This window comes from Triturus cristatus, chromosome 11 (assembly GCF_964204655.1).
Source record: "Triturus cristatus chromosome 11, aTriCri1.1, whole genome shotgun sequence".
Lineage (NCBI taxonomy): Eukaryota > Metazoa > Chordata > Amphibia > Caudata > Salamandridae > Triturus > Triturus cristatus.
Genome location: NC_140594.1, coordinates 783610575 through 783875764, shown reverse-complemented (window position 1 = coordinate 783875764; position 265190 = coordinate 783610575). Strand labels below are relative to the sequence as shown.

General features: G+C 45.7%; 1 protein-coding gene across 1 annotated transcript; it reads left to right on the top strand.

Annotated features, from left to right (window-relative positions):
• Nucleotides 1-92654: 92654 nt before the first annotated feature.
• On the top strand, nucleotides 92655-246215 carry LOC146785436 (uncharacterized). The gene is made up of 2 exons (XM_085634490.1): nucleotides 92655-92912; nucleotides 245022-246215. Exons 1-2 carry the CDS (start codon nucleotides 92723-92725, stop codon nucleotides 245147-245149), a joined length of 318 nt encoding a protein of 105 aa, XP_085490616.1. The 5' UTR covers nucleotides 92655-92722; the 3' UTR covers nucleotides 245150-246215.
• Nucleotides 246216-265190: the final 18975 nt, after the last annotated feature.

Sequence of the window (265190 nt, the reverse complement as noted above, 5' to 3'; positions counted from 1 at the left end):
ATTAGGATAAGAGGCAAAGTTTGCAATTTGACGAGATAATTTATCAGAATGATTTTGTTATCTTTGAAAATGTTGACAAATAATTAATCAGTATCCTGGTTCTTTAGTAAATGAAATAGAAACCTTAGTGGATGAAAATAAGGCCCAGATCTAACCTTAGTGCTTGTAACATTGAGTTTGTTGAACATCAAAAACTTTCTTAAAACACATAGGGACTTATTTATGAGGCCATTTTTTATGCTCTTGCACCACGCAATGTGGTGCAAGAGCAATGCAAACCTTAAGACAGATTTTTGAAGGCATGCAAGAGCACTTTTTGCCTGGCTCTGAGTGGCTCAAAGCAGTGCAAATCGTGTTATTCTGCACAGAAAGGCGTTACATGGGTATGCCTCCCAGGATTGTTTTTGTGGAGGAAGGTGTCTCTTCCTGCACAAAAATAACCCTCCATGCAACATAGGCACCCTTGTAACCTTGTGCAAGGGTGCCTGTGTTGGTTCTAGGTTGCCAAAAGGGCAACAGTACAAGGGAAAGGACAGGATTGCACCATATTTCCTTAAATATGGGGCATGTCTGCAATTTCCTTGTCATGCTGTGCAGCACATGGAGGAAACTGACCCTTTTTTAAATGGTCACCCCCCCCCACACACTTTTCTCCCACTGGTACTGATGTTCTTGACTGGATGTACACTGGGTCCACTATATAGGCCCCAGTTACCGTGCTCTTTCTCTAAAACCTACAGCATTCTGAATTGGACTCCAATTGGCAAGGACAGTAGCACCTTTGTAAGTCCCTGGTAAAAGGTACCTATGACACTCTGGGCATGGGTACTAAAGTGGGTCCCTGTGGGCTGCAGCAAGTATTTTGCCACCCAAAGGGACCCACACAAAAACTACATGCAAACTGCTATAGCAGACTGCCTGAAACGGTGTAGGCCCTTCTGAAGACACGACATTGCACCCTGTCTGCATGCAATGCCCAAGTGCACTGCATGTCTTATATGTAAGTAACCCCTACAGCAGGCCTTGGAGCCCTAAGGCATGGTACATTATTTTACATGTGAGGGCACTTCTGCATGAGCAGATATGCCCCTGTGATGTCTAGTCTCAATACTAAGACACCGCAAGTGACCAGGAAGCCATTTTAAAGGTATGTACTGGAAACTGGTCATTACGAGTTACCCAGCTACATAATGGCTTCACTGAAAATAATGGTATTGGTATCAAACACCTTGTCTCAATAAATCTATACTGATGCCCATATCAGATGTATTGTGGCATTCACCCAGAGGGAAACTTAAAGGTGTCTCCCCAAAACCTACTAGCTCTCTATTGTGTTGGCCGACTGGTATCATCCAGCCTGCCACCACAGACATGTTTCTGATGACTGTAGGTGAGAGCCCACGCTCTCAGAGGCCAGAAACAATACCTGATCCGAAGGAAGGTGTCCACACCTCTTCCAGGAGGATGGCAAGTGATTTAGCATATAAAGGCCAGAGGCTTCAAAGCCTCTTTTACCTTTGATATGTGACCCTGGCTTCCCTCGGACCTGGTGAATCCTGCCCTGGGTCCCATTTGGCACCAGAGCAGGTGAGAAATTAGCTAGTCAGAAGGCGTGTCACACTTACAGGCTAGGCACATACCTAAGGCGGGCCACCTGAAGTGGACAGTTGAAGAAGGGTTTCACCATATTGATTTATTGAAACTAGGAACTCTGGGTAAGGATTACGTCCACTACTTGCAGGAAGTGGTCATATAGGGGGTGTAGTCATCCCAGGGGTAAGTAGCATAATTTAAAAAAATACTTTCCTTCAGGCCAGCCCCCACCTCTCAGTCCCCTCGCCACCGCCTCAGGAACCAGGAAGCACCAGGGCTCCTGACTGCCCTAGTCAATCACAAAGCTGCAAAGCAGTGTCGTGATTGGTCTGAGAACCGCGGTTTAGCACTCAGATGGGGAATAGGGGCCTGGGCATGATCTGCACCCAGGCTGTAATGCAGCCTGTGTGTAGAACATGCAAAGTGAGTATGACTGTTATGGTCAGCCCGAGAGGCCCGGCCAAACAGCTAGGCGCACTTTAGAGGGGAGCAAACACTCCTCCTCCTGGCCCCTGCCCTGGCAGTCCGGCCCCGCCCCCCACCAGGAAATGGAAAACTAAAATGATAATAACACTGGTTATTATCATTTTAGTTTTCCAGTGGGATGACGCCTTAGCGGAGGAGTCACCACTATTTCACAGGCGTTTGAGAGCAATGAAGACCATGGGTTCATATCAAATCTGCCTCAAAGTTGCCAAGCTCATGCCTCTAAAATTTCAGCACGTAAAAGTGTTGAACAAACTATCTGCCCCAAGATCCTAATGAAGAGTACAGACATGTAAAACAGCATTAAAATCCCCACATAACATTGTATTTACACATTGCAGCAATTCCCCTGTGTATCTTGATAATTAAATCTATACAATTGCTTATGGTTTGCAGTGTTAGAATAAGAAAACTCATCATTATAAAAGTTAAATAAGCCTAATGTAAAATTGTTACTACGCTTGACCACTAAGGTGTGTATCACATGGCTATGTACAGGGACGAGGTTCTCCTCACAGTTCAGTAATAGATTCAGCCAGCTTCATAAACCCCCTTTTTCTCTCCCAGATCTGGAAGGTTGAGCGGCGATGGACTAACAACTGTAGCGGATGTGCTATATATCAGTCACTTCCCAATTCTCCTGTACCAGCACCGTATCAAAGCTCAGTAGAGGAAGACCAGGCTCTACACTCATCTCTGGCTGCACAGCCTGCAGTGTTCCAGCTTACCACCCTAATAAGACCAGAGCTGTGATTAAAAGACAACAATGCAGCTCCACAGAGAGCCTGTGGGATATGTTTAGCCAGGATTGCCTTCTTTAAAGGGGCAGCTGATAAGGCACCATAGTGAGCATCAAGCCTTTTAAGAGCATTGACCAGGACCATTATGGAGGTTTTTAAAACACCCACCTGTTTATTCATTTTCAGATCATTTGCAAAGCTGAGACTTAAGTACCCATAAACATCAACCAGTTCAAATGAAACATTAGTAAGAAACCAAATCTACCTGAACCCAATTTCTCGAGTGAAACTGGTGGGTCATGTATAATTAATAGGTCTTGTGGGATGTTAAAGCTCTTCATTTTTTTTGTACAGTCAACCAAATCAGAAGCAGCACAGAAGTCCCCAAAGCAGCAGCATAATGCGCCAGTTGATAAAATGGATTTCCTTGCTGCAGTCCAACAAGCCACATACTGAAGTCACTCTGTTCTCTTGGAATAATACATGATGTAAATTACCAGTTCTCACAGTGAATTAAGATAATTTCCCCATAATTCTTTTAAATAATGTGAAGTAAATAAATTAGCCTGTAATTTGAAAGTTCCAATCAACTTCCTTTCTTATGGATAGACTTTATGATAGCTCCTTTTCATGAGTCTGGAATGATACCAGTAGATGAGATCCACTCAAAGAATAGACTAAGTAAGCTCCTGAACAAAAGGGGGTCCTCCTTGAGTATGATAACTGGAAGGCAATCTGTACCTCCTGCACATGAATATTTCATGTTGTTGATTCCATTTGAAGTCACTCCTGCTTCTTGAGGTTTAATTATCAGTGCAGGCGAAAACTCCCCTGCATTAGAGAAAGGTATCACTTGCTGAGAGCAACTTCTATATAATGTAGTGACATAACTTACTCTTTGAGCTTCACTGACTTGTGCTTTCAGGTTGCTCTGGGATACAATTAACTCAGGGCCCGATTCACAAAAGGCCTCCCCATTAGTGGCAGAGGCCGACAGTCGTGGGTGAGGACCCGCACTTGTGGCGAGACCTTGGCAATGAGCAACTGCAATGTGGAGGTCCTGCCACAAGTACGGGACCCCCAATTATTGCATGGCCTCCGCCATGAGTATGGAGACCCTTTGTGAATTGGGCCCTCAGTGTTTATCAACCGCCTCAATTGTATTCAGTTGCCCAGAAATATGGTTTCTTGCACTTGATCCCAAAGCAATAAAAACAACTCTTGTTTTTTTCCCATCACTAGAGAATGGTGTTTCCGTTTCAGGCTATTAAACTCTTGTCTTGCTGATTTGCTCCCATTATTAAATAAACTGCAATGCATCACTTGGAGACTTTCCTTTGCAAGAAGAATTCTGAATCAAACCTACCCAAGGAAAATCTTTATCTATTAGTGCTTTCCAAAGGACGAGGGCTATGTTGTGCTTGCAAATGAGATACATTTTTCAAGAGCTTATTTAACCACTCTATATTGCAAATATTATCAGAAGATTATAAATTCTCATGGTGAATAGATGTTGTACCCCTTATTCTGTGACTGTAAACCATATTTAATTCAACTGTTGGGTTCCAATTTTGTTGTATCCCCTAAGTGTTATCTCCAAGGCAAGATGGTTAATGGTACCCAGAAGGACTACCCCAAAATCATCAATTTGTTTAAGCTGCTCTAGAGGTACAAGAGTTGATCCGGACAAAACGCTTGCCATGCGTAATTGTGGCAAAGCAAGCCTATCAGTCAGAAAGCAATTGTGTTGCAGTGTTAAGGTAAACTGTTTTGCACTAGTAAGCAATTCACATATCATGATCTACATGTTATATTTCCCTCTGCTACAACCTTGAAAGGTATCAATAAGTAGGTCTGAAAATCATCAAAATTACATAGTGGCATGTTCAGGTGAAACTCTACTGCCAGAATGAAACAGGTTGGAAAATGAGAGCTACGGTTAGTCAAATCATTAGCAAATTTCTTCAAATTGTACTAAAATCCTAGAAGGGATTTATATCTTAATACAGACTAAATAAAAGGCACTGGAGGAGATTTAACGTTCTACACAACAAGCCAATAACCAGTTACAGGTAGTTTCTATTGGTAGAAACTTCTTCACATAGAGAACAGATGCCAAGAACAGCTGGTCAAAATGCCAAGATCAACTGGTCACCTGAGAGGCGACCTTTGGAATAACTATTTTTTGCACAGATTACATAACTTGTAACCCACAACCACGTTTCCGTCTCGTAACCAGGTTTCCCTCCCATAACCAGGTTTCCTGAAGAATAAATATGGAGCATTTCTTTTCTTTTTTTTTTTTTTTAGTCCTCACTTTGCCAACTCTCATGTTGAGTCTCTTTTTATCTCTCTACACTGAGTGTGATGGCAGTCAGAGAGAGGAAGGAGTAGTGACGTTTCTGAACCCGTCCCCATTTCTCTATGCCGCCCTTGGAAGGAATTTCTGGAGACATCAGAGCCGCCAGCACATTTGGCTTAATCATTGGACCCGCTTGTTTTTTCTCTCCATTCCAACAGTAGAGTCCAGATCTTATCCCTACTTGCTGGGTCACAAGCCACATCAGATTCACTTGTTAGTATAACACTTTTTAGGCACTCAGCAAAAGATGGGGGGTCCTCTGATTTACACTTCTTACAAATGTCACGCCTTGAAAGTAAAACCACATAAAAATGAGCTTGGAACAAACCTCCTTCCCCAGCTCTTCATTTTGCGGAAGCCCACAGAATACCAAATGCGGGCTTACCTTAATTTGTTCACCTCAGATCTCTCCCAGGAAATTACAAACCTCCAACCAGTATTTCGTAATTTTTAAGCATTCCAAAAACATGTGCATATCGTCCGCTCCGTCATGCTTACATCTTGGGCAGCAGCACTTATTGCCTGTAGCCTTTGACAACTTCATCGGAGACCAATGAACTCTGTGAACAGTGAATAGATGGTTACGCTTAAGTCAAGCTGGTTTCACAACCACTTGTAACAAATCGAAGGAATTCACCCATGTGGTACCTGCTTCCTCATCTTTAAGCTCTTCACTCCATAGTTTTCTGATATCGGTCTCCAACGTATCTTCTGCATCTACAAAGGCCCAATACCAATAAGAAATTTCCTTCCCCCAGTGATCTGTTCTTGCTAGCTGACATAGCTTCTAGAAAATTGTAGAAAATACCCCCATCTTTTAGTGGTTGACTCAGTTGATCTTTCAAACAGACGGGGGTACCCGGGGATTCCCAGATTGGTGCCCGCATAGAATAATATGGAATATGGAATTCGTAGTTGTTTCCGAACATATGTCCATGTTCTTAATGCCGTACTTAAGATCTTCAATCTGACCTTTTAAAAAAACTTTGGGTCTCCATATTTAAACAAAAAGTGATGCTGGCCTTGACTCACCTCTCCAAGCATTGCTGTAAACAGTAAGTCTAATGATGACCTATCTGGCTTATTTGCTAGCATACGGAAACTTTTGAAATGGATAGCGTAGCAGTAAACAAGCAGGTCTGGTAATGCCAATCCCCCCGCCCCCAGTTTCCTCCTCAGCTTCCTCCAAGCTATCCTTGGCCCTTTAGACGCCCACATGAAACTACTAATTATCCCCTGTAGCTTAGCTATATCCTCCTTTTTAAAAGTTAAGGGAATAGAATTAAAAAGGAAAGTAACTTTTGGGAATATACCCATCTTTATGAGGTTTACCCTACCATAGATATTTAATGGTAAGATCACCCATTTCAACAATGTAGAGGAAATGTCCCGACTTACTTTCTTCCAATTTTCTCTTGGGAAATCTTCCAACGTCTGCGTAATGATCACCCCCAAATAACGCATTTGAGTTTTGGCTCCCTGTATGCTTATTTCCTGGTTCCATTGCATAATCTCTGTTTTATCTATATTAACCTTATAGCCAGAGATTAAACCAAAACCCTCCGCTTTTCTCATCAAACTAGGTGTTGCCTTTTGGGGATTAGTTGTATATAGAATCAGATCATCTGTGTAGAGTCCCAGTTTCACTTTAAACTCATTAAAAGTAAAGGAGAGAATCATAGTATCCGCCCTAATCGGCACCCCAGACGTTGATTCTCGGTCATTCAGGCCCTATTTTGGCCTCGGGTCAATTCCCTCTTTACTCCAGAGTTACTACCTAGAGCCTCTGCCACAGTGTGTGTCTGTGTGATTACCACACAGAGTCACGACACGTCTACATCTCTGAAGAGCCTTCTTACTCTTTTACTGAGAGTGGGAATTGAATTGAATTCAATTCAATTTTGCCGCAAAGAGAATACTAAGCAGTCACCTGGTTCCCACTCAGTTCAGGTTTTATGCGATTTTTTACAACGCTTGCAGATTAACTCTATTTCTCCTTCAGAAGGGTTATTACCCTGAGAAGCCCTGACAAAGTTCTCTTCGAGAACGAAACGCATTGGCTGACCTTTTTGCTTTTGAATCAACTTACAAATTTGATTAATAAAGAACTTTGAAAATTCTACGGTCAATTCCTGGACTTTTTTTCATCCTACGCACACCATTCAATTATCTGTTAAGGATCTTGTGCACAGTGGCATCATAGGATGGTTGGTGTCTGGGATTGTTGCGTGGGATCAATACAGACGATGAAACTAGTATAGAGGTGCAGGAACGGTAGTCCACCATCTTCTCTGTCTTGTTGCTCGAATTAGCCAAGGGCTCTATATATAAGCCAAGGGCTCTATATATAGATTAAATAGAAGTGGAGACAGGGGGCATCCCTGTCTTGTGCCTCTTGTTATGCTGAACCAATTTGATAACTCTCCATTGGCCAAAACCTTGGCTCTAGGACTCTGGTACAGGTATTTCACCGCCTTCACCACTTTTTTGGGAAAATTAAAACCAGTTAGGACCTCCCACAGATATTTCCAGTTAACTTGATCAAATGCTTTAGGACAGTGTTTCCCAAACTGGGGTCCGAGGACCCCCAGGGGTCCGTGGCACATTCCCAGGGGGTCCTCAGCCAGCAATTTTAAAAGCACGTCAAAGTTCTTTGTGAAATTAGCAGTTTTCGAGCAACTAAAAAAGTGTCAAGAAAATGCCAGTGATTAATGTACCTGCTGGAGAGAGATCAGAGTTTTGTCCAGTGGCAACTTTGACTTCTCTAATGTGACACGGAGGGTTAATATGCCTACTGCAAAGAACGCGTACCATGCATTTTAAAAAACAGTATTTTATGTGCATAGGTCAATGGGTTACTGATTTTGTCACAGAGATTCTTTCGTCACTGTGCAATTCATAAGGGACAATCGTAATCTAGCAGTGTCCTATAAGCTGTCATCAAAGAGATGCTTGCAAACTGCATGGTAAAAGTTAGCAACATATGTTTATTCCCAGTCTATCATTATCCTGATGCTGCTATGTTCCCACTTCCTGTACATGAACAATTTTGTAATGCTGTTTTGTCACTTCTATGTGTGCTGCCTAATGCAGCACACATGGAAGTTACAAAACTTCATTTTTAGTAAAGATTGTTTATGTGCAGGAAGGGTCACCTTCCTGAACATAAACAATCAAAGGTGGTTTGCTTTTTCCGTCAGAAAAAGCAAAAACGAGGAGAAATAAGGCATTTCTCCTCATTTCGCAAAGTTAAGACCAGGTTTTTCATGGTCTTAATTCTGGTGCTGTCTCCTATTTAAGCTGACCTTTTAAATAAAGGGCAGCGTCAAAATCAATGGGTGTCGGAGTGAAACGCCCACTGCAACTCCCACTGCCCACCTTTTTCACGCTAAGCATTGCGTGAAAGGGGGCCTTATTTACAAGGCAGCGTTAAGCCACAATAAGTGGCTTAACGCTGCCTTGTAAATAAGGCAAAGCCCCTATTGCCACAGGAACATCGCAAAAAGTGACGTTCTCATGGCGATAGGGACTTGTAAATATGCCCCTGAAATCCTTAGTAATTAGAGTATTTGTTTTGTGTGCACACGTGTTTTTATTTTTTTTTAATTACTGTTTTAATGCTTGAAATTTAAATCCTCCAAATTGCTTGGGGGTCCCCGGCTTTCAGTGGTGACTCAATGGGGGTCCTCAGGAGTCAAAAGTTTGGGAACCACTGCTTTAGGAGCATCTACTGCCACTACAGTCAAAGGGATCTTTTGTGCATCCGCAATATCCACAACTCCTATCATCTGAAACGTTAACTCGTTTAATTGCCTCCCGGGGATAAAGCCTCTTTGATCAGAGTGCACAACCTCTTTCATCACCTTTGCCACTCGTGATGCCACAATACCCGAATAGATCTTATAATCTCCGTTTAAAAGGGATATAGGTCTATAGGAGTCTACTTTCTGTGGATCTTTATTGGGTTTCAATATTAACGTAATTGTGGCTTCTGACCATGAGCTGGGAATGTTTTCTCCCAGACTATATAATCTGTTACACAATGACGTGAAAACGGACACCACAATATCTAACAAGCATGATTTTCCCCTGGCCATTTTTCTGCACTGGATCCTAACCTCCTCTTCTGTTATCTCCCTTTCTAAAACTCTCTTCTGTTCTTCAGCCAACTGTGGAAGGTTTTCCTGTCTTAACCACTTATTAATGCTTTCTTGGTCTGGAAATACAGTCTCTTTATAAAGCCCACTCATAAACCCTCTGGCTTTCTGACATATGTCTGCATTCACACAGAGCACCTCCCCTGACTCTCTACTTTTTAAACTTTTCATTGTGTTTCTGGCTCTATCTGCTTTCACTTTCCAGGCCAACAGAGAGCAACATTTTTCACCATAGGTAAAATGTTGAAGCTTACTTGCCTTCCCTTTCTCAAGTAATTTTTCATCCAATTGGGCCTGAAATTTGGCCTGAAAATCCTCTAAGTGTTTTTTACCAAAGTGGACAAGTTGCTTGTACCTTCTAAGGATGCTTTCTGTAAATCCCTCTCTTTCATCTTGATCTCTCTTATTCTACTCTCCTCGCCCTGTTTTGCTATATTTCTTCCCCCCGTTATAGACATCAAAATTCCCCTTAAATATGACTTGAAGGCGTCCCAGACCAATTGCTCATTTGCAGAGCCAATATTTACCTGAAAATATTCCTCAGTATTCTCCGCCAAATCTCTTATCACTTCCTCGTCCAGTAATATAGTCCTGTCTAGTGTCCATCTCCTTTGCCCCTCCCTTTGGTGGAGGTTCACAAACATTACTACTGCAGAGTGATCGGATAAAATTTCTGGAATATGCGATACTACTTCTATGTCCGCATATAGTGCCTGGTCTACGAGAAAGTAATCTATGCGGGAATGATGTCTAAACTTTTTGCTATAATACGTGAAATCTCTTATCTCTCCATTCTTACTACCCCAAATGTCCACCAAATTAAATTCTTTTATCATGTTCTTAAGTCTAGCAAAAGCTTTTGGGGGGTAACATATTTCACACGTGATGTTGTTGAAAAGTAAACTTCTTTGGAGAAGAAAGATGCTGAGGCTTGAGGTAGGGTGTCTCAGGTTTATTTTCAGTAGTAGGTATAAACAACTCATCCACCCAACTGTCAGTAAGATAATGATCTCACTGCTCACACACATTCCACAGCTGGCTTAGTCCTGACATTCCAGAACACTAAGCATCATCAGAGTGAAGAACATAGACAAGATGTAATTACAGGAAAAGAAAGCCATTACAACATATCTCCCTCCTTTACCCCTAAACAAAACACAAACAAAACACATTAACATCATGTGACATTAATTACATGACATAGTCCTTTAAATGTGAGGGAAAACAAGTATTCCTCCTTGGCCTTATATTAACCTCCGGAGCACCTTCCCCTTCCATGGCAGAGTGAGGAAAGCTTGATGACACATCAGTATTGCATAGAGCAACACGACCTAGATTCCTAACCCTGTGATCACTAGTTCTAACAGCATTCTTAAACACTTTGACAACTTTTACCGGTTTGGTGAACTTAGATCCAGACACAGCAAAACCAGGTCTCTTGATCCGAACCCAATCACCCACCTTAACCTTCGTTGACTTAACAGCATGACGAACATCATAGTTTTTTTTACTCTTAGAACATTTCAAATCTTCCTGTTCTTGCCATGATGTAGAATCCACCTCACGAGATCTGCTAGTCAGAAATTTATTTACCCATGGTGGATCTAAAAAAGTAACAGGGTCCCTTCCACGAAATAAAAGAAAAGGAGACTTCCCTGTAGTGGTATGTGGGGTAAACCGATACACAGACACTCTTTTCAAAACCTCCTCCTGCCAATTAAGACCATTGGACTTTGCTAAAGACACCGTTTCCTTCAAAACCCTGTTGAACCTTTCTACTGTTCCATTGGATTCTGGGTGATACAAAGAACATTTCTTGTGAACAATGCCACAATCACCAAGAAAACTCTCCATCTCACTCGAAACAAGTTGTACCCCATTGTCTGTAAGCAAAGTCTCAGGAATCCCTTCCTTGGCAATAATATCTTTTAGACATCGAATAACCGTAGCAGAATTAATATTCTTCACAAAAATCACTTCTGGCCACCTTGAAAACAAATCCATGACCACTATAACAAACGTGTCAGAACCATCCCCATGAATAGGCCCTAAAATATCAAGAGCAATATCCTTCCAGGGGCCACACGGACGAACTCTTTTTTCCATGGGCTGTGTCCTAGTTTTCAAAACCTTTTCACTAAGAGCACATTGAACACATTCCCTGACTAAATGTTCAATCTGTGTGTCTAAACCCGGCCACCAATAGCTAGAACGCACCCTCTCCTTAGTTTTAGAAATTCCTAAGTGTGCCTCATGTGCCAAATCCAAAACCTCTTTCCTTAAAGACACAGGGGGTACTAATTTGTGACCTCTCAACAACAAACCCTCACAACTTGAAAGTTGGTCTTTTACCAACCAAAAATCTCTCACGGAGTCACTGCCTTGATCTTTATGGTTCCAACCCTCACAGATTAATTTGCAGACTTCTTGAATAGTGTTGTCACACTTACAAGCATCCAACCACCTCTCACGAGAAATAACCTTATAATCTACTCCACAGACAAAGTCCTGTGGAAGACTAAAAGATGGATCTGAATCTTGATCCAGTTTGTCTTGTTGTTCGTCAGGAACTAACCTAGAAAGAGTATCCGCAACAACATTTTCTGACCCCGGAACATGTTTAACAATGAAGTTAAACCCCTGTAATCCAACCACCCATTTTGAAATTCTGGGAGATATCGAGTCAATCCCTTTTTTAGTTAGTACTTCACAAAGGGGCTTGTGATCAGTTCTTACAACAAATGAGGTCCCCCACAAAAACTTTTTTAATTTCTTAATGGCCCAGTGTACCGCAAGGGCTTCACGTTCAATTACAGAATAGCGACATTCAGCTCCTTTCAAACACCTAGATATAAACATGATGGTATTTTCTGGCAGAACACCCCCTTGATACAGGACTGCACCAATACCTTTCAGACTTGCATCAGTAGATATAATAGAGCTCTTACTGGGGTCAAAATTCCTTAAATTTGGAGCATTCTGTAATTTCATTTTTATGTCATTAAATTCCTTGTCACACAAACTATTCCAACTAAACTTCTCTCCTTTCTTTAACAAATTTCTCAAATTGAACGTGACCTCAGCAAAATTCTTTATGAATTTATTATAGTATTCAGCCATACCTAAAAATCTCATGAGTTCCTCCTTGGAAGAAGGAACCACAAGATTTCTAATGGTATTCACAAGGTCAGCTTTTGGAACTACACCTTCCGCACTAATAGTGTGTCCCAAATAGTCAATTTTGTCGAGACCAAACTTACACTTTTCCTTCTTTACAGTCAAATTGTGAGAGGTAAGCCTGTCCAGCACTTGCCTAACCCTTCTTTCATGTTCAGCAACCGTAGATCCATATACCAAAATGTCATCTTGGTACACACAAATTCCAGGGATGTTAATTAAGACCTTCTCCATGACCCGTTGAAAAACTGAGGCAGCAGAAACCAGGCCAAATGGAAGTCTAATAAACCTAAATGTCCCAAACGGAGTAATAAAGGCAGTAAGATCTCTGGAGGACTCATCAAGTAAGATTTGATGGTACGCCGATGTTAGGTCAATTGTACTAAATACCTTTGCCCCACCTACCATGCTCAACAGCTCAGAAATGTTAGGTAAGGGATATTTATCTACCTGAACGCATTTATTGAGTTGTCTGAGGTCCACACAGAGCCTCAAAGAGTTGTCAGGTTTCCTTGCGGCCACCACCGGAGCAAGCCAAGATGTACCCTCCACCTCCTCAATTATGCCCTGGGACTTCAGTTTATTTAACTCCTTAAGCATGTCTTCCTTGACAGTGAACGGAACATTTCTGACTTTACAGGAAACAGGAGCTGAGCCAGGAAAAAGTTTAATCTTATGACAGTAACCCTTAAGGCAACCTAGCTTGTCACCAAAAACCAGTGGATATTGGCTTATCAAAAGAGCCTGTAGTGAAGAACCATCCACCACCGACTCAACACTTTTTTTTCTCTCAAAATGATAGGAGGATTGCTGTTCGGGTCTAACATGACACCAAGATCTTTTTGGTGCCACCAGCTAATAATGCTATCACCTTTCTTTGAAACATAAACCTTCCCACTAGCAAAACGTTCCCCGTATTCAATTAGACCATTAAAGTAACCCCTTAACTCAATGGGATCACCTCCATATGCAGTTGGACGAATGTCTGGCTTCAATAGTTTAACTTTCTTGCACAAATTATCTTCAAAGAATCTGCTAGAAATGATAGTAATTTTGGCTCCTGAATCAAACAAAACCTTGGTTCTGTGACCCTCCACCAAGATGAAATCAAGAGGCCCCTCAGCCCCAACCTGGACCACAATTTGTCCACACTCAAAATCATGTTGATCTGATGTGCTGCCATCAGAGACTTCACTAATTTTTTTCTTTAAATTTTTAAACCTGCAGGCACTTACAAAGTGACCCTTCTTCTTACAATGAGAACATGTAACATTTAGTGCAGGACATGACTTATCATTTGCCCAATGTAAAGTGCTATTGCATCTGTAACACTTCCCACCTCTGTTAGAATTCTCATTAGATTTATTTGCACTCATATCTTTAACACGGGTCTTTACGTGAGAGTCACCCTTGTCCGCTTCTTTCCTAGACGCCGAATTTGTATTAATCAGCGACACATCTTTATTAAGATCCTTTTTTATCACCTTTACACATTGTAAAGAGTGTTCTATTCTCTTAGCGACTACTAGAACTTCATCCAAAGAAGGTTCATCTTTCATCCAGAGTTCGTCACGTACTTTCTCAGATACACAACCAAGCATAAACTGGTCACGTATTCTTTCATCCATTAGTGCGTCAAACTTACAACTAGAAGCTAAGCGTCTAAGTTCCGTTATATAATTCTCTATATTTTCCTCATCCTTTTGCATACGTTTGCCAAAATGGTATCTTTCCAAGATGGTGCTAACTTTTGGCAAGTAGTGAGCATCAAGTTTATAAATACACTGCTCATACTCATTGAGACCCGAACTGGAACTGCTAGGGACATCCGGTAAATGGTCAAAGACATCCTGTCCCTCAGACCCCAGACAATGCATCAATAAAGCTGTCTTCCTCTCCACACTTAAAGAAGTACCACAGACTCGAGCGTAGCGCTCGAAAACCTTCTTCCACTTGGACCATTTAATGGGAGGGTCACCTGGGGATTGTAGAAAAAATGGGGCTGCAGTGACGTTTTGCATGTTAAGAGGAGATAAAGATGTGCAAAAAAAAAACTGATCCAATAACCAAGTGTCTGGTAGCAAAGAGCTGTGCGTGTCAGCGCTGTTGAGTTGAGGATGATTGGCACACTAAATGTTAAGAAGAAGGCTGAGAGCAATTCCGTTGAGCTGAGCGTGCCAGCACTGTTAACAATAAAGATGACTGACACGCCAAAAGGCAAGAAGATTAGCTGTGCGTGTCAGCGCTGTTCGGCGTTAAGCTGTGCGTGTCAGCGCTGTTAGGATCAAGACGATTGACACACTAGAGTAACACCGTTAGGCTGTGCGTGTCAGCGCTGTAAAAATAAAGATGATTGACACGCTAAAAGACAAACAAATTAGCTGTGCGTGTCAGCGCTGTTCGGTATTAAGCTGTGCGTGTCAGCGCTTTTAGGATCAGAACCATTGACACTGTGGAAATGTGGATTTTCCTAATCAGTTATGTCCCCTATCTTGGACCCCAACGGTTCTATATGCATGTTACAAGTACATGTATGTTCCCTCCAGTTCCAGTTTCTAAGACGCAAACATATGTGTGTCTACCGTCGACATGTTCTCTGTCAGATTCGCCATCGATGGGCTGGATATTCGATTCCTAAGTATGAAAGGCCACCGACTTTATATGGCTAAATTACTACATTTTTACAGTTCAGGCAAGTAGGCCCGATTCTGTCCTCAAAGCCTTTCCCTGCTCTCTGTCTCTGACAGCTTCAGCTTGAGCTCGCATCTGTATCCATGAACTTTGTCCTACTCCCTGTGCAGCTAACGGTGCCTGCCTCGGCCAGTCTTCGCCTGCCTGCCAAGAAGCTGTATTTCACCTTCGAATTATCTATTTTGCTCTTCAGCCGATGCATTCCTGTCTAGTGATTTAGGTAAACATTTCCTCTAGCTCACAAGCAAGGGACTCAGCCTTTCCGTCCTCCTGCAAGTGATTCATAGCCCTGCTGCTATGGAAAGTTTTCTGCCCCTCGCATCTCATATAGACACTTAGACGCTTGTACACGCGCACACAGTTAGTATAGAATAGTTTCTGTCCGAGAGTCCTTCCTTGTGGATAACATAGTTCTCTAAACATAGGATGTTAGATATGATTTGGGATTAGGTTGACTTGACCCCCCAGACTTCTCGTCTCCACATGTAGAGCTAAATGTCAAGTCCCCTTCACCCCCTAGTTGCACGTCAATCATACGTCATACTGCTGCGCACGCATCTATGTTAAGTATTATCGTATAGATCCACCTATGTAAGATAACCAGAGCCAATCATGTTTCTTTTTGCTCCTTATTACGCCTAGTTTCGATTACGTACCTGTCATGTCACTTTTCTTATCAAATGTTACGCCTTCTACATTCGTTTCATTGTAATGTACTTATTATAAAAATGCATGTCTGTCAATAAAGTATTGTACTTCACTTCCTGAACCCTCGTGGTGACGGAACCTGAAGGCCGCGACTCGAGTCGGCCATTTTTGATGGAATAAAGCCCATTTAGAAAACCTCTTATACCACGGATTCTGCCTCTTGTTATTCTGAGCTATTTTTACTTTATTTTAAAGATTCCGTATGAAATTCAGTATTAGGTAAAAAAGAATATTTACCACATAAATGGCGCCCGAACAGGGACACTTTCTCATCTCACGCGCCGGCGGTGCGTTGCAGGCCCGGTCTCCTGCCACAACTGGACGGACCATAAACGCGTACCAGCAGGATTTCCTGTAAGCTCCCTCCGGTCAAGCGGGGGCGACTGAGGCTGCGATCAACCCAGACGAGGCGGTGAGAAGTGCGAAGTATCCCGACCAGAGCCTAGCTGAGAGAGCAAGATCCGAGGTATACAGAGGCCCACCAGGTTTCTCGAAATCCCGATGTCCAGAGGGTCCGCTGTCCGCAGTCATCGAGTCCTGTCCTTTCTCTGAGGCCTTCCGTTTCAAGGAGCTACTCGGTGAGTACCATCGCCGAGGAGGCGTATTGACGCGCACATAGGTTGTGCCGGTCAAGACGGATTTGGGTACACAAATCCGGTCTGCACTGTTTAGCAGTGTATATGTACTGTTTAGCAGTATATCAAGTATTCCGAAGTATTCAGTTATTGTCAAGAATTCAGCGTGGTGATTAGTTAGGCAGACTGTCATCATTGTCGGTCGTTGTTAAAATGTTTAATGTTTAATGTTTAAAGTGTTCAAATATTGTGGTATGAATGATTGTTCATTGTTCACTGTTCATTATTGTGTTTTTTTCGTATTAAGTGAATTCAAGAGTAAGTATCAGATCAGTTGTCAATATGCCGCTTTTCTCGAAGTTAAGACAGATTACCACCAGAAAAGGGGTGCTTGAAGAAGCAGTTCCTATTCCTCCTAGGGACACTCCAGGGCATTTTATGTACCATAAGCATGGCTTAGATGCCATATTGTTTCTTGATCTATGGGTAGATTATACCAAGGGATTGCCGGAAAGTCAAAGGTGGCCCGCAGCGGGAACCTGGGATGCAGAGTGCATCATGAAAGTGGAGGAAGAGTTATGGAAAAGAAAGGTCAGACAGTCACAGATAGACGCTGTTGAGTTATGGCGTAAAGAATCCCATAGACGTACAGAAAAAGCACGTAGACAAGAAGAGAGGAGTAAAGAAAGTTCAAATAAAGTTCAAGAAAATCTATTAATTGAGGAAGGTATCCGAGTGAAATCAGAACAAGTAAATAGACAAAGGAATGCTCTTATGAATGGTATGTATCCCCTTCTAGCCGAAGGACTACCTAAGGCTGTTACAGAGATGCCAAAAGACTTGCCACCCCCATTATTTCCAATTAAGGTACATCAAAAAGGGCATCCCAGAACCGCAGAAGATGTTTTTCTTTCCTCATATCTAGACGATGCAGCTCCCGAGTATGCTAGCGCCACACCACATAGACCGTCTGGCGGAGGGGTTCAACGTCAGGATCAGGTATCTGTTCCCGTGCAACAGCAAGTCCCGACACAAGCTTCGGCAAGCACATCTGTTTCCGCATCTGTCTCCGCAGTCGACTCTACAGAGGTATCGACACCCATAGTTGCTGTGTCACGTTCAACGAACCCATTCACACCCGACGCCCCAGATGGGGCCACGGGAGGTGCTAGCAGTACCTTTACACCACCTAGAATAAATAAACTTGTCTTTCAAGAGTCAGCACATTCACGTACACCAAAATTCGTAAGTGAACGTACGCTTAAGGAACTCCTTGTTAATTGTAGATATGACCCGGTGGTTGGTAAAGAGGACGAAATGGTCCTGGCATCATTACGTATCAGGCGAGCCGCAGAGTATTTAGCGAGGTTACCAGGGATGATTACGCATCTGGATAACATATATCATTTTGTTCAAACAGGACGAGATCCAGGATGTATTAACAGAGCTATGGAATTCCAGAAAGTAGAGATACAGGGGGAACTGTTACGTTTCCTCATAAACTGTGTGATCAGAAATCAAGACCGTCCGGGGGTAGACCCGAATGCAATGCTTATTCTTACAAGATGGAGTCAGAATATATCAGAAGGGAGACACGATAAGCAAAATTGTATAATAGCCATGTGCCGAAAAATCCGTAAAGAAATAGAGCGTATTCATGAAGAGAGATTGGGAACAGACGAGTTCGAGCAAGATGAAGTGTCCGAATCAGGGAATTCCGCAAGACAGTCAGAGACCATAGCCTATGTAGGCAGAGGAAGACCCTGTGAAAATACTAGATGTTTTTCTGATCCCATACACTCTGTATGTCCAAATAATAGCAGAACGTATCCGACGCCTGTAATAAATCTGAAGTCTCCTGAACATTCGTTTCAAGCCGCAGATAAAATACTACGAGAACGAAGGGGTTACCACCTCCTCGATTCCATGGATGAGCAAGAATTAGCCAGATCAGCTGTTCACTGGATTGACAGTCCTGAAAAATACGGTGATGAGACCGTAGCACACACGTTTTTTAATCTCAGTACAGATGAACAACGTTTAGCTGGAATCTATATGATTCAGCAACTCCTCATATTATATAAGAGCCAACATGCTGACCCTGGTCCTTTACCTGATATATTAACGGAACTACTCACAAACAGATGGAAAGGTTCTAGTAACAAGCTAATTAAAGAGATATTAGTGTCACGTAAGCAGTATGTCCTTTTTGTAAGTCCGGATTCTCTCTCGCTGCCCCGCAGAGAAAGAGCGCCGTACTATATGGATAGACAAAATCCCTTACGAGAAGTGCACCCAATAAAAGGCGATGACAATGAGTTTCACCGTGTATTTGTTTACACACCCATATCAAAAATGGAATTATTAGAAATGAAGAAAGTAGTACCTAGTCATGATAAAGACCCAGCGGGTTTCCACCGAGAAATTAAAGACATGTTACTAATGGGAGAGTACACCTTTCCTGATATTATGACGATATTAAAGGTGCTTTTGCCTGCTGGCATTTATGAAAAACTGAAAGAAAAAGAGTGGGAAGTGGGAGACCAAAAGATAGACTGGACAGCATTAGCAGAGGAAGAAAGGGGCCGAACTGCAGGTTCAGGGCTCGGGGATAAAGTTAAACTGTTACCAGGTTTACTAGTACAGGTACTGCCACGTTTATTAACTACAAAAAAGGAAGATTGGGGTGCAATCACAGCCTGCAAACAAAAGCAAGATGAAGACACAAGCGATTATTATGCTCGATTTGAAAAATGTTTTGGTATAAATAGTGGTATAAAAGCAAGTAGTGACTCATATCCACATCTATTTGTGACAAAATTAGTGGAAAATGCATTGCCCCCAGTGAAGAATAGAATATTGAAATTCGAGAGTACCTGGCAAAGTAACACTCCGTCGCAAATGCTACAAATGTTACAGTATCATCACAATAGAATTAGGGATGAACAAGAACACGAGCATAGACGCATGAAGGATACAAAATGAAAATGCTAGTTTCTCAGACAGTACCAGCAGATGGTCACAAAAAGGGTGTGACACATTCTGGTGATTCTGCAGTTCCTGTAAAAGGAACCTGCAATTACTGTAAACAACTAGGCCATTATGTACACGATTGTCCAGTCCTGAAACGTAATATAGCTACAGGCATTGCAAAGGAGAGACCACGATTAGTTAGACAAGATCAGAATGAACAAGGAGCTATGCAGCATGGACAGTCCATGCCAGTTCAGCAACAGTCCATGCCAGCCTCACAGCAACCCATACAGTTTGTGCCAGCTGCACCACCGTTGCCTGCTACTGCCACACAAACCACAACACGACAAATGTATCAGACTGCACAGTATGAATATCCTGAGTATCAACGTTACGCATGAACAAGCCTAGAGAGGGAAGTTGACTTACCGCTTATCGAGATTCCTGTGGATCAAGAAGGACCTTATGTACATAGTGAATTATTAGGTCAAGATAGAAAATTCTTACTCGATACAGGGGCAAGTCGAACAACTATAAAACGTAGTGAAGTTCCAGGGGCACCCCTCTCAGGCTCTCAAAATGTTTCCCTTGGTTTTTCAGGAAAACCTATTGTTAATGAAGTATCACAGCCTCTACCACTTACGATAGGACCTTTGACACGAACTACAGATTTACTGCTTACTAAATCATGCCCAGAAAATCTGTTAGGAATTAAAACTCTGAAAGCACTAGGAGCCATAATATGTTGTTCTCCGGAAGGAGTAAGGTTGTTTTTACGTGATTTTAAAGGTCACTATGTGTCTAGGGACATGGATCCCCGACTACAGACTTTACCAGTACATCTATGGGCACAAGGCCCTACGGATGTTGGCTGCATGAACATTACACCCTATCGAGTCACACTGAAAGCAGGAGTGGTACTACCACGAATGCGACAATACAAGTTACCGCATGATGCTGTAGTGGCTTTGCTGAAAATCATTGATGAGCTGATTGCCCAGGGAGTAGTTGTAGAAACAGACTCCAATGTATGTAATTCACCGATAATTCCGATTCTTAAACGAACTGATCCTACTGCCCCACCAGTATACCGATTGGTTATTGATTTGCGTGAACTAAACAAGTGTATTGTACCACAATTCCCTGTGGTCCCTGATATATCATCATTGTTGACAGCAATTGATTCCGAAGCAACATTCTTTACTGTAATTGATCTCAAGAATGCCTTTTTCAGCGTCCCAATAGATCCGGAAAGCCAATATTTGTTCGGATTCAGTTTAAATGGGCGCAGTTTTAAATTCTCACGCGCTCCCCAAGGATTCACAGAAAGCCCCAGCATTTACAGCCAAGCACTGAAACGAGAACTTGACAGTATCCACATGCCAGTCAATACTGCACTGCTTCAATATGTCGATGATCTGCTGATCACCGCGAGAAGCGGACCTGAATGTGAAAAGGCTTCTCTGACAGTTTTACATTTTCTAGCCGACAAGGGGCACAAGGTGTCTCCTTCTAAGCTGCAATTCTGTGTCCAGCGAGTTATTTATCTTGGTCACTCGCTGTCCAAGGAGGGAAGGCAGCTTACACCAGATCGCATCCAGTTAATTGCTAACATGTCAATACCCCAGACACAAAAGGAGGTGCGGGCTTTCATAGGCCTCACTTCATATTGTAGGCAGTGGATCCCTCAGTACGCATTTCTAGCAAAACCACTCATTCAGTTAACCACACAGGAGGCAGCCACATCGACTGTTCTCCCTTGGACTCAGGAACATACACAAGCTTTTGAAAGCCTAAAGGAAGCTTTATGTCAAGCACCTGTTTTAGCAACACCATGTTATAGCAAACATTTTACACTCTTTGTCACAGAACGCGAAGGTACTGCCTTGTCAGTACTCACTCAGGATCAAGCAGGATCACGCAAGCCATGTGCTTATTTTTCCAGTACATTAGATCCCGTAGCTCAGGCTTTGCCTGCATGCCTGAAATCAGTGGCAGCGACAGCTTTAGCAATCAGACAAAGCGATGCCATAGTGTTAGGACATCCATTGACAGTACAAGTACCACATGCAGTAGAGGTTCTTGTGAACCGAACACAAACACAACACTTGACCATAGCAAGACTTACCGGTTATGAACTGACATTGTTTCAACCACACATAGAGATCCGACGGTGTAATACATTGAATCCTGCTACACTATTACCTGTAATTGGAACAGACCCACTAGCTCATGATTGTGTTGAAATCATTGAAATAAAGACGAAACCTAGACAAGACTTGACAGACGTTCCATTGTTAGATCCAGACCTGACGTTGTATGTAGACGGATCGTGCATGAGAACAAGTACAGGAGATTTAGTGGCCGCGTATGCAGTCACAACAGACACTGAAGTTATTGAGACAAATTGTATAGATACTTTGTCAGCCCAAGCAGCAGAACTTATTGCTCTAACGCAAGCCTGTATTCAAGCCACAAATAAGAAAGTTAATATATACACTGACTCACGTTATGCATTCGGAGTTGTACACGACTTCGGCGTGCTGTGGCGAGAGAGAGGTTATTTAACCTCCCATGGTGCCCACATTCAGCACGGACCCCTCATTCATGCCTTGTTAGACGCAATACATCTACCCACTGCTATATCGATTATGAAATGTAAAGCACACACGAAGGTTACTGATATCATTTCTCAAGGCAATGATTTAGCTGACAGAACAGCTAAACAGACTGCTCAGAATCGCACATTAGACATGACAAAGCCAATAGTTCAGGCACCAACACAATGTATGACAATTAAGGATCCCGCACTTGACGTAATTGACATACAGACACATGCCACAGCAGAAGAAATAAAGAAGTGGACTGAACTAGGAGGGATCCAGACAGATCAAGGATGGATGACGAAGGAGAAATCTGTGTGGTTTCTCCCTGATTCCATGGTTCAAGCCATTATAGCTACAGTTCACAGTCCAGCACATTTAGGAGAGAAGGCTATGCTAGACAGCATTCAGCACATTTGGTTCAACAAACATTTACGAGCAGCAGCTAAACAAAAAGTTCGTACCTGTATGATATGTTGTCAGTTCAATCCAGGAAAGGGTGTTCCCGTAGAGCAGGGTGGATTTCAGCCTCCTGACCATCCTTTTGAAGTCCTCCAGATGGATTATATTCAGATGGAACGTTGTCGAGGATTCAAATATGTTCTCGTAGTTGTCTGCGCTCTCTCCCGTTGGACAGAGGCGTACCCCGTATCAGATTACACGGCCCCGACTACTGCCAAACAGTTAGTTCGAGAATTCTTCCCACGGTACGGGCTACCACGTGTTGTATATTCAGATAACGGCCAGCCTTTCTCATCCGAATTAATGAAACATGTCTCACTTTTGTTGGGATATCAGTGGAAATTCCACTGTGTCCGACACCCCGAGGCAGCAGGTCTCGTGGAACGACATAATCAAACTTTGAAAATCAGATTGTCTAAAATATGTAAGGAGAAAGGTGTTGACTGGATAGTAGCCTTACCAGTTGCACTATTTTACATAAGAATGGTAGCACACTCTCGAACAGGGCTATCCCCTTATGAAGTGATCTTTGGTAGACCACCGAATATGTGGGGGACGCCTATACCCCGTAAAATAACTGATGTTGACTGTAATATGCTGACAGATTACCTGGCTTCCTTGATGTCTGCACTACAATCTTGTCGTTCACAGGTAGTCGCAGCTTTTCCCGACAACACCGAGGTGAAACCTCATGATGTAATTCCCGGCGATTATGTTCTCGTCAGGAATTTCGATCGGAAAACCCAACTGGAGCCAAGGTGGAGGCTTCCTAAGTTGGTCCTGCTGACGACCAGAACAGCTGTGAAGATCGAAGGAAGAAAAGGCTGGGTGCATTCCAGCCATATCAAGAAATTTCATGGACTTCCTCCTGACACAAACAGTACTCCCCGTGTGTCTTCCCCCATTGACTCAAAGCTACCCTTGGCTGAGGCCAGTAGCACCGAAATCTATAAGCAGAAACTCAGGTCCAGATCCAAACTGTCGGACGATTTGATTGTTTAAGTCCTCTCCAAGGTGAAGCGGTTGAATCTGTCCCGACATGTATCCCTTAGGTCTGAATGATGTAGAGTCCAGAATCATAATGAAACGACATGCTTATTGTAAATTACTGCGTAGCCACTGTATTGTGACTTTATTAATTTTGTTTTCCTTGAGTTTTTTAATAGTTACTGCAAGCATATTGTTGCATATGTATTATCCTGTTTCTAAACGTGCTTTCAATATAACTGATGAACATTCTTTTAGTGACCTACCCCCACATGAGTTGTCCTATAGACTTGCGCTGCGCAATAACACATTCATTAGTATGTTACATCATTCCCATCAGACTAGTAATGCCACCAATTGTTGGGTGTGTGGCCGACTCCCTCCCTATCAGAATAACAAAGGAGTTCTGCCTTTCTTTCCACATCCGTTCACACACAATGGCTCCTGTGGAGCATGGTTTAGTTTACTAAATTCCATAGACCCAGACACAGCAGTTTATCAACAACATTGGATATGGGGAAATCTGAATCTAGTTTTATTCAAAGTCTGTCACCCCAATAAGGAGGGACACCCCAGTAGAACAGGAACTGATTTAGAAAATGAAGTGTATAAATTAGGTAATTCTACGCCTAATCTTATGATTTTGAATGTCAAATCCGAAGTTGAACTAATTCTGCCCACTATGTCTGTATTTCCAGTTAAGGGTGAATTATGTGTGAGAAAAGTTGGTTCCATACATATGGGCCATAGCCAATGCGTTACTACAGTAGAATATAGTGATCAAGGTAAATCTTCATTTAGAGCTTCTCGCCATTCTTACTTTATATGTGGTCAGACAGCATATATGCGTCTGCCTCTAGATTGGGATGGTACCTGTTACATAGCATTCCTTCTGCCACCTGTTTTCCTAGCTCCCCCTGATTATTATCGAAATGTTCATTTAGTACCCAAAAGAGAGCGTAGAGATCTCCCAGTTGTCGATTATACTGAGACGGCATGGGACAAGTATGTAGATTTCAATAAAGGTATCTTTCCCTATATAGGTACCGTATCAAATAGTAAGCTGATACGCAGACTCACCAAGACTCTTGAAGCTGTAGTAAACGAGACTATAGCCGCCCTAGGCAATCTGACAGAGGAACAATCAGTGATGAGAATTGTTGTTCTCCAGAATCGTCTTGTCCTTGACGTCATCCTGGCCGATAGGGGCGGAGCTTGCAGGATCATCGGATCCAGCTGCTGCATATTCATACCAGAAAATTCGCCATCTGTATATAAAGCTATAACACGCCTTCATAAGATTGTAAGCCAGATACACGAGAATCCAGGCACTTGGACGTGGTCCGGGTGGTTTTGGAGTGTGATATCAGCCTGGGGATGGAGAGTTCTATCCTTCCTAGGTATTGGCCTTCTTATGCTCTTCAGTTGTTGTTTATGCCTGCAATGTGGACCAGCGATTTGTGGTCTGTGTGCCACATCATGCATTCCATATCACAGTTCTCGTTCAAAATGCCGGAAGAAGAAGGAAGAAGAAATGATGCTCCATGAGCAAATCGATGGAATGATGAAGATTGATATCTCTTGAAGGGCAAGTAGGGGACAAGGAGGGAATGTGGAAATGTGGATTTTCCTAATCAGTTATGTCCCCTATCTTGGACCCCAACGGTTCTATATGCATGTTACAAGTACATGTATGTTCCCTCCAGTTCCAGTTTCTAAGACGCAAACATATGTGTGTCTACCGTCGACATGTTCTCTGTCAGATTCGCCATCGATGGGCTGGATATTCGATTCCTAAGTATGAAAGGCCACCGACTTTATATGGCTAAATTACTACATTTTTACAGTTCAGGCAAGTAGGCCCGATTCTGTCCTCAAAGCCTTTCCCTGCTCTCTGTCTCTGACAGCTTCAGCTTGAGCTCGCATCTGTATCCATGAACTTTGTCCTACTCCCTGTGCAGCTAACGGTGCCTGCCTCGGCCAGTCTTCGCCTGCCTGCCAAGAAGCTGTATTTCACCTTCGAATTATCTATTTTGCTCTTCAGCCGATGCATTCCTGTCTAGTGATTTAGGTAAACATTTCCTCTAGCTCACAAGCAAGGGACTCAGCCTTTCCGTCCTCCTGCAAGTGATTCATAGCCCTGCTGCCATGGAAAGTTTTCTGCCCCTCGCATCTCATATAGACACTTAGACGCTTGTACACGCGCACACAGTTAGTATAGAATAGTTTCTGTCCGAGAGTCCTTCCTTGTGGATAACATAGTTCTCTAAACATAGGATGTTAGATATGATTTGGGATTAGGTTGACTTGACCCCCCAGACTTCTCGTCTCCACATGTAGAGCTAAATGTCAAGTCCCCTTCACCCCCTAGTTGCACGTCAATCATACGTCATACTGCTGCGCACGCATCTATGTTAAGTATTATCGTATAGATCCACCTATGTAAGATAACCAGAGCCAATCATGTTTCTTTTTGCTCCTTATTACGCCTAGTTTCGATTACGTACCTGTCATGTCACTTTTCTTATCAAATGTTACGCCTTCTACATTCGTTTCATTGTAATGTACTTATTATAAAAATGCATGTCTGTCAATAAAGTATTGTACTTCACTTCCTGAACCCTCGTGGTGACGGAACCTGAAGGCCGCGACTCGAGTCGGCCATTTTTGATGGAATAAAGCCCATTTAGAAAACCTCTTATACCACGGATTCTGCCTCTTGTTATTCTGAGCTATTTTTACTTTATTTTAAAGATTCCGTATGAAATTCAGTATTAGGTAAAAAAGAATATTTACCACAACACACCAGCTATTGAAAAGGAAGACTTTAAATCAGGGCGTTAAGCTGTGCGTGTCAGCGCTATTAGATAAAGGCAATTGACACACTGGAGGTTGCAAAGAAAGTGCTGTGCGTGTCAGCGCAAAAATGAATATAAACACAGAAAGGAGCTTCCACGTTTGTTCACATAACATGTGTTCAGTAGTAAAGATATCAAAGACGGCGAAGACGCTCTCTTAAAAAAAACTCCTCAACTGTTTATGACGATGTTTGCTTAGCAACCCATTGTTGTAGCATCCAGCAAGCTTTCGAGCGAATCAGATTACGTTAAAATACACAGCAGCCAATCAGGATACTGCTTCTTATCCACCAATCCAGGAGAAGTTCAGAAATTAGTGTACGCCCTTCATGCGTTTCAGCCCCCATGCATTCCAACCTGTGACGAGGGATATCCAGAACTTCAAGGCGTCATGGCTTCTGCAGGCAGGAGAACGCGCAGTTGATAACGACCAGAGCGCGTGAAGAAGCGCGAGGGCTAGCGTGAGTAATTTGATTATTTCCCAAATTACCGTTAATGAGAAAAGTGCGTGATTAGTGCACTCTTAGTACAAACTATCACAGCTACCTCGTTATCTCAGGGAAGTAAGGTCACAGAATGTTAGTAGAGATATTAGGAAGAGTTTTAGAGATTGCGCAAATGCCGAGCAGAGCGTTCTAAGCAGTAGTTGACAGGAATAATTAAAAAAAATGTCTCTAAGCGAAATTTATTAAGTAAGGAACGTTCTTACTTGATGTAAAAGGTCTTCTTTGAAGAGAAGAGATGAAATATTGTAGTTCGCCAGAAATGAGATGAAAGTTGGAGTTGAGTTGAGATCCCAGTCGTCGCCAGTGTTGAAAAGTAAACTTCTTTGGAGAAGAAAGATGCTGAGGCTTGAGGTAGGGTGTCTCAGGTTTATTTTCAGTAGTAGGTATAAACAACTCATCCACCCAACTGTCAGTAAGATAATGATCTCACTGCTCACACACATTCCACAGCTGGCTTAGTCCTGACATTCCAGAACACTAAGCATCATCAGAGTGAAGAACATAGACAAGATGTAATTACAGGAAAAGAAAGCCATTACAACAGATGTTCTATTTAATTCTTTATTTAAGACCAAGTTGAAATCTCCTCCTAAAATTATGGGAGCTTCTGTTTCCAATAGGCAGGTTTCAAGTTTTGCTAAATGTCCCTGGTTATCCTCGTTAGGCCCATGATAAACTGCACAGATCAAAGGCTTATCCTGTATCAAAATAGTGGCCACTAGCCATCTCCCTGTATCATCCGTCTCATATTTCACCACCCTGATTCCTAAATTATTCCTAATGATAATGGCCACTCCTCTAGTGCTCCCCCTTCGGTCTGAACACAGCACTTCTTGAACCCAAACTAGCTTATAAAAACACTTTCTACATTCCTGTCTCTCTAGATGCGTCTCTTGTAGGAAGATGAGTTGTACAACACTTTCCTTTAAGAATTCTAACACCCTATGTGTCTTTTTTCCCCCCCTTAACCCATTAACATTCCATGTTATGAAACTTATTTTCTTAGAGTTTTCCATACTCTTCTCTACTTTCCCCGCAGCCTTCCACCCCCTTTAATCTGCAGCCACGGTCATATTTAATCACCTTTGCCTTCTCCTTCCTCTTCAAATTTAGCATCCTGAGGACAATGTTTTTTTCTTTTATCCCTATGCTCCCCACACCCTGTGCCCCCCACCCCCATGGGAAACCCCCATTTTACTGGCGCTGCAACCGCCCTTCGTGACACCCCCATTCCCGAAGAGAAAGAATACTAATGTTCACAGATGGAAAATGATAAATTAGGAACCAGCGCAGATATATATATTTAACATCCTGTCTCTGCACTACCTACGCAATAATCCTAGATGCTTATTACTCCATTTGCACCAGAAAGGTGTCTACTTCTTCCGGATTGTGGAAATTATACATCTTATTACGCCACATTATTTTTAACAATGCTGGGAATTTCATCTGCACCTGGGCTCCCTTGCTCCTAAGCTCACTCATTCGAGATCCTAACTCCCACTGCCTCTGCGCTGTTCTTTTACCCAGGTCAGACCTTATTTGATAACTGAAATCTTCATATTTTAGTATTCCCTCCTTCAATGTTCTTCCTAGCACCAATTCCTTTACTGCGTAAGTTTGAAAATGTATCAAAATGTTCCTCGGCACCTTCCTAGCTGGATTCAATTTAAAGGGATCCCTGTGAACTCTCTGAATTTCCTTTTCCAACTCAATTTCTGGCCTATCTTTCAAGATACCTTCCCTTAATAGCTTGCATATGAAGGCTTTAATATCTTCCTTCTCAGATCCCTCCGGTACTCTCAAATTATTGCGTCTAGCTTGCATCTCCAGCCTCTCAATGTCTTCCTCTAGTTTTCTGTTCCGCCTTTTTAATTTCTCTAATTCCTTTGAGTACTCAGTCACTGCTTCCGACAGGACCTTCACTTCCTCTTGCAAGATTCCAGTTTTCTGTGCTATTTTGTCGAGTGTTTCTTCCAAAGTCTCGCATTTGTTGTGAATCCCTCTCTGGTTATTCTCCGATATCTCAAACTTTGTCAGAATGTCTTGCCTCAAGCTCAAGAACATCTTTGTTATCTGACTCTCCATTCCTCCTGTGGCTTCTTCTACCGGCCCTTCTACACTCATACTCGACCATGTATCTATGCCTGTACCTGGCTGACTCTCTGGATTCTCTGGGTTCTCTTTGCTTGGAGTACCCCCTTGGGAAAGAGGAGGAGAGACCCGATGGGAGGGAGATGAAATGATACTAAGACAGCCATCCGCCTCCTCATCTCCCACCCCACTCATGCTTCCCTCCAAGGCATCCTGAACGTGTCTCTCAGATAGCAAGGAAAACCTATTCTCCAGCTGTATTGTCGCTGCGGGTATAGTGCTCTTGTTTCTCCCCCCATGTGGTGTCGTGATCTGTTCCATAATCTTGAAGTAGGAACTGAGAAACGGAAGGGGTTTTGTAGAAGTACGTGACACCTTAGGGCCACACTGCTTTAATTTCCCTCCCTTCTCTCCACCTACCCCCCGCCCTTTAATATTTCCTCCTCGCCCACCTCCTTTAGGTTCAGGGACCGAGCGTAGAAGGTATCTGTTTTTACCTTGTGTGCCTTGCGCTCATTGCGCTCCATGCGTACCTTGCAGCCTTAGTCCCCCCTTACTTGGGAGTTTTTTCTGCCTCAGCCACCCTTCTAAGAGGATCACACTCTTTGCCTGAACCGTCAGCCTCCCTTTGCGAATCATCCACCTCCCTGAGTGAAGAGTTACTTACTGGCATATCAATAGTACTGATAGTAGTGATTCCCTCACCACCATCCACCGAAATTAGTACCTCTGAAGGGAGGCCCTCTTCCATCTGCCTCCTCACACTCCCAGACGACGCCTTCACTGGGCACCCCCTCGACTCCTCACTCAAGCTCCTCTCCTTGCTCCTTCGGCAACTTGGCCGGCTCTTCTCCGACTTCCCCCAACCGAAGGGCAACTCTTCCAGCACGCCGCCGCGTTCCACACGCCTGTCCCCCGCGGGTTACCGACGTCTAGTGCTGACACTGCCTCTGCCTCCACCGACTCGGAACCCAACTAGCAGGGAAGCAGCCCATGTGCTCCTCCAGCGCACCGCTGCTCTACGCCAGGTTCCTTCAAAGAGCTCGGCGTCAGCTCCCATGAGGGGGTGAGTATCTCATTATATTTTCAAAATAACTCAATCACAAGCTTATAATTACATATATTGCGTATATTTGCGTTATTTCTACAGTTTTCTGCCGATTTTAGCTGATTTGCTCCATGTCCTCTACTATATTACGAAAAAGACGATCCTTCACCACTGGAAGGTATATTCCATTCAGCACTCCACTCCACCTTCGTATTATTCAATGAAGCGTAATCAAGTATAATTGTTCAATCATAGCTGTTTAATCTCACAGTATGTAAATTTGTGGATAATTTCAACAAAGCGAAATCTTCAATGTACACAATTTGTAATTTTAACTGTTGATAACATCGTACTCGGGTCACAGGGTTAGTTCCCAATGCATTTCGGGGCGTACCCTTCTTTAGGGGGAACCAAACTTAAAGTAACATAAAGTAAGTAAACGTCGATCGTCACCGTGATAGAATTATGACAGTGCATCTGAACCAAACTGTAACTTGAAATAACTTGGAGTGATCATACCTGATTCAACCCGACTAACAGCCATCTCTTATCTCGCGTACCATGTTCAGATAATCGGAAGTGATAGCGAGTTGCCCCGGAAGTGAATAAAATAGCGTGCGTGAGCCCAACTAATAAGCATGGAAAAAAGACTCTGAAAATGAATGCTTGGTTACTGATTGTCGTGCTTCGAAGTCTACGTGAGACTATCATAAAAGGATGGCATTCTATATTACTGTATATCACTAATGTACGTTAAGGCTGTAAATAAGGCCCATTAGTTACGTAAATTCCATGACTTTGTTATGAGCAAAAATAGTGGAAAATATAATAAACAAAGTCAACATGTAAATATATCTTGGTATACATATCATGAAAGGATAGCATTCTGTATTACTGCATACCACTAATATGCGTTAAGGCTGTAAATAAAACCCATTGGTTACGTGAATTCCATGACTTGGTTGTGAGCAGAAATAGTGAAAAATATAATAAACAAAACCAACATTTAAATATATCTTGGTATACATAATAGCACAGAGATACGAGATAATATGACTTCAAATGACACTATTACAGGTAACAATTATATTCCACACGATCATTCAGACCTTTTGGATGTAGCGAATCCAATTTGTAAATCCAAAATAGTTCTCTTTGTAGAAGAAATTTCTTGTTGTCTCGTCCATCTTGAAAGTGCACTTGTTCCAAAATTAAAAATCGAAGTTGACTGATGTTGTGTTTAAGTTTGTTGAATCCAAAATTACAAGTTGAAACGGAAAAAGTCAGCTTTGAAAGATACATATAAGGGTACCATCCCATGTTTGAACTGTGGAAGTTGTAACAATATCATAAAAGGCAACACATTGACACATCCGACACAGGGTATTCCTATTAAGTTACGTGTTACGTGTTACGTGTTCAACGCACGACAATCAGTAACCAAGCATTCATTTTCAGAGTCTTTTTTCCGTGCTTATTAGTTGGGCTCACGCACGCTATTTTATTCACTTCCGGGGCAACTCGCTATCACTTCCGATTATCTGAACATGGTACGCGGGATAAGAGATGGCTGTTAGTCGGGTTGAATCAGGTATGATCACTCCAAGTTATTTCAAGGTACAGTTTGGTTCAGATGCACTGGCATAATTCGATCACGGTGACGATCGACGTTTACTTACTTTATGTTACTTTAAGTTTGGTTCAGACGCACTGGTATAATTTGATCACGATGACGATTAACGCTTACTACGCTCTGGCTCACTCTCCAAACCAATTTTTTTTTGCATTTTTGTCACACTGACGAAAGTCGAGTCGAATTGCACTTGAGACATGCACGGTGTTTGAATTATTTGGTAGCACATTTTTAAGTTTGGTATCCACGCGTTCTTATTTGAACATTAGAACTGGTTGGCACAAATCACTATTTCACCAGATTTTAGCGTAAATAACCATGTGAGACTACAGCCGCTCATTCAGTTATTTATGAATTGTATATAGCAAACAAATCAGATGCGATAGCAACACGCATATAACATGGACTAATTTATTTACTGCATGACTTATACACCACAGATTTTTTCATTTTCAATCCCCCGCACTCTGGCTCTGATATTATTAAGAGGCCGCATTTCTGCTTACAGGGAGAATCCCCTGAAGAAGGGTACGCCCCGAAATGCATTGGGAACTACCCCTGTGACCCGAGTACGGTGTTATCAACAGTTAAAATTACAAATTGTGTACATTGAAGATTTCGCTTTGTTGAAATTATCCACGAATTTACATACTGTGAGATTAAACAGCTATGATTGAACAATTATACTTGATTACGCTTCATTGAAAAATACGAAGGTGGAGTGGAGTGCTGAATGGGATATACCTTCCAGTGGTGAAGGATCGTCTTTTTCATTGTTACGTCACATCCCTTTGATCAGGGGATAGGATCCCATAGCACCCGAAGAATTTCAAAAGATTTAATCTGACTACCAAGATTATTAAGGAGTGCGACCGACATTAAAAATTATACATTTTCTCTACTATATTACGCCAGTCTTTCCCCTCATTCTCGGGAGCTCCCGCGACGGGCGTCAGCCTGCCGCCATGTTTCCCCTGGGCTGTAATGGTGTCTAAAATATGGAGCATTTACGTATTGTCAATTTGGATCAAACATTTAAGAGGTTCTTGTAAACGTAATTATTCCATAGAACAAACTTTACCGGTATGGGATGCCCGTTAATTTACGAGCAATCACTCACACATCCTTAACCCTTAGACTATATATGTCTGTCGAGGGCAAAAGAATACACTGACAAAAGTTATAGACGAAGAAGTCATTGTTAACTTAGATTGTTATAATTCTGCCCTTATGACCAGAAGCTCCAAATTGATTTCTAATTTTCCTAGTAACTGGGGGATTAAGATGGAAAAGTTCGACTTGATTGGAAGACAACACTGTTTTTTTTAAATAAATTGAGCTTGAAAATTGCCAACTGCCCTCGGAGGAGTTGATTTACAAAGCCCATCACAAATGTCTATACTATATGAGTGTAGCTCAGTTACCACTTCTTCAATAATACCTGACACTCATTTTGATTAAAATTTAACTTGAGTCACTTCACACCCATTCAGATCATTAAACCATATCAAAATAAATCAACAGAAGGAATGTTTTTCACATGAGAGGTTCAAAATAGAAATGATTGGTGGTTTTCATGCAATACCCAGAGAGCCTGGATTTAATGCTGGAGCTTTCCATGTTGACTATTTCCTTATTAATGTCTGCTATACACACACACACAAATACATCTTTGCACTGAGTTAAATGATTAAGATGCAGCGGGGAAAAAAGAAAAGGGACCCATCTTCAAGCAAGGTTGATCTAAAGTTACATTTTTACATTTCCTACCAAGTAGGGCTAATTTAAAACTAGCAACACTATGCGGGCTGACCGACACAGTCCCCGCAGGGGACCCTCATAAGAGGGCGGCCCCTTTAGTGCCACAAGATGGCACACTGGGCAGCCTAGTCTTTTGGCTAGAGACCCCTGCCGGGGCCCCTCTCGTCACTTCCGGCCGTGGGGGGGGGGGGGTTCAGGGAGAGGTATATAATCCTCCCCTGCCCCCCTGGCGGCCTCTTTGTCCCCTCGCCCTGATTTAGTTTGGATGATAATTTAGAGAACATTTTCAACGATCTTAACAATAGGTGACCCTCCACAGGACCTTTAACAGGCTTTTCACAAGGCCACGCTTTCAAAACACACCTTGACCTTATCTTGTGCCTTCCTCCAAAAAGGTTTTTAGGGATGGGGTTGCTTTTAGGGCTCAGAATTGGAGTGGTCGAGGTATTATTGGGAAGGGGAGCAGGGTTTTAGGGCTGGGGATGGGGGAGGGGTCAGGGTTGGGGTAGTTTTAAGGGCTGTGTTGGGGGGAGTGTTTAGTAGTAGGGCGGTTTTAAGACTGAGGGCGGGGAGTGGGGTATTTGTTTTAATTGGGGCAAGGTTTTAGGCCTCAGGGCAGTGAAAGAGGGACAGCGGGGGGATGTTTTAGGGCTTAGGGCGGGTGGAATGGGGGTCGGGATAGTTTATGGTAGGGGGCAGGGTTTTAGGCCTCAGGGCAGGGGGAGGGGAAGGGGTCGTTTTAAGGACAGAGCAGGTTTTAGGCCTTACGGCCGGGGCAAGGTAGGGAGATAGAATTTTAGGGCTTGGGATGGGGGTCAGGGTAGTGGTAATCTTAACCACACATACTCCCTTACCAATCATGCCTTTACAACGAAATTGCATGGGAAAGACATGCGTGGTAAAGGAATGCGTGGTTCAGGTTCGTTTGTGGTTTTGGGCTGCGTGGTAGAGGCACATGTGGTTTAGACGTGTGTGCCTCTGTCATACAACCCTGAGAGTGGGATTCTTGTTTCCCTCTTTGAACCCATGACCCTCCATTGAACTAAATCTGGGAGAGGAGGATAACTGAGGTCCCCTCTTAGCCATATACTTAATATAGTTCTCCAGTGAAGAAATCAGATTATTGGATGTAATATCTTTGGCAAATATAGTTGTTTGAATTTGCTATTTGGCCAACGACTGACTAGGAGCAAAATTGGGAGCATCTGGATTCATCATACCACTTGGAAAGTCCAAGGACAACAAGATTGGATCAATTAGACCTCTGTAGCCACCAGAAAATCCAGATCCTATCTCCGGAGAGATCTTGACCTTGGCATTTTTCAGGAACGCGAGCTGTCTTCATAGTATATGAAAGTTTAAAAATGCTTGATAACAAAGTGTTGTAGAGTTGTTGATAATGGCGAAGAAATGGGATTTGGTGTCTCATACTTCATTCTAACGTACTCCTATGATGCGGACTCTACTCTAAGTGTACCTAGAGTGTGTGTGTAGGTGTAGAGACAAGAATCCCCCTAGGGATGATCCAACCCCATTACCTGATGGGAGAGTGTGAAAGACCTCGTCTTGGTCTCGAGTCGGACACCCCTCACCGAATGTCAGACCGGTGCGTGGTGATTTCTCAGCATGCAGGGACCTTCGGTGTCAGCAGAAGTGCCTCCTCTACCAATCTATTGGGATGCCTATTATTTATAATAAAAAGCAGCCGTCACGATGTGCGCGCTAGATTAGTGATGTTATGGATATGTAGATAGCGCTGTCGCCCCGTGGATTAAGGTAGGATGACTTTTGTAGCTAGTGCATAGAGAGGCCTAGTACATGATGTTCAAGGCATCGTGATAATGTTGTGCGAAACTGGATGTGTAGATAAAGTAGTTTCAGAGAAACTAATCCAACATTGTCATGCATGCAAATGTTTGCAAATGTTCACCGCTGAAATGTTATTTTCTAGAACAATGTAAGGAATAAGTTGCCTCGCTACAAGGGCCTAACTCGGGAATATAACAGTCTGACTGCTTGCAGCCAGTTGCCAAGGGTTGCACAAGGGAACAATTTATTGAGACCTTGACTGAACCTTTTATTGTGTTTGTGGCCTTATTACTAGTGGTAAGTCCCTACTTATCACTACTAATAAACCACCTTTCATCAATGTTCTACTGTTTATAAGTGGAATTTTAGTTTGCTTTGTTTTTTCACATCTACTGCCTACACTCCTGTCAGTGGGTCTCCCTATCAGATAAATGCAGGGCCCTCTCCTATTTTACCTCTACTCCACCTTCTTTAGAGACGAGCTCCCCACTCATATTATCTTTACATTCTGTGTAAACAGCACAGGTATCTTTTCCTATCCTTCATCTTCCTCCTCCAGTCCAATACCTCAGAATGTCACACATACAGCCAACTTTGGGAAGCCCTCAAATCCCTCATACTTAATTGTTCTAATACCATATTGATTTACTGTCCAGTCCCCTTCACTATAACTACTCCAGTTTCTCTTACTCTGGACACACTTACACCCTCACTCTCTACCACAACTTTGATTGAAATTTGACTTAGGCATAATATTGCATATTTCCTCACCACTTCTGCTACAACATTCCAGCTACTGAGCATAAAAAAGCTTAAAAAAAACCCTCTGCTTCCTCACTGCTAAATTCCCTATCAATATCATGGTCTTGCTATTCAGAACCTGAGCATGCAACATAGCCAATCTCAAGGCGACTACTACCTCATGGCGAGCAGTTGTTTTGCAGGCACCTTGCAGTCACACTGTTAGTGTGAACCTGGACTTTTCCTATGAATTATGCGAGAACCCAAGTGAGGTTGTGCGGGGTGAGAGAAGTGCTGAAGCAGAGCAGAATCAGTCCATTTTTTGAGATAGCACATGGAAGTAGTTGTTGAAACGTACCTGCTAATTTAATAAAAATGAAGTTTTCAATGGAGGAGATGAGTGTATTTATCCAAGAAAGAAAAGCTTGCATTTGGTACCAATATGCATCACAAATACGTTAGCTCGTGTTTGTACACTCAGTAATTGGAATTCAAAACAAATGGAGGGCTAACGTTTTTATTATAATTCATGTTGAGGTCGTGAGAGTTATTATTGTTGTTTGTTTGGTGCAAAATGGCTCTTGGTGCTATAAGAGCATGTCACCATTTATAATGATAACACTTTTCATGACATTGCTGTTACTGATTTCTGAAGTCTGACCCCATGTTGTATACATCTAGCTAGATCTGCTTTCTAAGGCCAAAGGTTGTGAGATATACGTTATTTTTAATGTTTCTACTGTGCCCCTCCCAAGTATATTCCTACTCATAATGAAGCTGGTATTGAATGATTCATCACTTTCAAAGATCACCATCTGCCACATATACATTATATTACGGGTTTTGGGCTTTGTGTATTATGTCAATAAGAAAGTATTACACACATATCGACTGTATACAGATGGGGCAATACAAGTTGATTTAACAAGTAGGGTGAAGCCTGTAGATAAATTCATACATGTGTGTATGTTGTTTGTCGAAACAATAAACACATATCCTAATAAAAGTGGGGAGAACGATTCGCATTTCGCTGAAATCATAGTTTTTATGGGTTCCATATTTATAGGAAGATGTGTTTTTGTAGATGGGCGATAGCGCTTTATGTTAAAATACAAGTAGAACTCAATTGCACATGTTAAAGCATTTTTGTTTTCAAGTGGATCTAAATACATTGCTAAAATCATCCTATGTGATGCTATTGAAATTAGCCAGTACATTTAGAGGTGCCCATGGATGTTGGTTTATGAAAATGCAAGGGGTAGCTGAAGTGACATCATATGCCATGTGACCCCCGCCTGATGTCACAGGTAGTGACATTACACAAACATTGACCCGGTGACTTCACAGTAAGTGATATCACATGCCCTTTGACCCACCCTGATGTCACAGTAAGTGACATCAGAAGGGATTTGACTTGATGTCATAACTTGACCCTTGGACCCCAGGAAATCAAAGGAAGTGATATTGCATGACCTTTAGTGCTATCATAGGAAGTGATGCTTCTAACCTTTGGTTACTTAGATTACACACAGAGGCTGGAAAATATCTACAGATACAAAAGAAGTACCCTATAAACAGACATACTTCAAATCCTATTGAAAATGCAGCTACATGCATTGTTTCAGGTAGTAACTTCAGAAATACAATTAAGATAATGTAGCATTGATTAGGAACCTATCAAATAGTGTACAACAATGGAAAATACGCTAATCAAGTAGGAATCAGCGATTATCAACATCAAATAACTTACAAAATGGGAAGGTTCATCGGCCTATAATGTCATAACAAGTTCACTTTATCATTTGTTTTAGAAACTAAGAGAACTATGTGATTAAATTCTTGGAACCTAGATAACAGTGCTATTTTATGCAGGTCAAGTTCTCCCAGCCACCTTCCTTTCCATTACATGGTATACTTACTTTTAAACCTGTGGAGCCATTAAATCTTTCCAAGTTTACTATCATTAATTTCTTCTACAGAAAACATGCACAGCACTGGTACAGTACATGTATTGATCAATAATACGCCTGCTCTGCTTTAGCATGCCTTACCAGAGACAAACATCTTATCTAACAGCCAGAATGCCCAAATGGCATGAATGCTTGCTTTAGAAATGCAAATGTTACAATCCCCATTTACAAATGACTCCATTAATCACGGCACCTAATGCAAAACCTTCCACACTCTCAAAATCCATCACACTCACATAATGAAAGAATGAATAGCACATGTGTAAATCATTGTATACAAATGTTGCATAAGGCAAAGGAGGCTACAAGGTGTAAGATTCACTTGTCATCGATAGAGGTAGGCACTTTTTAAAAGTGCTTGGTGTGGAGAAGCACAAACCCAGGATTCAGAACATAACACAGTGGTTAATATTGACTTTAATAATAAGAATTTATTTCTACCCAAACAAACCTTTCCTAGCAGGATAGAAAGACTGGGAAAACACATAACTTTCTAACCTGTACCATACAACTTGCATGCATCTCTTAGAAGGCAGTTCATAGCTCACTGTGCTAGAAAACTAATGATACGTATGAACTGCACGGCAACAACAGAATCTCTGAGATAACCAGTAGCAGTAACCCACTGAGCTATCCACATAAAATATTGTTCTTTGTATGCATGGTATACATTCTTTGCAGCAGGCATATTAACCACCTCCGCTACCTTAGATAAGTGAAAACTGCTGCTATACAAAACTCCCATCTCTTTCCAGCAGGTACATTAATAAATCACTAGAGATAACTTGACACTTTTATTGTTTCCCGAAAACTGCTGAATATACAAGGAACTTTGCAGTGCTTTTAAAACTGCCGCACTGCTACAAAACTGGCCCCCACTAACCAAACATGCCCCTCACCCTTCCAGCCTCTTGGGGAAACGCCCACCCATCACCAAATGCCTGGTACTGCCCTTCTCGCCTCAGTGGTGTTCAAAACAGACAATGGGCCTCATTTATAACTCAGTGGACGGGGTACTCCATCATAACAGTGATGGATATCCAGTAAGCCGAAATATAAATCCCATTATAGATGGGATATGCATCTCCGTTGTGACGGACTGACCCGTTTGCTGAGATGTAAATCAGGCTTAATTTGTTGGCCAGACCACCAGCACTGACCGTATGGTGCATGCTGTGGCTACACGAATGCAGTGTTCGACACAAAACAGTGGCAATTCATTTGTTAACCACATTACCTAAACCTTGACTAGACCGCTAGAAGTGTTGAACCTGAAATGTTTACTCTTGAATAATCATTCCCGAAGTTTTGCAGCAGGGCATATGAAAATCTTGTGTCACCACCAAACACATTTCATCTTACCTCACTTTGCTTGTTGCTTATGTTACAGGTTTGCCGAGGGCCTGTAGCCCATAGGAGTCACAACGACCAGGACCCCCACAAGGTGAGTTTGAGAGTTCAAGACTATAGTTGAGTCGATGTGATAACTCAGTCAGTCTCAATCGCACATGACCTCACCTGCCCCACGGCGCACCTAAGGTCTGACCTTCTGATTCAGTCAGAGACTGACAATTAAGTGAAGCAAGTCACTCATGTCTCGGTCCGGAACTTGCATTGATTCTACTCAGCCTTGACACTCATGCAGCAGGCACGAGTCAGACACTACTCCGAGGCTACGCCGCGTCAGAGTGGCCTTTACTGCCGCACTGGGGCTGGCCAATCATTTTTGCCAAGGCCATCATTAGTAGTAGCGCTTTTACGGGGCGTGGCTACGGAGCCGATGAGGACGGTCGCATGAGCTGAGAGCTCCGCGCCGACCCCACCATTTATTCTGGACGGAGAGCCGGCTTAGCGCCCTGGTGAGCCAGGGAAGGTGACCACAGGTGTTGAGGCTCGCAGAGAACCAGCTCGGGTGCGCTCTGGCCCTCCGGCGCTCTCCTGCGGCCTCAAAAAGAGAAGGGCCCGACCTCTGCACATATAAAATGGCGGCTGTGACGGCCGCTCGATCCTCTGGCTGAGCATGAGGTGCGGCATAGGACTGCACCCCGGATGAGCAGGAGATCCCCCTTGGTGAGAGGCAGACGCCGCACGCCCGCTGCACAGACCGGATCTCTTATCTAGATCAGAGAAGGTGATGGAGGTATCGCTGGTGCTGCAGACCCTGCGTGATCCCGGGGGCGCCCGGCTGCAGGGACACGGGAGGCTGACGGCAGAGGAAGCCGGTGATACCCACAGATTTGGCCGGCAGATTAGCGAGGAGGACTGGCGAGCGCTCCTGCCGCTGTGGCCCCTGCATACGTGGACTTGTTTTGTGGTGCCGGCTTTGGACCTGGAATTGGCCCCCTGGCCCGGCAGTGGGAGCCTGGTGCGACATCACCGCCCGGTGGGCGGAGCGGGGACAGGCTGCGGCGGTGGAACAGCACTCGGCCCTGTGGGCGGATCGGGGGCCGGGAGTGCTGCTGCGGCCCTTGACAAGTGCAGGAAGCCAGAGGAGATCAGGCAAAAGCGGTGAAGATGGCCTGGTGATTTGTGGTGGGCTGATAGGTGGTGGCCTCAGTGGATTAGAGTGCAACCGACTGCTGTTTGGGATGGGCGGCACGCCCAATCTGGGAGTCTCCGATCGTCGACTGTTTCGTGGGCCCATCTCATTGTAGGCGATGGCCATTGGTGGAATTGTGCTGGAGGAACCTGCTGGGCCGCATCGGGTGCGAGGGGCGACTGAGGAGGCACCTGTGGAGGATCTCGACTTGGGCTGCTGGGGTCACACCCAATTGGCCGATGGACGACTTGCCCGGTAGTGGACTGGGCCATTAAGCAACCAAAGGGTGCAGTTAAGAGACAAGTAGCCCCCTGGTGCACAGTGTATAGCGTGGCTGGTAGCCCGCTGGGTCCCCCCAGCCACTAGAAGGAGGTGACCTCGCCCGCCGAGGTGAAGGAGGTCTGAGGGATCGGACTGCAGCTGGGACCCTGGAAGACTGCAACTCATGGGGAAACCACAAGGCCGGCAAGGGGGGGTTCACCCGGAGCCGGAGGACGAGACTGCGGAGCAGTGGAAGCAGGACGCGGCTGAATCACACCCGGAGGGGCTGATGCAACACCAGGTGGAACAAATACTCAAAGCTATCACAGACACAAAGGACGCACTCCAGCAGGACATTGCCCAGGTGTCACTGGGGCTGGGCCTCGTACGGGCGGATCATGCGAAGTTGGTCGACCGGGTGAAGCAGACTGAGACCATGTTGGAGGCCCTGGAACCCTCCCAGAAAGCACTGGACTCTCAGATGGGAGACGTCACTCGCAGGTTGCAGGTACTGGAGTGGAGGGCCGAAGATGCTGAAGGGCGTAACAGGCGGAACAACAAACGGGTGGTGGGCCTTCCAGAAGGAGTGGAAGGGGGCAATATGGTAGACTATCTGGAACAGTGGCTGCGGACCGAGTGTGCTCCGGAAGGCCTGACACCTTTCTACACCTTGGAAAGAGCACACAGGGTGCCGGCCAGACCGCTGGCACCTGGAAGACCGCCCAGGTTGGTGGTGGCCCCTCTGCTCCACTATAAGGACAGGGACCTGCTTCTGAATAAGGTACGTACATCCAGCCCGTACAGAGTGGACAATAATATCGTGTCACTGTTTCAGGATTACACCTTTGACGTGCAGCGCCATCGAGCCTCGTTTCTGGCGGTTAAGAAGGCCCTCCGAGACGAAGGCATCCAATACTCACTGATGTTCCCGGCATGCTTGAGAGTGACAATGGACGGCAAGACGTTTTTTCATAATGACCCTGAGGAGGCATGGAGTTGGTTGGAATCCTAACGGGCAGGGTTGGGTGAGGCAAGAGGTGGCATGGGACGGCGGATGGAGGCGCCGCAGCCGCGCCGCACGAGACGCACCAGAGCGCAGAAACCCACTACGACTCAGACGGAGACGGAGAGATCGGCAGAGCTGCAGGCTGTGACGGAGATATCCCAAGCGAAAGGAGCGGGGTCGGTGGGGGCGACGGACACAGAAAAAGGGTCGGCTGGAACGGATTCTGAAGGGACTGCCACGGGGAGTGTTCCTCTGCCGCATTTCACGCCGAGGAAGGCAGACGAGCTCGTTGATGCCTGATCTTGTACAGTTAATTTCTGAGACCAGTAAGAGGGGTTGAATGGTGCTGGCCTCTTTTCTCCTGGGAGGTAATCAGGGGGGGACATAGTCGAGATGGCTGGGACAATGGGGGGTGTTAGTATTGTGCAGTTGCCTCCGCATGTGGCGCTTCCGGGGGTACTGAAGATTTTTTCATAGTGGGGTACGGTGTTAGGACTCACAGGGTTTGAGGACCAGATCTTCTCTGCACTAGGGCTCCCCCCTTAGTTTCGCTCTCTGAGTGGATCTCTTGTTGCTGCCAGAGCGACTGTTAGTGGATAGTTTGGATGGATACTAGCTGTTTAGAGCATGTTCTGGGGAGGGGTTGTTGGGAGAGTTTGATGGTTGTTTTTGGGGTAGCTAGAACCACCGGTGTGCCACTGGAGGGAGTGCAGATGTGGATTAAGAGTAGTTAACACAATGGGAGCATCACCTGAGTTAAAATGCATTACGTGGAATGTGTGGGGGATGCATACGATGTTGAGACGCCACAGGGTTCATGCTTATTTGGTGCGTAGGGGAGTGCAGATTGCTTTCCTCCAAGAAACCCATGTTGACCGAGGTGAAGGCCAGGCATTGAGAGGGCAGCTTTTTTTATACAACGTACTCTGCTTTTGCTAGGGGTACAATGATATGGGTTAGGGCGGGGGTTCCCTTCTAACCGACCCAGCGGTTAGTGGACCCAGAGGGGAGGTTTGTGGCTGTCATGGGGCGTTTGGACGGGAAAGATGTGACATTATGCAGTGTGTTTGCCCCTAATGTGGACCAGGCGACCTATTTTGCTCGACTATCGGCAAAGTTGGCGCCCTACTTGACCGGCTCGGTGATACTGGGAGGTGACTTCAACTCTATCACCAATACAGTGATGGATAGGTCTCACCCTCCATTGCCTGAGGCGCCTATACATAGGCTCTCAAAACTTTGACAGGACTGGCAAGATAAGTGAGTGTTGATAGACACATGGCGAGCGCGACAGTTAGGGGAGCGAGACTACTCTTATTTTTCTGCACTGCATGACTTGCGTGTGCAGTTGGATGCCATACTATGCACCCCGGACATTTATGCGATGGTAAGACACAGCGAATATTTAGCGAGGACGATCTCGGATCATAATCCATTGTTGCTGGTGTTATGCTGGACTCGGGAGAGGCCTGCAATTCCTACCTGGCGATTGCCCCCGGAGGCCTTGGAAGACCCGGTATTCCGTGCGGAGGTGCAGAGGGGTATAGAGCACTATTTCCTTGAGAATGAGGGTACGGCATCGACCTTGGCACTGGAGTGGGATGCTTTTAAAGTGGTGGTGCGGGGATTATGCATAAGTAAAATGGTAGGTGTGCGGAAGACACTCTTGCAGGATATAGAAAAAGAGGAGCTACGGCTGCGTCAGGCGGAGAAAATCCGCCCTGAGAACCCGGGGTTTCAGGCTGAGGTCTTGGCTGCGAGGGAGGGAGTAGCGATACAAGTGGAAAGGTTGCGCTGCTTCGATCATAAAGCATACTTGGTGCGGGCACATGCGGAAAGGTATAAGGCGAGCACACTGCAGGCCTGGTTGGCCAACCCGGCCCGAGTGGTACGCCTGTACTGGCCTTAACCTCATCTACGGGAGCACCGGAGTATACCCAGCAGGGGATTAACGGGTTGTTCTTGGATTACTATGCGGATCTATATGGGAGCAAGCTACAGGACATGGGCTGGAGGAATTCCTAGCTGAGATAAGACTGCCGTGCCTCGAGGAGGACCAGGCGGACTCACTAGGACGGGAGATCTCAATGGGGGAAATATGTAGTGCGAATAAACATATGGCGCGCAAGAAAACGCCAGGTACTGATGGGCTGCCGATAGAATTTTATTCGACGTATGTTGATATCTTGGCCCCTAAACTGCTGGCGGTTTACCGGGAGTACCGGGACCTGGGGAGGCTGTCTGCCTCCACTCGAGAGGCTACAATTATCCGGCTGTTGAAGCCGGGGAAAGACCCCCTGAATAAGTCGGCCTATCGCCCGTTATCAATGTTAGCATCTGATTATAAGATAGTAAGTAGGATCCTTCCCTATATGGTGCTGTTGGTCCATAGTGACCAGGCGGGCTTTATCCCGAAACGCACTACGGCAACTAATGTGAGATGCCTCCTCCGCATCCTGGGAGAAGATCATAGTGCAGACCCCACTGCGGCAGTTCTCTTTGTAGGTATTGAGAAGGCATTCAACAGCCTCGAGTGGCCTTCCTTGTTCCGAGTCCTTCGCGCGCTCAGTCTTGGTGATTCCTTGGTGGGGTGGATGGAGATTCTTTATAGATCGGCAACGGCTCGAGTACGGACAGGAGGGACGATCTCCCTATCTTGTTTGATAGGGCGGGGAACACGACAGGGATGCCCGCTCTCTCCGTTGTTGTTTGCCTTAGCCATTGAGCCTTTGGCTGCTCATGCTAGACTGGGGAGGCATTACCTCGGGTTAGATCTCCATGGGGATACGCAGTTTATCTCCCTATATGCTGATGACTTGTTAATCTTTCTGGCAAATATGGAAGCGGGCCTGGAGGGTGCGAAGCGGTTACTCCATGCATTTGGCAGGCTCTCGGGGCTGGGTGTGAACTGGGTGAAGACTTGCTTGTTTCCGGTGGTCCCGTCAGAGGTGGGCCCATCCCAGGTGGCGGACATTCGCTGGGAGCCCCACTGTTTACCTTACCATGGCACTAACATTTATCATAACCCTGAGGACTTGCTGGAAGATAATGTGGGTAGGGACATACGAGGACTTAGGAGCAGCTTTGCGTTTTGGAGTACATTGCCGCTCTCGGTGGCGGGCCGAGTGGCGCTCCTGAAGATGGTGGCACTCCCTCGATTAGTGTATTATTTTCAGACACTGCCAATCTGGGTGCCGGGTTCCATATTCAAGCAGCTCCGCTCCATGGCTGGGGGATTTATATGGGGGTCTAGCAGACGGCGGGTCGCACTGACTACAATGATGCGCCCGGGAGCCGACGGAGGTATGGCAGTGCCGGACTTTGAGTGGTACTATTTAGCAGCTCAGCTGTAGTGGCTCATTCAAGTGGTGAGTCGGAAGTTCCGGGGCCCGGACGGACCTGAGGGATGGTGGGTTCCACGCCATATCTTGTCCTTTATAGTACTAAAGCAGCGGCTGCACCTTGAGCCGCTTACTAGTGAAGAGCGGACATTGAGACTGTGCTGGAACCAGAGGCAGCTCAGAGCTGGGATCGCTCGACCGTATGCCCCGGAGATTCCACTGGGTATGTGCACCGCCCTCCCACATGGCGGGGACTGGACGGCATTGGCTGCATGGGAAGTACTGGGAGTCCATGTGCTGGGAGATCTCTATGAAGATGGAGTCTTATTGCCATTTCAGGCTCTGTGGGAAAGATATGGCCTCCCACGGGGGGATTACTTGCTACACTCAGCACTAGTCTCGGCTATGCAACGTTACTGGAAGGTGGGATTGTCAGAACCTCAGACATCGATGGCATGCCAGTATGTGTTGATGGCCGCGGGAACCTTCAAGGCCATCACCTGCCTTTATAGGTTCATGCTGACTGAGGGGCTGAAACGGTTGAGCGAGCTGCGGGGGAAATGGGAGGCAGACCTAGGCAAGGAGATCCCCGAGAAGACATGGGCCCAGCTGGTTAGGAGGGCTTGGAAAAGCACGAGGAACGCCAGATTTCATTTAGTACACTTTTATATCCTGCATAGAGCGTACTTAACACCTGCTAAGATTAATCAATATTTTGGAACTGACTCTGCCCAGTGCCCGAGATGTAGTTTAGAGGGGGACAGCTCTCAGCATATGATTTGGGGGTGTCCACGATTGGGAACGTATTGGGAGGAAGCCACTGATTTGCTTTGTGAGATCACAGATCGTCACGTGGAACCTGGTCAGGACACTTGTTTACTGCACTGGTTCCCGCATACTTCTAAAACGAAGGTGACGAGCAAGTTTATAGATTTGGGCCTATTATTAGCTAAGAGAGAGATCACTGTGCACTGGAAATCAGCTAGGGGACTCAGCTTTGGGAAGTGGAGGGCGGAATTACTCAGAGGGCATTGAGTGAAGTCACACTCAGGCTGCAACAGGTCCTGCGAACTAATAACGAAAAGGCGCTGGAGGCAGCGAGGGAGTGGGAGGCCTTAGTAACTGCACAGCAGGCGCCTGAGATGGACTCGGAGGAGGGCTCCGCCCAGGGAGGTCCAGCGGGCTCACCAGACTCCACAGGACTGGTAGAGTAACAATGGGTATGCTCTGTGGAACGATTATTGGGCACCAATAATAGTATGTTAGCCTGTACTGCATTACTGCTATGGATTTACCTGTACCAGGAGAATTGGATGCTCCTACCTATCTGTGCTGCAAGTAGTTAAGGCCCACTTGTGGTAGGGGAAGGGTGGGGGAGGGTGTACGGGGACGAATGGTTTGAGATGGTATACATTATCCTGCAATTGCTATATCTATGTTGGGGCATGACTGCTCACTAAAAAGGAATCTCTAGCTAGATCTGAAATCACTGCATTACTGAGTTAGGGACAGCGGTAACTATGTGATAGACATTTATGTAATTATTGACTTACTGTGAAGCCGGAGCTGGGAGAAGGGGCGGGAGAGATGGCAGGAGCAAACACTGGGGAATCGCATTACTGTCATGTTTGCCTACTGTTATTTAATAACCAATAAAAATATATTTTTAAAAAAAATCAGTGGTAGTGCTTTTACGTGCTTCCAGATTGTGGGCCCAGTGACCCGGTCTGCAATCCCCAACACGGTAGTACACATAACGCACAAGGTACCACGTTGTCATCTAGGCTAGGATGCAGCATGTGTAGTTAGTCACTGTCTAATCATGCCCAGCCATGCTGCACACGCTCTTGCTCATTTACTCTGCTTCCTGACCCAGACTTGCAGCAGATACGGATAATGTATTGTTAGAATCCGGGGTCTCTGGTTGGCGCAGGCATGCACTTGCGATCGCAGGGACCCTTTCCTCTAAGTCAGGGCAAAGGATTACTCGTGAAAGATAACCCCTGCTCACCCTCTAGGTAACGTGGCGCGAGCAGTCAGGCTAAATCCCAGAGTACATAAGGTTAAGCATTTAGGATGTCCCACAACAATCATCAACCCACCACACAGAGATACAAGACTTGTATTTTGTAAAAATAAAGCTCTTTATATAAAAGACTCTTCAAGCAGGCTTCAAAAATACAGTTCCAGTTACTTATCTCAATGTTCTATGAGGCCACAGTTCTTAAAAGGCAATTTTAGCAGTATTGCTCACTTCTTGGGGTCTGTGCGCACCGTAGCGCTGAAGATACGCTTCGTACCGGCGTTAGTACGCGTCGTACCTGCTTCGGTATGCCTCGTACACCACCAGTACGGCTCTTCTCGTCGGCGTACGCTTCGTACACCAACAGTACGGGTCTCTGTTCACCTCACGCTTCCCGCGTGAGCAAACGGCTATATCTTCACCCTGTACGGACCGTACAGGTGCAGGGACGCGCCGTACGAGCTTGGTACGAACCGCGCAAAGCCTCACGCTTCCCGCGTGAGTAGCGTAGCGGTACGACAGCGCAGTATGGACCGTACAAAGGAAAGTACGCGTCGTACAGGGGCGCTTGGGCTCACAGTACCTTATTCTTGGGGGGCAAAGTTCGTGGCGGCCTCAGCAGTCTTGAGAAGGGGGTCCCGCGTCGTGTTGCAGTCCCGCTTGGTCAGTGGATGGCGATGCTTCGTGGGGCGCTTTCAGACGTCATGGCACACCTCGAGGTGGGAAGCAGGAGGGGCGGCTCGGGGGTGATTTTCAGCGCGCAGCGCTGTCGGCATCGGCCAGGATTTGCGAACCAGGGCGCTGTCGGTCCTCACAGTGGTCTCTACGGCCTGGGGTCGCAGAGGCTCGGCATTTGGACGCAGGCAGTCTCTCTTTACGTTGCGAGCTCTGGCTCGAGGGGGCAGTTGTTCACTTTGATCAGGCCAGGCAGGGCAGGGCAGGCCGTCACGGTGCTCACAGCAGCACAGGCAGGCAGTAGTCGCGTTGCTCAGCGAGATGGGGGCACACAGGTTCTCTGGGGTCAGCGTTAGCAATCCACCCACAGCAGCTTCCTTTCTTCCAGGGAAGGGTAGCGCCCACTGTTCCTGGGGCGCAGTTCAGGGGGCAAGTTCACAAGCAAGCCCTTGGAGATTGTTTTTAAAGCACAAGTTGAATTCAAAGTCTTTCTCAGTCTTTTCTTCCTCTCCTTCCAGCAGCAAGGCACCCACCACAGGCCAGTCTCTCAGGCTTAGAGACAGTACTCCTCCATGCAGCTTTCCCAGGTCCTTCTCTTCGGGCAGAGGTTCTTCTTGGCATAAACAGGATCTGCTTTCTTAGGAGCAGGGCTCCTTCTTTTATACACAGTTTCTTTTGTTCTTTGTCGCCAGGGGGCCTGTGCCTGGCTCAGTCCGGTTTTGGAGCACTGGTGACTCTGCTCTTTCCTTTCATGTGCTGAGGGCAGAGACATCAGCCGCTCCACAGGGGGCGGAGCCAGCATTGTGGTGGCAGAGCACAGGTCTATTCAGAGTCAAGGTGTACTCCTCCCACCCATCCTGGTGTAATCTCTCTACCCACCACCTGGCAGCCAGCCTGTCTCCTGGAATTCCCCAGCCCTGCCCCTCATTGAAGCTAGGCAGCACACACACAGCAGAGGCGGACTGAAATGGCTAAGCAAGTAAATACTAACTTTCTAAAAGTGGTATTTACAAACACAGGATATTAAAATAAACTTTACTAAAAGAAGTATTTTATTATTCTGAGTTCAGGCATACTAAACTTGACTTTCTACCATGCTCTCTGAGTCCGCTAGGATTACAGGGTGTAGTAATTCCAGCAGCCCATTCTGGTCTACGGAGAGCAGGTAGCCTTTAATAGTGAAAAACGAAAATGGCTGTAATACACTATTAGGACATGCCACACACATCAGGGCATGTCCTACCTTATGCCTACAATGCACCCTGCCCTTGGGCCTACCACAGGGGTGACTAATATGTAGTTAAGGGAAGGTTTGGGGACTGGCACGTAGGTGCACTTGCGCAATCAGCGTGACAGTCCCAGTCTGCACGCAGGTTCTGCAATGGCAGCCCTTAGACACATCTTGCTAGGCCGCTTCTGCGGGTGGCACAACCAGTGCTGCAAGCCCACTAGCAGCATTTGTATTTACAAGCCCTGGCACTCCTGGTGCACTTTACTAGGGCATGATAGTAAACCAAATAAGCCAAACATGGACACCAATCAATGTATACACTTTTCATAGGGAGCCCTTGCACTGTGGCACTGATTAGCAGTGGCACAGTGCCCTGAGCAGCTAACACCAACAAAACACATGAGGCACATCAGCAAAAAGTGGAAGGGAAACTCAAGCCAAGGTGCCAGGTCTAACATGTGTCCCCTTCAGCTGAAATGTGGGGGGAACTACCCTACCCCAGGGAGTTCCTCTTCACTAAGGCGGAAAAACCTGGACAGACCGTCAGCATTGGCGTGATCTGTGCCAGGGCGGTGTTCCACCGTAAAGTCCATACCCTGTAGGGAGATGGACCACCTCAACAGTTTTGGGTTCTCACCCCTCATTTGCATCAACCATCTGAGGGGCCTGTGGTCGGTCTGAACCCGTAAGTGAGACCCAAACAAGTAGGGTCTTAGCTTCTTCAGCGCCCAGACCACAGCAAAGGCTTCTCGCTCGATTGCACTCCACCTTTGTTCCCGTGGAAGTAACCTCCTACTAATGAAGGCTACAGGTTGGTCCCAGCCCTCCTCAGTCATCTGTGAGAGAACAGCCCCTACACCATGCTCTGATGCGTCTGTCTGCACTAGGAATTCTTTGGAGAAGTCAGGTCGCCGTGCACATGGCAGTCTTCAGGGTGTCAAAAGCCTTCTGACAGGTGTCAGTCCAGATCACTTTCCTGGGCTGCTTCTTCGAAGTCAGCTCTGTCAAGGGGGCAACAATGCTGCCATACCCCTTGACAAACCTCCTGTAGTACCCTGTGAGTCCTAAAAAGGCCCTCACCTCTGTCTGGGTCTTTGGGGGCTCCCAAGCCAGGATGGTTTCAATCTTGGGTTGTAGGGGCGCCCCCTGGCCGCTCCCCACTTGGTGTCCCAAGTACACCACGGAACCCTGCTCGATCTGACACTTGCTTGCCTTGATCGTGAGGCCTGCCTTGCACAGTGCCATCAACACTTCCCAGAGATGTTGCAGGTGTTCTTTCCATGTGCCACTGAACACTGCAATGTCATCCAGGTATGCGGCGCTGAACTCGGTCAGCCCAGCCAACACCTGGTTGACCAACCTCTGGAAGGTGGCAGGGGCATTCTTCATCCCAAATGGCATAACCCGGAACTGGAAATGCCCATCTGGTGTGGAAAATGCGGACCTCTCTTTGGCCCCATCAGTTAAGGCGATCTGCCAGTACCCAGACGTCAAATCAAACATGCTGAGGTACCGGGCAGCCCCTAACCGATCGATGAGCTCATCAGCTCTGGGGATGGGGTGCGCGTCAGTCTTCGTGACTGAATTGAGTCCTCTGTAGTCCACACAGAACCGGAGTTCGGGTGTGGCACCCGGCGCTGCAGCCTTTGGGACCAAGACCACTGGACTGGCCCAAGGACTGCTGGAGGACTCAACCACCCCTAGAGCAAGCATCTTGGAGACCTCCTCTTTGATGCAGGCTCTGACCCTGTCAGTTACTCTGTAAGCTTTATGCTTCACAGGCAAGCTGTCTCCTGTGTCCACATCATGGACGCATCAATCTGTGACACCAGGAACCAGGGAGAACAGGTCAGGAAACTGCCCCAGCAGCTGGCGGCAGTCATCCTGTTGCTCAGGGGTCAGGGTGGGTGAGAGGTTAACTCCATCCACTGACCCGTCTCGCTCTGAGGCTACCAGGAGGTCAGGAAGAGGCTCAGACTCCTCCTCCGTCCCATCATCTGTGGCCAAGAGCATGCCCACTTCGGACCTCTCCAAGTGGGGCTTTAGTTGATTGACATGTAGGACCCTCAAGGGGTTCCTGGGAGACTGCAAGTTCACCAAATAGGTGACAGAACTCTTCAGCTCCACAATCTCAAAGGGTCCGGTCCACTTGTCTTGGAGTGCACAAGGCTCCACAGGGGCCAGGACCCATACCTTTTGGCATTCTGGTCGTACCACCGCTTCATTTCCTCCTGGCTGGCTTCCAGATTTGCCTCAGCAAGTTGCCTGAAACGCCTAGTCTAGTTCCAGAAGGCCAGCATGTAACTGTATACATTCTGGGGAGGTTTCCTGGGAGATTGCTCCCAGCCTTCCTTGACCAGACTAGGCGGTCCTCGTACTGGGTGGCCATACAGAAGCTCAAACGGACTGAACCCTAGAGACTTCTGTGGCACCTCACGGTACACAAAGAGAAGGCATGGTAAGAGGACGTCTCACTTACGCCTCATGGGCTCCTCAAGACCCATAATCATGCCCTTTAGGGTTCGGTTGAATCTCTCAACCAACCCATTTCCTTGGGGATGGTAAGGGGTGGTGAACTTGTATGTTACACCACACTCTTGCCAAAGGGATTTCATATATTTTGATATGAAATTGGTGCCCCTGTCAGACACCACCTCTAGAGGGAATCCTACTCATGAGAAAATTCCCATCAGTGCCCGTCGCACCACGGGGGCCGTCACTGTCCTCAGAGGGATGGCTTCAGGGTACCGGGTGGCATGGTCCACCAAGACTAGGATGAACCTGTTGCCCATGGCTGTCTTGGGGTCCAGTGGCCCCACAATGTCAATCCCCACTCGCTGGAATGGGGTACTGACCACAGGGAAAGGTTGGAGTGGAGCCTTTTGCTTCCTTCCACTCTTACCACTTGCCTGGCAAGTCTGGCAGGTCCTACAATGAGCATCTGAGCTCTTGTGCATTTGAGGCCAATAAAGGTGGGTGACAAGCCTCTCATAAGTCTTGTCCTGCCCCAAATGCCATGCTAATGGCACATCGTGAGCCAGCCCCAGTAGGAAGGCTCTGAACTTCTGGGGTACCACCAGCGCACGGGCTGGCCCAGGTTCAGCAACCTTAGGCTCTGAGTATAGGAGGTCATTCTCCCAGTAGATTAAGTGTGTACCGGACTGATCACCATTGGCCTGGGCTGCAGACTGATGCCGCATACCCACGAGAGAGGGGCACTCTTTCTGCTCCCTGCAGAATTCCTCCCTGGAGGGGCCTCCTTCTTGCTGCCAATAGGTCAGCTCAGGCAGGTCCCCCAGTTCGGCTATCTGTTCCCCGGTAGGCTCCAGGGCATCCCCCTCAAGGTCTGCTTCCTCCTGGGCCGTGGGAACTTTAGGGGCCGGTTTCCCGCGCCTCCTGCGCCCTCTCCCTAAGGCCGGTTCCTGGGCCTCTCCCTCAGGCTCCAGGTTCTCTTGATCACCCCTACTGGCTGCCATTGACCGGGTGGTCACGCACGCCCAGTCAGGTAAACCCACCATCCGCAGGTGAGCTGTCTTCTCCACCTTTTCCCAAGGGGAGCTCTCCAAATCATTCCCTAGGAGACAGTCTACAGGCATGGCATTTCTCACAGCAACTTGCAGAGTACCAGAGACCCCCCCCCCCCCACTCAAAGGGAACTTGAGCCATTGGACAATGGCTCTCTGTGTTGTCAGCATTACCAACCCAACAATAGGCATGGGGTACAACCTGCTCTTGAGATACCAGGTGCGAGGGGCGACTGAGGAGGCACCTGTGGAGGATCTCGACTTGGGCTGCTGGGGTCACACCCAATTGGCCGATGGACGACTTGCCCGGTAGTGGACTGGGCCATTAAGCAACCAAAGGGTGCAGTTAAGAGACAAGTAGCCCCCGGGTGCACAGTGTATAGCGTGGCTGGTAGCCCGCTGGGTCCCCCCAGCCACTAGAAGGAGGTGACCTCGCCCGCCGAGGTGAAGGAGGTCTGAGGGATCGGACTGCAGCTGGGACCCTGGAAGACTGCAACTCATGGGGAAACCACAAGGCCGGCAAGGGGGGGGCTCACCCGGAGCCGGAGGACGAGACTGCGGAGCAGTGGAAGCAGGACGCGGCTGAATCACACCCGGAGGGGCTGATGCAACACCAGGTGGAACAAATACTCAAAGCTATCACAGACACAAAGGACGTACTCCAGCAGGACATTGCCCAGGTGTCACTGGGGCTGGGCCTCGTACGGGCGGATCATGCGAAGTTGGTCGACCGGGTGAAGCAGACTGAGACCATGTTGGAGGCCCTGGAACCCTCCCAGAAAGCACTGGACTCTCAGATGGGGGACGTCACTCGCAGGTTGCAGGTACTGGAGTGGAGGGCCGAAGATGCTGAAGGGCGTAACAGGCGGAACAACATACGGGTGGTGGGCCTTACAGAAGGAGTGGAAGGGGGAAATATGGTAGACTATCTGGAACACTGGCTGCGGACCGAGTTTGCTCCGGAAGGCCTGACACCTTTCTACACCTTGGAAAGAGCACACAGGGTGCCGGCCAGACCGCTGGCACCTGGAAGACCGCCCAGGCCGGTGGTGGCCTGTCTGCTCCACTATAAGGACAGGGACCTGCTTCTGAATAAGGTACGTACAGCCAGCCCGTACAGAGTGGACAATAATATCGTGTCGCTGTTTCCGGATTACACCTTTGACGTGCAGCGCCATCGAGCCTCGTTTCTGGCGGTTAAGAAGGCCCTCTGAGACGAAGGCATCCAATACTCACTGATGTTCCCGGCATGCTTGAGAGTGACAATGGATGGCAAGACGTTTTTTCATAATGACCCTGAGGAGGCATGGAGTTGGTTGGAATCCTAACGGGCAGGGTTGGGTGAGGCAAGAGGTGGCATGGACGGCGGATGGAGGCGCCGCAGCCGCGCCGCACGAGACGCACCAGAGCGCAGAAACCCACTACGACTCAGACGGAGACGGAGAGATCGGCAGAGCTGCAGGCTGTGACGGAGATATCCCAAGCGAAAGGAGCGGGGTCGGTGGGGGCGACGGACACAGAAAAAGGGTCGGCTGGAACGGATTCTGAAGGGACTGCCACGGGGAGTGTTCCTCTGCCGCATTTCACGCCGAGGAAGGCAGACGAGCTCGTTGATGCCTGATCTTGTACAGTTAATTTCTGAGACCAGTAAGAGGGGTTGAATGGTCCTGGCCTCTTTTCTCCTGGGAGGTAATCAGGGGGGGACATAGTCGAGATGGCTGGGACAATGGGGGGTGTTAGTATTGTGCAGTTGCCTCCGCCTGGGGCCCTTCCGGGGGTACTGAAGATTTTTTCATAGTGGGTTACGGTGTTAGGACTCACAGGGTTTGAGGACCAGATCTTCTCTGCACTAGGGCTCCCCCCTTAGTTTCGCTCTCTGAGTGGATCTCTTGTTGCTGCCAGAGCGACTGTTAGTGGATAGTTTGGATGGGTACTAGCTGTTTAGAGCATGTTCTGGGGGGGGTTGTTGGGAGAGTTTGATGGTTGTTTTTGGGGTAGCTAGAACCACCGGTGTGCAGATGTGGATTAAGAGTAGTTAACACAATGGGAGCATCACCTGAGTTAAAATGCATTACGTGGAATGTGTGGGGGATGCATACGATGTTGATACGCCACAGGGTTCATGCTTATTTGGTGCGTAGGGGAGTGCAGATTGCCTTCCTCCAAGAAACCCATGTTGACCGAGCTGAAGGCCAGGCATTGAGAGGGCAGCTTTTTTTATACGACGTACTCTGCTTTTGCTAGGGGTACAATGATATGGGTTAGGGCGGGGGTTCCCTTCTAACCGACCCAGCGGTTAGTGGACCCAGAGGGGAGGTTTGTGGCTGTCATGGGGCGTTTGGACGGGAAAGATGTGACATTATGCAGTGTGTTTGCCCCTAATGTGGACCAGGCGACCTATTTTGCTTGACTATCGGCAAAGTTGACGCCCTACTTGACCGGCTCGGTGATACTGGGAGGTGACTTCAACTCTATCACCAATACCGTGATGGATAGGTCTCACCCTCCATTGCCTGAGGCGCCTATACATAGGCTCTCAAAACTTTGACAGGACTGGCGATATAAGTGAGTGTTGATAGACACATGGCGAGCGCGACAGTTAGGGGAGCGAGACTACTCTTATTTTTCTGCACTGCATGACTTGCGTGTGCAGTTGGATGCCATACTATGCACCCCGGACATTTATGCGATGGTAAGGCACAGCGAATATTTAGCGAGGACGATCTCGGATCATAATCCATTGTTGCTGGTGTTATGCTGGACTCGGGAGAGGCCTGCAATTCCTACCTGGCGATTGCCCCCGGAGGCCTTGGAAGACCCGGTATTCCGTGCGGAGGTGCAGAGGGGTATAGAGCACTATTTCCTTGAGAATGAGGGTACGGCATCGACCTTGGCACTGGAGTGGGATGCTTTTAAAGTGGTGGTGCGGGGATTATGCATAAGTAAAATGGTAGGTGTGCGGAAGACACTCTTGCAGGATATAGAAAAAGAGGAGCTACGGCTGCGTCAGGCGGAGAAAATCCGCCCTGAGAACCCGGGGTTTCAGGCTGAGGTCTTGGCTGTGAGGAAGGGAGTAGTGATACAAGTGGAAAGGTTGCGCTGCTTCGATCATAAAGCATACTTGGTGCGGGCACATGCGGAAAGGGATAAGGCGAGCACACTGCAGGCCTGGTTGGCCAACCCGGCCCGAGGGGTATGCCTGTACTGGCCTTAACCTCATCTACGGGAGCACCGGAGTATACCCAGCAGGGGATTAACGGGTTGTTCTTGGATTACTATGCGGATCTATATGGGAGCAAGCTACAGGACATGGGCTGGAGGAATTCCTAGCTGAGATAAGACTGCCGTGCCTCGAGGAGGACCAGGCGGACTCACTAGGACGGGAGATCTCAATGGGGGAAATATGTAGTGCGAATAAACATATGGCGCGCAAGAAAACGCCAGGTACTGATGGGCTGCCGATAGAATTTTATTCGACGTATGATGATATCTTGGCCCCTAAACTGCTGGCGGTTTACCGGGAGTACCGGGACCTGGGGAGGCTGTCTGCCTCCACTCGAGAGGCTACAATTATCCGGCTGTTGAAGCCAGGGAAAGACCCCCTGAATAAGTCGGCCTATCGCCCGTTATCAATGTTAACATCTGATTTTAAGATAGTAAGTAGGATCCTTTCCATATATGGTACTGTTGGTCCATAGTGACCAGGCGGGCTTTATCCCGAAACGCACTACGGCAACTAATGTGAGATGCCTCCTCCGCATCCTGGGAGAAGATCATAGTGCAGTCCCCACTGCGGCAGTTCTCTTTGTAGGTATTGAGAAGGCATTCAACAGCCTCGAGTGGCCTTCCTTGTTCCGAGTCCTTCGCGCGCTCAGTCTTGGTGATTCCTTGGTGGGGTGGATGGAGATTCTTTATAGATCGGCAACGGCTCGAGTACGGACAGGAGGGACGATCTCCCTATCTTGTTTGATAGGGCGGGGAACACGACAGGGATGCCCGCTCTCTCCGTTGTTGTTTGCCTTAGCCATTGAGCCTTTGGCTGCTCATGCTAGACTGGGGAGGCATTACCTCGGGTTAGATCTCCATAGGGATACGCAGTTTATCTCCCTATATGTGTCGTAAATTGGCTGCGATTAAATTAGCGTTAGCAGAATCCATCTGGTATTTAGAGGCTATCCTGTACATTTTGTGGAATCCATTTTGTATTTCTGGCAGCCATTTTGTCTTCCCTTGTGCTCTGTTTAAAGGACTGGCTATACTTAGACTCTGCTACCCTGCACATGCGCAGGAATATCTAACTGTCCATGCATCTGTTTTTAGTCTGTAACTATCAGGTTGTTTCTACCAGAGTCAGCAACTGCTAGCTCCTCCTTTACTGTTGATGGTGCATTTCTGTATGACCATCTATGTATGTAACTCTTCTCATGTATGCTTGCACCGCCCTTTTCCTGAGCCCCTGTGTGGGTATAAAAGACCCATGGTTCTTCTACTCTGTGTGCTACCTTCATTCAGCACCACAGGGTGCTGGGTGAATGTGGTTCCACCTCATGAGGTTTAATAAACTATGTATTTTCTATTTCAGTTTCTGTGCCAACTTCTTTCTAATAGTCTGAGGACTCTGTGCAGAGAAGGGCGAACCCCTTGCACTGGTAGGCCTAGCTGAGGCCTATTTTCTACAATTGGCGCCTCATCTTGGGGCTCATCGGTGACTCGGATGCCCAAAGGATTGGTCGCGACGAAGGATTGGAATCTCGCTCTGGACGTGATCACTGCCCGATAAGACCAGAGTCTTGGCATCCACGGCGACTTTTCCTTTCTTTCTGATCTGACCATCCAGGTGGCACCGGTCCTCGACTGAGATCTCTTCTGTTGATTCACCGTGCAGTGACCATTTGGTCGATTTTAGAACTTGGCAGGATGAATCTGGACACCAAGTGATTGGTAAGTGTCTGCGGCGCTTGCTCTTGGTTTTGATGCCTGTGATTGGTAAGGTAGTTTAGTAACGCTTACTGTGGCTTTGAGTATGGTATATTTTGTGTTGGCCAACTTGGTTTGTTTTGACATATGTGACTTGCAATTCACATAGGCAGGTAATGAGGAGAATTTTCTCTAACTGAATTGATTTGAACGGCACATCGTACTAAAGGTACCTTAAGTGCTACTTTGATTATAATATTGCATATTCTGCACTATTTTTGGCATGCCTGTCTTTAGCACACTTCAAAGGATGTGGTGCTTTTGGAATGGCACCAAAATGAGACTTGATGAAGCACAACTGCCCCCCCCCCCGGAGGGGACGCCTAATAGGGATATGTATATTAAGTATGGTCTTTCTTCTATAATGTACAGCGCATTATGGAATAAAAATACTTGTAAGTGGTGACTAGTACCCCGAGGAACTAAATATGTACATAAAAGGATCCTGGTCTGTGCACTTAGTAACATTCATAAGTGATGAGATGCAGAGCGTTTTTTTGGTGTTCTGCCAGCCAAATCTGGTGAATATGACTTGCAACTAGTATTTACAAATGGTTTGGTTTAAGTACAGTCTGTGGGCTGTCTTTTGTTTCTGTCTTAAGTGTTGATCTGTGGGTTAAATGTGTGTTTACATGTTATGGTGTGGTAAATTGTGTTTTGGATGTTGCTAGCACTGGAAAAAGCGTGTGATTGAATGACTGTGAATATGTGAAAGAATTCTGAGAAGTGAAATTGTTAAGGAGTAAATTTAATTTGGTCTCATCACCATCAATAAGTCGCAAAAGGAAATTGAGAGGGGTGTAGCTAGAGAAAGAGCAACCCCTGTGATTTGATGACACCCTCAATGTACAAAAGTATTAATGAAGAGTAATTAGGGACCGGTTAAAAGTTTAGCTTGAAAAAAATTGTGGGTATTTCGAATTTGCAAATTGTTCCTATGCAGCTTTGTGTTCTTGGTGGTTCAGTGAGCCAATGTGCTGGGTCCACAGGGTTGTAGGTTCTAATTTAAACTGAACCTGCTAATCTGAGAATTGAACCTAAACTTATGACCCTTGAAAAGAAATTGTATATTAAAATAAATTTTTCCATAGGGCAAATTATTGCAGTTTAGATAAAATTAGGAAGGCTTTTTGTCTTTGACAGCTTCAGGGCTGTGCAAGGCAGATTTTGACCTTGCAGCCTGTAAGGTGGGGGGCTAGAAATAGGAGAGTGAACCAGGAGGTGAACTCACTGCTTAGAAAGCTTCACTGACATGAAAATGTGTAATGCTTGCAGCAGGACAGCCTTGGAGAAAGGTGGGGGCCAGGAGCACTCGCTGTGGCCCGGTTCTGCGCTGAGGGGCTATTTTTAGCTTCTCTGATGAGACAGGGCAGCTGAGGAACGAAACTCAAGGAGCCTTCCTCGGCCCTATTTTGCGCAAAGACCAGTTAGACTTTCCATAGAAAACTGTTTTTATTTTTTTTAAAACTGTTGCATTAATCCTAGACAAAAAGTAAAATGATGCTCTTGCTTGAAATTTTAAGGGCTATATGCCTATATAAAAACGATTTTCCAATTGAGAATTAATTTTCTCAGTGGAAATTGTGGCGCAAAGCTAACATGGACTGTCAGATAAGAGTTTTACCTTTAGAAAGTTAAAATTAAGATGAGCTGTGTAAAGAGAAAAACGAAATTGTGTGTTTTACAATAGACTAAATTCAGATACAAAATGTCACAGCATTTATCTTTTGTATAGGGTATTCAAAGGCATTCACATTATACAGAACGACAGAGTTGTGTTGGCTTGCAAGGTTGACTTAAAAGGCGTGTGAATTCGACGCCTTTACGTGTCAAACAGCTGTGTCAGCAAGACTATTTCTATTCTCTGCGGACTCCGGCCACGGAGAACAGCTAAAGTCAAACACGTTGTAAAATGCGGCATTTCAGACTGCTGTTTTAAAAGTTAGAAATATAGTTTCATGATTTTTGATAAACAGAGGGCAGATTGACAGTAGGGATTTCTTTTCTTTATGCCTTTTTTAAAAATAAGGATAAGAGTGGTTCTTGATGTTAAATAATAATGACTGTCCTTCATTTAAAAGTGGTGCAGACTTAAGATGTTTCAAGATAAGCTTCTGTGCTTAGGGCTAAGAATTAATGTGTTTCAATATGATAGGCAAAGGGATGCAGCTTGCTTTTCATATGTGGACTCATCAAAATGATTAGATTTATTTAAAAAAAATATATATATACATATATTTGTATTATTTTGTGATTTAAAATAGGTGCATTAAATTCGTTTTTTAATATTTATAATGCCTAATAATGATACTGTGACCTCCTAGCACCCAAATTGCATTTAAGCCGTGCTATACAGCAATAGGGGGTCAATTACATGTGAAAATGTCACTTTATCCAGGCGTACAAAACTCATTTTTATAAGGGCATACATTATACATTTCTGATGCCACATCTCTGGGATATGTAGAGGACATTCTGGGGATGACTATTATGCAAAAACATTGTAGGATATTACTTTTTAAGAGCCCTAAAACTCAAAGTCGAAATTGAGTAAAAATTCACTATTTAAATGAGATTTCTCCAGTCAGAGCAGCTTTTAAACTGCCTTAGACTCAAGTAAATGCACATATGTACGCATAAAACTTCATAGCTGACATTTATATTGCTCAAGCACTCAGCACCCTGATTCTAAATATACCTATGTACAAAAACTGGCAGAAGTTATTAAGCTTACCTCTGAAATTGCTGGTAGACACACAGAGTGGGTTTTGCTGCTCTGCCTTCGGTCTCTAGGGTCACTTTGACTTGGGAGCACCGCATGACAACCTTGCATACAAGATGGAACAGCTAAAGGCCGAACTCCTACATTTAGAGGCCTGGCAGGGCTCAGCTTCCCATGAGCATTGACATTTCGACATTTGAAAGACAAAATGGCAGGGGAAGAAAGAGATTTTTGCTTATCTTTTTTTTTGGTAAAAGCAAGTTTTTGTGTGCACTCAATGAACATAGTATATGTGACCTCTCTTTAAAAGACAATGGCTCTGCCATATATATAGTATAAATGTTTTTAGGGTTGAATTCAGGAAGCAATGGGATTCAGTTTGAATTCATGTGGCCTCATGTTGCTATACTACATTTGCTAAGGGAATATGTTCTTTAGCTAAGTTTACTGCGCTATTTAGCTCCTCAGAGTTTGTTTATGCCCAGTTGCTACAAATTGGGGCTAATAGTGTTGACAGAATGAAACCTGTTACAGGTTTCTTACTGTCAAAACTGGGGAGAGGAGGCTAGCTCCTCTACAAATTAAGGGTAGGCAAATTTATGTGTTCTCTCTCTTTATCTTAATTTTTTTCGAGCCTGTATAAACTGTCTGTGAAATAACCATGAGACATTTAATTGGCTATTCAGTAATACTGTTTTAAACATTATTAGCATTAATAAAACGAATAAATATATTTTGCTATGTTACTACCCGTCCTCTCTGATGGAATTATGAGAGGATGAGTAGTCTAGATTGCTGCTTCCTTATTTGATCTTTAAGGGGAACTAGCTGTGGGTAGTTTTTGTTTGAAAATTCTCAGGTGACAACACCACTATTGTTTGTTATTCTCATGCTACATACAGTTTTGCAAGGGCATTGCTAGTTTTATTAGCTAGTCTGTGTAAATAAACTGACAGTCCTTACTAGAACTGATGTTGCATAGTTTGGATTGTGAAAAAGTAGAATGCAGGGAAGAGGTCTATGCGATCCTTAGCAAATATCATTGAGGAAAATATGTGTTTACCCCATTAGACAATGCCACCATATGTGAAGACATCCATTTAGATAGAATTCTCGTGTAGTTATCTATCCTTAGATGATGAAGGCTCTCACACGGAAACCCAATTGAAAAGCTTAGAGGCACTGTTTTGCCTACTGCCTTTATATTTGTATTGCTTTTTGAGAATGACAGTGTATTCTAGACCAAAATTGTCCCATGGCGTGTGGCCACTCCTTTGAAGATTGCAGGCCACCTGTTTGCAGTCCCTTTGTTATACAATGAACTGTTTAAAGCATCGCACTTGCTTCATCAGAAGGCGTTCAACATCAGGAAAGAAGGAGGAGCTGGTTTTGCCACAGAACCAGATTTTCAGTACAAAAGAGCGCCTGTCATGTGCTGGCAACCTCTGACAGTGTGCAGTCCCTTGAGCCCATTGGCCTGAGTTTTTGGCCACACACACACACACCCCTTTTTCCTTTGCTCCAATGGAAGTGCAGTGCACCGGCGGATCCAAGATAGACAAAAGGCACTACATTCTGGTGCCCATGAAAGAGCAGCCTGAGCGTCCTCTGACACTGAATGATGAGTGTTGGAGCCTGAGAATGGTCCCGGGTCTGCACGAGATGACCTGTGCCCTTGATCAATGGAGAGTACACTACCTGTAGTGCCTGCCGCAAAGGAGAGATACTGGTGCACTGCCTTGAGACATTGAGACTTTCGAGTGAGCTGTGGGTGTTTGCCAGGAGGGCACTCCAACTACGCAGTACTTTTCTCATGAAGAGGCCTGAATCGAGAGGCCCATGCGAAAGAAAACAACAAAAGAAGATTTGATGGACAATAGAAGCCTGCCAGAGAGGCTTTTTGAACGGACTCTGGGCATAGTTGATTTCACAAAAGGTTTCCGTGTGATTGTATAGACTAGGTGTTAGGAGACTGATTGTTTTGCTGCCATTGTTTTAAAGTACTATTCTGTTTAGTAAAAGCAGAACAAAGTCCATTCTCTGTGGAAAGAGTACCCCATTGATCGTCCCATTTTTGAGGAGGAGCAACCCTTTGCAGCTCTTCGTCCTAATTCTCATGGTCCTGTGTAGTTCTCCTGGTCCTCTGGATCCAGGATCATTTTTGTAAATAATATGTCTGACTGCTTTAATGTTTGTATTGGGTATAATGATAGATACTCTAGCCCTCATAAAGGAAATACTGGAAAAGTCTAGCGAAAATGTTTTTGAAGTTGAAATTGATGGTAACTGAAATGCATAGGAGCCTTGAAAATGTTTTTACTGGATGGTTCTAGGATTTGCTTAGGACTAGAAAGCTAATAATTCTGTTTCTGATAATAGTAATTACTCTCTCCTGCTATCTTTATGACCCAATTCTCTGTTCCCTTTGTACTTCTGTTTATACCTCATACATACCCGCTTAACAATATTTAGAATGAGAAATGCCCACCTAGCAATGAATTAGGAAATTTATGGGGGCAAAAAAAACAATTATTAAAAATTAATATGCATATTTTTCATTTTTCCTACTGGATTATGGGAGATGTCTTCAGCTAACGCTAAAAGGGTCATCTGTCGTAAATTGGCTGCGATTAAATTAGCGTTAGCAGAATCCATCTGGTATTTAGAGGCTATCCTGTACATTTTGTGGAATCCATTTTGTATTTCTGGCAGCCATTTTGTCTTCCCTTGTGCTCTGTTTAAAGGACTGGCTATACTTAGACTCTGCTACCCTGCACATGCGCAGGAATATCTAACTGTCCATGCATCTGTTTTTAGTCTGTAACTATCAGGTTGTTTCTACCAGAGTCAGCAACTGCTAACTCCTCCTTTACTGTTGACGGTGCATTTCTGTATGACCATCTATGTATGTAACTCTTCTCATGTATGCTTGCACCACCCTTTTCCTGAGCCCCTGTGTGGGTATAAAAGACCCATGGTTCTTCTACTCTGTGTGCTACCTTCATTCAGCACCACAGGGTGCTGGGTGAATGTGGTTCCACCTCATGAGGTTTAATAAACTATGTATTTTCTATTTCAGTTTCTGTGCCAACTTCTTTATAATAGTCTGAGGACTCTGTGCAGAGAAGGGCGAACCCCTTGCACTGGTAGGCCTAGCTGAGGCCTATTTTCTACATATGCTGATGACTTGTTAATCTTTCTGGCAAATATGGAAGCGGGCCTGGAGGGTGCGAAGCGGTTACTCCATGCATTTGGCAGGCTCTCGGGGCTGGGTGTGAACTGGGTGAAGACTTGCTTGTTTCCGGTGGTCCCGTCAGAGGTGGGCCCATCCCAGGTGGCGGACATTCGCTGGGAACCCCACTGTTTACCTTACCGTGGCACTAACATTTATCATAACCCTGAGGACTTGCTGGAAGGTAATGTGGGTAGGGACATACGAGGACTTAGGAGCAGCTTTGCGTTTTGGAGTACATTGCCGCTCTCGGTGGCGGGCCGAGTGGCGCTCCTGAAGATGGTGGCACTCCCTCGATTAGTGTATTATTTTCAGACACTGCCAATCTGGGTGCCGGGCTCCATATTCAAGCAGCTCCGCTCCATGGCTGGGGGATTTATATGGGGGTCTAGCAGACGGCGGGTCGCGCTGACTACAATGATGCGCCCGGGAGCCGGCGGAGGTATGGCAGTGCCGGACTTTGAGTGGTACTATTTAGCAGCTCAGCTGTGGTGGCTCGGAAGTTCCGGGGCCCGGACGGACCTGAGGGATGGTGGGTTCCACGCCATATCTTGTCCTTTATAGTACTAAAGCAGCGGCTGCGCCTTGAGCCGCTTACTAGTGAAGAGCGGACATTGAGACTGTGCTGGAACCAGAGGCAGCCCAGAGCTGGGATCGCCTGACCGTATGCCCCGGAGATTCCACTGGGTATGTGCACCGCCCTCCCACATGGCGGGGACTGGACGGCATTGGCTGAATGGGAAGTACTGGGAGTCCATGTGCTGGGAGATCTCTATGAAGATGGAGTCGTATTGCCATTTCAGGCTCTGTGGGAAAGATATGGCCTCCCACGGGGGGATTACTTGCTACACTCAGCACTAGTCTCGGCTATGCAACGTTACTGGAAGGTGGGATTGTCAGAACCTCAGACATCGATGGCATGCCAGTATGTGTTGATGGCCGCGGGAACCTTCAAGGCCATCATATGCCTTTATAGGTTCATGCTGACTGAGGGGCTGAAACGGTTGAGCGAGCTGCGGGGTAAATGGGAGGCAGACCTAGGCAAGGAGATCTCCGAGAAGACATGGGCCCAGCTGGTTAGGAGGGCTTGGAAAAGCACGAGGAACGCCAGATTTCATTTAGTACACTTTTATATCCTGCATAGAGCGTACTTAACACCTGCTAAGATTAATCAATATTTTGGAACTGACTCTGCCCATTGCCCGAGATGTAGTTTAGAGGGGGCCAGCTTTCAGCATATGATTTGGGGGTGTCCACGATTGGGAACGTATTGGGAGGAAGCCACTGATTTGCTTTGTGAGATCACAGATCGTCACGTGGAACCGGGTCAGGACACTTGTTTACTGCACTGGTTACCGCATACTTCTAAAACGAAGGTGACGAGCAAGTTTATAGATTTGGGCCTATTATTAGCTAAGAGAGAGATCACTGTGCACTGGAAATCAGCTAGGGGACTCAGCATGGGGAAGTGGAGGGCGTAATTACTCAAAGGGCATTGAGTGAAGTCACACTCAGGCTGCAACAGGTCCTGCGAACTAATAACGAAAAGGCGCTGGAGGCAGTGAGGGCGTGGGAGGCCTTAGTAACTGCACTGCAGGCGCCTGAGATGGACTCGGAGGAGGGCTCCGCCCAGGGAGGTCCAGCGGGCTCACCAGGCTCCACAGGACCGGTAGAGTAACAATGGGTATGCTCTGTGGAACGATTATTGGGCACCAATAATAGTATGTTAGCCTGTACTGCATTACTGCTATGGATTTACCTGTACCAGGAGATTTGGATGCTCCTACCTATCTGTGCTGCAAGTAGTTGAGGCACACTGGTGGTAGGGGAAGGGTGGGGGAGGGTGTACGGGGACGAATGGTTTCAGATGGTATACGTTATCCTGCAATTGCTATATCTATGTTGGGGCATGACTGCTCACTAGAAAGGAATCCCTAGCTAGATCTGAAATCACTGCATTACTGAGTTAGGGACAGCGGTAACTATGTGATAGACATTTATGTAATTATTGACTTACTGTGAAGCCGGAGCTGGGAGAAGGGGCGGGAGAGATGGCAGGAGCAAACACTGGGGAATCGCATTACGGTCATGTTTGCCTCCTGTTATTTGAAAACCAATAAAAATATATTTAAAAAAAAAAAATCAGTGGTAGTGCTTTTACGTGCTTCCAGATTGTGGGCCCAGGGACCCGGTCTGCAATCCCCAACACGGTGGTACACATAACGCACCAGGTACCACGTTGTCATCTAGGCTAGGATGCAGCATGTGTAGTTAGTCACTGTCTAATCATGCCCAGCCATGCTGCACACGCTCTTGCTCATTTACTCTGCTTCCTGACCCAGACTTGCAGCAGATACGGATAATGTATTGTTAGAATCCGGGGTCTCTGGTTGGCGCAGGCATGCACTTGCGACGAGCAGGGACTCTTTCCTCTAAGTCAGGGCAAAGGATTACTCGTGAAAGATAACCCCTGCTCACCCTCTAGGTAACGTGGCGCGAGCAGTCAGGCTAAATCCCAGAGTACATAAGGTTAAGCATTTAGGATGTCCCACAACAATCATCAACCCACCACACAGAGACACAAGACTTGTATTTTGTAAAAATAAAGCTCTTTATATAAAAGACTCTTCAAGCAGGCTTCAAAAATACAGTTCTTCTCTTAAAAAGGGGGTTTCAGTTACTTATCTCAATGTTCTATGAGGCCACAGTTCTTAAAAGGCAATTTTAGCAGTATTGCTCACTTCTTGGGGTCTGTGCGCACCGTAGCGCTGAAGATAGGCTTCGTACCGGCGTTAGTACGCGTCGTACCTGCTTCGGTACGCCTCGTACACCACCAGTACGGCTCTTCTCGTCGGCGTACGCTTCGTACACCAACAGTACGGGTCTCTGTTCGCCTCACGCTTCCCGCGTGAGCAAACGGCTATATCTTCACCCTGTACAGACCGTACAGGTGCAGGGACGCGCCGTACGAGCTTGGTACGAGCCGCGCAAAGCCTCACGCTTCCCGCGTGAGTAGCGTAGCGGTACGACAGCGCAGTATGGACCATACAAAGGAAAGTATGCGTCGTACAGGGGCGCTTGGGCTCACAGTACCTTATTCTTGGGGGGCAAAGTTTGTGGCGGCGTTAGCAGTCTTGAGAAGGGGGTCCCGCGTCGTGTTGCAGTCCCGCTTGGTCAGTGGACGGCGACGCTTCGTGGGGCGCTTTCAGACGTCATGGCACACCTCGAGGTGGGAAGCAGGAGGGGCGGCTCGGGGGTGATTTTCAGCGCGCAGCGCTGTGGGCATCGGCCAGGATCGGCGAACCATGGCGCTGTCGGTCCTCACAGTGGTCTCTACGGCCTGGGGTCGCAGAGGCTCGGCGTTTGGACGCAGGCAGTCTCGCTTTACGTTGTGAGCTCCGGCTCGAGGGGGCATTTGTTCACTTTGATCAGGCCAGGCAGGGCAGGCCGTCACGGTGCTCACAGCAGCACAGGCAGGCAGGAGTCGCGTTGCTCAGCGAGATGGGGGCACACAGGTTCTCTGGGGTCAGCGTTAGCATCCAACCCACAGCAGCTTCCTTTCTTCCAGGGAAGGGTAGCGCCCACTGTTCCTGGCACGCAGTTCAGGGGGCAAGTTCACAAGCAAGCCCTTGGAGATTGTTTTTAAAGCACAAGTTGAATTCAAAGTCTTTCTCAGTCTTTTCTTCCTCTCCTTCTAGCAGCAAGGCACCCACCACAGGCCAGTCTCTCAGGCTTAGAGACAGTACTCCTCCATGCAGCTTTCCCAGGTCCTTCTCTTCGGGCAGAGGTTCTTCTTGGCATAAACAGGATCTGCTTTCTTAGGAGCAGGGCTCCTTCTTTTATACACAGTTTCTTTTGTTCTTTGTCGCCAGGGGGCCTGTGCCTGGCTCAGTCCGGTTTTGGAGCACTTTGTTGTGGTGACTCTGCTCTTTCCTTTCAGTGCTCAGGGCAGAGACATCAGCCGCTCCACAGGGGGCGGAGCCAGCATTGTGGTGGCAGAGCACAGGTCTATTCAGAGTCAAGGTGTACTCCTCCCACCCATCCTGGTGTAATCTCTCTACCCACCACCTGGCAGCCAGCCTGTCTCCTGGAATTCCCCAGCCCTGCCCCTCACTGAAGCTAGGCAGCACACACACAGCAGAGGCGGACTGAAATGGCTAAGCAAGTAAATACTAACTTTCTAAAAGTAGTATTTACAAACACAGGATATTAAAATAAACTTTACTAAAAGAAGTATTTTATTATTCTGAGTTCAGGCATACTAAACTTGACTTTCTACCATGCTCTCTGAGTCCGCTAGGATTACAGCGTGTAGTAATTCCAGCAGCCCATTCTGGTCTATGGAGAGCAGGTAGCCTTTAATAATGAAAAACGAAAATGGCTTCAATTCACTATTAGGACATGCCACACACATCAGGGCATGTCCTACCTTATGCCTACAATGCACCCTGCCCTTGGGCCTACCACAGGGGTGACTAATATGTAGTTAAGGGAAGGTTTGGGGACTGGCAAGTAGGTGCACTTGCGCAATCAGCGTGACAGTCCCAGTCTGCACGCAGGTTCTGCAATGGCAGCCCTTAGACACATCTTGCTAGGCCGCTTCTGCGGGTGGCACAACCAGTGCTGCAAGCCCACTAGCAGCATTTGTATTTACAAGCCCTGGCACTCCTGGTGCACTTTACTAGGGGCTGATAGTAAACCAAATAAGCCAAACATGGACACCAATCAAAGTATACACTTTTCATAGGGAGCCCTTGCACTGTGGCACTGATTAGCAGTGGCACAGTGCCCTGAGCAGCTAACACCAATAAAACACATGAGGCACATCAGCAAAAAGTGGAAGGGAAACTCAAGCCAAGGTGCCAGGTCTAACACGTGTCCCCTTCAGCTGAAATGTGGGGGGAACTAACCTACCCCAGGGAGTTCCTCTTAACTAAGGTGGAAAAACCTGGACAGACCGTCAGCATTGGCGTGATTTGTGCCAGGGCGGTGTTCCACCGTAAAGTCCATACCCTGTAGGGAGATGGACCACCTCAACAGTTTTGGGTTCTCACCCCTCATTTGCATCAACTATCTGAGGGGCCTGTGGTCGGTCTGAACCCGTAAGTGAGACCCAAACAAGTAGGGTCTTAGCTTCTTCAGCGCCCAGACCACAGCAAAGACTTCTTGCTCGATTGCACTCCACCTTTGTTCCCGTGGAAGTAACCTCCTACTAATGAAGGCTACAGGTTGGTCCCAGCCCTCCTCAGTCATCTGTGAGAGAACAGCCCCTACACCATGCTCTGATGCGTCTGTCTGCACTAGGAATTCTTTGGAGAAGTCAGGAGCCAAGAGCACGGTCGCCGTGCACATGGCAGTCTTCAGGGTGTCAAACGGCTTCTGACATGTGTCAGTCCAGATCACTTTCCTGGGCTGCTTCTTCGAAGTCAGCTCTGTCAAGGGGGCAACAATGCTGCCATACCCCTTGACAAACCTCCTGTAGTACCCTGTGAGTCCTAAAAAGGCCCTCACCTCTGTCTGGGTCTTTGGGGGCTCCCAAGCCAGGATGGTTTCAATCTTGGGTTGTAGGGGCGCCACCTGGCCGCTCCCCACTTGGTGTCCCAAGTACACCACGGAACCCTGCCCGATCTGACACTTGCTTGCCTTGATCGTGAGGCCTGCCTTGCGCAGTGCCATCAACACTTCCCAGAGATGTTGCAGGTGTTCTTTCCATGTGCCACTGAACACTGCAATGTCATCCAGGTATGCGGCGCTGAACTCGGTCAGCCCAGCCAACACCTGGTTGACCAACCTCTGGAAGGTGGCAGGGGCATTCTTCATCCCAAATGGCATAACCCGGAACTGGAAATGCCCATCTGGTGTGGAAAATGCGGACCTCTCTTTGGCCCCATCAGTTAAGGCGATCTGCCAGTACCCAGAGGTCAAATCAAACGTGCTGAGGTACCGGGCAGCCCCTAACCGATCGATGAGCTCATCAGCTCTGGGGATGGGGTGCGCGTCAGTCTTCGTGACTGAATTGAGCCCTCTGTAGTCCACACAGAACCGGAGTTCGGGTGTGGCACCCGGCGCTGCAGCCTTTGGGACCAAGACCACTGGACTGGCCCAAGGACTGCTGGAGGACTCAACCACCCCTAGAGCAAGCATCTTGGAGACCTCCTCTTTGATGCAGGCTCTGACCCTGTCAGTTACTCTGTAAACTTTGTGCTTCACAGGCAAGCTGTCTCCTGTGTCCACATCATGGACGCACCAATCTGTGACACCAGGAACCAGGGAGAACAGGTCAGGAAACTGCCCCAGCAGCTGGTGGCAGTCATCCTGTTGCTCAGGGGTCAGGGTGGGTGAGAGGTTAACTCCATCCACTGACCCGTCTCGCTCTGAGGCTACCAGGAGGTCAGGAAGAGGCTCAGACTCCTCCTCCGTCCCATCATCTGTGGCCAAGAGCATGCCCACTTCGGACCTCTCCAAGTGGGGCTTTAGTCGATTGACATGTAGTACCCTCAAGGGGTTCCTGGGAGACTGCAAGTTCACCAAATAGGTGACAGAACTCTTCCGCTCCACAATCTCAAAGGGTCCGGTCCACTTGTCTTGGAGTGCACAAGGCTCCACAGGGGCCAGGACCCATACCTTTTGTCCAGGTTGAAGCTCAACCAGAGTGGCATTCTGGTCGTACCACCGCTTCATTTCCTCCTGGCTGGCTTCCAGATTTGCCTCAGCAAGTTGCCTGAAACGCCTAGTCTAGTTCCGGAAGGCCAGCATGTAACTGTATACATTCTGGGGAGGTTTCCTGGGAGATTGCTCCCAGCCTTCCTTGACCAGACTAAGAGGTCCTGGTACTGGGTGGCCATACGGAAGCTCAAACGGACTGAACCCTAGAGACTTCTGTGGCACCTCACGGTACGCAAAGAGAAGGCATGGTAAGAGGACGTCTCACTTACGCCTCATGGGTTCCTCAAGACCCATAATCATGCCCTTTAGGGTTCGGTTGAATCTCTCAACCAACCCGTTTCCTTGGGGATGGTAAGGGGTGGTGAACTTGTATGTTACACCACACTCTTGCCAAAGGGATTTCATATATTTTGATATGAAATTGGTGCCCCTGTCAGACACCACCTCTAGAGGGAATCCTACTCGTGAGAAAATTCCCATCAGTGCCCGTCCCACCACGGGGGCCGTCACTGTCCTCAGAGGGATGGCTTCAGGGTACCGGGTGGCATGGTCTACCAAGACTAGGATGAACCTGTTGCCCATGGCTTTCTTGGGGTCCAGTGGCCCCACAATGTCAATCCCCACTCGCTGGAATGGGGTACTGACCACAGGGAAAGGTTGGAGTGGAGCCTTTTGCTTCCTTCCACTCTTACCACTTGCCTGGCAAGTCTGGCAGGTCCTACAATGAGCATCTGAGCTGTTGTGCATTTGAGGCCAATAAAGGTGGGTGACAAGCCTCTCATAGGTCTTGTCCTGCCCCAAATGCCCTGCTAATGGCACATCGTGAGCCAGCCCCAGTAGGAAGGCTCTGAACTTCTGGGGTACCACCAGCGCACGGGCTGACCCAGGTTCAGCAACCTTAGGCTCTGAGTATAGGAGGTCATTCTCCCAGTAGATTAAGTGTGTACCGGACTGATCACCATTGGCCTGGGCTGCAGCCTGATGCCGCATACCCACGAGAGAGGGGCACTCTTTCTGCTCCCTGCAGAATTCCTCCCTGGAGGGGCCTCCTTCTTGCTGCCAATGGGTCAGCTCAGGCAGGTCCCCCAGTTCGGCTATCTGTTCCCCGGTAGGCTCCAGGGCATCCCCCTCAAGGTCTGCTTCCTCCTTGGCCGTGGGAACTTTAGGGGCCGGTTTCCTGCGCCTCCTGCGCCCTCTCCCTAAGGCCGGTTCCTGGGCCTCTCCCTCAGGCTCCAGGTTCTCTTGATCACCCCTACTGGCTGCCATTGACCGGGTGGTCACGCACGCCCAGTCAGGTAAACCCACCATCTGCAGGTGAGCTGTCTTCTCCACCTTTTCCCAAGGGGAGCTCTCCAAATCATTCCCTAGGAGACAGTCTACAGGCATGGCATTTCTCACAGCGACTTGCAGAGTACCAGAGACCCCCCCCCCCACTCAAAGGGAACTTGAGCCATTGGACAATGGCTCTCTGTGTTGTCAGCATTAACAACCCAACAATAGGCATGGGGTACAACCTGCTCTTGAGATACCAGGTGCTGCCGCACTGCAGTCACACTGGTGCCTGTGTCTCGAAGAGCCTCTACCTTCCTCCCATTGACGGTCACCACTTGCCCATATTTCTTAGTGTTAGAGGGCAAGTCGGCGTTAGGGACCATCTCACTGTCTCCTAGTGAGACTAAGGTCATCTGAACGGGGTCCCACCCACCTTGGACGTCTACCTCCTCCCCAAAGGCTACTGTAGCCATCTGCTTCGGTAGAGCACCAGTGGGTGCTGGTTTCACATACTGGCGACACTTGAGATCACTGGCAAAGTGACTCAGTTCACCACATTTATAACATTGTGGGGGCCCTTTGGGAACAGGTTTACCTGTCGGGGCCCCTGTCTGCTTCGGAGGTGGGGGAGGCTGAGAACCTTTCTGCTGGTTCCCTTGGGGATTACTTTGGGGGCCTTTTGGGAACCCTTTCTGTTTTCCCCTGTCCCCCCACTCTTCTGCTGGGGACACTGCCCACCCTTGGTGGAGTCTCCCACTTGACCCTTGTGAACTCTGGTGCTGACCCAGCGGTCCGCCTCTTCAGCAAGCTTCCTAGGGTTAGTCAGCTTGCAATCTATCAGGTGTTCGCGTAGCTCAGGAAAACAATTAAGGGACAAGTGCTCCCATGCAATTAATTAAATCAAAGAGACCTTGGTAATCATCCACTTTGCTACCCTTCACCCAGCCATCCAGTGCTCTGCAGAAAAAGGTTACATACTCCACATACGTACTCCCCGCAATCTTGGTACACCCCCTGAACCTCTGTCTATACAATTCAGGAGTTAGCCCATATCTGGTCATTAAAGCTTCCTTCATGTGGGGGTAAGAATTATACATGTCAGAGGGCAAATCTAAGAGCGTGTCCCGCCCCTCACTGAGGAACCGTCCCCACAACCCCGCTCCCCAATCTCTCTCAGGGACCCGGTGGGAAGACATGGCTACCTCATAGGCCTTGAACCATTGCCCTATGTCATCATTCTTAAAGTATTCCTTAACTACATCTTTTGGCATGTACACCCTTGACTCTACCTGCACCGGCGTTGCGCTGCCACCAGAGGGAGGGTTTTCCAAACTTTTGGCTTTTATCTCCAGCTCCCTCATTTTCATGTCGTGCTCCATCTGAATTTTTCTTTCTTCCAGAGCCATCTTCTTGGTTTCTAGCTCCAATTGGCCATTTAATTTCAGCTTTGCCAATGTTATCTCATGATCCCTGGTGGCCTGTCTGTCTGCCAGCTCCTCTGGCGACAGGCCTCTGCCAAAACTGTGGATGCTCTCCGCTAGTTCCAATGGTACAGCTTCCTCAGCTGCACCCCTTGATTCAATCCAGGCTTTCAGTGGCTTGTAGAGATCTGACTTGTTCTTGCATCCTGCATGTGGAACCTTGAATTTCCTGCAGAAGTACTTGAGTTCAGCTTTCTTGTAGCTGTCCAGTTTTCACTCATCCCATTCCATTCCGGCTATTTCAGAGGTTTCAGAGATCGATTTCTCAATGCTGTTTGGGCCAGGCATGACTCCAAACACAAGGGATCTTCTTTCTTGGCAAGCAAAAAAATTAAAAAGTTCTGTGGCTTAAGCTACTGGACTGTCCTCACTGTGCAATGGCTAGTAATCACTGCGCAGACACCAAAAATGCAAATCCGTAGATCCTCACAGCTGCCACCAATGTTAGAATCCGGGGTCTCTGGATGGCGCAGGTATGCACTTGCGACAAGCAGGGACCCTTTCCTCTAAGTCAGGGCAAAGGATTACTCGTGAAAGATAACCCCTGCTCACCCTCTAGGTAACGTGGCGCGAGCAGTCAGGCTAAATCCCAGAGTACATAAGGTTAAGCATTTAGGATGTCCCACAACAATCACCAACCCACCACACAGAGACACAAGACTTGTATATTGTAAAACTAAAGCTCTTTATATAAAAGACTCTTCAAGCAGGCTTCAAAAATACAGTTCTTCTCTTCAAAAGGGGGTTCCAGTTACTTATCTCAATGTTCTATGAGGCCACAGTTCTTGAAAGGCAATTTTAGCAGTATTGCTCACTTCTTGGGGTCTGTGCGCACCGTAGCGCTGAAGATACGCTTCGTACCGGCGTTAGTACGCGTCGTACCTGCTTCGGTACGCCTTGTACACCACCAGTACGGCTATTTTCGTCGTCGTACGCTTCGTACACCAACAAGTACGGGTCTCTGTTTGCCTCACGCTTCCCGCATGAGCAAACGGCTATATCTTCACCCTGTACGGACCGTACAGGTGCAGGGACGCGCCGTACGAGCTTGGTACGAACCGCACAAAGCCTCACGCTTTCCGCGTGAGTAGCGTAGCGGTACGACAGCGCAGTACGGACCGTACAAAGGAAAGTACGCGTCGTACAGGGGCGCTTGGGCTCACAGTACCTTATTCTTGGGGGGCAAAGTTCGTGGCGGCCTCAGCAGTCTTGAAAAGGGCATCCCGCGTCGCGTTGCAGTCCCGCTTGGTCAGTGGACGGCGATGCTTCGTGGGGTGCTTTCAGACGTCGCGGCACACCTCGAGGTGGGAAGCAGGAGGGGCGGCTCGGGGGTGATTTTCAGCGCGCAGCGCTGTCGGCATCGGCCAGGATCGGCGAACCAGGGTGCCGTCGGTCCTCACAGTGGTCTCTACGGCCTGCGGTCGCAGAGGCTCGGCGTTTGGACGCAGGCAGTCTCTCTTTACGTTGCGAGCTCCGGCTCGAGGGGGCAGTTGTTCACTTTGATCAGGCCAGGCAGGGCAGGCCGTCACGGTGCTCACAGCAGCACAAGCGGGCAGTAGTCGCGTTGCTCAGCGAGATGGGGGCACACAGGTTCTCTGGGGTCAGCGTTAGCAATCCACCCACAGCAGCTTCCTTTTTTCCAGGGAAGGGTAGCACCCACTGTTCCTGGGGCGCAGTTCAGGGGGCAAGTTCACAAGCAAGCCCTTGGAGATTGTTTTTAAAGCACAAGTTGAATTCAAAGTCTTTCTCAGTCTTTTCTTCCTCTCCTTCCAGCAGCAAGGCACCCACCACAGGCCAGTCTCTCAGGCTTAGAGACAGTACTCCTCCATACAGCTTTCCCAGGTCCTTCTCTTCGGGCAGAGGTTCTTCTTGGCATAAACAGGATCTGCTTTCTTAGGAGCAGGGCTCCTTCTTTTATACACAGTTTCTTTTGTTCTTTGTCGCCAGGGGGCCTGTGCCTGGCTCAGTCCGGTTTTGGAGCACTTTGTTGTGGTGACTCTGCTCTTTCCTTTCAGTGCTCAGGGCAGAGACATCAGCCACTCCACAGGGGGCGGAGCCAGCATTGTGGTGGCAGAGCACAGGTCTATTCAGAGTCAAGTTGTACTCCTCCCACCCATCCTGGTGTAATCTCTCTACCCACCACCTGGCAGCCAGCCTGTCTCCTGGAATTCCCCAGCCCTGCCCCTCACTGAAGCTAGGCAGCACACACACAGCAGAGGCGGACTGAAATGGCTAAGCAAGTAATTACTAACTTTCTAAAAGTAGTATTTACAAACACAGGATATTAAAATAAACTTTACTAAAAGAAGTATTTTATTATTCTGAGTTCAGGCATACTAAACTTGACTTTCTACCATGCTCTCTGAGTCCGCTGGGATTACAGCGTGTAGTAATTCCAGCAGCCCATTCTGGCCTATGGAGAGCAGGTAGCCTTCAATAGTGAAAAACAAAAATGGCTGTAATTCACTATTAGGACATGCCACACACATCAGGGCATGTCCTACCTTATGCCTACAATGCACCCTGCCCTTGGGCCTACCAGAGGGGTGACTAATATGTTGTTAAGGGAAGGTTTGGGGACTGGCAAGTAGGTGCACTTGCGCAATCAGCATGGCAGTCCCAGACTGCACGCAGGTTCTGCAATGGCAGACCTTAGACACATCTTGCTAGGCGCTTCTGTGGGTGGCACAACCAGTGCTGCAAGCCCACTAGCAGCATTTGTATTTACAAGGCCTGGCACTCCTGGTGCACTTTACTAGGGGCTGATAGTAAACCAAATAAGCTAAACATGGACACCAATCAATGTATACACTTTTCATAGGGAGCCCTTGCACTGTGGCACTGATTAGCAGTGGCACAGTGCCCTGAGCAGCTAACACCAACAAAACACATGAGGCACATCAGCAAAAAGTGGAAGGGAAACTCACGCCTAAGGTGTCAGGTCTAACATGTATCAAATCAAAGAATGAGTCAGACAGCCTGACCCTGGTGTCGCCATAGCAACGAGTGAGATGAGTTCTGTGCACCACCCAGGCCCAGCTTGCAGGCCATTATGATGTCTCTTCAGGCAATGCAAAGAAGCACTGCTCACGCTGCAGCTGATTTTATGCCACCAGAGTGCTTGCCAAGGCTGGGAAAATGCCAGGGTTCGCAAGCAAGGTGGCAGGGTTCACGACTGGTGGTTTAGGGGTCATAGTTGTGACCCCTGGTGACCCCTAATTGACTTTCACGCAAGGGACATAAGGATATCTCAGTTTTCCTTAGTAGTAATTACTTGAAGTGCATCATCCAAACCGCAAGTTGACTTAAGTGCATCCAGAACATGTTTATACTGAGATATACTAATTCCTGTCGTATTACAGGTGCCATAGGATATAATGTACTTATAATATGGCAGATGAGATATTGCTCATATTTGTAATTGAGTCCCATTCGCCAAACTTTAAATCAAGCCCAGGGTCTCTAATCTCATCCATTATAGAGATAAGCAAAGCGTTGTATGCCACAAAACCGGCAAGAGGCAGAGAAGCCTCAGATCTAAAGCAAAAAGTGGTGATAAAATCCATGATTGGAAATGTTCAAAAGTAATACCTTACTGAAATTATACTTTAGATAGAGTGACAGAGTTCAATTAGTTGTGATAAATTTGGCATAATTCCTACTACTGGCGGTGTTCCAAGCTTTGATAGGTAGTTAGAATTTACCATTTAAAAGAAATTACTCTCAATAGCTTTCCTTACAGGTTATAACGTCATTCTGAAAAAATGGAAAACCATAATAGCCCACAAAGTGGAAAAAAAAATTCAGATATGCTATTGATAACAAAAATATAAAGTTCTTTGCTACCAAACGGATACCTGTATATGAAAAAATATATGTGCAGTTCAATCAGTTATAACAAGAAGTGTAACTGTTCACTCGCTAGTCTATTCTTTTTTAGCATCCCAACTAGATGTATATGTGTGTCTTCACAGAGTCTAGAATCTAATTTTAACAAAAGTTATTAACGTTTTACAACAGATCCTAATTATGTTTGTATTTATATTCAGATGTTCCTTAAGGTGTGATTCATACAAATTGGCTACATCTAGAACAAAATCTGCTCACATCGCCACTCCTTTAAATGAAGCATAAAAACCATTGTTGAAAATAAAATATTTCTGACCGAATGCAATAGACACACAGACTACTATGAATGATGATGGTACTCTATGATCGCAAAAGCGACTATAAATAACAGTGGTGTAAATATTATCTAAAGCACCTTTTATTACACCATAATGCTACTGATATAAGATAGTTTATACTGGGTGTTGTGAAAGGTACCATCAGGAACCATGATGTTGATTGCTTACACGTGTTAAAAGAAAGCAGATGGATTTGGCGCTTTGATTCTGTCTCTAAAGGCCTCAATCAACATATTGAATGGTAAACTCAAGCAATGTTACCATACTAGTATTTCTTTGTATACATGATGGTGAATGGTTCATAGGCATATCTCATTCATGCAGCCTGTGTGGGTGAAGCTATTTCATTAATTATTGTGAATCTTGTCCTTTAACTTAACACTGTTGAGTTAATTACCACCATCTAATTGAATTAAGCATTTAATACGGTGATTGGTTTAAGTTACGCCTAAATATTGTTCTTGATTTTTACTATGATTAGAATTGTATATAGGTAGTTCGTTCCCCTTGCTTTCCTTGTTAATTGAAAATCTCATATTATATACTCTTCTAATCTAGCGGCTCTGATTGTGCTTACTATGAGGCAATTTTTATTTAATATAGCGAACAATCAGTACGTCATTATTTAAATATACTTATTGTAGGCATGGCATGTTTCAGCTGAGTCTCTTTATACACTTTTTTTGTCACACAGAGGAGTTTTATAATATTTTCATAGAGTACAACCATATTCATAATGATATTGGCAAGGGGATTCTTTTTACAAATTACCATTTACCCACTTTTTTCCTCTTTCAATGCGTCCACTCTAAATGAGGTGGTCTTTGCCCAAGATGGCGGTCGACTGGTACGAGCTTATTTAATTGCTGTAGGTACAACATGTGTGTTTAAGCTGAGTCTCTTTATAAACTTTTTTTGCCATACAGAGGAGTTCTATAATATTTAAATCGAGAGCCATTATATTGGTTATCATTTTCTTTTTACTTAGTTTTACAAATGTGTTTACACACTTTATACCTCCTTCAATATGGCCACTCAAAATAAGTTATTTTTTACAAAATATAGCACCCGACCAGCATGCACCTAATTTGACACTCTCACGGTACACCAGACATTACTGACTGAGTTGGGTGGCGCTTGCACCTCGCCCCACATAATTATATCAATACAGAGGAGTACCAGTCTGATTCATTTTTATGGTGGTAAGCGTCTGATGTCAGCTTTGCCTTTTAGAATTTCATATGCTTGAAGTAAGTGTTATAATTACTTTTAGTGACATGTTGGGTTCTAAATTCAAGCTTGCTTATTCAATATTAGGCCTGGCCAGAGTTTGCAGAGTCGCCCTTCGAGGAACTCCACAAAGTGGTCACAGAGCTCCGCCTTGCTATGTGGAGTTCCACCTGCAGACGGAGTTGCTCAGCGCGCCCATTCGTGTTGCGTTTCAACATCAAACGCTATGCAGAGTGCGTTCTCGGGTTGGAAATCGTGTGCGATCGGCAGCACAGTGTTCGCATGGGCTTGGCCATCTTTTTGTCTCTGTTCTGTTCATGTTGTTGGGCCTATTTTTTAATCTCCTGTTAATTCGTTCAATGCTCCACCATCCTAATTAATATACCCTTCATTTTTAATTATTATATTAGTGTGTGTTTTTGTGTCTTTGCATTTAGCATTTTTTCATCTGTTTTTGTGACTTTTTTATTTTGACTTTATTTCCTTTGTTTTTCATTTCCTTCATTCATTCCTTCCTTCCTTCTGTTCTTCCTTATTTCCTTTCGACCTTCCTTCCTCTGTTTTTCTCCCCCCCACTCAGCACCATATCAGAGCAGGGTGAACAGCGGAGCAGTGGCACCTGGCCGTCCTGAAATGCGAGCAGCCACTTACCCTGCGGACAGCGTCGCTGCCATGGTGAGCCACTCCGGCCTTCTTTAGTGAGGTGGTGGTGGCAGCACCTATATTTTTTGTGAAGTGCCACCTCCTCTCAATGCTGACAGCAGACCTGGCAGTGGGTACCCCATGCAGGAGCTTTGTCTGTGCTGGGGGAGGGTGCACCGCTGTTTCTGGTGCACTAGCCAAGTTCAATGCACCATCCAGCACCTGACACACCTCTAGGTGGATCCTCGGAAAGGAGTAGGGTCTGCTCTTCATCGAGATTCCTGGTCTTGGTGAGTATTATTTATTTGCTGCGTTTATGTTCTACAATGCTAACATTTATTTCCGAATAGCATGCTGCTCACACTCAGACGTAAGTTATGTTTAGTTTACATTAAAAATATTGTTATTATGTGATCCAGTTTCAGCTAGCCAGGTGCTCGGCACTACCAAACCATAATCATCGGCGCTCACTTTGGATGATTCATTAAAAAGCCACTGCAGACTCCTCTGTCTTCCTGTCACCATAGTGAATCACTGATTTCAATAATTTATCATTCTCTGTGACTTTCTTTATGTAACTTGTACAGTCCCAAGCTATTTCACAATGAGGTGTATTATGCAATTATGCATTGCAAAAAAGGATACTGAGTTGGTCCATCAAGGGGGTTGAGAAATGAGAATAGAATCAAAGATCATTTATTACAATGCATTAGTTCCAAATGTAGTTTTTGTTAAAGAAATTTGGAATAGGGATTTTAGGATTAGTATGGTTAACTTAAGATCGTCGATAGACTCAATACTACTACTATAGGCTATCTGTTTTAGATAAGTACAATGTGACTGTGTTTGCCTGTCATTAAAATTTTGTGGAGATTAATTGTACCACTGATCTATTTTTTTATCTTATTTCTTTATTTCTGACATCAGTACATAAGAGCAGGAAGAGAGTTCAAAGTGTGGGGGGGGGTACTTTTAAATGTTTTGTTTTTCTCCCTTGACTCACTGTATTTGTTAAGTAAGGCAGATATGTATTCCACCCATCATCATTCATCACACCTCTCCCTGCCCATGGCATTTCACCACACATGACCGAAGTACAGTATGGTTCAATTAGTGACTGCATTGTTGGTTGAGCAATGTGCACCTGCTTCAGTTAATACAGAGCAAACACAAGGAGACGATGGACGGAGCGCTGAATCTTTTCAGACACTCACCCCTAGTCACAGATCTGGGTTGAATCCATCATCATTCTTTAGCTCACTTCGCCACCCCAGTTCAGACCGGCTATTTGAAAATCAGTCTTGACCATGTGCCTCATGGGAACAGTCCAGCCCAAACTGCCATGCCAGGTCTTCCCTGGACCAGAAACAAACATCCTGGGACCAGTTTCGGGGTAACACCCCTCATCAGCCAGGCTAGCTTGAATACAGTGGCAAAGTGAGCATGGGATCCACGTCTGGGCATACCCTGCCAAATTAGGGCGAACAAATCAAACACAAGGAGATGATGGATGGAGCGCTGAAACTTTTCAGACACTCACCCCAAGTCACAGATCTGGGTTGAATCCATCATCGTTCTTTAGCTCACTTCGCAACCCCAGTTCAGACCCAGTGGTCCTCGGATGCTGGATTTAACCCAGATCTCCTGACTGGGGGTGAATGTTTTGATTTGTTCTGCATTCCGTCCATCAATTGTGTGTCTTTTCCTTTCTCGCCCTAAGTGCGCCGGGTATGCCCAGACATGGGTCCCGGGCTCACTGTGCCACTGGATTCAAGATATCCTGGTTGATGAGGGGTGAAACCCCGAAACCGGTCCTAGGCGGCTAGTTTCCGGTCCAGGGAGGACCTGGCTTGGCAGTTCGGGCTGGACTGTTCCCATGAGGCACAGGGTCTAAACTGATTTTCATATGGCCAGGTCTAAACTGAGGTGGCATGGTGAGCAACAGAATGATGGATGTAACCCAGATCTCTTGACCGGGGGTGAATGTTTTGATTCGTTCTGCATTCCGTCCATCAATTGTGTGTCTTTTGCTTTAGTTAATATAGCATTTACAAGGTTTTAATGCATTGCAAACCAAACACACAAGGTTTGTTTCTCTTCGTCCACTCAGTCATCTCTTTGTACTGCACTCCTTTCCTCTTTCCTAAGTTCTTCCATCCCAGCCTTCCAAAAAGTTGAAAAATCCATTCATGGCATGTGGCACATATTATTGCCATGTGAAATGATTCCAAAATATATTTAATGATTTCCCGTAACAGAATTATATATCACCCTTATTCAGGTTTTTCTCTTTTGACTTTCGTCAACTACAGTGACTGAATAAGCCAAAGCTTAATAGTCGCATGTGGAATTGATGATCAGTCACACAACTCTATTCTATATCAAAAGCTGTACTACCTGCCTAATTCACCTACCTTACCCTGCAGTACAGTAAACCAGGTTTTCTTTCCTTACTGCCCAGCAAGCGCATTTGTTGAAAATAATTTGTAGTGAAAGGCGAGGACAGTGAGTAATGTGGGAATAAGTCCCTGATTTGATTTCAAGTTTGGCGAATGGGATACTCTGTGAAGAACATGCCAAATAGAATCTATATAGCCCGTTCCTTTCCTTGTAGTGCAGTGCATCGTTTTCCCCAAAGTCTACTTACAGCAGACAGGATAATATCTGTATTTTATACATGAGGTGAGTGATGTAGTATATTATTTAATATTCATCTGCCTCTTTGGAGTCACGGTAGAAAGTGAAAGGCATTTGAAGAAGAGCAGGGCCATGGGAAATAAAGATAGATAATTGTCAACTACAGCTGCCCCAGCTGCAGACTGTAGTCAAGTACCCAACGTGCTGGCTAGCATGCCTCCAATAATTTAGCACAACACAACTTGACCTCCATAGTGCACAATGCCTTTGTAATTAATAAGAGATAATCTACTTTTATTTTTCCACTCAAAGTGTCTGCTTACTTACTAGAAAGGCCTTTAAAAGAAAAAAATCAAATCAATGTTTTTTAATCCAGTATTATTCTGCATTAATACTTTTCTGCTAGACAGTCAGGGCTTTTTATGCGAGGCATATGTGGGTAAAATATAAAATTGGCCTTGTGACTCTCCTAATCATAACCACATCAAATTCCGATGGCCCTAGAGGAACAACAATGTAGTGCTACTGTGCCACCAACTAATTTTAAACAATTGTTTGCACTGAGCATTATTTACAATTTGTCTTTTCTTTTTTTGTTTTACTCAATATAGCTACCCCTGTAAGTCCACTTGTACCACTAACCAGGCAGGCGATAGCAGTCCGCTGTGGCAACAGAGGCTAGACACTATCCAGCAGGAACATCGGCAGCTAGTGGCCCTATACAATGAAGAGGCAGAGATAGCTCCTCCTGAGCCGGGCCCCAGTGCAGCAGGTCACCCACAGCCTCCAGCCCCCAGCCATTCCATGGATGGCTCCGCCGCCATCTGTCAGGGTCCCTGACTTGAACTGCTGTCGTCCCCTCCTGCTCTGACAGGACATTGCTGCAGCACATCCTACAGCGGCTGGTCCGTATGGAGTGCAGGCTGGGCAGGATAGAGTGCAGCCAGGACCAGCTCCCGACCCAAATGGACAATGTCCTCTTATAGCCCTTCTTTTTGGAGGAAGGGACTTGGTGGAGAAGGTGGGAAGCGGGTTGGGACCGGGTTTTTTATTTGTTGGACATTTTCATTGACATTGGTTGTGGAATGGGGATGGGGCAGTTTGTTTGGGGAAAGGGGTGAGCCTATTGTGGGTGGTGAGGGTGTTTTTTTTATTTAAATAAAAATATAGTGGAAAATTGTATTTCATCACAAATTGTGCCTGAAGTAGTTTATTTGTGTTTTACATTTACTTTGTACTGCTGTCTTTTTATGCAGCCTGGTTTTTTTTATCTGCTTATAAAAGCGTATACCGGTTAGTTATAGTTAGTGATATACCTCTGTAACTATCTTTACCATTGGGAGGGTGCTGCCATGGCATAATTTGCCTACAATAACCTAGATAAATGATTACTTATCTTTAGTAGCAATCAGTGGTGGCTCCTCGGCTAAGGCAAAAGAGCGTCGCCCCACTGCTCACGGAGCAGCATAAATGAAAAAATAAAATTATAATAACTAAAGTTATAATTTTATTTTTTGTATCCTTAGATTAGGGAGGGGCGGGGCTTAGCTCCCCTGATGTCAGGGAGGAGGAGTGGTTGCTGCACTCTAAAGTGTGCACAACGCTTTGGCTGGCCATCTCATGCCGGCCAAAGCATCATGCGCACTTTGCATGTTCTCCACCCAGAGAGCATGCCCAAGCCCCCAGCCTCTGTCTGAGTGCCGAACCACAGTGCTCATACCAATCACAAGGCTGAATTGCAGCGTTGTGATTAGCTCAGGGGAGCCTGGGTGCTTACCAATCCCAATGCCGCATTGCAGCATTGTGATTGGCAATGGGGAGCCTGGGTGCTTTCTGGGAGAGACACAGCGTGGGTGAGACAGAGGAGAGATGCAGCGAGGTCAGGTAAGAGAATTTTATTTCCATCCCCACGCCACCTCCGTACCGCAGCAGCTGCCACTGCATATAGTTACATGTTAAGGGAGGTATGTGGAAGGAGAAGGGCGGAAAAATCAACATTTATACAAATATTACAATCAATTACATGATAGCTCACAGATCTTACAGGATCATACATAACTTAATTACACTCAGTTTACAGAGAACCTAGCAAGTAAGATACAAGCAGGATGCACCAGACGTACATGCTCAGGCTTTAGGCAGCTGTAATAACAATAACTTTCTATCAATATAGATGATTACATTAATCCACCAAATTCATGAAAAGGGAGTCCTTGGATTTACTGTATTTATTGATTCTGTATAAGTATTTGTATTTTGTTCCTTGTTGTGAAATGTGGTCTAAGTGCTAAGCATTTGACTCAACACCCCAATCAGCACCTTTGGCCAGTGTTCTTCCTCAGTCACTCAGGTGGATTTCTTAAAGCTTTGGCCTCTAAACACGATAACAACATGAAATGTGCCAATTAATACCAATTTTTTATATTTTTAACAAAAATGCTTGTGTGAATTCATTCAGACATACATTCCAAGAGATACGCCTCTCTGCAGTTGCTCAGTGGCAGTGTTTCCCACACCTTCCGTTTTAGTGCACTATATGGCACTGCAGTGTAGTTTGATGATAAAATGTTATGACCGGTTCACCTGTAGTTGAGGGGATTTTAAACCTTCGTAGCCTTCCTCTTTAATCTGCAACACTATTGCCAAATGAGAAAATGTGTTTATTTTTTTGTCATTGAAGCATATCGGAATATTTAAAATTATTGTGACAACATGATGAGGGGTTCTGGCTTTTCTATAGAAAATGACCACACTAGGATCACCACTAACTTAAAGGTACAAAGTTATGGAAAATACATCCTGAAATAAAAACATTCAGGTGCTTTCCTGTAGTGCAACTGACCTGTCACTGAATCTGGCTGTAAACAGAGTCACAATTGAAACTGAAAGTGTAGCTTTCTGTCTGGAATTTTTACTGGGGGGAAAGGTCGCCCAGACTGCTTGAGCACTGATTCATTGACAGTTCAATAAAAACACAGACACACCCAAGAACCTTTTTTCTCAGTGTGATTTCTGGGCGACTAGTTTATAAAGAGGAATACTGCCGGTCGACCTCAGCAGAGCCACCGTCTTCAAAGTGAGAAAGTGTCAGGGGTGTCCAAAGCTGGAAAAATGTTTACCTGTAAGAATTGTGTGTTATTTTCAATCTCCAACCCTTGTGAACTTATCAGGGTCTATTAACCGAAGCATAGCTATCGATCCCGCAGCAGGTACTAATGGGTTTGGGGTTGAAGACTTCTGGGCCCACTGCATTCCAAGTTAATTTTTACTACCGAACTTGTATATAGGGGCCATTTTCCTTGCTTGCACGAGGGCTCATGGCAAGCCCCTGTTGGCACACCTAAAGCAAGGAAAGAGGAACACAAAAATCTCACAAAGAGATACAGTATAAACAAATCATATTGTGCATGATAATTTGTACATCAACACACTTGTGGCAAGAAATATTGGCCGCAGGAGTTGCAGACTTACTTGAATATGAAATATGTGGCCAATGGCGGGCAAATGGCTGAGAATCCTGACGGTGTCCTAGTTGCCGGCAATACTTAACTTAGAGAAAGACAAACAGCAAAGAAGATTGACTGTTTACCCGGCCACTGGTTTTACAGCAGAGGTTTTTATCTATTTGGTCAGTGACTGGGCAAATATCAGAGAAATGTCACTATTGACCTAGTGAGCAGCTAACAGTACAGAATTTCAACCATATCTGCTTAGCCTGATACAATAATATGCCTATGTCATTTGGCTCACCAACCAAATAGTACATAATCTTGGCTATTCAACAGCTGTAGGAGAAAGGGTGATGGTCCCAGATAAACAGCACTTTGGCTCTGATTTAGAGTTTGGTGGACGGGTTACTCCGTCACAAATGTGATGTATATACTGTCTGCCATAGGATAGAATGCACTTGTAATACAGGAGACAGGATATCCGTAACGTTTGTTATGGAGTAACCTGTATGCCAAACTCTAAATCAGCCCCATAAACTGCTATTTACATGCCCACTACTGTGGAGAAACTGTGGCAAACGCACCCTACCACTGGCAACTGAAAGGGTGGGGGGGGGGCCACATGCTCACATGTGCAAGGGCAATAGGAAAACAAGCATAGGCATAGCCAATAGGTCTCGCTTTTGGGACCTTATAAGTATTTAGTTATGGAACTGTTGCATGGCTAAACACTTATAAGGTCCCAAAAGCGAGACCTATTGGCTATGCCAATGCTTTTTTCTGTTTCCTGTGAACACTAAAAACCTTTTTCTGTCAAAGTTTCTGAAATGCTTAACTCTTCTTCTATTTCCTGAGACCATAATAACAAGTGACAATACCAAAAGTCGTAGAAGGTGAGCTGAACGTTCATGTCTCTAGAGTAAGATGGAGAATATTAAAAAACTTTCTTGGGACATAGTGGTGAGGACGGGAGTCCCTGCTTATTTGCAGGACATGGGACTTCACTGCCCAGCAGACTGAGGCAGCAAGCAGTACGCTGCTCAATCATCACAACGTGTTGGACCATAAAGGAGTCTGCACTGCGCTTGCTTAGACTTGTCCTGCTGCAGAGGGCCTGGGAGCACAGGACTCTGCACCGCAAGGAACATTTTCAACAGGTAGCAATGTGCAAACAAGAATGCCCGAGAAACATACTCTGAACCTGAAATTAGTGCCTTAGCTCAAAACTGAAAAATAGCTCTGGGCATTACTATCTTGGCACGGGTAGCTAAAGTTGAAACCAAATTTTGGCCCTTGGTGAGAGGAGAGTTTAGGGAACCCATGATGTATGTGATGCCAATAACGGTAGAAGCGGAGAGAGCAGAGACAATGGAAGGGAACACAGCAGTTGTAAAGTACCCAGAAAGAGAACATACAGATGAAAATTCAGATGAGAGTGATGAGTGAGCATTTGGGACATTACTGAAAATCAGAGAAACAAATGAAGAAAGAAGAATGATCTACATCTTAAGACAGACAATCCAAGTAAGAGCGACAATATGGACCTAAAGGATTCAGAAAAAGGGAGCATGATCTTGGGTTGAGAAAATAGATAATATCGGGAAGCAATCTACAGCTCATGAACATATTGTTTAATGTCACCAGGTAGTCTTGGGATGAACACCTTCCAGACCCCGTGGAGCCCAAAAGACTAATGGGACTGATGCTATCGAAGCTTGAAGGCATTAGACCAACAGAGGAGAAAAGCCAAATACCTTGAAGACAACAATAATGTTAATTTACGGCATGACAGTACATAGCTAAAACGTGAGATCGCCAACATTCAGTCAATGAGATGTCAGGATAATACATTTCAGAGTCTTAAAAGAGACCAAAAACTAAACAATCATGGTAACGCACAGGCCAGATAAAGATGCATGATCGAATATTCGGATGGTAATCCCATAAAAATATGACATTATTAGAGTAGATCTTACCAAGGGTAGCAGAGTGGAATAGCAGGGATCTATAGGTCTAAGCTCAGATTGCACAGGCAATTCAGAGCATACACATCAAGCTGAAAATGTCATTTCATGGTATGATTCATGGGTTAAATGTTCTTAATGCACACACAGCTTTCATTCATCAGCCCTTACATGTCACTGGCAGAACTGAGGAAGTACCAAGGGGTATACTGCTCAAGAGCATATTTTACTGAAGTTAACCATAGTAGAAAAACATCATATGACTTTGAGAGCGTACGCGCACACACGCCCTCACTCCTCCACCCAAGCTCAGGGAGTAAAAGTTCACCACAGCATCAGATACCATATCTGCCAGGTTATATGTTAACAGGGTAGGGCATGGTCCCGCTCCCAGAATCCTCTGCTCAGGGAGAGCTGCCAAGTAAGTGTGACGTCACGAGATTCAAGCAAACACCACTGCAGGGCCCGGCTAGAGTGCAGAGGCAGTCACGCGCACAACAATGGTCATTTACATAACACTTCCCACAAGCAAGGCCCACACCTCTGAGCCGCTAACAACTATCGAGTGACTCAGTGCGGACGGTAATCCTATCTGCCCAAGATCACACCGTGTGCCAATTTAGATCATTAAGAACACTGGAGCGCCAGGACCCGAGTATCCTCCCCCTAAGGGCATGGGTGGTCCCCAGCTCAACAAACAGTTCTGCCCCAAGGCTCATCTTTCAGGGGTGTGTAGGATTTAAACCACAGGTTTTTGTCAGTGTTTACTGTTGATGGTGTGGGCAGTGCCAGGCATTTGAGCTTTCATGCCCCCTGGCTTCCCCATCTCACCACAGATTGAGTGGATGACGATTAAGAGTTTATTTGCTTAAACATTTCGCACTGCGACGTAGGAAAGAATAGCAGAGAAGTTAAAACTAAAATGTACCCAATGAAAACGAATAAAAGAACCTTTCAATGACAAAAGGAAACTGTGACAGCAAACTACAAGTGAAAGCTTCAAATTGTAGCGTAAAAGTTGAAAGTGATCGCGATAGCGATCAAAATGCTACCATGGCCGGCCTACAGCTTGCGTGCATGTGCGCGGCGCTTAATGAGCATGACGAGGAAAGCCATATGGCTCCTCTGCTCGCCAGATCAGCACATGCGCTGGGTCAGGCGAGACCTAAAAAGAGGGCAAACGTGAAAGCAAGGGTGCGCGCGCCGTTAAAAAAAAAACGACGGCAAAAGTGAAAGCAAAAAGGAGCTGGCATGAGGGGGGAGGTGGGGTCGTCCCACCGCAGTAGCAGGAAGGACCCCTGCACCCCACGGGGAGAAGGGGTGAAACTTAAGGGTGGGCGTCTAAGCCAGAGGCACACCGAGTCTTTGCGCGAGCCAGGAAGCATGAAAACAGACAAAAGTGCGAAAGGGTTTCAGAGAAGCGTGAGCCGATTGTGAGTCAAAGCTATATTGCTTCAAAGCTATTATAAATATGTTTAAATTCGGCAAATGACAGAGTTCGGTCCTCTCAGAAGAGGTTAATTTGACGTCTTTTGCAAGAAAGTTGAATGAAAGACCCCTATAGTTTGTACAAAACTCTTTCCTAAGAAAAGAAAATTAAAACAAGCCCGGGCCCGGGAGTTGTGTGTGTGCGCGCGCGCGCACTTAATGAGCATGACGAGGAAAGCCATATGGCGCCTCTGCTCGTAAGCGCGCGCCCGCGCACATGCACGCAACCTGTAGGCTGGCCAGGTAGCATTTTTTTGAGCCCTTACTAAAAGTCTCGCCAGACCAGCGCATGCGCTGGGTCAGGCGAGACCTAAAAAACATGAGGCATGGACATCCCACAAACTCAAGGGAAGGAACTAGTCGGATCCATGCCCACTTTTCATCACAATGGGCAGGTATAGACACCAAGTTGTAGTAGTTTACATGTATCAACCTTGGAACATCTTGTTACACTTGCCTATGACTGATGGAGAAGCTGTTCTGTTATGTGAATGAGCTCAGGAAGGCAAAGGAAAACCTTTGCCCCCTGCACTTCACTCATTATTACCAGACAGCAACAGCTTTTTGAAAGACTATTGTTAGAACTGGGAATCTCTAGTTGGCACAGGTATGCACCTGCGACAAGCAGGGACTCTCAATTCTAAGTCAGAGTAAGGGGATCACCCTTTCAAATAACCCCTGCTCACCCTTTAGGTAGTGTGGCGCAAGCAGTCAAGACTATTCTCAGGGCGTCATAGGTTAAGCATTTGTGAACACATACAGTAATACAATGACACACCACAAATGGACACCAGTCAAGGTTATATCAAAAATAGTTCTCTTTATGTAAGGCTTAGCACAAGACCAGAATAACGAATAAAATGACCACAGTATTATTTTAACCCCTTGTGTGCCCATGACGAGCTGGACTCGTCATGGGCCGCGGTTGCGCTGTGCCCATGACGAGTCCAGCTCGTCATAAACCCCGCCCGCTAATGTAACAGCCGGCACAGGGCGGGGAAAGGGCGTGGCACACAAGGGGTTAAAGTTCAATGTTCTTGTAAAAAGGCTTAAAATACAAAAATAGGCTTCTTTTAGTCAATTCTGCTTCTTTTCAGGCTTTGTACGGTTCGTACCTGGGTGTGCGACTCGTCCGCATTAAAAACAAGGAAAGTACGAGTCAAACAATCGGTGCGGACTCCGGGGTCCGTGACGCGCATGCTGCGGTGCGAACAGAACAAAGTACCTTAAGTTCGTGGGGTCCGCGACGAACAGTGCGGGACAAGTTGATGGGTCCGGGTCGTAGTTCGGCAGCGTATTCAGATGCTGGTCGGGTCGCGGCGTCAGTACGCGGCGTTGGTACGGGACCTTCAGGGATACGTGCGGAAGGCCCGGATCAGCTTGCAGAGTCCGTGGCGTTCGGCATTCGAGCCGTACCTAAGGTGCGGATAGGCGGCGACACTTCTCGGCGCCGTACAGCGTACGGGGAGGATCAGCGTACTGTGGCTTCTCGGCTCTGAGTACGGCACGGTGCAGTACATTAGCAGCGTACGGACCGTACCTGCGGGACGATGGAGCTTGGGTCCGGCGTACAGGGTTCGGCAACCAGTGTTGTACGTCTCGAATCGGCGGGGAAGGTTAGGTGCAATGCGGCCGGGAGGGATACGGCGCGTACTAACGCTTTTGGATCAGCGTAGACGCACGGTGCCGGGCGGCAAAGACACTGCTTCGCGGCGGATGGGGTACGAGGCGTACTGGGGCCAAATCCAGCGGGAAACAAGCACAAATCGGCCAGGCAACTCAATTTTGGAAGGCAGATGAGTCCAATGGTCCTGGGACTCAGTTCAGGGGGCAAGCTCTTCTTCCAAGCCATTGGAGACAGTTGAAAAACAAAGTGCAAAGTCTCTTTCAGTCATTTCCTCTCCTTTCTCAGCAAGGCACCAACTGCAGGCCAATCCCCCAGGTCAGGGAAAGTTACTCCTCCTTCAGCTTCTTCCAGGTCCTTCTAGTCAGGCAGAGTTTCTTCGTGGTTCAATCAGGATCTGATTTCTTAGGAGCAGGGCTCCTACATTTATACCAAGTTTCTTTTGTCTTTACAGGCCAGGGGGGCCTTTGCAAAATCCCAGTCCAGTTCTTTTCAGTGAGGAGCACTTTGTTGTTGGGACTCTGGCTTCTTCTTTCAGCAGGCAGGGCAGAGACATCAGACGCTCCCCAGGGGATGGAGCCAGCATTGTGGAGGCAGAGCACTGCCCTATTCAGAGTCAAGGTGCACTCCTCCCACCCATCCTGGTGTAATCTCTCTATTCACCACCTGGCAGCCCCAGCCTGTCTCCTGGAACTTCCCAGCCCTGTCACTCAAGCTACACACAAAGAAGATAGCCCTCCCCTCCAGAGGCGGACTGAGATGGTTAGGCACGCAAAGGCTAACTTTCTAAAAGTAGCATTTGCAAACCCAGGATATTAAAATAACCTTTGCTAAAAGATGTATTTTATTATTCTGAGTTCAGGCATACTAAACACGAATTTCTACCATGCTTCCTGAGCCTGCTAGGATTATAGAGTGTTATAATCTAGCAGCCCATTCTGGGCTATGGAGAGCAGGTAGCCTTACAATAGTGAAAAACAAAAATGGCTGTAATTCACTATTAGGACATGCCACACACTTCAGGGCATGTCCTACCTTATCCTTACAATGCACCCTGCCTTAGGGCCTACCATAGGGGTGACTAATATGAAGGTAAGGGAAGGTTTAGGGACTGGCAAGTGGGGACACTTGCCCAGTCAGGATGACAGTACCAGACTGCATGCAGGTTCTGCAATGGCAGACCTTAGGCACATTTTACCAGGCTGCTTCTGTGGGTGGCACAACCAGTGCTGCAAGCCCACTAGCAGCATTTGGATATACAAGCCCTTGGCACCCCTGGTGCACTCTACTAGGGACTGATAGTAAACCAAATAACCCAAACATGGAAGTCAATTCACATAATAAATTTTCCCCTCGGGAGCACTTGCCCTGTGGCACTGGATGGCAGTGTCACAGGGCCCTGAGCAGCTAACACCAGCACAAAAATACATTGCGGCACAGATAAAAATGGAAGGGTGACCCACGCCAATGGTGCCAGGTCTAACAACTATGCACAATGTTAAACAGGGGATGGTTAGCATATCTAAAACCAGTAAAAAACACATTCATATGGCTGTATTTGAAAGCCCTCTCCAACAATTATGAGATTGTTGGGATCATAATTTTAAACCAATATTCCCAAAAATATTCGTTCTACGTATTTCTTTCTTTGTATATGGCCAAGTTATTCAGATGGCAGCTTCAGGGCACCAATAAAGAGAACTGTCAGGAAGAAGGCTGGAAATGTTTTGTGATCTCCTTTACACTCTTAACCCAGACATTGGGAACCCTCACCTTCTGCAACACATTCTAACTGCGATGGGGAGAGCCATTTGCTCCCCCTAAAGCAGCCACAGACAATGCCACCCACTTCCGAAGGAAGATGGCTAACAAACACCCTTCTAAATGAAGAGTTAGAGAAAGTCTACCATCATGTAATTACTAACTAAACTTCTGAATGGGTTGTCGATAGCCAGAATGCCGCAAAGACTAGAAGCTAACACCAAGGAAATGAAAGGTTATTTAATTAGCAGTCAGCATATAACACCAGAACCGGTCAAGTGAGCGAGTGAGTTGTACCTTCTCACTAAAGCATTGAGTAACCTGACTAAAAATAAAGACGGAGATGGTACAATGGTATTAGAGCAGGAATTTCGACTGCCCCATTCACTTTACCGGGCGCTTCTTTGACGGTTGGCGGGGGGGGGGGGGTGGGGTGGGGGACGAGGTACTGGGCAGTTTCCCACTTTGCCCATGCTAAATGTGAGTGCAAGCCCTCATGCAAGTGCAAGGGCAGAGGAGTGATTTGTAGCAAAAATTCTGCAGGCATAAGAATGTATAGAACACCCTCACTGCTGATTGTGCATAAGAAGTCAGGGTCTCCGTGGACTTTGGAAAAGAAAAATGTCTGTCATTCACTTATAGTTTTATGAGACGGAAGGAAGCCTTCGATTCACACTAGAAACCAATAAAGCAGCAGAGCAAATTCAAACAGGCTTCAAGGAGAGATTAATCATTTCAGAATGTCACGTGAACCACCTTGAAGTCCCAGTACAAAGGAAAGTGAAAGGACACTTCACAGATCTGCAGTTCATGGAACAAACATCATTTATTTTTCCGTTGAAAGAGAGCGAGGAAGATGGAAAGCTCGACGGTAATCTGCAAAATGGGTGACGGTTTATATCAAGTCTTTCTTCTGGGGCTGGCTGGCCAACACTATACCATTGACGTGGACGCCAATCTAGAAAATTTCAAAAAAACAACCATCTCAAAATTCAAAGGGCTGGTGGCTAACACAATACAGAAGGAAGTAACAGAGAAAAATATAGGTATGTACCAGTATGCACTTGCAGCCACGCAGTGATAGAAAGGAAAACGTGGATTTTAAGATGCATGGGTTTGATTATACACGAGTTTATTCAATAATATGTTCTTGGGGTAAGGTGAGGGCTTTAAGAGGTATAAAAAACAGTGTGTGGGGGTCTCTCAAAGGGCGTGGCCAATGCAGTTAAGGCCGTGGCTTAAAACGCCTTTACTAAAAATCTGTGTTTAGCATAGTGTGCCGCCTGACTGGCATTTTGCTACTTCTGTGATTGAATCCAGATATTTAATACAAAAAGTAAGATTACCTACAACAAGGTAGGGCTGTTGGCAATGGCTCTTAGTTGCATAAGATACACAATAAGCAACAACTATCGCTTTGTTGCATATAATATTGAAAATATTTTTTTCCACCTCGAGGGTGAGGGCAAAAAAGGAGAGCCCGATAGAGACCCTTTGAGGCACCTGCTTTTCAGAACTGCCAGTGCTGAGCACCGGCAAGACCCGGTCCACTCAAAGCCCTGGGTAAGGTGTAAAATAAATAATATGTTCTTGGGGGAAGTTTTCCAGAAGTACAACGAAGAGCTTAGCAGGTTAGTGTTCTCACCTGTGCTCCCCTGCAGTGGCTTCGGGCATCAGTCTCCTTTTCTACTACATTTCACTTTATTTAGCTTGTGTTGTTTGTTAGCTGCCGGGGCTGGACGGCCAGTTCCTATTTTACACCTGTGTGGTAACTATCCATATCTTGGGGTCTGACCCTGAGACTCGGAAATGTTAGGAAAACCTTAGACTCTCAAGCCTGTACATGCCAAATAACCAGCGTCGACGGGCATAAAGAAGAAAAGAATAGGAACTGTGAGCGAGGGCGGGGTCATTGAGTGTGGGGGGCGGAGTCAGATACGTGGCAAAAAAATAAACCAATATTAACTATTTTGTTGGCCTTTCACAAATAGTTAACTGCATATAAAATACAATTCAGACACCTTAAAGGAAAAATAAACGCAACTTTAATTTATCTGTGGGGTATTGTATTTTTGGGGTAGGAAAGCTTGCTTGGCTAATGCGATTACTTCAGATGCCTCAGAACGGTCAATGATTTGAATCCTAGTCGGTGCACTGGGGAAATAGTGACGTGCATTTATACTGCTGAGAGGTCTAAGCCAGTAAAGAAAACACTTTGAACATTTGTCATTAGTATAACAAATATATATTATACACTGTATAAATAGGTTGTCGCAAAAAGATTTTTTTAAATGTTTACAGTGCTTTCAAATGTTATGTTATAGTGAGGATCTAAATGTACCTATTGTAACCTTTTTTATCGGTTTCGAATAAACGGACAAATTCCTTATTCTATTAGTTAAAGCATGTCCGGGCGCCCAGGCAGCCTTTAGATGTGCTTAGTGCCAATATCGGCAACACACCCAACCCGCAAACACAGCAATACCATAATAAAGAACACACAAGACACATTGGTTGTTGGAGAAAACATTGCTGCAGGTTTATTCTGCATAAGAAATATGCCAACATGATTTGGTCAACTTATAGGCGATCCAAGGGCAGGCAGCATAGCCTGCCCACCTGATGAACCAAATTGCACCCTGGCATACCCAAACGGTGCTAACCATTATGGGGGATTAACCCTTGCATCCTGTGGACCACCAGTCCACCCATTTACTCACGCCCCTTGAGGGGGTGGAGCATATCCAGGCAAGCCCCCGGTTGCTCAGGTTTACAACCGCCCGAAGGACTAGCCGGGCGCCGTCTTTCCTCCAGGGTCCTGCTGTAACGACTTCCTGGGGCTATTTGGCATTTGTGCCCTTCCTCTGGTTCTGAAGAGGGTAACCCTATGTACCATTCAGCCTCTAGATCGCCTCGTAACTCCGCCTGCAACACAAAATAAGTTAACAGCCTTCCTACCCTGGCCATCCTTCCAGCCGACACGCCGGGTAAGCGGTAGGGAGGGAGACGGTGTGATGCCTCTGCATAACAAGGATCGCCAGCTGGGCAGGGGAAGTAGATATACCTACCCCCCCCCCCCCGCCCGCTGGTGCGCCAAAAATGACGCAGTAGCGCCGGACCCCCGGGGGGTCCAAACACTACCCCTGTCGTGTTTGTGCCCTCAGGTGGCACTAAGGTGGCTGCCCTTTTATGGGGGCCCCCTGCGTGGTCCGCGGGCAGCCTCATAGTGCCAATATCGGCAACACACCCAACCTGCAAACACAGCAGTACCATAATAAAGAACACACAAGACACATTGGTTGTTGGAGAAAGCATTGCTGCGGGTTTATTTTGCATAAGAAATATGCCAACATGGTGGGTCAACTTACAGGCGATCCAAGGGCAGGCAGCCCCTATGCTGCCTACCCACCTGATGAGCCAAATTGCACCGTGGCATAACCAATCGGTGCTAACCATTTTAGGGGATTACCCCTTACATCCTGTGGACCACCAGTCCACCCATTTATTCATGCCCCTTGAAGGGGCGAAGCGTATCCAGACAAGCCCCCGGTTGCTCAGGTTTACAACCACCTGAAGGACTAACGGGGTGCCGTTGTTCCTCCAGGGTCCTGCCGTAAGGACTTCCTGGGGCTATTTGGCATTTGCGCCCATCTTCGGGTCCTGAAGAGGGTACCCCTATGTACCATTCAGCCTCTGGCTTGCCCTGTATCTCCGACACAGGTCTGTTGTGGCACCCATCATACCCAGGGCCCTCCACCAAGGCAGGCATTCTGACTTACACCCTGCTGATTCTAGGGCATCACCCAGGTCCAACAAAACAGGTCCATGCCCATACTAGACAAATGGACCCCCTTCTACATCAAAACATCCTCTGGTCTTTGCATGCAAGAGCTGAGTCTGTTAAAGCCAGGAACCCCTCTATTCCATGAATTTTGCACATGGTGCTGTTTACCCTCCTGCGAGAAATTTCAAGGGACTCTCCAGACCCGGACAATTCCTATTTACTTCTGACATGGTTACCAGTCCTTTTGGCTGGACAATTCACATCTACCTCTGCAGGTTTTTCCCAGCCCTATCGGGGAAACCTTGAGATGTAGCACTAAAAAGACAATGCCTAATTCACCGAGCCCTTCAGATTTCATATGATTTTTGTAGGAGAGTAGGATCTGCTTCTTATAGTTACCCCCACTTTTTGCTGATGTTTCACTGTTTTCGACTTAGACTTAGACTTTCTGGGATCCAGCTATCCAGGACCCCAGCCTAGCTGCTTTCTCCTCTAAACTGATTGCATGTACTTTAGGTACACTCCCGATTGGATACTGGGGTATCCTTATCAGTCCCTAGTATATGGTATACTATGTACCCAGGGCATAGGTACCCCAGAGGCCTCTCTGGGGCTGCAGCATGTATTATGCCATCCCTGGGAGACCATTCAACATGACACCACAGGTCTGCTACAGCAGCCTGTGTAAGGTGGTGCATGCACCCCTTCCTTAGATATAGGTTCACTATATCTACTCCATATCCCTGCGCATATAAACCTATCAGTCACCCCTATGGCAGGCCTTAACAATCCTGAAGGCAGGGTGCTGGGTTTTATGTGAGAGGGTGCCCCTGCATGAACAGAGCACCTCTGCAGCCTTCGGAACCCATTCTCCGGGAATGTCTGTGATGCAGCCAGACATATATGTTTCAGTGCATTATAACATCGCAGTAAATGCTAACTTTAAAACGGCTGCTTAGAAACATGTTGTGTTTGGAATCATACCTCCCTGTCAGTAACTGGTGGGGGAGGTATGATTCCACCCTAGTGAAGGGACATATGTGGGTCACCAGTATGCCCGGTACCAGCTTTCTCGACCTGGGCAGCAAAAAATGGATGCTGCTAGCCACAGACACGATTCTGCTCTCCTGCTGCTGAGCCAAGCTCGTGCAGAGGAAGGCATGACAATAGGCATTCTGTCACACGGAGGTGTAACCACCTCCCAGACAGGCTTAAGTGTACTGGGGCTTGGAGGGTGCACTCTTAGAGTGACAGAAGTCTGCACTGGGGGCACATTTGGTGTCCCTGTACATAGTCCAGCTCAAACCAGTTCCAGTAGCCATTTGCTCCTGCTCTGGCGCGAAACTGGACAAAGAAAATGGGTGTAGCCACCCCTCTGTCCTGCCCCTCCCCTTTAGGGCCTCAGTCCAACCCCAGGGAAATTTTGGAGAAGTGGAGACTGAAAGAATGGCCCACTCTACTCCACCAGAGAGCAAAGGGAGTGAAGAAAAGTCTTCTCCCCCCCAGTCTATAGGTAAGGGTCAGCTTCCTCAGGGAACTGATCCTACCTCTTGTGGAGGAACTGCCCCAGAGGTGGTCAGCCAGGCTAGCTTGAATCCAGTGGTGTAGTGAGCACGGGACCCACGTCTGGGCATACCCTTCCCACTTAGGGGGACATATGCAAAAGAAACAATTGATGGACGTAATGCTGGACAATGCAGACATTCACCCCCAGTTACAATGATCTGGGTTAAATGCATCACTCTTTTGCTCACCACACCACCCCAGTTTGGACCCAGCCATATGCAAATCGGTCTTGACCCTGTTCTCTGTGGGAACAGTCCAGTCCGAACTGCCAAGCCAGGTCCTCCCTGGACCTGAAACAAGCATCCTGGGACCGGTTTTAGGGCATCAACCTTCATCAGCCAGGCTAGCTTGAATCCAGTGGTGTAGTGAGCACGGGACCCACGTCTGGGCATACCCTTCCCACTTGGGATAAATGCAAAAGAAACAATTGATGGACCGAATGCTGGACAATGCAAACATTCACCCCAGTCACAAGGATCTGGGTTAAATCCATAATTCTTTTGCTCACCACACCACCTGGTACAAGGTGCCCACTTTAAATAGTGGGCGGCATATACCAACCCACCTTCTCACACTTGCCGTGAAACCCTCCTTTCTTACAGGAATTTTGCCTGTTCAGTTCATCTGTGATGTTTTCGCCCCCAGACTTCCCAGGCTGCTTACTACTAACCATGTGAGCAGCTGCTGGCACTAATGATGGAAATCTCCCAGTTGCCACTTGAACTTATACACCGCCGCCCTAATGTGCTACGTTGTAAGCAATGAAGTACCTAACTTATGTCTCTTCACCTAGGAAAGATACAAAAAAACGTATTGATCATGAGAACAGTCATAATCACAAAATTTAACATGGACATACCTCGGAGTGAGAATGGCTCTACCCACCCATAAGCCCAGAGATATATATGCATTAAACCCACAGATACACCTTTGAATTAAGTTAACCTGCCCCAGAATTTGCTTCTCCCTGCTCCTGAGCAGGGAGCCTGTTTCCTGGAGGTACAACCCCTCCACCCCTGAAACACTCAATGATATCAGCTGGCTGTGTTACATTTGTTTGCCCAGGACTGTTGAAAGTAAATTGTACTCCTTTTATTCAGAGTCTGGGTGAACATGAGGTGGGTAGGGGGACTACTATTTGCCTTTGCAGTACCAGAGTTATTGTTTTGACCAATTTATGGTACACATGCTGCTGAAACTGGCCCTTCAGATCTCTGACTATCCCATTGAAGCATGAACCTGTGGCTTTTGCCTAAGAAACCTGTATGTAAGTGCCAAACATGACGCATATTTGAGCGCGCCGTAACTTGTAAGGTATATTGGCTCTGAATAACAGATATCTGTTGACTCTTGACTTATGATTGACCTCAGGGGGCTGAAAAGCTAGGTGAACCTGCGGGAGCTGCACCTGTGACCATGTGTGAAAGCAGTCCCCTACCGAGGGTGCAATAGTCATAACGCTTTCATCTTTCTAAAGCAAGGACTGCCCACAGTTGCAGCGCTCAAACCCTCTCGAATCATGATTGTTTGCACTGTCACGGTTAGCCCAGGTGATGTTACTTGAGCTTAAAGGAATATGCTACTTACCAGTATGCATCTGTTCTGGGCATGTAGAGCTGCAGATCCACACACTAGGATAGTAGATCACCATCTGGTGTTGGGCTCGGATGCTTGCAGGTTGTTGTTGTCTTTGGAAGAAGTCTTCGTGGTCACAAGATAGGTGACTCCTCCCTTGGACGACAGTGCGCATGGGCATCAATTCCATCGTTAGATTGTTTTTCGCCATGATGGGAAATTATGGAGTATGTAGAAGAGAGAGAGATGTCCATGTGTGATGTCTAAGTAAGACAATGCTGGAACAGATACAGGTCCCGGGGAGGTGGGTGGGCGTGTGCGGATCTGCAGTTCTACATGCCAAGAACAGATGCATACTGGTAAGTAGCATATTCCGTTCGAGGCATATGAGCTGCAGATCACACACTAGGATAGACTATATAGCAGTATCTCCCCTAGCGGTGGTCACCTGTATCGGTTGCAGCAGTTTGAAATAAAGTTTTAAGGACAGCTTGTCCCACAGAATCTTGTTGCTTTGCTTGCACGTCAACAGAATAGTGTTTAGTAAAGGTGTGTGTTGTAGACCATGTGGCTGCCTTACAAATGTCTTCTAAGGGAACGTTTCCTAAGAATGCCATGGAAGCCCCTATTTTGCGTGTGGAATGTGCTCTAGGGGGAACTGTTAGTGTGCGTTTAGCTTTGTGGTCGCATATTTGGATACATTTAACTATCCACCTAGCTATCCCAGATTTGGAAATGGGGTTGCCCTTATGTGTTGGAGAGAAAGCTACAAATAATTGTTTTGTTTTGCGGAATTATTTGGTTCTGTCAATGTAGTAAAGAAGGGCTCTTTTAACATCTAAGGTATGAAGAGCTCTTTCAGCTATGGAGTCTGGGTTTGGGAAGAACACTGGTAACTCTACTGATTGGTTAAGATGAAAAGGAGATATGACTTTTGGAAGGAATTTCGGATTTGTCCTAAGAACCGGTGTGTTACGGTGTAATTGTAAGAATGGTTCTTGTATGGTTAAAGCCTGGATTTCACTTACCATTCTGAGGGATGTCATAGCGATAAGGAAAGCTACTTTCCATGTGAGGAACTTTAGTTCGCATTTATGCAGAGGTTCAAATGGGGGTCCCATGAGCCTAGTAAGAACAATGTTTAGATTCCACACCGGAGAGGTTGGTAATCTGGGAGGAATAATTCTTTTAAGTCCTTTCATGAAGGCTTTGATCACAGGGACTCTAAAGAGTTACAAGTGCTGTCGATTTTGTAAGTAGGCTGCTAATGCTGCTAGGTGGAGACGTATGGATGAGTATGCTTAATTACATCTTTGCAAGTGTAGTAAGTAGCAAATGATGTTCTGGATGGATGCATCCAGTGGGTGTATATCATTGTTAGTGCAGTAAATGGCAAATCTTTTCCATTTTGCAGCATAGCAAGCTCTAGTGGTAGGTCTTCTGGCTTCTTTTATAATGTTCATGCAGTCTGGTGGCCGGTTAAGGTAACCAAACGCTAGGACTTCAGGAGCCAGATCACCAGATTCAGTTGACCTGGATCTGGGTGTCTGATCTCTACATGGTTCTGGGTTATTAAGGACGGGGAGAGATGCAGTTTTTGGTGTGGAACTAGAGAGAGTTCCAGTAGTGTTGTGAACCACGGCTGGCGTGCCCATGTGGGAGCTACTAGGATCAGTTTGATAGACTGCTGCCTGAGCTTGCGTACCACTAATGGAATGAGTGGGAGAGGCGGAAAAGCGAACGCCAATCTGCCTGACCAGTTCATCCATATCGCGTTGCCCTTTGACTCCGGGTGGGGAAACCTGGCAGCGAAGGTTGGGCATTTTGCATTTTCGTGTGTGGCGAACAGATCTATGTCTGGTTGGCCCCATTGTTTGAAAAAGGGCAGTAGGACTTGGAGATGTAGTTCCCATTCGTGGATCTGTTGTGTTTGTCGATTTAACAGATCGGCAATTTGATTGTGAACCCCTGGAAGGTGTTCTGTAAGTAGGTATATGTTCTGAGGAATGGCCCATCTCCAAATGTTCTGTGCAAGCTGGGACAGCTGCATAGAATGTGTGCCTCCTAGTTTTTGTATGTAATACATGGCTGTCATGTTGTCTGTCCGGATGAGAACAGTTTTGTTCTGGAGATGTAGTTGGAATGATTTTAGTGCTAGGAATACTGCTAGCAGTTCCAGGTAATTGATATGGAGCACTTTCTGTTGAGTGGTCCATTTGCCCTGAGTGGTGTGTCCGAGGAGATGAACTCCCCATCCTGTGAGTGATGCGTCTGTTGTGAGCACTATCTGTGGAAGAGGCTCTAGGAACAGCCGCCCTTTGGACAGGTTTGTTATGTTCCACCATTTTAGAGAGCGAAGTGTGCGGCTGTCCACCAACACCAGATCTGTGAGTTGTCCGTGAGCCTGGTTCCACTGACGTGCTAGACATTCTTGCATTTGAAGTCTTGCATAAGGCACAATGAAGATGCATGACGCCATCATGCCTATGAGTTGCATGAACACTCTTGCTGGAGGAGAGTGTTGGATTTGAAATTTCGTGATAAGAGCTTGTATATTGGCTATCCTGGCTGGGCTGGGATATGCTAGGGCTGTGGAGGTGTTTATGGTGGCTCCTAGATACTGGTGTATATGAGAGGGTTGGAGATGAGACCTGGGATAGTTGATTGTGAACCCCAAGTTGTGTACAATTTGGATGGTTTGGTGAGTGTGTAGAACACATTTGTTGAATGACTTGGCTTTTATTAGCTAGTCGTCTAGATACGGGAAGACATGAATTTGTTGTCTTCTGAGATGTGCTGCTACTACTGCCAGACATTATGTGAATACTCTGGGCGCGGTTGTTACCCCAAATGGAAGGACTGTGAACTGGTAGTGTTGTCCGTCCACCACAAACCTTAGATACTTCCTGTGAGCAGGATGTATGGGAATGTGGAAGTAGGCGTCCTTGAGATCTAGTGTGGCGAGGAAATTGCCTTGTTGCAGCAGTGGGAGCACTTGTTGAAGAGTGATCATATGGAAATGATCTGAGTGTATATACAGATTTAGGGGTCTGAGGTCGAGTATTGGTCTTAGAGTCCCGTCCTTCTTGGGGATTAGGAAGTAGAGTGAGTATACCCCTGTCCCCTGATGTTCTAACTGGCTCTATTGCGTGTTTTTGGAGCAATGAGAGAACCTCTTGTTTGAGGAGCGTAAGATGGTCTGGTGACATTGAGCGCTGTTGGGTAGTATATGTAGGGGCGTAGTTGTGAGTTCCAGGCAGTAATCATACTGGATAATTTGTCTTACCCACTTGTCTGTTGTGATGGAGTTCCAGACAGGTAGGAACTGTGTTAGTCTGCCCCCGACTGGAGTGGAATGTTCTGGGGGGAGCGGAGGAAAGTTACTGTTTTGTGGCAGGGGAGGTGCGAGTGTTGTTATTACCTCGACCTCGTTCCTTGTTGTTGTTTCCTCTGTATCCGCCTCTAAAATATCCTCTACTGGGGGATGTTTGTGTAGTGGCTTTGAATTTAGATGAGGTGTCTGCGCCCATATTTTCGGAGGCTCATCTGTAGAAGGAGCGCCGAAAGGAGCCACGTGGTTGTGGAGACTGTAATGCTCCCATGGACTTAGCAGTCTCGGTGTCCTTTTTCATTTTTTCAAGGGCAGTGTCTACTGCTGGCCCAAATATCTGTTCCTGGTTGAATGGCTGACTAAGTATGGTAGTTTGTACCTCTGGCTTAAAGCCTGAAATGCGTAGCCAGGCATGTCATCTAAGGAGCACACTGGTGTTAATTGCTCTAGAGGCGGTGTCTGCGGCGTCAAGCGCACATTTAATTGACGCATTTGAAATAAGCTTTCCCTCCTGGATAAGGTCATTTGCCTGGGTTTTATACTGTTCTGGCAGATGTTGTAAGAGATCCTCTAACTGTTCGTAGTGTGCCCTGTCATATCGTGCTAGTAAGGCTTGGGTGTTGGCAATATGCCAATGATTAGCGGCTTGTGCTGCTACTCTTTTGCCAGAGGCTTCTAGCAGTTTGGAGTCTGTGTCGGGGGGTGGTGTATCTCCTGTGGTTTGGGAATTGGCGCGTTTCCTAGCATTGGAAACGACCAAAGAATCCAAAGGCAGCTGTCCTTTGATGTAATTAGGATCTTCAGGGGCAGGCCTATATTTCTTTTCTATTCTAGGGTTAAGAACCCTGGCACGGACGGGGTCTTTAAATACCTCGGGCGTGCTTAATGACTCCTTTGATCATAGGCAGGATTTGTACTGACTTTTGAGATTGTTCAAAAGTATCTAAGAGGAAGTCTACCTCTGGTGCATCGGAGTGCATTGTGATGCCATGGTAAAGTGCCGCTCTATTTAATAATTGGCCAAACCTCAGGTGATCGTCTGGAGGAGATGGTTTGGAGGGATATGGCTGCAGTTCTGGCATGTCTGTTGGGAGAGGGAATTCCCAATCACCAAGTGGTGAGGTATCTGGATCCGTGAACGGGTCATTAGGATCACCCTCACCCCCTAGGTCATCATCATCATCATGTGGAGGTGGTGTATGTGATGGAGAAGGTATAGGTAAGGGTGGTGTAGGCAGAGGAGGTGGGTTAGAAGGCAGTATAGGAGAAAAAGGGGGCATAGGCGATGTTGCAGAGTCCTTCCTGTTTACAGGAACTGGGGCAGGTGGTGTGTCCAGTTTCCGTTTTTTACATGGCACAGCCATGACATGTCCAGTCGTTGGGTTAATTTAAATCTTTTTCTGCCTTGGATCGATGGAATCTGGTTGAAAAAGTTCCTGTTCCTCGGGAACAGTTTTTGGTGCCGATTTTTTCAGTTCCGAGCGAGGTTTTGGCTGATCCTTGTAGGTTTTGGCTTTAGGAGGTGTATCAGAGTCCTTAGCCGTTTGTTTCGGTGCCGATGATGGTTTCGGAGCCGAAGCTGGATCTTTAGGCATGGGAACCTTCGGTGCCGGTTTATCTATTGGCCGTGGCGTTTTCGGGGCCAAAGGCGTCGGAGCCGATTTCGGTGCCGAGTGGTCTTTTGGCTTCGGTGCCGAAGGTGCCGGTGGGACAATGACATGCGGTTTGCTCGGACCCGAGCTACCGGAAGGCTTGTGTTGTTTCTTCGGAGCAGAGCCCGGAGGTGGGGCTTCTGAAGGATGTTTTCGGTCTCGACTGGGGCCAACAGGCGAAGTCTTGACCAATGCCTTTGGTTTTGGAGGGGTTGGGGCAGGGGCAGTAGTACTCACACGTTGCCCAGGAGTGATGGGGTCATCTGAGTCCTCTGCTTCGGAGATGATTTGTAGATCCTCAGAATCTTCTTCTGGGACATCGGGGCCTTCATCAAAGATGTTCTCTGGTTCCGGAGCTGGTCTCTGTGCCATGATGTGTCTTCGAGCCCTTCGATCTCGAATGGTCTTTTTGGATCGTAAGGATGCGCAGGCTGGACAGCTGGACTCATCGTGTTCAGGTGATAGGCACAGGTTGCAGACTTTGTGGTGGTCACTGTGCGGAAATTTTACTCCACACTGGGTGCATTTTTTGAAAGGCGTCCTTTCCATGAGCCGTAGGCCTTACGGCTTGGATAGGCCCAGCGGCCCGCGTCGACGTCCGGAATCGAGCCGATGAAATCGATGTCGAAGATGAAGGTGCTTCGATGGTTTTGTGGAATTTTTACGGTTCGAGAAGCTTGGAATTGGGATTTCCAACCAGAGCGGAAAAGTTGCATCCGAACCCAATGGCGGAAAAAAACAATCTAACGATGGAGTTGATGCCCATGCGCACTGTCGTCTAAGGGAGGAGTCACCTATCTCGTGACCACGAAGACTTCTTCCAAAGACAACAACAACCTGCAAGCATCTGAGCCCAACACCAGATGGCGATCTACTATCCTAGTGTGTGATCTGCAGCTCATATGCCTCGAACATAAAGGTCTGGAATCAGTCCTTCCACATATCCTACTCTCAACTCATAACCCAAATTGTAAGCAAAGATTTCCCCATCGCTCTGTGGCCCCTGGCCACCGTGAAGGTGTTCTGTTATTAACATTAGGGGTCTCTAAAATTTGGAAGCCCTCCCTTTCACCTCTGAACTGTTTTGGATATTTGTTAGGGACATTAAACAGGTGATTATTTTTAATAGCCTTTCCAAGGTGGGCACCCCTTTATGTGTTACATCGAACTACCCAATTACTATGTACCACATTCCATCCCAGCTCCAATGGCTGAGCTGAGGCCTTGCTGCTTAACCCTTCTACAACAGAGATAATAAGGATGTTAAGAAGACTGGTGAATCGTGTAAGACAATACTGCTAGATTCCAAGGTAGCTTGTGTCCGGATTCCACCGGACACTTCTCCTGTCTTCACAAGCAGCAAGTCTTCTTTGGCTCCCATTGAAAACGACGCAGCGACCCGACACCAAAAGACACCTATGCACCCGGCTTCCCTGGGTGAGGTAACTCCAGCACTATGGTGCTCTTGTGTGTGTTGGCTCTAGAACTACTTACCCTGTAATTGACTCGCTTGTAGACTCTCCCGAAGTATCCTAAAACTCTAAAATTCCAACCTCGACTTGCCCCATTGAAGTCAATTGGGATCCGCGGCTGTGTTCTCACACTGCATGCATCTCCCGTGGGTCGTTTACTTACCTGCCTTGGGTGGATTAGTGAGGCCCCAGCGCTTCTGAAGGCCATAGGCCTTGTCCCTTCTCAAATCATTGTTCTTAAGTTTCTTTTTTAGTATATGGTCTGGTACGCCCCTAGGGCCCCAGCCATATTTGTGCTTAATTTATTGTGAAACGTTGATTTGTGCATATGTTCCTGACTTCTAATCCCATAAAGAGATTAGTAGAGTGTGTCTAGTAATAAATACATATATATTTGATATATATACCTCTGTGGTGTCCTTTCATTTAGTGATTCAAGAGATTATAGGGTAAAACAAGCTGCTTTACATCCCTCTAAAGACTTAGACTGAAGGCTGCTCTCCACAGCTACCACTATGATAGCTTTCTTTAAAAGGTTGTCTTAAACCTACTACCATAAGAGTCGAATTGTACTGGTGCAAGGTGGCCACTTTAACTAGTGACCAGCATATGCCGGGCCAACTTCTCACACTTTCGAACTACCCAATTACTATGTACCACATTCCATCCCAGCTCCAATGGCTGAGCTGAGGCCTTGCTGCTTAACCCTTCTACAACAGAGATAATAAGGATGTTAAGAAGACTGGTGCATCGTGTAAGACAATACTGCTAGATTTCAAGGTAGCTTGTGTATATTCACCTGTGGAGCATACAAGCCGGGCCTTTCCCAGCACACCAGTGATACCCAGAGGACCTTTAGCACTTCCTTCCAGATCCGTGCTATTATGCAGTCAACCCGGCTGGGGGTGTAAACCGGGCTGCAACATCTCCCACACCCCTTGTGCAGGAAGAACATCAGTGAACATGAGTATTTGTACGTCTCCCCTTTGAGGTACCTTGGCGCTGCATAACATGTTTTATTGCCCCTCAACATAATGGTAATTGTTAAACCAGCCCCAAGGATGAAAGGCTGAGTGGACCTGCTGGGTTTTAACCTGATTCCCCGCAGTCCCCTACTGCTCTTTGCAATTCTGAAGCCAGGAATGACCGCACACGCGCTACAACACTACTGCACGTTAATGATCTGCATTGGCCAGTAGAAAAGGAAGACCTTGTCTCTGAGCTGCAAGTCCAGAAAAGCCTCTCAATTACTTCCTGTAGGAGAGTAGGATCTGCACCTTATGTTGCCCCACTTTTTGTCTGATGTTTACACTGGTTTCTGGCTATAGTCTGGCTGGGACCCTGCAAATCAGGGCCCCAGCCTCTCTGTTCTCTCTAAACAACTTGGAGTGCATATTAGATGCACTAGGGATTGGATACTGTGGTACCTTACGAGCCCCTAGTATATGGTACCTTAGGTACCAAGGGCATAGGTACTTCACAGGCCTACCACGGGCTGAAGCATGTATTATGCCACCCCTGGGAAGCAGACTAAATCTGACACCACAGGCCTGCTACTGCAGCCTGGGTGAGGCAGTGTTAGCACTCCTCACTGAGATATAGGTACACTATATCTCTACCTACAGACACATATAAACCTATCAGTCACCACTAAGGCAGGCCCTATCAATCCTGAGCGCAGGGTGCTTGGTTTCCAAGTGAGGGGGTGCCTCTGCCTGAGCAGGGTCCCTCTGCAGCTCTCAGAGTCCATTCTCTGTGGCTGTTTGAGGATGCGTCACACCATATACTCTTAAGTGCATTATAACCTTGCGGTAAATGCTAACTCTGGGATGGCTGCATCAAATCATGTTGTGTTTGGTGTCAAACGCTTTGGAATCATACCCCCACACCAGTCACTGGTGTGGGAGTATGATCCCACCCTTCTAGAGGGATAGACATGTACCTATTGTGGAAACACGGTAGAATCCTGAAGAGCCCTGGCATCACAAAATGGATGCCACCAGTCACAGACACTGGGCTGCCCTCCTGCTGATGACCGAAATTCACAGTGGAGGAGGCCCAACAATAGACATCCTGTCACAGGGAGGTGTAACCACCTCCCAGACAGGGTTTAGTGTATTGGGGCTGGGTGGGTGCACTCCTAGAGTGCTTTGAAGTCCTGCACTGGGGGAGCAGTAGGCTCCTCTGTGCATATGCCAGCTCAAACCAGTTCAGGGGCTACCTGCCCCTGCTCTGGCGCGAAACTGGACAAAGGGAAGTGGGTGTAGCCACCCACTCCCCTGACCCTCCCATAGGTGGGGTCATAGAGCTAGTCCCTCCCTTCCTTGCAGTATAAGTTAGGGAACACTTGCCATTGCAAACTAGATATCCCTGGACGATGCTCTGAAGAAGAATCCTGGACCTTCGACGTTCCACTACCTCTGGAAGACTGAAGAATCTCCCTTGGAGTCAAGGAGTGACTCCCCTGCTTGGCAGGCACCAAAACTTTGCATCAACGGTCGCAAACTTTCCCGCTGTCCAAAGTCCCTGCAGCCCAGGAAAAAGATTTCCTGACTTCCCGAAGGCCATCGTGAGTCCCCAGTGACGCTGAGGCAAGTGGACCCCATGAGTGATGAGGAACCGCCATCCCTGGGTACTGTGCACTATTATCGAGTGCAACCAGCCTTGGATTCCACCGGACACTTCTCCTGTCTTCACAAGCAGCAAGTCTTCTTTGGCTCCCATTGAAAACGACGCCGCGACCCGACACCAAAAGACACCAATGCACCCGGCTTCCCTGGGTGAGGTAACTCCAGCACTATGGTGCTCCTGTGTATGTTGGCTCTAGAACTACTTACCCTGTAATTGACTTGCTTGTAGACTCTCCCGAAGTATCCTAAAACTCTAAAATTCCAACCTCGACTTGCTCCATTGAAGTCAATTGGAATCCGCGGCTGTGTTCTCACACTGCATGCATCTTCCGTGGGTCCTTTACTTACCTGCCTTGGGTGGATTAGTGAGGCCCCAGCGCTTCTGTAGGCCATAGGCCTTGTCCCTTCTCAAGTCGTTGTTCTTAAGTCTCTTTTTTAGTATATGGTCTGGTATGCCCCTAGGGCCCCAGCCCTATTTGTGCTTAATTTATTGTGAAAGGTTGATTTGTGCATATGTTCCTGTCTTCTAATCTCATAAAGAGATTAGTAGAGTGTGTCTAGTAATAAATACATATATATTTGATATATATACCTGTGTGGTGTCCTTTCATTTAGTGATTCAAGAGATTATAAGGTAAAACAAGCTGCTTTACATTCCTCTGAGACTTAGCCTGAAGGCTGCTCTCCACAGCTACCACTATGATAGCTTTCTTTAAAAGGTTGTCTTAAACCTACTACCATAAGAGTCGAATTGGACTGGTGCAAGGAGGCCACTTTAACTAGTGACCAGCATATGCCAGGCCAACTTCTCACACTTTCCTTATCTGACTAAATGGGACGTGGTGACTGCGCCCGTGGGGGCACTCAGAGTCACTAAATTATGGAAGCATATATTTAAGCATAACTTTTGCAGTTGGAGCTAATGGCTTGATAAGGCACGATGTGAGTGTTTTTTACTCCTATGGACCCGTAGCCTTTAAGGGTTGCCCCTAACGAATGCGTATGGCTGGATTCCTGTCCTAACAATGTAGGAATGCCCATTAATCTGATGGCAATTGACCGTGGTGATTTAAAGCTGGGGCGCTAATCTACTTTCAATAGGTCTCTCGGAGCCGCTTCCCTGGCGGAACGCCTGGGCCATGCATCAGAAGTTGCCACGTTGTGTTTGCCAACCCCTGTGTTCAAACTGCGAACAAGAAATGCCATCAGCTGCCTCCCCGAACAACAAGGGAACCAACAAAACCAACAGCAACCTCTGTAGCAAACCATGGTAGGGATACAAATTCACAATTTGACAAGGTCCCCAACACCAATCCTTGTAACCAATAATTCAGAGTCCCAATACTCATGCAAATTAAGCTTAACTATCCTCACGCCCACTGTGTTGTTTAATACGATAGTGCAAGGATGTGCCTGTTCTCAGCTCTCACTTCACTTCCGAATCCAGCCTCAACCCAGTCTCCTTGACGACTGCTTGTCCAGAAAGGCCCAGGCAGTGATAGTCAAACGTCCTTTCTGAAACCCTCACTTGCCCCGCTCTACAAGCGCTGCGAGGCCGCGTCTAGAGCTGCTCCAGCCCCCTCTGCTCTGGTGACATTAGATATACATTTTCCTCCTGGCAGACTGTCACCAGCATTGGGGTTGACAATTAAGTGCCAGTGACGGGGACCGGAAACCAAAGTGTCAGATTAAGCATTGTTTTTTATAGCTTCTGCTAAGATAAATGGTATAATTTCTGAAAATTGTCTGTTTCCATTTACTTACTTGCTAGGTTTTACGTGAGGAAATGTCTCTAGGTTTCACAGGTTTGATAGTTGGGTGTCACTAATAGATGCAAAGAAATCATGGAAAAGTCACACCTAAGCAATCTGAAAACTCGGCCACTGCACATTTATGTAGTAAGGAGTACTTGCTCGGTTTTACTCATGAGAAAGTGTCACTCTAGGTTTGACACGTTTGATAGTTGGGTGTCACTCATAGATGCAAAGTAATCATGGAAAAGTCACACCTAAGACATTTTAAAACTTGGCCACGGCACATTTTTATGTAGGAAGGCGCGCTTTCTTCTGACTTATATAGTGCTTAGTGCAAAGTCTTGCGGTCAGAGAATTAACCGCAACCCCCCACAAAGCACTGTGGTCTGCCCCTTCATGAAGACGCATCAGTTGGCAGGTCCTGCACAGGAAACTCGTGCATTTTCAATATTAGCAGGGAGTGGAACGAGGATCAAGTTGAGCATCAGCATGTAGCGCGCTGTCATGCTAGGACAAGTATTGTACTACTGATCAAATAAATGACTCTTCCCCACTCCGTCAGGCCGGGACAATGTACCTCTCACTCCCACTGGCCCGTCGTGGACCCCAGTCCCAATCACCAACAGCTTCCAGTACTAAAACAACACTCAAAGGTGACGTGGCAACGCATCTGAGCCACCTGCAAGTCCTGAAAGAGGATGTCCACCGCCAACAGCAAGAAGGACCAGCCAATACTGGTGAGCCCAGGCAAGGCTACGCGCCCCGTCTCCCCACCTGGGAAAACCAGGCGCGTTGCCCCAAAACACATATGTAGTGATGGGAATGATGATAAATCCACGTAGGTTCTTGTAATAATAAGTATTTATTGCGTAAGATGGTACAAGGTGGTGATAGAGATCAGGGTATCTATAATATTCCCACTACCACGGATAGAGTAATCTCACAGTTACACGCACATACATTCTTCATACGCTAGGGCCCATTTCACTTACACACGCTCAAATACTCTACCAGCAATAACCTGTGGGAAGAAACACCTAAACACCCTGCATCTATATCGGGGTCGATAAGATCTGGTTTTTGTGACTGTCCTCAAACAATAAACATAATCTATACAACATATACAATAATGATCAATAATGTAAACTCAATAATTGACAAGAAAGAATATCCAACACCATGTTTAAAATTATATTGCTTTATCTAAAATTAGTCAAGAAATCAATCAGAATAAATCATTTTCTCATAGTTACCTATTCTAGCTAAATGTCAGAACGGGTCAGGACAAGTCTCTCGGTAAAAGTCTCTCAAGACGCGGCAAAGGCAAATGGCAAGTGGCAAGAAACCTCTCTAAGCTAACATTTTTTATAATGCTTCGAACAAAGGAAAGATACATTGGAAACATAAAAAAAATAGTAATGTCCGCTGAATCACTGAGCAGAGCGAGAAGGAAAGGATGTAACATCGCTACATTTGAAAATCTCCGCTCAGGAAAAGTTCACAAAATGAAGACTACGGAACAGGAACCAAGAAACCAAAAAAGTATCTAGTTTGTTCAACTTCTCCTCAGCAATCGAGCCATAGTTCACAGTCTTTCTCTAAGGCTCCTTTGTTTCCCAAGGCTGCCAAGGACGTTCCATTTCTTTTGGAGATCTCCCAAAACTGCTGCTGTCCTCATGGAAAGTTTCTCAAGCAAGGACTATGGTCAGTTGACTTCAGGACCATTTCCAGCAGGGGTCTCCCTTGTCACAGTTTTCATATCATAAATCACAGCCAGGCTCATAAATCAGCCAACTCGGCTTAGGCCACCATAGGCCATAATTGACCATCTTAATTAAAGAGACAAAACAATCGTTACTACAGCATAGTGATTAAACAGTGTTAACCCCACTAACACCCTTATGTGTATGTATTTATCTAGCTCTTGCGACATAGAAAAGCATTAATTCGGAAAGCGTTTTGTGCTCAAAAATAAACAGCACACAGCAACGTTTAAACATGAAAACACGCACATTATTTTTTAAACAGCACGTTTATGCTCACCCACGTGTAACTTTCTCTTATGTTAAGACAAACGGATTGATTAATATAAACACACTTGCACAAGACAAATAATTAATTGTTAATTATTAATAAATTAATAAAACGCATAGACATGCCAGAGCTTCAAAAACCAATGAATTTTCAAACTGAAAACTCTGCTCCAGCAATCCCCCCTTTGGTGATTTTATCACCAAATAAACCCAAAAAAAAAAATTTGTGAAAATTTAATCCCATTTTAGGAGAAACCGGAAATGTCTTTTTCTCCTTACACAACATTACACACCAGTCACTCTTTCATCATCCTTCTTTGTCTCTAAGTAAACACTCTCCCTCAATTCTTCTAATTCAATCTCTTGTGGTTCTCTTTTCACCCTCTTGATTTTCTTTTCTTCATTCAATTTCTTTTCCCCTCTCCTGTTTTTACAACACACACACACTAATCTTAGTATTAATAGAGCAACAATTATACAAGTTAAGGGAAACAATATTCTACCTATAATAGTACTACCTATTTTTGCAATAAAATCCTTAACAGCTATCATCTTATTAGCTATTTTAGTCCATAACCCTTCAGCTTCAAGTGGTACTAATTCTTCATGCAAATCAGTAATATTTTTGATATAGACCTTCAGGTCTTTACTTTCGTCTGGAATGTAAGTGCAACAATGTTGAACTTTCAGCATTCCACAGACTCCACCCTCCTTGGCCAATAGAATATCAAGGGCAAGTCGATTTTGCATAGACATGGCACGTACGGCACTTAATTCCGTATTCACCAAAAGAAACCCTCCTGCGGTATTTGTCGATAAGCGATCAACCACTGTGGACAGTTTCCGAATTCCATAAGCATTCAAAGAAATTCCCACGGCTGGAATCAAAACCCCAAAAATATCACCCACAATTTCTGACCAAGTTTCTCTCTTAAAACGTGTTAGTAAATTAATATTCTCTACATCTTCTATTTTATCTATATGAAAGATCTTAGGAAAAACCAGGCCCACATAACACGTGCCATACCAATGGTCAGGCAACTTGTAAAAAGCCTTGTTCCCACAAACATAGTACACTCCTGGAAAAATTGTATCTTCTCCACCTCTGAAACCCCAACCTGTTGCAACAAAGTATGTATCATGGCACTCACTAGTTCCCACAAAATATGTATCATATTGAGATTTCCTTCTGGTAATGCATAGTTTACCCTTCTGCGGTGCATCTAGAGCTAAAGTTGGACTAGCCCCATTTTTCAACTCTTTTCCCATTTCAATGTCCCAAATTGTCTCACTCACTTCATATTTTCCCGCTTTCTCATGCATGTTCAATCTCCTTTCCTCTACCATATCCAGGAAAGCTTTCTCCTCTTCTTTCAGACTGCAAGTTAAATTATTCTTAAAAATGTAATCTAATGTTAATCCCTTTTCTTCAATAAAAATTTCACCAAAAGTGTTAGCTTCTTTAGCTGGATTCAGCTCTTTGTTCATTGGCAAGTGCCCAAAAATACTATCTCTGTTAGACATCTTATAATCTACTTTCCCTAACAAATAAAAAACACTACTTAAAATACTACAAGAAATACCATATGTAGCTGGTAAATGGTGATAAGTAACACCCTCTGAAACGGATGCAGGTAATTGCATACAAACGTAGCAATCCCTCACTTCCATTGTTTTCACATATTCATATAACAATTTAGAAAAAACATTACTAGAAAAATTATTAATTGACCTATCTTTGTGTATGTAAGTACTACTACTTCTAATTGGAACTACTCTTTGCGAATTCTTCTCTACATTTGTCATATTCTCTGTATGCGTTCCAAATTCAACCTTAAAAGTCACTAATAAAACTAAAATACCTCATAGAAGCATTAATAATCCAGTACAGCAGCAGCACATCCTACACCACCTTTTAAAGAAGGCACATCTATTTTGATTATTCTCTATGTTAGCCATTTTACTACCTTGACTTAACCACTACTACTCCACTACTGAAATTTGATTTTTTTTTTTTAAATTCTCCAACGAATTCTTTTCTTTCCAGTTTCTTCAAATGATCTTCCCGTTCACTTAATCCAAGTGAATCCTTCTTTTATTCAGTTTGGATACTTGTCATTCTTCACTTCACTTTCTTCAACATCAAATTGTATTAGATCTCCAACATCAAAATCCTCAGTATCCGACTCTTCTCCAATGTCAGTCAAGAGTACTTTCAGGATTTCACCAGTATCCTCTTCAACCACTCCTCGTACGGTCTCCTCTGGATTTCCTTGACTTTCCACCTCTTCACTTTCAGGCAGTGTCACATACATCCATTCCGGCGACCTATACTTTTGGTTAGGTTTTCTCACTCTTTTGACCTCTTCTGGTTCTTTCGATTCTTTTGATTCTTCTCCTTCAGCCTTCAAACTTTGACTCGATATTTCATTCACTTGTTCAGCTTTTGATGAATTTGGTCTTATTATTCTGTATCTCACCCTTTTAACTCTGTTGTTAGGCCAACGATCTCCTTTCACAACCTTTTTCGGCTTTATTTCTTTATCACTCCTTTCTCCAATCCAAGTTCTCTTTCTCAGAACTCGACCCTCTGTTTGTTCATTCTCATCATCCGATTCCGCTTCAAGTGCCTTCTGTTTTCGTTTTCTAACAGTTTTCTTTTCTTCCACAGATTCTTTCACCACTATTTGAGACTTCCCTACTTCTGTCCCTCCTCGAGTCTCCGACACGCAATCTTCTTGCTGTCTACTTGTCCCTTCACCTAGCTCGTCATGAATGTTCCCTACACCTCCTCGGGGGTCTTCCGCAATCTGTCCCTCTCTATCTTCTTCTGACCCTGCTTCTTCAAGTATTATCTCAAGTGGTTCTTCAATCTCCTCCTCTTCTGATTCAGGAGTAGTCTCTGTGAAATTTCTCTTTTCTTTTCTTTTTCCTTCACTGCTTTTTGAAACTTCAGGCTCTCTCACAGAATCTGTTCTTTTCTCTGATACTCGCAGTGGTTCACTTGAAGCCTTTTCTGCTTCTTTTCTCACTGATTCTGTATCTTCATCATCACTGGAATCTGACTCTTCAAAATACTCTTTACCAGTCCCTTCTTTTGGGTTTGGAACTCTCAGAGTATGACTTGCATGTACCCAGTGTTTCACTCCAGCACACTTTACTGCAGTCATCGTAGTCAGAATAACTTGTCTCGGCCTTCCCCACCTTGGAATCAAGCAATTTCTTCTTCTGTGCACCTTAATCCTCACCCAGTCTCCTGGACTCAGATCATGGGCTTGCTTCTTCTCAAGTGTGGTAGCTTCTTCTCCAACCTGGTGAAACACAGAATGAACTGCGTCAGCCAGGCCTTTACAGTAATCCAAAATCATGTCATCAGTTATTGTCACCAACTTATTTACAGGCACGAATGCATGGCGCATTGCATGTCCCATGATTATCTCGTGCGGACTCAAACCAGTAGTTCTATCTGGAGTAGATCTCATAGTCATCAGAACTAAAGGTAACACATCTGGCCATTTCATGCCAGTGGCTAAGCACATTTTTCCAATCCTATTCTTGATTGTGCCATTAATCTGCTCAACCACACCAGAAGCCTCTGGTCGGTATGCACAATGTAGCTTCTGCTGTATTTTCAATGCTTCACAAATTAAACCCATAAGTTCATTTTGAAAGTGTCTACCTCTATCAGACTCAACCGTAACTGGAAACCCATACCTAGGAATCAACTCCCTTAACTGTAACTTTGCCACTGTTAATCCATCATTTCTTCTAGTCGGGTAAGCTTCCACCCACCTTGAAAACAAACAGACTACCACTAGAACATACCTCAGTCTGTTTACTTGGGGCATTTCAATGAAATCAATCTGCATTCTTGTAAAAGGACCTCCTTCTCTGCCAATTGTTCCCAAACTCACCACTGTCTTTTTCCCAGTGTTAAATTGCTGACAAACTAAACACCTTTGACAGATGCTTTCTGCAATTGTCCTGAACTTTGCATTGTACCAGGTCTGCTTGAACGACCTGACCATCGCATCCCTTCCCAAATGTCCCTGGCCATGATACATCCTTGCCATTGACGACAAGATGGAGTTGGGCATTACTGGTCTGCCATCTCTGTAGACCCAAACATGGTCTGTTTCTCTTGGAGCACATCCTGCCTTAATCCAATCTTTTTTCTCTTCCTCTCCTGCCTCATCCTGTAACTGCTTCACTTCATCCCATGTCTCTAAGACATTAGTAAACATCACAGAGAGTAAAGACATTTCACCCTCTCGGTCCCGATTAATTGACTGATTTGTCTTTGCGCAATATTGTGCAACATCGTTTGCATAACGGTTTCCGACCGTTATAAAATCCTCCCCTTGTCCATGGGCAGCACATTTTACAACTGCTAACTCCTTAGGCAGCTGTATCGCCTCAAGCAATTTACCAATCATTTCAGCATTCTTTATTGGAGTTCCACTTGATGTCAAGAAACCTCTTTGTAGCCAAAGCTGGCCAAAATCATGCACCACTCCAAATCCATACTGACTATCAGTCATCACAGTTGTCCTCAAATCTTTCCCAATTTCGCAAGCTTTTGTCAATGCCACCAATTCAGCAACTTGCGCAGATTTCACTCCTTTCAATGGTGATGCTTCCATAACTTCTGAAACTTTACACACCGCATATGCTGCACATAGCACACCATCATCATTTCTCAGGCATGATCCATCCACAAACAACACATGATCATTCTCAGGTAAGGGAAGATCCCTTATGTCTGGTCTCGGTTTTGTACAGTACTCAAGCACATCCAAACAATCATGATCATCTTCCATCCTCACACCTACATTTTCAATATCCGGCAAGAGTGTCGCTGGATTCACATTCACACATCTCTCAAGAGTCACATTTGATGCTCCCAGAATCACCTTTTCATACTTAGTCAACCGACTATGTGACATGTACTGAGTTCTGCTTCTTGTCAAAAGAATTGCCACATTGTGAGGTACGAATACCCTTACAGGATATCCCATTATGATTCCCTCACTCTGTTCCAGGCTTCTGCATGTTGCAGCCACAGATTTTAGACAACCTGGTAAACCCACAGCTACAGGGTCAAGTGTCGATGAGAAGTACGCAATAGGCCTTCTCAGTAATCCATGTTTCTGAATTAACACTGAAAGTGCACATCCATTTCTCTCACTGCAGTACAACTCAAACTCCTTTTCGTAGTCAGGCATACCCAAAGCTGGAGCTTCACACATTTTACTTTTGAGCTCTTCAAATGCTGCCAATTGTTCTGCATCTAGATCCAATGGATCTGTCATTTCACTTTTTGTCAGTTTAATCAGTGGCTTTGCTATCAGCGAAAAATTAATTATCCACTGACGACAATATCCCACCATACCCAGGAACATTCTCACTTCTCTTTGGGTTTTTGGAGCTTTCACTTCTCTGATTATTCTGATCCTCTCATCAGTCACTTTTCTCAGACCTTTTTCAATATTGTGTCCAAGATAATGCACCTCTTTCTTGCAAAATTGCAATTTGGCTGGAGATACCTTTAACCCTCCATCTGCCAGATGATTCAGTAAAGCTATGGTATCTACTTCACAAGCTTCACGTGTCTTTGATGCCACAAGTAGGTCATCAATATATTGCACTAGCACTGAACTCTCGGGCATGATCAGACTTTCCAACGATCTTTTCAATAACTGATTGAATATCGAAGGACTCTCCGTATACCCCTGTGGGATACGACACCATGCTAAAATACGCTGGCCAAACCTAAATGCAAAAATCGGCTGGCTGTCATGATGTAATGGAATTGAAAAGAACGCATGACACAAATCAATCACTGTATACCACTCAGCATCATGTGGAATTTGATACAGGATCACTGATGGATTTGGCACAATAGGACAACATGCCACCACAATTTGATTAACTTTTCTCAGATCCTGCACAATCCTAAATTTCCCATTAGGCTTTTTTAGTCCCATTATCGGTGAATTACACGGACTACTTAGTAGTTCTCTCAGGACTCCTTGCTGAATCATTTTCTCAATTATAGGAGTTATCCCTTCAATTATTTCTGGTGTCATTTTGTACTGAGGAATGTTAGGATATGTAATTCCCTCTTTTACTGCAATTTTCACTGGATCTACATTATTCATCAATCCCACATCCTCTCCAGTAAAATCCCAAACTGCCCTTTTCACTGTGTCTCTCAACTCTCGAGGCAAATCCTCCAGATTGAACACTGCAAATGCACCAATTAACTCACTTTCTCTATTCTCTAGAGTCATTCGGTACAAAACATCCTCATCTGGTGTCTCAAAAGCTATTCCATCTGGTGTACAAAAAATTGTGCAGTTCATCTTGCATAACAAGTCCCTACCTAACAGATTCACTGGACTCGTGTCACAGACAATGAATCTGTGCATGTCTGAAAATTTCCCTATCTGTACTCTTACTGGTTCAGTAAGACGTGTTCTGATTTGTGTATTGGCTACACCAACTACTTGGATTGCTTCATCCGAGAGAGGAAGATTTCTAACATCTGTTGACCTGACAGTTGATCTTGTCGCACCTGTGTCTACCAAAAAAGTAACACTCTCCTCATTTATTTTCCCATCCACAAATGGTCCTGCCTGGTCTATTTCTAGAGTTGCACCAAGTATGCACTCTTCCTCCTCTCTTCGGCACCGTCAATAATCACCCTCAGACTCACTCCCTTCACTCTTTAACAAGTACTGTTGTACCTTGTTAGAACGTCTTGGTTTGTTTACCTGTTCATCATTGTAGAATCCTGAATCCTGATTATACTTTTGTAACCCTCTATTCTGCGGCAAGGGCGGTTTTGGCTCTTGACTCTGCTGTCTCACAACTTTCTGTTGTTGCTGCTGTTGATTATTTCCTTCGTTCTGCACCTGTTGATTTAAGGATTTACCCTCATTATTCACTAATGGTGGATTGGTACACTCAGATCTCCAATGTCCCAGTTGGCCACAGTTGTGACATGGGAACTTTTTTTTCGCTTCTTCCAGACTTCCCTTTCCTTTTCCTGCATATCTAGGTCTATTCCCTGGATTATTTCCTGGATTATTCGCTTGTTCCACTAACTGCGCTTCCTGTCTTTCCGCAACTTTCACTTGTGCCCACATTGCTTTCTCTTTCAGCTTTCTTTGTTTTGCTTCAATTTCATCACTAAAGTATTTTGCATGTCTCAGAATCTCATCTACTTTCTTACTCTGCCAATCCACTGTATGCTCACGAATTCTCTCACCAATTTCAGGTCTAAGGCCATATACAAATCTGTATACAAAATGACTCAAATCTTTGTCACCCAGGTGTTCATCTCCACTGAATTGTTTAAATGCCAGTATCAGCCTCTCGTAAAAAGCATGAACTGATTCTTTTGCTTCCTGTTGTGTTCGATCTATTTTAACCCAGTCTGTCTCTTTTGCAGGTACTTTACTCTTCAGGTATACCATCACCTGATCATACTTTCTCATTACTTCTGGATCTGGTGCCCCTGTTCTTGGATCTCTTGGATACTCCTCAGTAGGCCAACTCACAACTATTTTACACTCAGTCCACAAGTCTGCTGGAACAATTATATCAAACAGACTATTCAGGTCAACCCACAGCACTTTTGACAATTTCACAAACCTGTCTACCTGCCTATACCACTCGACGGGCTTTTCTCTCAATCGAGGGAAATCATTCGTAAATGATAAAATATCCTGTCTGGTCCATGGAACATGTACATATCCTCCTCCAGGTATTTCTCTAATAGGATAATTATCCACTGGTTTCTCCTTTTCTCTCACTGGAAATGCTGAATAAGTTGTTCTATCTTCAGATTCCTCTCTTTTCTTATACCACCTATCCTTCCACTTTTCTACATCACCCCATCTTCGCAATAATGCTACCATTTCCTTGATCTGTCCTGTTCTACCAGTAGCATTCAAATTCTCTATATCCTTTTCTGTAAAATCCATCCTGTAGGTTTTTTGTAAAGCCTTCACTTTATCAATGTCAACTCCCTGCTCATTTGCTATCGCTCTTAGCCTATCATGTGTATTTCTTGCTCTCCAGGTGATGTTTTTACACATGAACATTAATTCCCCATCATGATGACTCTTCAGAATTTCTGTTGGAACTGTTCCTGTAACAAGCTCTTGTAATTCTATACGTAACCTAGCCACACCAATTACTTGTGAATCTTTATCCTTTTTCTGAAGAACCTTCATCCAATCATTCAAATCTTCAACTGTTATTTCAGCAGTTTTTCTCACTGGAACTACTCTTTTCTGCGGTTCTAAAATTGGCATCCCTGAACAACTAGGTTCGCTAGCATCCAGTATTTCACTACATGTGTCATGTCTGGTTTGTCTCAGGTCACTTTTTTCTGTTCTTTTACTCGAATCTCCTGAAGGACCAACTGAATTTGTCAAATTATTCCCAACATATGGAACCACCAGTCCATTTTCACCTGTCCTCTGTCTGTCAAACACAGGAATAACCGGACCTATAGTTACAGGCACCGTAACGGCTTCCAGATTCTTCGTTAACTCCCTAATTTTCTCAGTCAGCTCTGTTGTGGTTCTGGCTAATTGTCTGGCATTTTCATCACTACCTCGATTCTCTCTCTCCCTGAAAGAATTACTACCTCTTGATTCAGGAGTCACTTTTTCTGTCTCAATAATACAAACTGTATCTCTTATCGTAGAAACAACTGGTGTACTCTCATCTGGTTCTGGTCTATATGGAGGTGGTCTCTTGTAAATCATGTCATTCAAGACCTCATCCTCATACTCTCCATATCTTCTCATTTCTGACTCAGGAACCCTTTCTGCTCCCCCTTCAACTGTTCTCATTGGATATAATCCCTCTGACATACTAGCATCTCGCCATCTTTTCATTCGATCATGATGAGTCTCACGATCATGTCTCCTCCCAAACATGTACCTGTAATAACCTCCAGATCTCTGTTTTTCTCGCTCATGTACTTCCTCTTCCCATTCCACTAAAGCCTCAAACTGTGTAGGTCTTGGCTTCGGGTCTAAACATAACATCTTTTCCCGTAAATTTCTCAACATGGCCAGATTAAATGAACCATGTTCTGGAAATGCTAGAACACCATCTTCTTTAGTATACCTAACCCAGTTCTCCAACCATATACAGGTATGATACCCATATTTCGCAGCCATGAAGGATGCAGGTGTTTTCGCTGGAGGTAGCAACTCACCCTCTCTCGTCTTAACCTCTTTATCCTTGCTAAACCACTGTTTCATTTTCCCAAAGAATGTTTTCTTCTTTTTCTCTTCTTGGTAATACATTTTAGCGCTTACCAAAACTCTCTACTCTTTCCGTATTATAAATATACAATACGAGCCTTTTCAACCAATAACAGCGCGACTCACACTAACGCACCATTCCTGGAGCGTCTACGTCACTAAACAGCTCTTCCAATCCCTGCGCGACTCACACTAACGCACCAATCCCAGCGCGAACCCTATTCTGATCCACTATCCAATCAGAGCGCGGACTTTCTGACGTCAACAGTCGCTGCAGTCGCTTGTCTCCTGTCTTCTGTCACTCGTCTACCCCTCCTTTACAAAATTTCTCAGTAGACTTCGTATCAAAATTTCTACAAAATCTATTAGTTACAACATAAAAACATCTCCATTGTCTGCTTCGCTAACCACAGAATAGTAAAAGAAAGTCTATTTCTCAAGAGTTAACAAACTTTCATACATCTCATAACTGTTTCCTCTAGGACTTATCCAAAGAGTCTTACAATCAATAAATGTATATGCATCCACGCACATTCATACAAGGAAAATATAGTACATGCACACAGAATCCTGCTTCCCGAGAACAGCGCACAATCTGTCCCACTACAGAATTATAACATACATTAACTAAGCAAGCTTTCTTTTGCCCAGTTCCTCAAACAAGCTCAGAGAATACCTATTACTCCTCCCGCAATAAGCTTTAACGGAAATCCTTTACGGATCCCTGGGACTTAAGACCAGAGTTTCACAGATAACCTTCACTACCATACACTCTCCTTATATCCCAGAAATGTATTCTAATAGTAACATACAACAATGTCACTGATTCCGAACCCAGACAATGTGACGCGCAACTTCAATTGTCACACGTTATTCCTTACAATTCCGTCTTTCCCGAGAGCAGCATATACTTTCCTCTGCCCTACTACGAAACTGCTACCAGCTTCCAAGTTCCAGAAGCACTACATATAACTCAACATGACGACTCCAACATATAGTATTAGTACATATACCAATATCGACAAAAAATCAATAATCAATAAGCTAATGTACAAGCAATCTAATCAGATCAAGACAATCATCAAAAACCATCCTCTGCTACCGAGAAATTGATAGAGATCAGGGTATCTATAATATTCCCACTACCACGGATAGAGTAATCTCACAGTTACACGCACATACATTCTTCATACGCTAGGGCCCATTTAACTTACACACACTCAAATACTCTACCAGCAATAACCTGTGGGAAGAAACACCTAAACACCCTGCATCTATATCGGGGTCGATAAGATCTGGTTTTTGTGACTGTCCTCAAACAATAAACATAATCTATACAACATATACAATAATGATCAATAATGTAAACTCAATAATTGACAAGAAAGAATATCCAACACCATGTTTAAAATTATATTGCTTTATCTAAAATTAGTCAAGAAATCAATCAGAATAAATCATTTTCTCATAGTTACCTATTCTAGCTAAATGTCAGAACGGGTCAGGACAAGTCTCTCGGTAAAAGTCTCTCAAGACGAAGTCCTTTCAGCATCGATCCTCAGCAACGCAGATTCGGTACGCGGCAAAGGCAAATGGCAAGTGGCAAGAAACCTCTCTAAGCTAACATTTTTTATAATGCTTCGAACAAAGGAAAGATACATTGGAAACATAAAAAAAATAGTAATGTCCGCTGAATCACTGAGCAGAGCGAGAAGGAAAGGATGTAACATCGCTACATTTGAAAATCTCCGCTCAGGAAAAGTTCACAAAATGAAGACTACGGAACAGGAACCAAGAAACCAAAAAAGTATCTAGTTTGTTCAACTTCTCCTCAGCAATCGAGCCATAGTTCACAGTCTTTCTCTAAGGCTCCTTTGTTTCCCAAGGCTGCCAAGGACGTTCCATTTCTTTTGGAGATCTCCCAAAACTGCTGCTGTCCTCATGGAAAGTTTCTCAAGCAAGGACTATGGTCAGTTGACTTCAGGACCATTTCCAGCAGGGGTCTCCCTTGTCACAGTTTTCATATCATAAATCACAGCCAGGCTCATAAATCAGCCAACTCGGCTTAGGCCACCATAGGCCATAATTGACCATCTTAATTAAAGAGACAAAACAATCGTTACTACAGCATAGTGATTAAACAGTGTTAACCCCACTAACACCCTTATGTGTATGTATTTATCTAGCTCTTGCGACATAGAAAAGCATTAATTCGGAAAGCGTTTTGTGCTCAAAAATAAACAGCACACAGCAACGTTTAAACATGAAAACACGCACATTATTTTTTAAACAGCACGTTTATGCTCACCCACGTGTAACTTTCTCTTATGTTAAGACAAACGGATTGATTAATATAAACACACTTGCACAAGACAAATAATTAATTGTTAATTATTAATAAATTAATAAAACGCATAGACATGCCAGAGCTTCAAAAACCAATGAATTTTCAAACTGAAAACTCTGCTCCAGCAGTGGTAATTATAAGTATTAAGGTAAATCCATATGATAAAAACCCCACCAGGAGCTGTCACCTTCCAGCTCAGTCCCAAGCTCCCAACTGACTCCAGCTCAGAACCCAACATTCTAAATCTGACATCATGCATAATCACATTCCAAATGATGACAGCAGTGAACATGCTGGAAAGCCAACACTACAACATATCCTCTAGTAGGCACAAGGGGACACGCGATTCTCCCCCGATTTGCAGGCCGGAGTGCCTGTGCCAGGGATGGAGTGGGTCTCCAAACCCCCCACCCCTCTGCACTGGTTCAGCACACCCCAAAAGGAAGCCACGCCTCCCGAAGCGGGCGACCACACCGAAATGAAGGCGCACCCGTCCCTCTCCCCACGTCCCTCCCTCCGCCCGATGCGCAACTTGCGGCACCTCCTGATGTGCCGGGGAGGGTAGGCCCACCACACCAGTGCCCATCCTCAGTGCCTGCCTTGCAGACGCAGCGACCCCGAGCCCGATGCCTCCGGAAGGCGCGAGCGTGACCTGGACAGCCAAATACATGGAAGGGTGTTAGAAATGAGGGGGCTCTGGTTGACGCAGGTGTGTACCCACAACAAGCAGGGACCCTTTACTTCTTGTCAGGGCGAAGGATGACTCCCCAGAATAACCCCTGCTCACCCTCTAGGTGCGTGGCGCGAGCAGTCTAGGCTAAGTCTCAGGCGTACACGGTTAAGCAAATGCAATTACACATACAGTAAACCCCTTGCATGCACCACAAACGGACACCAATCAGGAAGTATATAAAAATAAGCTTTTATGTAGATTCAGCAGATTCAAATACAAGGCCCAGTAACGTTGAACTGATGGGGCCACAATTCTCAGGAATACGGTAAAGTCTCTTTGTTACGGAAAGTTCTTTAGGCGGGCACAAGGTAACTGTGGGCCTCAGCGCACTTCGTGCTGAGGCGGCGATCGGGAAGCACACGGCAGATGACAGGGAAATCAGAACGTTGCGGACCCTGGATCCGATGTGAGCTTGCGGTCGAGTTCGTAAGTACAGTACCTTGTTTCTTGACGCAAAGGCGGGTGCGGGATTTCAGCGGTTCTTCGACAAAAGGGCGAGGCGGCGTCCGAGGCTCCCACACTTCACGATGGGGGTCTGATCTTCAGGCTCACGGCCAGAGCGGGGTGTTGCAGGTGGCGGGTGAACAAAGCGGGGCAGCCGGGCACGCAGGTTACGTCCGGGCCGTCCGAGGCTTGGAGATGCTCACAACGCCGATTCTGGCGGGAGGGTGAAGGTGCACAGCGAGCCTCCAGCGAGCGAGGTGACAGGGGCAGCCCAGCACAGCGTAGGGGGAGCGGCTCCGATCGTGCGAGGCTCTTCCCAAGGCGGGGGCGGCTAAGCAGTCCTGGTCACGGCTCCGGGAGGGACTGGGGCACGAGGGTCACAGCTCCGGCGAGGGAAAGGACACCACAGTCCAGCGGCAGGCGAGTGAAGATCAGGTAGAGCCCAATGGTCCTGGGGCTCAGTTCAGGGGGCAAGCTCAGTTCCAAGCCCTTGGAGATCGTTTTGGAAAAGCACAAGTCTTGAAAGTAAAAATAAAGCAAAGTCTTCAGCAACAGTTTCTCTTCTCCCCCTTGGCAGCAAGGTCACCACTGTAGGCCAATCCCCCAGGACAGGGACAGTCTTCCTCCTACAGCTTTCCCGGTGCCTCCTCCTCAGGCAGAGATTCTTCTTGGTCAAAAGCGGATCTAGTTTCTTAGGAGCAGGGCTCCTACATTTATACAGCAAATCTTTTGTTCTCCCAGGCCAGGGGGTCCTTTGCCTAGTTCAGTCCGGTTTCTGAGCACTTTGTTTACGCGATGCAGGCTTCTTCTTTCAGAGTGCAGGGCAGAGTCCTCAGACGCTCCACAGGGGGCGGAGCCGGCATTGAGGTGGCAGAGCACTGTCCTATTCAGAGCCTAGGAGCACTCCTCCCACCCATCTACCTGTTGATCGTCCTATTCACCACCAGGCTACCTAGCCCTGCCCATCTGGGTTCCCCCAGCCCTGTCACTCATACCAGCCAGACATTAGATACACATCACGCAGAGGCGGGCTGAAATGTTTAGGCAAGCAAAGGCCAGCTTTCTAAAAGCGGCATTTGCAAACGCGGAATATTAAAATAAACCTTACGAAAAGATGTACCTTATTATTCCGAGTTCAGGCATACTAAACTCGATCTTCTACCGTGTTCCCTGGGTCGGTTAGGATCATAGGGTGTAACAATCAAAGCCGCCCATACTGGCCTATGAGAACAGGGTAGCCTTGCAGTAGTGAACAACAAGATGGCGGTCATTCACTACTAGGACATGCCACGCATCCAAGCTTGTCCTACCTTATGCTTGCAACGCACCCTGCCCGTGGGCCTACCAGAGGGGTGACTAACATGAAGTTAAGGGAAGGTTTAGGGACCGGCAAGTGTGGGCACTTGCCAGTCAGCATGTCAGTACCAGACTGCACGCAGGTTCTGCGATGGCAGACCTTAGACATCGTTTACCGGCCGCTTCTGTAGGTGGCACAACCAGTGCTGCAAGCCCACCAGCGGTGTTTGCTTTTACATGCCCTGGCGCTCCTGGCGCACTTTACTGGGGTCTGACAGTAAACCAAACAATCCAATCATGGAATCCAACCAACATATATAATTTACAAGGGAGCACTCGCACCGCGACACTGGTTGGCAGTGGCACAGCGCGCTGAGCGGCCAACACCATAAAAGCACATGAGACACAGCGACAAAAAGAGGAAGGGAGACTCACGCCAAGGTGCCAGGTCTAACACGTGTCCCCTCCAGCTGAAAAGTGGGGAGAACTACCCTACCCCAGGGAGTTCCTCATCACTAAGGCGGAAAAATCTGGACAGACCGTCAGCATTGGCGTGATCTCTACCAGGGCGATGTTCCACCGTGAAATCCATACCCTGTAGGGAAATGGACCACCTCAACAGCTTTGGATTCTCACCCCTCATATGCATCAACCATCTGAGGGGCCTGTGGTCCGTCTGAACCTGGAAGTGAGACACAAACAGGTAGGGTCTTAGCTTCTTCAGTGCCCAGACCACAGCAAATGCCTCACGCTCAATAGCACTCCACCTCTGTTCCCGTGGAAGTAACCTCCTGCTAAGAAAGGCTACGGGTTGATCTAGGCCCTCCTCATTAATCTGTGAAAGAACAGCCCCCACACCATGCTCTGAAGCGTCTGTCTGAACGATAAACTCTTTGGAGAAGTTGGGAGCCAAGAGCACGGGCGCCGTGCACATAGCAGTTTTCAGGGCCTCAAAAGCTTTCTGACAGGTGTCAGTCCAAATCACTTTCCTGGGCTGCTTCTTCGAAGTCAGCGCTGTCAAGGGGGCAACCAGGTTGCCATACCCCTTGACAAACCTCCTGTAGTACCCGGTGAGACCTAGGAAGGCTCTCACCTCGGTCTGGGTTTTGGGCGCCTCCCAGTTCAGGATGGTTTGTATCTTGGGCTGAACGGGGGGGCCACCTGGCCACTCCCAACTTGGTGTCCCAAGTACACCACGGAACCCTGCCCGATCTGGCACTTACTCGCCTTGATCGTGAGGCCTGCCTTGCGCAGCGCCATCAACACTTCCCAGAGGTGTCGCAGGTGTTCTTCCCAAGTGGAGCTGAACACCGCGATGTCATCCAGGTAGGCTGCACTGAACGAATCCAGCCCAGCCAACACCTGGTTGACCAATCTCTGGAAGGTGGCAGGGGCATTCTTCATCCCAAAGGTCATAACCCGGAACTGGTAGTGCCCATCTGGGGTGGAAAATGCTGACCTCTCTTTGGCCCCCTCGGTCAAGGCGATCTGCCAATACCCAGACGTTAAATCAAACGTGCTGAGGTAGGTGGCAGCCCCTAGCCGATCGATGAGCTCATCAGCTCTGGGGATGGGGTGTGCGTCAGTCCTAGTGACTGAATTGAGTCCTCTGTAGTCCACACAGAACCGGAGTTCGGGTGTGGCTCCCGGCGCTGCAGCCTTTGGGACCAAGACCACGGGGCTGGCCCAAGGACTGCTAGAAGACTCAATTACCCCGAGTGCAAACATCTTGGAGACCTCCTCCTTGATGCATGTCCTCACCCTGTCAGTCACCCTGTAGGCCTTGTGCCGCACAGGTGTACTATCCCCAGTGGTAACTAGACATAATATCGAAAAAAAAATATCGAGTAGCAAGAATATCGAGTTTTTAATATCGAATGGACAGAATATCGACTTGCAAAAATATAGTGGTGAAGAATATCGAAAAACAGGTAAGAAATATCGATTGCAATAATATAGTTGTTAAAAATATCGATTTTTTTATAGTGTTTTAAGTGTTAGTATATGTGTTAAAAGTATGTATTAATATTGGAATGTATGTTAGAATATTTTTAAATTATTGAATTTTATGTTTTTTTATTTTTTTGTAATTTAATTCCATAGCGGGTTGTGGGTTTATAGGGGAGTAGGGTGGGAAGTAATTTAATTATAGTACATTAAATAATAATTTATAGGAATTATTAATTATTTTTAATTTAATTTTGCGTTTTACTTCTGTAGCGGGTTGTGGGTTTATAGGGGAATAGGGTGGGAAGTAATTTAATTATATATTATTAAATAATAATTTATAGGAATTATTAATTATTTTTAATTTAATTTTGCGTTTTATTTCTGTAACGGGTTGTGGGTTTATAGGGGAATAGGGTGGGAAGTAATTTAATTGTTATTAGTTAATTATTAATTGATATTGCAAATTAATTGGTTGTTGATTAATTATTAATTGGTAAATAATTAGTATTAATTGGTAATTAATTTGTATTAATTGATTAATTGATAATTATGTTAATTGTATTCATTTAATATTTGTAGCGGGCAGTGTGTTTATAGGGGAATATGGTGGCAAGTAATATAATTGTAAATAAATAATTATGTAATTTATTTGTGTATATTGTTAATTAATATATCTTTAATTTAATTTTGCATTTTACTTCTGTAGCGGGTTGTGGGTTTATAGGGGAATAGGGTGGGAAGTAATTTAATTGTTATTAGTTAATTATTAATTGGTATTGCAAATTAATTGGTTGTTGATTAATTATTAATTTGTAAATAATTAGTATTAATTGGTAATTAATTAGTATTAATAGGTAAATTGATAATTATGTTAATTGTATTCAATTAATATTTGTAGCGGGTATTGTGTTTATACGGGAATATGGTGGGAAGTAATATAATTGGAAAAAAAAAATATTTAAATAATTTGTGTATATCCTTAATTAATATATTATAAATTAATTATTAAGTGGTATTATTTGCATTTATTAATGTTTGATATTGAAAAACAATTGTTTGTTAATTAATTATTAATTGTTAATTAATTAAACAAAAATGTATTGGTATTTAAAAATAATCAATTCTTGTGTGATTGGTAATTAATGGTAATACTTGTTTTTGTATTAATAATTAATTAATTTAAAAATAAAAATACATTTATTATTTTCTCTACTATTGCACTTACTTGAGTGGGAATAGTAATTTTTACCCCTACGCTATCCAATGCTTTCCCTATTATTGCACTCTCTGGAGTGTGAATAGTAGTTTTTACCCTCCCGCTATCCAACGCTTTCCCTACTGTTGCACTCACTGGAGTGGGAATAGTAATTTTTACCCTCCCGCTATCCAACGCTTTCCCTACTGTTGCACTCACTGGAGTGGGAATAGTAATTTTTACCCTCCCGCTATCCAACGTTTTCCCTACTGTTGCACTCTCTGGAGTGTGAATAGTAATTTTTACCCCTACGCTATCCAACGCTTTCCCTACTGTTGCACTCACTGGAGTGGGAATAGTAAATGTTACCCTCCCGCTATCCAACGCTTTCCCTACTGTTGCACTCTCTGGAGTGGGAATAGTAATTTTTACCCCTACGCTATCCAATGTTTTCCCTATTATTGCACTCTCTGGAGTGGGAATAGTAATTTTTACCCTCCCGCTATCCAACGCTTTCCCTACTGTTGCACTCTCTGGAGTGGGAATAGTCATTTTTACCCCTACGCTATCCAACGCTTTCCCTACTGTTGCACTCACTGGAGTGGGAATAGTAAATGTTACCCTCCCGCTATCCAACGCTTTCCCTACTGTTGCACTCTCTGGAGTGGGAATAGTAATTTTTACCCCTACGCTATCCAACGCTTTCCCTACTGTTGCACTCACTGGAGTGGGAATAGTAAATGTTACCCTCCCGCTATCCAATGCTTTCCCTACTGTTGCACTCTTTGGAGTGGGAATAGTAATTTTTACCCCTATGCTATCCAATGTTTTCCCTATTATTGCACTCTCTGGAGTGGGAATAGTAATTTTTACCCTCCCGCTATCCAACGCTTTCCCTACTGTTGCACTCTCTGGAGTGGGAATAGTCATTTTTCCCCCTACGCTATCCAACGCTTTCCCTACTGTTGCACTCACTGGAGTGGGAATAGTAAATGTTACCCTCCCGCTATCCAACGCTTTCCCTACTGTTGCACTCTCTGGAGTGGGAATAGTAATTTTTACCCCTACGCTATCCAACGCTTTCCCTACTGTTGCACTCACTGGAGTGGGAATAGTAAATGTTACCCTCCCGCTATCCAATGCTTTCCCTACTGTTGCACTCTCTGGAGTGGGAATAGTAATTTTTACCCCTACGCTATCCAATGTTTTCCCTATTATTGCACTCTCTGGAGTGGGAATAGTCATTTTTACCCTCCCGCTATCCAACGCTTTCCCTACTGTTGCATTCTCTGGAGTGGGAATAGTAATTTTTACCCTCCCGCTATCCAACGCTTTCCCTACTATTGCACTTACTGGAGTGGTAATAGTAAATTTTACGCGCCCGCTATCCTACACAGAAAATATTGAATATTTTTAATTAATATCACGTTAAGATATATGTATTAATTTTTTTTTTACTTACTTTAATTATTCATTAAGTTTACTGTTATTTAAGTATTTTTAAGTATGTGTCAGTTAATTATATGTATTATTTCATTTATTTAACATTACTTTTAAAACATTTAAAAAATTTGATATTTTGACTAACTATATTATTTACAACGATATTTTGGATTCGATATTTTTGTAATTTCCTGTTTGGAGATAGGACTTCGATATTTTGGTATTCTATATTTTGGCATCGATATTTTTGTAAGTCTATATTTTTGTAGTCGATATTATGTCAGTGATCCATCCCCAGTGTCCACGTCATGGACGCACCAACCAGGGACCAGGGAAAACAGATCCGAAAATTGTCCCAGTAACTGACGACAATCATTCTGTTGCTCAGGGGTCAGGGTGGAAGAGAGGATGACACCATCCACTGACCCATCTTGCTCCTTGGCTGACAGGAGGTCAGGAAGAGATTCTGTCTCCTCTTCCATCCCAGCATCTGTTGCCAAGAGCATGCCCACTTGGGACCTCTCCAAGTGGGGCTTGAGGCGGTTGACATGTAGGACCCTTAAGGGGTTCCTAGGAGACTTCAGGTCCACCACGTAGGTAACAGGACTCTTGCGCTCCACCACCTCAAAGGGACCGGTCAACTTATCCTGGAGCGCACACGGCTCCACGGGGGCCAAGACCCATACCTTCTGTCCAGGCTGAAGCTCTACCAAAGTGGCATTCTGGTCGTACCACCGCTTCATCTCCTCCTGGCTGGCTTCCAGATTTGCCTCAGCAAGTTGCCTGAATCGCCTAGTCTGATTCCTGAAGGCCAGCATGTAACTATATACATTCTGGGGAGGTTTCCTGGGAGATTGCTCCCAGCCTTCCTTGACCAGACTTAGAGGTCCTCTGACTGGGTGACCATACAGAAGCTCAAAGGGACTGAACCCCAGAGACTTCTGTGGCACCTCACGGTAAGCGAAGAGAAGGCATGGTAAGAGGACGTCCCACTTACGCCTCATGGGTCCTTCTAGGCCTATTATCATGCCTTTGAGGGTTCGGTTGAATCTCTCAACCAACCCGTTTCCTTGGGGGTGGTAAGGTGTGGTGAACTTGTAGGTTACACCACACTCTTGCCACAGGGATTTCATGTATTTGGACATGAAATTGGTACCTCGGTCAGGCACCACCTCTAGAGGGAATCCCACTCGGGAGAAAATTCCCATCAGTGCACGTCCCACCACGGGGGCCGTCACTGTCCTCAGAGGAATGGCTTCCGGGTACCGGGTGGCATGGTCCACCAGGACCAGGATGAACCTATTGCCCATCGCTGTCCTGGGGTCCAGTGGCCCTACAATGTCAATCCCCACTCGCTGGAATGGGGTACCGACCACAGGGAATGGCTGGAGTGGAGCCTTCTGCTTCCTTCCACTCTTTCCACTTGCCTGGCAAGTCTGGCATGTCCTGCAGTGAGTATCTGAACTCCTGCGCATTTGAGGCCAATAAAAGTGGGTGACAAGCCTTTCAAAGGTCTTGTCCTGCCCCAAATGCCCTGCCAATGGCACATCGTGAGCCAGCCCCAGTAGGAAGGCTCTGAAGTCCTGGGGTACCACCAGCGCACGGGCTGACCCAGGCTCAGCAACCTTAGGCTCTGTATATAGGAGGTCGTTCTCCCAGTAAACGAAATGTGATCCTGACTGATCACCCGCGGCCTGGTCTGCAGCCTGCTGCCGCATACCCACGAGAGAAGGGCACTCCTTCTGTGCCTTACAAAAGTCCTCCCTGGTGGGACCCCCTTCCTGCTGCCAATGGGTCAGCTCCGGCAGGTCTCCCAGTTCAGCTATCTGCTCCCCTGTAGGCTCCAGGGCATCCCCCTCAAGGTCTGCTTCCTCCTGGACCGTGGGAACTCCAGGGGCCGGCTTCCCGCGCCCCTTGCTCCTTCTCTCTGAGGCCGGTTCCTGGGCCTCCCTCTCAGGCTCCAGAACCTCTTGAGTACCTCTACTGGCTGCCATGGACCGTGTGGTGACACACGCCCAATCCGGCATACCCAACATCTCCAGGTGAGCACTCCGCTCCACCTTAGCCCAAGGTGAGCTCTCCAAATCGTTCCCTAACAAACAGTCTACAGGCATGGCGGGCCTCACAGCTACCTGAAGAGTACCAGAGACCCCCCCACTCAAAGGGAACCTGAGCCACCTTGCAGTGTCTCTCTGTGTTGTCAGCGGCAACAACGGGATAGAATGCATTAGGGACCACCTGCTCCTGAGACACCAGGTGACACCTGACAGCTGTCACACTGGCTCCTGTATCTCTAAGAGCTTCCACTCTATGGCCATTTATGGTCACCCACTGCCTGTACTTCTTAGTGTTCTCAGGCAGCTGGGTTGGAGGGACCACTTCACGGTCTCCTAGTGAGACTAGGGACATCTCTGCGGGACCCCACCCACCTTGGATAGCCCCCTCCTCCCCCAAGGCTACACTAGTCACCTGCCGGGGTGGAGCACCAGTGGGTGCTGGCTTACCAAACAACGGACACTTTACATCAGAGGCAAAATGCCCCAAATTGTTACACCTGTAACATCTTACGGGCCCCTTCTGAACAGGAGGACCTGTCGGGGCCCCGGTCGTTTTCTGGGGTGGGGAAGGCTGAGAACCCTTCCCTTGGTTCCCTTGGGGACTACTTTGGGGCCCTTTTGGGAACTGCTTACCCCTGTCCCCCCCACTCTTCTGCTGGGGACCCTGCCCACCTTTGGCGGAATCTCCCACGGGACCCTTGTGGACCCTGGTACTGACCCAGCGGTCCGCCTCCTCAGCAAGCTTCCTAGGGTTAGTCCGCCTACTATCTATCAGGTGCTGGCGTAGCTCAGGAAAACAATTACTGGACAAGTGCTCCCATGCCATTAAATCAAGAAGCCCTTGATAATCATTTACCTTACTTCCCTTTACCCAACCATCCAGCGCTCTGCAAAAGAAAGTCACATACTCCACATACGTACTATTGGGAATCTTAGTGCAACCCCTGAACCTCTGTCTATATAACTCAGGGGTCAACCCATACCTAGTCATCAATGCTTCCTTCATATGGGCGTAAGAATTATGAACATCAGCAGGTAAATCTAACAGTGTGTCCCGCCCTTCACTCAGGAACCGTCCCCACAACCCCGCTCCCCAATCTCTCTCAGGGATCCGGTGGGAAGACATGGCTACCTCGTAGGCTCTGAACCACTGCCCGATGTCGTCATTCTTGAAGAACTCCTTCACTACATCCTTGGGAATATAAACTCTTGGTTCCGCCGGTACTGGCGGTGTGCTGCCACCAGAGGGATTCAGCTCCAAACTTTTTGCTTTCAGCTCCAGCTCCCTCAGCTTCATGTCATGCTCTAATTGTAGTTTCTTTTCTTCCATGGCTAATCTTTGTTTTTCCATATCCATCTGCCCATGAAGTTTTGCCATCTCCACCTCGTGTGCTCGGCTTGCTGCCCTGTCTGCCAACTCTTCTGGCGACAGGCCTCTGCCAAACTCATGGACCCTTTCTGGTGGAACCATTTCCACCTGATTCTTTGGTGCCTTTGGCTCATACCAGGCCCTCAGCACCTTCACGAGTTGGGCTTTGTTTTTCAATCCAGTTTGGGCAATTCTGAACTTGGAGCAAAAACCTTTCAATTCTTCATTGGTATGATTCTGAAGTGCGCTTTCTTCCCAATCTATGTCCTCAAATCCAGAGATTATAGAAGCTGCCCTTTCAGCGGGAAGTGAACCAGGCATGGCTTTAACAACGGAGATTCTTGGCAAAACAAAAACTATTGCTAGTCTTGTGGCTGTATTACTGGTCTGCTCTCACTACGTGGTGATCAGTGGTTCACTATACGCAAACCGCAAATGCAAATCCGTAAATCCTCACCGCTGCCACCAATGTTAGAAATGAGGGGGCTCTGGTTGACGCAGGTGTGTACCCACAACAAGCAGGGACCCTTTACTTCTTGTCAGGGCGAAGGATGACTCCCCAGAATAACCCCTGCTCACCCTCTAGGTGCGTGGCGCGAGCAGTCTAGGCTAAGTCTCAGGCGTACACGGTTAAGCAAATGCAATTACACATACAGTAAACCCCTTGCATGCACCACAAACGGACACCAATCAGGAAGTATATAAAAATAAGCTTTTCCAAAACTCGTATTCCACTACGGAATAATTGGCACGCACTCACAGGCTCTGTGATTTAATTCTCCAAAGTTCTTTTATTCAGCTTAAATTCTGCTTCAGTATTGAGGGACAAACCAACGCGTTTCGCTATCAGCCGATAGCTTGATCACGGTTAGTATTCTTCCTTCAAACCAACCAATAAAAACAAAGTAATGTGAGGTCATGTGATTGATGATGTCAATCATCTTGTTATCTTAACCCACTGACTTATGGTCCCTGTAGTTCATATCAAAAAACTTTATCGTAATTATTGACTGTTGTTTGCATTGCATGTTACAGTATAATTCATTTTTTGTATGTGTCTAAGCATATATCCTGGACCATGTTTGCACAAATTCTTTTCTGCATGTTTTCCAAACTAACGATAAAGTTAATAAACCCCATAAGTCTACAATGCTCATGTCGCTAAACATTTACAACCCTGCTTGGTTTCACCAATGCATTGGAAAACATGAACAAATTTAAGCGTCATGCACTGCTTACAACAATTTGAATTTACTCTTTTTGGTATACGTTTGTAATGAATTAACAAAACTATATGCCCTCCGGTGGGCATATACTACTCTTATTGATTATGACCGCGACGGTTTTGGTTAATACCGCACGGATAGATAAGAGAGACAGGGATTTAACGTAGCCATTCCAGTGGGCAACATCACCACCGATGTTTGGCATAATAGAAAATGCCACTGTGTATCCTTCTCTAAACCAAAAAAATACATACATCGCAGAGAAAACCACCACCTTAATGAAAATTCTTACAGGTGAACATATAGTTCCTCACTTTGGTTTAACCCCCACGGGGTATAAGTCCTGAAGTTCAATATTTGATGTGATTCACGACGTCTCAGGTTTTTTTCCCGGTCTCCTCCTCTTATGTGTGCAGGGATTGTCTCCAAAGCATAAAAACACAGCAATTTTCAGTCACTTCCATGGTGGATTTCCATGTGTTTTGCAACGGCGTTGCTCCTGTCTTTGTTCACCGTCGCTCTCACGTGTTCAAGTATTCTCTTTTTGAGTTCACACTTGGTGCTCCCGATATACTTGAGTGGACATGGACATTCAATTACGTACACTGCAAATTGGCTTTTACAGGTAATCAATTCCTTTATTTGCCATTTTCTGTTGTGTCCTTCCTGAATTGTGACTTCTGTTATATTATGTAGATTCAGCAGATTCAAATACAAGGCCCAGTAATGTTGAACTGATGGGGCCACAATTCTCAGGAATACGGTAAAGTCTCTTTGTTACGGAAAGTTCTTTAGGCAGGCACAAGGTAACTGTGGGCCTCAGCGCACTTCGTGCTGAGGCGGCGATCGGGAAGCACACGGCAGATGACAGGGAAATCAGAACGTTGCGTCTTCTCCCCCTTGGCAGCAAGGTCACCACTGTAGGCCAATCCCCCAGGACAGGGACAGTCTTCCTCCTACAGCTTTCCCGGTGCCTCCTCCTCAGGCAGAGATTCTTCTTGGTCAAAAGCGGATCTAGTTTCTTAGGAGCAGGGCTCCTACATTTATACAGCAAATCTTTTGTTCTCCCAGGCCAGGGGGTCCTTTGCCTAGTCCAGTCCGGTTTCTGAGCACTTTGTTTACGCAATGCAGGCTTCTTCTTTCAGAGTGCAGGGCAGAGTCCTCAGACGCTCCACAGGGGGCGGAGACGGCATTGAGGTGGCAGAGCACTGTCCTATTCAGAGCCTAGGAGCACTCCTCCCACCCATCTACCTGTCGATCGACCTATTCACCACCAGGCTACCTAGCCCTGCCCATCTGGGTTCCCCCAGCCCTGTCACTCATACCAGCCAGACATCAGGTACACATCACGCGGAGGCGGGCTGAAATGTTTAGGCAAGCAAAGGCCAGCTTTCTAAAAGCGGCATTTGCAAACGCGGAATATTAAAATAAACCTTACGAAAAGATGTACCTTATTATTCCGAGTTCAGGCATACTAAACTCGATCTTCTACCGTGTTCCCTGGGTCGGTTAGGATCATAGGGTGTAACAATCCAAGCCGCCCATACTGGCCTATGAGAACAGGGTAGCCTTGCAGTAGTGAACAACAAGATGGCGGTCATTCACTACTAGGACATGCCACGCATCCAGGCTTGTCCTACCTTATGCTTGCAATGCACCCTGCCCGTGGGCCTACCAGAGGGGTGACTAACATGAAGTTAAGGGAAGGTTAAGGGACCGGCAAGTGTGGGCACTTGCCAGTCAGCATGTCAGTACCAGACTGCACGCAGGTTCTGCGATGGCAGACCTTAGACATAGTTTACCGGCCGCTTCTGTGGGTGGCACAACCAGTGCTGCAAGCCCACCAGCGGTGTTTGCTTTTACATGCCCTGGCGCTCCTGGCGCACTTTACTGGGGTCTGACAGTAAACCAAACAATCCAATCATGGAATCCAACCAACATATATAATTTACAAGGGAGCACTCGCACCGCGACACTGGTTGGCAGTGGCACAGCGCACAGAGCGGCCAACACCATAAAAGCACATGAGGCACAGCGACAAAAAGAGGAAGGGAGACTCACGCCAAGGTGCCAGGTCTAACAAAGGGTATTGTGAGAAGTTGGCCTGGCATATGCTGGTCACTAGTTATAGTGGCCACCTTGCACCAGTCCAATTCGACTCTTATGGTAGATAGGTTTAAGACAACCTTTTAAAGAAAGCTATCCTAGTGGTAGCTGTGGAGAGCAGCCTTCAGGCTAAGTCTCTGAGGAATGTAAACCAGCTTGTTTTACCTTATAATCTCTTGAATTACCAAATGAAAGGACACCACACAGGTATATATATCAAATATATATGTATTTATTACTAGACACACTCTACTAATCTCTTTATGAGATTAGAAGCCAGATACACATTCAAAATTCAATGTTTCACAATAAGTTAAGCACAAATATGGCTGGAGCCCTAGGGGCGTACCAGACCATATACTAAAAAAATGGTATAAGAATGTCGACTTGCAAAATGACAAGGCGTAGGGCCTGGGGAATCGTTGGAGCTTCACTACTGCAGTGTTAGCAGGTAAGTAACAGGCCCACGGGAGACGAGTGCAGTGTGTGAACACAGCGGCGGGTTCTCTATTGATTACAATGGAGAAGTCGCGGTTTGATTTTTAAAGTTTAAGGGTACTTCGAGAAAGTCTACAAGCAAGCCACTTACAAGGTAAGTATTTTGAGGGCCAACACGCACTAGGGCACCGGAGTGCACGAGTTACATCACCCAGGGAAGCCGGGTGCATAGGTGTCTTTCGGTGTCTGGTCGCGTCGCTGTTTTCTATGGAGACCAAAGAAGACTTGCTGCTTGCGTCGACTGAAGAAGTGTCCGGTGGAATCCAAGGGTGGATTCAAGATGCAGAAGACCTGAAAATTGAAGGGACAGAGATCAAAGTCACTTGCCAGTGACCGGTGGCCAGGAAGATGGCTGACCAGGGATGTCGGGTGATTTCAGGTCGTCAATGGTGTTTTGACTCTTTGCTCACGAGGTCCAGGAGAGATCGACGATAACCAGCAGCTGGATTTGGAGTGTCTCACGATGTCTGCAGCTGACTGCGGTGTCAGCAACCGGATTGGAGCTAACAAGCCTTGGCAACTGCAAGTCCTATGGAAAGTGAAGATTGTCAGCGTTGCAGACCAGCAAGGTCTGAGGGACTCACCCAGCAAGGGTGAGTGAGGGCGGGCCTGGAGCAACCAGGGGAGCCCTTTTAGTTGATAAGGAAGTCTTCGGGGGACCCACAAGCTAATGGGCAAGTGATCACAAAGACGCCTCTTGAGGAAATGCTTTGCAGGGGCCCATGGTCACTCGGGACGTGGCAGGCCTCTGATTTTCACTGCAAAACCTGCTGGTGGCTTGGGCCACAAATGGTCCAACACAGAAGTTCGTAGAATGTCGTGAAGGGGTTGCACTCAACAATAGTGCACGGTACTCGGGTATTGCTGTTCCTCGTCACTCGTGGGGTCCACTCGCCACAGCTTTGCTGGGGACTCACAATGGCCGTCAGGAAGTCAGGAAATCTACTTCTGGGGCTGCAGGGACTTCGAACTCCAGCGGGAGCGGGAAAGTTTGCGACCGTTGATTAAAGTTTCTGGTGCCTGCCAAGCAGGGGAGTCACTCCTTGACTCCAAGGGAGATTCTTCTGTCTTCCAAAGGTAGTGGAACGTCGAAGGGCCAGGATTCTTTTTTGTAGAGCGCCGTCCAGGGTTATCTGCTTTGCAATGGCAATGCTTGCTATCTTATACTGAAGATAGGGGAGGGACTAGCTCTATGACCACTCCTCTGGGAGGGTCAGTGTAGGGGGTGGTTACACCCACTTCCCTTTGACCAGTTTCGCGCCAGAGCAGGGACAGGTAGCCCCTGAACCGGTTTGAGCTGGCATATGCACAGAGGAGCCTACTGCTCTCCCTGTGCAGGACTTCAAAGCACTCTAGAAGTGCACCCACCCAGCTCCAATACGCTAAATCCTGTCTGGAAGGTGGTGACACCTCCCTGTGACAGGATGCCTATTGTTGGGCTTCCTCCACTGCGAGTTTCAGTCAGCAGCAGGAGGGCAGCCCAGTGTCTGTGCTGGTGGCATCCATTTTGTGATGCCAGGGCTCTTTCAGATTTCTGTTGTTTTAGTACAGTTGGTACATGTCGTCCCCTCTAGAAGGGTGGGATCATACTCCCACACCAGTTACTGGTGTGGGGGTATGATTCCAAGTTGTTTGACACCAAACACGACATGTTTTGATGCAGTCATTCCAAAGTTAGCATTTACCGTTGGGTTATAATGCACTTAAGAGTATATGGTTTAACCGCATCCACAAACAGCCACAGAGAATAGACTCTGCCAGCTGCAGAGGGGTCCTGCTCATGCAGAGGCACCCCCTCACATAGCAAACCAAACACCCTGCCCTCAGGATTGATAGGGCCTGCCATAGGGGTGGCTGATAGGTTTATATGTGTGTGTATAGTGAGATATAGAAACATATTCCTCTGTGAGGAGTGCTAACACTACCTCACTCAGGCTGCAGAAGCAGGCCTGTGGTGTCAGATTGAGTCTGTTTCTCAGGGGTGGCACAATACATGCTACAGCCCCTGGTAGGCCTGTGAAGTACCTATGCCCTAGGTACGTAAGGTACCACAGTATCCAATCACTAGTGCGTCTAATATGCACACCAAGTCGTTTAAGGGAGAAAGCAGATAGGCTGCGGTCCTGGATAGCAGGATCCCAGCCAGACTAGTCAAAAACCATCAAAACACCAGGAAAAAAGTGGGGGCAACCATATAGTCAGATTCCACCTTCCTACAGGTATGACCGATTTTGCCAGCAGTAGCACCCCTCAAAGCAGCCCCTCCCTGCAGTTCTCAGTGGCGCGCAGTCACCCCCAAGGCACTGAAGGCTCCACATGAGGCCAGTCACCAGCACACGGAAAACAAATCCCCGAGTTAGGCACAGGGAGATGAGCGATCTGTCCAGAATCCCTGGATGTGAAATGGACGCCAAGCTCGAACCTGGATTCCCAGCCCCAATTCGGCAGCTCACCTCTTGCAACCCAACATAGATACAAAGGCATCATGGCAACACCGCAACAAGGACAGAGTCACGGGCAAAACCAAACCATTTGCCCTTCAGCACCAGACGCACAAGGCGACAGCATAACAAGACTACGGATGGAGCGCCAAACCCAACAGGCACTCATCCGAGCATTCCCGTGGCCCCCTTGTGTTGGTTAGGCTCCCTCCGGAGCACCCAGTCGAGCCGAGTTGCTGGGGTGGTGGCCGCTGAAAACTGTGTCCAATCGGGAGGTCCCGGGAACTCCCTGGGCCCCCTCGCATCAGCCGCATGCCACCCCCTCGATCCTGCATGCCTCCCCAGCTCTGCAGACCTCGATGGCACCGAGCGCAGCCCAAACTCTAGCCGAACTGGAGGACCCCAACACTCTCATGGCCTCAAGCCTGCTGCCCCTCACCATTCACCAGGAGGGCCGGCACCTCTAGCACTGCCAGGGGCACCAGCAGTGAGCAATGCCGGCCGTGGATGGTCACTCCTCGCCCCAAGGGAATGGCGAGGCCGAGAGCAGGAGGAATCACTAGCCCAGGGCAGAGGGGACAATTCCCGGTGCCCCCCACCCCGGCCATGCCAGACCGGGCCAAACCACCTGACCTGCCCCCGGTGCCCACCACCCACGCCCGGTCCCTGCAAAACTTGTGCAATAGCCGCATCGATGGCTTTGGGGGGTCGTCGCAGATGAAGGGGCACAGATGCACCGCAAGTCACTGCCCGAGGCTCCAACCCCCTGCACAACAATGCCGATAACGAGCCCCCAATGACGATGGAGACGGCGTGACCAGACGGCATGATGCCTCGGTGCAAAAAGGATCTCCAGCTGGGCGGGGAAGGTATGTATACCCCTCCCCGCCCACTGGCGTGCTGGAAATGACGCAGTAGCGCAGGACCCCCAGGGGATCCAAACACTATCCCTGTCGGGTTGGTGCCCTCATGTGGCACTAAGGTGGCAGCCCTCCTATGGGGGCCTCCTGCGTGGGCCGCGGGCATCCTCAGATTAACCAATTGAACACATTTACATTTCTTTCAGGATGCATGCATCCTGGAGAGAAGGCTGGTTTCTATTTCAGCTACCTGTCCCTTTATTTACTTAACAGTAGCATAGATGCTTCTTCACCCCTTTTCCCCTTTCGTCCCAGCAGAACTAAACCGTCCCAGTGGAACTCAGCCGTTTAGGAACGGTTGTTTTTATTTTTTTTTAAATAAAAAGGAATTGCTTTAGTGAAATTAACAAAGCTTGGGAACGTTGTTCAGCGTCCCTCTCCCCACTTTGACCTCTGCAACAGACCCAGGGGCATATTTACAACGAAATGGCGCAGCACTGCAAGCAATTTAGCTGCACTGTGCTGCACAATTTCAAAAATGCAGGGATGCGCTGTATTTACAAGAATATGGCACACCCCTGTGTTTTCCCGTGCGCTAGCGCTGAAAAAGCTGCCTAGCACCAGCACAGGCACCCTGCACCTCGGTGCAAGGGTGCCTGCATTGCAGGGATGATTGTGTTTGTGCAGGAAGGGACACATTCCTGCACAAAAACAATCATTAATGGTGTTTTGATCCATAGAAAGAGCAAAACATTAGGGGAAAAAAAAATGTGTGTGGCCTAGATGCGCCACTTTAGCGCCTCCTTTTCGAAGACGTTACTTTTTGGCGCTGCTTCAGATTTACATATACTTGTAAATCTAGGGCTGTATCAAAAAGCAATGGGTGCTGCATTGAAACGTCCACAGCAACACCCATCGCACACCCCCTTTGCTGCAAAAAAGTGGGATGAGGAGGGCCATATTTACAAGGTGGAGTATAGCCAGGCAAAGTGGCTTAGCGGCGCTTTGTAAATATGGGGCAGGGCATTCCTCCACCATAGCGTTGGGAAAAGTTATGCTCCAGTGGTGCAATGCCCTTGTAAATATGCCTCCCAGTTGGGTGAGAGGGCACAGTACAGACCATCGACATCCAGTATAGTGTGAAAAAGGCTGCTTTGATGAAGCCGGTGCAAATTACGTTAGATAAATAGCCATAGACAACCTTACCATATAAAACTATAACGCCTCACTAAACATCTTTATTCCTCTACTTTACCCCCTCACTTCACCCTTATGTACAACCAAAATCCGCACCTGAGGTGGCCGTCACTGTATACATTTGTCAAACCCAAAACGTCAAGTATTTCATAACCTTCTACCTAGAACTTCCTGTCTTCCACAAATGTCAAATTACCCCCACCAGCTTTTCCACTGCTTTGCCTACCCCAACTCTTGATCAAACCGTATTTAACCATAAAAACCTCCTGGAAATTTGCCCCGTCCTGCATCTGCCCCATCAGCAACAACCTTTCATATGTATTGCCCCATTGTGCACCTTTCCCATTTAGCTATCTTACACCAGTGCACCCCTACTCCTTATTATAGGGAAGAGAGGGCCACAGGGTCTGTTATTTTGCCATGTCATTACATCCAACCACCATGTCATCACCAACAAAATGGTGGCGGGACTCCACACTGGCAGCCAAAAGGTCCCCTTAGCCCCTCCTCCGCTCACCCTTGTCCAATCCCTGCTTCTCAGCCCCCTTGGCTGTACCTCCTGGCCAACCTGCCCCAGGGGGCCCACCTCTCAAGGTTCTTAGCTTCACAAGTTCCTATTGGGCGAGAGGTCATAACACAGACCACTGACAACCAGTAAAGTATGAAAAAGGCTGCTTTAAGGAAGCAAGTGCATATTACATTATATACATATTTCTAGGCAACTGTGCCATACAAAACTATAATGCTTCAATAAATGTCTTTATTCCTCTACCTCACCCCCTCCCTCCACACCTAAAGTACCACCAATAACTCCCCAGCTCAGGTGGCCATTACTGTACCCATTCATTCAATGCAAAACTTAAAGTCTTTCATAACCTTCTACCTACAACGTCCCGTCTTCCACAAATGTCAACTAATCCCTCACGCGGCCTTCCAACTGCATTGCCTACCCAACTGGTGATCAAACCACATTTAACCATCAAAACGTTCTGGAACTCAGCCACTCAGAAAAATCCTATAGGGGGGCGTGGCTTGGCGCCAACGAAGATGGCCGCCTAGGAGAGAGCTCCGCTGGAGCCGAGCCCTAAACTCCCCTAAAATCCGTCCTTTATCTGGCAGGCAGCATTCAAGAGTGGCGGTGAATGTCGGAGGATAATGAGCAGCGCCCGACATTTAAGGCAGGAGGCTCCGTGCAGACTCCGTCATCGCAGAGCGTCAGGAACCCACGGCAACGGCTCAGAGAATTCGGGTGTCGGAAAGTAGACACTCCCCCTTCCATCTACGCAGCGTCCCGCGTATCGGCCTACGGCAGAGCCTGCGGTGAGTGGCGGGCCCTAATTTCAACGCACCAACAACTTCACTTTCTGCACCTGAGGGGGTCCACGCAACGGCCCGCGGTCCCCGAGAACCATAGCGGACACGGCGGAAGAAGAGCAGCAAGGCCCGTGCGGCCTATAAACTGCTGAGTGTGTGCCGGTCGAGGCGGGGCTTCGCCTGAGAGGCTGCGAAACTGCACACTTACTGACACTGTGCCCGCTAACCCAGAGATGCGCTTACAAAAGCGACGGGGCCCCTCGTGGCCTGGAGACCAGCTGGCCCGGTCGGGAGCAGGGGAAGAAGAGAGCCTCGAACTTCCAGTAGCAGAGGTGCAGTCTGTGAACTGGCGGGGAGCGGAGGCCTGACTTCTTAGTGGAAGCAGATGCAGAGGCGTCAGGACTGTAAAGCCGGAGGCGGTAAGACTCAGGAGCGGTGTCCACCCCCAGCAGGGATTGCTCCCCTGACACACAGGGCCCCACACATACAGCTGCTCCTGGAGGTGAAGAGACCGGACAGGATACACCCGTTAGAAGTCTGGGCCCAACCCGTTGGTTATCTGAGGGCCGAGGCGAGATTAGAAGGTCGGGCCTGGCGAAGGCGAAGACAGTGACACTGCGCACGCTAAGGGGCAGCGAGGGTGGGCCTGCCTATCGCTGCCGGTGCCTGCCAGCGGCTGAGTAATGAGGAGGCGAGCACGTGCAACAGACGACACCGACAAAAGGCCTCGCAATCATCCCAGACAACCTTGAGTGCAGGGAACCGGACGAAAGAGGCCAAAATGAAGCCCAAAGGCGCAGCGGCTGCCCAAACAAACAAATTGGACAAATATGCGGTCCCCCTGTCGGGCCCACAAGCTATAGGGACAACAGGAGACCAATCTGCACAAAATGAGCCCTCATTGATTTCCATATTGGCGGCCATTCAAACTTTAGGGACCACTCTTGAGACGTAAATTGACAAGATGTCCATCGAAATGAACCTCATACGGGCAGATCTCAATAAGACTTCAGACGAAGCCAGAACCAATGAGACGGATATCCGGGAGCTTCAGGCCTCCTCCAAGAAGTTGGAACAGAGGGTCAATGAACTGGTGCACCAACACAGTCAAGTCGTCCTGAAGCTCGAGGACCAGGAAGGGAGGGCCCGCAGAAACAACATTTGGGTGGTGGGAGTTCCGGAGGGGTCCGAAGGGCCTAGCATGGACCTCTTCCTCGAAGATCTGATCCTTAATCACTTGAAACCAAAGCGGCTCTCGACCATGTTCTCCATTGAGAGGGCACACCGCGCACCAATACCTAGGCCTAAGCCAGGAGCACCACCGAGGACCATTATCGCAAAAATCCTCAACTATAGGGATCGCGACGCCATCCTGCAGGCCGCCAGGCTGCTGGGAGACCTACAATATGAAAACGCAACAATCAGGTTCTTTCCAGACTTCACGCTCAAAGTACAGCAGGAGCGGTGTTCCTTTGACGGGGTGAAAGCGGCACTTAGGGAATCAAATACATGATGTTCTTTCCCGCAAAGCTTAAAATCATGACCGAAGGGAAATCCCTCTTTTTCACCACCCCATCGGAGGCACAGGAGTGGCTGGACGAAGGCAACGCTCTGACACAGACACCGGCGACTGCGACAGGTGACAGATGGAGAGACGCGCGAGCTAAGTCACAGGGTTCATCGGACGGAAGATCGGACACCGACAGACGGAGTCAGCGCTCCTGGCGATCAAGGTCAGGCAGCCCCGGCTCAAAGGCCGCACAGAGACTTTAAGGGGCCCACACTGATGGAGAAGACTGCTCCTACAGACCTCTACAAACTGTAACGTAACGTATAAACACTCCTTTTGATACCGGGAGTCTGGGGTTCTGGTGGCGGCGCCTACCAAACGGAGAGTGTGCTCGGCACACCTGGGATGGACCAGACTTAGACAATAAGGGCCAACGACACTTTCTGACCTCCACAACACGAACTGAACTTATGGGCTGGCCCTGCCATGCCTAGGGGGTCTGCTACACTATCATGCATTGAGTGGGACGAGGTGAATGGTGCTGCACCGACTTAATAACAAAGGAGATGCATAAGCCTGACAGGATACTTAATGCATGGGGACGGGCCTCCAGCAGCCGGAGGTGGCGCCTGCGCATTTCCCCACCTTATAGTTATCCGGGGGGGGGGGGGTTTCCTCTCTCTCTATTTTTGGGGCGAAAGGTGCTCTGCTAGTTGGGGATGTGGGTTGTTCTAAACCTACGTGGCAGGGTAGCAGGTTGGGGGGGAGGCGTGGGGGTCAGCAGCTCCTATGTTATTTACTAATGTTTAGTAATGTTTGGAGGGAGGGGGGCGGGGAATTGAGTTGGACGTGCAGGAAATGTAACTATGCTATGGTATGATGTTGCATGTTTTATGGATCATGTGAAAGAATTGCTTCTGAAGATGGCTACAAGGTGGGATAAAAGTTTAAAGATCCTCAGCTGGAACATCAACGGGTTAGGAGATAAACTCAAGAGGGGTATAGTCCTTCAACGCCTCCTCCCAGATGTTGTCCTGCTGCAGGAAACGCACCTTATCGGTAATAATTGTCACACTCTTAACAGGTGGGGCTACACAATGGCGACACCTGCCGGCTTCACTTCAGGGTCCCAAGGGGTGGGCATTCTGATGCACCGGAATTTTCCATTCGACATTGAACATACAGAGACAGACCCTCTAGGACACTTTGCAGTGATCTCGAGGAGATGGGAGGGACGAATACTAAATTTAGTGACAGTGTATATCCCACCAGGTCTCCAAACTCAAACATACCTCGAACTGGGCAAACTTCTCCTTTCCCTCCCCGAGGGGCAGCTTCTCCTGGGCGGAGACGTCAACGCAGTAATATCGGGGGGACTAGATAGGCACCCACCCCGAGACATCACCACAGGGCACATGTGGCTCTCGAACCTCTTGGAGGCATTTGGCCTAGTAGACCTTTGGCGCATGCGCTACCCAAATCTACAACAGTACACATTCTTTTCGGGTACACACTGCACCAGAATAGATTATATCCTTATGCCTTTACAGCACAACACTACCATTCAAGAGATCAAACACCTGGCACAGGGTATATCAGACAATGTCCCCATATGGGCTCACCTCACTATTGGGGAACGGAAGGTTGTCTGTGTTGCGCCCATAAACCCCTGGTTCCTCCATGACCCAGAGATCAAAAAGACGATGACTCGTTTGATCGACCAGCACTTCCAAGAAAATGAAGGGATGGTGGAATCCCCTGCTGTCCTTTGGGAGGCATTCAAAACTGTAATCAGGAGAGAAGCCCTCTCCACAATAGCGGGGCAACGCAAGGAAAAGGAAAAGCAAATGCTTACTGTCGAGCGTGACCTTCTCGCTATGGAGGGGGCAGCTCAAGCTACAGGCGAGCCGGCGACAATACACCAGATGCAGCTCAAGGCTGCTGAATACAAGGCATTGGCCACTGATGCTGCTAAGAGCCTAGCGAGAGACAGGGACGGCCGTCTGTACGATCAAGGTGACAAAGCGGGCAAATTAATAGCCTGGTTGTACAAGAAACAGAAAGCGAAGAGGGTGGTGGCGGAGCTCAGGGACGAATCGGGCGCCCTTCTAACGGAGCCTCAGGAGATAGTGCGAGAATTCGCAGTACACTTCGAAAAGGTGTATCGAAGGGGATCGGAACTCCCGGAGGAGGACTTCTCCGCCCTCTTGGCCGAACTCCGGTCTGGAAAGGCCCTAGGACCTAACGGTCTTCCGATTGAGATCTAAAAGCTCAAACCTGATAGCCTTGGCCCACACCTCAAGCGTATGTTTGAGGATAGTAAAGTGCTAGGGAAACTGCCGAGAGACCAACGTATAGCCACAATAGTGGCCATCCCGAAGGAGGGGAAACCCAAAGATATGGGCGCCTCTTATATGCCAATTTCATTGCTCAACGCCGAACCCAAGATCCTTGCGAAACTGCTTGCAAACAGGATCAAACCAATGCTTACCAAATTGATTCATCTGGACCAGTCGGGCTTTATGCCGCACCTTAACACCACACTTAACTTAAGATGACTCCATGGGGTACTGGGACGCTCCCACACGATCCAGGAGGATGCGGTTGTGGTCTCACTGGATGCCACAATGGCATTCGACACAATTGAATGGCCATATATGATGGCGGTCCTCAAAAAGTTGGGATTTGGCCCTAACTTCATCGGGTGGATAAGTCTCCTCTATACTGAACCGTTGGCCCAGGTGGTGGTGAACAATAAGATTTCAGAGGTGTTCATGTTGGAGAGGGGGGCGCGGCAGGGCTGCCCTCTCTCGTCCCTCCTTTTAATCCTCTCCCTGGAGCCGTTCACAGCTTGGATTCGACAGGACCTCTCACTGTGGGGGTTCAAGTGGGCTGAGGGGTGGGAGGACCGGATTTCGCTCTATGCGGACGACATCCTCCTTTACCTTGCCTCCACTTTCAAATCACTTTGTGTTGCCTTAGATATCTTCACTAGTTTCGGGAGAAACTCCACATACAGTATCAACTGGGGGAAATCGCTGTTCTACATCCTGCATGGCACTACCCCTTCAGTGCCACGAAGCTGTCCAATCAAACCAGTCACAGAGGGGTTTACGTATCTAGGAATTTTTATCACCACTGATTTGACAGCCTGATATGAGAGAAACCTCTTACCTCCTCTGCAGAGGTTCAAAACGGACACCGCCACCTGGAAGAAGCTCCCGCTGTCCCTACTGGGCCGGGCAGCTCTTTTCAAGATGATGGTTTTGCCGCGCTTCCTATACGCTCTCCAGAACTATCTGGATTTAGTCCCGCAAAGGTACTTTAAAGAAATCGAGGCCACCCAGAGGGACCTATTGTGGGCGGGGACACCGCATATCTCACTCCACAAGCTCACACTAGGGTGGTACGATGGGGGAATTGTACTTCCAGACATTAGGAAATATTACTGGGCAGCCCACCTCTCGGCTATTAATCAGGGCACGTACTGTGGAGGGGACGATCCTGGCTACTGGATAGATAGATGGCTCCTCTCGGGTGGGAACTTCGAGACAGCGCTCTACTCTAAACCTAACAAATACCCCCTTACACAACCGCAACCTGGGATGGGCGGATAGACTAATGCTGGCTACCCCACTCTGGGTTTCTGAAAGGTTAGGTACACTGGGTTGCACCAAAGGGTTCAGAAACTGGGACCTGATAGGGATCTCCCGTATAAAAGATCTATAGGGATCCAATGGAATGGTGTTGTTTGCCTCACTGCAGCAGACATATGAACTAGCACAGACAGAGTTTTTTCGATATGCACAGGTCAGGCACTCACTCCTTGCAAATATTCCACCCGGAACATCACTCCCCGAATCCTCCCCCTTAGAGGACAGACTGTTGGACGGTCTCCTGTCGGAAAAGGCCATCTCCCTCACATACAAAAAACTCATACACCACACCCCTGCCCCCCTACTCGAACTCAGGAGAAAATGGGAGAATGACGGTCTTGAGATCGAAGATGAGGAATGGAGGGAAGCGCTTTCCTCCCCTAAGGAGGTGGCAATATCGGCAAAACTGAGGCTGATACAATTGAAAATACTACATCGTAGCTTCATCTCCGGTACCTGACATGTATTAATGGGCAGGAGTGAGGGAGGGCTCTGTAGACGACTGTGCGGGAAAGTGGGGACGTTCATGCATATACTAATGGAGTGTCCCCTGATACAAACCTACTGGAAGCAGGTGCATAACTGTATGCGTAATGTCTGGGGGTGGAACTGCAGCTCGAACTCAAAAGATGCCTCCTAAACATCCGGGAGCCCACAGATCTGACAGCAAAAGGCAAAATCTGGGCAACACTCGGCCTGATGATAGCAAAACGCAACATAGCTCGCCTGTGGGGGGCAGTAACACCTCCAAAGATTGGTGCATGGAAAAAGGACATGGACTGGTGCATGCTGCAAGAGAAGACAGTCTATGTGGCTCGGGGCTGTCCTTGAAAATGGATAGCAATCTGGTCGAAGTGGAATTAATTCCGTGGCATCTTGTGTGAGCCCCCCCTGATCCCCTCCCTTCACGAGCCGTTAACCCCTTAATGTGATATATACTGTTGCCATATTGTGCTCTTCTACCTTGAAATTTGTAATTTTTTATATGCGCTACTGACCATGTAACACTGTTACGGTAATGCTTCAGTATATGTTCTGACCATCAAGACTACCTGTACCAATAAATAGAATTATACACACAAAAAAGAAAAACCCTATAAAGGAGTTTTTCTGCCCTCCTCTCACCCTCCCCAAAACTAGGCACTACTGTCTTGAAGTCTTTTTTGGATGTAGTTAGTAACTGACTGCCCTTCTGGCCAAGACAGATGTTGAATCAATCAAAACGAACAGCCCATCCTCCCTATGTGAAAACCTGATAACAATTCTTCCACTACATATTGCTTGTCATACCACTGTAGCCAGGACTCCAATCTGTGTACTTTAACAGGAGTATGAGCTCTTACCTTCAGGTCCTGCAGCCCCCCTCCCCATCTCTAGGGCAACTGCTGTGACCAAGACCCTCTCTGTGGTCCTTGCACGCTCCTGCATTCAATCCACACTGCATGAGGGGCGAGTTGCAGCACACTTGGAGCACTCATGTGGAATTTGTAAAGTATTCCCTATTGGAGAATCCTCTTTTATACGCCCAGCATGTCCCTCGTTAACTCTGCTGACCACTACATGCTACCACACCCCACTCGTGGTGGAACGCCACTGAAAGGACTGGTAGAAAACTGGCAGCCCTCTGCAGAAAAAATAAATTGTGCACATGTATAGAGCGTGAGGAACCCCCCCCCCCACCAAAAAAAAAATCTGTCTGCTGTGTAAAAGGGAGATAATGCACAATGAGCTAACTCGGGTTATTGGAGTTAGAGGGAGAATTCAAATATGTTGTAGGGAATTTAAATTTGGTGTAGTAGATGATATCAGTCTGATAGGTGTGAGTAAGGTGGAATTGAAAAGAATAAGGCAGGTCTCAAGGAACGAGAACCTTACTTACCTGAGAGAAAAGCAATCTGTTTCCCATCTGTTAAGCTCATGGATGGATGGTGAAACCTTCCCTTAGCTGCAGAGATTGCCGAATATCAAGATGCGTCAAAGGCTTCTGAGATTTAGATTTGGGTTGAATCAAGTGCTGATGTCAGGAAGTCAATGGGCCCGCAAAGACAATCTGAGACAAAAGTCTAACTTTATGACTTTTGGTATTCACAGAGGTCATTTGCGAGGCGTATCTTTACATCTGCAGTCGGGGTGGAATGTCCGCCTCGGTTGTACTCACTGCACCGGGGTGGAATCTCTGGCTCAGGCCAGATGAAGTGTAATCAATGGGCCGGAATGCAAATTTACAAAGGGGAACATTAGCAGCGTGTGATAAATGGTAGAGGAGGCCATAAAAATCAGTTTGTGCAGGGAAAAGGGTGTGGCCGGACACTACATCATATCGCAGTAAAGTTTGCTCCTTTGCATCATGGTACATGCAGTCCACAATTTGCGCTCCCTCAGTGTTGACTCTAGTGTTACAATACAGTCAAAACTGAGGGAGCACAAATTGTGGACACTCGAGTCAACACTGAGGGGAGTACAAGTAGTGGACTGCATGTACCATGATGCACATGAGCAAACTTTTCTGGGATATGATGTAGTGTCCGGCAACACACATTTTCCTGCCCAAACTGATTTTCATGACCTCCTCTTCCATTTATCACACATTGCTAATGTTCCTTTTTGTCAAAATTGCATTCCGACCCATTGATTACAGTTCATGCAACCAAAGCCAGAGATTCCGCCCCAGGTGTGGAGGGTGGATCACTGACATAATATCGACTACAAAAATATAGACTTACAAAAATATCGATGCCAAAATATAGAATACCAAAATATCGACTCCCTATCTCCAAACAGGAAAGTACAAAAATATAGAATCCAAAATATCGTTGTAAATAATATAGTTAGTCAAAATATCGAATTTTTTAAATGTTTTAAAAGTAATGTAAAATTTATGAAATAATACATATAATTAACTGACACATACTTAAAAATACTTAAATAACATTAAAATTAATGAATAATTAATGTAAGTAAAAAATAATTTATACATATATATTAACGTAATATTTATTAAAAATATTCAATATTTTCTGCGTAGGATAGCGGGCGGGTAAAATTTACTATTACCACTCCAGTAAGTGCAATAGTAGGGAAAGCGTTGGATAGCGGGAGGGTAAAAATTACTATTCCCACTCCAGAGTGTGCAACAGTAGGGAAAGCGTTGGATAGCGGGAGGGTAAAATTTACTATTCTCACTCCAGTGAGTGCAAAAGTAGGGAAAGCGTTGGATAGCGTAGGGGTAAAAATTACTATTCCCACTCCAGAGAGTGCAACAGTAGGGAAAGCATTGGATAGCGTAGGGATAAAAATTACTATTCCCACTCCAGAGAGTGCAACAGTAGGGAAAGCGTTGGATAGCGGGAGTGTCAAATTTACTATTCCCACTCCAGTGAGTGCAACAGTAGGGAAAGCGTTGGATAGCGGTAGGGTAAAAATGTACTATTCCCACTCCAGAGAATGCAACAGTAGGGAAAGCGTTGGACAGCGGGAGGGTAAAAATTACTATTCCCACTCCAGAGAATGCAACAGTACGGAAAGCGTTGGATAGCGGGAGGGAAAAAATTACTATTCCCACTCCAGAGAGTGCAATAATAGGGAAAGTATTTGATAGCGTAGGGGTTAAAATTACTATTCCCACTCCAGAGAGTGCAACAGTAGGGAAAGTGTAGGATAGCGGGAGAGTAAAATTTACTATTCCCACTCCAGTGAGTGCAACAGTAGGGAAAGCGTTGGATAGCGTAGGGGTAAAAATTACTATTCCCACTCCAGAGAGTGCAACAGTAGGGAAAGCGTTGGATAGCGGGAGTTCAAAATTTACTATTCCCACTCCAGTGATTACAACAGTAAAGAAAACGTCTAATGGCGTAGGGGTAAAAATTAGTATTCCCACTCCAAAGAGTGCAACAGTAGGGAGAGCGTTGGATAGCGTAGGGATAAAAATTACTATTCCCACTCCAGAGAGTGCAACAGTAGGGAAAGCGTTGGATAGCGGGAGGGTAAAATTTACTATTCCCACTCCAGTGAGTGCAACAGTAGGGAAAGCGTTGGATAGCGTAGGGGTAAAAATTACTATTCCCACTCCAGTGAGTGCAACAGTAGGGAAAGCGTTGGATAGCGTAGGGGTAAAAATTACTATTCCCACTCCAGAGAGTGCAACAGTAGGGAAAGCATTGGATAGCGTAGGGATAAAAATTACTATTCCCACTCCAGAGAGTACAACAGTAGGGAAAGCGTTGGATAGCGGTAGGGTAAAAATTACTATTCCCACTCCAGAGAGTGCAACAGTAGGGAAACCGTTGGATAGCGGTAGGGTAAAAATTACTATTCCCACTCCAGAGAGTGCAATAATAGGGAAAGCATTGGATAGCGTAGGGGTAAAAATTACTATTCCCACTCAAGTAAGTGCAAAAGTAGGAAAAATAATAAATTAATATTTTGTTAAAAATTAATTAATTATTAATACCAAAACAAGTATTACAATTAATTACCAATCACACAAGATTTAATAATTGATTATTTATAAATACCAATATATTTCTGTTTAATTAATTACCTATCAATAATTAGTTAACAACCAATTGTTTTTCAATAACAAACATTAATAAATGCTAATAATACCAATTAATCATTAATTAATAATATATGGATTAACGATATACACAAATTATTTAAATAATTAATTTTTAACAATTATATTACTTCCCACCATATTCCCCTGTAAACACACTACCCGCTACAAATATTAAATGAATACAATTAACATAATTATCAATTAAACAATTAATACAAATTAATTACCAATTAATACAAATTATTCACCAATTAATAATTAATCAACAACCAATTAATTTTCAATACCAATTAATAATTAACTAATAACAATTAAATTACTTCCCACCCTATTCCCCTATAAACCCACAACCCGCTACAGAAGTAAAACTCTAAATTAAATTAAAGATATATTAATTAACAATATACACACATCAATTAAATAATTAATTATTTACAATTATATTACTTCCCACCATATTCCCCTATAAACACACTACCCGCTACAAATATTAAATGAATACAATTAACATAATTATCAATTAAACAATTAATACAAATTAATTACCAATTAATACAAATTATTTACCAATTAATAATTAATCAACAACCAATTAATTTTCAATACCAATTAATAATTAACTAATAACAATTAAATTACTTCCCACCCTATTCCCCTATAAACCCACAACCCGCTACAGAAGTAAAACGCAAAATTAAATTAAAAATAATTAATAATTCCTATAAATTATTATTTAATGTACTATAATTAAATTACTTCCCACCCTACTCCCCTATAAACCCACAACCCGCTACGGAATTAAATTACACAAAAATAAAATAACATAAAATTCATTACTTTAAAAATATACTAACATACATTACAATATTAATACATAATTTTAACACATATACTAAAACTTAAAACACTATAAAAAATTCGATATTTTTAACAACTATATTATGACTGTCGATATTACTTACTTCTATATTATTGCAATCGATATTTCTTACCTGTTTTTCGATATTCTTCACCACTATATTTTGGCAATTCGATATTCTGTCCATTCTATATTTAAAACTCGATATTCTGTCCACTCCATATTTTTTTTTCGATATTATGTCTATTTACCGTGGAGGGTATGGCCCGAGCCGGAGATTCTAGCCCGACTGCAGAGGTACAGAGACAACTCGTAAAAGACCTTTGTGAATACCAAAAGTCATAAAGTTAGACTTTTGTCTCAGATTGACTTTGTGAATCCGGCCCATAGTGTGTTAAACAAAGAGAAAATTTGCCAAATTGGCCTTAACATGAAAGGGAATTCAGGTACATATTTACAAGCCCCTATTGCCACCACAACATCACTTTCAGTGACGCTGTGATGGCGACAGGGACTTGGCCTTATTTACAAGGCAGAGTTAAGCCACTTAACGTGGCTTAACGCTGCCTTGTAATTAAGGCCCCCTTTCACGCTGAATTTATCGTGAAAGGGGAGGGCAATGGGTGTTGTGGTGGGCGTTCCACCGCAACATCCATTGATTTTGACGCTGCCCCCTATTTGCAAGGGTGGCGTAAAAACGAAGCAGCGCCAAAATTAATACCAGGGATAACCTGGTCTTAAACAGGCGAAACAAAGAGAAATGCTTTATTTCTCCTCATTTTTGCTGTTTTCCATGTGTGCTGCCTTGTGCAGCACATATAGAAACAGCAAATTGCATATGATAGTTTATCTGCAGGAAGGTCCCCTTTCCTGCACATAAACAATAGTTAAAAAAAAAAATAAGCAGCACACATAGAAGTTACAAAACGGCATTTAAGGGGTACCTTCCTGCACATAAACAATCTTCCCCTCAACACAGACAGCCTCGCTCTACGGTGCAAGGGTGCCTCGGATGGTGCTAGGCTGCTAAAGTTAGCTCCAGTGCAGGAGGAAACGCAGGGCTGCACCATATTCTTGTGTATATGGTGCAGCCCTGCGTTTTGGAAGTGGTTGAGTGCGGCGTTAGCCTTCTAGGCTTAAGGACACACTTCATCGCCTTTATTGTAAATATGCCCCTCAGTTCACAACCTCTAGTATTGTTGGTGGTTTTTATCTCAACGGAAGTCTTTTTTAAAACCTGTTCTTATAAAATACAATACTAGGGATAGGGCGCAAGCAATCCAACTATTGGTTGAAATTAGATTTTTATTGTCTGTCGACAGTTTTTTACAGTCAATACAAGATAAATTAATTTACTTGGGGAAGTCCTTCATTTAATCCACTGGTATTTGAGATTGTACATATTTTATCGTAGGATGAATTCCGTTTATTTCATTTTTTATTTGTGTTTTATATTTTATATTTAATGTTGTGTGTTATCCTATCATGATGCTGTCATTTAAAATTGTTCAACACGACCGAGGTCTAAATAAACATCACTTTTTACTACTACTGGCAGTCCTCTGGCCGTATAGACTGTGGGCGCAGATCTGGTTGACGTCATGGCGTGCAGTTACACATCGGTCTCTAGTTCCCCCCATTTTCCTTTCGCATCGTCAAACTCCTCATTATACCAAACCCAAGGATGTCCCCCAAATGTGATGTGAGCCTTCTGTATCAAATCCCTGTATTTAAATAATGCCATGCAGTACTCAGGGTACTTCTTGCAGAAAACACTGACATATATCAATAACGCAGCTGTCCAATTCTCAGTGTTTGCTGGGACCCAAGATCGCATTGCCAACTCATATTCTTCCTCTTGGGGCCTTCTTTAGCCCTAAACTCCCTCTTTCATGGCATTCATCAAATGTGCCCCATGTGGTTTGGTGATTCCCAGCTAAGGCAGACTTTTCCTCTTCAACTCCTTGCTCTTTTCCTTATCTCCCTACTCTGTTTTCTCCTAATCCCAGACTTGCGATGACCCTGTGTCATGTTTTTTGCCTCTGTCCCCTTCTCACCTTTACCTATCTCCCCTACTTTCTTACCTCCGACCGTCCTCGACTCCTCTCCTTCATTCCCCTTGCTCATCGTGGCCTCAGTCTTGTCTGTCTCCACACCCCTGTCTGCTACAGGCTGTTTCACCAGATCTTCCCCATGCCATGTTGCTCATGTCTAGCGCTGACATCCAGTTGAGCGCTGACATACAGTTGACCTCTTTGGACCATGAATGAGCTACACTAGACGCGAGCTTCACCGGACTCTCCTGAGTCTGCATCTGCCAGCAGGTTCTAGGTTGAAAGGCCCAATGTGCTGGGGTGGTGCTACGATCCCTGCCAAACTATTATTGCCACTTGGCACCCCGATCCATCTGCCACTAAATGCTTCCAAGCCTACTCCGGTATCCCCACTACTCGTAGATGCTGTCCTGTTTCCCACTCTGTCCTCTTGTGGCCCATTTAGTACTCCAAGCTTTTCCCTACCGGGTTGCCTTTAGCTCCTCCCTGCTTCTTTCCTGCCATATACCCGCAGGGGCTTATTTCTTTGTTTGGGAATGAATCAGACCTGACCCTCCAGCCTTAAAACTTCTCCAGGCGCATCATCCCCTAATCATCACTAGAGTGGAGCATTGCTGATAGGTCTGGGTGTTAAACTCTGCTACGCTCTGGAGTTTCTGGAATTCAGCAACTCTGCGTTCCTTGGAAAACCCGGAGATGCCGATAAACTCCACACTCCGCAATGGAGCAGATTTTTTGTTGTTGACAGGCTTGAAATGTCCTTTTGCACGAGCTGGAGCGCCTTGCTGGGAGCCACGAAATTTGCTAGCCTCTCGCAAGATTTTGCAGTCTCTAACACGTCTTTCGGCCGCGCCAGCGGTTTCCGGAGGATGTTTTGTGACACATGATCTATAGCAGCTGCAATCTGGGGAAGATTCTCTCCTGAAGAAGCATCAAAATCTTCCCAAAATTACAATTTGAAGTAAAAAAAACCTCCTCAAATGGACCATTGGCGTTGTTTTTTGTGTGCAAGAAGTCTTTTTTTCCAACAGGAACGAAATGCCCCAGTGTCTTCAACTTCCTGTTTCCGTCCAGCAGGCTCCTCCCAGTGCTTTGTCCATGGTCACTTTCATTTGGATTTGGAGCTGGAAGGATCTCTTTTTGTGTCTGCTGCATATATACCATTGGATTTAAGGACTTTGTATTTGAGATTTCGCAAGTAAGTTAAAAGTCTGTTGAATAAGGGTTTTGTTTGTTTGATAGAGGGCATGCAGCAGGATGTTTTTTTATTTTTTTATTTATTGTGGTGAGGGTGGTCTGCAGTTTCCGTATCGGCCTAGTTCGTTTTTGCATGCAATATTTCTTATTTTGTAAAGGAAAAATGTAGCACGGTTTAGTAAATTTTCTCCATGTTTTCTAAACAATTTGCAATTAATATTTTAATTCACTATGTGGTCTAGTCTGCCAGTGGGCCTTCCAGCCAGTAGGCCCAGTACTAGTCATGGGTGCATGAAACAACTTTATCTGTTTCTGTATTGTCTGTTGAATTGAAAAATCATTTAGGCCATGGATGTTATTGGTTTAAAATCTAAAATGTGTTATGTTTCATCTTTTTTCCCTCCAAACAGTGCATAAGTGAGTTAATGCCTTTGGAGGGTGTGTGTTGTTGTAACCATTTATAGCCCTGTTAATTTTCATTTTTGGCATTGCTGAATTAATGATGTGTTCTCTGTGTTACCATGCCTCCTTTGTCTGGCCAGTGTGTGTGTGTGTGTGTTTGCCATAGGCCACCATCTGCTTTTTGTTTCCCATGCCATGTGGCCAGAAGTCATTTTGTATAGTTAGTGTCCATAAGCCTGCATGTGTTCTTTGTTTTCCAGGCCTCCTACTTGTTGTTGTGACCATGTGGCGGGTGGCCACTTTGTTTAGAGTCAACCAATATGCTTTTGCCATAGGCCTGCATGTCTTCTTTGTTGTGGCCATGCTGGTTGTTGTTGCTGTGACCATGTGGTCGGTGGCATTTTGTGTAAGCAGCAAGTGGGCTTTTACCATAGGCCTGCATGTGTTCTTTGTTTTCTAGGCCTCCTGGCTTGTTGCTGTGACCATGTGGCTGGTGGCCATTTTACGTAGGTAGCCAGAGTTCTTTTGCCATAGCCTTTCATTTGTTCTTTGTTTGTGACCATGTCTCCTTGCTGGTTGTTGTTTTGCATGCCACTTTTCTTATTTTGTAAAAAAAAAAATGTAGCACATTTTAGTACATTTTTTCCATGTTTTCTAAAAAATGTGCAATAATCTTTTAATTCATTATGTGGCTTAGTCTGCCAATGGCCCTTCCAGCCAGTAGGCCCAGTACTAGTCATGGGTGCATGAAACATCTGTTTCCGTGGTGTCTATTGAATTGAAACATCATTTGGGCCATGGATGGCATTGGATTAAAATACTTAGGTGCCAATTACGATCCGGTTAAAAAATTCCCCGTGCGACTCGTATCCGGTCTTTTTACCGTACGAATCATACAAGTGCCGTACGAACTGGCAATCACGATTCGCATGGTAAAAAGTCCATACGAACCGCATCGGGAATGATTTCCCACACGTCCCCGGGTCGGAAAATGTGTCCGACACGTCCTCGGACGATGTACCGTACAAATGTGAAAGGTGAAGTCCGACCGAGGAATCACGATCCATCCTGTGCATCCGATGTTACAACCGTATGGAAAAACACCGTCCGCACCGAACTCCCATAGCAACCATGGAGACATGTGCCTGCATACGCGCCCAACACTCCCCCCCGCCCCCGTACGTCCGAGACGTACCCCCCGTGTATGTACACCCCCACCCGTGTATGTACACCCCTGTACGTCCGAGTCGTACCCCCACCCCTGTACGTGTCGTACCACCGTCAATGTATACCCCAGCACGTTCGAGTCGTACCCCCACCCCTGTACGTGTCGTACCACCGTCTATGTACACCCCAGTACGTTTGAGTCGTACCCCCACCCCTGTACGTGTCGTACCACCGTCAATGTACACCCCAGTACGTTCGAGTCGTACCCCCACCCCTGTACGTGTCGTACCACCGTCTATGTACACCCCAGTACATTCGAGTCGTACCCCCACCCCTGTACGTGTCCGACCCCCATGTATGTACACCCCAGTACGTTTGAGTCGTACCCCCACCCCTGTAAGTGTCGTACCACCGTCAATGTACACCCCAGCACGTTCCAGTCGCACCCCCACCCCTGTACGTGTCGTACCACCGTCAATGTACACCCCAGTACGTTCCAGTCGCACCCCCAACACAACCTCCTAAGTACGGAGCGCACCCCAGGCCCCAACATCACAACCGCATGTACGAGTCGTACCAAGCCACACACAAGGACAGCACCGTACAACCAAATGGCCCATGTACACACCGTACACATGCTCAAAACACACGTACACAACCAGGACAAAACAAAACAACACAAGAATACACTATTCGAATGGCACAAAGCCACTAAACATGGCCAACAAACACTAACAAAACACATTCACTGACCTGCAACTGCCAAAAACAAACAGAGGCCCTAAACACCACCACTCCTTATAACACACCCACCCAAACTTCAAACACAGCCACACCCACCAATGGACCAATAAAAAGGGCCCACACACACAAACCATGAGCCTTTGCAACAGACTCACTGCTGCCAGACACCACAGAACCATACTACAAGCTTCACCACACGTTACACTTGCACACCTTCACACAACCACCTTCACAAACACCCCCTCATCACATTCACACACACACCTGCACAACCACACCCACACACCCACAACCATCCACACACCCCCCCACCATCCACACCCCCCCCACCATCCACACCCACACCCCTCACCATGCCCACTACCAAGAATCCAAAGTTCAGTAACCGAGAGTTGGAGGTCCTTGTCGATGAAATCCTCAGAGTCGAGCCACAGCTCTTTGGAACATTGGTCAGAAACACCAGCATGGCAGCAAAAACAGCCATGTGGCAGACCATCATCGATGCTGTGAATGCTGTTGCGGACACCAGAAGGACCAGGCAGGAATGCCAAGCCAGGTGGTACGATCTGCGGAGGAGGGTCGGAGCCAAGATGCTGGAGGAACACAACCAGTCCAACGCCACTGGAGGAGGGCCCTCCCGCAGACCCGTACACTACCAGCCCTGGGAGGAGAGGGTGATGGCCATACAGCCGGTGGAGGCAGTCGAAGGATTAGGAGGACTCCGAGACCCGGGTGAGTACACAAACAATGCACCTCACATGGGGGGAACGTCATCCACAACCAAAATCACTAACAGACACGCAACCACCCCAAGCTATCGCATGACTCAACCACACTCCATGAACACGCACATGCCACTGCCGCCACCATGCCCCATGCACCCAGCTGGACAATGTCAAGTCACAGGCCACAGAAGACACCAACACATGACACGGTAACCCGGATGGTCACATAGTGCAACTCAGAAGCAGACAACAATGCCCTCTGCCCATATGGCCTAGGTCACATACAGACACTGTGTCCCCACACAGGAAAGACCCGCCAGCAAATGGCGGACGCCTTGCATCAACACATGGGGGTGAAGGCACTGTTTTGCACATGACAGCAGCTAATGAACAGCCAACATTGTGAAAGAGTGGCAGCACACACCACCACAGCAGCAGCGCAGAGACAGACACTACACCCAATGGGTGCCTGGAGATCAGAAACAAACTCACATCAACAAGCCAAGGGCCATTCAAAGATCTGCTAACAGTGTGTGCCCAGGAAGCTGGCCTGAGGTGACAGAGGGTGACACACAGAGGGAGGGAGAGGGGGACACAGAGGGAGGGAGAGGGGGACAGAGAGGGTGGGAGACACAGGGACACAGACAGAGGGAGAAGGCTGACACACGGAGGGAGGGAGAGGGGGACAGAGAGGGAGGGAGACACAGGGACACGGACAGAGGGAGGAGGCTGACACACGGAGGGAGGGAGAGGGGGACAGAGAGGGAGGGAGACACAGGGAGAGCAAATCAGCCGTGTGGTGTGTGGGAATGTCTGCTCGTCAGCAGGTAGACTGCGTGCATGTAGCCAAGGGTGGCCAGTGCCAGAACCCCCCCTCTTCTCCATGGCAAAACACAGGGCCATGTCACAACCTGTGCACGAGCACAACGACAGCTACCTGCAATATATAAGTGTGTGGATCCACTCCATGTGCACATGTACAGTGCTACACGGAAGGCGCCAATGCATGGCTCGCCACACCTGCCCACTCCACTGCTGACTGCAGTCACACTTGACGCAGCAAGTAAGACTGTGCCACACATAGTTAAAGGGGCCAAAGTGGTGCCCAAGGGACACACCCATGCACAAGTGCACTGTGAGTGGAATGCAAGACAGATCCTAATTCCAAGAGGAAAAGTGCCAACTTTGAAACTGATGAAACATGGATGTTGCATGGACCAAAATTAACATTGTCTCTCTCACACACAGGTCAACGTCGTGGTTCACCCCCCAACACTGGGGGGGAAGACTCACAGGACCCGGATCTGTGGGAGCCCGATCCCACCGGCAGCGACGACTCTCACCACTCTGTGGACGACCCCGACCGACCTGGCCCCTCTGGTGTCCAACCACCTGCAGCACCTGCGTAAGGTACAACTGTGCCAACCACCACCCCCACTCCTGCCACATCCAAGGAGACACCCAGGATCCCTGCCCCACCACCACAATGCAGCCAGGCTGGCCAGGAGGGACACGGTGACCCGGGCACCCAGGAGGAGGCAGGCGACAACGCCAATGCCACCCCTCAGGGGTCCCGGAGACCCGATGTACCCACAAGGGCAGGCCAGGTGCAAGTGGGCAGGGGTGGTGGGAGTGGAGGACGGCGGAGGCGCGAGCCTGACCAGTTGGCTGGGGAACCGGTATTTGCCCATGTCCGTAACATCATGGACACATACCGGCAGGACACCACGGGCATGGCCCAGGTTGTGTCCACCCTCAATGAGATCAAGGGGACCCTCGATGAGATAAAGACCCAGCAGGCCCAGCAACATGCGGAGCAACATGCCTGTCTACTGCAACACCAACGGAGGATGGAGGACAGACAGGCTGAGCAAGTGACGGTGTTCCAGGGGATTCACGATACACTCCGTCGGATGGCCGACAACATGGGCAACCCTCCCTGTGCCAGACGGCGTAGAACATCACCACCCACAGGGAGGGATCAGGAGGAGGAGACATCGTCACGGCCTGCTGCTGAGGGTCCCCGCAGGAGGCCGGGTCGTCCACGGAAAGGACCGTGAGGGTCAGCGCAACAGCACCATCTCCCAGGACACCTGGCCTGGCACCTGGCCCACTGGAGCAACAGCATCACAGCATCAAGAGACATTCTCTGCCACATGGCCCTGCTGGTCACTGTCTGACCAATGTTGACAAAGACTGTGGCATGGACTATGAGGATTTCCAATGGCAAGGACACCAACTCCCCTACTGAACTTTGGATTCCAAACTCTCGGAAAGCCCCTCACTTTATCCCCCCCCCCAAAATAAAAAATCACACCATGAAGAGAAGATGCCTGCTGGTTGCATTATTACCTTACATGTGTGTTGTAAAGTCTAAACATACCTGAGTTCTCTTTTGACTTCAACCATCCACACCCTGGGGCCTGAGTCTGGCACAGGACACACGGGTCACAGTGTATTAGGCAAGACAGACATGGAGCACCATACACACCCGTGATGGGCCCAACCAGCTGAGGGGGTGGCCGCACAACCGTGCTGACAGACACATTGAGTACAGCAACAGTCATGCGCAGAGGTCAGGGATCATGTGGAGTGTCCTGGGGGGCACCCAGGTATGTGTAGACAGGTGGCAGAACCATGTCCTGCAAGCCTGAGTCTGGTGGATGCAGAGAATGGGGGCCTGGCCAAAGTTGGATGCAAGGGGATGGCACATGTCACAATACCCACACAGTCATGGACATCATGCCCAATACACAGTCTCAGCCCACACACACAGCTTGCACCTTGCTACTCGACACATCGACACATAGCCACTATCAGGGAAAACCATGCCAGACATGCTGGATGCACCGTGGCAACACACCAGCATTGACTGAGAAGAGGCACCTTGGAGGCATAGGGACACCTTTATTAGTCATGTTCTCGGGATTGCAGAGGCAACTTGAAGTACACATGAACACATCTTGTGGAGTAACATGTGGGTCCAACACTGGCACCCCCCTTCTGCAGCACAAATGCGTGTTAGCCATGGAACTGGCACACAATTGTCGGCTAACAGCTAAACACCCACAGCTGCTCACGGAGAGCCTGCCATACACCATAGATCCGCTGATGTGGAAGTCCCACACCATGTCAAGCCAATGCTAACCGTATGTGTCCGAGGGCAGTGTCACACACATTGATGCCATCATCACAATCCACTATCCCATCACTGATGACTGTCAACCAGTCAGACCATCTATTCAGGTGTACACAGCTGCATGTCGTGTCCCATGGTGATGCTACATGGCTGCAGAGGAACCAAACATCGACAGGGGCAGTGTGCATACATCGTGAACAACTGCCACACCCAATACACCCCTGATGCATCCCTTACCCTATGGAGACTTTCAAACGTGTCCGTGCCTGTAACGCTGAGTCAGCCCACGATGACGTGTCCATGAGGAATAGCAGTGCCACAACAATGCAACCAGCAGACGGCATGCGCAAGTACCTGGGGAAGAGAGACACACAAGAAGTCAGCCACAAAAAGCACAGCCACTTGCATGTGCATTTACTCGACACATGTATGGATGACAACATGCTAGGTCACAATTATGACTGGGGAAATACAACCATCACTGCCACCATCACTCCAGTGACACACCCACACACACCTCTGACTCACGTGCCATACATGCAGGTGGAGACACACATCACAACACATGCCACACGGGGACCAATGCGTGCACACTCAGACACTGGTACTCACCACTAAGCAAAGAAGTCGCGTATGAGCCGAGTCCGGATGTCCTCTTGCGGCTCCACATCCTCCACATCACTAGCCCCATTGCCAAGCCCTTCGTCCTCCACGGGTGGATGGTCCTCGTCATGTTGATCCAGGATGAGTGGCACAGCTTTCTCAACTGCCATGTTGTGCAGCATGCAGCAGACCATGAAGATTTTGCAGACCTTCGCAGGGGCATAAGGGAGCGCGCCGCCGGTCTTGTGGAGGCACCGAAATCGGCTCTTCAGCAGGCCAAACGTCCTCTCTATCACTCGCCTTGTCCGGCCATGGGCGGTGTTGTAGCGGAGCTGGGCCGGCGTGATGGGGTTGCGGAGAGGTGTGAGCAGCCAAGGCATGTTGGGATAGCCAGCGTCCCCTACATGGGAAGCACATGGACATCGTTAGAACTGGTGAAGCGGTCGTGCTGGTAGGCTATGCAAAATACAGGACAGACAGACTGTACCCACCAACAACACATGCTCTTTTGTTGCGCAGCTGCATCATCATTTCAGGCATCCTGCTACGCCTCATGATGTAGGAATCGTGTGCTGATCCTGGAAAACGAGCACAGACATGTGAAATCACCATGTTGGACTGACACACCACAAGGGCATTGATGGAGTGGTAGTGCTTCCGATTGCGGTACGCTACCTCCCGTGCGTGTGGTGGTACCAAAGCTACATGTGTCCCATCTATGGACCCAATGACATGGGGCATCCCTCCCAGGGCATAGAATCCACGCTTGACCGCAGTTAACTGTTCAGGGGTTGGGAACTTGATGAAGTCATCCAGGTAAATCAACATGGCCTCTAAGAAATCATGCAGCACACGGCAGAACATGCTCTGGGACATGCCACCAACATGAGCTATGGTATATTGAAAGGTACCCGTGGCAAGAAAATATAGGGCAGCCATTACCTTCAGCTGGGGTGTCAGTGCCGTAGGATACCTGTGCTGCGGTTGCAGGTGTGGTGCCAGTCTCGCCGTCAACTCCAGAATCAACGGTTGGGGGAAGCGGTAGCAACGGATGCTGTCATTCTCCCGCATGGCAGCCAAGTCCGGAATTGGTCGGGCAAGAGGCGGCGCTCTGCAGTAATCAGGAAGTGACAAGGAAGAGTGAGTGCACTACGACAACAATTCATATGTACTGAGCACATGTTAATCTGTCAATACACATATGCTACATAGGGAGTCAGGTATGTGCTACATGCCCAGGACACGTATGGCTGTCAGGTGACACTCCTACCAAGACCCAGCTACACATGGAGATTGAGAACCTCCCCATGCCATGGGAATAGCTGTGTCCCAGTGCAAGTGAACAGCCAGACGCAAGACAGGAGTGACATACGCCCACACATCAGCAGAAGTAGGATGCGATTGCAGAGACTGGTAGCGGAACACTAGAGCCACAGGTCACATGACATTACACTAGGACAGCCCACACACCTTGCCATGAAGGTGCACATGTCATGACTCACCACACATTCATTGTGAGGATGCAGACATGTCCTTGTCACACTACTCCGTGTCCCATGCATACATGTGCACCTCACATCCGATACCACATGTGGCATGGTGTGCGGAACAGTGTGCAATGTCAATCTACACACAGACACATGTTGGTTGCTGCAACAGCTGCAGTTTTGAGGGTGCTCCAACATCAACCTGATGGGAAGCCCCCACACATACATGACATTGTCACATTGTGCACCGTGGGTAGTGACAAGGCAGGTGTGGTAACCCCTGTACCGGGCATCAGGGGACACTTCCGTGTGTTGGTGTCCGTGCCATGCCAGTGACGCTCACCCCAAGTGTGCAGTACGACATGCACACATGTCAAAGGAGTCAAGGGCATGCCTGGCACACATTGCACCGTCACACAGTACATCTGTACACATCTCATCATACATCTGGTGCCTTCTCCACTCAGGAGTAATGTTCCACATCACAGCCTGTCACACCTGTGCCCCACACATGTAGTAATGCACAGACGATGCCTTGATGTCCATTCATGGACAAGTATGTCCATTCATGGACAAGTATGTCCATCCATGGACAAGTATGTCCATCCATGGACAAGTATGTCCGCCCTATTCCTACCTGTGTGCCGCCTGTCACCACTGTGATGTGTGAAAACCGCCGTACTGCTGCTAAGAGGGCCTGTGTACGTTCCCATATCACTATGGGAGTGCTGCCGTATGTGTACCCATCGTGATGGCGAGCGTACAGGCATTTGTACGGCCCGTACCACTACGAGTACGCATACGCAAGAACACCCATAGTGGACCGGGCCGTACGCACGCCTGTACGCTCCCTATCACTATGGGTGTCCTCACGTATGCGTACTCGTAGTGGTACGGCCCGTACACACGCCTGTACGCTCACTATCACTATGGGTGTCCTCGCGTATGCGTACTCGTAGTGGTACGGGCCGTACGCACGCCTGTACGCTCCCTATCACTATGGGTGTCCTCGCGTATGCGTACACGTAGTGATAGTGAGCGTAGGACACCCATAGTGATAGTGAACGTACGGGCCGTTGCAATGCATTTGGGGTGCCCTAGGGCCCCGGAACGCACCGTACCTGTGTGTGAAGCTCCAAATTACATAGGGGACACATGAGGGACAAGTATTAAGGCCTACATGCATGCTGGTTGTCATGGAGACCAAGTTCTAATTTCGATTTTGTTCTGGAAGGTGCACAGCAGAAGTCAGTTGGAATTCATCTACTTTGTTGCAATGTGTTTGTGGGGCTGACATCATGCAGGAGAATGAAACCCACAGACTGCTAGGTTTGAAGGGATTGGAGGAAACATAGGATGCAAATGTGAGTGACCAATCACTCTGTACTCCTGTGCATGAGATGGGCCAGCAAGGCAGATATAAGGCAGCCAGGTCCCATGAGGGAGCACTTGCCTGCACATCTCTGTATTCCACGACCCAGCTGCTGCTACTGATTCCCTGGAACCATGTCAAGGGCTGTGGAGAGGTCACAGCCATTCACCCTGGAGGAGAACATGGCTTTGGTGGATGTGATCCTCCCACGGTACCCCATGCTGTACGGGCGACCAGGTTATCAGGTGAGTGCAGTGTCCACTGGCACAGACTGTGTCCCTTTTTAGTGACTGTGACTTCTGCAATTGTGTCCAGGTGTGACACACATGCTATGTACTGTAGGGGGGGTCCCAGGGGGGGGGAATGCCTGATGTCTCCCAGCAGTGCCCTGAGACAGGAGGGGTGGGGGCCTATCACTCCCAGCAGTGCCCTGAGACAGGATGGGTGGGTGCCTATCACTCCCAGCAGTGCCCAGTCACAGGAGGGGTGGGGGCCTATCACTCCCAGCAGTGCCCTAAGACAGGAGGGGTGGGTGCAGAGTCCTCCCAGCAGTGCCCAGAGGCAGGAGGGGTGTGTGCAGAGTCCTCCCAGCAGTGCCCTGAGACAGGAGGGGTGTGTGCCTATCACTCCCAGCAGTGCCCTGAGACAGGAGGGGTGTGTGCCTATCACTCCCAGCAGTGCCCTGAGACAGGAGGGGTGGGGGCCTATCACTCCCAGCAGTGCCCTGAGACAGGAGGGGTGGGGGCCTATCACTCCCAGCAGTGCCCTGAGACAGGAGGGGTGGGTGCCTATCACTCCCAGCAGTGCCCAGTCACAGGAGGGTGGGGGCCTATCACTCCCAGCAGTGCCCTGAGACAGGAGGGGTGGGTGCAGAGTCCTCCCAGCAGTGCCCAGAGGCAGGAGGGGTGTGTGCAGAGTCCTCCCAGCAGTGCCCTGAGACAGGAGGGGTGGGGGCCTATCACTCCCAGCAGTGCCCTGAGACAGAAGGGGTGTGTGCCTATCACTCCCAGCAGTGCCCTGAGACAGGAGGGGTGGGGGCCTATCACTCCCAGCAGTGCCCTGAGACAGGAGGGGTGGGGGCCTATCACTCCCAGCAGTGCCCTGAGACAGGAGGGGTGGGTGCAGAGTCCTCCCAGCAGTGCCCTGAGACAGGAGGGGTGGGTGTGATGCACAGTGTGAGCCTGGCTCATTGATTGTGTAGTTGCCCTCATTCCACCTGTGTCCTTTCAATGGCACGTACTGCTTTTGGCCTTCCCCCACAGGATCATGTCCCTATGACAAAGTTGCAATGCGTTGGATGCACACTATGCCTTGTTGTAAACAGCAAATGTGTTCTCATCTGTGTCCCCGTGACATGTGCAAGGTGTATTGATGTAGTGTCACTTGTTCATCCTCACAGGTAGACGCCTCTGCCAAGGAGCAGATATGGCTGGACGCCGTCAGCGCCGTGAGGAGTGCGGATGGTCGGAGGCGGCACCTGTCCCAGGTGAGGAAACGCTGGCAGGATATCCGGTGCTGGACGCGGAGGATCGCACGGGTCCTGCTGGGGGACTCACCTGAGAGCCACAAGAACCGCGGTCGCCGCCGTCTCTCCCACATCCAGAAACGTGTGCTGGCGGTGGTCTTTCCTGACTTGGACAGGCGTCTACAGGACATGCAGCAGCCGGAAGGGGGTAGGTACATGTGTGTGTTTGTTGTGTTTCACCAGCATTTGTAAGTGCACTGTTCCATGGATACACTTCCAGGGTTTATGGTGCTGTGCAGATCCTGTTCCCCACAGTATTGCAGTGCTCTCCTGCCTCCCTTCCCCTCCTAGCAATGTGTTCCCTGGTCTGTGTGTAGTCACTCCATCACAAGGTTATGTAGCCTGACACCTTCTACAAGTGTACAATGCCTGCAGCATCATGTGTGGGGGTGGTGTGTAACAGGTTTTGTGACCTTGCCTGTGCCCTGTCCAGTTCTGGACTTGTGGGTTCCATGTCAGTTGGCACTAATGCTGAGTCCAGACATGGGAGCTAATCTCTCGAGTGCCAGGCCTTCCAGCAGGCATGTCCCATGTGGTGGCCTGTGACATGATGTGCATGAGTGTGCGTTAGGCATAGTGCAGGGATGTTAGCGTGTGTTGCAGTCATTCCCATTCAGGAGCATGGAGTTGTGTGGCCACTACTGTCCCCAGGGGCATCTTTTCCTAGGTATCATGTGTGTAATCCGAGAATGTCGACAATCTCTGTGTCTACAGCATAGGTTGTGCTCTGTGCCATTGTCCCCTGGCACCATGTTTATTGACGTGAGACGTATTACAAGTGTCCACTGTCCAGCCTGACCTGATTTTCCAAGTACATACTCACGGTGGCCATTGCCTGTGTGTCTTGTAGCAATCATCTGATGATGCCCATTTGTACATGATTCTTTGGACAGGCGAACCTTGGTTATTTGGTGTGCAATCTTGAATTATTGCATCCCATGTGTATTTCACCCAGACTAAGAGATGTAAGTGCTTCCTGTGTCTCCACAGATTTGTCTCATGTAGGGGGTGGGTGGGGCGGCCATGGCCTACATGTCAAGACCTGTCATCTCCTTGCTCGGACTGGCCAGTGTGTGATGTTTGTCTGGACATACACTCAAGGTGCAGCGTGCCAGTCAGGGTGGCATGTTCTCAGTATTACCTATGCTGCATGTGCCTCTAGTTCCTGGATTTGGTCCCTGCTCATCCCAATTTCCTGCCACGCTGTGTGGTGCAGATGCAGTGCTGTATTGTCCCCAGGGCCTTGCTCCTCAGTCAGAATACCATGTCATCTCATTTGCTATTGTGTCATGCTCTCCATAGTTTTTCCTTGGCATGGTGGGTCACACAACTGTGTCTTGCAGGGCCTACGTATGTACCTCGTTTTGTAGTTGTAACTCATCCTTTGTTTCAGGCTATGCACTGTAACCTACGTAGATTTGACTCATGTGACATATGTATACAGGTGTATGATTAATTTCTGTCTCTTCACCCTGCCCACAGCATCGTCGGGGGACACGGAGGGAGACATGGACACAGACGGCGCGGAGGGACCGAGCACCAGTGCCAGCGGTGACATCGGGGCTGGCACTTCGAGTGGGACTGAGGCGGAGGAGAGTGAACCCGGGGACCTGTCGACTGGCACAACAGAGTATGAAGCTGACGGGTCCGAGGATGATCTCTCCGAGTGGGCGGTGGCTGCACCACCATCTGACAGCAGCCCTACATCTGGCACCGCCCCCTCCATTGGCATCAGCCGCCTCCCACGTGCTCGTGTCCCTTCCCAACGTGCCCGGTCACCACATGTCTCCTTCCTGCCAGGCACCGCACCCCCTGCCCCTGTCTCCACTGCTGCCGCCAATGCTGAGTCTGTGGACATCCAGCGGCAGTTGCAGATTGGTCAGACTGCGATCCTTAATGTCCTCCATGGCCACAGCCAGGTCCTCAACAACATGGAGGCATACTTGGAGGGCATTCATTCATCGCAGGCTGACCAACGCAACTTGCTGAGGTCCATAGACTCCACACTGACTGCAGCAGTGGGTCTCCTGCAGTGCTACGTCCCACCCCCTACCCCTTCCACAATTCCCACTCCCATGCCTGTCCCACATACACCCAGACGTAAGCATGCACCCACCACAACAAACACAGGCACCACACCAGCAGGGAAGGTACGCCGCACACCTCCTGACACGCACACACAGGGTGCAGTAGGCACACCCACTGGGTCGGGGGGCAAACGTGTGACACACAGCCAGAGTGGGAGTCCGCATTCCACCCAATCCACTCCCTCCAAATCCCCTCCCCTCAGCTCTCCTGGCCACATCTCCCCCAAAGACTCCTTCATGGCCGCTCTGTCCCTGAGCCCCACAGTGACGCCACCACGCAAGCGGTCAAGGAAGTCCTCGGTCAGGGTGGTTGAGTCCCCCCCCTGTCCACACCCTCTCCCAGTGGCGCAGCGACCCATCCCTCTGACCCCCCCCTCCTTGGGGCCTGTGGTTCCTTCGGGTGCAGGGGAGTCCCTGGAGGACCTTGCTAAGGTGTGCAGCGAGATCCTGGCCTCAGCCTTTGGCCCTGCCCCACCCCCTGTGGTGGAGTCCTCCATCCCTGCACCCACGACGCCTACCCTTCACCCTCCTGTCCCTGCGGTGCCTGTTTCTTCCCCCCCACATGATGCCCTCACCCCTGTGGAAGACAACGGATTGTAACTGTGCAGGCAAGCTAGGGGACACGCATCCCACTGTGTCCCCCATCCAGCTGGGACTCCTGGACTGCCCTATGGCCTTTGTTAATATTGGACTTACGTCATACTAGTTTTTTGCTCATGCTGAATAAAGCTATTTATTTTTTACCCTTGGAACACTCCTGCATTGCTGGCATTGCTGTTGGTGGGGCTGCTACATGGTTGTGGGTGTTGGTCATGTGTTGGGTGTGTGGGAAATGTAGTAGTGTGCTGCTCATAGGGGGGACCCTGGGATCTGTGTGCCTCACACGGTGTTAGATACCTTTCTCCATTCATGTAAGCAGTTGCTGCATGTTGCAATTGTCCCAAGGTGTATTCCTTCCTCTGTGTACCCTGACATCTTCCCTGCAGGGTGTCCCCTGACTTTAGCACAGAGCTGTGTGTCCATTAGCTGGGTGTGTGACGTAGTCCTTCACCTTTGCACATGCATGCTGAGCGATGTCTCCACCTGCATCATTCGTGGCATCCTTGGTAGTCATTGTACTTGTGTATGTGGCCTATTGACATGACTTCATGTGTACATGTTTTCTTTTCTGCGCTATGCATGCGTATACTCCCAGCCTCGCACACATGTGGTACATGTACTGCAGGGTCTTTGTGCACCTGACTGACATTTGTGGGCATGGTATCTGTGACTACTCCACCCTTTGCGTTCCATGGGCACTGCTGGGAGTGATGGGCACCCACCCCTCCTGTCTCTGGGCACTGCTGGGAGGACTCTGCACACACCCCTCCTGTCTGGGCACTGCTGGGAGGACTCAGCACACACCACTCTTGTGACTGGGCACTGCTGGGAGGACTCTGCACACACCCCTCCTGCCTCTGGGCACTGCTGGGAGGACTCTGCACACACCCCTCCTGTCTCTGGGAACTGCTGGGAGGACTCTGCACACACCCCTCATGTCTCTGGGCACTGCTGGGAGGACTCTGCACCCACCCCTCCTGTCTCAGGGCTCTGCTGGGAGGACTCTGCACACACCCCTCCTGTCTCAGGGCACTGCTGGGAGGACTCTGCACCCACCCCTCCTGTGACTGGGCACTGCTGGGAGTGATAGGCACCCACCCCTCCTGTCTCTGGGCACTGCTGGGAGGACTCTGCACACACCCCTCCTGTCTCAGGGCACTGCTGGGAGGACTCTGCACCCACCCCTCCTGTGACTGGGCACTGCTGGGAGTGATAGGCACCCACCCCTCCTGTCTCTGGGCACTGCTGGGAGGACTCTGCACCCACCCCTCCTGTGACTGGGCACTGCTGGGAGTGATAGGCACCCACCCCTCCTGTCTCTGGGCACTGCTGGGAGGACTCTGCACACACCCCTCCTGTCTCTGGGCACTGCTGGGAGGACTCTGCACCCACCCCTCCTGTCTCAGGGCTCTGCTGGGAGGACTCTGCACACACCCCTCCTGTCTCAGGGCACTGCTGGGAGGACTCTGCACCCACCCCTCCTGTCTCAGGGCACTGCTGGGAGGACTCTGCACCCACCCCTCCTGTGACTGGGCACTGCTGGGAGTGATAGGCACCCACCCCTCCTGTCTCTGGGCACTGCTGGGAGGACTCTGCACCCACCCCTCCTGTGACTGGGCACTGCTGGGAGTGATAGGCACCCACCCCTCCTGTATCTGGGCACTGCTGGGAGGACTCTGCACACACCCCTCCTGTCTCAGGGCACTGCTGGGAGGACTCTGCACACACCCCTCCTGTCTCAGGGCACTGCTGGGAGTGATAGGCACCCACCCCTCCTGTCTCTGGGCACTGCTGGGAGGACTCTGCACACACCCCTCCTGTCTCTCGGCACTGCTGGGAGGACTCTGCACACACCCCTCATGTCTCTGGGCACTGCTGGGAGGACTCTGCACCCACCCCTCCTGTCTCAGGGCTCTGCTGGGAGGACTCTGCACACACCCCTCCTGTCTCAGGGCACTGCTGGGAGGACTCTGCACCCACCCCTCCTGTGACTGGGCACTGCTGGGAGTGATAGGCACCCACCCCTCCTGCCTCTGGGCACTGCTGGGAGGACTCTGCACACACCCCTCCTGTCTCAGGGCACTGCTGGGAGGACTCTGCACCCACCCCTCCTGTGACTGGGCACTGCTGGGAGTGGTAGGCACCCACCCCTCCTGTCTCTGGGCACTGCTGGGAGGACTCTGCACCCACCCCTCCTGTGACTGGGCACTGCTGGGAGTGATAGGCACCCACCCCTCCTGTCTCTGGGCACTGCTGGGAGGACTCTGCACACACCCCTCCTGTCTCTGGGCACTGCTGGGAGGACTCTGCACTCACCCCTCCTGTGACTGGGCACTGCTGGGAGTGATAGGCACCCACCCCTCCTGTCTCTGGGCACTGCTGGGAGGACTCTGCACACACCCCTCCTGTCTCAGGGCACTGCTGGGAGGACTCTGCACCCACCCCTCCTGTCTCAGGGCACTGCTGGGAGGACTCTGCACACACCCCTCCTGTCTCAGGGCACTGCTGGGAGGACTCTGCACCCACCCCTCCTGTGACTGGGCACTGCTGGGAGTGATAGGCACCCACCCCTCCTGTCTCTGGGCACTGCTGGGAGGACTCTGCACACACCCCTCCTGTCTCAGGGCACTGCTGGGAGGACTCTGCACCCACCCCTCCTGTGACTGGGCACTGCTGGGAGTGATAGGCACCCACCCCTCCTGTCTCTGGGCACTGCTGGGAGGACTCTGCACCCACCCCTCCTGTGACTGGGCACTGCTGGGAGTGATAGGCACCCACCCCTCCTGTCTCAGGGCTCTGCTGGGAGGACTCTGCACACACCCCTCCTGTCTCAGGGCACTGCTGGGAGGACTCTGCACCCACCCCTCCTGTCTCAGGGCACTGCTGGGAGGACTCTGCACCCACCCCTCCTGTCACTGGGCACTGCTGGGAGTGATAGGCACCCACCCCTCCTGTCTCTGGGCACTGCTGGGAGGACTCTGCACCCACCCCTCCTGTGACTGGGCACTGCTGGGAGTGATAGGCACCCACCCCTCCTGTCTCTGGGCACTGCTGGGAGGACTCTGCACACACCCCTCCTGTCTCAGGGCACTGCTGGGAGGACTCTGCACCCACCCCTCCTGTGACTGGGCACTGCTGGGAGTGATAGGCACCCACCCCTCCTGTCTCTGGGCACTGCTGGGAGGACTCTGCACTCACCCCTCCTGTCTCAGGGCACTGCTGGGGGGACTCTGCACCCACCCCTCCTGTCTCAGGGCACTGCTGGGAGGACTCTGCACCCACCTCTCCAATTTCACAATATGTACGCTCATGACATGCACGGATGTGGGTACGCTCCATGCATTCGAGGTGAGGGTACGGGTCGTACTTACACTGTTGGGGTGGGGGTACGCTCCATACGTACACGGGTGGGGGTACGGGTCGTACTTACACTGTTGGGGTGGGGGTACGCTCCATGCATTCGAGGTGAGGGTACGTGTCTTACTTACACTGTTGGGGTGGGGGTACGCTCCATACGTACGCGGGTGGGGGTACGGGTCGTACTTACAGTGTTGTGGTGGGGGTACGCTCCATACGTACGCGGGTGGGGGTAGGGGTCGTACTTACACTGTTGGCGTGGGGGTACGCTCCATACGTACGCGGGTGGGGGTACGGGTCGTACTTACACTGTTGGGGTGGGGGTACGCTCCATACGTATGCGGGTGGGGGTAGGGGTCGTACTTACACTGTTGGGGTGGGGGTACGCTCCATACGTACGCGGGTGGTGTTACGGGTCGTACTTACACTGTTGGGGTGGGGGTACGCTCCATACGTACGCGGGTGGGGGTACGGGTTGTACTTACACTGTTGGGGTGGGGGTACGCTCCATGCATACGGGGTGGGGGTAGGGTCCGTACATATCCGTCCCCACGCTATGTGATGCTTGTGCGGCCCATACCCAGGCCTTTGCCATGTGGGTACGAGCCGTCCCTCCATTGTTGGGGTGACGTGGGTGTGGGCGTGGTACGACTCGTACCCACGCTCTTCAGGCGTGGGTACGGGACGTACATGTCTGGTTGTGTTGCCGGTTCGCGTTGTGACGGACTTCCGTTGTGGCGGTCGCTGGCTAAGCTGGACACGCCCCCACCCCCTCGTAGTGACCAGGGCATGGGAGTCAGGTATGTCCAGGGCATGTGTGCTGTGTGACTTTGGTGGGGGGTTTGTGGCCTGCCCTGGTCCTGCCACCCCCACCCCACTTTCCCCCCTCCCTTAGTTGTTCTGACCTGCTGCGGCGTCTGCGTCCGAACCTGTAGAGGAGGTCGACTGCTATGAGGGCCGGGATGACACGTAGGTTCAGGTCCATGTCTGTCCGTCGCGTACGGGTCCTCCTTGTTCGCGTCGTCCTGTCTGTCCGTCGCGTACTGGTCCTCCTTGTTCGCGTCGTCCTGTCTGTCCGTCGCGTACTGGTACTCCTTGTTCGCGTCGTCCTGTCTGTCCGTCGCGTACTGGTCCTCCTTGTTTGCGTCGTCCTGTCTGTCCGTCGCGTACTGGTAGTCCTTGTTCGCGTCGTCCTGATTTCCCGGCAGTTTTTGGCAGCCGGAAAATAATCACCGTGCGGGATGACGTCGGTGCGAATCGTAATTCCTGGTTCGTGAATGGCAGGCTGCGAGCGTCTGACGTCAGGTCGGCGCTTTCCCGGATCGCATTTGTAGGTTTATTTTGTTCGGTCGGGGTTTTTTACGATTCGTACGGAAATGGTGTTCCCGTGCGAATCGTAATTCCATGTTTGTGTATTTTTACGACCGGGTACGCGTCGGACGGAGAATATGCTCCGTCCGACGGTTCGTACCCGGTTTTTACCGGATCGTGATCGGCACCATAATGTGTTTTGTGGTATTTCCCATTTGTTACCCTACAAACAGTGTATAGGTGGGGTAATGGTTTTGGAGGATGTGTCTTGTTGTAAACATTTTAAGCCCTGTTCATTTTTGTTTTTGGCATTGCTGAATTCATTATCTGTCTCTGCATTACCAATTACCATGCCTCCTTTGTCTGACTCATGTGTGTGTGTTTGCTATAGGCCACCATTTGCCTTTGTTCCCCATGCCATGTGGTCAGGGGCCATTTTAAATAGTCAGTGTCCATAGGCCTGCATGTGTTCTTTGTTTTCCAGGCCTCATGCTTGTTGTTGTGACGATGTGGCAGATGGCCATTTTGTGTAGCCGGCCAGTGTGGGTTTGCCATAGGTATGCATGTCTTCTTTGTTGTAGCAATGCCTTCTTGATGGTTGTTGTTGTGACCATGTTACTGGTGACCATTTTGTGTAGGCAGCAAGTGTGCTTTTGCCATAGGCCTGCATGTGTTCTGTGTTGTGGCCATGACTCCTTGCTTGCTTGCTGTTTCACCATGAGGTCGGTGGCCATTTTGTGTAGGCAGCCAGTGTGATTTTGCCAAAGGCCTGCATGTGTTGTTCTTCTATCATTATGTTGTGGCCATGCAGCCGTGCTTGCTGTTTCACAATGTGGTCGGTGGCCATTTTGTGTAGGCAGCCAGTGTGCTTTTATCATAGGCCTGCATGTCTTCTCTTTGTTCCCAATGCCTTCTTGCTCAGTATTGTTGTTGTTGATGACCATGTGGCACTGGCTGGCAGCCATTTTGTGCATCCAGCCAGCGTGTCCCTTTGCCATAGGCTTGCATTGATGGTTGAGAAATGAAATAGCAGTTTAATAAATTACATGCTTTCACTTATTTATAAGAAAAATATTTAGATTTTTTTAATTTGAGGTTTTTTAATTTTAATTTTTTTTATTTTGATTATTTTTCAATTTTTTTATTTTACTTTTGTATTTTTTTGTATTTGAATTTAAAAAAATGTTTTCACTTTCTTAATGTAATTTATTTATTTACATTTTTATTCCCCCCCCCCCCCATATTCATCACATCTGGCATCAATCAACCCCATGTCTGCTATAGCTGCACAACAGCATTCATTGTCTCGCAATTATTTAATTGTCATTTGTCAGCTGCACCTCACTGAGTGCCACATCCCACGTGATGCTCATAAAGTGAATAGGTCCATATTGATGTTATTGTTGCTCTTTCTTATCCTTCCTGAATGTGCACCATGAAAGTTTATGTTGGTGTGGTTTTACGAATGGATACACTGTATTGTTAATTATTTATAATAACTTAAGTAGTCAGTGACCACACTAAATGATATTGTTTGTTTGTACTACTAATTTACCTGCAACAATTCCACGTTTCACTGATCCTCTTCTTGCTTGTTAGCTTTTAGATGCACAAGAGACATCATCCACTGTACTGCTAGACAGAAGGCCTGTGCACTACATGATGTATGACCGCACATCAAGGACATCTCTTCAGCATGTGAAGCTAAGTACCACTGCCAACTGACAGCTTTAAGATGGCCTCAAAGAAAGGTGCTACCAAGAACGTGGCCATGATAAGAAGCAGCTTACCACCAATTACCACCGCGCCTTCACGTCGCCAGACCCCTGGCTCTAGGACATCCAGCAGGCAAGTCTACACACGGTAATGTCTGCTTGCATTACAATCCAAAGCCCCCTGTGCACAACATAACTGGCATCTTGACTCTCTCCACTGGCAGTGCAACAGATGTGGGGTTAGGGTGGATATGTGCTCACTGCTTCCCCCACCGGCCTCAGGGCTGAAATATTATACTATATGCAGCCTAAATTGAAGATCTCTTGTTAAACATCATGCAGAGATATTCAATCGTCTGCAGGAATCCACACCGGATATCTTATTCCTCACGGAAACAAGGCTCACTGCATACTCTGTGGCCATCCCGGCCTTGGTCCCACCCACAGGCTACACGATATGCACCCAGAATAAAACAGTCGGGTGGGGGAGGGTTAGCTATTATATTTAAATCAGCATTTTCCTGCACCCTCATACCGCAGATCATCCCCGACTGTGAAAGTGCCTTTTTTCAAATAGCACTGACTCACAATTTTACCATCTCTGGGCTGCTTATCTAACGCCTACCAGGTCCTTCGAAAACCTTTCAAGAAGTCCTAGTGCTTCTACACTCATACTAGAAGCACCTAACTTTAGTGTCATAGGGGACCTTAACTTACACCTGGAATTCCAGGAATCCCAGGAGATTATCAATTTTCTGGGAGATATGGACGCCTGTCAGTTAACGCAGATGGTGGTGGGACCGACACAAGTAGCAGGTCGCCTACTTGGTCCTGTACTCTCAAATCTCCAGACTATGGAGGCCAACCCGCCCCTCCATATGCTCTGGACGGATCACTTTCTCATCTCTGTGCGCCTCTGTATAGAAGGCTCCCCACTGCAATCCCCCCCTGTCAGTCTTCAATGAAGCGCACAGGCACAAATTGGATTCAACCATTTTCACATCCACTCTAAACTCGCATCGTCCAGAATAGCCTACAAATTTAGTGGCAGCAGACGCTGCGTTTAGGGGATAGGTCAATAAAGCACTAGATCGCTGTATTCTGACTAAAATGACCCATGCCAAACGTACTCAAACTCACACTTGGTATGGTGAGGCCCTGATTGCGGAAAAGAAAAATGCAAAATCCTAGAACGGGCCTGGAGAAGTGCATATGATCTCACAGCAAAAATTATCTATAGGAACTATAAACTGGTCCAGAAGACCAAGGCCATGTTCTATGCTAACATGATCACGACGAGCAGCAATCCTACTAAAACAATTTTTGCCCTTATGAAAGAAATGGTAAAACCCCCCCGCCTGCTGCCAATAGCACTATATTCTCCAACCTACAATGCGAGACATTGGCTAAATATTTTATCAGCAAGGTGGAACATATTTATAGTGCATTCTGTGCGAGGAAGGCTGCCTCCGAACTTCGGGAGAATCATACTCTGGTAGCTATACCTCACTCCCTACAGGACCTTCCACCATGTTCCCTAAAGACATGGATGCTCTGTAGGCCACAGTAAAATCAGACTCTCCTGATGATCCTTTAAAACCAGATATGTTCAGAAAATTCCACGACTGCCTCCTGACGGAGGGCCGGAAGCTGATTAACAGGTCACTCTCAGCGGCGGTGATCCCTAAGTCTTGGAAACATGCCGAAGTTATCTCCCTACTACAAAAAACAACGCTGGACACATCTCTACCGGAGAACTTCCGCCCAATATCCCAGCTCCCATACCTGGATAAAATCATAGAGTCCTATGTCAACACTGCTTTGACTAAATATTTGGAAGCAAATGCAATCGTGGATAGGTCACAAAATGGCTTTTGACCTAGTGATAGCACGGAATCTGCACTACTTGCAGTCACAGAGCAGCTACGGGCCACCCTGGATGAGGGCAGAACCTCAGAATTGATTCTGTTGGACCTCAGTGTGGCCTTTGACACGGTCTCCCATAGGATCCTGCTACAACGGTTAGAGGAGATCGGGGTCAAGGGCAAGGTCCTGGCCTAGTTTGTGTCTTTTCTGACCGATCGATCCTTCCAGGTCTCTGCTCCCCCTTTCTTCTTCAGCGTCCACCCTCTCGGATGTGGTGTTCCACAGGGTTCTGCCCTGAGCCCCACTCTATTTAATGTTTACGTCCTCCCCTGGCCCTTTTGGCCAAAGCACAGAACATCGACATGCTATCATACGTCGATGATACCCAACTGGTATTCACTTTCTCCAATAACTCCAAACAGGACCAAGCGAAATTTCAAGAGGATCTTATTGCTATCTCTGACTGGATGGCAGATAACAACTTGCAATTAAGCTCCACCAAGTCAGAGGTGCTCCTGAAGGGCCGCGATGCCCATCTATGGGGCAATCAATGGTGGCCTGCACCCCTGGGTACCCCTCCCCAACCGAAAACCGTTCTGATGGACAGTGCCCTCTCATTTGAGAGTCAAGCCAAGACAGTGGCAGGTACCTGCTTCGGTCTCCTACGTGGCCTGAAACCCATTCTGGGATTCTTTGTCGTATCCACCTGTCAAATGATTGTCCAATCTACTGTGCAGTCTCGATTAGATTACTGTAATTGGCTCTTACTCGGCGTGAATAAAGTAGTGACCAAAAGACTTCAACGGGCGCAGAACACGGCTGCCCATATGCTTTTTGCACTACCTAAGCATTGCCACGCCTCAGACCTTCTTCACCGGCTTCACTGGCTGCCGATAGAACAGAGAGTCTATTTTAAGACTCTCTGTACTACACACAAGATCTTGCATGGCCAAGGTTCGCAAATTTTTAACGGGCTGTGCTCGCCGTATGTTCCGGCTCGAGCCCTGTGCTCTGTGGATCGGCATCTGGCATGTGTCCCCCGGGTGCGCAGATTAAGAGCAGGGGGGCGCTATTTCAGGGCCATGGCACCCGTCCTGAGGAATTCTATTCCTCTTGCTGCCCGGGACACGCAAGACCATTGGGCTTTCAGAAAAATGATCAAAACGTGGCTTTTCACTAACCTCAAGTTGAAATCTTATCTCTGCATGCTCCTGTCAGTGTCAGCGCTGGGACATCCCATTGCTGGGGCAGCCATGCGCTTTATAAGAACTTATAACATACCATAACATAACACTAGTATGTCGACCCAGACATTTTCCGGGCAAAAAAAGTGTGCCTGTCGCACTGGTCTCTGGGGAGCAAGCTCGGAGCAGCATCCAGCATCATCAGATCCACACCAACCTAGGCCCAAGCCCATGTTTTTCACAGAGGCAGCCAGTCTAATCATAGGCTACACCGACAAGCAGTGACGTTGAAACCGACTTATCTCTTTCGCAAAGTAGTACCCAATCTTTGCAGGCAACTATGATAAGTGAACAACAACAGCCGCAGCAAGCAATAGTAGTTCCTCCTGAAGTCGGAGCAGTTCGGGAGATTGGCCTTCATGCTGAGGGAGTAGAAGAAGCCAATCATTTAAAAGATCCATTGTCTTCCAGATCTCCAGCAATAAACAGGAGGGTTAGTCCACCATCTTTTCCAAGCCCACCTTCTGATGATCAAGACTCAACTTGGATCCCGCCTCCGTGAGACACTCCAAGAGAGGCTAGGGAAAAGGAAGGTTCCTGAAAGCTTTAGAGTTTTGGATGTAGAAGAGGAGGATAAGGACGAGCCAGTCATCATGGATGTTAGCCCAGCCCCAGTGGAGACCGACGTTACCCCATCCCAACCTGCCCTGAGGGATGTGGCACCAGAGGTACCACCACCACCACCAGCTGCCATATTTGTCCGGACAGTAACCTACATTCGCAACTACCTCAGTAGAAGTAGGTACTGCAGAGAGGTAAATGCCAAAATGCCCACCGACCGCCAGTTCATCCGAAATTGGCAGTGACACCAGCGTCAGAAAGTGGACCTCCCCAGTTTGGGACTTTTTTATGGTTAGCAAGAAGGAGACGAACATTGCCATATGCTCCATTTGCATAGCAAGTATTATTTGTGGTAAGTTTGGTATAAACGATGGTACCAGAGGGCAAACAACCCATTTGAGAAAACAACAGACAATCTAGTGGGAGCAGCATGTTAGCATCTAAAAAACCGTAAGTAGTGTTGGTGAAGGGGGTGAAAGGCTGAGCAGGGAATCTGATCCGATCACGGTGGAAGGTGAAAAAGAAGAAGACATTTTGTTAATGCAAATCAGTCCTGTCCCCAGCAGTGCAGTAGAATCACCCACATCAGCAACATTGCAATGGCATAAGACTCAGGTCGAGACACCAAGGCAAGAGCGTACAGTGACTAGCCCGCTGAAATGCACATTAAGCCTATCACGGTCTGGTCTCAAGAAGTCACCTGCATCTGTGAGACCAGATAAGAAAAAAATCCAGGCTACTATTCCTAGCATGTTTAGACAGGAGGGGCAGTACGAACGCAACCACCCAACGGCACGTTTGTTCAATGCAAAGCTGGCTAAAATGTTAGCGCTGGACCCCTCCTTTTTTCTTTTGCGGGAGGGGTGGATTTTCTAGAATTTGTGGCAGCTATCTACCCGAAATGGAAGGTTCCAGCTGGTTCCATTTTACCAGAGTTGCTGTTCCTGCCCTACATCACGATGTGCTCAAATTGCTTGGACAAGCTTTGCAGTAGAGTGCTGTTCACACTATCCACCTGACGATAGACATGTGGATCAGTTGCCAAGACACTGATTACATGTGGATCACTGAACACTGGATCTCTTTTGTGGGGGTTGGAGAAATGATAGCTGCAGGTGTTGACACTGCTGAGATTTGTAATGGCGATCAGAAGCATGCAACGGTAGCAATGTTCGCCATGGAGAAATCCCATACTGCTGCAAACATCTTGGAAGAATTTACCAACAAAGTCTTTTAATGGCTGCGACCAAGAAGGGGTTAGCAGTGAATTTGTTGCCACGGACAATGGCAGTAATATAGTTCCATCAGGTTATATGGATTGGCTGAGATAGAAACATGTAACCGATCACCATTTATCAGACGGCAAGCAGTCTCCCCATATATACGTCGTTCGGCACCAATAGGATTTTCTTTTCCTATTTTGGATACCAATAGCAACTGGGGTGGAAGTAGCAGAGTGCAGCATTATCTTTGCACTCTTTGCACATGAGATTTAAGCCAGTGACGGCGGTTAATACTACAGGCCAGACTACTTCCACTTGTTCTTCCCCAGAAGTTTTAGACACAAAGAGAGGGGACATTGTGACTCTTCAGCCTATTGATGCTCCCTATCAGACTGGACCACAGGTTGAGGCCTCTAACACCAGTGGCCCCGTGATCTTCAGTACAACTCCAACTCTTTGGTCTAGTGAGTTTATTGAATGATGTGACAGCTTCCTAACAAAGGCATTCTCGCCAAAACGCGTCTAGTGCCATTACACTGTCAGCTAATTAAAATCTCAGCCACTCACACCATGAGCTAAATTAACAATGAATCATGTTTTGATGAATTGATGGTCTCTGTTTTTTATTTACATGTATCTATGATTTGTAGACTGAACAGAAAAAAAATAATGTATACATTGTTTCTACTATCTATTCTATGAAATGATCACTGTTCAGGGCTATGTTTATGTAAATAATGTATTATGACAATTGTTTGTCTACACTTCCAAATATTGTATTTAAAACAATTTACAGATTAAAAAATATTTTGTAATATAAAAACATCAGACGTCTTCTTAGTTATTAGATTAACTGATGATAGAATGTTCATTACATGTTAGTTGTATTGTTGTATGCCTGTACATTTATATTATTATTTGGTTTTGCCTAAATCTGTTTCTAAACATTTAGTAATATAGTTAAGGTCATGGCAGATGGTGGCTATTTCAAGGTCCTGTGTTTGGGGTACTCCTTCAACATCATTGTACAGGACTTTGTCAAAAAAGGTCAAGCCAACAACTTACTGTCGACCTGCAGGAGAATCTGCACTCATTTTAGCCATTCTTTTAAAGCCCAAAAGCAGCTGAGGGTCATCAGCGTGATAATAAAATGCCGGGTAAAGCACTTAGACAGGAGGTACCCACACTTTGGAACTCGACCTATTACATGTTGCAACATCTGTTTGGGCAGAACAGACCAATCCATGAATGTGTTATGCAAGAGGAACAGCCATTTCAACGAGTTTTTTACCACGCGTTGCAATTACATTGCATCCGTTACAACGCATGTGATGTTACAACGCGTGGTAAAAACCACACATACAATTACATCGCATGTGCTTTTACAACGCATGCGATGTTATGGCTATCCACGTCGTTTTGAGGAAACTGAGACAACCTACTCTCACCATTAGAGTAGAAGTGGAGACCCGAGAAGGCCCATCCTTCTTTTTTTCCCAGTCCAGTGGGAGGTTCTGCTAAATAAAAATCCATAACAGATCCCCTGGGTCATGCTTTATTGCCATGGTACATAATCATTGGACTTCCCATCCTCCTCAGAACTTCTTCTTAGCTAGTTAATTCCTTAACTCTATTCCAATTCCATATATCCCAGAAGCCTGTTCTTTTACTTTGCCCTCTAATTTAGTCCAAATTGTTGATCCTCTGCACTGATAATAACCATTCATGCAGCTTTGGGGGGTTATCCTGTATCCATTTTATGCATATCTCCCGTCTGGCAAGCAAAACTAATACAAATAGTAATCTTTTTTGTCTTTTATTTAAGTGTGGTATCCTACCACCCTCAGTATATTCTGTAGTGGCCCCAAAGAAAATGTATTCTGCGCTTACCTCAATGTCTTGGCCCATCACCTCATTTAGGATCTTACCCACATTGCACCAGAATCACTGGAGTTTGGGATACTGCCAGAATATATGAATATCATCTGCTCTCCTTTCTCCACATTTTGGACAAACCTTCACCTCCCGGCTACTCACCTTTGTCAGCTTTTTCGACGTCTAGTACACTCTATGTAGTGTGAAGAAATTCTTCTTTTTGAGCAGTGCAGATTTAATTGTATACCATAATGCAGCCATAGATACTTGCCATAAATGTTGTATATCGCTCGTTGGCAGGTCTCTCCCCCAAAGTTCCAAAGGTAGTGTGAAAGCTTCATCACCAGCTTGAATCATAGACTAGTACTACTTGGACAGTTCTTTCTTTAGTGGGCCTCTTTGAAGTTCCTCTGCTAGTTTATCGTTTCCCGCCCCTTCTTTCCTCAAGTCCTTTAGCCAACTTGTCAATTGATAATATTTCAACTTTGACAGGTTACCTCCAACACTTACTGTTAGGGTTTCCCACCCTATCATAGCTCCTTCTTCTACCAACTGTCCCCATTTCACAATCCCTTCCTTTTTCAAGGGAATAAATAGTTTATTTTCCAGACATGCTGGAGTTCCTGGGGATTCCCAAATTGGGGCATAGGTGCTATAATATGGAATCTTTACAGATCTTCTTATTTGGGACCACAACTTGCAAGCTGATTGTAATGATGATGTAATGATATTTACAAGCAAGGTAGCGACATCGCTGCCAAAGATTAGAGACATTTTGGAAAGATTTGGGAAGATTCAGTATACCAAATTAATCATCAAAAAACAGAAATAATGTGGTAGAACTCCCCAATTTATAATCCCAATCAAAGGACAAAATAAGATATCTGGGGGTACTAGTGACGAATTAGCGCAAGTAAACTTAAATACTAAAGGCACAGAGACAAGAGAGTTGTTAAAAACATGGCCTCGTCTACCATTATCTTTTTATAGGGAGTTCTAATGTGATAAAGATGACAATACCTCCCAAATGTACCTATATCTTTAACACCATACCACTAGAATTTAGAGTGGCCTGGTTTAAAAAGCTGCAGGGGGAACTGAATAATTTTATTTGGGCAGCCAGGGTGGTAAGAATAACTTAGAAAAAATTGAAAAGGAGCAAAGATCATGGAGGAATTGCAGTCCGGACCTCCTACAATATAGTTGGGCATTTCAATTTAAAAATGTTATATCACTTCAGCGCCAGGACACCTTTGGGTATAAGCGCGCTTTATAAGCTCCTAATAATAATAATAATAATAATAATAACTTCTTAAGGAACACTCTGCTTATCCATCACACCAGCAGGTAGCGATGGAAGAAAGTTTTTTTCTCTATAAATGTAGGCACCCTAAATACTTTGAACGGATCCGGCTGAAGAATCCTTGTGTTACTATGAGCATGCTACTTTTGCTATCACCTCAGGCCTATTTAAGCATTAACTCTATCAGCTATAACCTACATCCTTTTGATAAAAGGCCCTGCAGGATGTTGAATTGCTATGTCTAGGCATTATTATTTTCCCGTGTTGTCTACAGCAGAGTGCCTATGTTCTAGGACTTATGCGATGAACATGTATAGTGTACTTGCTTATGAACTAAAAAGTAACTGAACAATAGACACTTTGTATGGAAATTGAAAAATAAAGAGCAATTACCTCTAATTAATGAGAAAGACATTATCCACTATGGAGTACAAGTAGTATTCTCTCTCTTGCTGTGCTAAATTAATTATGGTGGTATGCCTCAGCTGGCGCCCTAGTTGTACTTGTAGTTTCTGCAGTCTGCAGCGGGGGCAGCTTTAATAGACAATTATCTAATTCCAATGGCCCTACTCTTCTCCATTGTGTTTCGATTTTACCCTGACTACAAGGCAGACAAATAATATGAATAATACACTTCACATATAAGATCAATCAATCATGCGGATATCCTATCTGCTGCAAGTAGACGATAGAAAAAGCAATTTACTGCAGTACAGTCAGTGAAAGGATTAAGGACCGAGATATAGCTTTGGCACGTTCATCACAGACTATCCCAGCCACAAAAGTCAAACAAATGAAATTATCCATTCAGCTTTCCTTTGTTCTTCTAGTATTCTTAATCTTCACCCTTGGCTTTGATACACACCATTTAAGCTTTACATTCTTTCATCCACTCTTTCATCATAGAAAACCAGTCATCATTATCCAATCAATCCATGCATCCATACATAGCTCAGAACAAACCTTTCACCAACATCCATTTACCTGCCCATGCATTCTTGCTTTCCATGCATCGTTGCATTTCATTTACCCATTCTGCTTTGATTTAACCCACCCAAGTATTCCCTTCACCCGCCCAGGCAGGCATCCTTCCAGTTTCACCCATATTTACCCTTTCATCCATCCTTGACCCAGCCATGCAGATTTGACTCCTACCATCATCACCCACCTATATGCATATTCTCACCCAGGTATCCTTTCACTCATATATTACATACATTGTTTTCACCCATTCTTTCTCCTTCCATCCTGTTTTGTCTTTCCATCAACCCATCATTCTTAAAGTCCATTTATGAACCCTGTGTCTGCTGAGTTGCAGATAGACGAAGACATAACTACTCAACTCCCACTGTACCTGCGAAAGTGGGGTGTTGTTCTCGAGTCAGTCAACACCCTTGCAGTGAATATATTACTATTTGTCAATAAGAAAGCAATGTGACTTACCATGCCCGCCCCTGCGACAACTCCACCCTCAGTGGTGACAACTGCAGACGCATCTCCCCCGCTCGCGCTGACCCCGTCACTGGTGGTCTGTGCGGCTAGAAAAAAACTTTACACATTTATGATCTTAGATGCCAGATACGCCTCCTCCTATATTTTATTGAGCAAAGTACAACCACAAAACATCATTCAAGCTCGGTTACAGTATCATAAAATTCAAAACATCCCTTTGGGCAATTTTGTTGGTTGCCAATCATTAAAATGCCACGCAGACAAGCAAAACAAAAACCTTTTATAATAGAGGGGCAGAGCTATAATGAATCTGAGTTATTGAAGTGCTGAGCACAATAAAGTGGTGAAATTGTCAATGAAAATACATGACATATGGTCTTAGTTGCTGGTATACTATGATAATAATACATATACAACACTGGGGGGTCCATCATGACCATGGCCACTATCTTATTTTACGGTTTGAGCGTGAGCAAGAAAAAGAAGGCCTTCTCCACAAACATGCGTAGAATACCTTAAATGGGAATGCAATCTTCACAGTAGAGTACCTGACCTAAAATGGGTTTTCTGAGTCTTACTGTACCACCAGTCTATAAGGGGAGAGGGAAAGCTTACAGACAAAGTAGAAGAAAACAGAAGCTAAAGACGAGTACAGATAGTTTGAAGTCAAGTACTGAAACTTGAAATATAGAGAAAATAAGCACTAAATAGGAAAATGCAGGGATAAGAAGAATTTAGGAAACAGATCAAAGTGGAGTTTAAAAAAAACTTATGGGCAGCCACAGTAAAAGGAACAAAATAATTCTAAATGTGGAGCGGTAAAAGAATCAAGATAGGGGAATAATAATATTAACAGAAGGACTTACTGGGCCGAGCAGAGCCATCAGCACTAGGGGAGACACCTCCAGCCTCCTCACCCGCCGGGGCCTCAGTGGTGGTATTATCCCTCCTGCCCCTGGATGCTGATGTAAGAAATAAACAAAATAAAAAATAAAAAGATTAGTGATACAGTTAATCTCCCCAAAAATATTTTGACAAGGAGACGCAAACATAGTAATATTTGATTTAACTTTTATAAATCAGATCTCCTTTTCTATTAGTATTGTGGACCTATTCCTTAATTTCCTAACCGTATTCCAAATTTCCTGAACTACATTTTGTAGCTACTAATAAATTGCAATGAATGATCTTTACTTCTCATCTCATTCTCGATCTCTCACCCTTTGATGGGTCAACTCAGTATGCATTTTGTTTTTCAATGCATAGATGCTGATCCATGCAGAGTTGCTAGTTACTTACTGCACATCACTGGGAAATCGTTTGAGGTTGGAATTGGGACTTACCAGCTACAAAAAATAAAGGCACAGAGAAGTGAGTGAACGCGCTAGGTCACTAATAATACCAATAACTACCACTATCTCAGTGACAGGATAGAAGAGTCTCTGCATGACTTCTGAAATAAACATTCCAAGCAAGCACCAACGAGTAGGATTAGGTAGCGCTGCCAAGCACCGGTCTACTCTAGAATAATCACATTATATTTGCAACATAAACTTAACATTCCTGAGTGTGAGTAGCATGCTTGCTATTTGGGGAAAATATATTAGGATAGATAGAATACAACAAATCTATAATTATTACTCACCAAGCCCTGCAACCTCCACACCCAGCAGGTTGAGCGGGTCCTAGTCCCTATCCAGGATGCACTTCCACCGGTGCGCAAGCTGTTGTTGGGTGCACTGGACCCCAGATCAGTGGTGTACAACCCAGCGTACCCTCTCCTACCACTTCTTAGGCTCCCAGAGGTTGTACCTGCTGCCAGGCCTGCCACCTGCTGCAAGGGTGGATGGGAGGTGGCTCTGCACGCAAAAAATGTGTGCAGCCACCTCTGAGAATAACGTACGGTGCTGCACCCCTTCGTGGCATGGCCTACCACAAGGTAGGTGGCTGTGGCTGGTGGTGCTGGTTCGAGGGGGCCTGGCCCTGCCACTCCCCTTCTCTGCCATGGCACTGGGTGGGGAAGGCGGAAGAGAAGAAAGTATAAGAAACAAGAAAGTAAAAGAAGGAAGGAAAGACAAAAAGTAAGAAAGTAAAGTCAAAAATAAAAAAGTACAAAAGTCACGCAAAAAACAAAAAAAAATAGAAAAATAAAATACTAAAACACAAAGACACGGTAAAGTTATAATGAAAAATGAGGGGTAGATCAGTTTTGAAGTGGTAGGATTAAGAAGATTAGTCTGGGGTTGAAAAGTAGGCCCAGCACTATAAACGGAGCAAAAAACAAGATGGCTGCTCCCATGCGAACTGCATGGTGTCGTTCGCGTGCGATTTCCATTGCGAGAACGCACTTCGAGGTACGCATGGCAGAAAATATCACACGAACGGGCGCAGCACGCAACTTTGCCCACTTGTGGAACTCTGCATAGCGCTGCAAAGTGTTTTTACCACTTCGCAGAGTTCCGCGGAGCACGGCTACGTGAACTCCAGCTGCGCCTCATTGCTGCCAATAGCGCTGCAGCAGGCTCCGCTGCTGGGCCTGTTGTGAGGCCTCCCAGGGCATTCCCATGTGACCTGGGTCTTAAGGCCTGTCCAGCAACTCTGTTGTTTTGTTTGACACTGCCCTGTGGCCATGCCCCGCTGCAATGAACCAGGCCTCCTCGCAGCCTGCCTCGCGCAGTGCAGGTGCACTTCGCCCCACGCATCCTTGCCTTTGCACAAGATCCAGCCCGGCTCCAACTGTGGCGTCAGCCTCTTGCTGCTTGCTGCCACCTACGGCTCCAGGTAAGGGAGTTGGCATGGTCATGGCAATGTCCTTTCAGCTGCATATCCCCTCTCTGCCTCATCCTCACACTTACAATCTTTGGTGCACGGCAAAGAACAAGCAAATATCACAACTGCCATCCCCGCTGATGCCTGCCACATTGACTTCAGGCTTCAGGCTGCAGCAAATCCTCCCACGCTGCATCCCGCAATAGGTATAAAGCCTTCCAGGCATTAGTATCCTACCTGTTCCACTGGACACGTGCACCCACCAGTTACACTCTCACTGTACACTACACTCAGGTGCACACTATTTTTAAACCCCCACATGTTAACTATCCTCACCAGCCTATAGCCATATCTTGCCCAAACACCTTCTATATTACCCTGCATTCCCCCAAATTCTTTTCAAAATCTCCCATGTTTCTGTTTCAGAATGTTGGCATTCATTTAAGGCCGGGAGCTATTTGCCAGCACAGTTTCTTACACAATTATGCCTTGTACTCGGCCAGCTCCTAGATGATAGTTTGAGGAATTTGGATAGGTATGGGTATTTGAGGACTGGGAGAGTTTGTAGAACTTAAGAAAGATTGGCTTTTGATACAATACTTAGCTAATATATGTGATTTTGTGTGTCTGCTTCAATGTACAATAGTTGAGAACGACATTAGGAATTTCTACTGCCAGGGGTTGTGCTTTTTGCATAACAATACTTCCACATAAGGCCTGATTCTGAACATTACGGTAATATCTCACTAAATTAACCCTTTCCATGGCCCTACTTAAAATATGGGCTCTAATCTTGATTCAAGAGCAGGCTCTTGTTTACACCCAAATCAGGACTATGACCCAGTCACAAACTGCGCACAGATGGTGAAGTGAAGGGGATGCGAAGAAGTGCATTTAGGGGGAAGTGAAAAGACGGTACTCTAGAGAAAAAGATGAGGTGTCAGCTATTCAGATGAAAGGGATGTAGAGAGAAAAGGGCATGCATGTCAAACAAAGAGTGAACATAATGGTAGAGATTGAGAACCTCTGAAGACCACTAACCTTTCCACAGCCATAGTAATATTTAGTTCACAGTCTTGCAATTTCAGAATAACATTTTTTTCACTATTATTTATTTGCAACAAAATCGTTGTTGTTTCGCATTTATCTGTAAACAGCTAACAACCACTGACAAAGCCAACAGTCGTTGTTGGTTTGTGTGTGTCAGAGGTTGTGTTATATATCTGGATACAAGAACAGAAAGCTCAAGAAGAAACCAAAAAACTGGTTGGGTGGTACACTACGGGAATCACAGAAATTAAGCTCACATGATTAAGCCAACCCGTAATTATATACCCCTTTTTATGTAATGTTATAATAATTTGTATAGCGCACTAATCACCAGAGAGGGGATCCAGGCGCTTGGGCAGGTGTGTAGGTGTAAGGTCCCCAAGGTGCTTAGATGAAGAGCCAGATCTTCAGCTTTTTGCAGAACTCAAGAAGTGAGGAGGAGGCTCTGATGTGTTGAGAGAGGTCTTTCCATGTCTTGTGCATGATGTAGGAGAATGAGCGACCTCCAGTTTTGTTTGCTTTTGCGAATCTGAGGAGTGTGTGAGAGTGAGGCAGAGCTTAGGTGTCTGGTGGGTTGGTGAAAGTGTATGGGGCTGTTCAGGTATTCTGGTCCTGTGTTGTGTAGGGCTTTTTATGTGTGCGTGAGAAGTTTGAATTGACTGCACTTGTGAATAGAGAGCCGGTGTGATGTAGGTGCAGTGTGGAAGGTCAAATATGAGTCTTGCACCGGCGTTCTGGATGGCCTGGAGTCTGAGTAGGAGTTGTTTGGAAATTACAGCGTAGATAGTGTTGCCATAGTCCAACCTGCTGGTGATGAGTGCTTGCGTCACAGTCCTTTTGGTGTTCTGAGGCATCAATTTAAAGAGCTTTTGTAGCATGCATAGGATGTTGACGCAGAAGGTACACACTGCATTGACTTGAGCCGTCATTTTGAGCTTGTCATTTAGGATGATCCCAAGATTCCTTGCATGGTCTGTGGGTGTGGGTGTTAGTCCTAGCTTTGATGGCCACCAGGTGGAGGTCCATGGGGAGGTCTTGTTGCCAAAGACTTATACTCTGTCTTGTCAGACAGAAGACTATCACCCACTTATATCTCTGGCCCACATGATCTATGCAGGTAAAATCTATTGCAAATAGTGCAGTCAGCAAGTGCACTTTTAGAGTTTACAAGCATTGGATAAGGGTATGATATGCTATATTCGTATATATTATTATTGATGTGTATAAACTAAAAGGGTTGCAAAGTGTGCACCTTGCGTTCCTAAGACATTTCCTAAATATACTTGAGTGAAAAACGTGTAGCCATTTCTTTCATAGTGCTCTTGTACAACAAGAGGTTTCATGACACTGTCTGACACCACAATCTAACTAAAACAGCTAGCAGAGTCTTATCTTTCAATCAGTGAGATGTTAAGCTGTTTGTGAAATGTTACATGTTCACAGTGCTCGAGAAGGTGTTAGGCCAGCGAATTCCCAAAAAGTGGTCCTTATTGAGTTTGGCAGACGAGATACTCTGTAAAAACTTGGTGGATGCCTGTCCACTGTATTATAAACTCTGAATGAGACCTATTATTACCTCTTCTAAATTTCAAAAAGGTCAAAACTTAACCTGAAATGTTAAATAGGGTAGCACTTCCATGCTGACGTTTTGCCTATATGTGACATTAGAATTCTTTTTATGTGACTTGATCAGTGAAACTTTATGAAAAGCTTAGCTAAATGGTATTGTCCACGCATGACTTCTCATTTAAATCTTATCTCTAACATGGTTTTTGCAGTCATGGGCAATTGTTGTAACAATAAAAAATCCTTTAACATGTGCTTAACACACAAAATCCAAGGACCAGATTAACAAATGGAATCAAACAAATAGAGTCTATGTAAAACAAATAAAGTTGTTAGTGCCCAAGGATTGGTCACAATCGGGTTTTAAATCAGTCATCCCGAACTTACAACTGGCATCCTTGAAGTCCTGTGGCACTTTGTCGTCAGGTTGACAGACCTTTGCCAATCTAGTGGAATAGAGCTAAAATAAAAGTACAAGTCATTTATCATGAACTATCAGGTTCTTAATTATCAGTCAATGACGTGAGGTTGAAGAAGTTTCTAAAACCTTTATTTCTCTTTCTGGGTTAGTATAGTTTTGTTGTTTTTATTCGGATTAGTCCAATTCCAGAAATAGTGAGAAAAGGTTTGATTGATGACAGTATAAATCAACAGAGTGTTCCATAAAGGAATCAGTCCCTTTCTAGCTAAAGAGCGGAACCTACCCTATAGAAAAGCTTTGGCTTTGAAGAGTTTCTTCTGGAAAAGAACAACATTCTCGGAGCATAGATAAAGTCTTGAACTTCCCATAAAGGGTTGTTGTGGAAACTAAGTCAGAGATAGAGAAATGATCACAGCAGTAGCATTGATCAATGCAGGAAGAAAATCTCCCTGCACAAAGAGTCAGGGAAAGGAGTGTAAAAATCACTGTCAGCATAAGGCACAGTTGAGCATAAGGTGTTGTGCAAGGTAAAGGGTCTTCTCTTCTCTCTAGCTAGGAACACTCAATTATAATATGAAATACCCTAATACTGTAGAGAAACTTAGTGGGTTTAAGTCAACCTCTGCCAATGGAAACCATTCATCCGATGGTGTTGTTGCTATCCATTGCTTGTCCTCCGGAACCCCACAGTAAACATTCATACCCGTGCATAGTTTAACTAATGTTGCAGTTTTCGATACATGGGAGAAAGTTCTCATGAGAACCTTTATACCTCAGCTGTTAGCTTCTTCCAATGTCATGTTGTGAAGAAAAAGGGCTAGTCAAATGCAATGCAAGAATTCTAACGACAATGTCCTGGTTAAGTATACACATGATATTTCTAATTTGTTGATTATGCTAACAGTCTATTCATTATAAATCAACAGCGAAATTAATTATTAAATCAGGATGAGCTAATGTGGTGTGATGAAGCAAAAGAATATCCTTTCAAAGTCAGCACATTCTTCAGTAGGATGCTGGTGCTAGGCAAAATATTCGAAGTAATGTCTACTTAGCTGTGAGCAAGAGTCGTGAGAAAAAATGGTTTAGGCCTAGTTAGAGAAGCACATTGAAAATGATAGCCTACTGCATTTTGCACTTCGCGTTAATTTTCCTACAAGTTTAAGCAAACACATTTTCCCCACGTGTGATTTATTTATGCAGTTCTTAGTGGAGTGTTAAATGCATTCTAAAGTGAAATTCCAGTATGTTTATGTAAGTCTTGTTTGATTTAATTTTCTTTTAAAAATCCCTTCCTTTTAATGATTCTAAAATCATCACACAATTTTGTTTCACATGAGAATTCTATTTCGCAAAACCAATGCACTAAGTATTAATCTAAACAAAACAAAAATTTTGGCAGTGAATTACTCCAGGAAGAAAAAGCTGAACTGGTATCTGGATGGGCACCGTCTAGATTTGGCTACTGAATATAAATACCTTGGAGTTTTACTGGACAGCAGAGGTTCATACAAACCTCCGCTGGAGCGCCTGCACCGGAAAGGCATGACAGCATCTTTAGCAATGAAGCCTCTAAATAAAATTCTACCAGATGTAACCCTAGATCCTCTACTACAGGTCATCCGGGCGAAGCTACACCCAATGCTAATATATAGAAGTGAATCAATGCGAGGGAAAGATGCAATCGCTCTGGACAAAATAATCACCAGCTCTTATAGACTTATGTGTCTCCTGCCTAAATTCGAATTTGGTTTACAGAAGCAGTCAGTAGAAAGGAGGGGAGCATACATAAAAGGCTGGCACAAGTTTAAAGGAGCCAAGCCAGGATCACTAAACTCACATATCTGGACTGAATTGACATGCCATGGAACTTCACCTGCCAGAGAGTACCTGTTCGACTTATTATCAAAACTAGGGTTAACTAGCCTATGGGGCCACCTCTACAACACATCATAGCTTCAAGAAGAAAGTAACAACTGCAACAAAAATGATATCCTTAATTGAAGATAAAGAACCCCTGGCAAAAAGGATGCATGGCTGGCCAGTGCTCAATGACTATAAAGTTCTTAAACCACAAACCTATTTAAGTACAGGTTTTAAAATGAATACAAAAGAAAAATTCTTAAGACTACGGTTTCGTATCTTACAGATTCTCCCTCACCTACCCCCTTGTAAAAGGATACCGGGAGAGCATACCTGACGCCTCTGTGGAATGGGAAGAGAGGAACTTGTGCATGTTATCTGCATTTGCTCAAGCCTCATGAACATGAGGCGCACTATACTTTGTCCAACTTTTAAACATAGAGGCATCAGGACTTGTAGGCAGGCAGTGAAGCTATGCTTCAACTCTACTGCTACCCAACTAAACTATTGCCTTACAAAGTTCTTCAATATGGTGGATCAGAGACTCATATGCAAGTCTTAAGTGTATATTGATTAGGTTAAATGCACTGGTTATGTTTACATCATGATGCACAGGCACTTTAACCTGGCATATTTGACTTGGTATATTGATTTGGCTAAATTGCACTGGTTATGTTTATATTCTTTTGCTCCTAGCAAGCCAAACTAGGATTGAAACCTGGGCAGGGTCTCCCTCTCACGGCGTATTATTATGGAGCTCCCTGTCAACGAACGATATATATTGACATAACTGTACAAGGTGGAAAAATCAAAAAGATGAATGGATTTTACATGGTTTTTAATGTAATATTCTTATTTTTAACTTTGAGTTTTAATTAACTGAACAATAAACGTATTACTACTACTATTTCAGAAAGCACATTCGTCCTCAGTTGTGTTTCATCTTTTCCTTTTTGACCCCCTAAATTTAAAGGACATCATATAGTCGTCGTACATGATGCCGTGTAATCCAATGTCCCTTTCAAATAGTTTAGTTTCTTGTAAGTTCTCCCGTCTTTTGTGCACTGTGTATTTACAGATCAGCCATAGAGCATAAAGCATCATTAAACAAAGCCCTAATATCACTCTAATAATCAATGTAGCCTTCATAATTCCTTTCCCTAATGTTGAAAACCAACTTCCTATTGCAGAGATCCCTTTCCTGAAATTTCCATACAAGCTGGGTGTTTCCGACTCACGTAATTCAGGTTCTAGCCCGGAAATATTATTTGTGGTTCCCCTTATTTTTCTGCTCTTGTACAGTATGTATGAGCAGCAGTGGGTTAATTTCAGCATGTGGCATGCTTCTTCCTTTTTGGTAAGCAATATGTCTAAAGCAAGGCGGTCCTAAAAAACCAAGGACCTTACAGCAATTAGCTCAGTATTTACTAAAAGCAAAACTCCAGAGGTACTGGTTGCTATTTTGTCAACGACCGTTGCTATCTTTATAATCTTTTCATCATTCAGGATGACTCCTACAGTGGGTATGATTGCTCCGGATATATCTCCCACCAATTCGGTTCATTTCCCTGGGCTACCTTTCTGTCTATACACGGGTGTAAGCGTAAGTGCATCTAAACGTGTTACATGATACATTTTCGGAATTAGTATACCTAAGTTGCAGTAGCAGTGGCAAGCACCCTCCCAATCTATAGGTAACAAAAAGTATGCATTTTGTCCACAAATTGAATAAACGCCTGGAATAGCATTCTCGTCCACTTGTAATATTTGCCATGATCCCCGAGTCAGTTCAAAAGTGTGTTTGCAACTACTAAATCCCACATGTCTTTTTAGGTCTCGCCTGACCCAGCGCATGCACTGGTCTGGCGAGACATTTACTAGGTGGGTTTTGAAAGTGCTACCCACATTTTTGTGCTGGCTACAAGCTTCAGTGCACGATGGCGTGCGTGCGCACAGCTGCTCCCCGCATTCCCTCCTCCCTTCTCGCCCAGCCATCTGCCTTTCCTGCGCCAGCCTTCAGCACCATGCCCCTCCCCCCGCTGCTGCGCGGGCATCACTAGCGTGCTTTAGCGCATCATCACGATCGCGATCACTTTCGCTTTCAGAGTCGCGCGGCATTACTTTTAATGCCGCGAGGCCAATGCTTGTCTTCAGTGTGTCTTCTTTGTGTTTTCTTCTGCCTACTCTCGCTCCCGACCTCTTGTCGTAATGTGAAAATGTGGATTTTCCTGATCAGTTATGTCCCCTATCTTGGACCCCAACGGTTCTATATGCATGTTACAAGCACATGTATGTTCCCTCCAGTTCCAGTTTCGAAGACGCAAACAAATGTGCGTCCACCATCAACATGTCCTCTGTCAGATCCGCCATTAATGGGCTGGATATTCGATTCCTAAGTATGAAAGGCCACCGACTTTGTATGGCTAAGTTACTCCATTTTTACAGTTCAGGCAAAGTAGGCCCGATTCTGCCATTGAATTCTTCCCTGCTCTCTGCTTCTGACAGCTTCAGCTTGAGCTCGCATCTGTATCCATGAACTTTGTCCTACTTCCTGTGCAGCTAACGGTGCCTGCCTCAGCCAGTTTTGCCTGCCTGCCAAGAAGCTGTATTTCACCTTCGAATTATCTACTTTGCTCTTCAGCCGATGCATTCCTGTCTAGTAGTTTAGGTAAACATTTCTTCAAGCTACCGAGCAAGGGGCCCGGCCTCGCTGTCCTCATGCAAGTAATTCATAGCCCAGTTGCCATGGAAAGTTTTCTGCCTCTTGCATCTCATATAGACACTTAGACGCTTGTGCACGCACACACAGTCAGTATAGAATAGATTCTGTCCGAGAGTCCTTCCTTGTGGATAACATAGTTCTTTAAACATAGGATGTTAGATATGATTTGGGATTAGGTTGACTTGACCCCCCAGACTTTTCGTCTCCACATGTAGAGCTAAATGTCAAGTCCCCTTCACCCCCTAGTTGCACGTCAATTACACGTCATGCTGCTGCGCGCGCATCTCTGCCAAGTATTATCTTATAGATCCACCTATGCATGACATCATAACCAATCATGTTTCTTTTTACTCCTTATTACGCCCAGTTTCGGTTACGCACTTACAGTATCGTTTCTTTTATCAATTGTTACGCCTTCTACATTTGTTTCATTGTAATGTATGTCCTATAAAAGCAATTCCTTGTCAATAAAGTATTGTACTTCACTTCCTGAACCCTCGTGGTGACGGAACCTGAAGGCCGCCACTCGAGTCGGCCATTTTGGAATAAAGCCCATTCAGAAACCTCTTATACCACGGATTCTGCCTCTTATTATTCTGAGCTATTTTATTTAAGATGTCGTATGAAATTCAGTCCAGGTAATATTTTATTTACCACATAATTGGCGCCCGAATAGGGACACTTTCTCATCTCACGCGCCGGCGGTGCGTTGCAGGCCCGGTCTCCTGCCACAGCTGGACGGACCATAACGCGTACCAGCAGGATTTCCTGTAGCTCCCTCCGGTCAAGCGGGGGCGACTGAGGCTGCGATCAACCCAGACGAGGCGGTGAGAAGTGCGAAGTATCCCGACCAGAGCCTAGCTGAGAGAGCAAGATCCGAGGTATACAGAGGCCCACCAGGTTTTCGAAGTCCCGATGTCCAGAGGGTCCGATGTCCGCAGTCGAGTTCAGTCCATTCTCCGAGGCCTTTCGTTTTGAGCTACCCGGTGAGTACCATCACGGGGGAGGCGTGCTGACGCGCACATAGGTTGTGCCGGTCAAGACGGATTTGGGTACACAAATCCGGTCTGCACTGTTTAGCAGTGTATATGTACTGTTTAGCAGTATATCAAGTATTCCGAAGTATCTAGTTCTTGTCAAGAATTCTGCTTGGTGATTAGTTATGCAGACTATCATCATTGTTGGTCATTTTTTTTAAAAGGTTAAAATGTTTAATGATTAATGTTTAAATGTGTTAAAAATGTCCTGCATATTGTGGTATGAATGATTGTTCATTGTTCATTGTTCATTGTTCATTATTGTGTTTTTTACGTATTAAGTGTGTTCAAGATTAAGTATCAGATCAGTTGTCAATATGCCGCTCTTTTCGAAGTTAAGACAGATCACTACTAGAAAAGGGGTGCTTGAAGAGGCAGTTCCTATTCCTCCTAGGGACACTCCAGGGCACTTTATGTATCACAAGCATGGCCTAGATGCCATCTTATTCCTTGATCTATGGGTGGATTACACCAAAGAGTTACCAGAAAGTCAGAGATGGCCCGTCGCTGGGACCTGGGATGCAGAATGTATCATGAAAGTAGAAGAAGAGTTGTGGAAGAGGAAAGCTAGACAGTCACAGAAAGACGCTGTTGAGTTATGGCGTAAAGAATCGCATAGGCGCACCGAAAAAGCGCTAAGACAGGAAGAGAGAAGTAAAGAAAGTGCAAATAAGGTTCGAGAGAATCTGTTGATTGAAGAAGGTACACGAGTACAAGCAGAACAAACGGAGAGACAAAGAAATGCCCCTATAAAAGGAATGTATCCCCTTCTGGCCGAAGGATTGCCGAAAAGCTACTACGGCCCTACCGAAAGACTTGCCACCCCCATTGTTTCCGATAAAAGTACATCCTAAAGGACATCCCAGAACCGCAGAAGATATTTTTCTTTCCTCCTATCTAGATGACGCAGCTCCAGAGTATGCTAACCCCGCACCACATAGACCGTCTGCTGGGGGGGTTCAACGTCAAGATCAGGTATCTGTCCCTGTGCCACAGCAAGCTCCGACACAAGTCACGACACAAGCTTCGGCAAGCACATCTGTTTCCGCATCTGTCCCCGCAACCGATTCTACAGCTGTGTCCACACCTGTAGTGGCTGTAGCACGTTCAACGAATCCTTTCACGTCCGGTACCCTAGAGGGGGCTACTGGGGGTGCTACTAGCATTCATTCCACGCCACCCCGAGTGAGTAAATTTTCTTTCCAAGAATCAGTACATGCACGTACGCCCAAACTTATAAATACCCGTATGCTTAAGGATCTTATGATAGATTGTAGATATGATCCGGTGCCCGGCAAAGAGGACGAAATGGTTCTAGCATCGTTACGTGTTAGACGAGCTGCATCGTTTTTAGGGAAGCTACCAGGAATGGCTATGCATTTAGATAGCATATATCATTTTGTCCAAACAGGGAAAGACCCAGAATGCATTAACAGAGCTATGGAATATCAGAAAGTAGAGATACAGGGAGAATTGTTACGTTTTCTTGTAAATTGTGTGATCAGAAATCAAGATCGACCGGGGGTAGACCCGGAAATAATGCAAACTCTTACTAAATGGGGTCAGAATATATCAGACGGAAGACATGATAAACAAGGAAGTATAGTAGCCATGTGCCGAAAAATTAGGAAAGAAGTAGAACGTATACATGAAGAAAGATTGGAGACAGACGAGTTAGAGCAAGATGAAGCGTCCGAATCAGGAGATTCCGTAAGACAGTCAGACACCATAGCCTATGTAGGTAGAGGAAGGTCCTGTAATAATACTAGATGTTTTTCTGATCCGATACATTCTGTATGTCCAAACAATAGCAGAACTTATCCGACGCCTATAATAAATATGAAGTCTCCCGAACGTTTGTTTCAAGCCGCAGATAAAATACTCCGAGAACGAAGGGGTTACCACCTCCTCGATTCTATGGACGAGCAAGAATTAGCTAGGTCAGCTGTTCATTGGATTGACAGTCCTGGAAAATATGGTGATGTGACAGTCGCACACACGTTTTTAAACCTCAGCCCAGATGAACAACGTTTAGCTGGAATCTATATGATTCAGCAACTTCTTATATTATATAAGAGCCAACATGCTGATCCTGGTCCCTTACCTGATATATTAACTGAACTACTCGCGAATAGATGGAGAGGTTCTAGTAACAAGTTAATTAAAGAAATACTAATGTCACGTAAACAGTACGTTCTTTTTGTAAGCCCAGATCCTTTCTCGATCCCCAACAAAGAAGGAACACCGTACTACATGGATAGACAGAATCCCTTACGAGAAGTGCACCCAATAAAGGGCGAAGACAATAATTTTCACCGTGTATTTGTATACACACCCATAACAAAAATCGAATTGTTAGAAATGAAGAAAGTAGTACCCAGTCATGACAAAGACCCAGCGGGTTTTCACCGAGAAATTAAAGACATGTTACTGATGGGAGAGTACACCTATCCTGATATTATGACGATATTAAAGGTGCTAATGCCTGCTGGCATTTATGAAAAACTGAAAGAAAAAGAGTGGGAAGTGGGAGACCAAAAGATAGACTGGACAGCATTAGAAGCAGAAGAAAAGGCCCGAACTGCAGGTTCAGGACTCGGGGATAAAGTTAAAGCATTACCAGGTTTACTAGTACAGGTACTGCCACGTTTATTAACTACGAAAAAGGAAGATTGGGGTGCAATCTCAGCCTGTAAACAAAAGCATGATGAAGACACAAGTGATTATTATGCCCGATTTGAAAAATGCTTTGGTATAAATAGTGGTATAAAAGCAAGTAGTGAATCATATCCACATTTATTTGTGACAAAATTAGTGGAAAATGCATTGCCTCCAGTGAAGAATAGAATATTGAAATTCGAGAGTACCTGGCAAAGTAACACTCCGTCACAAATGCTACAAATGTTACAGTATCATCACAATAGAATTAGGGATGAACAAGAACACGAACAAAGACGTATGAAGGATACTAAAATGAAAATGCTAGTTTCCCAAACAGTACCGGCGGATGGTCACAAAAAGGGTGTGACACATTCCGGAGATTCTGCAGTTCCTGTAAAAGGAACCTGCAATTACTGTAAACAACTAGGCCATTATGTACACGATTGTCAAGTCCTGAAGCGTAATATAGCCATAGGTATTGCAAAAGAAAGACCACGACTAGTCAGACAGGATCAGAATGAACAAGGAGCTACGCAGCATGGACAGTCCATGCCAGCTCAGCAACAGTCTATGCCAGCCTCACAACAGCCCATACAGTTTGTGCCAGCTGCACCACCGTTGCCTGCTGCTGCCACACAAACAACAACACGACAACTGTATCAGACCGCGCAGTACGAATATCCTGAATATCAACGTTACACATGAAACAGCCTAGAGAGGGAAGTTGACTTACCCCTTGTTGAGATCCCAGTAGATCAAGAAGGACCTTATGTACATAGTGAATTATTAGGTCAAGACAGAAAATTTTTACTTGATACAGGGGCAAGTCGAACAACAATAAAACGTAGTGAAGTTCCAGGGGCACCCCTCTCAGGCTCTCAAAATGTTTCCCTTGGTTTTTCAGGAAAGCCTATTGTTAATGAAGTATCACAGCCACTTCCACTTACGATTGGTCCCTTGACACGAACTACTGATTTATTGCTTACTAAATCATGTCCAGAAAACTTGTTAGGTATAAAGACATTGAAAGCCCTAGGGGCTATTATCTGTTGTTCTCCGGAAGGAGTAAGATTGTTTTTACGTGATTTTAAAGGTCATTATGTATCCAGAGACATGGATCCCCGACTACAGACTTTACCCGCACATCTATGGGCACAAGGCCCTACTGATGTTGGTTGCATGAACATTACACCATATCGAGTCACATTAAAGGCAGGAGTGGTATTACCACGAATGCGACAATACAAGTTACCGCAAGATGCTGTAGCGGCTTTACTGAAAATCATTGACGAGCTTGTTGCCCAAGGAGTGGTTGTGGAAACCGACTCCAATGTATGTAATTCACCGATCATTCCGATTCTTAAACGAACTGATCCTACGGCCCCGCCAGTATATCGATTGGTTATTGATTTGCGCGAATTAAATAAGTGCATTGTGCCACAATTTCCTGTGGTCCCCGATATCTCGTCATTACTGACAGCTATTGATTCTCAAGCCACATTCTTTACAGTAATTGATCTCAAGAATGCCTTTTTCAGCGTCCCTATAGATCCGGAAAGCCAATATCTGTTCGGATTTAGTTTGAATGGACGAAGCTTTAAATTCACACGCGCTCCTCAAGGATTTACAGAAAGTCCCAGCATCTATAGCCAAGCACTGAAACGAGAACTTGACAGTATACACATGCCAGTTAACACTGCACTGCTTCAATACGTCGATGATCTGCTGATCACCGCCCGAAGCGAACCCGAATGTGAAAAAGCATCTCTGATAGTTTTACATTTTCTGGCCGACAAGGGGCACAAGGTGTCCCCTTCTAAGCTGCAATTCTGTGTCCAGCGAGTTATTTATCTTGGTCACTCGCTGTCCAAGGAGGGAAGGCAGCTTACACCCGATCGCATTCAGTTAATTGCTAACATGCCAATGCCCAAGACACAAAAGGAGGTGCGGGCTTTTATAGGCCTCACTTCATACTGTAGGCAGTGGATCCCTCAATATGCATTTCTAGCAAAACCACTCATACAGTTGACAACACAGGAGGCAGCCACATCGACTGTCCTCCCTTGGACGCAGGAACACACACAAGCTTTTGAAAGCTTAAAGAAAGCTCTATGTCAAGCACCTGTTTTAGCGACACCATGTTACAGCAAGCATTTTACACTCTTTGTTACAGAACGTGAAGGTACTGCTTTGTCGGTACTCACTCAGGAACAAGCAGGATCACGCAAGCCATGTGCTTATTTTTCCAGTACATTAGATCCCGTAGCTCAGGCTTTGCCTGCGTGCCTGAAATCAGTGGCAGCAACAGCTTTAGCAATCAGACAAAGCGATGCCATAGTGTTAGGACATCCATTGACAGTACAAGTACCACACGCAGTAGAGGTTCTTGTGAACCGAACGCAAACACAACACTTGACCGTAGCTAGACTTACAGGGTATGAGTTGACATTGTTTCAGCCACACATAGAAATCAGACGTTGTAATGCATTGAATCCTGCTACACTCTTACCTGTGATGGGAGTAGACCCACTAGCTCATGATTGTGTTGAAGTTATTGAAATAAAGACGAAACCCAGACAAGACTTAACAGACGTTCCATTGTTAGATCCAGACCTGACGTTGTATGTAGATGGTTCATGCATGAGAACAAGTACAGGAGATTTAGTGGCCGCGTATGCAGTCACAACAGACACTGAAGTTATTGAAACAAACTGTATAGATACTTTGTCAGCCCAAGCAGCAGAGCTTATTGCTCTAACACAAGCCTGTATTCAAGCCACAAATAAGAAAGTTAACATATACACTGATTCACGTTATGCATTCAGAGTCGTACATGACTTCGGGGTGCTTTGGCGAGAGAGAGGTTATCTAACTTCTCATGGCACCCATATTCAGCACGGGTCCCTCATTCATGCTTTGTTAGACGCAATTCATTTACCGACTGCAATATCGATTATGAAATGTAAAGCACACACGAAGGTTACTGATATCATTTCTCAAGGCAATGATTTAGCTGACAGAACAGCTAAACAGACTGCTCAGACTCGCACATCCGACATGACAAAGCCAATAGTTCCGACACCAACACAGTGTATGACGATTAAGGATCCCGCACTTGACGTAATTGACATACAGACACATGCCACAGCAGAAGAAATAAAGAAATGGACTGAACTAGGAGGGATCCAGACAGATCAAGGATGGATGACGAAGGAGAAATCTGTATGGTTCCTTCCTGATTCAATGGTCCAAGCGGTCATAACTACGATTCACAGTCCGGCGCATCTAGGAGAGGAAGCTATGCTAGACAGCATTCAACACATTTGGTTCAACAAACATTTACGAGCAGCAGCTAAGCAAAAAGTCCGTACCTGTATGATATGTTGTCAGTTTAACCCAGGAAAAAGTGTTCCCGTAGAGCAGGGTGGATTTCAGCCTCCTGATCATCCTTTCGAAGTCCTCCAGATGGATTACATCCAGATGGAACGATGTCGAGGATTCAAATATGTTCTCGTAGTTGTCTGTGCTCTTTCCCGGTGGACTGAAGCATACCCAGTATCAGATTACACTGCCCCGACTACTGCCAAGCAGCTAGTTCGAGAATTCTTCCCACGGTATGGTTTACCACGTGTTGTATATTCAGATAACGGCCAGCCTTTCTCATCCGAATTGATGAAACATGTTTCACTTCTGCTAGGATATCAGTGGAAGTTTCATTGTGTCCGACACCCCGAGGCAGCAGGTCTCGTGGAACGACATAATCAAATTTTGAAAATCAGATTGTCTAAAATATGTCAGGAAAAATGTGTTGACTGGATAGTAGCCTTACCAGTTGCACTATTTTACATGAGAATGGTAGCACACTCTCGAACAGGGCTATCCCCTTATGAGGTGATCTTTGGCAGACCACCGAATATGTGGGGGACGCCTATACCCCGTAAAATAACTGATGTTGACTGTAATATGCTGACAGATTACCTGGCTTCCTTGATGTCTGCACTACAATCTTGTCGTTCACAGGTAGCTGCAGCCTTTCCTGACAACACTGAGGTGAAACCCCATGACATAATCCCTGGCGATTATGTGCTCGTGAGAAACTTCGACCGAAAGACTCAGCTGGAGCCCAGGTGGAAGACACCCAAATTAGTCCTGCTGACGACAAGGACAGCTGTGAAGATCGAAGGCAGGAAGGGTTGGGTCCATTCAAGCCATATCAAGAAATTCCATGGACTTCCTTCGGATATAAACAGTCCTCCCCGTGTGTCTTCACCCATTGACTCAAAGCTACCTTTGGCTGAGGCCAGTAGCACAGACCTTTATAAACTGAAACTCAGACCCAGACCCAGGCCGTCGGACGATTTGATTGTTTAAGTCCTCTCCAAGGTGAAGCGGTTGAATCTGTCCCGACATGTATCCCTTAGGTCTGAATCATGAACAATCGAGAACAATGTTGAAACGACATGCTTACTGTAAATTACTGCGTAGCCACTGTATTGTGACTTTATTAATTTTGTTTTTCTTGAGTTTTATAATAATTACTGCAAGTATATTGTTGCATATATATTATCCTGTTTCTAAACGTGTTTTCAATATAACTGATGAACATTCTTTTAGTGACCTACCCCCACATGAGTTGTCCTATAGACTTGCGCTGCGTAATAACACTTTCATTAGTATGTTACATCATTCCCATCAGACTAGTAATGCCACTAATTGTTGGGTGTGTGGCCGACTCCCTCCCTATCAGAATAACAAAGGAGTTCTGCCTTTCTTTCCACATCCGTTCACACATAATGGCTCCTGTGGAGCATGGTTCAGTTTAATCAATTCTATAGACTCAGATGCAGCAGTTTATCAACACCATTGGATATGGGGAAATCTGAACATAGTTCTATTCAAAGTCTGTTACCCTGATAAGGAGGGTCACCCCAGTAGAACAGGAACTGATCTAGAAAATGAAGTGTATAGATTAGGTAATTTTACACCTAACCTCATGATTCTGAATGTCGAATCCGAAGTTGAGCTAATTTTGCCCACCATGTCAGTATTTCCAGTTAAGGGTGAATTATGTATAAGAAAAGTTGGTTCCATACATATGGGCCATAGCAAATGCACTACTACGGTAGAATTTAGTGATGAAGGCAAATCTTCATTTAGAGCTTCACGCCACTCCTACTTCATATGTGGTCAGACTGCATATATGGGTCTACCACCAGACTGGGATGGTACCTGTTACATAGCATTCCTTTTGCCACCTGTTTTCCTAGCTCCTCCTGATTATTATCGAAATGTTCATTTAGTACACCATAGAGAGCGGAGAGATCTCCCAGTTGTCGATTATACTGAGACGGCATGGGACAAGTATGTAGATTTCAATAAAGGTATCTTTCCCTATATAGGTACAATTTCAAATAGTAAGCTGATACGTAGACTAACCAAGACTCTTGAAGCTGTAGTGAATGAAACTATAGCCGCCCTAGGCAATCTGACAGAGGAGCAATCTGTGATGAGAATTGTTGTTCTTCAAAATCGTCTTGTCCTTGACGTCATCCTGGCCGATAGGGGCGGAGCTTGTAGGGTCATCGGATCCAGCTGCTGCGTATTCATACCAGAAAATTCGCCATCTGTATATAAAGCTATAACACGCCTTCATAAGATTGTGAGCCAGATACACGAGAATCCAGGCACTTGGACTTGGTCCGGGTGGTTTTGGAGTGTGATATCAGCCTGGGGATGGAGAGTTCTATCCTTCCTAGGTATTGGCCTTCTTATACTATTCAGTTGCTGCTTATGCCTGCAATGTGGACCAGCGATTTGTGGTCTGTGTGCCACATCGTGTATTCCACATCAGGGTTTTCGCTCAAGATCCCGGAAGAAGAAAGAAGAAGAAATGATGCTCCATGAGCAAATCGATGGATTAATGAAGATTGATGTTTCTTGACGGGCAAGTAGGGGACAAGGAGGGAATGTGGAAATGTGGATTTTCCTGATCAGTTATGTCCCCTATCTTGGACCCCAACGGTTCTATATGCATGTTACAAGCACATGTATGTTCCCTCCAGTTCCAGTTTCGAAGATGCAAACAAATGTGCGTCCACCATCAACATGTCCTCTGTCAGATCCGCCATTAAGGGGCTGGATATTCGATTCCTAAGTATGAAAGGCCACCGACTTTGTATGGCTAAGTTACTCCATTTTTACAGTTCAGGCAAAGTAGGCCCGATTCTGCCATTGAATTCTTCCCTGCTCTCTGCTTCTGACAGCTTCAGCTTGAGCTCGCATCTGTATCCATGAACTTTGTCCTACTTCCTGTGCAGCTAACGGTGCCTGCCTCAGCCAGTTTTGCCTGCCTGCCAAGAAGCTGTATTTCACCTTCGAATTATCTACTTTGCTCTTCAGCCGATGCATTCCTGTCTAGTAGTTTAGGTAAACATTTCTTCAAGCTACCGAGCAAGGGGCCCGGCCTCTCTGTCCTCATGCAAGTAATTCATAGCCCAGTTGCCATGGAAAGTTTTCTGCCTCTTGCATCTCATATAGACACTTAGACGCTTGTGCACGCACACACAGTCAGTATAGAATAGATTCTGTCCGAGAGTCCTTCCTTGTGGATAACATAGTTCTTTAAACATAGGATGTTAGATATGATTTGGGATTAGGTTGACTTGACCCCCCAGACTTTTCGTCTCCACATGTAGAGCTAAATGTCAAGTCCCCTTCACCCCCTAGTTGCACGTCAATTACACGTCATGCTGCTGCGCGCGCATCTCTGCCAAGTATTATCTTATAGATCCACCTATGCATGACATCATAACCAATCATGTTTCTTTTTACTCCTTATTACGCCCAGTTTCGGTTACGCACTTACAGTATCGTTTCTTTTATCAATTGTTACGCCTTCTACATTTGTTTCATTGTAATGTATGTCCTATAAAAGCAATTCCTTGTCAATAAAGTATTGTACTTCACTTCCTGAACCCTCGTGGTGACGGAACCTGAAGGCCGCCACTCGAGTCGGCCATTTTGGAATAAAGCCCATTCAGAAACCTCTTATACCACGGATTCTGCCTCTTATTATTCTGAGCTATTTTATTTAAGATGTCGTATGAAATTCAGTCCAGGTAATATTTTATTTACCACAGTAACACTGCACCTCCATAGCACCACCAACCCACGTCATTCGCTGCCCCTCCTTCATTATATGCTGCCCTGTCCGTGCTTGTCTGTTTAAATTCTCGTGAAAATATTATCGGCGTTATAAACTGATTTTATCGAGGGAGGATAATCTTTCCTCTATTTTTGTTAATCTTTGCACCAGTGGGACAAGTAGAAGATTAATCATTTTTCTAGTCTCTGGCATCCAGTCTCGTCGTTTAACAGGCGTGGAAGCTTCTCAGGTGGGAGTTGAGGCTTACTTCTCTCATCAGCTGTAGGCAGGGTGCTTCTTGCAGCTCTAGTGGTTCTCATGTTTTTGGCCCCGTCCACCCATTTTCCTCTTGGCAGCAGGCTGAACAACTGAGTCGGATAGGGGAGGGGTTTCATATTTTAATAGAATCACAGGAGAGCTATTTGCTTGAACCGAAGAAGGTTCATTCTCGACCTTCCCAAGGGCTCAGAGGGGACTTCGGGTAAATGTGTTATCGGCCCTCAACAGAATGGCGTCTAGAGTATTGACTATTGCCCCGCCCACGTTGTTGTTTGTGTTTTTCTTCTTACCCATTCCACTTCAGGGGCTGCTTTTTAATTTGAAACAAGTGGGCATTTTCTCAAAATAAATGTTTTTAAATCATGGACACTGCACAGAATTCACATCTGGAGCATCAAACATAAGACCAAAACAAAGTCAACAATATGAACCACATCACTCTTGTCAAAAGCACAATCACTGCTTCAAAATGAAACAACAGAAGAGGCCCCTCTGCAAATTAGGAAAAGAATTTAGCAGATGTATTCACACTGCAAAAGTATGAAATATTAAGACTATTTCTCCAACTAGGACCTGCCAGGCATGGAAAGGCTAGAAATTATAACAAGACAATGTCACAGTATGTCATTCCAATATTAGAAAAGGACAACTTCCAGGCTACAACTGATCTAAAAGAGTCATAATTTATTTTAACCATTGCAGTCATGTACCTCTTCCACCAGTTGTTTACAACCATGAAGATAAAGAAGCCATTCTCCAAATTAACACAGATTAAAGTATTTCATTGCATGGAGTTAATTACACCCCAAGTGTTGGCAACACTAAAAAAACAGAGCACAGCATTTCTGAGCCATATACTCCTTTATCAAACATCTCAGTGTCCTACAGTGAGAACTATCAGGAAATTCATGGGGATAACTGCTTAGTGCCACACACACGCCAACGCATAATCAATGTATGAGATCACATGACCATACACCTGACAATAACACATTTCGTCAGGGGATGTGTGGTACAGATCTCACAAACAATACTACAGCAATGCTTTTTTTCTAAAGGCGTGGGGGGACAAGATCATAAACTCTCTTGACTGTAGCACAAGAGTTATGGGATTGGGCAACTGCTCATGAAATACATCTTGTTGCTTTCCATCTTCCAGATCTACTGACAGACACTGAATGACATCTTGCGGGAGGAAGTTGCATCAGCTATATGTATACAATTTATTCACACAACGGGGCATCCCTCCATAGGGTTATTAAAAGAAAACAAACAGAAAAAATCCTGCGAATCCACATCCAAATGAACACACCACCTTATCATCTGTTGTCAGCATGCTGGTTAGAAATCTTTGCATGAACTTTTCCTCCAATAACACTGTTCTCTCACTTAAGAGCACGCCCACTGAGTGATATCTTAGAAAATGCAACTACTTCCATAGTGGTTAAAAATCCAGGAATCAAAGGTTGCACAAAAAGAATAACAAACTCTAAAATTGGGAGTGTGAGTCATCAATTCTTAGAATGTAGACATTTACCTGAAAAATCTATGGATCTTTTAAGAGGAGCACATAGACCAACTGCAAGAAAGAATTGTGAGGCAAAAAAAAAGATTTTATTCACGTGGTGTTATTACAATAACTATCAACTGTTCCCAACTGCTTATTCTTCTGTATTTCTAACAGCTGAATGATAACCATTTGAGTTATGCTTTCCTATGGGTGTATTTCTAAAACCCACAAGGTGCACAAAATAAATAATTTTTAAAATATAGTAAATGTTTGGCATACCTTTTACCCATACATAAAGGGGTAAAATATGTTTATCTCCTAAGTCGTTAATTACATCTTAGAGGGAATGTAAATACAATACTAAATAGACTCATGTTCCACCTTTTGAACCATTGCATAAACGCAACCTTAAAATAGCTCACTGTTGAGACTCCTTTCTAAGTAGCTATTACATGCTTGAGAAGGGCCTGTTAAGTTCTGGCACTAACGCCTAAAACATCCGTGTTTGCAGATGCTTCGGATAGCCTTGTGATGGGTGACACATCATAGTTTCATCCCAAAGGTAATTTCATCCTTTCATATTAATCAAACAGTTCACTTTCCTGTTTACCCTTAAAACCCAGAATTTACAGTTGAAATAGTGTTGCATATATGTATCCTGTGTCACCCTCTTAATTAGATAAGCCAGGCGCTAAGGAAATATCTGCAAGGAGGATTATAGACAGAATCGACCTTTGCTATGCAATGGCTGTTAAGACTTTTCTGCCCAGACCAAGAGCGCAGTCAACTACATTGGTGATTCACTAGCATTAGCAGAAAGTGTATTGCTAAAATAAGAGTGGGAAGTTGTGATGTTCAACAGATACCTTTACTGAACACGATTGCGCTGATACCAAGTGGCGACAGGAAGTGGCACTGGAACAGGCGGCGTTAAAACATTTTACTCGCAACTGCTTGCTCTTCACAACCTCCACCCAAGGAGAGCTTCTGCTATACTGTTAAAACACAGCTTGTGAATCTAGAGGAGATTCATATTATTTATAAGTAACAATAGTTTTGTACCCGGAAACTATTCCAAGTTCACGTGTTACCCACCCAGCTCCAAGCCGGAGACTATTCCAATTTCACGTGTTACCCACCCAGCTCCACAGTAAAGCAGAGCTGAGCATTAGAGAGAGAAAGGATTTAAACACCAACACTATATAAGTACTTCACAAATCAGTATCAAGAGGAAAAAAAAGTTTGAAGATGGTGAATACGTAGAGCGGTATTGTGGGCTCACGGTAGACTACATTGAGAGTTATGAAGGCTCTACCTATGGTCTACACACAAAAGAAAAAAAAAAGGTCATTTTTTAAAATGTTTTTTAAGACTCAATATCTTGCAGAATAATGCACAGCAAATGCCTCTAGAATAAACCCAAGCTGCAAAAATAAATTTCAGGTAGGTAACTTGACTGTAAAACTATGTATCCTTTAAGACTCATAAAAAGAGCAAGCAGCATTAGAAACAAGAATTGGCATAGCCAATAGGTCTCGCCTTTGGGACCTTATAAGTGTTGAGCCATGCAACAGTTGATGTTGTTGCTGCACCAAGGATAATGTGCTGCATAACTAAATACTTATGAGGTCCCAAAAGCGAGACCTATTGGCTATGCCAATGCTTGTCCTCTTTGGTGTTAATGTTCTCTGTATGCAACATTTCCCTTTGTATCAGTTGTCTAGTCGTTCTTTTGGGTAAATCATTTTTACCCAAAAGAAATTCAGTTTTCTATTTTTACTAAATGTCACTCTTTTTGTCAACTGTCCGTGTTATGTTAGTTTACCTCTCTTCTAATGACATGATATAGGCCTTTTCTGCAAGACGCATTATGCAGGCTTGATTATTTGTGTATGCTTTTAGGCTATCGATAGGTGTGTGTGGGAAGAAATAATACCATGCAGTATACATCTCTTTAGCTAGCGGCTGCAGATTTATGCTCTCTATTAGGTGTACTCTCCAAATTACTAATTCATGATTTGGGTAAAAGTATTTGAAATGTCATCACCTGTAAACTAGCGACAATAAAATGGTACAGGAAACAGCATAAGATAGAGGCAATTGGTAGTAGGTTACTTTTTCAGAAACTGAAGTGGACACTTCCATAACAATCCTTAGCATCTATAGCATTAGTGTATTCTTGAACTAATGTATACTGTACATTAGTAGAGTATTCATCTTTCTTCTAATTCACAAATGAGTTGATGAACAAACTATCTGTAACACTGTGTGTGTTTGTATTAGTGACATTCATGTTTAGCTGTTTCGAATCAGGTGTTAGATAAAACCCCATTAGTACTATTGTGATCATTATTACAGTTATTACGAAAGCTGCACCCATGATACAGTTACACTTAGTTCTAATGCAACACATCTTTCTGAGTCAGACAATTACGTAGCTTGGCTATCATGCAGTAGAGGATTAGTATATGATCTTCTGTTAGACTGTTAAGTTTATTTTTAGCAGTTCAGTTTCCTAATAGACAATCTTTCACCCTACTCCATGTTCTTCTAAGAGGTTATCCCTATTCTTCTGTAACTTTCTTCTCGGACCTTGGTTAGTCTTCTGTAAAACAAATAACTAAAACAAAAACATCTAACAGGTATGGCTCACAGTCCTTCTTCGCTTTGCATTGACTGTTTATTTTCAAATTGAATTTCCACCTTTTATCATTTCTTTACTTCAAGGTGGTACTAATAGCTCGGGAATACCATTGCACAGATCTTCCAAAGTAAGTAGTTCAGTGCTGCATTCATGTGGTAAGACTATTCAGGTGCTGATTATCTTCTGCAAGGAACTCATGTCCTTTTGGATTGCCTTATGACTTCATGATTCGGATCAAGATCACCTTCACCTTCTGTTTCACTTTCCTCATGCACTGTCTCGGGACTGCTACTGATGAACTTTGCCTTAGACTCAGACAAGACTTAGACTCTCGTACAATTTTCCCTTCAAGTCATCTAAGATTTTGCCATTAAATGTCCCATATCTAGGAAACTCAAAGTGCCCTCTCTTTCCGTACTCCTACTCCATTGTCGAAGCCAAAGACATGTAGCTAAACCATGTTCGGTAGCCATAATGTATGCCAGAGTGTCCTCAGGAGGTGCCTTCTAACCCTTTCATACAGGAATAGTAACATTCCCTCTTACCAAATTCTTAAAATCCTTAAAACATTTCATGATGACAATTTAATTTAAAAAATGTAACTTCAAGCCAAATGTCTTAATTATGTTCTGCACACGTCAAATTCCAGTTCCCCAATCAAATGTCAGCCATTATTTTAATCCGATTTGATACCAAATCCAATGACAGTACTCAAATTTAGGAGATCCAATCACAGCGTGGCACTGCAATTGTACTAACCAATGGCAGAGCAAGAGCACACCAACAGTCCAATCCCAGCACAAAACACTATTACATACGATCTCACTCCTCACAGCAGTCACCCTCCTTTACAATTTCTCCTCGCATTCATGCAACTTTTTCTATTAACTTCTTAAATAACTTCTTGTTTGTGCTACTAAAAGAAATGAAGTATTTCAAATATTCAAGAGTTTGCTACAATGAATTCTCGACCAGCGGGAAATCACGCAAATCAAGGTTGTTTCCTCCCATTTGCAAAATAAGTTTCCACTAACATTAACCAAGATTAATCAATCACAACAGCTTATCCCTATGTTACTGATGCAAGGGATGGTACCTCACACTTCACACCTAAGATTTCTGCAAAGAAGTTTAATTTATTGTATAGTATCCCGGGATCTTTCGACTGCAACGAGCCTGAAAATAAACCTCTTCTTTTAACCAACTTCTTGATTTCTCTATCACTCACTCATACAACTCGAAAGAAATACACTCACAACCACATTTCACTCTAATAATACTCACACCTTCCAAACCGCAACTGCCTTTGAATTCTGCTCTGCCAAACTGCAAAGTTCTGGACACTAGAGTTGGGGATTATTTTAATGTAGCATAAGTATTATTTTATAGCTCCATTCGGGGTATACACCATATACCCTCCTACCAGAATCTTTTAGCACCCAAGGATTGGTCAAAATTGGGTTTTAAATCAATCACCCCAAACCTACAAGTGGGATCATCGAAATCCTGTGACACTTTGTCATCAAGTTGACAGACCTTTGCCACCATGGTGGAATGAATCTAAAATGAAAGTACAAGTAATTTATTATCAACTGTCAGGTTCTTAGTCATCAGTCAATGACGAGAGGTTGCAGAAGTTTCTAAAACCTTTATTTCTCTTAAATGAGTTATTATAGTCTTTGTCGTTTTTATTCAGATTAGTCCAATTACAGAAATATAAAGAAATGGTTCGACTAATGACAGCATATATTGAGTTTACCATAAAGGAATCAGTCCCTATCTATCCAAGGGCCCCTCCTACCCTATAGAAAACCCATGAAGAGTCTCTTCTGGAAAAGAACAAGATTCTCTGAGCATAGATAACGTCTCAAACTTCCCATAAATGGTTGTTCTGGAAAACTCAGCCAAGTTCCACACAGCTGCAGTAGCAACTGTTAAATTAAGTCAGAGATAGAGGAATGATTGCAGCAGTAGCATTGCTTAATGCAGGAAGAAAATCTTCCTGCACAAAGAGTCGGGGAAAGGAGGGTAAAAATCACTGTCAGCAGTAGCTTTCAGTAAAAAAGACAGAATGCCTTAAGTGTCAGGCATCGTGCAATGTAAAGGGTCTTCTCTCCTCTCTAGCAAGGAACACTTAATTATAACATGAAATACCCTAATCATGTAGCAAGAATTAATAGGTTGAAGTGATCCTCAGCCAATGAAAACCACTCATCCGATGATGTCGTTGCCATCTATTTCTTTTCTTCCAGATTCCCATGATAAACATTGGCACCGGTGCATAGTTTAACTAATGTTTCCGTTTTAGATACATCGGAGAAAGTTCTCATGAGAACCTTCATACCTAAGCTGCTTCCGGTGTCGCGTTGTGAAAACAAAGTGCTAGTCAAATGCAATAATACAATTCTAACAACAATGTCCTGGTTAAGCATGCGCATGATATTTCTCATTTGTTCTTTATTATAACTGTCTATTCCTTATAAATCAACAGCAAAATGTATTGTTAAGACAGGGTGAGTTTATCTGGTGTGATGAAGCAAAAGAATATAATTTTAAAGTCAAGAGCATTCATTCATCTGTAGGATGCTGGTGCTACTCTAAATAATGTCTACTTAGCTGTGAGCAAGAGTCGAAAGAAAAATTGGTTTGGGCTTTGTTACTAAGGTACATTGAAAATGATAGCCTACTGTATTTTGCACTTCACGTTAATTTTCCAACATGTTTATGCAAACACATTTTCCCTATGTGTGATTTATTTATCCAGTTATTAGCAGAGTTTTAAATCCATTCTAAAGTGAAATTCAAATACGTTTATGCAAGACTCGTTTGATTTAATTTTTCTTTCTAACAGAGTCTATGTAAACTTTTGGCTTTGGAAATTTTAGTTTTAAAATTATTTGTTGTTTTTTTAAATTTTATTTTAAACTGAATATAAATACAAACATAAGTAGGACCTGTTGTAATGCTTTAATAACTTTTGCTAAAATGAGATTCCAGACTCTGTGAAGAAATGCATATGGATAAAGTAGGGATGTTATAAAAAAAATAGACTAGCATGGAAAACAAATAAAATTGGCACCATACATGTAGCAGGACAAGTTACACTTCTTGAATAACTGAATAAACTGCCCCCATAGGTTTTATAAACAGGTATCGGTTTGGTAGGAAAGAACATTATATTTTTGTTCTCAAAATCATATCTGAAAACCACTTCTCCTTTTTTGCGGGTGTTTGCGGTTTTCCATTTTTTGAAAATTACTTTATAACCTGTAAGGAAACCTCTTGAAATCCATTTTTTTAAATGACAAATTTTAATTGCGACCCTTGACCCTCGGGCTGGTCGCTCCCCCCACCGCTGCAGCTCCACCTGACCTGTGTCCTGCTTCATGGACTTGCCCCTCGGTGCTCCTCAGCTCGTTTTCCTCCGCTTCTCTGCCGTTTCTCCCGCCGTTTTCCCGCCCTCGCCCCGTGTGACTGACCCTTTCTCTTTTGTACCCCCGTGTGCTGTTGCCTGTCTTGTCGCCGTTCCCTTGCCCCTTTTCTCTTTTGTACCCCCGTGTGCTGTTGCCTGTCTTGTCGCCGTTCCCTCGCCCCTTTTCTCTTTTGTACCCCCGTGTCCTGTTACCTGTGCTGTCGCTGTTTTTCGCCTCCCCGCGCCCGTGTTTTTCTCCCGCCGCTGCTCCCCTGCGGCCCCGCCCACCTGCTCTCCCATTGGAGGGCCTACCCTCCCGCCTCCCAGCTGACCCCTCCTCCTCTTCTACCCTCTTATGGCGGCCACCGTGCGGCCGCGCAGCGGGGGCGCCGCTGGCGCGCCAAAGGCAAGCCCGTCCGCGCCCGTCCGCGCCTGTCCCACGCCCAGCGCCAGACCCCCTGGCCCCCGCAGATGCCAGCCCACCCGCCGGACTTACGACGCCGCCACCCTCAATGCACTCAACACCGGCCGGATCCCCGGTTGCTACCGAGCCACCCCAAGACGCTCCCACGGGCCTTTCACCTGCCAATCCTGCAAGTTCTCCTGCATCCGGACCTGCACCGCACCCACCAAGCCGAGCACCAGCAACAACCAACTGAAGTGCATCCTGCTCAACACCCGCTCCGTCCACAGACACGCCGTGGAACTCTGGAACCTGCTCAACACCACATCTCCAGACGTCGCCTTCCTCACGGAAACCTGGATGAACGCCTCCTCAGCGCCCGACATCGCCATCGCTATCCCGGACGGATACAAGATCACCCGGAGGGACCGCGTCAATCAAACAGGAGGAGGCATCGCCATCGTCCACAAGAACACCATCCGCATCACAACCAACTCCGACGACACCCTCACAGCCGCCGAACATCTTCACTTCCAGATACACACTGACCCCAAGACCACACTCAGAGGCACCCTCATCTACAGACCCCCAGGACCTCGCACACAATTCAGCGAAGACATCGCAGACTTCATCAGCCCACACGCCCTCCCCTCCGCTGACTACATCCTCCTAGGGGACCTCAACTTCCACCTGGAAAACAACAACGACAACACCACCACCACCTTGCTGGACAACCTCGCCAACCTCGGACTCAAGCAACTGGTGAACACCCCCACCCCCTACGCCGGACATACGCTTGACCCAGTCTTCTCCTCCAGCAAGTACATCTCCTTCAGCCACTCCACCGGACTCCACTGGACAGACCACAGCTGCGTCCACTTCAGCTTCAGAAGGACCACGACTCACCACCACCCGCAACAGGTTCCCGGCAGGAGCTGGAACAAGATCACCACCGACCAGCTCACCACATCACTGAGCCAGAACCCTCCCGCCAGCTCAACAGACCCCAACCAAGCAGCCAACAACCTCACACAGTGGATCACCAACTGCGCTGATGACCTCGCACCACTGAAAATCATCCCAGCAGGCCCGGCAGCAAGAAAGCCTCCTGGTTCAACGACGACCTCAAGGACTCCAAGAAGAACTGCCGTACCCTCGAAAAAGCCTGGCGAAAAAACCAAACTACAGACAACATGACCACCCTCAAGCACGCCACCCGCAAACACTACCAGCTGATCCACACCACCAAGAAGACAGCATTCAAGGAACGACTAGACAACAATGCACACAACAGCAAGGAACTCTTCAGCATCGTCAAAGAGCTCTCCAACCCCAGCGCCGGAAACAACAACATCACTCCCTCACAAGACCTCTGCGACTCACTCGCCTCGTTCTTCCACAACAAGATCACCGACATACACAACAGCTTCGGCGCACAGACCACGCACCCGACCACCGAACTGACGCCCCCCACCACCACCCTCCACGCCTGGACCCTGGTCAGCACCGAAGACACCATCCACACGATGAACACCATCCACTCCGGATCTCCAACCGACCCATGCCCCCACCACGTCTTCAACAAGGCCGACTCCGCCATCGCACCCCAACTCCGGGACATCATCAACTGCTCCTTCAACACCGCCACCTTCCCGGAGAGCTGGAAGCATGCCGAACTCAGCGCCCTACTGAAGAAACCATCAGCAGACCCCACCGACCTCAAGAACTACCGCCCCATCTCGCTCCTCCCGTTTCCTGCCAAAGTCATCAAGAAGACCGTCAACAGACAGCTGGCCGCCTTCCTCGAGACGAACGGATCCCTCGACCACTCGGAGTCCGGCTTCCGAGCCAACCAAAGCACCGAGACCACCCTCATCGCAGCCACTGACGACATCCGAGCCCTGCTCGACAACGGGGAAACAGCGTCCCTCATCCTCCTGGACCTCTCCACATCGTTCGATACTGTCTGCCCCCGCACCCTAGTGCAACGCCTCAGCAACATCGGAATCCAAGAGAAGGCACTAGAGGGGATCATCTCGTTCCTCGCCGGAAGAACCCAGAGAGTCCGCCTCCCCCCGTTCAGATCCGATGCCACCGAAGTCATCTGCGGCGTACCACAAGGATCTTCACTCAGCCCCACCCTCTTCAACGTCTACATGAGCCCCCTCGCAGCCATCGCACGCCGACACAACCTCAACATCATCTCCTACGCCGACGACACCCAGCTGATCCTCTCCCTCACCAACGACCCAGCCACCGCCAGAACCAACCTACATGAAGGGATGAAAGATGCAGCCGAGTGGGTGATGAACAGCCGCCTGAAACTGAACTCAGACAAGACGGAAGTCCTCATCCTTGGATCATCACCCTCTGCCTGGGATGACTCCTGCTGGCCCCCTGCCCTGGGCAGCACACCCAAACCAACGGACCACGCACGCAACCTGGGCTTCATCCTGGACTCCTCCCTCTCGATGACCAGATAAGTCAACGCCGTCTCGTCATCATGTTTCAACATCCTACGCATGCTCCGAAAGATCTTCCAATGGATCCCCACCAAAACCAGGAAGACGGTCACCCAGGCACTCGTCACCAGCCGACTGGACTACGGAAACACCCTCTACACCGGAACCACAGCCAAACTGCAGAAAAGACTCCAACGCATCCAGAACGCCTCCGCACGTCTCATCCTGGACATCCCCCGACACAGCCACATCTCCGGACACCTGAGAGACCTGCACTGGCTCCCCATCAGCACGAGAACCACGTTCCGACTCCTCACCCATGCACACAAGGCCCTCCACGACCTGGGCCCCAGGTACCTCAACAACCGCCTGACCTTCTACACTCCCACCCGCCAGCTACGATCGACCAGCCACGCCCTTGCCGCCGTTCCACGCATTCGACGAACCACCATGGGAGGAAGATCCTTCTTCTACCTGGCAGCCAAGACTTGGAACTCCCTCCCCATCCACCTCCGTCTGACCCAAGACCATCTCTCCTTCAGGAAGCAACTCAAGACCTGGCTGTTCGAGCAGTAGCGGACCCCCCTCCCCCAAGCGCCTTGAGACCCTCCGGGTGAGTAGCACGCTATACAAATTTTTTGATTGATTGATTGATTAATTGCCTATGAAAGTGTGTAAAACAACCAGTAGAGGAGATTGCTCCAAGCATATCAAAACCAATTGACCTCAGTCACTCCGTCTGAAAGATAATCCCAAGGTTTTATATAACATGGTTTCAATATTTCAATATTGATCTCCACAAGGGTTTGGGTTGATTTGACAATTTGATTGCATTTTATTTCTGATGTGGGATTTGACCTTGTGAATTGTCACTTGACATGATTTATGGCTCCTATCAGTAGGCTAACACACCAAGTTTTATTTGACATTCAAAAACGTGTTTACGCATAGTCACATGACTGTAATATTCCCTTGTCGAAAATCGCCTTGTCATAGAAATTGTCACTAAACATTGATTTGTACAGTGTTATGTATATGAATGAGTCTTACTATATGCATTATGGACCCGGAGTTACTTGCCTGGACCATACCCCCATTTTTTTTAACTATTAATTTAGATTCAATTCAATTCAATTCAAAAACTTTATTCGATCATAAATTAATGATCATAAAACTACATACATACATAGGTATAAAAACATGAGGATTCAGCTAATTTTAGATTAATCACATGTCATGAAAATGGTGCTTTTCCTCAAACATATCGATTTTAAAATATATACAGCAGTAAAATAGCAGATGTCCTGTGAATTAAGTCCAAATAAAAGCCCCATGGCTGAAACAATATTGAATACATTGTATTTTTTAAAAAGTGGTTTCAGGTATATTTTTCGAAGATGGAGATAAAGAGGGCACAACAATAAAAAATGCTCCGTACTTTGTTTAGTAGTCCCGTCACACGGACAAGGGGCGGTAGTATAAGTCTTCATTACAGGATACGCAACAAGCAAATGAACAGTCCCCATCCGGAGTTTTGTCAACACAAATTGGTGAGAACGAATAGTAACCAATTTAAGGTATCCTGGGGGCCCCATTTCTTCCTTATTATATTTGTCATAAAAGACATGTGAGGAGAACTGGACAGTAGCTGCATTACGCTTCATCATGCTAACCCTCAAAAATTCATGTTTAATCTCAGTCTTCGTGATATCTAAAACACAAGAAGGGTTATCACAAACCCTAAAATTAAAAAGAACATCAAATGTTCGGATAATATAGTTAAGCCATGGGATACGGGAACATTTATCCAAGTGAAGACAATCAGAGATTATCTTTCTTGTAAAACCAGTCTGTTCCTTCGACCAAATAGATCTCCATACTAACAGAGGTCTTAGTCTGATCAAGTCAGATAGATGTTCTAGACCGGACTCTTGATGGATCAACTTTGTTGAGGAAGAAGATGGCAAACAAAGGAGTTTTTTGATAAATTTGTTCTCCTCTACCTGGAGCATGTTGTTATTACAATGGCCCCAAACTCCTGAACCATATAGGGCCAGAGCAACACATTTATGTCGATATAAATACAACATGTCTAATATCCGTCTTGAGCCTAGCTTGGATGCAAACCTAAATAAGCCAAAAGAACACTTGGCCATTTTGGCTCTTACATTTATCATTTCGGAGGTCCACATCCCCCCACTATCAAAAGTGATACCCAAATAACAAAATTTGTCCACCACTGTTATGGTTTGGTCCATTACTGTAAAGGGCCTTAGATTCTTAATTGTCTTCCCACAGGGCATTATAAAAGTTTTTGAATTATTAATTTTTAATTTTCTCCCCTTAATAAAATCTGCAAATTTATTCATTAGTTTTTGCAACCCTAAAGGGGTTTGTGAGAGCAGAACCGCGTCATCCGCATAAAGCAAAATTGGGATGGACAAGCCACCAGCAGTCAGTGCATCTGCACTTGTGGACCGTAGTTCCGACTCAATTGCATTAATAAAAAGGGAGAAAAGAAGAGGAGCAAGGACGCATCCCTGCCTAATACCGGATCCGATTTTAACACTGGGGGTGCACTCCCCCGATTGCCCATATCGTATCTTAGCTGTCAGATTCCCATAAAGTTGGGCCAGGAAATAAATAATATCTTGAGGGGCACCCATGTCCAACAAGGTTGACCACAGAAGACCATGGTCAACCAAGTCGAAGGCACTGGACAGGTCGGCAAAACAAAGAAACAACGAGCCTTGTTTGGCTCGTGTATATTTACATATAATAAGGTCTAGGTTAATGCACTGTTCTATAGTGCCCAACCCCTTGCGAAATCCATACTGTGAATCTGCAAGGATCCCTTTATCTTCTGCCCATTCCTCCAGACGACTCAATAATACTCTACTCATAATTTTTAGGGAAGCAGTAAGGAGGGAGATCGGGCGATAGTTTTTTGCCTCACCCCTCTCCCCTTTTTTATATACCGGAATGATAATCGATTCCCCCCAGGTCTGTGGAGCCGCGATCGTCGGAGCTGCATTAAAAACCTTTGTTAACAATGGGCTCCAAATGGAAATCTCGGCTTTATAAAGGTCAACGGGTACCCCGTCCGGGCCCGGCGCCTTTCCCCCCTTACTAGCCCGAATGGCTGCATCTACCTCTAGGACTGTGATATTGAGAGGTATGGGGATTAGAGCCATGGTTTCATTTTCCCCCCCTACAGCTAGTCCTTCGGGGTTAAAAATACTAGTAAAATGAGACACCCATTGTTCCTCAGATACCTGGGCTGACATTACCGGGACTTCTTCATTTTGGAGGAAGGGACTATTTACCGTGGACCAGAAAAGCTTGGTATCCTTAAGGTCCACTGCCTTAGTCAAATTGTTCCAAGCCTCTTCCCTTAGTTCCTGTTTCCTATCCCTCAGATGAATTATGTATTCCCTTCTGAGGGTATTAACTGCTTCCTTATCTCTGGGTTTTCCCTTGAGAGCAACTTTGAGTCTTTGTAAGGATTTGGTACATTCTCTGTTAAACCATCCCCCATTAATCCTAGGGCCCTTTTTTTTCCTTCCAGTTAAAATTTCAGCAACATTTTTATTAATAATGTCGAAACTAGCTAGAATATCAACATTATTCTTTCCGGGTTCAAGACAGCATTCCACCTCGTCTATACAAGCAGACACGATGGTACAAAGTAATTGTTCCTCGTTTTGCCTACCCCATTTAATTCTAGGGCCATTAGGTCTATGTGGGACTATATCTGTCACTACACCATGTAACGCCTTTTCTTTGTCCCCCCACAAAGAAAGATACATTGTTAAACAGTTATGATCACTTAGGGCCGGATCTACTATTACAGGTAAGGAACACAGAGCTGCAATACTGGTAGAGACAATGAGGTAATCGATAACCGTGGCACAGTTCCTACCAGTAAAGGTTGGTACCGAATTACCCTCACTGTCTACCCTAGGTAACATAATGCATAAATCCATTTTAAGCATAAAAGTGTTAAGGGAATCCCCATAAACCGAATGCATAAAGTGGGTCTGATCTTCCCCCACGTCGTCCCCATGCCCACACACCCTATTGCCACCGAATGGGCACATGTAAATGTTAAAATCTCCACCCCATAGAATATCAAAATGCACATCACTGCACCCATATAGTCTTTCCACCTCCGCTTCAAGTTCATCAACCATATCTGTATTTGAGTGGTTAAAGGCATTGTTGTAGTGATTTATAACTAAAACATTTCGCCCATTCCTATTTTGTAACCACAACAACTGAGAGTGTAGACCAACTGTCCGGTAGATTTTTACTCGAACCGGTAGCCTCACAGAAAGCAGTATCACCATTCCACTGCTGGCTCTCCCCATGTTGGATGGTTGGGCATGGCAATTATAGTTAAGAGTACTTGGTTAGGATGCTCATCATCCTGACTCGTGACTGTGCTTACTTTTAATGGTCTAATCCCAACTGTGTTTTATGAACCCTTGCTTTGAAATTTTTAATTGTATTATGTTATTAATTGCTCTTTTATGATGAATTTCATCGAATAAAGATATACAATTATTATAGGCAACATACCCATCAAGATAGACATCTTCGGTCGCCCAAGTCTCCTGGAGACACAGGATATCAAATTGGGTTATAAATTCTGACCATCCTAGACATTCTAACTTGTTATTCCATCCAGCAATATTCCAGCTCGCCATCTTATATCCCCGTTCCATTAAACTAACAACCTCAGTGGATGGTGGGGATAAGATGTGGACATGGATTAATTCCCCTGGCACGGGATCTACAGATAGTAAGGTCTGACTTGTACTTCCATTGGCCGGGGTAGAAGCATCAAAATTACAGTGAGGCTGGGCAAAATTACATGTACTGCCCCCAGAACTACACGTAGCATTGTATCCATTAATATCTATTGAACCTTTTTCCCCCGTTCCTCCACCCGTGTCTCCCCCTATATCACCACAGAATTCCTTCTCCCCCTTCCCTGTGGCTTGATGGCATCAATCGCAGTCTTCCAGGCCACTAAACACCTCAAACCTATTGGTGGTATCTAGGGGTGTAAAGGGTTTGAGATGGTCCATTCTCCTATGTATTAGGGGGTTATATCTTGGGCCTATAGTATTCCACCCATACAAATCTACAGCTAATGGTAGTTGCCTGTCGCTAAATATAGGACAATTATTGTAGACAGGTGGACAATATGGGTTTGGAAGCATTTGCCTCAATAATGGTGGGGGGGGAGCTCGCTGTGATTGATGATTTGGTGGGAACACCACTGAGCGAGGGTAAAAATATGTTAGGGGACGGGGGGTGATAGGTTTGCTAACGTGATCTGTCGGCCAATTAAGTATAAAATGGACGGCATTCTGATCTCTAAAATTAATGACCACTATATCTCCCTCAATATCTTTGGGTCTTCCTCCCAGCCAAGGAAGGCGGCGGACATGTATAATTTCTCCATTGATATTATTTGCAATAGGTCTGTGTAGACTTAACCAGTGTGATATTTTATTTTTCAACTGGGTAAAGCTCTCCCGTTTGTCCTTCTCCAGCTCTGGTACCCCAGTAAGGACTACTACAAGGGGTACTGCTTCTGGTGGAAGTTCTGGAAGGGGACCCTTGTTATAATTATCTCGGGCCGGTCGCTCGTTACCTCTCTCTCTATTGAGGTTCCCTAGGGTTTGACCAGAGTTATTCCGCTGTCCATTGGACGTTTCAGCCTGTACTGATGTAGGTTTACTGTTAGGTCCAACAGGATTACTCCCTGATATACTTCCACTCATACTAATTGAGGGTTGAGGCTGAATAGTAATCTGATCAGGGGTAGGTAGCGTTATTGTAGCGGATGTACCTGATGAAGACGGTACCATTGGGACTTGTATAGAGGGGTTAAACGACACTTTGTTAGTTACAAGCTTTTTCTCCAATTCTTGTTCTATCTTCCCAAGTCTGACTTCTAGTTTATTAAGTCTTTCTATAATAGCCAGGGAATAGGTCCTCATTATGGACTCTATGCTCTCAATCAGATATAGATCAATTTAGATATATTTTGCACAGCATGATTTGTGTTGGCGATTCTATTGCACATTATGCCATATTTTATTGAGTCACATTTTCAGTACTTGCATAAGTACTATGAGTGATAATGTTCTATTTGTGACACGCTGTTAAAGTATTACTTGAATTAACTTTATGTGCAATAACACATTCTTTTGACGAAAGTCTGTCTTCCAATATGTCATTGGTAGTCTGGTATCCCTGTTTATATGTGCTCCGACATGTGATGTCCATTTTTCATGTTTAGTTATATGTTTTGCACTTAAAGGTAGTAATGCACGCAAGCAACTAAGGCTGTGATAAAGACCGAAGGGTCGAAACACGTTGCCATAAATAAAATGTTATTTTGTGGCAAACTTTATCCTGAAGGGCAAGCAGTCTGTGTCCTGGACCCGAGATGCATCTCTTCTTTATGTGTGTGATTATATATATATATATATATTCACTGAAAAAACCATAGGTTTCATGCCTGATATAGTTAGGAATTAGCATTTAAAAAACCTTAGAAATTCACAGAAAAAACCATAGGTTTTAGGGGTGTTATAGTTAGCTGGACATTTCACTCGTACAAAACCATTGAAATTCCTCCGATATAGTTAGTTGTACTAACTACATCTCGCGCACCCATAATCCACTGCTGATGATGTCACATATTACATCATTCATGACATGGTCAGTGACATCACTGATGATATCTCAAATGACATCACTGATGACATCACTGATGACATCATCCAGTGAATGTGGTGTGGTTCGTTATTGAAATATGTATTATATATATAGCAATTTGCATTGATGAATGAGTGGGTATATAAATATAAATATCTGGATGGAGGATTTAGTAGCAGTGTGATTGACTGTTTACTTGACTAATTTATAGTGTCTCACTAAATATATTGGGTAGGGACTAAACTGTGTGAATATCTGTATCACTTTGTCAGTTGTTGTGTAAACTGCTTCTCCAGTTGGTTACTAGCTATGTGAAAGTCTATATTAGTTATTGATTAGTTAACTGAGAATTTGTATGGGAGAGTGAATTTGTGTGTGGTTCGGTGGGTGGTGTGTGACTGCCCAAAGATGTGTGAATAGTTGATTCAGTAGGTATCTGAAGTTAAAACTACATGTTATAAAAATTGTTTGGGTGAGTGAATATCTTTATGGGTGTTGTGATGAGCAAATATATGTCTCAATAATACATGTCCAACAAACTAGAAAAATAAAAGCCAGTGTATGTGTCAGTTGTTGTATATAAATAGGGCTCCTGGTTTTATGGTATTTATTTTTTGGCCATTTCCGTCTGTATTTATCCATATTTATTTTCTGGCCATTTTATCTGTATTTATCCATATTTATTTTGTGTTTTGCTTATAAATGAAGTTGTAAAACTGTACATTTCCATATCTATTTAACTGATAGACGCGCACTCATACTTTGATGTCTGTCGTGTTTTAGCTATTTAAGCTGCCAAATATTGCACAACAATACATCCACTGGTAAATACTAGCATTATACTATAAATATATGTTGACTTATGCCGTTATTTAAATAAATGTCATCCTGTTTTTCAATTTCCCATGCTGTCCATCTGCTCAGCTGCTGGCCTATAATTCATGTAAGACAGCATGGAGAGTCACTTAAAAGAAGCACAATTTTCTGTATTTATCCACTTTTAAAAATAAATGTAGACAGAAAACACATTGTTTTCTGTCTGTATTTATCTGTAAAAATCTGTAAAAACGGAAAACAGGGAGCCTTATATATAAATAAGTATACATAAGACTCCGTGATTGCATGAGTGACTGTATGGATAACTGTATACTTGTAATAGTGATTTTATAACACACTAAGTATGAGTTACTATCTATATGAATCGATGAAGTGGTGTTTGTATAAGTGTGTAGCTAAGTAAATGTAAGTATGTTCCATTGTTTGCATAAGTGAGTAGGATGACTTCATAAGTGATTAGGATGTGTGCTGGTGTGTAATGTCGATATAGGTGTATAAGTATATTTGATAGTGTTCTATTGATCTTTGACAGCATGTATGAGTGAATCTATAGGTAAGTGATTAGATGTGTGTATAGATCTAGGAATCACTGAGTGGGTGTTTAGAAACTTGTATTGGTGTGTCAATGGATTCAAATATGGCACTCTGTATTTTACAGTGAGTGATGAAAGGTTATACTAGTGTATGATGAGGTGTATCTGATTGTCACGTGGATGATGTCATCAGTGATGTCATCATTGATGTCATTTGAGATGTCATCAGTGATGTCACTGACCATGTCATGAATGATGTAATATGTGACATCATCAGCAGTGGATTGCGGGCGCGCAAGATGTAGTTAGTACACCTAACTATATCGGAGGAATTTCAATGGTTTTGTATGAGTGAAATGTCCAGCTAACTATAACACCCCTAAAACCTATGGTTTTTTCAGTGAATTTCAAAGGTTTTTTAAATGCTAATTCCTAGCTATATCAGGCCTGAAACCTATGGTTTTTTTCAGTGAATTTCAAAGGTTTTTTAAATGCTAATTCCTAACTATAACATGTCTCAAACCTATGTTTTTTTCAGTGAATTTCAAAGGTTTTGTAAATGACAATTTTTAAATGTATTAATTGTTATATTTATTTGATACTGATTAACTACATTTTTTAAACTATTTATTTTTAGATATTTTATTTTTTTAATTACATTATAATTACATTATACATTACATTACAAAATATACTTTCTCAGAATGAATTACTTTAGTTTAAATACTTTGCAAATAGGCAATAGACATTTAAGTACAGTAGTTACAGTTGTTGCAATGGGCAACACAATTTCAAACACAATGCACCATTGAGCTCAAAGTGAATTTCTAGTTAAATGCAATTAGTTACTTTATGGATTACTTTTCTAACCACAAGACTGGATCCTAGATTCAGTCCTTGGACATCTCCTGTAAACAGTTGAGGAAAAGTGTTTTGGTTACAGTAGTGATTTTTAAGGAATATTATTGTATTTTAAAAGTTGACACTTAGGAATTTTTTCACATAGAATCACCAATGTTATCCTATGGCAGGAAATTCACTTAGCAGGTAAGTAGTGTTATCGTCACCTTTTCTTACTCAGTGGTGGATCCTGGATCCAGCACTGGTGCATCTCCTGTAAACAGTTGAAAGAATGCGTTTAAGTCATACAGGCGATTTTTAAGGAATATTTTTAGTTTGTGAATATAGACACAGAAACTTTTCTGCTGAAAAACAGACAATGGATTCCTATGGAAGGAAATACAAGTAACTGGTAAGTACGGTTAGAATTACATTTCAGGGTCAGAGCTGGGCTAAAAGATGCAGCACTGGGTTCTCTCCTGATAAAAGGTGAGTAAATCGGAATTCGTTCTTCGGATGATTTTAGGTGAATATTTTAAAGTTCCAAAACTCCACACTTAGAAGAATTTCCAAGCGAAACCAGTCAATGTTAGCCTATGGGAGGAAATTCAAGTTACTGGTAAGTATGGTTAGAATTACTTTTCAGGATCAGTACTGGGCTCAAAGATGCAGCACTGAGGTCTCTCCTGATAACAGGTGAGTAAATCGGAATTCGTAGTACATCCAGTAAGCGCCACAGAGCTGCGTAGCAGAGAGATGTCAAAAGGGGCACGGCCTGCACCACCTCTCTGCAACGCAGAGCAGTGGCGCTTCCTGGAAGCAACTGGTGGGCTACTTGGCCCCCCATTGTCCCTCAGGTTTAAAGTGGAATTTTTTCCCTAACTTAAAACGCGCCACAGGGCGTGTTTGCACACATCACGTAAGGCCCCGTCCCCTCGCTTCACCACTGTGTAAACGCACCCTGTCACCCTTCTAAGTTGAGAGATTAAGTCCCCTTCAATCCTAAGGGTCCCTAGGGTCAAACTAGCCCACTAGGTACCTCCAGTAAGCGCCACAGAGCTGCGTTGCAGAGAGGTGTAAAAAGGGGCGTGGCCTCTGAACACCTGTCTGCAACGCAGCTCCCTGGCGCATACTGGAGATACCTGTGGGGGTATTTGGCCCTCAGGGACCCTCACTATTGAAAGATAATTAATTCCCCAACTTAAAACGCGCCACGGTGCGTGTTTGCACAGTGGTGAAAGAAGGGGGCGTGGCCTGAGGTGACATGTCTGCAAACACGCCCTGTGGCGCGTTTGAAGTTAGAGAATTAATTTCTCCTCAATCCTGTGGGTCCCTGGGAGCCAACTAGCCAACCAGGTACCTCCAATATGCGCCAGGAGGCTGCGTTACAGAGAGGTGTTCAGAGGCCATGCCCCTTTTTACAAAACTCTGCAACGCAGCTCTGTGGCACTTACTGGAGGTACCTGGTGGGCTAGTTGGCCCCCAGGGACCCTCAGAATTGACAAGGAATTAATTCCCCAACTTAAACCGTGCCATAGGGTGTGTTTGCACACATGTGAACTCAGGCCCCGCTCCCTCCCTTCACCACTGTGCAAACGCGCCCCGTGGCGCGTTATAAGTTGGGGGATTAACTTCCCTTGAATACTGAGGGTCCCTGGAGTCCAACTAGGCCACCAGCTACCTCCACTAAGCGCCACAGAGCTGCGTTGCAGAGAGGTGTAAAAAGGGGCGTGGCCTCAGAACACATCTCTGCAATGCAGCCCCCTGGCGTATACTGGAGGTTCCTGGTAGGTTAGTTGGTCCCCAGGGACCACCAGTATTCAAGGGGAATTCGTTCCCCATCTGCAAACGCGCCGGGGGGAGCGTTTGCAGAGTGCAGCAAGGAGAGGGGGAGCCTCCAGCACGATGCAGGTATTTCTTTTTTTCTTTTTTTAAGAAGGGGAGCTGTGTAGCCTGCTTCTTTTTCTCATATTTGGGCCCGGGGGACCCCATCCCCCAAGGCCTGCCCCCTAATTTCTTTTTTTTTTTTTAAATAAAAAAATTGGGAAGGGTGCCGCGTGGCCCCCCTCCCGAGGCCTTAATCAGCCCCAGGGACCCCATCCCCCGGGGCATGGCCCTTTTTTTAAATATTATTATTTTAGGATGGGGGCTGCCTTGCCCCCCTCCTTATGGCCCCAGGGAGCCCATCCCCCGGGCCCAGCCTTTGTTTTTTTTTGTTTTTTATTTGAGGAGGGGGCCGCGTGGCCCCCCTCCCTGGCCACTAATTGCCCCAGGGACCCCATCCCCCGGGGCTGGCCCTCTCCGTTGGGGACTGTGGGGGAGTCCCCAATCCCCCCACGGTCCCGCCGGCTCCCCGCCTCCTGCGGGAGCCGGCATTGCTTTTCCACATGGGGAGCAGCTAATATGCTGCTCCCCCTGTGGAAAAGCAATCTGCGTTACTATTTGGAAGAGAGAGCAGGTTTCCCTGCTCTCTCTTCCAAATAGCAAAGCAGTTTGCTATGGCAGGGTGGGAGCCGCGAGGCTCCCACCCTGCCATAGCAAACTACAGTGTCCCGGGGTGGGCACCCCGAGGACACTGCAGGAGGGTGGCAGTCCCCAGGGCCCTCGAGGGCTCCAGGAGGGTGGCCACCCGCCCCCTCCCACCTTCTTCAAAGTCACCCACACAGGTTTTTTTTTTTTTAATTTACAAGAAAATAAGCCCCGGGGGGCCCGCAGCATATATATATATATTACCTACTGGTGGTCGCCAGTAGGTAGTTATAGTTAGGACCCCTTTTCCATAGGAAATCCGCAACATTCTATTTTGAATAACTTTGGCGCCGGTCGACGAATCCTCGCGAATTTTTCAAAATAGGTGGGGCGCTACGCTCCGCTCCTACCCTGAAAGTCTCGGGGGGATTCATCAAGCGGGGGCTGAGATAAAAGGGGGGTCCCAAAACGCGTTTTTCCCATGCATTTTTCCATAGGACCTTTAGACAGGGCTACAGCCCGAACGGCTGAACAGAATTACTTGAAATTTGGCAGAGAGGTAGTCCTCAGGTCAAGGAAGTGCCTTTTGTAGGTTTGGTGTAAATCTGTTAGGTAGATTCTGAGAAAATAGCCTTTAAATCAATATATATATCTGAGCCAGCTTACGGTGCGCTTACGGTACGCTTACCGTACGCGTACGGTGGCGTGCGCGAGCGCGATTCTGATTGGCTCTTAGATCTTAGTAAACATTCGAATCGGCCGAAACCAGGAAGCGGCGACCGCCATTTTCTCTCTCGCACTGAGAGTTAGATTATAAAATAAAGCCAAAAAACATGTAAAGGGGCTGTTTAGACAGCTCCCACACACATAGCCATGTTGAGGCAGTCCCCACAGACCTCCCAAGGCCAAAAAAGCAATTTTTATTTTTTCGCTAATTTCGCCGATTACGCTTACCGTACGCGTACGGTAAAAAAAGGAAATAAAAAAAACACTATCCACACTCTCCCCACCCCCTGTGATTTTGGTGGGCGAAGGCCACCAAATATACAGGGCTTATGTAACATGATACAAACCACAATATTTTAAACAAAAATAATAAAAGAAAAAATTATCCACACTCTCTCCACCCCGTGTGCAAATGGTGCCCGAAGGGCACCATTTGTGCATGGCTTATAAAACTGACGAAAAATTAAAATATTACCGTGCACGGAACGAACTGCGTTAAGTGGGCGCGCACGCCACGAATGGCGTAAAGTAACTTAGCATTTAAAAAAACGTACAAATTCACTGAAAAAACCATAGGTTTCACACACGTTATAGTTAGGAATTAGCATTTAAAAAACCTTGCAAATTCACTGAAAAAACCATAGGTTTCACACATGTTATAGTTAGCGGAAATTTTACTGATAAAAAACCAGTGAAATTCCCCCGTTATAGTTAGTGCAGGCAACTATAACTCACGCGACTTCTGCTCACCGCGTGCCCACGTTACGCTAGATGGGCCATGTACGCACGATGCGCTTCGCGCACCGTGCGCACATGGAGGACATATGATGCACTTCGTTTTGAAAGGTAATATTTTAATTTTTCGTATCTTTTATAAGCCATGCACAAATGGTGCCCGGCGGGCACCAATTGCACACGGGGTGGAGAGAATGTAGATACATTTTTTTTTTTTTTTTTATTTTTTACCGTACGCGTACGGTAAGCATAATCGGCGAAATTACCAAAAAAATAAAAATTCCGTTTTTGCCCTTGGGGGATCTTTGGGGACTCCCTAAACATGGCTATGTGTGTGGGAGCTGTCTAAACAGCCCCTTTACATGTTTTTGGGCTTTATATTTTAAAAATCACTCTCAGTGCGAGAGAGAAAATGGCGGCCGCCGCTTCCTGGTTTCGGCCGATTTGAATGTTTACTAAGATCTAAGAGCCAATCAGAATCGCACTCGCGCACGCCACCGTACGCGTACGGTAAGCGTACCGTAAGCGCACCGTAAGCTAGCTCAGATATATATATTGATTTAAAGGCTATTTTCTCAGAATCTACTGAACAGATTTACACCAAACCTACAAAAGGCACTTCCTTGACCTGAGGACTACCTCTCTGCCAAATTTCTAGTAATTCTGTTCAGCCGTTCGGGCTGTAGCCCTGTCTAAAGGTCCTATGGAAAAATGCATGGGAAAAACGCGTTTTGGGACCCCCCTTTTATCTCAGCCCCCGCTTGACGAATCCCCCCGAGACTTTCAGGGTAGGAGCGGAGCGTAGCGCCCCACCTATTTTGAAAAATTTGTGAGGATTCGTCGACCGGCGCCAAAGTTATTCAAAATAGAATGTTGCGGATTTCCTATGGAAACGTGGTCCTAACTATAACTACCTACTGGCGACCGCCAGTAGGTAATATATGTATGTATATATATATATTCACAGAAAAAACCATAGGTTTCACACACGTTATAGTTAGGAATTATCATTTACAAAACCTTGCAAATTCACTTAAAAAACCATAGGTTTCACACATGTTATAGTTAGCTGTACATTTCACTCGTAAAAAACCAATGAAATTCCACGTTATAGTTAGATCAGGTAACTATAACTTGCGCGACCGCAATAAACTGCTGATGACGTCACATATTACATCACTCATGACATGGTCAGTGACATCACTCATGACATCAATGATGACATCTGAAATTACACATTGTGGATTGCGGTCGCGCAAGTTATAGTTACCTGATCTAACTATAACGTGGAATTTCATTGGTTTTTTACGAGTGAAATGTACAGCTAACTATAACATGTGTGAAACCTATGGTTTTTTAAGTGAATTTGCAAGGTTTTGTAAATGATAATTCCTAACTATAACGTGTGTGAAACCTATGGTTTTTTCAGTGAATTTGTACGGTTTTTTAAATGCTAAGTTATGTATTTATTTTTTATTTTTTTTCTGGTTTTTCACTATGCGCACACCCTGCGCGCAGGGTGCGCTTCGCGCACCGTGCGCGCGCTGTGGGCACTCGGTGCGCATTGCGCGCAGAGCACCCACGTTGCGCAGTCCATGCCGTGCGCCCCTCGCCTTTTTTTACGCAGTAACATTTGTTTTTTTCTCCCTTGTGGGTCCTTTAATTTATTTAATAAATGTGATTGTTACTTCTTTATTTATTTTTTTTATTTTTTTTGCCGTACGCGTACGGTAAGCTTACCGTACGCGTACCCCGCGATTTTTTTTTAAAATTATTAAATTTATTTTTCGTACTTTTGGGTCATTCTGGGACCCCCTGACAAACACTAGGGGGTCTGCAACTCTCTTCGTTGCCCCCGTTTCACGTTCCCCACCTTTGTTTCTCAGTGCGAGAGACAGAAAATGGCGGCCGACACTTCCTGATTTCAACCGATTCGAATGTTTACAGTCATGTAACCACCAATCAGAATTGAGCTCGCGCACGGCACCGTACGCGTACGGTAAGCTTACGGTAAGCGCACGGAGCGCGCTTACAGATATATATATATTGCTTTAAATGCTATTTTCTCAGGACCTACTGAACAGATTTACACCAGACCTACAAAAGGCACATCCTTGACCTGAGGACAACCTCTCTGCCAAATTTCAAGTAATTCTGTTCAGCCGTTCGGGCTGTAGCTGTGTCTAAAGGTCCTATGGAAAAATGCATGGGGAAAACGCGTTTTGGGACCCCCCTTTTTTCTCAGCCCCCGCTTGACGAATCCCCCCGAGACTTTAGGGTAGGAGCGGAGCGTAGCGCCCCATTAGTTTTGAAAATTTCGCGAGGATTCGTCGACCGGCGCCAAAGTTATTCCAAATAGAATGTTGCGGATTTCCTATGGAAACACGGTCCTAACTATAACTATCTACTGGTGACCGCCAGTAGATAATATATATATATATATATATATCCATCCACAAGAGAACACCCGCTATGGAAGGGCCCACAACAGGTATGTATAGGTTAAAACAATTTATTGAAGGTTGCAGCATACAGGAAAGAAATGTTGCCTGCCAGATTGTCCAGAAAGTCTTTCTGACGTGTTTCATGCCTTACGGCATTTCATCAGGGACTCCGGTTTAGCAACTGCATGATGGCATTACGTTTTTAAAGCACCTGACATAATTACAAGTCCCCGCCTTCATGGGCGTCACTACTCGCATAGCATCTTGGTACTTGCAGTGCCGAATTTCTTACCCTCGTGGGCTGTGTGCCATCACCAGTTCGATTCAATGATGATTCCCCAGTGGGTTGCGGCATACAGTCACCTCCAATGGCGTGACTGCGTATGGAACAGGAGCTGAATTGAAGGTACCAGGGTGCCAGTACTTGGAGGGGACTGTATGTCAGACGAACAGTACTACAGCAGGTGAGCGATCACATGGCAGGGGAGGTACTTCCTTTCAAGAGTGGGAGGTCTGCCGATGGATTCAAAAGTGGAGGCATGGGACTGTTTCTCAGTGCAGCAGTGGCATCTGAGGAAGACTATGATGTCGAAATGCATTATGCCTTACCTGCGTGTCCAATAAAGGCTTTTTCCCTGAGTTCCCCATGTGGCCTCTTCCTACAGTTCTGCTGGAGGGTTTGTGAACATTTACAGCATATATATATATCATTTTCCACAGCTCAATAGCGCGGCCTCAGAATACAGCATACACAGCACCAAGTAGTTGAAGGAAACTGTTTAATCACATAACGGGTTTCAGCTGCCCAGCAGCCTTGGTCACATGTGCTTTACCCACTATTTAGGTGTCCTTAAAAATGCATGAAAAACATAGACAAGGGACAAGAGAGGAACAAACATGTCAGCCATATTGGAATGTTGTAAAACCAAGTCAAAAGAAAATATAACAAACAATAGGTAATGCATTATTATACGATCCACTAAACCGTGCATTGGAAATCCAATGCTTAATTGCCACAAAAATGTAGAAAGATAACACCACAATGAACAATCCCTGTGGCAATGTGGAAGAGTTAATAGGGAACAACGGGCAGTGACGACATAGTGTCAGTGTTCAGGCATCGATCTTGTGCTACTCGGGCAAACCATAGTGAATAGAGGCATAGTGCCCGTACAAAACTGTGTAACTCAATCATGGACCACCATATTGTATGGGACATTCAAAGCCTCAGTCACAAATAGTCTAGGTGCATGGTGTGGCAAAACGGTAAGTATTGGGCAAATGCCCTGGCTTAGTCAACTTGGGTTGTGGCAAGTTGCGCAAAGATCCTCAAACATTCATTCCATAATGCATAGTACAACTTATCTGTGATGACATCCCAAAGTGACGGCAAAGAAAAGGGTAGATAACCTGTGCTGGTGACTGTCATGGTGATGGGTCCCTTCCTTTCCTCCTGAAACAAAAAACACAAAACAGTACAATATCAGTGTACAAAAAATGGGAAAATGTAACACATAGTACAGATAATGACATTCAGCATAAAATTCGGTTTCTACTACATATGAAGGAAGAGTAGAGATAATGGCGAAAGATCTTTTCCTCTTTGAGCTGAATGGCTAATTCCTCATCCTGGTCAAACCCCCTGGAATCTTGGTTTGGAAGTCAATTATGTATTTTGACTCCCTCTTTCTGAGCTTAGGAACTCTATCCCCCTCTCTAGGATTGTTCATAATCTGTTTAATCAGGCAGTAGGAAAGCTTTGATGAGTCAGAAAAGTGCCTGTCCTGAAAATGCCAGGCTACTGGATATCGAGGGTCCCTGTTGGTAAGGGTCCCTGTTGGTAATGGCCCTCATGTGCTCCAATATCCTCTTTTTGGCCATCAAGGTGGTGCTCCCTATGTACCACAATCTGCACCGGCATTCATTGATATAAATGACAAAGGTGGTACTGTAATGTTGCTGTGTACAAGAATGTACCTCAAGCTCCCTCCTCTCCTGTAAGTGATGCGTGGTCTGCCATCAATGTGGTTCCCAATGACACTGTCAATCTTAAGTATATTCCAGTTCTTAACCAGGATCTTCTTGACAACGCTGGTGTCCCCATTGCAAGTCAGTATGATCCTGTTACTGTCCTCTGTGTGTTCAGTCCCTTTGCTGACTTTGTCAGATAGAGTCTCCTGTCTCCTAATGTCCTTGGCTCTGTCACTGGTCTTATTGAGAACCCATAATGGGTATCCTCTCTCCCTGAACCTGTCTATCATGATCTTACGTTCATATTGGTACGCTTCTTCTGTGTTACGGTTGCGTTTGGTCCTAAGTAGCTCCCCATACGGAATGCTCCATTTGAGGGTCTTTGGGTAGCCAATAAGGGTATGGAGTAGGCTGTTGCCAGCAGTGCTCTTGTGGAACAGCTCGGTGTATATTCTGTTCTGCCTGATCTCAATCCTGACATCCAAATATTCCTCTGTGGTGCTACTGATCTTGTTAGTCAGAAGGATATTGCGGTCGTTGGTGTTGAGTCTCTTAATGAAGTCGGTGGCCAATGTTTCCGAGCCCCTACAGGCGATAAACAGGTTTTCAATGTACCTCAGCCACACCACGACACGCTCAACGTCCCGAGCAAACTCGGAACTGCCAAAGACCTCCTCCTCCCACCTGCCCAATTAAGAGATTGGCAAAGCTGGGAGCAAAGCACGAACCCATGGCTATACCAGTTATTTGTCTGTAAATGGCTCTGTTAAACAAAAAGATGTTGTTACTAAGACAGAACCCTATCATGTACAAAATCATCACGGTATGGTCTCTGAATCTGATCTGTCTTTTGCTTAAAGAATGTCGGCATACGTCCAGTTCTTGTTGGTGGTCTATAATCGTGTAAAGGAAATTGACATCAAGAGTGATGAGGAGGAACTCCTCCTCCCATCTGATGTCCTGTAGTTTACACAAAAAGTCCTTGGTGTCCCTAATGTACGAGGTAATTTTGGCCACACGGTCCCTCAGGAAATGGTCAACGTATTTGGACAAATGCTCCAAGGCACTACCTCTCAATGACAGTATGGAGCGCCCAGGAGGGACAAGTGGATCTTTATGTATCCTGGGCAGTAGGTATAAGACCGGGAACTTCGGATGGTCTTTCTTGAGAAAACAAAATTCGTCCCACTCCAAAATTCCGTTGCCCCTCTATTCTACAAGTAAGTTATAAATCCATGTGATGCTACTGGTGTATTCCTCCCTTGGGACTAGAGTATAGAACCTAGTATCATTGAGTTGTCTCATTGCCTCAGTAATGTACATATCTCTGTCTAACAGAATCACATTACCACCTTTGTTCGCTGGACGTATCACAACCTCCTTGTCCTCAGCTAGGGAAAAAAGTGCCTGTCATTGTGTAAAGGTGAGATTATCAAGTGCTCTGTTCCTGTGATGTGATTTGAAATGGTATTCACTAATAGATTTAGTGACAACTTCATGGAAAGTGCCTATACTGTCATGTGGAAGAGTAGGAAAAAAAGTGGATCGTGGTTTAAAACTAGTGCCTGCTGCCGCATAATGTGTAATGCCTAACTCATCTAATACCGATGTCTCAGTGATGTAAGTGTCCATGTGATTTGACTCTTGTTGTAATTACAAAAGTGTGACTAGAGTATCCATGTCTCCAACGTCAAGATCCATCTCATTGCCTTGTACCCCAGATGTTGTGGATCTGTCGTGACCCACTGACCTTAATATGTGCCATTTTTGAGTTTAAGTTTGTAAATCTATTTGTTAAGATCTATTCTCGTATCAGTGTAGTGAAAGGAAGAGGAAGGACAGAAAGACAGCACCATTCCCGCCATACCAAACCAGCTCTGCTTACAACAACAAGAGTGAAAATGCTCTCACTTGCTGAAAGCAGAGCAGTGTCTGTTTTCCTGCTCCCTTTCAATTATTAAAAAAAGAAATTAAAAAGCTGGGCCCCGGGGGATGGGAACGGCCCGGGAGGGGCGTGGCATGGCCCCCTCACTTTTTTAAAATAATTTTTTTGGTTAAAGGGACAGGCCCCAGGGTATGTGCTTCCCGGGCCCAAATTGGCCCAGGGGACAGGGGGCATGCGGCCCCCCTTCCTAAAAAATAGAAAGTAATGAAAAATAAATGACAACTCGCCTGAGGCCCCACCCCGTTTCTCCACCACTCTGAAAAAATGTTTGCTGGTGCGCTGCTGGTTGGGGTATGAAGTTGTCTTGGCTGCTGAGGGTTCTTAGGGACCAACAAGACCTCCTGTTACCTCCAGTAAGCCCCCCACAGTGGGATTGCTGAGAGGTGATCGGAGGCCATGCCCCCTTTCTCCACCACTCTGCAAACGTGACTCTCAGCACACTGCTGGTGGGGGATGAGGTCCTCTTGCCTCCTGAGAGCCTCAGGACTAAAGTGGACTTCTCCCAAGCGGCAGTGCGCCAGGAGGTGCATTTTCAGAGTGATGGAGAAAGGGGACATGTCCTCCGACGATTTGTGTGTAAGTACTAGTATGGTTGTGTCAATGGTTTTGAGAATGATAGTGTGGAAGTTTGAGTAGGTGCATGAAAGAGTATATTGGGGTATGAGTGGTTACGTCAGATTATGTGGATGATGTCATCAGTGATGTCATTTGTGATATCATTAATGATGTCATCAGTGATGTCACTCACCATGTCATGAGTGATGTAATATGTGAGTTCATAAACATTGTAAAGGTATATGCGTGGTAATGGACACGTGGTAAAGGCACACGCAGTAATGGCATACATGCTTCCATCATTCAGCTATCTAAAATGCATAAGATTAGAGACTCTGGACCTGATTTAAAGTTTGGCGAACGGGATACTCCGCCACAAATGTGATGGGCATCTCATCTGCCATATTATAAATACAATATATTCTATGGCACGTGTAATATGAAATGGAATTAGTATAGCTTAGTATAAATATTTTCTGGATGCACTTAAGACAACTTGCGGTTTGTATGATGCACTTCAAGTAATTGCTACTAAAGAGCACTGTGTCTGTATGTTATTTGTCACCAAATTGATCAGCAAGTCATTGCAAACTGGTACAGCTCGTCCTAAACTAAAGGTGTCTGTGAGCTAGGAGCTAGTGAAAACCCTTCCCTTGCTGGCAGACAGGAAAAAGGGATCCGTAAAGCAACTAATTACGAAAACAGAATGGAAAATAGTATGCACGTTGATGAGTAATGCTAGATCTGAAGAACCCATTTTAACCTTTCGCAGCACACCTATTTGGCTTAAGGAAAAACTAATGAAGTAATTCAGAAAGATTGTTCTCCAGCCCTAGATGTGGAGAAACAGAAGCATCGTTTGTCTATATGACTTGTCATGTCAGGTGATGGTCAATTATTGGGACGGAATAATGAAACGATTACGACCATTAACAACTATACAGTTGGAATTATTGCCCAAATAGGGTCTACTAAGCATAATTAATTAACCCACCCAACACAGAACAGAATAAAGCACACATTTGCAACTCAGGGGCTGCTGCTAGAAAAACGTGGGATAGCCATACATTGGTTCCACTCTACAGTGCTCACAGGGAAATCATAGGAAGAAGAAGGATATGATAGGCTGGGCTATGACTGGGGAGATTGGTGTAAAAGCAGTTAGAAGGGATGAGACAGCAACGGAGAACATGGCTAGCTGGGCAGACATGGTCAGTGAACGTGCTAGGATGCTAGAAAACTAAACGTCATAACATTAACGATGGTCGGCGCAGTAAACAGATGGCACAACTAAGTATGTGTACTATAAAGAGCAACTGTAAGTGGAAATGTTTGGAACACTGCTCGAAACACGGTAAAATGCATGGTAAATTAACTAATTATACAAATTATATTAAAAAAAGAATCACAAAGCAAGCGGAGATGCAACAGTTAATTCTGCTAGTGTTCTTGATTTATAAAAATTGTTTAAAAATATTATTTAGGCAAAACGTAAAGGAATATGTGTAAGAAGGATGATTGATCAAAACTATGTATTATAGAGAACAAACCTGAAGGAAGGTTTTCTGAAGCCGCTCTGCTCTGCAGGCGAAATGGGGCCCCAACTGTAGTGCAACTATTACCAAAATGTTGAAATTTGGGACTCCAAATAACGAGCGGGTAAATCACTTGATGCATGGGCTACTTAAAGGATGGATTCTATCCTACCTGTTTGTTAAATAAATATGTGCAAAGCACAGCATTTGTGAACTACTTCAAGCTCTCCTTGGCTTTGGAGCAATACACCAAGGAGTATATTTACTAAAGTCTCAGGCAAAGCAGTGTAGCAGCCAAAAAGGCTGCAATATGCTGTAGGACAAGGAGAAAGCAGGACCATGCCATATCTACAGAGATATTGCACTCTCTTCCTATCGCTGGTGCACAATCAGTCTGCCGAGCTCATCTTAGTGCAAAGGTGTGTGTGAGAGTCTAGTATAGGTTATGTATGGGAAGAGTACCCTCCCTGTGCAAAAAATTATGCTAACAGTAACTTTAAAACTTTTCTTACTTTTGTTGCAGCGCCGAAACCCTAGGTAAGGGCGAGACCCGTATCAATATCCTCCCTACGTCACAGACCCAGCATCACACTAACTCTTTTACACATACAGTCATTGGTGGGGCCCAAAACACCAACATTCACACATAACTTCCACACCGGTCTGCAGGCTCAGGAGGAATGAATGGTTCAAGCGCTTCACATGTAGGGGAATACCTTATAATCTATAGGAAGAAAATTATATTATATATCTATACGTTAATATTCTTTCGCCTACAGATCTCAATCCTAAACATCAAGGCACTCCTCCCACCTGATCAATGGATCAAATTAGTTGGATTGGTTGATGGTGATTTAGAACCAGCTAAAACACATTTCAAGATTTTGATCTTACTTCCCTCAATAAATTACGCACTCATTTCTTGTTAATCAATATCTGTTTATCTAATAATTATAGAAAAGTTTAAATCAGCATTTAGAAAGTTTAAATCAATTTTCATGTAAATCACAGAACATCATATTTACCTAATCTGGCTATTGGGCGTCCTCTAAGTCATTCACATAGCGTAGTCAAATTGGGAGTCAATTGGTCAAGAGCAAATCAGAGTTCTTCGCTCAGCACGCTACAGTCCCAAAGGATGGGCAAGGTCCAGAGACGTGCAAGCATTTACCTATGCCCATAGGTTTAGATAAGTTTGCAGTTCTTCAGATGATGGGCAGCATTCAGTCCGTCAAAGATTTCAGGAACGCAGCAGTCACCCTAAGTAGTAGCGTCACGTAGCGTCACCGTCGTCTTCGTCAAAGATTTGTCGATGACGTTTTTTCTCTCTATTCTACCATGCAATTTATAATGATAAAAAAGGTAAAGAAGTTACAAACTATAAAATTTGGGCAGTTCTGATTGGTCGGTTGAGATCGTCCGGCAGAGTCTTTGGAAACGTGGTACAGTTCAAAGATGACATCATAAAGTCAGTCCATTCTAGTTCTTTGTCAAGAGTTCTTTGTTTTATAGTTTGGCTGCGATCCCACCGTGGCCTTGTTCAGGAACACTAAGGCACAGGTCATGACGAGGCCACAGGGACGTTTTGTCGCATCTGCGCACTTCACTCCAAACCTCGTGGAGCGGTGGCCATCATCTCGTGTTGCGTCAGCGGCCATTTTGGTTTGTAGGCCCAAAGGATAACCGAGTAAAACAAACACAAAAAGTAATTAATACATAGAAGTAATGAATCTGATGTTAACCCCTTACTAATCCCTCTATGTTTATGTATTTATCTAGCGTATAGCGACATTTAAAGCGTTCATATTCACCCATTTTTTGTCATCTGAGGCAACAATACAAAGACATCACAAAAGCAACATATAGCATGCAGTATTCTATTTACTACATATACTATTGTTAGTATGCATACGGATTTTAGTCGTAAAGGTTATTTGGCCATGAAAAATGCAAATCCCACGTGTAGTTGATATATTAATAATGTTGATTAATTATTCATGCAAACTCATTTAATAATATTACAATTAATAGATTATAATTAGTATATTCATGCAGAATAGGGGGGCATACAAAATGTTGTACTACCCGCTCCATCAATTTGTATATGTGCTGTACGGTGCAGCACACATGCAGAGTTGGAAAAGAATGGGAAAATTAAAGTATTTCTCCTTGATAGAGCCTACTTCAAAATGGCGTCATTTTTTTATGCAAAAACCTGTCTGCTTTTTTATTTTTTAGTAGATAGGGTTTCACTTCAAAAAACATGGTTGGTTGCATGAGAATGCCTGTGCACTACCAATGAAACGCCCCCTTGGCGCTAAGTAATGCTTTGCAGTACTTTTAAGTGAAATTCCAACACAAAACAAATTTTGCGCTGTAAAGTAAGTTGGATATAAAAAGATTTTGTGTCGCTTTGCATCACTTATGTGAGGCAAACAAGGTGCAGAACCTTAGTTAATATAACTCCAACTTTCTTAACTTTGCTTATTGCTGGGGTCAGTGTTGAGGTCACCGGCCACACAGTTCTGAGGGGTGCTCGAGCAAATAGGTAATCTGTCACTTCCTGTTTGTTGATGTTGACAATTTTGTCCACCTAGGTGCATTTCCTTAAAGGGATATCTCCTGTGTCCCACTCAGGGAGTAGCAATCAGTAAGATGAGCTACTTGCACTCGAACTCTCCTATGCCTCACAACATGTACAGTAGCAGATCAAGTAAAGTACCCTTCTCTTGGGGCAGTGTGTCATCCCTGTTCCCAGGAGTCACTCACAATGAGCCAGCCGAAATCCAGTGGTATGTGTGAACAATATTGTCTAAAGGACCATCCAGAAACAACCATCACTCAGGCATACATTGAAAGTGATAATAAAAAGCATCAAGGGCACATTTTCTAAAATATAGTCCAAAGTTGCAGCAATGTGTTGTGCAAGGGGGAGAGAGCAGCGCAGAGGCATACTTATTCAAAATAGCCCGCTGCTGCTCTAATCAAATGCGCTTGAGCACAAACTGGTCGATTATTACCACATGCACACCTTTGCACCATAGTGCAAAGAGGTAGGTATGATGTCTACCAAAGGTTTTATACTGGAAGGGCTACTCTTGCCATTAGAAAATACTAAAAATAGACCAACTTTAAAACCTCTCACTCATTGCCTTGTGCTGCACAGTGCAGCACGCATGCAATGTGTGAACTACTTAGAGGAATACATATACTTCTTCGACTTTAGCCAGGTGGAGATTTGCTTCTTGATGCTCAGCCCTGTCTGACAAATTTAGCAGATAGGCATTTGTGTAAACAAAACAACTGGTTGTTTGGACTGGATAGCCCTAATATTGCCCATATCACACCCCCTTGATGCAAAGTGGAGGAAATCAGTGCAAAAGTAAATGCTCTTTCAAGACTTTGTAAAGCTTTTGTGTCACTTAGAGTGAATTGGCAGTGACGCAAAGACACCAGAAGTCTGCCCCTAGGTGTGTTTGTTTATTCCCATACTACTTTGTAGCATTTAATCCCCATTTGTAGGCACTGGACTTCCTGTGGCCTTCAGCACAATATAACTATGCTTTGGCCGCCTACAAACTTTATTTGTGCTGGAAAGGTCTCAAAGTCAAGCATATAGTGCTTTGCACTACTTTGTATTGTTTTGCCTCAGGGGGTTGTCCCTTGGATGGAACATGGCATTTGCCATGCTACGGTCCTTATCATCAAACAATAAAACAAGGCTTTGTGTCATCAAAGTACACCTAATTTAGTCAGAAAGTAGGAGAAATGTTTTTTGTGGCCCAAACCTTTCCAACGTTGCTTTCAAAGCTTAGTACTTTGTGCTTGAAGTCTATCCTTCTTGGACAGACACTTTCCTAGACATCACGCTCACCTGTACACTGTGTTGCAAAGGTGTATGTGTGTGTGTGTGCGGGGGAACCCTGATAATGAGTCAGCACTTTGGAAGAGAACAGCCGCAGAAGAGTAATCCAACACCCATAGCTCAGAGATATTCATTGACCTTGAGCGGAATTGGGGCTCCCATCTCAAGGGTTGTTGGGGCCCCCGAGATACAGAGGCTACAGGGCCCTGCATTACACCACTGATCAGCAGCACCATATCTAAGTAGAAATCGTGCAGTTTTGCTCTCTCCCGGCCACACAAAGAGCCCAGAAGAACTTTGGTTACTGTACTGCATTTTGTAAAATATTAGTAAACCATTCTTGAATTGAAGTTCACACTGAATAAACCCAGACTCTTTGTCCCATGCACGCCTTTGTAGAAAGAATTATAAGTGACTGTAAGCCACTGTAGTGCCACCCTCCCAAGATCTCCAACTATCTGCTCACATTGATATGCAGCCTATTGCCGGTGCCTTCCTGAGGGAATCGCATCTGTCAAACCTGTGCTGAGGCGATGGTGCCCCCTCCAGTGATGGCACAGGTAGTGCTAGTGACCAGTTGTACGTCAATGTAAGTGACCAGGTCACAAGTGCAGCTAGAGGGCTGTGTTCACTGCCTACTTCTAAGGTATGTTTCTCCTCCATCAGATATTAAAAGTGTCAACAAAAGTTATGAAGTCTGTGTGACAATGTGCATAAATGTTTGGCAACAGAGTTACCAACCATAGCACCATTGCTGAGGGGACAGTATTTATAAAGCATTTACCTTTCTTCATTGACTGTTGCACTCATAGTTTTTTCTGTCCATTGGTTTAATCAATAAATGTGTTCCTGTCTCATCCACAGCTATTGCAAACATCCAGCTTGTATTCGAAAGGAAGCAGTTAGAAGATAAAGAAACCTTTGAATATTATGGCATCATTCCCAAGTCAACCATCGTCATGGTTCTCCAATTGCCTGGGGGCAGGTGTTGAAAATGAATCCATGCAGATGTGCAGACACAGCATACTGGAGACGATGCAGAGCAAAACGACCACTGCAAGATACCTCTCGAAACCAAGTTCATTTGATTGCCATCTATAAAACCAGTTTCTAACAGCATTCCTCTCTCCTGCTTTTGAAATCAGCCGTGTAATGTACAACACCCTGTTCTGTTCCTCACAGTGGATTGAAAAGGAGTGAGAATACTAGTGCAGACTTCCCAACCTCAGACTAATGTTCACAATATGCTCATACAGGAAGAAGAGGGTGTGGTCAATGGTCATGGAGAGTGGGACTTTGAGCCTCCTCATTTGCCTAAACAGTCAGACCACCCCCCACCAAAGCTAGGAATAAAATCATCTGGAGCCATCTCCCATGTCATCAGGAGGTTTTAACTAGAGCTCAACTGTGGAGAGCATTCACACCTGAACCGTAAACCTTATGCACAGTTTTACAAATTCAACATTTTATAGTAACTCTTCACCAGGTGACCATCTGATGAGTCAAGAAACTGTGTTTTACACTGAAGCACCGTGTTTCAGGCCTGGAAGTGGCATGAATCAAATCAATCTCTCCCAGATCATTTTATCAACAACAACCTTTATTCAGAATTGATTCAATCTTGTAAGGATTCAGCCTGAAGCAGCACTGCCTGGACAGACCTCCTCATTAAAGGCAAAATATATCCCATCCCCATTACTGATTCCACTGCGAGATGCCCTCACTTCAATATATGGCAAGTGAATCTTCCAGATCATGTAGACACTGATTCATAATACTCAGAACACTTTTAATCATTAATGACAAAGTTAGAAGAAAACCCATGCCCTGGCATTGTATAAATTCAGAGCAGTGATTAAATGGATGAGTATGGAAGGGTTGATAATGGAGTCTTGGCTGAATGATGTACAGTAATGGTCAAAGGCTGAGGCGGTACAGATCACAAACGCTAGCAAAAATTAAAAACTAGATGAGGACATGGTGGACACGCATTTATCTGTTTAACACCTTCGGTAGGAGGTTTTATTCATTAATAAAAATTATCAAATGCCAAATGTATACAACAGCTCAAACACTACTCTTATTATTGCTTAGTGCAAACTGTTAAATCTATGATTTTCTCTAATAACTAGACCATGTGCTTTTATGCTGCACTGTATGCTGCACTTTTTGATACCCACTTGCCCATGACAAGTAAATCTTCCAACATATATCTGAATTTGATTGAAATTACTAAGAATAGTATCAAAGCAGATATATTAACCATTAGAAAGTAGCAAAAATGATTGGCAAAAATCCTTCCATAACCAGATTCTGAGCGTGTGAGGCCATGGTGGACAGTTTTCAATATTCTCGTATTTGTCTCATGCAGTATTCTTCATTGATGATGTTAAAATGACACTGTGGAAATAAACACTTTTGCATTGTTAGGAATCTGGTTTTCAAACCACATCCTTGTAGCTATGGGAGGAATGTATTAAAACCCCAGAAACAGACAGTAAAGTATCTGTCAGCAGTATCCATTCAAGAAGCTGAGCTGATCAATTATTTTGATTCTGCTGACTGTCTGATAGGTGTATGTACTAATGCTTCTGCTTGACTCCTTGGCTCATATTCAATTAGCAAAGGTTGTTTCATAGCTCAAATATTACAAAATCTTAAAGTTCCATCATATGCTACAGTTCTCTTTAAACTGCACTTGTATGAGGAACAAACAGCATCGACGGAGTGAGAGCGCTTTAACTGCTGCTGCAGTGAAAAACACTAACCGACATCAGTCCCCAAGTTATCACTTTCCTGTCACTCGGCTCTCCATGCTGACCACAGCTTATGTACTCATATCTCCTTGTCCTTTAATGCAGTGTAGGTATTTCTTTATTGCTTGATTAACAAAAATCATTGCAATTAAAACATTAGTGTGCATCTCACACAGGGGGGGCCAAAGGGAAGAACAATGCTACGAAGTAGAAAACTTCTATCCTATATAACTTCCTTATCATGAATCTCACACAAAATATAGGGTAGCACTATAGATTAATGTCTGGTCTAAAAAGGGGGAAGAGATAGGAGTAGATGGGCACAACAATGTTGTGGACGAAAACCCTCACTCACCCGAGGGTGACATGCTTCATCATTGGGTTTCTCTAACACACGGGGACCGCAAGGTACACCGTGTGGGCTATAACTTAATCCAAGGGGGAAGGAGCAGGAGTGCAAAGCACGTGTTGGTTCTACCAACTCGAAATGGTAAGGAGGGGCAGAGTGCTATTGTAAACGCACGGTTTTCCTCTTCAATACTCGTCAATACTCCCAAGAGGAAAACCGCGCGTTTACAATAGAATAACGGACATTGTGAGATACCCGTTAGAAGGTTGATTTGGCATGTACATACTACACTTAGAGCCTTCTGACCGATCATATTGATCTACATACGCGCATGATGGTCAAGAAATAGAGGCCTAAGTATCACATTCTATTTTATTTGAACACTTGATGCAGCAGAGTGACTGTTGCTTGATCCTGATGAATGCCCTGAACGTTATAGTCACCATGGCAGAAACATGTTGATCACTGAAGAGGGTATATATCTATAACCCTACACTCACTTGCATTTTAACTACTACCACTTAGGAAGGAGGAATAAAGTTGTTACCCCTAAGTAGGTAGTTTTTAATTCACTTTTTAACTTATTCTTTAGCACTCTGGCCCTCCTTACCATTTCGAGTTGGTAGAACCAACACGTGCTTTGCACTCCTGCTCCTTCCCCTTGGGTTAAGTTGTAGCTCACACGGGGTACCTTGCGGTCCCCGTGTGTTGGAGAAGCATGTTACCCTTGGGTGAGTGAGGGTTTTCGTCCACAACATTGTTGTGCCCAGCTACTCCTATCTCTTCCCCATTTTTAGACCAGACATTAATCTATAGTGCCTTCAATTAAAACATTAGTACCATCATGAATAAAAACAATTCCTTGATCATTTAAAACATTTAATATGTTAATTAACTAGGTCAATTTTCGTTTCGCTAATTCGCCAATTGATATACAACTATACACACAAAACAAATTCTATGGTTACATGCCGCACTGGAACATTGATGCCACATAGTCACATCTTTTATCGCAGCCGTTCATTAATCATAAAACAAATAAAATATAATGATCACGTTCCAAGGAATATACAATAAAAACTATAAACATTATGTGACATGGTGCAAATGAGCTATAAAGTGCCTGGGTACGAGAGCTGTAAACATTATGTACCATTGTGCAAATGAACAATAAAGGGCCTCTATCCTTTCATATACTCTTTAGAGCTCGATTACAGAAGTTGCCCAAAAAACAGGATCATTGGGTCAAACTACAAAGTCATTCAAAGTACCAGTAGCCTAAAAACAACAACCTTATATTTTCTGAACCTTTAAAATATCCCTTAACAATAGCTATAAACAAATCAATTTAAACTACAGACACTAGCAGTTTTTCAGCAAATGTTAAAATTGATATAATTTGACATATCAATGGAATCGATGCACCCCATAAACATGAAATAAGGACCTGGTGTGCTGATCCTACCATAGCCTTAAGGAATAAAGGTTTTAATAATGCACAACGTGTTTTAAGCAAGTTAGGACACACAATATGTAATAAGGGTTCACAAGGCCACCCACACAAACTACATTCAGTAGTTTACCATTGTTGGATCCAGGTTGGCGTGCCCTCCTTAGCTGGGCATATGCCAAGTCTTAATTCTAGAAATGTTTCCTTCATACGAGCAGAGAAATAGGCATTCAAATAGGGCTGTTTTTGCAAGGACTGATGAGAGTTAATCACAGACCAAACATGTTGTTTTGCTACTAAAACTGCTTTGTCCGCATTAAGTGAATTAATTTTGATCTTTATTTTGAAAAACTGTTTAAAACTTGGCATTGTCATTCTTAGAAGCCCTGACTGCAGATCAAAACTCTGAAGGCATGTTAAAATATGGGATCTCCAGGCATCTGTGTAGACAGAACAAATTATTTCACACCAGCAATTATTTGCTAAAGAGTCCGGGTCAGATAAAAACAAGGAATACATACACTTCAAAAATGACCCTTGCACCACCGGGGACCTTCTTTGGAGGCCAAAGTCCAATCTGATTTTGACTTGGCCTATTGACCTGGAAGTTCCAAAGGCTGATTTCAAGGCCTTAATTACTAGTAAATCCAATAATTTAGCATCTTTCCCCCTGGTGATAGACGAGCCATATGCAATTGTTGACTCCCAAAACTCTAAGGAGATGTTCGTGCAATTGACACCTCCATGATTTACTTAAGCATTTGAAAGCGTAAATTAAAGATTACGTTTTTGCCCTCAAAACTTTAAAATGGCTTTTAAACGAGACTCTATTATCAAATAAAATGCCCAGGTTTGTACATGTCTACACCACTTCAATTGGCCCACCTCTAGCCCTCCATGATTTAGTCTTAAGTTTCTTCAGGCCAATTTTCATGATTTTAGTTTTTTTAATATTCAATTCCAGACCATTACCTAAAATATAATCATCGAATGCATTAATCAATCTTTATAAGTCCATCGGGGGAAACAACCCTAACAACGCGGGCATCACATTGAGATGCCATTACAACACGGTTGTTACAACGACCGCGTTGTAACCACGCAATGTCATTACTACGCAAGTCATAACATCAACTTGCAGTAGATGGCGTGCTAACATTAGAAATAGTATAGTTTACCATTACAACACCTTCCCTACTGTTACGTAGGCTGGAGTTGGAATAGTAAATTGTAAATTTCTAATGTCAGCTCACCATCTACTGCAAGTCGATGTAATGACTTGCGTAGTAATGGCTTTGCGTGGTAACAACGTGGTCGTTGTAACAACTACGTTGTAATGGCACGCGGAGTAATTGCTCCCGTTGTAACGAGTCATATTCGCCCATCGGAGTTTGACTAAACAAAATCGTATTGTGAGCGTGTTGTAAATAGCTAAGATGCACCTCAGCAAGTTTCGGAGGATGGGCATTCACAGACTCAAGGTGCTGTAGTAGGTCTGACATAAATAAAATTAAAAAGACAACTTGTTTAAGGCCATCATAACTTTTACATTTTTTGAGACAAAGTAAGACCGTTACGTAACTTGACCTGAACCCAAACATTAGTATACAGACGTATTATAGCATTCAACAACTTTCGGGGAATACCCCATTTTCCAAGTGTTTTCCATAGTAATACTCATGGAACTGAATCAAAGGCAGCTTTTAAATCTATAAAACAAACGAATAGATTTAGTTTTTTTTAAAACAGCCCGCTCTGCTAGTAAAGTGAGGGTAAACAAATTATTAATTGTAGATTGGCCCTTAAGAAATCCTGTCTGGTTAATAGGCATTATTTCCTTCAATGCTGCCCAGTTTTCCAAATCAATCCGTAAGCGAGATGCCAAAACATTAGCTTCTCATCAAGTAAGGCAATTAACCCATAATTTGCAGGATTATCCACTGGGCTGCTTTTGAAAATTGGCCGTACAATGCTACCTTGCCAGGACACTGGGGCAATATTCAATGCCAATACATCATTAAACACTGGAGTCAACACTTCGGCCCACATATCAGCATTGGCACTGAATATGGTATTAGGGAGCCCCTTTGGGCTAGGAGACCCATTTGATGCCAATGCAAAAGAGTGGCTATTTCAACACTGGCTTATAAAATCCAAGTCTTTCTCTGAATTAGAACTGCTCACGTGCTCCGTAAATGAATTTATTTCACACAATAGTGACTCAAGTCTGGCCTATTTGTATCTGAAGCCTACGCACCATACAGGTTGGTAATAAACCTTACCCACTCTTCCTTCATAATATTAGTCCTATAGGCCTTATTGCCTCCCCTTTCGAGTTCATTAATAATATCTCAAAAGGTTTTTACATTATTTAGTTAGAGGCATTTAGTAATCTGTGTCATAGCCCTATTTGGTAATGTGATTTCACCAGCCACAGTTCTTGTCGTAATGACCTTCTTAGTGACCTCAGTTTATCCTTAAGAATGTAGTAAGATTGTGTATATATATATATATATATATTCAGTGAAAAAACCATAGGTTTCACACATGTTATAGTTAGCTGGACATTTTACTGATAAAAAACCAATGAAATTCCCCCGTTATAGTTAGTGCAGGCAACTATAACTCACGCGACCGCAATCCTCTGCTGATGCTAATACTGTATTTAGACAATTATTTGCCCATGTCTTCTTCCATTAAATTTTAGCTATACATATATTACAAATATTTTTTTTTATAAAGACACATATGTCATCAGCAGAGGATTGCGGTCGCGTGAGTTATAGTTGCCTGCAACTGTGGGACTTTGGATAATTTCACCTTCCTTTAATGAGCAGCAGGCACGTTGTGTTTAAACCCCGCCAGCAAGCGCCAAACATGTTTCGGGCTCCTTGCCTTTTGCCAATGGCTGCATACACAGAGTCCCGGCAGCTGTACAGACTTTTGATTAAATACCCTTGCTGGCGGGGTTTAAACACGAACTGCCTGCTGCTCATTAAAGTAAGGTGAAATTATCTGTTGTGCAGGCGTCTCAATGCAAGGCAACTTGGTTTTTTGGAATCTAAATTGCGGCGTGCCTCGCCGCTGAGATGCCCTGCCACTGATGTTGTGGACCTGGAGTGCCTAGAATCTTGGTGCTATGACGAACAGATAATGCCGATTTTTATGGGATTGGTTATTAGCGGACAATGTGGTGTTTCCCTGCCATGCGACCCACTTGGGAATTATTTTTTGCACGAATCCATTTACAGCATCCACTGTGATTAAGCATAGGACTACTTACCCCAAAATGCAACTATGTGAACCAAGAGTATTTAATCAAAAGTCCGTACAGCTGCCGGGACTCTGTGTATGCAGTCATTGACAAAGGGCTTGCCATTTTGCCCATCCTGTGGTGAATATCAAGTCACCGTCCCATTCTTTTTCTTGCTCCTTTATTTCACAACAAAATGAAGCATGTTACATCCTTGTCAGACAAAATGCCCCTTGCTTTTTACCAGAAGTCCATTTTTTGTGTCATTACTGAACCTTTCCAGGCTCCTCCATTCCATCTCATTTAGCCGTACCTCTTTGGCCTGATACTTCCTGGTTTGTTGTCTCTCCAAAGGCAGATGTATATCTGGAAGCTCAGACAAGGCGGTTTTGGTGAGACCTAGGCACCTTGGCTACTGTTTCCAGGCCCCCAGTCTGGATTGCAGAATATTTTTTGTGATTTATTCTTGGTGATGTTCAGTTGCCAGTGAAGGTCTGTGCGGTCACTGTCTACTGATAGGAGCAAAAACAGAAAGGTAAGTGTGGCACCCGAAAGATCACTGGCGGGATCAATATTACTTCAGTGTCTTCAAGGTGTAAAGTATGTGTTTTATTCACCACTTGTGGGTCGTTTTTGGACAGTCAATGCTAACAAAGCTGTGGTGCAGCAGATATATTGAACATGAAGCTCTCCCACAAATCAACTAGTCAGGGTTCAACATTATCACACAACCTGAGTCTTCACAATATTAGCTACTATCTTAATCCCTCAAGCCATTTTGAAGATCCTCTGCCAGCTAACCTAGCAAAGAAAATGCAGTACTACCTATCTCCTCAGTGGGTCAAAATCATCAACCTTTGTCTCTCTTGAAGTATTTTTGTTTGCTGCCTGGAGGTATGGCAAGTATGTCCCATTGCAAATACATCCACAGTTAATCACTGTGACCCCAACAACTCTCCCCAATTAAAGATTGATATTTTCTGGCAAAATCTTGAAAAGCTGTAAAAAAAATCGACTCAGGCAGTTTGTACATAATAATCTGATAACTTCCAGTCTGGCTTCAGGGCTGGCTACAGCACAGAAAGCACTATCCTACTACTTAATTGACAAAGCTCTACATATTTTTGACTGTCTGTTTACTCCTGAGGCGGAAGCCGGGAGATTGCTTTGTTTTTAAAAATTGGAGTCACTTGTTACTATGTGTTTTAACTCACTTGCCCATCTCCCTGAGCACCCCCACGCAGCGGACCCTAGCGCTGACGTAGGGAAAATTGCCTAATTGCTGCCACCTGGTCGAGCACTCAGGCCACGCCCACTTCGCTGACCACGCCCCCCGCATCCAGTACAAAAGGCGCGCTGACTAAGAACGCGCCCAGAAGACTGTCTGTTTACTCCTGAGGCGGAAGCCGGGAGATTGCTTTGTTTTTAAAAATTGGAGTCACTTGTTACTGTGTGTTTTAACTCACTCGCCTATCTCCCTGAGCACCCCCACGCAGCGGACCCTAGCGCTGACGTAGGGAAAATTGCCTAATTGCTGCCACCTGGTCGAGCACTCAGGCCACGCCCACTTCGCTGACCACACCCCCCCACTCTACTAAAATGTGTCTATTCAGGAAGCGCAGCGGACGAGCGCAGCGGGAGCGCCGTCTGCGCGCCGAAGGCGCGCCTAAGGCAAGCCCGTCTGCGCCCGTCCGCGCCCAGAGCCCGGACCCCTGGTCCGCCCTTCCCAGGCCACCACTTACTCCAGGGACACCTTGCTGGAACTCCGAATCCCCCTAACCCCCCCCCTGCAGCAACTCGATCTCGCTCGCTGAAGGGAACTCTTGCTGCCGTTCATGCTCGTACAGTTTCCACCTAGAGCCAACGTTGAAACCCATCACCCTCAATATGGCCCTGCTTAACTGCAGATCCCTCCCAAAGCATCAAACGGAAATTAATCTGCTCCTGAAAGACTCCGACATCGAAATCCTATTCCTAACGGAAACATGGCTCACAGCAGGATCAGAGCCAGATATCGTTCAGTCACTCCCACCGGAATACCTGATTAAATTCCACAACAGACCCGTAGGCATTGGCGGAGGAATCGCTGTTGTTTACAGAGACTACCTCGCATGTCAATTCAGAGATAGTCCCATACTGGACTGCGAAAACATCCTCTTCTCAGTGAGTCGCCCACCATCGCTCACACTCTCGGGACTATTAGTTTATCGTCCCCCTGGACCAATTCGTCACTTTTGCGAGTCACTCATTGACTCTATCTCTTCCCTGGCCTGTACTACGCCGAATTTTACGATACTGGGAGATTTAAATCTCCATCTCGACGACCCCTCCAACAAACCGGCGATGGACCTCAAAGCCGACCTAGGTTCACTCAGCCTCGAATTACTCAATAACCTCCCTACTCACATCAAAGGTCACCTGTTGGATCCCGTGTTCTCCAACCTCCCCCGTCTCACAGCTAGGCCCCCTATCCCTATTCCATGGTCAGACCACTTCTTGGTCCCATTCGAGCTACTGCTATCCACCGAACCTCTGGGTAAACCCCCTCCCCAACCCCCGGATCGCCCGTGGAAAAAACTGGACAACAGCGCCTGGGCTCAGGCTCTATCCTCCACCTCCCCCCTCCTGGACGAAGACCCGTCCATAGCAGAAACTCAGCTACAGGATTGGATCCATCAATCCTTAGATACCATTCTGCCACTCAAACCAATGCCTAGCAGGAACAAATCGACCAACTCTCCCTGGTACACCCAGGAACTCCGTTCCCTAAAAAAGAGCTGCAAAAAACTAGAACGCGCCTGGAGGAAAAACTGGTCCACAGCCTCCAAAAACGAATACAGAAGCGCTATCAAGCTCTATAAAACCGCAATTAAATCTACCCAGGCCACCTTCTTTGAAGGAAAGATTGCGGCAGCAGCTAACTCAGCGAAGGAAACATACCGCATAGTTCGGCTCCTCACCAAAATCCAGGACCCTCCCCCCCCCCCTGACCCTGAAGGCGTGAGATGCAATCAAATGGCCAACTTCTTCTCCGCAAAAATTGATAAAATACTCACCTCACTCCCCGCACCCTCCGCTTCTCTCCATCCTATTGCATCCCCCCTTCAGCCGGAGGCTCCTTGCCTGCGAGCCTTTGATCAGATCTCCACGGAAACTTTTTTAGAAACCCTGAAAGCTGTAAAAAGTGGCTCACCAGCGGACCCTGCTCCCATCAGTAAGATGAAACTGGTCGCCCCCACCATTGCCCAACCCTTCACCAATCTAATAAACGCCTCCTTCAGGAGTGGCGCCGTGCCAGCCAACTGGAAAAAGGCTACGGTCAAAGCCCTCCTAAAGAAACCCCACCTGGACCCTCTAGACCCCTCCAACTTCAGGCCGATTTCACTTCTTCCAGGGATTAGTAAAGTGGCTGAACGAATAGCTAACAAACAGCTATCCTCCTTTTTGGAGTCCAATCACTTACTACGCGACTCCCAGACCGGCTTCAGACCGGGCCAAGGCACCGACACCGCCTTGCTCGCAGTTGTCGAAGAGGCGAGAGCCATCATAGACGCAGGAGGATCAGTGGCAGTGATCCTCCTCGATCTAAGTGCCGCCTTCGACACGGTGGACCACTCCATCTTGGTCCACCGGCTGAGCCAACTGGGAATCACCGACTCAGCCCTCGCATGGATTAAATCCTTCCTCGAGGGAAGATCATTTCAGGTATCAGACGGGTTTTCCACGTCTAAACCCCTGCCTATGCAGTGTGGGGTCCCTCAGGGCTCTTCCCTTAGCCCCACACTTTTTAATGTCTATATGGCCCCCCTCGAAGACATCATCACTCCCTTCGGTGTCAAGTCAGTGATGTACGCTGACGACACCCAGCTGGTGGTGTCCATTAACCACTCTGACTCTAGCTTAGGAAACCTCGCCAGTTGCCTAGAAGGGATCTCACAATGGATGTCGGACTCTAGACTCAAGCTCAACGGCGACAAATCCGAAATCCTCCTACTGGGCAATCAACACAAACTACCCGTAAACCTTTCCTGGCCAGCCTGCATGGGCACCTACCCTACTCCCAAAACAGAAGTCAAAAGTCTAGGTATCTGGCTTGACCAGGACCTTAATTTCAAAACCCAGGCCAGGAAAACATCAGGGACCTGCTTCGGCCTAATCCGTATGGCCCGTAAGATCTTCCACCTGATCCCTTTCCATTCCAGGAAGTTACTGATGCAGGGACTGGTCAACTCAAGACTTGATTATGGTAACATCCTATACTTGGGAGCCCCTGCATCAGTCATTCAAAAACTCCAGGTGGCCCAAAACGCCACAGCTAGAGTCCTCACGGGAACCAAAGCACGGAACTCGGCGAAACCTGCCCTCAAGAGCCTACACTGGCTCCCAGTAAAAGAGCGCATTACGTTCAAAACGCTCTGCACAGCGCACAAAATCCTGCAAGATAAAGGCCCCCCAATACTCAGATTCCTGATGAAACTTCACAAAGCTAGCCGTCACCTAAGATCTGATTCACTTGCACTGGCATCCATCCCGAGAATAAAAAAGGCAAGATCGGGCGGCCGCAGGTTCGCCTATAACGCGCCTAAGCTATGGAACTCCCTCCCACTACCCATGAGGAGTGAGCAGAATTTACTATCATTCCGAAAAAAATTAAAAACCTGGCTCTTTCCCTAAACATTTTCCTGCACCGACCCCACTTGGAATAAACTAGGTCCTCTTAGCGCTGGGATGCCCAAGGGTAGCTATGCGCTCTATAAATCCACATCCAAATCCAAAAATCCAAACTGTGGGGACTCTTGCCTGCTAATTTTACTTGAACTTATCAGCCTTTGATACAGTCAACCATTGCTTACTCATTTACATGGACAGAATTAGCTTTAAAAAGACAGTCTTGAATTGTTTCACATCATAATTTGCAAGCCAATCGCAAAAGACCAAAATTGAAAGTTCCTTGTCCAATCCACAGAGAGTCTCTCAAGGCATCCCACAAACCTCTGGCATTGCCCCTACTTTTTCTTCTCCCTTGAACCTTTAGGCAACCTAATAAAATAATTTGACAGTGAGTACCTCCAATATGCCAATGACACCCAACTACACTTGAAAATCTCCTCCCAAAATGACATAGCATCATTGTCATCAACGCTTAGCAAACTACAATGACTGAACATCATTTCACATTCAATTCTGCCAAAACTGTACCACTCTTAGGCCTTCCCTGAGGAGGCGTAGGATTCTGAGGCATTCCCAGGTTTGCGTAACATAAGTCTGGGAATGTGGCAGAATCCATGGGTGTCAGTGGCATAACAAAGGCCCCCACTGTGCGGGGGGCCCAAGCTCCAGGGAGCCCTCTCAGCGCAGTGCCCTGGCCTGAGAGCTTCGGAGTAAGTCTGGAAGGGGGCCCCTCCATGAACTTTTCAGGGGGACCCCCTCAAGTTTTGTTACGCTACTGATGGGTGTTGCATGGGAACACCCATGGCATGCCTCTTTCACGCTAAGTAATGCATGAAAAGGGCCATCTTTACAAGGCCATGAAAAGTCATGCAGGGTGGCTTGTGTGGCTTTGTATGGTTGATGCAGCGCGGAATACAAAATCCCTCCCTTCGTCACAGACCATAGATTCTCACAGACACACTCAATCACTTTGTTCGCTGGTGAGGCCCATAACACCAACATTCATTCTCTATCGGTCTGCTTTTCTAAGAAGGTGATTGTTCTATTCGCTGTAAATGAAAGGAAATACCCCTTTTCCCTAATGTGCAAAAGATTCACCTAACCTCCTTTAACTCATTGGGCTCAAACCTCTCCTTCTGGTACTCATCTCATAAGTTGGCCATGGATCAGTTAGCCGCTGGTTTAGTCGTTTCTCTAATTTCTAATCAATTTACATTAACACCTTCCCCGTAAATAAACAATCCAACACATTTCTGTAATGAGTCAAATTAGATTTTATCTAAATAATGCAATAAATTCAATGATTAGTCAAACAGCTGGCCATCATATTGACCTATTCTGGCTAATTGTCGTCCTCAAAGTCAAATTCAGTTGTTCTGTCACTCTATGCCCATGGAAAACAATTATTCAGTTCATCAGGAAATTGGGCATCCGATCAGTCCGTCAAAGATTCAGGGAAACAGCTGTCCTGCAGTGTCACTGTCCTCTCTGTCAGCATAACGTCAGGAAATTGAAAAAGCGACGACATACCACCTCTCTATTCTACGTATTTTTATAGTGATTTCAATGCCAAAATGTATCAAGAATGAGTTTTACTGTTCTGATTGGCTGATCAGGGGTTGTCCTACAAAGTTCTCATAAGGTTTTAGTCCATGGTGTCATCACTCTTGTTGGTTCCGGTTTTTAAAACAGTCCATTGTTCCCATGATCCTGGCAGGCTTCCCAGGAAGACCTTGAAGGGTACAGTCTGGCTAGGGTCAAGATGAGGCCACTGTTGCTGGCGTTAGCGCAGGCGCACTTCACCCAGAACCTCAGGAGCGTGTCGGTCGTGTCAGATACAGGAGGCAGCCATCTTCTGGCAGGCCCAAATGGTTAACTTAAGCAAAAGAAACACAAAACCATAATTAATACATAGAAATGATTAATAAAATGTTATTCCCTCACTAATACCCATATGTGTGTGTATTTATCTAGCAAAAGCAACACTCATTGCGGATTATACTCACTTTATATAGCACAAATCACAAATACACCACAAAAACAACATATATCATGCAATATTCTAAATGTCTATTATTAGTATGCGTACACAATTTAGTTTACGTATTAATTAGGCCATGCAAATGCAATTCCCACGTGTGTTTCATATGTTAGTAAAGTTGGTAAGTGAACACTGCGAACAAATTAGTACAATTACTATTAGTCAATTATTCTGATTAATGTAAACATGCAGAATGGAGAGGGTATACAAATTTTCTACAATAAACCCGCTCCAGCAATCCCCCCTTTGGTGATTTTATCACCACCAAAACACAAAAATGTTCTCTTTTACAGAAAATTTGAAATGTGTTCTTGCTCTAATTCACAATTCAGTTTCTCCAAATTCTTCTCTTCTTGCCTTTTTATACATACTCTCTTTCCACTCTTCTAATGTTATCTCTTCTTAATCTCTTTCTGGATCTTTTTCTGTTCTTTTTAAATTTTCTCTTTTTATTTTATTCTTTGTTTTCTTGTTTCTACAACACATATAACCTAATCTTAATACTAATAATACAAGGATCACACATGTTAATGGAAACAATATTTTACCTATAAATGTACTACCTATTTTAACTAAGAAATTCTTAATAGCAAGCTATTTTCTGCCCAATTCTTTCCCAAACACTTTCAACCTCCAGTGGTACAATTTCATCGTGCAATTCAGTAATATTTCTAATGTAGACTTTCAGATCTTTACTTTCATCTGGAATGTAAGTGCAACAATGTTGAACTTTCAGCATTCCACAGACTCCACACTCTTTTGCTAAAAGTAAATCAAGGGCAAGTCGATTTTGCATTACCATAGCACGCATGGCAACCATTTCAGTATTAACCAATAAGAATCCTTCAGCGGTGCTTGTTAACAAGCGATCCACTACTGTAGATAATTTTCTAATTTTGTTTGCATTCAGAGATATTCCCACTGCTGGTATCAATGCTCCAAAAATGTCACCCACAATTTCTGTCCAAGATTCTCTCTTTCTACGCACTATATAATTATTTAAACTATGTACACCATCTTCTCCTCTGTCCATGTGAAAGATTTTCAGAAATACCAGGCCTACATAACATGTGCCAAACCAATGGTCTGGCAAACGATAATATGCCTTGTTCCCACAGATAAAATATAGTCCAGGGAATACTGGATCTCTTCCACCTTTAAATCTCCATCCACCCATGATTCGATATGTATCATGGCACTCACTATTACCTAAAAAGTAATTATCATATGCAGTTTGATTCCTTCTTATGCAAAGTTTCCCCTTCTGAGGTCTATCTAAAGCTATTGTTTGAGTAGGCTCTCCCTTCATCAAATGTTTTTCCCTTTCTATATCCCAAGCTGTTTTCTCCACTCTTCCTTCTGATGCCTTTCTATGCATTTTATGTCTTCTTTCTTCGACCATATCTAGAAATGTATTTTCTTCTTTCTGCAAACTGCAAGTCAAATTATTTCTAAATACAGCTTCTAATGTTAATTCATTAGTCTCTAAGAAAAATTCACCTAATACTTTAGCAGGTTTTTCCTTATTTAATTTAGCAGGTACTAGCGAGAAAATTTTATCTACATCTGAATAATAATATTCTAATTTCCCTGTCTGATAAAACAAACTAGCTATTACACTACATGTTATTCCATATGTTGCCGGTAGGTGATGATAAGTCACTCCCTCTGCAACAGAGGCAGGTAACTGCATGCAGACGTAGCAATCCCTTACATCCATTGTTTTTACATATTCATACAATAATTTTGAAAACACATTATTAGAAAAATCGTTTATAGACCTATCTTTATGCAAATGAATATTGTTTTCTACAGTCGGTACTACCTTTGAAATTTTACCTATATTAGTTTTATTTTCACCATGTCCTTCTAATGTATCTATAGTAACTTTGAAAGAGATCACAAGAGCAAGTATGCTCCATAGAAGCATTAGTAATCCTGTACAACAGCAACACGTTTTGCACCATCTTCTCATGAAGGTACATCTACCTTTACTACTTTCTAGGTTAGCCATCTTTTACTAAAATGGACCGTGTCTTTTGACTTAGCCTCTTCTACTTCACAACTAGTTTTCTAGTTCAAGGCTCTGAGCCTCTACTTTCTTCTGCTCGATTTTATTTCTTGCAACTTTATTATATCTTCATCAGCAACTTTCTTGATTTATTCAGTTTGGCATTTCATCATCCTTTGCCTCCTTTTCGTACTCCGGATACAGAATCTCCTGAACTTCCACTTCTTCTTCTCCAATATCGGATAAGAGAACTCTCAGGATTTCTGACTCTTCTTCTTCTTCAACCACTTTCAGTATAGCCTCCTCTGGATTTCCTTGACTATCTGCCTCTTGTTTTTCTTCAGGCAGGGCCACGTACGTCCATTCCAGCGACTTCTACTTCTGGTCAGGTTTTCGGGTTCTTCTGGTCTCCTTAGTTACATTTGTTTCTTCTACCTTGGATTTCTCCTGACTCGTGACTTCATTCACCTGTTCAGCTGTTGGTGAATTTACTCGAGTCAGCTGATATCTCAGTCTCTTTATTTTATTTGGCCAAACTTCGTCCTTAGCAGCTCTTTTCAACTTACTTCCTTTGTCATTCTTTTCATTTCTCCAAGCTCTCTTTCTTAAAACTCGACCTTCAGGTATTTCGTTCTCGCTTTCTTCAGACTCTGTCTCAACTTGCTTTTTCTTTCCAACAATCTCTTTTTCCACCACTTGTTTTGATTTCCCTACTTCTGTCCCTCCTCGGGTCTCCGACACGCAATCTTCCTGCTGGCTACTTGTCCCTTCACCTAGCTGGATGTTGCAGTTCCCTACACCTCCTCCGGGGTCTTCCGCAGAAATCTGTCCCTCTCTATCTGTACCTGTCCCTTGTTCACTTAGATCTATTATTTCAGGTGGAATTTCTCCCAATCTTTCATCTGGAACTTCTTTTTCCCGAATTTCTTTCACTGCTTCTTCATTATCTTTTCCTTTCTTCTTTCTATGTTCTTTTCTGGGGCCTCGTGTCCCTTGTTCGTTTTCAGAATCTGAACTGGTTTCAGAGATCTGCAAACTTCTTCTCAGAGAGCTACTTCTGGGGACTAAATTTAGATTTGGTTCTGTCTCCCCCCTTTCAGAGTTTTCTTGTGGTTTTGCCTCTTCGTTATCTGATTCAGTACTTGACTCTGATTCATCATAGTATTCTTTTTCTGTGCTGTCCACAGGATTCGGAATTCTTAATGTGTTACTTGCATGAATCCAGTTTTTCAGTCCAGCACACTTTACAGCTGTTGTTGTAGTAGTCAGAATGACTTGTCTTGGTTTTCCCCACCTTGGAACCAAACAGTTTCTTCTTCTGTGAACCTTTATCCTTACCCAGTCCCCTGGGCTCAGATCATGGGCTAGCTTCTTTTCAAGAGTGGTGGCATCCGCTCCAACCTGATGAAACGCAGAATGAACTGCGTCAGCCAGGCCTTTACAGTATTCCAACACCATGTCATCAGTTATAGTCATCAGCTTGTTGACTGGAATGAATACATGCCTCATCGCGCGTCCCATGATTATTTCATGAGGACTTAACCCTGTAGTTCTGTCTGGTATCGTCATGAGTACTAGAGGCAAGACATCAGGCCATTTCATACCTGTGGCTAAACACATTTTCCCAATTCTATTTTTGATCGTACCATTCATCTGTTCAACCACATCAGAAGCCTCTGGTCGGTAGGCGCAATGTAGTTTCTGTTGTACATTCAATGCTTCACTAATCAATTTTACGATCTCATTATGGAAATGTCCTCCTCTGTCTGATTCGAGGGTCACTGGTAACCCGAACCTGGGGATGAATTCTCTCAAAAGTAGCTTTGCCACTGTCATCCCATCATTTCTTCTTGTTGGAAATGCTTCCACTCACCTGGAGAATAGGCAGACTATAATCAAAACATACCTCAATCTATTACAAGGAGGCATCTCAATTAAATCCACCTGCATTCTGGTAAAGGGCCCTCCTTCTCGGCCTATGGTCCCTAGACTCACTACTGTCTTTCTCTCAGGATTGTATTGCTGACATATTAGACATCTCTGACATAGACTTTCTGCTACAAGTCTAAACTTTGGATTGTACCAGATCTGCTTAAATGACCTGATCATGGCATCTCTCCCTATGTGACCCTGGCCATGATACATCCGTGCCATGGTAGACATCATGCTATCAGGCATAGCTGGTCTTCCATCTCGATAGACCCACACATGGTCCTTTTCTCTTGGTGCACATCCTGCTTTTACCCACTGTCTCATCTCATCTCTTGCTTCTTCTTGCAATTGTCTCACCTCTTCCCAAGTTCCTACAACATTAGTAAACATCAAGGAGCAAGAAAACATTTCCCTTTCCTTTGCCTGATTGACAGAATTCTGATTGCGTGCGCAATATTGTGCCATATCATTTGCATAACGATTTCCGGTAGTGATGTAATCACCACCTTGAGTACGGGTAGCACATTTTACCACAGCCAATTGTCTAGGCAGCTGTATCGCCTCAAGCAACTTTCCAACCACTTCAGCATTCTTAATAGGAGTTTCACTTGAGGTCAGGAAACCTCTTTGTAGCCATAGATTGCCAAAATCATGGACGACTCCGAAGCCATACTGTCTGTCAGTTATCACAGTCACTCTCACGCTTTTCCCGATCTTACATGCTCGAGTCAGGGCCACTAATTCTGCTACTTGGGCTGATTTTACTCCTTTCAGGTAGGATGCTTCCAAAACTGCTGCTACTGTGCATACTGCGTATGCGGCACTTAGTACTCCTTCTTCTGTTCTCAAACATGACCCATCAACGAACATCACAAAATCACTTTCTGGCAAAGGTACATCTTTTATATCTGGTCGTGGTTTTGTGCACAAATCAAGCACATCCAAACAATCATGACTCCTTGTCAAGAGGATCGCCACATCATGAGGTACAAACACTTTCAATGGATACCCCATCACAATTCCTTCACTCTGCTCCAAACTTCGACATGTTGCAGCTACTGCTTTCAAACACCCAGGTAAGGCTACAGCTACAGGGTCAAGCATTGATGAAAAATATGCAATTGGTCTCCTCAATTTTCCATGCTTCTGTATTAACACAGAAAGTGCACATCCATTCCTCTCACTGCAATACAATTCAAATTCTTTCTTATAATCAGGTATACCTAATGCGGGTGCTTCACACAAACTATCTCTCAGTCGTTTAAATGCTGCCAATTCTTCCTTGTTCAACTCAAGGGGATCTTTCACATCACTTCTTGTCAGTCGTACCAAAGGTTTTTCAATCAGGGAAAAATTACTTATCCACTGACGGCAGTACCCTACCATTCCCAGAAACATTCTCACCTCTCTTTGGGTCATGGGGGCTCTCATTCCTTTTATGATTCTGACCCTGTCTATTGTTATTTTCCTCAGTCCTTTCTCAATGTTATGTCCTAAATACTGTACTTCCTTTTTGCAAAATTGCAACTTTGATGGTGACACTTTTAGTCCTCCATCAGCCAAATGGTTCAATAAAGCTACAGTGTCTACTTCACAAGCTTCACGAGTTTTCGACGCCACAAGGAGGTCGTCGATATACTGGACTAGTACAGAATTTTCGGGCATTGTTAGACTCTCCAAAGACTTCTTCAACAACTGATTAAATATTGAAGGGCTTTCTGTATACCCCTGTGGGATTCTGCACCATGCCAAAATACGCTCACCAAACCGAAATGCAAAAATTTGCTGACTGTCGTGATGCAAGAGGAATAGAAAAAAAAGCATGGCATAGATCAATCACCGTGTACCATTCCGCATCATGAGGAATCTGGTATAAAATCACCAATGGATTTGGTACAATGGGACAACATGACACAACAATTTTGTTCACTTTTCTCAGGTCTTGCACTATTCTGAATTTCCCATTAGGATTTTTCAGCCCCATTATGGGTGAATTACATGGACTGCTCATTATTTCTCTCAGAATTCCTTGCTTGATCATTTTTTCTATTATTGGAGTTACTCCTTCAATTATCTCAGGCGTTAATTTATATTGAGGGACATTTGGATAACTTACTCCTTCCTTTACAGTTATTTTTATTGGGTCCACATTTCTCATCAGTCCTACATCTTCTCCAGTGAAATCCCAGAGTTCTGCTTTTACAGATTGTTTCAATTCTTTAGGTAATTCATCAGGGTTGAATACTGCATATGTCCCAGTAACTTCACTTTCTCTGTTAGCTATGGTCATTTTATACAGTACATCTTCATCTGGTGTTTCAAATGCTATTCCATCTGGGGTACAAAATATGGTGCAATTTATTTTGCACAACAAATCCCTACCTAACAAATTCACAGGACTGGTGTCGCACACGACAAAGCGGTGCATTTCAGAAAATTTCCCTATACTAACTTTCACTGGTTCTGTAAGATATGTTTATATCTGTCTGTTGGACACACCAACTACTTGGATTGTTTCATCCGAAAGAGGAAGATTTTTAACATCAGCTGATCTAACAGTTGATCGAGTA

What these genes read in the sequence shown, in the direction of transcription:
- LOC146785436 (XM_085634490.1), top strand. Translation starts at nt 92,723, where the DNA reads ATGGAAAGCTCGACGGTAATCTGCAAAATGGGTGACGGTTTATATCAA. An exon ending in AGTAACAGAGAAAAATATAG is followed by an intron (nt 92,913 to 245,021) that starts GTATGTACCAGT and finishes TCTCATCCACAG; the next exon opens with CTATTGCAAACATCCAGCTT.